The 284922-nt window shown below is 40.1% G+C and overlaps 5 protein-coding genes, 1 long non-coding RNA gene, 1 other non-coding gene and 2 pseudogenes across 30 annotated transcripts; 5 read left to right on the forward strand and 4 right to left on the reverse strand.

The window, feature by feature from the left end:
- Positions 1-904: 904 nt before the first annotated feature.
- NNT (nicotinamide nucleotide transhydrogenase) lies at positions 905-120649 on the reverse strand. Of its 13 annotated transcripts, XM_072756953.1 has the most exons (25): positions 120507-120649; positions 118813-118972; positions 109097-109214; positions 104398-104557; positions 96094-96297; positions 91341-91570; positions 88078-88295; positions 84398-84485; positions 78827-78915; positions 72926-73113; positions 54992-55125; positions 54514-54705; positions 53465-53618; positions 50489-50650; positions 49346-49456; positions 48218-48363; positions 46815-47010; positions 44103-44336; positions 42533-42693; positions 40019-40198; positions 32608-32767; positions 30664-30745; positions 5225-5343; positions 3874-3989; positions 905-2143 (listed from the first exon to the last, which is right to left on the reverse strand). In XM_072756953.1, the coding sequence occupies exons 5-25, from the start codon at positions 96248-96250 to the stop codon at positions 1994-1996; spliced, it is 3267 nt and encodes a 1088-aa protein (XP_072613054.1). In that variant the 5' UTR covers positions 96251-96297; positions 104398-104557; positions 109097-109214; positions 118813-118972; positions 120507-120649; the 3' UTR covers positions 905-1993. The 13 variants fall into 13 exon arrangements, with proteins under 13 accessions (XP_072613054.1, XP_072613053.1, XP_025872784.1 ...); XM_072756952.1 differs by lacking the exon at positions 118813-118972; XM_026016999.2 differs by lacking the exons at positions 109097-109214; positions 118813-118972 and having other exon boundaries at positions 120507-120648.
- On the reverse strand, positions 89134-89263 carry LOC112933806 (small nucleolar RNA SNORA33). Its single transcript, XR_003237746.1, has one exon. It is a non-coding gene; the product is annotated as a small nucleolar RNA SNORA33 (small nucleolar RNA).
- Positions 101673-102882, forward strand: LOC112933757 (glyceraldehyde-3-phosphate dehydrogenase-like; annotated as a pseudogene).
- Positions 119536-147497, forward strand: PAIP1 (poly(A) binding protein interacting protein 1). Of its 4 annotated transcripts, none has more exons than XM_072756962.1 (12): positions 119536-119802; positions 120634-120803; positions 129585-129770; positions 132628-132740; positions 134736-134847; positions 135480-135596; positions 136389-136514; positions 137953-138059; positions 138571-138688; positions 139672-139726; positions 144017-144110; positions 146316-147497. In XM_072756962.1, the coding sequence occupies exons 1-12, from the start codon at positions 119775-119777 to the stop codon at positions 146407-146409; spliced, it is 1320 nt and encodes a 439-aa protein (XP_072613063.1). In that variant the 5' UTR covers positions 119536-119774; the 3' UTR covers positions 146410-147497. The 4 variants fall into 4 exon arrangements, with proteins under 4 accessions (XP_072613063.1, XP_072613064.1, XP_072613060.1 ...); XM_072756959.1 differs by having other exon boundaries at positions 119643-120030; XM_072756963.1 differs by lacking the exon at positions 135480-135596.
- Positions 147498-153023: 5526 nt separating this feature from the next.
- On the forward strand, positions 153024-191536 carry C4H5orf34 (chromosome 4 C5orf34 homolog). 5 transcript variants are annotated; one of them, XR_012001261.1, is made up of 15 exons: positions 153037-153380; positions 157854-158088; positions 158247-158336; positions 160928-161574; positions 164731-164829; positions 166331-166454; positions 172259-172350; positions 173241-173310; positions 174101-174271; positions 174678-174772; positions 176504-176602; positions 178093-178194; positions 184808-184848; positions 189256-189503; positions 190970-191536. XR_012001261.1 is itself a non-coding variant. In XM_072756964.1 (13 exons), exons 2-13 carry the CDS (start codon positions 157894-157896, stop codon positions 189447-189449), a joined length of 1917 nt encoding a protein of 638 aa, XP_072613065.1. In that variant the 5' UTR covers positions 157581-157706; positions 157854-157893; the 3' UTR covers positions 189450-189582. The 5 variants fall into 5 exon arrangements, 1 of the variants encoding a protein (XP_072613065.1); XR_012001260.1 differs by lacking the exons at positions 153037-153380; positions 190970-191536 and adding exons at positions 157413-157455; positions 157548-157706 and having other exon boundaries at positions 189256-189649; XR_012001259.1 differs by lacking the exon at positions 178093-178194 and having other exon boundaries at positions 153024-153380.
- Positions 191537-191722: 186 nt separating this feature from the next.
- On the forward strand, positions 191723-211638 carry TMEM267 (transmembrane protein 267). 4 transcript variants are annotated; one of them, XM_026017029.2, is made up of 4 exons: positions 191723-192060; positions 194592-194710; positions 206094-206481; positions 209173-211638. In XM_026017029.2, exons 3-4 carry the CDS (start codon positions 206170-206172, stop codon positions 209506-209508), a joined length of 648 nt encoding a protein of 215 aa, XP_025872814.1. In that variant the 5' UTR covers positions 191723-192060; positions 194592-194710; positions 206094-206169; the 3' UTR covers positions 209509-211638. The 4 variants fall into 4 exon arrangements, with proteins under 4 accessions (XP_025872814.1, XP_025872816.1, XP_072613067.1 ...); XM_026017031.2 differs by having other exon boundaries at positions 191730-192007; XM_072756965.1 differs by lacking the exon at positions 191723-192060 and adding an exon at positions 192267-192370.
- Positions 211639-227911: 16273 nt separating this feature from the next.
- On the forward strand, positions 227912-257305 carry CCL28 (C-C motif chemokine ligand 28). Of its 2 annotated transcripts, none has more exons than XM_072756968.1 (3): positions 227912-228043; positions 252281-252407; positions 256832-257169. In XM_072756968.1, the coding sequence occupies exons 1-3, from the start codon at positions 227974-227976 to the stop codon at positions 257019-257021; spliced, it is 387 nt and encodes a 128-aa protein (XP_072613069.1). In that variant the 5' UTR covers positions 227912-227973; the 3' UTR covers positions 257022-257169. The 2 variants fall into 2 exon arrangements, with proteins under 2 accessions (XP_072613069.1, XP_072613068.1); XM_072756967.1 differs by lacking the exon at positions 227912-228043 and adding an exon at positions 239028-239258 and having other exon boundaries at positions 256832-257305.
- On the reverse strand, positions 232993-233537 carry LOC112933788 (MICOS complex subunit MIC26 pseudogene; annotated as a pseudogene).
- On the reverse strand, positions 257222-262302 carry LOC140598680 (uncharacterized). The gene is made up of 2 exons (XR_012001262.1): positions 261447-262302; positions 257222-260993 (listed from the first exon to the last, which is right to left on the reverse strand). It is a non-coding gene; the product is annotated as an uncharacterized lncRNA (long non-coding RNA).
- Positions 262303-284922: the final 22620 nt, after the last annotated feature.

A 284922-nucleotide genomic window follows, 5' to 3' on the forward strand; every position in this document is an offset into this window, starting at 1 on the left:
CTATTTTAATATCAATATATATACTGTGAACAATACAAGAATACAAAGAAGTCATATCTTCCAGTTTATCAGAGAAAAAGGCATCTATAAAATGGGTAGATGCTTATTTTTGTTGCTATTAGACTCCACTGTAAATAATCCAAGGCCACCAACCTTTAAGAGTATTAAGAAATTATGTATCAAAAAAGCAGTTAATATTCTAACCAATAAAGTAAAGTAAAACCAACTGGACCATAAATTTTCAATTCAGTTCTTACAACTGGATGACAAAGGATTAGTGAGCAGCAAAGAATGAGGTCCTAACTTCTGAAAATACAGAAAAATACTATAAATAACAAAAAATAAATTCAAGTGTAATTATTTTTAGTTTAAGCTGAATGCAGGAATTATCTCAAAAAAAAATCAAATCGCTGCTTTCCAGATATATCTACAACTACTTTGAGAAACGGAAAAGGACATAAATGAATATACTATTTACTTTTTTCTAATAGAGCTTTCATAATATAATTCAGATGAAGTTACTAATACCGGAGATCCATTAGCAAACTGCATTTATCACTTAAAAATTAAAAAGAAGTGTTTTCTGCTTTAAAACACCTGTACACACACACACACACACACACACACACACCTTAATCTCAGGCACAGCAAAACCGAAGCTGGTCACCAAACCAATAGGTACTCTGAGTTGTAAACTGAGTAAACATAAGCACTACAGTAAAAAAAATTTCATGCCAGTTATTTCTTTTTCTGATTCAGAGATAGTTTTTATGTGTTTATAATGGTTTCAAGAAACTTAGTACCAAATTAGTTATATAGAGAGACAGATATCCCAAGTATCCATCATACATTCACCTGTGTAGAACTTTTGGCACAGTAGCAAAGTCACAAAGAAAATCTACACTTTTATTGCAAAAAGACATGATCTTTACTGGTGCATAAACAAAGAGGTAGCTAAAAAAAAAAAAAATGCCACCATTTTTCTCAAATGTTATCAATTACAGAAGACCTCAAAACACATTCTGATTTGGAAAAAAAAAATTCTTGCCAACAGTTAAGAGATGGACTAATTTCATCGCTTTCATAATAGCAAGTCTTCCCCAGATATTAGTTAACAAGCAGAACTATTCCCTTTATCCTTTTGTCACCAGAGATAATTGCTACATCTCTATGCAAACATGATGAACTCATTTTATTAGTCAAATAGTTGAATTACATTCAAGTGCACTTAATACAGTAATACACATTATAAATTGATTAAAATTCAAAAAAGATCTCTGATTGGAAATGGGATTTTCAAAAATACAATACTGATTTCAAATTACACGTTTCATTGGTGTCCTGATGAAACATACAAAGCAAATGATTTATTTCCAGCATTTCTGAAAGATTATCTAGTCTTTTAATGTATTAAAATAGAAGGCAGAAAATATATCCCTGAAACCTAGAATTGAAAGTACAGTTTGAAAAGCTGAAGCCAATTTGATATGGTTAATTCAGACTATGGTTAAATGGTAAGAGGATAGCTCAGGAGTTGACAAAAGTTTCAAATCAGTAACATCTGTTGAAAAAACATAAATGAAGGTAGCTGTAATGTTTACAGGGTCAGATTTTTCAGATCCACATATAGAATTTAAGTCCTAAGATCCTAAAGACTTGATTTCTTAAAACCCAGCTGACTATTGAGGAAGAATTTTTAAAAATCCAAATGGATTATAACTAAAATGAGGCTGTTCTTTCTCCTTTTATAAAATACTTTTAGAATTCATTACACAACAACTATGCACAGAGGGACATGTAGAATTTTCCATCTTTTTTCAAAATTGAGGCATCACTTCTCCTGAAAAATCCCCGTTTGCTTTTTCTTCAGTCTTCCTTTTCTTCCAAGAGCTTTGCTACAGATGTCTATCAGCTGTATCTAATGATCCTTTATTTGCCTGTTCCCACAATGGAAAGAGGTGGCTTTGTCAGACCACAGCTTGGTCTTTAAATTTTACTTCTGGTAGGATTCTCTCACTTTTGCCTGCAGTGCATCACATGTCTTCTTGGCATCACCTAGAAGCATGGCCGTGTTAGGTTTGTAGAAGATTGGATTGTCCACTGCAGCATAGCCAACACCCAAGGACCTCTTCATAACGATGACCTAAGAAGCAAAGATGAAGGGAGAGAGTGAGGGTATTTCACAGACCTGACTAGGACATGATAGACATGCCAACACTGCCTTGCCCTAACTTTGAATAAAGCATGTACTACTACTAAGTACTACACAGAGACTTCTAAAATACACGAGGAGTAGTTTTTAAATGTATGTTTACACTGTATTAGCTTTTATTTTTTAAATGTGCCCATACTTATATCCACAACAGAAAAATCATGTTAAAAATACTTTATTGGGATCCCTGGGTGGCTCAGCGGTTGAGTGCCAGCCTTTGGCCAGGGTGTGATCCTGGAGCCCCAGGATCAAGTCCCACGTCGGGCTTCCTGCATGGAGCCTGCTTCTCCCTCTGCCTGTGTGTCTCTGCTTCTCTCTATATATCTTTCATGAATAAATAAATAAAATCTTTAAAAAATACTTTATTTATGAATGATTAAGATTCTGAGTGATTTTCTTCTCCATGCTTTTCTCTATAAAGATTGTGTAACATTTTCTAGTCAGAAAAATAAGCATCTCTCTCTGAATGGGCTTAAGAGAACAAACTGCGTGCATAAGCTCCTAGTACTCCTAGCATAAGCTTCTGCTACAAATCCTAAGATAAATGTAGCTGAGTGGGGAAAATGGTATGATTCTTATTCCATCACTTTAAAGTGTATCAGAAGGTTCCAAGACCAAAGCCCAAAGAACAATCGAGCCCATCACAAGACAGTACTAATAACTGATATTATGCTCCTACAAAGTAAAATGGAAGAATTAAGCCCATCTCACACACCGGTGTATTATACTCACTTGCAATTACATGAATTATGGATGGTGCTAATCAGTTAAATATCAAGTCAGTTCTCAAGGCAATGAAAAACCTTTCTATGGTAGTCTAGGACATGCAATCTATCCAAAACTGGAAGCAGTTTAAATTTACTCACACTTCACACAGCCTTAGTACAGTAATACATTCTATAAACTCTCAAATATTGATGACCAATGCAATAGTTTTTCATCTACACATGAACAAGTGCACATCACCCACCACAAATGTCAAGCTCACATATTTATAATAAAAAAAAAAAACAAAATTAAAGGGAAATGTACATAATCATGACTATTAAAATGCAGATCTGACCTGAGAGCAGTAAAGATACCTGCCCTCTGCTGAGGCAGTGGATGTGTACAAGCCTGAGTTCTCTATAACCCAGCAGTTAACTTCCACAGAGGTGATGTGCATGAGCAGGCCTTGCTTCCTTATGCCATGTTATAGTTTGGATTTCCAAATCACCTTTCTTCTAGACACTCCATAACAACAACAAATTCCCTTTCAAAAAAATTAAATGAAAAAAATGTGCTCGTCTCCATATATGAAGGCAATGATACTGACTCACTGTCCCAGAGGGAAGCCATCTGCTTCACTGGACTCTATCTGGAAGCCAGCCAGACTCATTCCAAAAACTCACAGCTCTTTTTTCAGCTGTGGTTACAGATTTTGTTAATCCACCCAGATAATATCATCTAGTTCTAATGGTGAGCAGGGCATTCTCTTGGGTTCTCTGGTGATCACCAAATAGACAGAAGCTGGATAGAGAGAGCTAGGCACTACCCCTGCTCTAGCTCCTAGTACTCCTAAGAGGCATCAGCATTTCTCACCAAGTGAACCAGGACAATTCTGTGTGCGTGTTTTAAGAGATACTTGATTGTTAGAATGAAACACAAGTCTGAAACTTTACCTGCTTTGATTTCCAGACCTCGAGGACTGGCATGCCTGCAATAATAGAGTTGGGGTCTTCTTGAGCTGCTGAATTCACTGTGTCATTAGCTCCAATCACAAGGACCAAATCAGTGTCTACACCATAAAGGAAAAAAAAAAGAGAAAATATAAAACTCAAATGGGTCTTTTTCATTTTTTCCAGGCAAATTATAGTGATCTGGACTTCTGGACTCTGAAGTAACAGTAACAGAAGCCAATATTTATAGGACACACACTTGTGCCAGGCACTGTACAAAGAGCTTGATTATCGGAGAGGCTCAGTAACTTAGCAATGCCACACAGCTAAAAAGCAGTAGGTCCTGCATCTGAACCTAAGCACCCTGACTACAGCTTGCATTATTATACTTCCCCTCCCCTCAATGGATCTGCCTAATCTAACTTTACAGTTTTTTATTATCTCAAAATGATCTTGCCAGTTATAAGATTTGCATCCCATTTTCATCTTTTAAAATAACCACATAGGATGCTATTTGATGTCTAAAAGAAAATGGTCTAAGAGTCTGTACTGTATTAAAGCTGTGTCCATAATTCCTGGAACTGGCAGGTTTCATACATAATTTAGCAACAGTGAAATCTGAAAGGGGGCATAAAATTAAAATGGCCCAAATTCCCTCTTTAAGGACTACAATATAAATTACCTTAGAACTTTGCCAAAAATGCCATGTGAATGTAGATATACATACAACTTCATTATTTTCCTCTAATAAACAGTATTTTTTTAAGTTTACAGTGGATACTTGCCAGAGGGAACTGGTTTAATTTTAACAAATTGATCTTGAGCCAAATGTCATTAACATTCAACATCTACCCAATGACAGCTGTAACGCACAGCACCTTAACCAGTGAAATCCTAGTACTTTAAGAGAAAACTACTTTATTGATAAGGAATTGGTACAACTGGAAACCAGTAAACTCTCAGATGTCAACAAGAATTAGGCATTAAATTGTCAACAGAAGCAATTTTACAAATGTGGAAACTGAGGCTGAGTATCTAGCTCCAAAAGTGAGAGTCAGAACTCAGGTCCCAGGCCAGGTCTCTTCAGAGTCATCCACAACGAGCTCCACTGCCTCCCAAGATTTTTACCACCCCCCGATCTCCTCATAGGCACAAAACTACCCATGCCGCTCACAAACCAGTTGTACCTTATTCCATTGTCTGTCATTTATTTAACCTCAACTGCACACCTACTAGGAGCAGGTTACCCTTCATCTGACTAGGAGGTCTTCAGTAATCCCACAATCTATGTCCTAAGACTGGCCTCACTTTATTCAGACTAAGAATAAACTTCGCCATCGCCCCCACAACTTACCTGGGAAATCATGGTTGATCTCGTCCATCTCCAACACAATATCATATGGCACCCCAGCCTCCGCCAGCAGCACATTAAGCTGACCAGGCATCCGGCCTGCAACTGGGTGAATTCCAAACCTAGACATGAAACAAATGAACAGCTGTCCTTACATGACGGGCCAAAATGTACAGAGACCCCAACATCACCTCCAAATCTGCACACTTTGTTCTTGGCGCCTCTGCTTTTCCTGGTACTATCTGATCTCTACATGCAGGGCTCAAACTAGTCCGGATATATGATCAATCTACAAATATTGAAGTTGGAGGTTTAATCTCTCAGTATACACAAATGATAACTCCTCTCAAAAAGTAAGTGTAACCTTAGAACCTGACTCTTCATAAGTTTTAAGTACAGTGAATTTCCAACAACATTAATAAATAATATCACCTTACATTTAATAAGCATTATGTTCTCTCATGATACTTTCTGATAAATCTTGCATCTTTAAAAACTTATGTAAGACAGCCTGGAATTAAACACTTGCCATGAAAAATCAACATTATTCCATCAAAAGCTGACTCCACATTCAACTTTAACCTCTACATTCAAAACTGGAATAAAATATTATCGTGTACAGGAGTTAAAGGCCTGCAATCTTGCAGAGGATGATATGAAGCATTACTCCACTCCCAGGAGAAATGTGATAGCAACATGCTAAAGAGAGAGTAATACACAAATCAGAGTTCCACATTTTTATTAAGGCAAAATAAATCAAAGCAAAGCATTAAGCAATTTCTTTCAACCACCACCATAATGAGATCTTTGGAGTCATTTCATCCAGGCTCTTGCCCCCCGTATTGATCTGTTTTCTCAGACTAGGCACAGTGCTTGATACATAAGAAAGGCTAAATGACAGAGAGAGAGAGAGAGAGAGAGAGAGAGAGAGAGAGAGATAATCCAGCAAAGAAACGCATGTTATAGTGGTTCTTGGCAGGGATCCATCCAACCTCAGCTTAAATACTTTCCATAACCAGAAACTTATTCCTTCCTGAGGTCTATTCCATTACTAGACAATCCCAATAATTACATAAAACACACACACACATTCATATTCAGCCAAAGGGAACCCCATCTCATTGCTTTCCAAGGTCTATAGATTTGCCATCTGGAGCCTTAATGAGTCTATTCCCTCTTTTATATGTGGACTCCTTTGAGCTAGCCTAGGATGCCTACTAAGCAAACATCCTCAATTCTTTCAACTTTTCAATGCTGACAGGACCTACTGCTGTTCTAGTTGCCTGTTTCTACATTGTCAACATCCAACTCAAACCTCAGTCCTCCAAAGTGAACACAATACACTGGATGTGATCTAGATCCATAAGGCACAGCAAGAAAATCATACCCAGAGATCTCTCATTGACAATCCCTAAGGCTGCATTAGCATTTACAGCCACCACAACAGATTGCTGGCTCATATAAAAGTTATGGTCCTTTAAGATGCCCTGTTATTTTTCACAGTAACTGCTGCCAAACCAGGCCTCCTCGATTTTAACACAGGTCCTGCTAGAAAGAGATTAAAGCAACACAGGGATTGACCCCTCCCAAAAAGCAGACCTGAAAAGAGCTTTAAAGGGGCCACTTAGGGGCAACTGGGTGGCTCACTAGTTGAGCATCTGCTTTTGGCTCAGGTTGTGATCCCGGGGTCCTGGGATCAAGTCCTGCATCAGGCTCCCTGCAGGAAACCTGCTTCTCCCTCTGCCTATGTCTCTGCCTCTTTCTCTCTCTCTATCATGAATAAATAAATAAAATCTTTTTTTAAAAATGGCCATTTATATTGCCCAAATAGCTAATAAGTGATTTTCTACATCTTTAAAAGTGATAATGAAGAGCCTAAATTAGTGGGGGTCTTACAATTAGGGGAAAAAAGACATCAAGTGACAAATATTGTCTTTTACCAAATTCACTTTTATATCATCTTCCTTCTGGGATCACTGAATGTTCCTAAACAACAATTTATGTTTAAAAAAATAAAAAACAGAAATCTCATGTTAAAAGGAAACAAAACAGTTACTACTAAGCAGTTATACAACAGATAATCATTTTATTTCTCCCCTTTATAAAATATATTTTCCCAATTTTCTAAGAGAATATACTTTTATAAGGGGAATCAAACCATGTCATCAAACTTCCAAGGGATAGGAGGACAATCAGATCAATGTCCTTGGCCCAGCAGGATCCTCCCAGCTTCATAGGCACCAAAGGGAATAGAATGTACATTTTTTATGGTGGAAAAAAATTAACTTCATTTAAAATGAGTTAACACTTCATGCTGTTATATGGTTATACATTCTACAAATGGGTTTTCATATATTATTTCATTCTACCTTTAATCATCTTTAAAAAATCTCCATCAAGGAGGGGATGCCTGGGAGGCTCAGCGGTTAAGCACCTGCCTTCAGCCCAGGGCATGATCCTGAAGTCCCAGGATCGAGTCCCACCCACATCAGGTTCCCTGCATGAAGCCTGCTTCTCTCCCTGCCTATGTCTCTACCTCTCTGTCTCTCATGATTAAAAAAAATAAAATATTTTTTAAAAAATCTCCATCAAGAATAGAATGTAGACCAAATGACACAAGCCCAGTCCTCAGTTAAATAAACAAGGCTATAGAGCTGTATTCCTGTATCTAACAAAAAGAAGCAAGAATGTAGATAAGAGGGGACTGGCATATATTTCGGCACAATGGCTAATGCTGGCTCTTCATGATAGGCTAATGCAGTTTGTCCAACGTTTTTAGCACATAGTTAAGCTGGGATTCAAACTCAGAGGTCTTTCTGCCTCAAGAGTCTGAATTTTTAGCTATTACATAATATAGTAGTAGAGTCCAGCAATTGAGAGGTATTTTTGATTAGTTAACAGCTCTGGTTTACTAGTTATATCGATGTTGGGCCGACTCTCTCTGTCTCAGTTTTCCCACAGAATAGTAACCCATTATTCCTATAAGCCCACATCCTACCAAAGGCTAGAGAAAATTCTGCATAGAAGAGGCTTGAGAAATATTTGTTTATCTCTGCTTGAATGAGTGAAATAAAGAGTTTCGAAAATTCAATTCACAGTGTTCTTTGAGAATAATTAAGAGCCCAGAAAGTTTCAACAATGCTATGAGCTATAAAACAAAAAATAAACATTTGCGTGAACAAATAGACATAAAGAGAAAAATAAGTCTCAGTATGCAAAGTATTGACCACAGTGTAACACCCAGCACCTGCTGAATGCTTGAGAAGTTGATTCTGAAAAATTACTAAGGGTGGGAATTAGAGATTACCTGGACAGAATGAACTATTTCATCTCTTTCAACTACTTCATCATCTTTCCCCTCAGTAGGCTAGCTGTAGTTTTATTCTAGTGAAAATAAAATTAAGGGCAGTCATTAGTTCATTCCAGACCATTGTCATCCAAACTCACCACCTTATAAGGTTTTCAGTCTTGTTTTGTTTTTTTAAGATTTTATTTATTTATCTACTTATGACAGAGAAAGAACACGCGCATGTGCACGAAGGGGGAGGTAGGGGCAGAGGGAGAAGCAGACTCCCTGCTGAGCCGGGAGCCCCGTACAGGTCTCCATCCCAGGACCCTGGGACCATTCTGTGAGCCAAAGGCAGACACTAACCAACTGAACCACCCGAGCATCCCAGGGTTTTCAGCCCTTCAACCAAAAACTCTTTCATCATTTTGGAGACTATAACAATTTGACACTTGAGTAAAATTTCAAAATGTTCTCTGAAAACAAGCTTTCTTTTTAAACAAGATATTGTTATCTTAATATCATACTCTATACCAATCCAGAGTTTTCAATCAATCTGAAAAACAAAAGTAATGCAAAATACTGACAATTTATGTTCCTCCTCTCCCTGGGGTAATGCAAGCTGTATTCAGTACTGTGGCTCTTTTCAAATGGCCTCGGAACAAGCATTTCTGCAATGTCAAATGGACTCTTTGGTTGAGGTACCTATTTTAAAATTTTAGTGTTTTTTTATATGATTTATATATAAAAAATTCAAAAAAATTCTCCAGGAACCAAAGTATATGCTCAATAAATGGGGCTTGTTATTACTGAACCTCAAATATGAATATAAATATCATTTTACTACTTCAATAATAATATAGTATTTTAGGGTGCCTGGCTGGCTCAGTCAGAAGAGTATGCAACTCTTGATCTTGGGAAATGAGCTCGAGCCCCATGATGGATGTGAAGAGACAGAGAGAGAAGGAAAGAATAATAATATAGTACTTTCAGCATGACTATAAAAAACAGACCTAGAAAGCACATTATATTGAAATAACTAAAATATACTCCTAAGTCTGCTGCTTGCATGACTTCAGAAAAAGACAAGACATGATAAGTGGAAGTTTCAAAGGTACTTGATTTTGTGAACAAGCACCAGAGTTTTCGAATCAGGACTTTCAACTTTTTCTTCTATGGTGAGGATGGCTGAATCATCCCTTAGGTTCATGTATAATAACAGAAGCAGTAAAGAAAAGAAATCAGACTTAGAGAAGGTAAATCTCACTTAAGTGTAATAAACCATTCAGATTAAAAAAAAAAAAGGAAAGACTGAATTTGTGTAATTGCAAAAAGTAAAAAAAAAAGAACAGAGCACAAAGCAAAATAAACACACAAAAGAGAGTGACAAGGATATGTGGCTTTTAAGGGACACATGACAGTAAAGTATGTAAGAATAATTCAAACATCAAAATAAATAAGGACAGTAATAAAAATTTTAAAAACAATTTTAAAAATATGGATGGTAATAGATTATAACTCACTGGAGAAAATGGGAATTCATGAGTCAAGACTGATGACAGATTCATAAATTGAAAGGGAGGCAGGGAGGGTAGACAGTCCACTGATAAATGTGGTGGGATTAAAACCACCATTTTGTAACCACCATACTAAAGACTGGCTCAGATAAAAATCATCAGCACATGTTCAAACTAGGGAGTAAAGCCTGATGAGGAACAGGATATTTGCAAGATCTTAGAGAGCTCAAACTAGTTTGTCCCTGTTCCCATACCACAACAGGGATACTAAAAAAAAAAAAAAAAAAAAAAATTGGGGGTACCCAGGTGGCTCAGTCAGTTAAGCATCTGCCTTTGGCTTAGGTCATGCTCTCAGGGTCCTGGGATGGAGTCCCACACTGGGCTCTCTGCTCAGCAAGGAGTCTGCTTCTCCCCCTGTCTCTGCCCCCTCCCCTCTGTTCATGTTTTCTCTCTCTCAAATAAATAAAATCTTTAAAAAAATAAAGACTTCCAAAGAGAAAAAAAAAAAAAAAAAAGACTTTCAGAGAGCTCCTTTACTGAAACCAGCCAATAAGAAGAATGAGTAGTTAGAAATAATTACCATCTGTACATTTTCATCAAGGAGCATTTGATTAAATGGACAGAGTCCATGTTTCTCTTTTCCCAGCTAATAGTTCCTTATAAATACCTAATAAAATGGATTACCAAGATTAACCAAATCTCAGCCAGGAAGAACTTAAATGGAAACCATTATTATGTATTTTAGTGCACTGTTTGGTATACACAGGTACTGACGGAGTATTTTAACTCCATGTTCTAAATATTGTATGGAAGACCTAAAGGAGTATGTACCCCAGTAAGGACAGAGATTCCGTAATTAAATTGTAGAGCTGGGATGTGTCATTGTTCAGTAATGACAGAAGAAAATAATTAAAAAAAAAAAAAACCTTGTCTTGAAATAAAAAATTTTAGTCTGAAAAAGCCATTTTCCTTTACGAAGACTCTTAGTGATATATCTAACATATCAAATCATATTATCAATCACTTGATATTCAATCAAAGTGAATACCAATTTATATTCCAATAATGTCAATTTCAAGCCAATGGCAAGATGGTTCTCTCACATTCATGAAAAGGTACTCTTACTTCTATCACTGACTAGACTCTAAGCAACTAGATTTAGTTCTGGCTTAAAAGGATCAGAAGGTAGTCAGCTAAGCTTCAAGAGAAACACAAAATACCTAATGACTTAGTAAATAACATACTCTAAGTGCAAAAAGATAAACTGGCTTGAAAAAAGGCAAAAGGTAAAATAAAACGGAAGTTGACCAAATGGTTCTCATTTTCATAAAGCAAAAGAAAATGGTCTTCAAATGCACAGAAAAGGATTGGAATTTTTAAAAAGGGGGGGGGGGATTTTCTGTTAACTATTTAAAAACAAATGCCCCAGCTGGAGAAAGTTTCTGTCTTCTTTTCTGTGGTCAGAGAGAAGCTCATTAATGTGAGCTGATGGACCAACCACCAGTTCAGTACAAAAAGGATTCAAGAGTATCTCCCATACAAACACAAAGAATGGCTGGCTGGCTGGCAGTGGACATCATCAAGATAGCCACGGCAGCTGAGATAGCCCTTCATTTAAGGCAGGATCAGGGTGGATTGATTAAAAGCAATGGTCTTAACCACTAGTAAGAGATAGCAATGAAACTCAGGATTTCCAAAACAACTACAAGAACTGCTCTACCTCAATCCAATGGTACTAACTGTCACAAGTTACTCATTTGTGCTCCCCTGAAATGTTAATAACAAAACTTAAATACCAAAAATTTCTTCTTTCTCCCAATCTTATTGATCACCGATGTTTCCTCCTTCCCCCAGGTCCCAACCTCTTCCCAAAACCGGATTCATAAGACTTAAGAAAGACTTGGAGTCACTGCACTACATGATTTTTAAGATCTCTATTAGCTTCCTATTGCTGCTATAACAAATTACCACATATTTAGTAACTTAAAACAACACAAATTGATTATGTTATTGTTCTGGAGGTCAGAGCAGAACATCAGTTTTGCTGCACTAAAATCAAGGTGTTGGCAAGGCTGCACGTCTTCTGGAGGCTCTAGAGGAAAGTTCATTCCTTGCCTTTTCCAGTTTTTGGAGGCGGCCCCCATTCCTCAGCTCGTGGCTGCACCCTCTGACTTCTGCTCCATTGTCATTATGTCTTCCTCCGATTCTTTCTTATGACTTCTTCCATGACTCTGACTCCTTCCTCTCTCTTCTGAGGACCCTAGTGATTACACGGACCAACCCAAATAATCCAAGATAGTCTCCCCACCTCAAAATCCTCACCTTAGATCTACAAAGCCTTTTACCATGTGAAGTAACATGTTCACAGGTTTGTAGGATAATAGGTAGAGTCTTCAGTGCCATTATTCAGCCTACCACAAGCTTCCTTTCTAGTCCTAAAATTTCACGAACCAGGGTTTCTATTTTAGCTGAATAAACAATATATACTGTGTCAATTACTTTTGGATTTCAATTCTGTATGCCTCCCTATTCCAATAATTTTTTTTTAATTTTTAAATTCATTTGTTTGTTTTTAACACTGCCCTCACTTATCTTTAATTGATCCATCTGGCTATCATCTTTATGCTTTAACTGACGTGTCTTGAGCCAAACTTGAAATCAAAGACTTCTAAATGTATTTGTTGTTATTGTAATATTTGATTAGCTACAGACTGCATAAAGACATTATTTCTGTTGAGCTAGTTGTGAAGGCTAAATAATCACAAAGCTAACCAATATGGTATGCCAAATATCCCAAAGGACAGATCATTTTATATCTGTTAGCATAATAATTTATTACACTAAACGTTAAGACTCTAAGATTGGAGAAAAACACATGCAAGGCTCTTACAAGAAAATGCCAGTGTTTTGAGAGAAATAACAGAACACATTGAATTTGTAGAAATATGTATGTGCACATTGATAAGTCATTGTGAGTTTATAACTATTCTGGCCCATCTAACTGGCTAATCTCCAAAGTATGTATTAAAGTTAATTACAGCAGACATTGGTTTGGCCATGACCAACAATTTCCAGGAACTAATGGCCAAAGCTCATCAATGATCCAACATCATATGAAGAATATCCAGAATTTCAAAATGCGAAGCCCACTAGCCTTTTAGTTCTTCCCTTTGAGCCAGGAAAATCATCTTTATTGCACACATGCTTAACAAAGCAGAATCTGCTGTCCCTGTCCATAAGAAGATTCTACAGAAGGAAAATAAATACTAAAATGAGATTACACAAAGACTTTCCATGCTCCCAGAACCCTTTCTTGCTGTACCTCCTCCTTATGATGCATGGAACTTGTTTACATGACTGTGCTCGCCAAACTGGGAGCAACACTGAGTACAGAAACCATGTCTCCTTTATCAGTTCCTACAGCAATTGGCACTCCTTATGAGGACTCAAAGGGAAGGACGGAAGAAACGTGTTTTAAGGAACACAGTGTGCCCAGTAAGGTATACTCATAAACCTTCTACATCTCTTTTTAGAGGAAGAATTTAAGGAAGTAGTAAAGAATAGCAGTGAAAGCTCTCGAGTGCTACTGCCCATATTCACAGCATTTGGACAGTTGGCTTCTTATGCCTCCCTTTACTCTGTGCCCAATGGGATAGAAAATAAACTTCTTCAAAGGATTATTGTGAGATTTTAGTGAGATACTTCATAGAAAGAGTTTTTTATACAAAGTACTTTAGACCAATGCCAAGTGCAATAAAACTTTAAAAAGTTAACCTGCAATGGTAATATTCTATTTGAGGACATTTGTGTAATATAAATGCTCCTGTATATTTTTGCAAATAAAGATACATTTTAATGATCATTTACATAAAAATAAATATACATTTTTACATTTAAACAAATGGTTTGATGTCAATGTTTTCTGAGTTGGTTTTCTAATTTTTAACCCTGAAATTCCAGTAAATACCAATGTAGTCCAATAAAAGCCAAAAGTTCTTTGCATTCACAACTACATCAAAAGACTAAAGAAATTATGGGCAGCCCCAGTAGCGCAGCGGTTTAGCGCCGCCTGCAGCCCAGGGTGTGATCCTGGAGACCCGGGATCGAGTCCCACATCAGGCTTCTGGCATGGAGCCTGCTTCTCCCTCTGCCTGTGTCTCTGCCTCTCTCTTCGCTCTCTCTGAATGAATAAATAAATAAATCTTTAAAAAAAAAAAAAAGAAATTATATAGTCAGGGACACCCAGGTGGCTCAGTGATTGAGCATCTCCCTTCAGCTCAGGTTGTGATCCTGAAGTCTTGGGATCAAGTCCTAATCAGGCTTCCTGCATGGAGTCTGCTTCTCTCTCTGCTATGTCTCTGCCTCTCTCTCTCTCTCTCTCTCTCTCTATGTGTGTGTGTCTCTCATGAATAAATAAATAAAATCTTAAAAAAAAAAAGAAATTATATAGTCAATATAGACTGAGGCCAGCAATTGTGAATACTGGACTCACTGGGAACTTGGTCAGAACTAATATTCAGATATACACTTACTTGATAAAGTCAAATTTCCAAAACCATATTTAACCCTTCCACAGATACTGTTAGGCAAAAAAAGTACTGTTTTCTCACCTAACAGATTCAACAAAGGTCATCATTAAGATAATCTCTTTGCTTTAGAGCAAGAAAAATTTCAACACTTTTTTTTGCTATTTTCCTCTCTCAAATAAGAAAAAGACAGTCTTTTGTGAAACTCTAAAAAACTTTAGTAATAAAAACTAAGGCCTCAGTGTGTGATTAGAAAATAGACCCAGGCACAGTTCAAAAAAAAAGTGGAATAATCTACTCAAATAAAAACAACCCAACCTTCAGAGCCTCTTAAATTAACCAAGAAAGAATAAAAACAAATAAGAGTGTATACACAAGCTCTGTGTAAATATTGCGTGAATTGGATAAAACTCGGTAAAGAAGCAATTCAAAAAAACACCATACTTTTTAAGCTTCTTTTATAACACAAGGATATAAACCCCACTCTTACACTTTTTCGCAACTTCACATTTCATACACCACATGTTCTAAAGGGGACACAACAATGTGAATTCCCATGACCGTGGGCCATGGAGACAACATGTCCTAACCAGGGTGCGTTAGAGCAGTTGTTCTAGGACATGTGGGACTAGTAAAGAGTATAAAACATTCGCCACATGGATCCTACCACAACTGTTCACATAAACTACATTTTCCTTCTTGCATTACGGAAATATCCAGATTTGGTTCAGCAATAAAACATGAAGAAGAGCCAAGTAACCCAATTCAGCAATAAGCAAAGAAACTGCAGAGTCAACTGGGCCTTTTTCTAGTATTTAGAGTGTTTTCTCCATTTTCCAGCCTCTCACCATTCATAAATACTGCAGAGGATCTTCAGATCAAAAAAACACACAAAATCTTTTTATAACCTTCAACTATTTGGTCCTATGTTTTGCTAGTCACTAGCAAAATGTGTTTTTATACTTAAGATGTTCAAAGGGTTAATTTCCTTTCTTGTATTGTGTTTTATATTTTCAAATATACATTGACTGTATTTGGGAACTCTACCTTCCCAATACCATCTTCTCAAAGTTTTCCTAAATATGTTGTTCTAAGCTCCTAGGAAGCTGAAAAATTAATGAGGAAAAAGACCTAACAAAGGGAAATTTTTTTAAAGTTTCACTTGTTGAAAGCCTATTTATTCTTCCCATTTTTAACCATAAACATTTAAAAATCAATAAAATCTTAAGAGTCAAAACAGAGGACTGGAGCATGGGCATGGATGGCTGGCAGCTGCTAGTCAGCCCAAGAACCAGGCGGAGGGAAGGCTCTGGGCCTCACTCTGCTGTCCTGGAGCTGCTGCTCCCTCTTGCAGTTACAGACAAGTCAGGGTCAAGCTTCTAGACTCAGAACGGGTTTCTGGGAGTCACTTCATTTTTCTCCTTATTCCTCTACTTTAGGATTTCTCAGATTTCTGTCACTTACCAGCCAAAGATCTCCAGTAAAAGAATTTTTTCAAGAGTGATAATGATGATGACATTTCTCAGGGAGAAAGCCATTCAAGTCCTTGAACAAGAATGTCTTAGTCTGTTTGGGCTATAACAGAATATAACAGAATATCATAAACTGGGTGGCTGAACAACAAACATGTCCAGCTCACAGTTCTGGAGGCTGGGAAATCCAAGATCAGACTTAAGAGACAAGGGGCAAGATGCTGGAAGAGTAGGGTCCCCAAGTCACCTGTCCCCACCAGATTACCTAGACAACCTTCAAATCATCCTGAAAATCTACGAATTCGGCCTGAGATTTAAAGAGAGACCAGCTGGAATGCTACAGTGAGAACAGTTCCCGCTTCTATCAAGGTAGGAAGACGGGGGAAAAAGAAAGAAAGAAACAAAAGGCCTCCAAGGGGGAGGGGCCCCGCGAGGAGCCGGGCTGAGGCCGGGGCGAGTGTCCCCAGGACAGGAGAGCCCCGTCCCGGAGGAGCAGGAGCTGCACCAACCATCCCGGGCGGAAAGGGGCCCGCAGGGAGTTAGAGCAGGACCCAGGAGGGCGGGGATGCCCTCGGGCTCCCTGGGACAGTGACAGGCACCTGCGCCCCCGGGAGATGCGCCGAGCTCCCTAAGGGCTGCAGCGCACGGCGGGACCCGGAGCAGCTCGGAGGGGCTCGGGCGGCGGCTCCGCGGAGGGGGCTGCGGGGCGGGAGCGCGAATCCAACAGCGCAGGCCGGGAGCACAGGGCGCCGGGACACAGCCCAGGATCCGCCCTCCCCCGGGACAGGAAGAGGCCGGGAGGGCCCAGGACAGCAAGGACGCTCCTGCCCCGAGCTGAGCAGATCAGCGGCCCCGCCCCGGAGCCCCCAGGCCCTGCAGACGGAGAGCTCTGGAGTTACTGCGGGAGCTGACTCCAGGGCTGCAGAGCTGGCCCCGCCACTGGGGTTGTTCCTCCTGGGGCCTCACGGGGTAAACAACCCCCACTGAGCCCTGCAGCAGGCAGGGGCAGAGCAGCTCCCCCAGGTGCTAACACCTGAGAATCAGCACAACAGGCCCCTCCCCCAGAAGACCAGCTGGACGGACCAGGTCCAGGGGAAGTCAAGGGACTTAAAGTATACAGAATCGGAAGATACTCCCCCGTGTTTTTTTGTTTTTGTTTTTTGTTTTTGTTTTGTTTTGTGCTTTTTTTCTTTCTTTCTTCTTGATTTCTGATTGCTTCCCCCACCCCACCCCTTTTTTTTTTCTCCTTTTTCTTTCTCTTTTTCTTCTCTTTTTTCCTTTTTTTTCTTTTTCTTTTTTCTTTTTCTCTTTTCTTTCCTTCTCTCTCTCGCTTTTTCTCCTTTTCCCAATACAACTTGTTTTTGGCCACTCTGCACTGAGCAAAATGACTAGAAGGAAAACCTCACCTCAAAAGAAAGAATCAGAAACAGTCCTCTCTCCCACAGAGTTGCAAAATCTGGGTTACAATTCAATGTCAGAAAGCCAATTCAGAAGCACTATTATACAGCTACTGGTGGCTCTAGAAAAAAGCATAAACGACTCAAGAGACTTCATGACTGCAGAATTTAGATTCAATCAGGCAGAAATTAAAAATCAATTGAATGAGATGCAATCCAAGCTAGAAGTCGTAACGATGAGGGTTAACGAGGTGGAAGAATGAGTGAGTGACATAGAAGACAAGTTGATGGCAAAGAGGGAAACTGAGGAGAAAAGAGACAGACAATTAAAAGACCATGAAGACAGATTAAGGGAAATAAACGACAGCCTGAGGAAGAAAAACCTACGTTTAATTGGGGTTCCCAAGGGTGCCGAAAGGGACAGAGGGCCAGAATATGTATTTGAACAAATCCTAGCTGAAAACTTTCCTAATCTGGGAAGGGAAACAGGCATTCAGATCCAGGAAATAGAGAGATCCCCCCCTCAAATCAATAAAAACCATTCAACACCTCCACATTTAATAGTGAAGCTTGCAAATTCCAAAGATAAAGAAAATATCCTTAAGCAGCAAGAGACAAAAAATCCCTGACTTTTATGGGGAGGAGTATTAGGGTAACAGCAGACCTCTCCACAGAGACCTGGCAGGCCAGAAAGGGCTGGCAGGATATATTCAGGGTCCTAAATGAGAACATGCAACCAAGAATACTTTATCCAGCAAGGCTCTCATTCAAAATGGAAGGACAGATAAAGAGCTTTCAAGACAGGCCGGAACTGAAAGAATATGTGACCTCCAAACCAGCTCTGCAAGAAATTTTAAGGGGGACTCTTAAAATTCCCCTTTAAGAAGAAGTTCAGTGGAACAATCCACAAAAACAAGCACTGAATAGGTATCACGATGACACTAAACTCATATCTGTCAATAGTAACTCTGAACGTGAACGTGACCCCATCAAAAGGCGCAAGGTTTCACACTGGATAAAAAAGCAGGACCCATCTATTTGCTGTCTCCAAGAGACTCATTTTAGACAGAAGGACACCTACAGCCTGAAAATAAAAGGTTGGAGAACCATTTACCATTCGAATGGTCCTCAAAAGAAAGCAGGGGTAGCCATCCTTATATCAGATAAACTAAAATTTACCCCGAAGACTGTAGTGAGAGATGAAGAGGGACACTATCTGATACTTAAAGGATCTATCCAACAAGAGGACTTAACAGGGCAGCCCCGGTGGCGCAGAGGTTTAGGCTGCCTGCAGCCCAGGGCATGATAGGGAGACCCTGGATCAAGTCCCACGTCAGGCTCTCTGCATGGAGCCTGCTTCTCCCTCTGCCTGTGTCTCTGCCTCTCTCTCTCTCTCTCTCTCTCTCTCTCTCTGTGCATCCCTATGATAAATAAATAAAATCTTTAAGAAAAAAAAAGAAGACTTAACAATCCTCAATATATATGCCCCGAATGTGGGAGCTGCCAAATATATCAATCAATTAATAACCAAAGTGAAGAAATACTTAGATAATAATACACTTATATTGGTGACTTCAATCTAGCTCTTTCTACCCTCGATAGGTCTTCTAAGCACAACATCTCCAAAGAAACGAGAGCTTTAAATGATACACTGGACCAGATGGATTTCACAGATTATCTACAGAACTTTACATCCAAACTCAACTGAATACACATTCTTCTCAAGTGCACATGGAACTTTCTCCAGAATAGACCACATACTGGGTCACAAATCGGGTCTGAAGCGATACCAAAAGATTGGGACTGTCCCCTGCATATTCTCAGACCATAATGCCTTGAAATTAGAACTAAATCACAACAAGAAGTTTGGAAGGACCTCAAACACGTGGAAGTTAAGGACCATCTGCTAAAAGATGACAGGGTCAACCAGGAAATTAAGGAAGAATTAAAAAGATTTATGGAAACTAATGAGAATGAAGATACAACTGTTCAAAATCTTTGGGATGCAGCAAAAGCAGTCCTGAGGGGGAAATACATCGCAATACAAGCATCCATTCAAAAACTGGAAAGAACTCAAAGACAAAAGCTAACCTTACACATAGAGGATCTACAGAAAAAAACAGCAAAAAGATCCTACACCCAGCAGAAGAATAGAGTTAATAAAGATTCGAGCAGAACTCAACGAAATCGAGACCAGAAGAACTGTGGAACAGATCAACAGAACCAGGAGTTGGTTCTTTGAAAGAATTAATAAGATAGATAAACCATTAGCCAGCCTTATTTAAAAGAAGAGAGAGAAGACTCAAATTAATAAAATCATGAATGAGAAAGGAGATCACTACCAACACCAAGGAAATACAAACGATTTTAAAAACATATTATGAACAGCTCTACGCCAATAAATTAGGCTATCTAGAAGAAATGACGCATTCCTGGAAAGCCACAAACTACCAAAACCGGAACAGGAAGAAACAGAAAACCTGAACAGGCCAATAACCAGGGAGGAAATTGAAGCAGTCATCAAAAACCTCCCAAGACACAAAAGTCCAGGGCCAGATGGCTTCCCAGGGGAATTCTATCAAACATTTAAAGAAGAAATCATACCTATTCTTCTAAAGCTGTTTGGAAAGATAGAAAGAGATGGAGTACTTCCAAATTCATTCTATGAGGCCAACATCACCTTAATTCCAAAACCAGACAAAGACCCACCAAAAAGGAGAATTACAGACCAATATCCCTGATGAACATCGTTGCAAAATTCTCAACAAGATACTGGCCAATAGGATCCAACAACACATTAAGAAAATTATTCACCATGACTAAGTAGGATTTATCCCTGGGACACAAGGCTGGTTCAACACTCGTAAAACAATCAATGTGATTCATCATATCAGCAAGAGAAAAACCAAGAACCATATGATCCTCTCATTAGATGCAGAGAAAGCATTTGACAAAATACAGCATCCATTCCTGATCAAAACCCTTCAGAGCGTAGGGATAGAGGGAACATTCCTCGTCATCTTAAAAGCCATTTACGAAAAGCCCACAGCAAATATCATTCTCAATGGGGAAGCACTGGGAGACTTTCCCCTAAGATCAGGAACACAACAGGGATGTCCACTCTCACCACTGCTATTCAACATAGTTCTGGAAGTCCTAGCCTCAGCAATCAGACAACAAAAAGACATTAAAGGCATTCAAATTGGCAAAGAAGTCAAACTCTCCCTCTTTGCCGATGACATGATACTCTACATAGAAAACCCAAAAGTCTCCACCCCAAGATTGCTAGAACTCATACAGCAATTTGGTAGCGTGGCAGGATACAAAATCTATGCCCAGAAGTCAGCGGCATTTCTATACACTAACAATGAGACTGAAGAAAGAGAAATCAAGGAGTCAATCCCATTTACAATTGCACCCAAAAGCATAAGATACCTAGGAATAAACCTAACCAAAGAGGTAAAGGATCTATACCCTAAAAACTATAGAACTTCTGAAAGAAATTGAGGAAGACACAAAGAGATGGAAAAATATTCCATGCTCATGGATTGGAAGAATTAATATTGTGAAAATGTCAATGTTACCCAGGGCAATTTACACGTTTAATGCAATCCCTATCAAAATACCATGGACTTTCTTCAGAGAGTTAGAACAAATTATTTTAAGATTTGTGTGGAATCGGAAAAGACCCTGAATAGCCAGGGGAATTTTAAAAAAGAAAACCATAGCTGGGGGCATCACAATGCCAGATTTCAGGTTGTACTACAAAGCTGTGGTCATCAAGACAGTGTGGTGCTGGCACAAAAACAGACACATAGATCAATGGAACAGAATAGAGAACCCAGAAGTGGACCCTGAACTTTATGGTCAACTAATATTCGATAAAGGAGGAAAGACTATCCATTGGAAGAAAGACAGTCTCTTCAGTAAATGGTGCTGGGAAAATTGGACATCCACATGCAGAAGAATGAAACTGGACCACTCTCTTGCACCATACACAAAGATAAACTCAAAATGGATGAAAGATCTAAATGTGAGACAAGATTCCAGCAAAATCCTAGAGAAGAACACAGGCAACACCCTTTTTTAACTCGGTCACAGTAACTTCTTGCAAGATACATCCACGAAGGCAAAAGAAACAAAAGCAAAAATGAACAGTTGGGACTTCATCAAGATAAGAAGCTTTTGCACAGCAAAGCATACAGTCAACAAAACTAAAAGACAACCTACAGAATGGGAGAAGATATTTGCAAATGACGTATCAGATAAAGGGCTAGTATCCAAGATCTATAAAGAACTTCTTAAACTCAACACCAAAGAAACAAACAATCCAATCATGAAATGGGCAAAAGACATGAAGAGAAATCACACAGAGGAAGACACGGACATGGCCAACAAGCACATGAGAAAATGCTCCCCATCACTGGCCATCAGGGAAATACAAATCAACACCACAATGAGATATCACCTCACACCACTGAGAATGGGGAAAATTAACAAGGCAGGAAACCACAGATGTTGGAGAGGATGCGGAGAAAGGGGAACCCTCTTACACTGTGGGTGGGAATATGACCTGGTGCAGCCACTCTGGAAAACTGTGTGGAGGTTCCTCAAAGAGTTAAAAATAGACCTGCCCTACGACCCAGCAATTGCACTGTTGGGGATTTTCCCCAAAGATACAGATGCAATGAAACACTGGGACACCTGCACCCCGATGTTTCTAGCAGCAATGTCCACAATAGCCAAACTGTGGAAGGAGCCTCGGTGTCCATCGAAAGATGAATGGATAAAGAAGATGTGGTTTATGTATACAATGGAATATTACTCAGCCATTAGAAACGACAAATACCCACTATTTGCTTCAACGTGGATGGAACTGGAGGGAATTATGCTGAGTGAAGTAAGTCAATCGGAGAAGCACAAACCGTGTACGTTCTCATTCATTTGGGGAATATAAATAATAGTGAAAGGGAATATAAGGGAAGGGAGAAGAAATGTGTGGGAAATATCAGAAAGGGAGACAGAACATAAAGACTCCTAACTCTGGGAAACGAACTAGGGGTGGTGGAAGGGGAGGAGGGCGGGGGGTGGGGGTGGATGGGTGACGGGCACGGGGTGGGGGGAAGGGCACTTGACAGGATGAGCACTGGGTGTTATTCTGTATGTTGGTAAATTGAACACCAATAAAAAATAAATTTATTAAAAAAAATAAAGGCCTTAAGAGATTTCTGCCTTGGTCTGGAACTCAATCTGTAATATTTCCAAGTAAGGGAAGCCAGAAGGCAGTGGAATAAAATCTTCAAAGATTGTTAAGAGAATAATTGTCACCATGGAATTGTAAGGTATATAAAAGAGAACCTTTCACTATAGAACTTTTAAAAGATATGGTATTTTTCTCAGACTTATTTCACTTAGCGTAGTATCCTTTAGATCCACCCATGTCATTACAAATGGCAAGATCTAATTCTTTTTGATGGCTGAGTAATATTCCATTGTGCATATACACATATATACACCACATCTTTTTTTTTTTTCACACCACATCATCTTTATCCATTCATCAGTCGGTGAACGAGGGCTGTTTTCATAATTTGGCTATTGTTGATAATGCTGCTATGAACATCAGGCTGCACATATCCCTTTGACTTCGTATTTTTGTGTTCTTTGGGTAACTGCTTAGTGGTGCAATTGTTGGATCACAGGGGAGTTCTATTTTTAACTCTTTGAGGAGCCTCCATTCTGTTCTCCAGAGTAGCTGCACAAGTTTGGAATCCCACCAAAAGTGCAAGAGGGTTCCCCTTCCTTTGCATCCTAGCCAACACCTGTTATTCCTTGCGTTGTTAATTTTAGGCATTCTGACAGGTATGGGGTGATACCTCATTGTAGTTTTGATTTGCATTTCCCTGACGAACAGTGCTGTTGAGAAGCTTTTCATGTGTCTGTTGGCCATCTGTATGTTTTCTTTGGAAAAGTGTCTATTCACATCTTCTGCCCATTTCTTAACTGGATTGTTTTCTGGGTGTTGAGTTTTAGAAGTTCTTCATGTATTTTTAAGTTCTTCACGTATTTTTAGATACTAACTGAAACAGATTCTTACTTATAGAGAATTGGCGGTTACCAGAGGGGAAGTGGGTGGGAGATGGGTACAACAGATGATGGGGATTAAGGAGTGCACTTGCTGTGATGAGCACTAGGTGCTGTATGGAAGTGTTGACTTGGGACACCTGAAACTAATATTACACTGTATGTTATCTAACTGGAATTAAAATAAAAACCTAAAAAATTAAAAATTAAAATAATAAAAATTAAAATTAAAAAAGACTTGAAATAGATCCTTAAGATTCTCCAATCCAACTACTTCCTAAGGCAGGACTCCTCTATTTAGAATTACACCAACTATGTGTGCACTGTATCCTGTCACAAAACAGGCAGGGAGCTCCACAGCAGACATGATGAAGAGTCACTCATTTGGGCTACATACACCATAAGGACTCTTGGATTCTATGTTTGCACATGGCAATGCTCCATTCTGAGGAGGGTCCATGAAGGTAATAAAAAGATGTTACTATATTTAATTATTTTTGTAATCTTACCATCCATATCACCTGTGAAAAATATGGTGGGCTCTAAAAAAGGCAGGTTTCTGTGGTTATCACATTCTCATCAGAACTTCTGATTAACAGCTACAAGTCACTAATTAAAAGCACAAGTTTAAGAAATAACTGTAGTAAATGCAGTTTAGAATAAAACATGAAACAGCGCAAATGTTACACAAATTATCCTTACTGGCAAAAAGGCTGGGACCAGCTGGGTAAGGTTAGCTTATTCATCTGAAGAGAAATAGTGGGGGAAAAAATCCTCCTGACCAGATAATTGCTGTCCACCAAAACTAATTAATGAGAAAGACTGCAGAATTAACTTTCTGGTGAGGCTTCTTAGGCAAAAGGATAGACACCCACCTCTTTGAAATTGTGAAAGTTCGGGATCCCTGGGTGGCGCAGCGGTTTAGCGCCTGCCTTTAGCCCAGGGCGCGATCCTGGAGACCCGGGATCGAATCCCATGTCGGGCTTCCGGTGCATGGAGCCCGCTTCTCCCTCTGCCTGTGTCTCTGCCTCTCTTTCTCTGTGACTATCATAAATAAATAAAAATTAAAAAAAAAAAAAAAAAGAAATTGTGAAAGTTCTTAGAAGCGGTGGTTCAGAAGAACTCACTTATACAATTCTGAATGAAAAAAAAAAGTTCATTTAATTTCCTAGAACTTTCCAACAGCCAGAATTAGAGAAACTTTATGTACCTTTCTTTCTTTTTTTGAAGGCAAATAAGAACTGAACTGCTACTCTGATCTGAAATCTGGTGCTCACATCTATGGCCTTCCCTTCTTCAGGGAAAAAAATTATGAATGTTAAAGAGCTTACAAAAATGTCTCAGGGGCACAATTTTTCTAATATAGAATAATGGAAATCTGTTCTATGACTGTGAATGAGAAAATGTGTGACAGAGGGCTAGCATCACATTTTCCATTATATGCACGTAGCCTGTGACACTGAGGTCACCCAAAGAATGAGAAGTCATCTAAGGAGGATCAGGTCAGACGGAAGTGCAAACATCAATGCAGCCCTCTGCAGAACCACGTCACAACACTACCCATTCCCCTCCGAGGATGTTTTAATAGATTGTGCCCAACTTTGTCTTTTTTCCAACACTGAGCCAAATCCAGCAAACAAGCCCAGAATAGAAGGTGCATGACGACTGACGTGCTTTTTATTTCAAAATAACCAACAAGACTATGAAGAATGATATCACAGGAACAACTTAAATTCTATTTGCCACTCATGTTCTAAAATACTATATTGTGGCATATTACAGAGAAGTGGTAAAAATCATACATAATTTCATCTTCCCGTCTGAATAAGCTTAATGACGTTGCTGAATGGCTGCTCAAAGGCAATGGCTGGTGAACACCATAAGATGGAAATTGCATGCAAGATACTGAAGAACTGGAACACGAAATGAGCAAAGGACTTGTATTTATTTATACTCTGCCACATGTACGTGAACCTCATTGAAGAATCTCAGCTCAGAGTTTATTATACCAGAACAAGAAGCCGAAAAATACCCTGATGGTCAGAGGTGCCAGTTTCATCAGAAGCAAGCCTTGCTCCCTCAGACCACCAGAATGCCTATGACAAGACAGTGAGAGAAATGAGTCCTGGAATGAATGGTACAGCAGAGGCTGTACAAAGCACCTACATCACTCGCTTTCTTTCCACCACACCGATACGCTGTGAGCAGTATACACAGAAAGCCAAAGGTAGTCTGGCCAACAGTCTGAATCTGGGAGGAAGAGGGTTGCTTTCAAAGAGCACAACAGACACCTCTGATCTGAGAAATTACTGGCAATTCTATACAATAGGCTGAACACAGATGTGAGTGGATGTGCATACTTTCTTTTGTTTTCCTCTCTTCCACCAAAAGTTTCATTCATACGACTAATTCCACAAATAACTCCCATTGTAATCACCTTCCTCACACTATGTTTTTCAAAAAGACAGGCTCATTACAAAGTGCAAAGAAATACATCATATTGTTTCAGAAAACCTGAAGCATTGGCTAATTCACCTAATAGTACCAGTGGTAACTCTGAAACTCTGATGCAATAATCTATGCTACAGTTGTCTGTCGTCATTTTATCTAGCATCTGAGCTGGAAACACAATGGGGCTCTAAGTATCTCTGAATCAGAATATCTTAAAGCCTATTAAATAACCTCCCAGGGAAAGTACACTTCACAGGGTCAGGAATTTTCATCTGTGTATTCACAGATGTATTCTCAGGACCTAGAACACTGTCTGGCACAAAACACTGCATAATTATTTGTCCAGTGAATGGTCGTTAACATGAAGAGGCACGTTTAAAAAGAAGGTATTGCAAAGCTGTCATAAAAATGCTTAATAATGTCTTATTTCTTTACTCAAATACAAAATCTTTCATCGGACCAGTATCTATTCTCTTCAGAAGCACATGTGCCTTTATTACTTTAAAAATTTGAATATTCTATCTCTTCCTGAACCCCAATATATAACAAATCTATGAAGGCTAAATTCTGTTTACTTGAATTAAATTTAATCCATGAACAAAGAATCTATCTTGAAATATCTTCAAGGAATGGATTCCTTAGCAAAACTAACGTATATTTAAACCTGTAGCCATGTCACATGAGACTGAAAACACTATTAGACCACAAATATCATTGGCAGCTAGATGTATTTAGACAGAAAATGGAAAAAAAAAAAAAAAGATTAAATGTTTTTAAAAACCTGCCAAAGGAAAAAAAAAAAATGAGTAGCATAAAAGGGTTAAAATGTCCCCTGGACAATTAACTGCTCCTCTCCTTTGCATTCTGACCCTCCTTCTACTCTACTTTTCCTAGCACACTATCACATTAAATAGAATGCATTCACTGATTCATTTGTTGATAGGTTTGTTTTCTTGGAAACCACAAACTTTTGAGAGTGGGACTGGGCTTATGCATCCTTTTATCTCAATACCTAGCAATAAATTTCTATCAACAAACTATTAATAGAAAGATATAGATGAACATTAACAGGAAAGCAATGTGTAACATCAATTAGTCAAATCAAAGAAATTGAAAGGTGGTTTCATAAATTCAAAAGACTTGCAATTAATCACTGCTTGATGCTTCAGAAAGGATTCTGAAAAGAAAATCAAGCAGTGATGAATTGCAAAAAGAAAAAAATTTACACATCTTTCCAAGAATTACTCACTGGGAACACCATCTCTGCTTTATAATAAAAAGCACATCCTATCAATCCAACTATTGGGAAATAAAGAGAAAAAAATGCCTGCAATCTTATAGCATAAGATTTTTGTAATAAAATGCTTTTAGAGATCAAGCATAAGTTAGGTAAGTTATAGAGGTGTTCTGGGCCACTGGGAAGCAACAATATACTGGCCACTAAAGAAAGTCTAAGTCCGTGAGCACTCATGAGCCCTTGTCATGAAATGTCATGTGCTTCATTATGTAATCTCAGCTCCCGGTGAGCATGTTATGACTATAGCCAAAGTAAAGGAAAACAAGAGTGTCTCTAAATCAATCATGGGCCATGAAGCCAGACAGACTGTATGACAGATGCAATTTTTCTTGGCACCACTTGGGCATAACTAATTGATGACAATCGTATGTCCACACTGGCATATTTCCACGGGGGATGTGTGCGAATATGTCACCACATCTGGATGCTAGGCATGCTGGGTCCTGAGGCACAAAGATCTACTAGAACCAGAGGCCCAGCAGCTGTGCTCAATGAACACCGTGGGAGCTCCACAGGGTGATGAAAGGACTAAATTACTGCAAACTGTAAATACAGATTTATTTCATTAAAACACGAGGTAATGCTGCAGCCATCTCTTGTGCAAACAGACATTCATCTCAAAAAAAAAAAAAGCTAGCATCTATGGATAAACATATTCCTAACTTCATCAAGGAAATCTGCATTTCTCCTAGGAAAAGATAACAATGCACATCAGACAAAAATCAAGAGTTTCTATCACTCCCTTTAAATAAAAAAGTCTCCACTCAGAAACTAGAAAGGAAAAATAGAATAATCTACTGTCACTGTGTTAGCAAGAACACTTCTGGAATCTTCCACTTAATACAAACGTGAAATCTGCACAACTTGTTACAAAGCCCATGTTGAAAATGCAACAGACCACAGTAAAAAAACAGTGATATGTTAATATACAATTTCATCTTTATTATGAAATTGATCAATGTCAGCTAACTTTTCCTAACTCACAAATAGAGAAATCAGACTGAACAATTTTACTCTGATCCTACATAATAAATTATTAATAAGGTTATTACTAAAAAATTATTTGAACTATGACAATTATGTGAAATGATGAACACTCATATAATGTCTCATGTTCTGTTTGCAAAATTACTTCAATAAAACACAAATTATAATTGAGATACTATTCATATATGTTTCATTAAATACCTCCCATACAGCTTAAGTAATTATTTTTTCCCACGCAAGGTGACAGAAATCATCCTAAAATAGCAATTTACTTTATTATGTCCTCATGATCAAAATCAAATCTTAATCAGGTCAGAAACTGCAATTTCATTTGTCTCATTCCTTTGCCTTTCAGGTTATTTTTGCCATCCCTCTTATTCCTTTCCCCTCACATCCTGCTTCCATCAAGCTACCCCACAGTATTGGTGCTCCCCAACATTGTATCCACCTCACCCTGAACTGATTTTCCAAAATGTTGGGTTAACATGGGCTCATCAATGGGTAATAAGAGAAGTATGTCAGGTTAATCATCCCCTTCTCAAAGGATAACTAGGACAGGAAAGGCATCTTTCTCTACTTCATTAAGATTGCCACTCATGTCCTAAATATTTGTGATAATAGAAGGCATTACTAATACATTAGACTTCTCACATGTGGATTGAATAAAGAAAAACAATTTCTTTTTAGGAAAGTCATAAAAGATTATTTAACACATTCTTGTGTAGGTCTGCAAATGCTTCAAGTGGCAATTGTGTGGTTAAAAGGGCAGGCCCATTTAACACTGGATAAGAAAACAGGAACTAGGGACCGAAATGAGACCTTGTATGTGAAAATCAAAAACCGAAGTTGGCGATTTTTCTCATCTTCTATCTTCAATTTTCTAAGATTACACTAAACACAGAAACATAGAAAAGCTGGTCCTACCACAAAATAGTATTTTGACTCTGTCTTTGAAACGCACTAACTAAGGATAGCAGGAAGGCAGAGTGGGGAAGGAGGGAGAGAAGAAAGGACGGAAGAGAAAAAATGCAGCTGCTACTAAATTAAAATGTTAGACCCACTTGAGGTGCGCGGGGTGGGGGTAGGGGGCATAGTCAGCTAAGCACCAGACTCTTGGTTTTAGTCCAGGTCGTGATCTCAGGGCCCTGACCTCAGCTTCATGAGATCAAGGCTCATCAAGGCTCTGCACTCAGCATGAAGTCAGCTTGAGATTCTCTCTCCCTCTGTCCCTTCCATTCGTGTGCTCACTGTCTCTCAAATAAATAAATAAATCTTTAAAATAAAAAAGTAAGATGTTAGAAGCACTTATTTCATCATCGAAGTCTCTTCACCACTCTTAATAGCTGGGACACGCAGGATTCTGCACCCAGTCTTGCACAGACACTCTAATTCTGGGCACATGGTTGAGCTTATTTTCTTATTATCTGCCCCAGAAAAAATGCAAGATAGGTGTCAAAAAGGAATTTTCATTAACAGACACTAACACTTCTGTCAGCATACATTAACATTCTGGTGAACAAACGAATTTTATTTAATAATAGAGTTAGCACGTCTCTCTGACTTGTGGTACCATGTCTACGAAAGTGCTAGAGAACCAGCTTCTCTAGCAAAGAAGCAGCAGGTATCCTCCCAGGGAATAACTCCAGACAGTCCCTTCACTGACTGTGCACAGGACAGATGCAAAGTACTACAACGGTCTGTCACCACTGACCCCATATTTACATCCCTCAAATCCTTCATCCAAAGTCATGGGGAATAATCTGGAAATGCAAAGTCCTCAACTTCTCCCCTGAGCTCAAGATCCTCCCAAGAGCACAGTCCAGTGCCCAAATGCCAGGCAGCAGGCACGGCGACTGCCCTAATTCTTATTTCAAAAAGTGTATGGTGTTAGGAAAAGAACATCTGCAACAGTTTTTTTCATGGAAGAATAGGAAAGTGAACCCAGTCAGACACTCACCAGCGCACAGGATCACCACTGGGTCTCACTCACCGTTCAAAAGACCTCTCATTTAAGATATTTTTCTTCAATCCAGATGAACACAAGAAACCAAAAAGATAGATCTTGATGTGGTTTCTAATGCTTTATTTGACCTCCTCCCCCAAATCCAACCAGAAACAGGGCTTCTGTTTGTTCCCATTAGTAAAAATCCTGAGACCCAGTATAATAAAGTTTCCCTTTCTGAGATGAGCCTGTATTTAGGTTCTGTGGTCTGAGAGACAGCAAAACTAGGTCACAGGATTGAAGGTAGAATAGGGTTTTTATGACTCGGTTTACTTGTGATTCCGTATGTAAAACTCCATTGTAAGAACGTCATCTAAACGCAAGTCCTCGATTTTCCTTTTCTTAAACACACACACACACACACACACACACACACACACACACACACACACACACTGCAAGCCTCACACCCCCAGCACTGACCTGACTTTCTTGCCCTGTTCGGAGAGCATCTTCACCAAGTCAGCGATGGGGTACTGCGCTTTGGCTGCACAGAGACCATAGCCTGCAAAGAATATTAAGGACACAGAACAATGTGATTCTTTTATTTTGAAATCTTAGGAACAATAATTTCTGCCTTGATCAAAACATCTTTTTATGACCAAAAAAAGGCAATCTGTTAACAGGACCAGAAATGAAAGCAAACTTCTGAACTTCTTAAAATATTGGCCTAAATTTCATATTCAAATTCATCTTCTAATGGTCCCTTCTCAATCTTCTGCATGGTCTGTTACTGCTCGGCAGCCCCTCCCCACACACACCACACCCACACGGGGTGGAGGGGTTGTGGCTCACGTAAAAAGTGTCTGCCCAAGCTGTTCCCCCTGCCTTCCTTTCACCCCCAACAGCATCTATCCTTCAGGCCCCAAACAAACCCTCACTTCCTGACAATCCTTCTTCACTTCCTCATGATTAAAAACAAAGTGTGTCTACATAGTCCAATTTAGCCCTGATCATAACCCACCTTGCATTGTTTATTGATCTGACTTCTTCCCTAGATAGAAAATACCTAAAGGGAAAAGAGTATATCCTTTACATCTGTCTATCCCTATACTCCAGCCGTGTTTCTCTAAGCCACCTCACATGGGGACAGGTTCATGATGCAGGACTGTCCCAGGCAATATAACATATTTGGTTTGTCTGCTCCCACACACTAGTGGACACCAGCATCTCTGCCTGTGAGACAAAAACCCAAAACCACATGCTTCAAATGTCTCTAGAAAAAGATACTGCCCCAGTTGAGGAAGCTTGCACTTGAACATTCAGTTCCATGGGTGTCAGCTATTTACATCTCAGCATACAGCCAACCAGCAAACCACTCACATGTCAAATCAATAGATTTCCTTTATAGAAAACTCCTATGCAGCATGAGAGAGTTAGGATCTTAAACTGAATGCAACGTATTACCTGTAATATCATAGCATTCTGTGGTATGATTAAAGGAAAACTGATGACAGGATGAGCACTGGGTGATATGTTATATGTTGGCAAATTGAACTCAAATTTTTAAAATTTTTTTTAATTTGAAAGATAGAGAAAAAAATTAAAAAATAAAGGAAAACTGAGCTAACCCTCAGAGAATCAGGGAATTGAGGCTGGGAGAGTCAATTACTTGGTCACTATCATGTCAATTGTTAAGAGGCAAAATTCAGAACAAAACTGAGGTGTTGTCACTCCCAGGCCAAATTCTTTCTACTAGGCAGGTTACCTCATCGTATTGGAAACCACATGGCTCTCAATGATTTTTTAAATATTTACTTTTGAAAAGAAACAGATTAAATTTCTATTTACTGAGTGAGTCTAATGAGTGAACTAGATACTTTCATATACTATATCTAATTTAATATTGACAATAATTCCAAAAACTATCAAGGAGAAAAAAAAAGCAAGACTCAAACATGACAAAAACATACATACAGAATCACAGGAAGACATGGCTTGAGCTGGACTACCTTGATTTGTAAGATCTCTATGTAAGTCCCAAAAATATTAACCTAAGCCAAAGATGCTCAACATTTTTTAGTTGGTAATCACAGGGTTGCTTCGATGTTTCCATTATATTTCCAAAACTGAGTAAGTTCCAATTCAACTTTTTCCCTATGATAAGAAACTGTATTAACATAACCAATTCCAGGCAGCCCCAGTGGCTTAGTGGTTTAGTGCCACCTTCAGCCCAGGGTGTGATCCTGGAGACCTGGGATCGAATCCCACGTCAGGCTCCCTGCATGGAGCCTGCTTCCCCTCTGCCTGTGTCTCTGCCTCTCTTTCTCTCTCTGTGTCTCTAATAAATTAATTTAAAAAAAAATAACCAATTCCAACAGCTATTACAGGTTGTTTGCTTTTCTTGGTTTTTTTTTTTTTTTTTACCTGGAGTAATAATAATGCTATTAGCTTCTCGAATCATGTCAATTGCATTGTCAAGGTTGATTTCTGTATGCGTGCCAGAAATTTCCATCGGTTTTCCACCAGCTGTTGAAGTAGTGCCATAGCCTCCAAGAATCACATTAGCCAGGGACCGATTCATTGCCTAGAAAGCAAAATTATTAGCTGTGAGAGTATCCATATAACTTTTTGAAAGTGGTATGAATCCTGTGTATATAAAATTCATAATCATTTTATGAGGTTTACCTGATTATCTAAAAAAACAAATCACATGGATCACATCTATAAAGTCAACTGTACATGTATATATTTTCAGTAAAAGTTAGTTTTAAAAAAAACTTTAAAAAATAATTTAATGGAAAATGACCAATAACATTAAGAAATGAATGAAAAATTCCAATCCATTACTACTGTCTGTGTACTGATTAAGCAAGTTCTACCTCCATAATTACATGTATTTCACCAGAGTAAAAGAGAATGGTATCTATGAGAAATTTTATAAGGTGACTACAGATCCCTCAGGTGAATCTTGCTACCAGCTACAAGCTGTCAAGAGGCAAAGAGAAGGAATTAGAGAGCGATCCACAGCATTTAGAAGTCTGCTGCCCTCTGTCGTCAAGAAAAAGAGAAATGTGAAGTTGATAAGGTCTTATTTTCCAATTCAACTACATACAGCTCCCAGAAGCTGTAACAGAAGCGACTGAGTTCTTTATCAGGCTCCTAAAATATTTACTTCCAAAAGGGCAGATGAGTAAGTTGAGACACTGTTTCATTAAAATTCATACCCGTCCTTTTAACTGGAAAAACAATTGGGGGGAAAAAATAAGAATAAGGGATGCTCATTTACAATCATCCAACAATGTGCCACACAAATGCAATAATTGAAAAATGTGACAATAGCCGCACTGGTGTCTAGAACAGTTCATCTGTAGACCTCTGGAGCTGTGGGGGTAAAAGACAAGACAAGAAGCTAGATGGAGGCAGCCCCGGTGGCGCAGCGGTTTAGTGCCGCCTGCAGCCTGGGGCATGATCCTGGAGACCCTGGATCGAGTCCCACATCAGGCTCTCTGCATGGAGCCTGCTTCTCCTTCTGCCTGTCTCTGTGCCTCTCATTCTCTCTCTGTGTCTCTATGAATAAATAAATAAAATCTTAAAAAAAAAAAGAAGCTAGATGGTTTGAGCAATCAAGTGCTTTTAAGAATTCAAATCACTGTACCTAAACAAAGCAGACATTTTTACATGATAATTGGATTTCTCACTTCAGAAAAAAATTTCAAAAATTATTAAATCCTCTTTTAAGAGCTATAATAAACATATCATTGATCCATTGTTTATACCATGGAAAAGATATGTGTCAATCTATTATTTAAAAAAAAAAAAGACACTGCTTTATTATTAAAGAACAAAAGCACCTGGAGGTTTTCAATGATAAGTAACATGTTGGGAGGAAAAAACTCATGACCATTCATCCAAAGACGGCCAGCCTGCTACCATTATGGAGACATGGACACACACTTGCTGAAGTGGACAGAGGTAGAGGCAGGGAGGAAAAAGAAGCAGAGAAGATGAACAAAGAGCCATACTTGATTAAAGGTAGCGTATCAATAACATAAAGATGATGGATCAAAATGCTGTCAGAATTTTTTAAATTGTTCTTTTGACTTAAACTTATTTCTCAGACATAGCATTCATATTTTACAGAACCTAAACGCTAGTAAATTTGTCTAAGATTATTACATACAAAATAAGTATCTTTTTTTAAGATTTTATTTATTTTTATTCATGAGAGACACACAGAGAGAGAGAGAGAGAGAGAGGCAGAGACACAGGCAGAGGGAGAAGCAGGCTCCATGCAGGGAGCCCAACGTGGGACTAGATCCTGGGTCTCCAGGATCAGGCCCTGGGCTGAAGGCGGTGCTAAACTGCCGAGCCACCCGGGCTGCCCCAAAATAAGTATCTTTAGAATACCTTTACACATTTATGAACAGATAAGAGGATCAAAGAAAAACAAATAATGCTTTTAATTAGGTACACAGTCCCAATCTGACATGAAGATTTAAATTCTTTTTTTAAAAAAGATTTTATTTATTCATGAGAGACACAGAGAGAGAGAGAGAGAGAGAGAGAGAGAGAGAGAGAGAGAGAGAGGCAGAGACACAGGCAGAGGGAGAAGCAGGCTCCATGCAGGGAGCCCAACATGAGACTGGATCCCAGGTCTCCAGGATCAGGCCCGGGGCTGAAGGCAGCACTAAACCACTGAGCCACCCGGGCTGCCCAAGATTAAAATTCTTAACCCAATATCCTATACTTAAAACCCAAGTTTTACAGAAAATCCAAATAGCAATACCTGAGACTTCCAAACACTCAATATTTGTTGATTTTGACAAATCCTTTTAGTTTTGAATTAGAAGATTCTGAAATTAAATTACTAGAAATATGTTCTACCAAATGTTTGCCTTAAAAACTAATTAAAAGGACTATTTCAGACAGTGACATATTTCTGTCATAGATAACTTCTTTTAAAAAAGTCAAACACACAAAGCGGCTACATCACACAGTCCTGTAAAAGGATAGATGACAGAGCAACATGATGTAGAGGGGCAGATATACAAAGATATGACCACTTTATTCCAACTTGGCTTAAAAGGAACCATGCTACACAAAACTACAGATTCAAAGCGGCACTGGCCCCCTCCAATGTTTATAGCAGCATTATTCATAATAGCCAAACTATGGAAAGTGCCCAAATGTTCATCAACAGATGAATGGATAAAGTTATGGTACATATACATAATGGAATACTACTCAACCATCAAAAAGAATGAAATCTTGCCATTTGCAACAACATAGATGGAGCTGGAAAGTATAGTGCTAAAGGAAGTAAGTCAGAGAAAGACAAATACCATATGATTTCACTCATACATGGAATTTAAGAAACAAAACATGAACACAGGGGAAGGCAAGAAAAAAAGAGAATGAGGTGCAAACCATAACAGACTCATAACTGTAAAGAACAAACAGGTTTCATGGAGGAAGGTGGGCAGGGGATGGACTAGATGGGAGACGGGGACTAAGGAGGGCACTTACAATGAGCACTGGGTTTTGTATATAAGTGATGAATCACTAAACTCTACTCCTGAAACCAATATTACACTGTATGTTAACTAACTAGAATTTAAATAAAAACTTTTAAATAAATAAATAAAAATAAAAGGAACCATTCTCTCCCTGTAAAACTGAATGGAGAAGAAAAGAATTTTTGAGAACATTTAATTAATGTTTACCCACTATCTAATGGCATTTTTGGGAGAAAAAAAGGGAACCACACAGTAGTTTAACAATCAAAGTCAACTTGTTGAACACATATCCACAATTATATCACCATTAAGCTGATTCCATGTGGTCTCTTAAAAATGAAATTATTTTTCATCTCTGAATTTACCATTGCAACATCATATTTTCAACAAATGTTTAGGGTTTATTTAGATCTTTGTTCTGTTCTTCTTCTTTTTTTTTTTTTTTTTTTTGCTTGCTTAAGTGATTAATGAGACTATCCTGTGACCACTGATCCACAGATTGAGGAGTTCCCAGCTTCCAAGACAAAGTATTCACAACACTGTCCAAGACTGTTCCTTTTAAGTTATTAAGCCCAATAATGAAAATTGTATGCTACATTAAAGAGAGCCTTAATTCACATAATTCCTAGCAAACTCTAAGAAAAAAAAAATCTGAAAACAAAGGAAAGCTCATAAAATAGACAAAACCAAAGCAATAATAATATATACTCCATTTACTATCATCTCTCATTTCAATGCTTTGTGGGTGCTGAAAAATTGACTGCAAAGCAAAAAAAAATTATTTTTGGTTTGGCTTTGATCCACTTCATTCTGTTCTATTTTCATTTGGAAACAAGTAACAAACTGCAAAAATTTGGTCTGAAAATGCTGTTCCATTTTTGCAAGGCCTCTATTTCCCAGGCAATTTGGACACTATCTCAAGTAAATGGACTGTAAAATCATGAAGAGGTTAATGCCTGTAAGACATCTGGACATCAAGTGAATTATTCATTTGAGTTGGTTGCCTGGACACTATCAACATTTTTTGGTTTAATATTGAATATTGTATAACCAAACATGTGGCTCAGAAGACACCCAAAAGAATTCTTTGTCAGAACAAAAATTCAATTTTAGGGATTATGAATTAGCCACTCAGGGAGCATTCCACTGCCTCTCACATAATAAAACCACTCTGTTCTGGTTTGGATTTGCATGTTTCCCCAATAAGTAATAAAATAACAAAGTTAAACACACTAGTAATAATAACAAGATATTGATATATGGTAGTACATTTGTTACCATAACCCATCCAGAGAGGATTCCAAAATATGAAATGAGCAAACAAATAAAATATTCATCTAATGTTCACTTAGCAATTATTATATTCATATGAGTGGGCCAGGTGCTCAGTCAGCCTCCATAAACACAAAGGCAAGTAATCAACGGGATCTTAAAGTACCTTCCTTGACAAATTGAGTTTAAGTGAAAAAATAAAAATAAATAAAAACATAACATAAAAAATACATACCTTCCTGTAAAATGAGAATATTTCCTACTCCCAGAATTAGTGTGGGATTAAATGAACTAATATTTGTAAAGCGCCGAGCGTTAATGCCTACAGCATGTTCATGCCTACTACTATGCCCAATTACAAGCAGCTGTTTTATTTCTACTATTATTATGAACCACTCTGAACTGCTAAAACACCAGCCCTGAAGAAACAATTTCTTGTAATAAACAAGCACAAGCCAAGAATCAATGAAGATTAATGTGAAAAGTCAGAAATCAGGACAATTTAGAAGGAAAGAAAATTTCTATCTTCAAAATTGAAAAATACAGTAAGCTTGTTTTTGTTGTTCCTTTTTTGTTCTGTAATAAGATGTAGGAACAGAAAATATACAGTAAAACAAGCATCCCAGACACCGCTGGTGAGAGCCTAGCCTGGAGAGTCCTTTGCAGAATTCAGTTCATCGATATGGACAGCCAACAAAAAGCTCTTAGTCCCTTTGGCCAAGTAATTGTACTTATAAAAATGTTACCTAAGGAAATAATCAAAATGTAAAAGGAGGTACGCTGAAGAAAAAAAAGTACCAGTGAGATAATTAAGCAACGCAGAATGTATCTGAACATATTCTTATGAAAAAGACCAGAATTAGAATATTAAATTTTAAAAGTTAAGTGGTAATGGCATTACAAATGATTTATCCTTTTCTCTTTCTTCCAAATTTCCCCACATTAAACATCTTTTCTTTTGGCAATTGAATTTTTTTTTTTGAAAATTAAAGTTTCAACTGTCTTTGAATCTAAATTAATACAGGTTGCTATTATAAACAGAGCGTCTGAACCAGAGTGACCCTTATGGTCACAGGCAGCTATAAAAAGATATTATAGACTACAGGAATACAAAGTATCTATGGTATGCTGCCAGGAAATGGCATGCCTGAGGTGGTAGAAACAGAAAGAAAAAAAAAATACAGAAAACATATATAAGAAATATGAAAGAAAAAATATGAGAAAGATGATATAGTTACAGAGGTGCACAGAGGAAAAAGTATCTTCAACAAGTGCCTCTTACTACCTTATTCTAATTACTGTCATAGAACTGCTACTGTAAGTTTCTGTAGTTGCTATAACCAATAATAACAAAAGAAATAAGATGAAGAAAGGGAGGGGAAGGAAATAAAAAACCCACAAATCTGGAATATACTACTGACACATTTAAGAACCTAAGTAAAACCATTTAGGAAAAAAACAAAGAAGGCACCATGATGACACTCTGAGAACTAGACACAGGTCCTCCTCACCTCTCCCCCATATCAGAATGCCACTGGCTTTGGTAAAATTCAAATCCTCCCATTTAATTTTAAAATCCAAGTTCTGACCAACCACAAGTTTAAGTAATAATGAAAATCTGCTGCCGCCTGCTGGTCATTCAAATTCACCAAATGAAGCAAAGCCAAACTAAGGGTTAAAGGTTCATTTTTTAGATGCTAAGTGAAGCCAGTCAGTCAGAAAAAGAGAAATACCATATGATCCCATTCACATGTGGAATTTCAGTACCAAAACAAACAAAGGAAAAAAAGATGACACAAACCAAGAAAAAGACCCTTAATTACAGAGAACCAGCTGATGGTTACCTGAGGGGAGGTGGGCAGGGGGGTGGGGGAAATAGGTGATGGGCACTTATGATGAGCACTAAGTAATGTACAGAATTTTATAGAGATTTTATAGAGATATAGGTCTATAATATAGAATCACTATATTATACACCCCAACAAGTAGAACACTGTATGTCAACTATACTGTAATGAAAACAAAAAAATTGGGACGCCTGGGTGGCTCAGCGATTGAGTGCCTGCTTTTGGCTCAGGGCGTGATCCCAGGGTCCGGGATCAAGTCCCACATCGGCCTTCCTGAGAGGAGCCTGCTTCTCCCTCTGCCTATGTTTCTGCCTCTCTCTGTGTCTTCTCATGAATAAATAAATAAAATCTTAAAAAAAAAAAAAGAAAAGAAAAAAATGGTATCTATCATTTGAAAAAGTTTCCTAGTCAAACCTTTAATCATTTGCAAGATATCTTCTTCTTGCCATCCAGAAGAGAATTAGAAACAAAAAGAAAGCTAGGAAATATTTGTTTTCTTAATTTTCTTTTCTTTTTTAAAAAAGAGCATGCTGACCCCAAAACTTCAAGAGAGGGACCCTCACAGATGACCAGTGGGAGTGTAAATTGGAGCAAGTTCTCGGGAAAGAACACGGTAATAAGTAGAAAGAGCTGATAAAAATGAACATACTTCTTTCACTTCAAGGAATCGATCCGAAGACAAAAATCAGAAGTGCCAAAGATGTACTTATGTACAAAGAAAAATTAAAAATCCAAACATCATAAAAAGTATCACATTAGAGAAATATTAAGTAAATTTTATATATCCATATGATGGATTCATATGAAGTCCCTTAAAATAGTATTTAAAAAGCATTTTGAACAAGAAAATGACAAGAATATAGTAAGATTAAAAGAATAAAATGTAAAACAATATACAGTATAATCAGACAAGTAAATACACAGATGTGTAATACAAAAAGAAACAGAAAGAAAGAAACCAAAATCTGTAGTGCCTATCTCCAGACGGAGGGAGGCAGGTTTTTTATCCTTGTATTTAACTTTCCTGATTATCTACACTCGGGTACTTAAAAAGCCATCTTGAAAATGTATTCAAATGAAACACTGAGATTTCTACTGAAGAAAAAGTAAGAACTGACATAGTCGTTTTTACTGCAAATAAAATAAACATCCTTCTTTTCAGAACACCATTTCCTCTTTGTTCCAACACCTGTTTCTTACCACACACATGATGTAGGACAGGATGGCACCCGAGGAGCCTATGAGCGCCCCAACGATGGTCAGCAGGTTGTTGTTAAGCAGGAAGCCCTCGGCACACAGAGCCCAGCCTGAGTAACTGTTCAGCACAGTGATGACCACGGGCATGTCGGCACCCCCAATGGCAGCTGTTAAAGTCACACCCTAGGATGAAATCCAAAGCAGAAATCAAAATTAATAAATTAAAAATAAAACTTCTGAAACTAGACATCTTGGATCTTAACCATTCTGGTTTTCCAACTAATATATTTACCTTGAAGCTCCACTGCTGGTAATGACGAAGTGCCTCCTAGCTGATCAAGTCTCCCACAGATATAACAGGTGTAAACACTGAACCACTCCCCCTGCCACCCCCAGGAATGGCCCTAAATCCCTAAGAGGCAGTGATGAAAAGCAGACAGAAACTAGAGAGGGGTCTGGGCTCAAAAAAAAAGTAACAGCACTGAGCAAATCTCCCAGTTTTTATGGTGTTAACCTAAGGCAGGCCCCTGGTGCTGCCAAAAGAAACAGCTAAAATAGAAATATAAGCCCATAGCTTTGCTATTTGAAGATCCAAGAGTAGGATTTAGGGTTACTACCACAGTTGGAAAGTGAGAAGAGAAACTGCCGAGGAGCAGGCTATGGAGAAGGAGCCCCAAAATCTATGTATGAACTCTGCTCAAATTTCTGGCTCTTTAACTATGCATATGTGGGCAGACTCCGAGCAATCTTCTTAAGGATAAATAATAGATTTCAGCTGCCCCCACCATAAGGGCACCAGATTTAAAATCTGAATGCAGCCAAGTTAGCTGCCTACAAAAAAAAATAAATAAAAAATAATGATCAAAATTCTTTGGAGGAATACAACAGAATCGAAAGTCTCTCTAGTGCAACCCCAAATCAATAAACATGGTGCAACCCTAAACACAAACATAGAATGATGGGGAGAAAGACTTTTGCTTTTTATTCCACATACATACTTTGAGTTTAAGATGTGAATGTATTCATGTGCCTCTTAAGTCAAAAGCAGTTAAAATAATCCACAACATATTTTATCTTACTCATTCTCATATAAGCATAAAGTACCTTTAAATATCAAATTCACCTCTTCTCAAAAATAGTAATTCTTAAAGTTTTACGTTCCTATGCTGTTGGTTTTGAGACTTTTTTTTAATCTCTTCTGCTTTATTGGATAAAAAAATGCCAAAATCATTTTTTTCATTTAAAATAAAAATCAGTGCAATACAAGTCAGAAAAACATTGTACTGTCAGTATTCATAAAAAGAATTTTAAGTTACTTTTCAGACTTCTTTTTTCTTTAAGTAGGCTCCATGCTCAGGATGGAGCCCAACACGAGGCTTGAACTTACAACCCTGAGATGTAATGAAGCTGAGATCAAGAATCAGATACTTACCTGACTGAGCCACCCAGGCACCCCTACTTTTCAGTTTTTTAAAGTTTCTCTGTCAAAATCAGGCCTCTCAGGATTACATAAAAATAAGTATTATGTTTAACACTGTAAATCTTGAATCAAGCAGCCATCATGTGTTTGATAAGCAATTACTGTATGTCTAATTTTGTGCTAAGCACTATAAATTGTTTTATAAACCTAAAACATAAACCTTGTCTACAATGTAGACTCCAGACTAGACAAACATGAAGGCATCAGTGAATATCAGAGTTGTTCTGCAAAGGAATAATACACTGATATGATAAAATGCTACACTGTAGCATATAGACAACTGAGAATACTGTATGTATCAAATTACTAAATGCAAAAATTAGAGAGGGAGAAGAGGACCAAACCTATCATGAAGGGCTTTGCTGAACTCCCCCACTGAACTCTCAGGGTTTATTAACTGCATCTCACTTTATGTAATTCTTTAACTTGGTAACATAGCTTCCAATAAATGTGAGCACAGCTAATGGGCAGGGAGTATCTTACGCTTATTGCATAAAACCCAAAGTACTATTTTGCGGGCCTTGTCACAATAAGTAGGCACCTAGGGACGCCCGGGTATCTCAGCGGTTGAGCGTCTGCCTTCAGCTCAGGTTGTGATCCCGGAGTCCTGGGATCAAGTCCCACATTGGGCTCCCCTTGAGGAACCTGCTTCTCCCTCTGCCTATGTTTCTGCCTCTCTCTCTCTCTCTCTGTCTCTCACTAATAAATAAAATCTTTAAAATAAATAAATAAATAGGCACCTAATGAACAGAACTGAAACACTTGGCTTTTTAAAATTCCTATTCACCAACACCAGTGAAAAGACCCAGAGCAAAAATATGTCACACAACAACTTTGAAAGGAACCATTAAGTGGAGAGAAACAGTGATTTTCCTCTTACCCTTTTCTGTATTTTCCAGATCCTAAAAAGAACATGTAACATCATTTCAAAACATGTTTATTCCATCAAGGGTCTTGAAGAGAGAGAAATAAGATTAGACCATAATCTAACAACATACTGCCAGTGCCTGAGTGCTTTCCACTCCTAAATTTCTTACCATGACAGCAGAGAGAGCTGACACAGAGCCCAGACAGGTAATGCCGGTGGTAAAGCTAGGGTCCATCATGAATGGGATTATTCCACCCACACTAGCAGCCAGCAGGCCTGCATTAAGTGCGTGCCTTCCAGGAAGCAGGAGCGGGGCGGATTTCAGGATACCTAGGACCGTGCACAAGTCAGTCAGAACCTAGCACATGTCATTAAACCATCCTCCCTCCCCCGTTCACATACACACACACACACACACACACTCTCTCTCTCTCTCTCTCTCTCTCTCTTAAATGCATGTCATTTAATCCTAAAATACCAAACTTTAATATAAGAATTTTTAAAAAAGGTCCTGAAACATAAAAGCAAAGTAGGGCTCTTACATATAACAAATATTAACAGAAGTCGGAAAAGAATGGCTCAGCTTAACTGTTCTTTACTTTGATCACACAACAATTTCTTTACTCTTTGTCACAGAATCTTTAAAAATTGTTTTTTTCCTGTATGACCAACACAGAAGTTAAGTGTGGTTTCATTTAAAACTTCAAAAGAGAGTCCTAGTCCATTAACATTTCTGATTCTATCAACTGAGCCCAAGGGAGAAGAGCCCTGGTTTGCTAGTTGTTCTTAAAAACAAAGCATGAGACAAGAGCATTGTAAGCTTTCAAGCATTGTAAGCTTGAAGTTCTTTGGTGATCCTTAAGTTTCATGGAAGTTCTCTATTTAATCTTAATGGCTTGATTACTGAGAGGCAGGACCAGATTTTTTAATATCACAAGCCAGTTTCTCTACAGACTCACTTACTCATGAAAACGAAAGAAATGGCCTCTGTGAGGTCAGGGGGTTTTTTCCCTACTTTTATTTTCATGGCTGACCTTGGCAGTAGCAAGTCTGCCATGCTAGAGCCATGAAATGATTATGTTTTCAAACTAAGTACCACAGAGCGATCTCACAAACTGACCCAACAAGCTTCTCCGTATTCTGGAAAACATATAAAGTTCATTTCTGCGAACTCCACACAGGCATCTCTGACTAAGGATTATGAAGACGTAGTTTTGCTCATATGTTACCAAATGTCAACTAGTCCCTCTACATAAATTTCTGTGCACTTATTTCCTCCACTAGCTGCCTGCAGAAGAAATGGCTTCACAGCTCTGTGAGATTCTTAAGCACCAATAAAGGGAAGCAATCTTGACGTGGAGGAGTTATGTATTTCTGAATGCTACACAAATTCTTCACGTAGCAGGTTCTGGAGTGAACAATTTTTTTCCATTAATGCAAATCTCTGTGAATGTTTCACTTATCTTGAATCTGTTTTACAATAATGAAGCCATAAAGTTTTGATGCAAAACATTCATTATGAACTATAACATCTCTATTAAAAGGAAAGCTGGGAGAATGAGAAGCAGGCAATCAATTGAGGCTCAAAAGATCTTATTTGCTTTGTAGTTTTTGCTGTTGCTTTCAAAGAGCACTCAGCACATGTAAGATAGCACAGAAGCCATCTTCTGACATTGAAATGGGCCCGGAAGCCCCCTACACAACAGCTATTTACCTCTCTGTCACGCTGAATCACTTACCCTGCAGCTTTCCATAGGCAACAAGAGAGCCACTGAATGTGACACCACCGATGTAAGTACCGAGGTAGGCCACGATCTTGGTGAGATTTGCTGCTGAGTCCACAGCAAAATGTGGATATTCTACAATGTACTCAGCAATGCAAGTAAGCACAGCTGCCAAGCCCACTAAACTGTGGAAAGCAGCAACTAATTGAGGTAAATCAGAAATCTGGATCCGTTTGGCAATTGTCAATCCTGTTGGGAAATGAAGGTCAAAGAGAAATTAAAACTCAACAGATCTTTAAGAAGCAACTACAATAAAGACTACACCTGAATAGTATATTCATTAATAAAAAAGATGGAAATCTTGCCATTTGTAACAGTACTAATGAACCTTAAGGTAACACTAGGTGAAAAAAAGAGAAATACCATATGATCTCACTTATAGGTGAAATCTAAAAATTAAAAAAAAAAAAAGAAAACGGGGCATGTGGATGTCTCAGTCAGGTTTCAGCTCAGACCATGATCTTGGGATTGTGGGAGGGGAAAAAAAAAAAATCGATGCTCAGCGGGGAGTCTGCTTCTCCCTTTCCTTCTGCTCCTCCCCCTGCTCACTGGCTTGCTTGCTCTCTCTCAAATAAATAAATAAAATCTTAAAAAAAAAAAAAAAAACTCCTAGATACAAAAAACAGACTGGTGGTGGCCAGAGACAGGGGATGGGAGGTGGGCAAAATAGGTGAAGCTCTCAGTTACAAAAGAAGCCATAGGGATATAATGTACAGTAGAGTGACTATAATTAGTAATACTGTATCGCCTATTTAAAGTTGCTAAGAGTCTATCCTAAAAGTTTTCATCATAAGAAAAAAAATTCTACAACTATGTATGGTGACAGATGTTTACTAGGCTTACTGTGATCCTTTTGCAATATATACAAATACAGAATCATTATTTTCTACATCTGAAACTAATATGATATTATGCCAATTATACCTCAATTTTAGTTGTTTATTTTTAGAGAGAGAGAACCCAAGTTTGCGGGAAGGGGAAAGGTGGGGGAGAGAGAATCCCAAGCCAGCTTCACGCTCAGCTCCAACTCAGGGCCTGATCATGACCTGTGCTGAAATCAAGAGCCAGACGCTTAACCAACTGAGCCACCCAGGGACCTCAATTATATCTCAATTGAAAAAAAAAAAAGACCACGTTTAAGGGTTTCCATCCTTGTCACTAGTAATTATCTGCTTCCTACTATGGGCTAAGTATTCTCTTACAGGGACTACACAGAAGTTTAAGGACACTGGCTATGCATACCCTTTCAAAACAGCAGGTTTTTTCAACACACCTAAACACAGTCCAACTCCAAATGTCAAACACTAGCAGATGTTTCTTCTATCACAACCTGCAAATATTCCCCTGACATTTCTTCAGATTACTTGAGGCTCCAATCAAACCCTTACATTCTCCCCACTGTATGAATAACCCAAGCTCTCTTCTCCACAAGCCACCACCTGTTCCCTGAGCACATAAGAAACAGCTGGAATATGAAGAAGGCCTGGGTTTTCAGGTGGGTGGGTGGAAGCCAAGTCCCAAGGCAAAAAAATGCAAATGCCTGGGTAGTAAATGTCCAAATGAGGAGACTGTGAAAGAGCTGCATGGCTCTAAGTAGGTGATATAGGAGGAGTGCGCCTCAGAATATTTCCTAAGATCCTGTCTAAAGGTTTTCCTGCCATGAACCTACAGTACAAACATTCCCCTTCCAGTTTCTGTCCAGGGACTATCAAGAAAGGGCAAAAAGCTTCCCTGGGGAAGTATAAAATGAGGCCTAAAGATACTGTCATACTGGTGAATATACAACCACCAGGTCCTCGGGATAAAAACATATGCATGTATAAGTATGTATATGAGTTTTTAATGATACAAAGTAGCACATAATTTTCAAATAATAAAATATATGATACTCTTTATTATAAACTCCATGTTGCCAATTGACTTTCACAGAACCGTACTTGTTGACTTTTGCCAAACTCTTGTATCTGTCACCAACCCAATGTTTGCAACTGATGAAATGAGTGTAGTTCCTACGGGAATGCTGGCTGATATTTTTGTTTGCATTAACAAGACAAAAGTGAAACAAGATAGATGTGAGAACTTCACTCATTGTCAACAATGTGAGCAACAGCTTGAATCTGATAACAGTTTTCAAATACTGGAAGAATATCTGCTCAATATTTTGTAATAGGCACAATGTAATGGCTCCAGACACAGCACACTTTTAAGTTTAAGCTGCATTATTAATATTTTCTCCATCACTTTCTTAGGTCTGGACAATGAACAAAACAAGAAATGAAACCCAGATTTGTAGCATTTGTTGATTTCCATGGTAAAAATGCAACTACCATGGTCAACTTCAAGCTACCAACGTTAGTTACGTCATTAAATACAGAGTTGGGAAGACATAGACATAAGCCCACCTTTACAAAGTATTTCTAAAAACATAATGTAGGTAATCTCAAAAGCACAGAAAATAGAATCTAACAAATTAAAAAGTTATGAATAATATCATTAACTGTATCTAGCATAATTATTTTGGTGAAGAATCAGAGTTGGTAGAGTCCTCATTAAAATACACCCATTTTGAAACATTTAACACTGAGTAACCGTACCAACCATGTCAAAAGAGTGAGCTAAAAAATGGGTATGCGTTCACATGAGAGCAGAATCCCACCAAGTGCTTACCAATGGTCCCGCCCAAAGCCATTGCTCCAGACATCTGAGCTAACAATTCTGGGGATGGTTTTAGGCCTCCAAGGGTGGCTGCCAGGCCTCCAGCCACCCCAATCATGCCCAACGCATTGCCAAGACGAGCTGTTCCCTGGGTGGAAAGGCCGGCCAGGGCACCAACACAGCACAGGCCTGAGCCCAGATACATGATCTTTTTAAATGAAAGGGAAGAGAAAAGAGAGAGAAAGACTATCAAAACTTTTAGTCTATTAGTGAACGGAGGACTTCTCTTGAGAAAACATGATTTCCTAAGAACAATTTTAAATTCGGACTATAATAGAGGGACCAGTATGACTTCTTTGAAAACTTCAATATATTTTCCTATCCATTAGGACTATTAACAAATCAAATATCTTAAATTTGCACTTGCAATTTATGTATATTGGTTTCTTCCAGCTTTGATAGCATGCATAAACGCATATAAAAGCACCTACATTTAAACAGAGTTATCATGGGATCTAGAGCTGACCAAACACTGTAAAGGAGCCACCCCTGATGCTGTAAATGTCAGGGACTGTGCCATATACTTCACTGATGTTATAAGTCAGTCCCAGGAGACTCACAGAGGTTGAAAGAATCATCATGCTTATTTTACAAAAGAGAAAACCAAAGTTTAAAAAGGTTACATAATTCTTCCAAGGCCAAAGATCAGAGAATAGCCAACATGGGATTCAGACATGGGTCTCTATCATCTACCTCTCCAACTCTTCTCAAAAAAGATCTTTAAAAGATTTTTTCAAAAAAAAAAAAAAAGATTTTTTTCATGCAACAAGAAATGTTGGAAACAGCAGAAACCAAGGGAGACATGATTCTTCTGCTGTCAGAGCAGTTGCATTCTCGTGATAGTCACTGAAAAGTTCAACTTGATTATTTCCACTTTTCTATATAATATTCATTTTTGCACTGTCTTTTTTAAATGAACCGACACAATATCTGATTACAAGAGATGATGTACTGAATGTGTGGGGGAAGAAAGTAATAAGTAAGTAGGAAAACGACTAATAGTATTTAGCAGAAAAATTTCAAATTTTGTTACTTATTATTTCACTGCATGCCTACAACAATCCAGCCAGGTACGTAAAGAGGATACTAATAACCTTCTTGCCCTTTTTACATGTTGAAAAATTGAGAAACCAACAGGTAAACCCATGCTAGCACATTCAGTTAGCAAACAAATCTGTTTCTAGAATCCAGGGTCCTGGTTCTTAGAGGACAGGCATGCTCTATTTGACCAAGATGTTTCTAGAATTATTATTGTATTTGCTTGATAGAGCCTGAATTTTGGTAATGATCATGTTAAATCTAGTTGGAAAGAAAACACAGTGACAAAAATTTAAATTCTCAAAACAGCCTCTTACTTGTTCAATGTTATAACCACTGTAGAGGGCAGCTAAATATCCTCCAACAAAGGTACTAGCAGGGAGCAGATACAGGTAATTGTATTCTGGGGGATCCGTGGGACGCTTGAACATATCCAGCATTCTCTGGGTCACCAGAAAGCCACCTTATCAAAGTAAATATAAAACAGAAAAGAGGTATTTTGATCAGCATGACTTTTAAACAGGTATATTCTATTTTAGGCATATCTTTATCACCTAGGGATAAATATATTAAGTAACAGTTTAGGACCTCAAAATTAAAACTTATTCTATTACTCAAGCCAGTTTCATCGAATGCGAGAACCCTATATTCAGGAAGAAAACTTGCAATCAGAATCCAAAACCAACGATTTCTGCATGACTACAAGTAAATCGGCATTCAAACAGCTTGGGAATGCAAAAAATCAAAGGCTAGTATTTTTTTCTAATAGGTTATTCCATTTGTTAAACCTACAGTAAGTGATAAAAGGGAAAAAATGCCATATCAACAGGCACCAGATTTCTTGGACACATTAAGTAATTTTTAGCTACAAAATAGCATTGAAAAGTTTACATAAGTGATGTGCTAGGCTTTCAGTTTTCATGGACTAGGATAAGGCAAAAAGCTAAAATTTTATCTAAAAGCATACTCATTTACAGATGTTATGGTGATAACTACAAGTTAACTTAATTCAAAACTATGCATTCAATAACTTTCCAGTTAACTTGTAGCAAGACAATCATTTTGCTTGTTTATTTTGGGGCATTAGGAAAGGAGGTGTTCTTTTATCAAACAGTTTCTATAAATTACAAATGGGCAAAATAATTTTTCTTCACAGAGAGCATTTATGGTCTGGGTGAAACAATTTTTAAAGGCATGATAAAATTCTCAAAATCCAAATGTCTAAAAAAGTCCGTATGTCTATTCTATATGAACTTATATTTGCTTCTCATGTCTTCATTAAAAATAGCACTCAGGGGGCACCTAACAAGCTCAGTAGGATGGGCATGTGAATTTTAATCTCAGGGTCGTGAATTCGAGCCCTACACTGGGTATAGAGCTTACTTAAATAAATATTTTTTTAAAAAATAGTACCCTGGGTTCTTTTACCACCATTGCCAGTGTACCTGCAATGTTGACTGAGGAAATAAATGTAGCAAGAGCAGCAAGGCCCTGAGAAGTTGTGGAAGGATACAAATGTCCTCCCATCAGTGCCAGTCCACCAACTGCAGTCAGCCCTAGGAAGAAAGAATCAAGGTGGTGAATAATAGAGATGAGGCCACATTAAATGTCACAACTATAGGATCTCACGTGTATAGACACAAAGGAGAAAGTTCTCAAGCGCTTTTTTTTTTTTTTTTTTTTTTTTTTTTTGTTCTCAAGCGCTAATGTCACTGAAGTACTACTGTGGTCAAAGAGTTAACAAAACCTTTTCTCCTTTTGCATAAAAATTTGGCCTTCTGCTAACTTTCTAGCCCTGTTTCCCCTGATAAAGATATAAATCAATTATGTTATTAGAGAAGAACTAAAAGGGGACTGCTGGTGGATAAACTGCTTCTGCACTCGAAGGAACTCTAAGTATATGATGGTGAAGCCATAACTTGGAGCTTTCCCAAGTACAGTGCCATTGGAATTAGCCATGGTCCCCTCGGAGACCCTGGAAGCTGTGCGAGTGAGGCTTCCAAGCTAGGGCAGGTCCCACACCTGCCTACTGTGAGTCTCCTGCCTCAGATCTGAGCATTCCTGGGGGCCTAAGAGACTAGCTCCCGAGCAGCTGTAGGGACCATTGCATGGACCACTATGAAGACTCATGCCAAAAAGAAACATCTGACGCTATGCTACCCTGGCTGTCCAGCTGCGTTTTCCATTCCTATGCTTCACAGTGAATCTGATGACAGGTATGGCCTCCTGCAGACTTGCTAGGCTGAATGTTTAGATGAATCTAAGAATAGCCCCTAAAGGATGCTGCACTTATGATTCTGTGGTATCAGAGGAATCCTTTCTCTAAAGTTAATTACAATTGAAAGAAATAACAATGGCTCGGCACTGCTTGAAATAAGAGCAGCCCAACAGCCTGCCACATGGCTCAGCCCCTCACTTATAGCCTCACCCCTGCCTCCTCTGGGAGCCCAAATCACCACAACCACCACCTCAGATGCCAAGCCATACAACTTGTAAACAAACACTTTAGAAACCCCATTGAAAGCAGTTGGAAAGCTGAATAAGCCCACGAAAACCTAAGGTGAGGGGAAAAAAAGCGAGGAACAAACCTGAGATTGCGTTAGTCACAGACATCAGTGGTGAGTGGAGGGCAGGGGTCACTCCCCAGACAGTGTGGTAGCCCACGATGCCGGCCAAGCCAAACGTGGTCACCATCTGGGAAAAGGCTAAATTGGGCGCCACAAGGCCCAAACCCAGTATCCCAGTGAGACCTACAGAGAGAGAAGAGTGTGAGCTGACATCCAATTATCTCAAGATTAAAAGCACACACACCCACACCACAAACAAACATGTGAAATAGTCAATGCTTTTAAATTCTACACCCAATAATGAGATTTTTTTACACATTTCACAATTGGGTTCCAGGCGAAGGTGGGGTGGTTGAAGGTATTACGAACAAAACTCAACTTCCTGACCACGACCTCCCAAAACAAAATGAGCTGTAAGGACCTAGTAAAATTTATGAGTCACCTTAGTAACAATTTCCCCATTGTCCTCTTCCCTGTTTTAACTTTCACTGACAATGCCACATGTGTTTATACAAGTGTTTTCGTTCCAGAATTATAGACCTATACAGGATCTACGAAAGCATTTTCTACTTGGGCAAGACACGACCTTTACAAGACAGGACTTTTTTGAAGCCAATTTCACGTCACTCAGCTTTGGCTGAGGAAGAGGGATTTTAAAAAGAGTAGGAAGGATTTCATTCACTCCAGCACCTCCCCAAAACATATGGCTTCCACCCACCCGGGACAGAAGTTTTGCAATTGCTCCTGAATCTGGACTGGATTGCTGGCCAGGGCAGTCAGCTCCAGCCTCAACACCAAGTCAGCAAACAGGATTTTACAAAGAAAAGGAAAAAAAAATACAAATTAAATTAAGAATGTGCAGAATACAAACAGTCAGCTCCGAACATACATCTTTAATTATTGCCTTTCCTAATAGCAAACATGTGGATGGCTGTTCTGCAACAGAAGGAAGGGTTACCTAGTGGTCAGTAAAAACAGAATGCTAACGGGGGACCAAGGAGATGGAATTCAACTTTCTTGAATAAGATACTTTTTTCCCTTGATGTAAATAAAGTATAAGTGGCACACTAGGGGCACCCAGGTGGCTCAGTGCCTGAGCATCTGCCTTTGGCTCAGGTCATGATCCCACAGTCCTGGGATCGAGTCCCACAATGGGTTCCCCACAGGAGCCTGCTTCTCCCTCTGCCTGTGTCTCTGCCTCTCTCTGTGTGTCTCATGAATAAATAAATAAAATCTTAAAAAAAAAAAAAGAATATGTTTTCATAAGCCAGACTGCCTCACTCAAATTGTGGGCCTACTGCTTGCTAGCAATGTGATCTCAGGCAAGTTACTTAACTTCTCTGTGCTGTAAAACTATTAACCCTCTCTGTCCTCATCTGGAAAAAGAAAATAATAATATGCCCACCTCACTGAGGTCTTGTAAGGAGTAAACAGGTTAAGGCATATGAAGTCTTTAGCGCAATGCCTGGCATTCATGAAATGACCATGTTAATCAAGAAGCACTAAATTATCATAATCTGGAGTCCATTTTTTGTTGGGCATCTAAGAAATCACATATCTGAAGGCTTTTTATCAACTCGTTAATAAACTAATGTCTTTTCTATAGCATGTTTAATAATGTCTAATATGCTATTTCTATAGTCTTTATAACAAAGGAAAGAGAAAGGTAGAGAAAAAAAAGGGAAAAGAAAGCAAATCATATTCTTTGAAAAATGCTATTCAAATAGATTCCTAACACACACATAAAAGAAAAATACTTGTTTTTATTATAAAGAAGGAAGTTTAAAGAAAAACAAATATAAGGCCATTCCTTATTCACTAGAATATGCCAATGTCCTATCTATTAAAAAGCAATAAACCTTGACTTAACAAACAAGGGAAAAATCTAGGAGGAAAAAAAACCATCAGATGTGCCTCACTGTATATCCTTACCAAGCGCAAAGAGAAATGGAAATTTACAATCCTTTCAAGAATCCTCTCCAGGTATAATATAATTATCTGGTTTCTTTTTTTTTTTTTTTAACAAGTTAAGTGCAAGTAGGGACACTGCCCCATTTATTCACCATGTTCGCAACTAGAGGCTTTTCAGTCATTTTGCTGAGACTTGCTCTTTATTCAGGAGAGTTACATATTTCTTGTTCAAACATCTGGGCTCGCATGGGAATTTGGAGAATGCTGAGGCTACAAGAATTGTGTGCCTGGTGCTGGTCCTTAATTCTTTATAGTTTGCTTTTGTTTTGTGTTTGCTTTGGCTCTAAGTAGATCTAAATACTTTTAATTCATTCTATGAGGAGAAGCCAATTTAAAACCAAATGTCCATATTTCAGACTCTAACAATTCATAACCAAAATGAATATTTATCACTATTTTACAATGACTGTGTAATGTGTTCATACAGATGAACTAAAAAGCAAAGAATCTGTGTTAAATTGTGAAGAAAGAAATGAAAATTTAAAAACTGAATTTTTTTACCAGGTGGAGAACTTAGGATGTTAGACCATCAGTCAGGGCTATTCCTGTCTCCTACCATTTACTCTTCAATGCAAACATGTGGCCACCAGTCTTACCCATGTGCAGATGATCACAACTGATTTTTTATAACTTGTAAAGATAAATAAATAACCACATTTATAGGCACTTAACACAAACACAATCTGACACACACACTCGATGTATTTGATGTAAGGTAAAACTATTAACAGCCATATTTGAAATGTTTTCTATGAAAGAAAATCATTAACAGCCTGTATATGCTTTTATACATTCACTCTAGTAACCAGCCAGTGCCTGTATCTCTGGGGTCACCCATCAAAGCAGTCTCCAAGGCCGTGGAGGAGAGACTAATAACACATTATCAAAAACTTGCTTCCACCAAGCCCACTTCCTAATGGAATCCAAAGGAGAACAACAGGATTTCATTCACCAATTTTGCCAATTAATGCATTTCTTACAAAATCCAAATAATCAGGACTCGACCCTCATGAATGTGGTCCTCACCTGCTGTATATCCAGAAGCCGTAGTCATCGTCTTCCTGAAGGGGGTGACGGTAGCTGCTTTCTCAGCTTCCAGCTCAGCTACCGTCTTCGGTTTTACAGGGGCACCTTGAGGAATATTTTTGGGGGTGGGAGCGGGGAAAATCACTTCACCATCCTAATAGAAATTAGAAAAACAGAATTTTTTCAACAGTCAACCTAGCATTTCAAAAACACAGAAGATAGTGACAGTCCGGGGGGGGGGGGGGGGGTTGTTCTTTTAAATATAATTTTTTTAGAGGCAGCGCTGGTGGCTCAGCAGTTTAGCACTGCCTTCAGCCCAGGGCGTGATCATGGAGACCCGGGATCGAGTCCCATGTTGGGCTCCCTGCATGGAGCCTGCTTCTCCCTCTGCCTGTGTCTCTGCCTCTCTCCCTCTCTCTGTGTCTCTCATGAATAAATAAATAAATAAAATCTTTATAAATAAATAAATAAATAAATAAATAAATAAATAATTTTTTTTAAGATTTATTGTCAAGCAATCTCTATACCCAACATGGGGGGGGTTGAACTTACAACCCCAAGATCAAGAGTCATATGCTCTACTGTCTGAGCCAGCCAGGTGCCCCTTAAATATAATCTTAAATAAATTCATGACATTTATAACTTACTTTATGAAAATACATATGTATATATAAATATTTGTTATGCATGCATGCATAGATATATAATTTCTATGTGCACAGAACATATATGGAAAAATATAGATCAATCCCCTAAAAGATAATAGGTAGCAAAGGGAAAGTTTAATTTTTACTTTATTAAGTTCTTTTTGTTTTGTTTGTTTCTGTTTTTCAAAAGCAGAGCATATTTTGGATCAGCTCATGTGTATCTAAGTCTCTGTGATACTCTTCTGTGATATTCTCTGTGAAATCGTTCTGCATTTCTAACCAATTTTCACTGGCATAAACCCAACAAATGAACACATTACTAGATGATACCTCAATTCCAAAATAGGATCCTTTCATAAATAGAAATCCTAAAACACAGAAAGGAACAGGTCTCTTACTTACCTTCATCACTACAGTTCCTCTAATGACATGACCCATTGTACCAAAGTCAAAGTCGTCTTTCACTTCAAAATAAAAATTATCTTTGTCAGGGCTGATGGCCTTCAGGAGCTTGGTGATGTTATTGGAATACAGAGTACTGGCCTGAGTGGCCATTCGGCTGGGAAGGTCTGTGTAGCCTATGTGAGTAACTCCCTACATGAACAAAAATATAGTCAGAAAGGTCTAGTTCTATCAGTTCACATTCCTTCTAGGATACTTCTCATAGTCAAGGCTAAATTGTGAAATTATATATCTTTATAAACATATACACATCTCACAAGAAGAGATTTCAAAAAAGCTTTCTTTAAATATGCCTATTTTTAATTTTAAAAATTTTCAGGCCTCAGTTTCTCTGAATCCTTAAAGGAATAAACACTCTCTTACAAAGCACTAAAGACATGGAAGTTGCTTTATAGATAGAAGAAGCTGTTTGCTGTACCTTATGAACATAAAGTTCTCCTGGCTTAGTGGTTTCAAAGTTTCCGCCAGCCTCAGCAGCCAAATCCACAACAACTGAACCTTCCTTCATTGACTCAATCATTTCTTTACTAAATAAAACTGGAGCTTTTTTACCTAATAAAATCAAAGAAAACAGTACAAATTATACTATACTTCTTAAAACTCTCCTAATTATTACTGTAGTCTCTGGATACTCAAAAATTTAACATCTGAAATTTTAACTCTTTCAAGATACCCCAAAAGTTCATCACAGAGGTGAAATCAGTCATCCTCCTAGGAGGAACTACAGTAAGTATGAACTCCAAAGTCAATATGCAGGAGGGAGCCATCGAGCCAGCAAGCCAGCCTTGCCGTTTACTTACTCAGCATGGAAAGCCCAGCGCTCTTCTTCCATACTGGTTTATATCCAGGACCACTCATGAAGACAAACATTTTGTCTATTATTTTTTTTAAATGCATAACAGTAAGCTATTAAAGAAGCTATGCACACCTAAATTAGACAATGCGTGAAGCTCACAGATGTCAAGGAAATATTCAATAGTAATTTATGAATTACAAAATGGAATATTTCCAAATATCATAACAAACTTCACCATAGTTTCCTACATGCTATATTAATCTTCATTTAACACAGGATACAGTCAAGGAGAGACAGGGAAATGCCATAAAATGAAGACAACAGGAAATCCCAATTTGGGATTGGGATTGGAAAACACTCATATACTTTTTTTCCCCCTTAACACTATTTATTCGGCTTCTGATGAGTCAAGCCCTATACCTGGTGCTCAGAATATACTGGCAGGTAAACAGAAAAGATCCCTGTTCTTACGGAACAATCTAGTCATGAGATAGTTCACTTTTTAAATTTATTCACTAATTCTTATATAGAAGATAAAGCACCAGGCAGCCTGGGTGGCTCAGTGGTTTAGCACCACCTTTAGCCCAGGGCGTGATCCTGGAGACCCGAGATTGAGTCCCACCATCGGGCTCCCTGCATGGAGCCTGCTTCTCCCTCTGCCTGTGCCTCTGCCTCTCTCTCTCTGTCTCTCATGAAAAAATAAAATCTTAAAAAAAAAAAAAAGAAGATGATGATAAAGCACCAAACACAAGGATTTTTTAAGCTAAAGTATATTAGTTATGTTCAACACTGTCAGTATATTACCATGTTCATTTCACAGAACAATACATACATCAGCCAAAAGACAAAGGAAATAAACTTGAGACTGACGGTAGGAAAGCAGATAGTTAAGAGCCAAAGTATCTTATCTCCTCTTTTAGAAAGTTTTCAACTCTGTGTTTACAGAATTTTAGTGAAAACATCACCAATTTTATAAATGAAAATTAACATACAATAAAATTTGCACTATAATAATCTGCTTTTCAATCTACTTGTTTGGAATACATGCAATTCAAAAAAGAAAAATAAAGATTTGTAGCACATGTGGGAAAAAACGTTGTAAAGGCACAAATGGGTATTTATATAGTATCTCTGTCTCGATGCAAACTTTATACTTACAAGTTAAAGTCCAAATCCCAAGCCTCCTATTACTGAAGGCCTTCCTCCCTGAGTATAAGCATTCTTTCTCACATTCTCTCTCATTACTGCCCCACTGGACCTTCTGCTCCAGCCACAAGGAGCTAGCTGCCACATGGTTTTTTGGATAATCTTTTGGATCTCCATGAAATTTCAAGAATGAGAAGATACTTTCCCCAAAGACAACACTCTGAAGTCCTAGTGGTTTCATCACTTCTCAAAATTCTCTGGAACTATTCCTTTCCTCTACTCTCCACACTACAATCCAACAAAGCCATCTTGAACATTTAAATTTCACTCAAACATGAGAATTTGGGGATGCAAACAACATACATCTGAGGACTCTTCCCCTCTCACCCCTAAAAAGGGCATGCTGCTTAGCTCCACAACAGTTTAAAGCTAGGACCAAATTGGTTGCATCCAGAGAAACTGGCAAATTTAAAGTGCCAATGTGTACTTTCTAGATGTTTACAATCATCTACCTTCCCCTTCTGCAGTCCACAGCCTCTTCTCCATTAACCACCCTCTTGTTTGCTACAGCTTCTCCTCACATCTAATTTTTTCCCTCCGGTCTTAGGCTGATATGATTTAAAGCATATTAACCCGTGATTTAGGTCCAGGTCCACCCCCCCTTGACTTCTAACTGCACCAACTTTACAACCATCAACTTTGCAAATCTGTTTTGGCATCTAATCCTCCTGTTCTAAAAATTCTGGATTCCTTCTTCTTTTCTGCCCACCTATAGCTAAGGATCAGTTCCTGGACTGTAATCCTACTGACTTCACAAGACCTCAAGTGGCCAAAACCATTCAGGCTCCCTAGAAAACATCTGATATACTACTTACTTGTCTTCGATTTTACTCACTCAACCTTCACCAAATAATTATGCAGTAGCTGACACAACTTTAAATGCACAGACACACACACACATAAACATGCATGCATCTTAACAAAGATAATAAGTGTTCTGTCCGTACTGTCACTCAAGTTCTATCACTTTTAAAAGAATAGGATATTCTTTCACATAAAATAATTTATTTAGTCAAATAACTAGAGGGGGAGTTAAAATGTATTTAAGTCACAAAGGAACATTTAGAATACATGAAACTATTTTCAGTAAAATGCACACAAGGAAATAGTATGGATAGGCTGCTGCCATGAGGTAGAACAATTTTATATATATATGAGCGTTTCATATAGATTTATATACATCCGTAAAATACTACATATACTATATAGTTTCTAGTAAATTCTACATCATGTAATGTTTAACCATAGCAGGATATCTTTTGGAGTGGTAAGAATATTTTCTTCTTTGTACTTTTTCCTTATCCCCTAAATTTTCTATAAGAGCCAGTTTTAATTCTATAATTTAAAAAAAAAATCCATAAAGGCTACAGGGAATATAATGATGACTATAACAGTGCAGCTGGCTTTAAGCATTCACATGTGGATTAATTTTTTGAAAATTCTGAAAAGTACAGAAATGAAAATTGAAAACAGAAGGGAAAAAAGAGAGCCAAAAGAGGAGCAGGGTAGTACATAAAAGTTCCAAATGAGCAAGTCCTCAAAAGAATAGTTCAAGAAGAGGAAAGACTGAGAAGGCATTTCAAAATACTATCTTACCCTGATGGCCTACTAAGGTAAAAACCTAACATATGATAAATATGGCATCACGAAATGGAAGGAACAAAAAGGAGTAAGATGATCAGTAGGGAGCGAGGGGTGGAATATACCCAAACCTAATATCAGACTTCAAGTTAAACCCTAAACTAGGGACGCCCAGGTGGCTCATCAGTTGGGCACCTGCCTTTGGCACAGGTCGTGATCCTGGTATTGGGGATCAAGTCCCACATTGGGCTCCCTGAGAGGAGCCTGCTTCTCCCTCTGCCTATGTCTCTGCCTCTCTCTCTCAGTCTCTCTCATGAATAAATAAATAAATTTTGTAAAAATAGCCCTAAACTCTATAGATCAGAATGAATTATAAAAGAGAATCAACCTTCGGGGCACCTGGCTGGCTCAGTCAGAAGAGAATGTGACTCTTGATTTTGGGGTTGTGAGTTCAAGCCCCATGTTGGGTATAGAGATTACTTAAATAAAATTTTTAAAAAGAGAGAAAGAATCAACCCATAGAGAAAAAGAAAAAAGGAAAACCCTGATGAATATTTCTCTAGTCTTTGAATTTAAAAGTATTTCTTAAAGCAACAGGGAGAAGAGGGAAAGCATCAATAGATTTAAATATGAAATATATATATATTACAGTCCTCAAAAATCAATGAGAAGAAATTAATAAAAAGCTCACAGTATTTAAATTTACAAAAATAAAACACTAAAATCCTAATACATGAAAAACAAATTCAAATGGTCAATTCTAAGAGAAATGGCAACAAACAAATTTAAAAAAAAATGTTCACCCTCAGTATGAATCAGAGTTACAAAAAGTAAGATACTTTTTTTTGCCTCTTAAAATGAGAGACTCAAAAAAATCATAATAATGGGGGCATCTGGCTGGCTCACTCAGTAGAGCATGAGACTCATGATCTTGGGTTTATAAATTCAAGCCCAACACTGAGTGTAGAGATTGCTTAAAAATAAAATCTTTTTAAAAATCATTAATAATGTTGAAATGAAACAATTAGCTGGATGATCTATTTATGAGATTATGAACTACACAAGTTTCAGGAAAGCCAACATGTTTATCAACATGTATCAACTGGTCAAAAATATTGATATCTACTCATCCAATAATTCTACTTCTAAGATTTGATTAATCCAGGGGAAATAAATAAAAATATACTCACACTCTAGAATAACATAGAAAAAAGGGCAGGCCATTTTTAATTGACAAAATGTCAAGTTAAATGAAGAGCCCAACTTTGGGGAAACAATTAAATAAAATATGGTGCATTCTAAAAAGAAAATTCTACAAAACCACTATATTTACAATGATTTCTTAATGACTCATTAAGTTATATGAAGGAGAAAAGTTACAATATACTATTAAATGGGGAAAATAAGAATGAAATTGTATTCTGATTCAACTGATAAAAATGCATGGAAAAAGACTAAAAGGAAATGGTAAAACATTAACAGTATTTTTTCCTGAGTAGAGAGATTACGGATGAGCTTTACTTTCTACTTTGTACTTTCCTGCATTTCCAAAAGTCGCATACTATTTTTATTAAAAAATAATAATAATAGTGGGGCACCAGGGTAGCTCAGTGGTTGAGCATCTGCCTTTGCCTCAGGTATGATTCTGGGGTACCAGGATGAAGTCCCACATCAGGCCCCCCACAGGGAGTCTGCCTATCTATCGCTCATGAATAAGTAAATAAAATCCTTAAAAAATAAAAAAAAACAATAGTAAAATACTCCTGCATAACCACAACCAGTTTCTTCTGTAGGTAGAGTTGTACTAGAAGAGGGGCACCTGAGTGGCTTCATCTGTTGAAGCAGCCAATTCTTGGTTTTGGCTCAGGTCATGATCTCAGGGTTATGGAACTGATCTGGAGTTGGGCTCCACACTCAGCATGGAGTTTGCTTGTCCTTCTCCCTCTATTCTTTTCCTCAACTCACACACTCTCTCTCTCTCAAATAAATAAATATCTTTTAAAAAAGCGTTGCACTAGAATTAAAACAACTTAAAAATGGCACTAGACCAATATAGTTACTTATCAATTGAAAATTGCTACAGCAAATGAAGCCTACACAGGACAGCCTTTCAAAAAGTACTTCTAAAACACTTCCAGAGTGAGACAGAGACCAAACTATGGATGGATAGGAAACAGGAAGATTTTTACATGATAAAACATGGAGAAGAATATATCCAATGTTTAGTTCAAATCCTTCAAATATAAAGACATGTTCCATATGCCCCAGAGACAGCCTGGTATAGAGTCTAGATAGAAGAATAAAACATAAAATGATCATATCAGATGTTTCAAGACATAACTGAATAAGTCAGAAGAGTTAATGCAGTGCCTGGGCAGCTCAGTCGGTTGGGAGTCTGCCTTCAGCTTGCGTTGTGGTCCTGGGGTTCTGGGATCCAGCCCTACATTGGGCTCCCTGCTCCATGGAGAGCCTGTTTCTCCCTCTCCCTCTGCCCCTCTCTACCCACCCCCACTTGCTCACGTGCTCTCTCTTTCTCACTCTCTCACTCTATCTCAAATAAATAAATAAAATCTAAAAAGAAAAAAAAAGTCGGGGTTCCCTGAGTGGCTCAGTAGTTTAGCGCCTGCCTTCGGCCCAGGGCGTGATCCTGGAGTCCCAGGACTGAGTCCCACATCAGGCTCCCTGCTTCTCCCTCTGCCTGTGTATCTGCCTCTCTCTCTGTGTGTCTCTCATGAATAGATGAACAAAATCTTTAAGAAAAAATAAATAAATAAAATAAAAATTAAAAGTCAGAAGGGTTAATTAAAAAGGCAGATAAGAATTATTTTTATAAAAGCAGGTACAACTGGGCTTTCTCCTTTGACTTCTCATTTCTGTTAATTTTACAATTTTTTCTGCAAAACATAAGATACACAAAAAGACCAAAATTGTTACATTTCCTCAAACTACCTCCCCTCAAAACAAGAATGCCAACAAAAAATGTAATAATAGAGAAATTTTTTTATGTATTTCTTGGTACAATGCAAGCTTGGGTAAAATATCTGGCAGGACATCCAACTTCATGAAATATTTCTTGGTTCCTTCTGGTTCTTGGACATTACATTTCCTGGTAAAATTATTCTATTCCCTCCCAATTGGGGACGTTTATTTCTGTACTTTAGCCAAGAGAATGGTAGGACATGGTGCATTCACAGTCATTGTTCAAACATTCACTCATTCATTCATTCACTCAATAATTTATTGCCTACCATGTGCAGGCTGGGTAGGAAGGAAAATTTCCCTGATAGCTCTGAAGACTAATATTTTAGGACTGCAAGAGGTTGCATTCAAAAGTAGCAGTTTTCTTATCTAAAATAGCTGAGGTATGTAAAGCAGTCATCTAAAAATCTGTAGTTTCCCAACTGGTTGGCCATTATTTAGGTTGAGTAGGGCTGGCACAGATTAGAGTAAGGTATCCCTGAATTTCTGTGTACATCATGAAATAACTGTAGACTGAAAAAAATGCCTCACATGTGCATCGTTTCTAGATGTATGCATGTATGGTTGTAATCCATACAAATTCCTTCTTAAATATGATTGAATTTATAAAACTCTTTGAATTCTTTTCAAGAAATTCATAGAATTATTTTCATACTCACATATTTTCTCATTAAATGAATATTAACATCAAGTTTTAAAAGTATTAAAATTAAGAAACTTCTAGAGATGCCTGAGTTGATTAAGCATCTAACTCTTGATTTCTGCTTGGATCATGATCTCAGGGTTGTGAGAATGAGCCCCATATCCAGCTCCATGTGCAGTGAGGTGTCTAATTGAGATTTTCTCTCACTCTCTCCTTTTGCTACATGACTCCATGCTTGCTCTCTCTCTCCAAAAACAAATCTTTAAAAAAAAAGAACTTCTAGAAAAATTACTCATTTCTAAAAACAGCTTTAGAGGCACCTGGCTGGCTTACTCAGAAGAGCATGTGACTCTTGATCTCAGGATCACCCACACTGGGTGTAGAGATTACTTCAAAAAAAAAAAAAAAAGGAAGAAAGAAAATAAAAATCACTTTAACAACTATAACTAGATATCAAAAGAATATTTCATTGGCCTCTCTACAAGACTAAATTCAAAAAGAGTGATTTAGCTTAAACCAAATACCAATGGGTAAAGATTTACCAGAAAGTTTTACAATATATTATACCTCACTGAATGAATCAGGCCCAATATGATCATCTGAAATCAGTAAATTCTCAGATTCCATCTTACTGAGAAAAGAATCAAGCCCTCACAGACAACTTTAATAACCACACCCAAAAAAAAAAAATTTAAGGGGAAACCACTAAAAATATAAAGAACAAGACACCAAGATGAAATGGTTTTACCACAATTTTTTTTTTTTACCACAAAATTTTATAATGATTCCAAAGAGCACTTAGTATTATTTACTGGGATGATTCAAGAGCATGTGATCAGATGAGGAAATTCCTGAATTTCTAGCCTATAAGGCATCAAATTAAGACAAGCTCAAGGGCAGCCCTGGTGGCGCAGAGGTTTAGCGCCGCCTGCAGCCCAGGGTGTGATCCTGGTAGACCCAGGATCGAGTCCCACGTCAGGCTCCCTGCATGGAGCCTGCTTCTCCCTCTGCCTGTGTCTCTGCCTCTCTCTCTCTCTCTCTGTCTCTCATGAATAAATAAATAAAATCTTAAAAAAAAAAAAAAAAAAGACAAGCTCAAGAAAAACCCTCTGCTGGGATCCCTGGGTAGCTCGGGGGTTTAGCACCTGCCTTTGGCCCAGGACGTGATCCTGAAGTCCCAGGATCAAATCCCACATGGGGCTCCCTGCATGGAGCCTGCTTCTCCCTCTGCCTGTGTCTCTGCCTCTCTCTCTCATTCTCTCTCTCTCTCTCTCTTTCTCTCTCTGTATGTGTCTCTCATGAATAAATAAATAAAATCTTTAAAAAAAAAAAAAAAAGAAAAACCCTCTGCTTTAACAAGATCATAGTATATTTAACAAGATAGTAGCAAAGAGATTAAAAATACAAATTATAGAATACATTCATCCAAACCAAAACAGAGCACTAAGATGACAAGGTTAATTTTTAAAGTAATGCATATTATGCATTGACTCAATGGAAAATATAGCGCGTAAAGATATTCTGAACTACAACATTTGCACATAAAGAAATGTCATTATAATCTAACACAATTTTGCACTGAGCACTGCTGTTTACCAAGTGCCCACTTTGTCCTCTTGTCACTACTCTGATTTCCATTTTCTCCACATCAATGAACTTCAGGAGAAATGATCTCAGAAACCATTTCAGAAGCAGGCTTGGCTGGCCTAAGGGTAATCTCACCTTATTAGTGACTGGTTCAGAAATTCAGATGTAAGCCAAGGAGCATCTCATTGCCCTGTCTCTGTGAATTGGCTCGGAGATGGGCACTAACCCAATTAGGGCCAGTAAGGACAAGGGAAAGTGGGACACCTAGGTGGCTCAGTGGTTAAGCATCTCCTTTTGGCTCAGGTTGTGATCCTGGGGTCCTGGGATCGAGCTCGGCATCAGGCTCCTTGGGGAAGAGCCTGCTTTTTCCCTTTGCATGTTTCTGCCTCTCTGTGTGTCTCTTGTGAATAAATAAATAAAATCTTTAAAAGAGAGAGAGAGAAAGAGAACAAGGGAAAGTTTGCTAAGGGCTTCTGAAAAAGAAGTCTCCTTGCTCTTCAGGAGGGAACCATCGGAACTGACCTGTCTTGCACTCTGGATTTTGTGTTATACACACCAGAGGTCTCAAACCACGGCTGCCTTCTATCACTGAGGATACGGCCAATTCACAGAGCAGGGCAAGGTCAGAGAATACAGGGAGAGCAGCACAGCTAAAGCTCCCTGATATCAGCACACCTATCCACACTTATGACTGTACTTTCTTCAAAGACATAACCCAAGAAATCTCCTTTCTTGTTATTTAAAGATTTTATTTATTTATTTGAGACAGAGAGACAAGAGTGAGCAAGCATGAGCAGGGAAAGCAGCAGAGAAAGGAGAAGCAAACTCCCCACTGATCAGGGTGCCTAACACAAGGCTCAATCCCACAAACCTGGGATCATGATCTGAGCCAAAGGCAGACACTTAACCACTGAGCCACCCAGGCACTCCAAGAAATCTCCTTTCTTGTTTAAGGCAGAATGTGTTGGAATTTCTGCTTCTGGCAGCCAAAGTTATCCTAACTGATATACACCAAAGGCTCTTTTGGAATTCCAAAACCACAGATGGGGTTAAAGCACTGCATCATAAGCTATACAAATGCTACAGAAAAGGACAAATTGGTTTTTTTATGCATATATGTATACCTATGAGAAAATCAGATAATTGATTATGTAATAGACAGGAGGTGGCAAGAAACTGCTGAATATCTGATCCACTGATCTATCATCTACTGGGTCTGTGATTTAGCCAGCCTCATGGTGCACGGAGCAACATACTGACTCAACCTCTCCATCTATGTTATCGCTGGCTAGGCTATAAACAGCTCTGTTCATGAATAGAGATTCTGACCCATGCTTAAAAGAGTCAAGCAGAGTACTTTATATGTGAGTTCTATCCATAAAACTAGAGAAAAATCTTCTCTACACAATTACTTGTATAAGGAACCAGAGAGAAAGTCAGGCCAGCAAAACCTTGGCTTTCACAAATTGAATGCTGTAAGACATTTCTAAATGTAATACTTACGAAATATGATTAGTCAACAGCATACTTCAGCAAATTAGAGAAATCCCTAAAGACTGGTTTGAAGAAAAAAACCTAAAAACAAGCTTTTACCTAATTATTAAAGGACACATTTATAAAAATTAAAGATTATCTTAATAATTTACCTCTCATAGCTGCAAAATTCTGTATAAATAAAAATCAAAATTAGTCAAGATTTTACCAGGGCTCCATAAGCAATGGGAATTCTTAAAAAACTAAAGCAGCCTACTGCTTAATAGCCTACTTAAATGGTAGCACAGATAGGAAATGTATAATATTCTTATATAAATTGTAATTCTTTGTGTGCCTTCCAACACATGTTTAGATGTACCTTTGCTACCAAAATGCCTCAAAAATTGAAGCAATGAATATTTATTACATGTTCTAATTTTCCTAGTTTTATACAATAATTAAAAGATTTTTTTAAAGATTTTATTTATTTATTCATGAGAGACACAGAGACAGAGACAGAGAGAGAGAGAGGTAGAGACACAGGCAGAGGGAGAAGCAGGCTCCATGCAGGGAGCCCAATGTGGGACTCGATCCCAGATCTCCAGGATCAGGCCCTGGGCTGAAGGTGGCACTAAACCACTGAGCCACCCAGACTGCCCCATAAAAGATTATTTTTAAAAGTAAAAATAATACTGTTTATTTCCCATGTTATTCAATTTAGGTCAGAATGGGATTAATTGACAAAACAGCCTTAATGAAATGCACATCTTCAGAAAATACAGTTTTTCAGGACTGTCTCAGACATTTCATACAGTCCTTGAGAATGTCTGAACTTCCTATTTAAAAAGTCAACGAGCACCTGGGTGGCTCAGTCAATTAAGTATCTGAAACTTAATTTTGGCTCAGGTCATGATCTCAGGGACATGAGATGGAGCCCCAAGTTGGACTTCATGCTCAGCAAGGAGTCAGCTTGAGATTCTCTCTCCCTCTCTCTCTCTCTCTCTGCCCCTCCCCCAGCTTACACATGAGTGTACTCTCTCTCTCTCAAATAAATAAATAAATAAAATCTCTTTTAAAAATTTAACTTTCAGTCCCAAGCAGCATCTGCAAGACCAGGCATCCACCAATGGCAGAAAAGAGGATGATGCTCTATATGCCAGGCCCTACACTGGATTTTTTTACCTTCATCAGGAATCAGAGATTCAGAGAGACACACTAGCTAGCTATTAAGCCATGGAACTAGAATCTGAATCTACTCTATCGGGCCCTAAATCCAAGATCTGATCCCCAGTGACTGGATTAAACATAGGCAGACAAAATTACAAAGTGAGAAAAAGGAAAACACTAATAGCTGTTCACCAAAATCCATGTGTGTTTTAGGCTGAACTGTGTCCCCCGAAAATTCATGTTGAAACCCTAACCCCTAGTACCTTAAAATAGGACTATATTTGGAGATACGGCCCTTAAAGAGGTGATTAAGTTAAAATGAGGCAATTAAACTGGGCCTTAATCCAATCTGACCAATATCCTTAAAATAAGAGAAAATATGGATACAAAGAGACTAAGACTAAGACTAAGACTAAGACACAGCAGGAAAAGAACCATCTACCAGCCAAGGACAGGACTCAGAAGAAACCAAACCTGCCTACATCTTGACCTGGGACCTCCAACCTCTAGACTGTGAGAAAATAAACTTCAGTTGTTTAAGGTGGGATTTTGTTATGGCAGCCTTAGCAAAGCAACACAGCATTCTGTTCTTCCTGGGCACACAGCAAGGCAACAACTCCCAGCTTCCTTCACAGTTAGCTTTGGCCATGTGACTAAGTCTTAGCCAAAGAAATGGAGCAGGAGTGGTATGTGTTATTTCTAGGTGTCTAGTGCACATTCCTCTACTTCTCTTTCCCTTCAGGCTGGCTGGAGGACAGATAGTGCCTAGAATGCCCTTCAGTGCCTCACAATGATGATGGCAACACTGTCATACCCGAATCCCCAGATGACCATGTGAAGGAGAGTTGCCCACCAATGTGTCCACCACCCATTACTGTTAACTGAGCAAGAAGTAAACTTCTATGTCTGAGCTTTTGCACTGCTTTCTTATAGCAGCTAGACCACCCTAACACGGAGGCACAAGAAAGCATAGTGAGAGTAGAAAGAAGGAAATCCTTGTGGTGGGCCACACTAGCTGTTAGCAGTAATTCCATCCGGGGGTTCTTCCCCAGAGACAGCCTCAGCCTCCCAATCCTTTTCAATTCAGGGACTGCCAGAGAGGGGAACACAATGCTTCTAATCTTGCAACATACTTTTGGAGAAATAACAGAACAAACCAGAATATAATTCTGTGCCATAAATTTTCCTAACAGAACATTTGTTAAATTTGGCCCAATAACTCACTAAGTGTGCTCAAACACACTCTAAGAAGTCATGACTGATAAATGGTAATGGAACACTCCCCAATCTTGGCATCTTCCTCTTGATGACAAGTTGCCCTGTCCGTGTTGAAAGCTACCAAGAGGTGTGTAGACAGCCTGTGGTTACCAACCCTTGATGTTGCAACATTTAAGTGTCTTCCTCTGTCCTTCAAAATTCTTAAAACAAATGAAACTTTGTAGAAGTAATATTACAAAATTCCATACAGTCATACAATACATGTAAGGGAGGGGAGGAAGACAGATGAATTAGATCAGTCAGTAAAAAAACAATAAATAACTCAAAAAAAAGTCGGAAACGACTGATCTATAGAGCTCTGTACTACTGTAAGATCATTATGGTTACAGAGAAGGAAAAGACCAATCTGATCAATAAAACTTTATTCTAGGCAAAAACTCTGTAGAGGCATCAAAACAATATTATCTTTGTAGAATTTCATAGATGGAAAGTACATCACTGTATCAATCATTCTCTTGCCTGAAAGAACAAGTTTGAACATTACTGTGGAAAACTATTGTTTTGTACTATATTTCTATTCTTTGGGATAGATAGATTTCAAAAAGACAAGTAATGTCAGATGGAGACCCAATGCTGATTTTCCAGGAGACAGCAAAATCTCTCCAGTTTAGTGTCATATGCATAAGGCCTTTGCACATTGGGGAAAACAGCTCCTCCCAATTCTCCAGAGTCATATAAAATTATCACAAGCATCCTTTGAGGTATGTATTCTATAGACCCTATCTAATATAGATAAAAACTATTGTTTCTATAATCTGGATTGTGCCTAAAAAGAGATCCATGTATTTACGGCCTAAGGTATTACCATTCCTAATCAAGCAATGAATATCTTCCTTCTGAGCTGATAGACACTAACTCCTTGACAGATCTCCTACTACGTCCTAATTCTATCTCCTGAGAGGCCTGCCTAACTACCTCAAATTGCAAACTTGGCAAGTGTCCTAGTTCCGAAAAGTGAAGGAAGGCAGGTTCCCAGTTTTAAGTTAGCCTTTGCAGTGTTTCTATCCACAAGTGAGCCAACAGAGTGTTCTCTCTCTCTCTCATTCCTTGAATAGCACTAGAAAAATAAGAGTCTGTAACCACTAAGACCTAAGAAAGGCACCCAGAATGATGCAAGGCTCTATGGTAAGCACCCTGCATGACAGTAAGAAGCCTGATTCTTGTGCTGCATGCCCAGGGAGACAGGGCCTTAACTAAGGGGGATGAGACTGGGAGTCCTGGGATTCCAAGCCTCAGGCAGAGTGCTGTGAATGCAGAAAGAAGAGTGTTTATGGCTGAGTAAGAGACAGCAGAAACTATGGAGGAAGTGGTAACTGGGTTAAGCAGGATTTCAAAAGGCAGGGAAGGGCAGGGATAGCATTCCAAAGAGAAGGAACAATATGTGCAAAGGTCTGAAAGTCCTTGGCCTATTTGAAAATAGCAGCCAGCACTACTGAAATCAGGCCCAAGAGTGAGAAATTAGTTTAACATGAGGCCCAAAGGCTAAATCAGGACTAGGAACTAGGGGCACCTGGTGGCTCAGTGGTTGAGCATCTGCCTTTGGCTCAGGTCATGATCCCAGAGTCCTAGGATTGAGCTCTGCATCAGGCTCCCTGTGGGCTATGGTGGCGTGCTTCTCTCCCTCTGCCTGTGTTTCTGACTCTCTGTCTCTGTGTCTCTCATGAATAAATAAATAAAATCTTAAAAAAAAAGAACGAACTAGGAACTAAAAGGCAACAGATACATTACTAAGGAGCATGAACTTTACAGCACAGCGCTGCTCAGGGATTGTGACCCAAGCCTGATCACTTTAGGTGCCTCTATCCAATGACGCTGGGAACCCACGCGGTCCAAGTCATTGCCATTTGCTAAACAAAACCCCAGGCTCTCCAGTAGCTATAGTTCACTTACAAAATAAGGGCAAGACCTGAGAGGGGTGAAGGGGAGAATGGGAATGCTGGAGGAGCCTATGATGCTTACAAGTTTGCAGTGAGACAGTCATCAGGAAGGTTTTAAATGAAGAAGGTTGTCTGTCAGAGTAAACTTAGCACGTGCACCACAGTACTCCTAATTCTTACTGGAATTTAGGTGAAATGTGCCTAACACAGACACAGCACTAAACCACTATGATTCCTCCTCACCTTCCCTAAATTACCAATCCCATTTTCAACCTGATTCTGTTTCATATTAAATATTCCTGGTCTTGGTAAAGTCTCTCTGAAAGGGTTCCTGAACAATAAAGATGCTGAAAAATCTGCTGAGTCTCAAAAAGTTTAGCAGAAAAGATTACGAGCACAGCCTGAACATGACCAGAAGGTGGGGCTGCCTTACTTTCTAATAGTAGCCCCAAAGGAAAGTTGGGGGCTTTTCCCGTGTATGCACAGCACTACAAAACAAGACTTATCAGCCCTATCCTGAAGCTACCTATGTCAAGTGACACTCTAGTCTCTAACTCTTCACTCAACCCAATCTAGGGAGTTCAGACAATGGAACAAGTACGTGATACAAAATACCAGGTGGGGGGCACCTAGGTGGCTCAGTGGTTGAACGTCTGCCTTTGGCTCAGGTTGTGCTCCTAGGGTCCATGGGATCCCGTGATCCCATGCTCCTAGGAGCAAGTCCCTGCTTCTCCCTCTGTTTATGTCTCTACCTTTCTGTATATCTCTCATGAAAAAATAAATATAATCTTTAAAAAAAAAATACCAGATGGCTTACTAGCAAGCTACAGAAATCTTTCATCCACATAAAACCTCCATAAATACAATGTATTGTTCTCTCAAGCCCACAGACTGAGTGCCCCTTGGAGGAACAAAATTTGCCAAGTCCATAAGGTTGCTACCTGAAGCCAGCTGACTATCCATGCCCCCTCGGTGTTCTTATCCACAACAGATCTTTAGTGTCACCTGCCAAGCACCCGCGTCCAAGCAAAGTCAGCATGACGATTTCTGACATTTGACTTAATCCCCTTTGGATCCACTCAAGGAAAACTTGAGAACAGCTTCCATTCCAAGAGTCTTTCAGGAGCTCAACACACCATCAGGCGACCCACATAAAAGCTCAGGACATAAACCAGTAAAGGTACAATGCCGAAGACAGTTTTTCAAAGGGCACTTGTGCCTTTATAGAGTATTTTCATCTTTTTGTTTTAAACACTCATGCTTTCAGGTCTTGGTCCCCCAGGAATATGAAAGATCTTTAGAAAGGTCATCTTCTTCCTTATAATATTCTCATTAACTTTTCATTTCTTTTTTTTTTTTTTTTTTTTTTTTTGGTTTTCAAAAAAAAAGTAACAGAAAGACCAGCCCCTGGGATCCCTGGGTGGCGCAGCGGTTTGGCGCCTGCCTTTGGCCCAGGGCGCGATCCTGGAGACCCGGGATCGAGTCCCACGTCGGGCTCCCGGTGCGTGGAGCCTGCTTCTCCCTCTGCCTGTGTCTCTGCCTCTCTCTCGTTCTCTCTCTGTGTGACTATCATAAATAAATAAAAATTAAAAAAAAAAAAAAAAAAAAGAAAGACCAGCCCTCTGAGTACCAGCTCTGGACCAGTCCACTGGTTAAGGACTTTGGCTAACTTGAACATGCTCTGAGGAGATCATGGCTTCAGAAAAGACAGAAAACACTAAAGGCTCAGTGGAACAGATTAGCAAAATGTCTTCAATGAATCGTCTTTAAGACTATTACACAATTTGACCTTTTAGCAAAGTACACTTACTATAAAGTAATTATTAAAAAAATATTATTAGGTGTAGGTCCTAAAAGTCAGTATGCATTTTATATAAGAAGTCTTGAGTTCTATTGCTTACTTTAAGCTTTATAATCATTAATAATTCTATATACTGTGTCCAAATTATCCTATGTCCAATAAGAGCATCACTTGACCAAAAACAAGCTTATGGCCACATTATTTACTCCGTGAGGAAATGTTTTAGCACCCTCTACTGGCCACTTGTCATATCTAGTCAACTCATAACCTCTCCCCTGTGCAGCTAACTTCCAAAGGTCAGATGGTGGCTACAGCAAAGACCACGCCATCCTTCCTTCAAAGCCACCTGTGCAACAGCTGGGCCAGAAGCCAACACCACAAAAGGAAAGGACAAACTCCTTAAATGCTCTCCTGCCACTACTTGTTCACGAGTCCTATCATACTGGCTGATTTCACCACCACCACCCTGACCCCTTGGCTTGCCTAATCTGCATCCACTTCCAGTAATCCATGCGGCCTCATTTCTACACTCACAGACTCTTCTACGGGCTGAGCCTATACCACTAGCCCATCCCATCTGCTTCATCTAGCCAGCTCTGGTGGAATCCGGGGTCTGGGCTTACCTATCTGGTATCACCAAGGTAAACAGAAGACAGAAAGAAGAGCTTAGGGGAGAGATTTTCCCCTACACACTCATAGAAATGATGTCAATCAACTGCCCACCCTTGCGTCTATACTATTCATCTTGGGGGTTTGGAGGAAGATGCCAGAAGAGAACTTCTCTCCCACTACCTCATGACAAAACACACAGTCCCCTAGAGAAAGCAAGGCTCCTTTAGTAGGATCTAACACAAGTAACCATTAAAGCTGTAAGCTCTCATTATCTGGCCTACTTCCTTTCATAAACAAAAACATCAGAGTCAGCACGGTATTCATCATTCAGTAACAGGAGGAAGAAGAGGAAGGGTGAGACTATAAAAAGTTTTGGGAGCATTTCTTCACTCCCAAATCTTGCTAGAATAAGCTACTGCTTACTGATGAATAAATGCTTACTGGTTTGGGATCAATCATCTACTGAGTGAAAAATATTCTTTACAAGAGGATGTGGTAAAGGACTGAAAAGTAATTCCTGCCGTCAAAGAGCTTGCAATTTGGTTGCAAAGACCAAACATGCCAAAGGAAATAATTAAAAAGTGATAAAGTGTTGTTTCCTTTAGTAAAAAATATATATCGGTGGGGATCCCTGGGTGGCGCAGTGGTTTGGCGCCTGTCTTTGGCCCAGGGCGCGATCCTGGAGACCCGGGATCGAGTCCCACATCGGGCTCCCGGTGCATGGAGCCTGCTTCTCCCTCTGCCTATGTCTCTGCCTCTCTCTCTCTCTCTCTCTCTCTCTCTGTGACTATCATAAATAAATAAAAAATTTAAAAAAATATATATATATATATATATCGGAAATTCCACAAACACACACACACACACACACTCCCCTTCTCTTTCTCTCTCATGTATAGAAAAATGATTAAAATATTAATAATGGTCATCTCTGCAGTAATTTCAGGTCTGTACTTTTTTCTTCATATTTTTCAGTACTGTTTGAATGTCCTACAATAAGAATGTAGTATCTTAAAAAGAGAACAGAAGTTAAAAACCAATTTATCAAAGGTATAAACAAAGGAAACTGCTTACAAATATAATATGGTATACAGAATATGATCTATGAAGACAGTTACATAAAAGTATATGGAAAAAAGACTGGAAGAAAATAGATCCCACTATTAATGATAGTTTTTCTCTAGGGGCTACAGTGATTTTTGTTCTTTCTGCCTTCCATGCACTTTCTCATTTCCTAGAAAGTAAGTCATTCTTTACTTAAAAGAAGTTCAAATGTCAAACAACTTTCACCCTCATTTTAAAATACCATTAGTAAAAGTGCTTTACTGATAACAATGCACTTAAAAACATACCTGGAATAAGTGCTGTGCTGATGAGGATATCCACCTCCTTGCACTGTTGAGCAAAGAGTTTCATTTCAGCCTCGATGAACTCTTTGGACATCTCCTTTGCATATCCTCCTTGTCCCTCCCCAGATTCTTTCAAGTCCACCTCCAAGGGCTCAGCACCAAGAGACTTGAATTGCTCCAAAGCTGCAGCTCTGGTGATAATTGAAGTGAAAGCAGTGGTTATTTTAGGCCCTTAAGAGAAGTCAAGATCATCTTTTATATATACATTTTGGATTTTTTCCAGTTTTTATTTAAATTCCAGTTAGTCAACCTTCAGTATATATTAGTTTAAGGTGTACAATATATAGTGATTCAACACTTCCATACAACACCTGGTGCTCATCACAACAAGTGCCCTCCTTAATTTCCATCACCTATTTCCCCATCCCCCCATCCATGGTAATCATCAGTTTGTTCTCTACAGTTAAAAGTCTATTATTTGTTTGCCTCTCTTTTTTCCCTTTGCTTGTTTGTTCACATGTGAGTAAAATCATATGGTATTTGTCTTTCTCTGGCTGACTCCTTTCACTTAGCAGAATACACTGTAGCTCCATCTATGTCATTGCAAATGGCAAGATTTCATTCTTTTTTATGGATATTGTAGATAATAGGCTGCTATAGACATTAGGGTGCATGTATTCCTTTGAATTAGTATTTTTGAAGAAAAAAAAGAATTAGTATTTTTGTATTCTCTGGGTAATGACCTAGTAGTGCAATTGCTATTTTTAACCTTTTGAGGAACCTCCATACTGTTTCCCACAGTGGTTGCACCAACTTGCATTCCCACCAACAGTGCAAGAAGGTTCCTTTTCCCCCACACACATCCTCGCCAACACCTGTTGTTTCTTCTGTTGTTTATTTTAACCATTCTGACAGGTGTGAAGTGATATATCATTGTAGTTTTGATCTACAATTCCCTGATGTCCATTGCTGTTGAGCATCTTTTCATGTGTCTGTTGGCCATCTACATATCGTCTTTGGGAAAATGTTTATTCATGTCTTCTGCCCATTTTTTAATTGGATTGTTTGGTTTGGGGGTACTGAGTTTTAAGAAGAGCACACTGTATATAAGCAAAACTGGAGACTTTCTTTTGATATCTGACTGGCCTATTTCAATTATTTCCAAAAGTATGTACCACTTCTATATTTTTTTCTGGAAAAATAAAAACTACAGGGAATTCCAATTTCTTCTTACTTCAGTTACAAGGGAATTTCACTACTGATAACTCCAACAATCAATTATGTTTCTTGGGACCCCACTGTCAATGATGATGTAAACTCTGACCTACATTAAGATTTTATTTCATTCAAATCACTCAGGTTGAGGTTGTTTTTTTTTTTAGGTTGAGGTTTTCATTTGTAAATGTTCTGAATTATGGGGACTCCTCTCTCATGAATGACTCTTATAAGTATTTTAACAAAGTGATTTTTGTCCCTAGTCTTCATTAAATTGTCTTTGAAAAAAACAACCTGTAAACAGTATTTTAAAATGTGAAGAGCCAACACATTGAAATTATGTAAAAATGCATTCAGTTTAAAAAAATAAACACTAGGGGCACCTGGGTTGCTCATTTAAGCATCCGCCTTCAGGTAGGTCATGATCCCAGGGTCTTGGGATCAAGTCCTGCATCAGGCTCCCTGCTCAGCCAGGAGTCTTCATCTCCCTATCTCTCTGCCTGCTGCTCCACAAACCTGTGCTCATGCCCTCTCTGTGTCAAAATATTAATAAAATATTTTTAAAATTTAAAAAAAAAAAAGAAACAGTACCACGAACTGTGTACTGGTCGGAAAATCAGCCAACAAAGATCTCATCTCTGTGGTGGACAGTATGATTAACCTGCCAACATCTACCCCACTACAATGAGTACCTAAACTGCCCTGATGACAATAACTTCAGGTGCTTGTTAAAACTTTAAATTCACAGGCCCCGTCCAAGACCCAGTGACTTAAAATCTTGAGCAGAAAGGCCAGAAGCTTTATTCTTAGCAAGAGCTACAGGTAATTCTGGCCATCAGGGAAGTTTGGGAAACTGTCATCTGAGTCCCTCAGTCCGGAGCAATTGTCACAGTCAGAGAACAGATACAAAGGGTAGGACACAGTTGAGCAAGAGCTTCTCACCCTTTTCTGCTGGCTTGAACAAGGACGCTTGTAGCCCAGATTGCCTGGGGAGGCCAACTTGTGACACAGGGAAATTAGCCAAAGCTGAGGACAACAGAAAGAACAGAAAGAACCTGGTCCTGGATGGCACCAATGAACTGCTGACTCAAGTATGAAAGAGGGAGTCCTTCCCAGGAGTTTTCTTTTAGGAGAGCTAATACAGTTTCTTAGAGCTTAAGCCAGTTTGAGTGTTTTCTATTCCTTACAGCCAAAAGGATACTGCTGTTTACAAAGTTTTAGAAATGGCTACTATTTTTAATGAAATAAGATAAATTTAAAAGGATATCAAAAATAAAATGACATATGTATGTGAGTGATCACAATTTTGTTCAAAAGGTATCTACATAAATATCTGTAAGAAATTATGCCAAAAAATCATTAGCAATTATATCTAGCTGGGAAAATTCTACAAGGTATCTTTATTTTCTTCTTTATGTGTCTCTATATTTTTCAATAATGAACAAGTATAATCAGAAACATAAATGCTATTTTGGAATCTTTGCCTTCAAACTAATTATCATTTAAAACTAATATAATGTAACAAATTGTAAGATGTGAGTATTTTGGACCCCAATTTCCATTTCTAGGAATTTAATGAAATATCTCCAAATACATATGTTCTTACATATATGTATATGCAGTATTGTTTATATACACCAAAAATATCCATTTATAGAGGACTAATTAAGTAAGTCACTGTACTTCCACACAGAGGAATCCTATGCAACCATTAAATATATTTGTGGGTAAGTAAAGATCTTCACGATCTACTGTTAAGTTAAAAAAAGAAAGAAAGAACAGTTAAACAGTACTATTAGTAAAATATTTTTAATTAAAGTGTAGAAATAAATGTGGGACACCTGGGTGGCTCAGTGGTTGAGCATCTGCCTTTGGCTCAGGATGTGAGCCTGGTCCCAGGATCGAGTCCCACACTGGGCTCCTTGTATGGAGCCTGCTTCTTCCTCTGTCTGTGCCTCTACCTCTCTCTCTGTGTCTCTCATGAATAAATAAAATCTTTAAGAAAAAAAATAATGCGTAGAAAAGGAACATATCCTAAGATGCTAACAGTTCTCTCCAGGGAATAGGCTATTTTATTTTCACTTTTTGTACTATTTTATATTTTTCTGAATTGGGGGAATAAGCATGTATTATGTTTATGATAAGAAAGGAAATGTTAAAAAATTGATTATATCTCCTTATAATATGTAAAATAGGGCTAATTATCCCCACATCATAGAGTTTTATAAAGAACAAAACAAAACAAAGTATATAGCACAAAGCATATACCTGGAAGATGTTAAGCATTAGTACCCATGTCTGAAAACTACAGCTCCTGACTTGCCAATTATTTCTGTGAATAAAGCTTTATAAGAACACACACACACACACACACAAAGGAGATAAAAAAGTAAAGCTATTATATTTCTAAACTTCTCAATATAGGGATTAGGTAGGATGCTCACTATTGTTACAAGGGGAATCTCCTAGTTATTGTTTGAAAAAAATTTAAAAATCACAACCCTTTAGTATCACTGGGCAATGAGCTGTCCTTAGGTTTTTAAGATGTTTATCTGAAAATATGTACTATGCAATCTTCCAACAAGAATTTATAACTAAGTATGCCTTCTAATACATTTGGATTTTATATTTATATATACCAACCCTTAGTCTCAAAATAGTGATTAAGGAGCTATAATCCTGGGCAGCCTGGGTGGCTCAGCGGTTTAGCACCACCTTCAGCCCAGGGTGTGATCCTGGAGACCCAGGATTGAGTCTCACGTCGGGCTCCCTGCATGGAGCCTGCCTCTCCCTCTGCCTGTGTCTGTGCCCCTCTCTCTCTCTCTGTGTGTGTCTCTCATGAATAAATAAATAAAATCTTTAAAAAAAAAAAAAAGAAGCTATAATCCTTAGAAAAAGTATCCTATCAGTTCAGCCACATCTTCGTTGTGTACTTGAGCTATCCTAATAAACGATTAATGGCATTAAGCAATAGCTACCCTCAAGGTATCAGCTCTGTACACAATCTAAACCAATGACATAAAAATACCTAATAAATTTTCAGTAGCTGACCCAACATCAAGTTTCAACTCAACTCTAAGTCAAATACACACATGTCCACTTTAATTTTATTGTCACCACAATGAAAACTTGCACAACCTCCTCTCTGGGTTTGGGTGTCTTCAAAGACTTCACATCAGCAAACATTAAAAATTAAAAGACAGCACTAATGACAAGTTTGACTCTGGCTATCCTTGGCTTGCATCCTGGTTACTTCAAAAATGCTTTTTCTCATGTCAGCAGGACAGCTTTCTATCCATACATCACTTCTCTAAACTCCAGGTAAGCACTGGAAACCATATTCAATGGAACATTCCTTACTCCAGAAACTCACATTCTTTCCAACTTTGAATAGCTGCAAATTTTTTTGATCATTCTATATTCAAGATTAGCCAGTATAATTCTTCTACTGATCTCAGCTCAAATAACTACATGTTTCAACCTCAAAATAGTATTCATACATATAAATGATAGCAATTCTCAATAAGCATTTAATAAAATCAGTATCTAATATCTTCTGAAATGAAGGACAATTTTAATCAAACTTTTCTTTAAAGAATTCTAGAAAACACTGATATGTCAGTATCATACAATGAACATAATTGAGTACTTTCACCTATGGGCTCTACTCTTGCCCAATCAGCTTTATCTGCTTCCATTCATACAATGCAGAGCATACTCATCACCTCCCTGCCCCGTCTTCTCCAAAATATCTCCTATGTTGACTTTATTTTTTTAAGATTTTATTTATTCATTTTAGAAAGAGACAGTGAGAGCAGGGGAGGGGCAGACAGAGAAAGAACCTGAAGCAGACTCTGCACTGAGCATGGAGCCCGACGCAGGGTTCAATCCCACAACTGCAAGTCCATGACCTGGCTGAAACCAAGAGTCGGATGTTCAACCAACGGAGCCACCTAATGCCCCTATGCTGACTCTTTTAAAAGTAAACTTTACACCCAACATGGAGCTCAGACTCACAAGTCCAAGATCAATAGTCGCATGCTCTACCAACTGAGTCTGCCAGGTGCCCCCAAAATATCTCCTACACTACTCTCTTTCTTCAAACTCACAGATACGTTGGTTCACATCCTACCTGACTTATAAATGCATTCTGAACAGAAACAGGACACGGTAGCAACATATTACAAACTCAGGACAGGAATAACTCTGGTCTCACTGCTAATCCACATAAAGAAAGAAAACTGAACGTGAGTTCATTTTCAATTCCTCTGCTTTTTAAATTATTTCTGCTATATTTAGTCCGGGTCCTTAAATTTTTTTTTCCACTAAGTAATATTATTTTTCCACTTTGAGTTAACTTTGGAGGAGAAACATTTTTTTAAAGATTTTATTTATTTATTCATGAGAGGCAGAGAGAGAGAGAGAGAGGCAGAGATACAGGCAGAGGGAGAAGCAGGCTCCATGCAGGAGTCTGAGCAATCCTAAGACTCCAGGATCACACCCTGAGCCAAAGGCAGGCGCTAAACCACTGAGCCACCCAGGGATCCCCTGAGAAACATTTTTTAAATGTGAAGAGCTTATAAAGCAGTTTTCAATGTATAACTTCCATTTATAAATTCTAAAGACAGCATAGCATCCACCTGAAACAAAATCTTTTCCCTTAAAAGCAGTCACTAGTAAAGCACTTACCTGGTGTCAAATCCTCGAACAATTGCACCCATCGACTTTGCTGCACCTGCAGAAGCAAGCCCAGCAACACCACCACCAACTATCAGAATCTAGGGGAGGTAAAGGCAGAACAGAATGTTTTAATTAAAGTTCATCATCAACTAATTATGAAAAACCATCAGCTAATAACAATCAGCGAGTGGTACACTGAGTGCTACACAGTTAATTCAGTAATACATCAGGTGGTGCTGATAGTGGTGATCAGCCCTCAAATATACTGAGTGGCTAGATAACGCTTTAACTGAACCACCATTATTTTTAAAAATGTATCAAAGGAACAACTGCTGGCAAAGGCCCACAGCCTTCACTCAAAACAGTCAGACAACCAACATCTCCGTGTGGAAGCCACATACAGCATGATGAGCAGTACATATAGGTTAAAGATTACCAGGTCTTCTCCAGTGTATAAAAGCTACCTGTACTGAAATAAATTCCCAGTGTAGCATTCTAGCTACCTCTCCCCTCTCAGATGTTAAAGTTTCTCTATGTTCATAAAATATCAAAATAAGTTTCTTTTTTTTTTTTCAAAATAAGTTTCAAAGATGGGTACAACTTTGCCGAAATATCTACCCTATATTTAGAGTTCAAATGCTTCTGAAAGAATAGCAGGTGACCAACTACGCAATTGTGAACCAACGTGAATGAACTGCACCCAAAATCCAAAGCAATCTAACAAATCTCCCTAACCATGGAAGGGTCAGAGCCAAGAAAACCAAAGGATTCCTCAGAAACAAGAGTCTCCCCGCCTTCTAAGAAACACAATAAGGGCAGTGTTGTCTCTAGTCTGGAATGGGCCTTCCAGAGAAAAGTTCTATTATACTTCCCAGTCAATTAAGGCAACTCCTTGTTGCTGTGTAAAAAAAAAAAAGAAAAAGTCACCCACAGAAACAGTGAAGCTTATAAATTCCCACCTACCCATCATGCCCACATCTCCTTCTGCCTCTTTAAGAAGCCTAGTCAAACCATGCTCTGGTGGCCCCTAACCAGTGTTTCAGAGCTCATGTGAATTGACCTTGATGGTGATTGTTTGGGGGCCAAAGGGTGGGGGGAGGAGGGTTACTCCACAGGAAAGGGGACAAGGAGGGACCAAGCGGGCTCTGGGCTCCAACGCACCAACCCCACTCCACGCTATGAAAATGTGAAATAAAAATAAAATAAGAAAAAATCACAGGACTAGACCAAGTTATCCTGAAGCAAGAAATAACAACAAAAACCCATAATTTAAAAGACATAATTGCACAATAAAGCCGTGTAGATCTTATAACAGGAATTTATTCTTTCTCTGCAGCACGGGAAGAAAAAGAGGGATTAAAGGTCACAGTCAAATCTTGACTTGCCTACCAACTAGTTCCGGGTGACCCTGAGCAAGCTGCTTAGGATCTACAATAAAGCAAAGCCTCCCACATGGCAGTTAAATTAAATGTTGGAATCTAAAGCACTGATTGCTAACTGGCACACCATAGACTTAAGAAACAGGGGAAAGGCCATGGGAAAGGAATGACCTTTAGGAATGTTCTTAATCACCAGGGTGCCTGGGTGGCTCAGTTAGTTAAGTGTCCAACTCTTGATTCCCTTAAATGTCATGATCTCAGGGTCGTGAGATTGAGCCCTGTGTCAGTCTCTGCACTCAGCAAGGAGTCTGCTTAAAATTTTCTCTTGCCGGGATGCCTGGGTGGCCCAGTGGTTGAGCGTCTGCCTTTGGCTCAGGTCGTGATCCCAGGGTCCCAGGATCAAGTCTCACATTGGGCTCCCCAGCAGGCAGCTTGCTTCTCCCTCTGTCTCTGCCCCTCCCTCTGTCTCTCATGAATAAAAAAAATCTTAAAAAATAAAAAATCTCTCACCCTTTCCCCCTGACCCTTCTCCCACTCACACATATACTTTGTCTCAATCTCTCAATAAATCAATAAATAAAATCTTAGGGGGGAAAAAAAGGAATGTTCTTAATTTCCAGTCATTTAATCTATTCCTTGGCTCTGCCTCCCCATCTCAGTTAAGGGCACTAACTGTGCACACAATTGTTCAAGCCAAAACAGAGAAGTCACCTTGAGGCTTCCCTTTGCACACGTTTCCACCTCCAATCCATTAGCAAGTACTCTTGGTGTTAACCCCCAAAGATCTCCCAATCCATCTCCTTCTATACAGCTCTATTGCCACTCCCTTCCCAGGGCACTATTTCCGCAATCAATTTCAAATAGATCTTGCCTTCACTCTTCCCCCTACTATCCATTCTCCCACAGAACTTCCAGATGATTTTTTTTAAATCTTCATGAGCTACTAGTAAATATGTATATAAATTAGTCTCTGTCCCCTGTTCCTAAGTGAGAAAAGCACTAGGAACATTTTTTATTCTATTATCTGGTCTTTGACCCCAGTTCATGACAAAAAAAGTTACTAAATCCCTTGGAATCTTAAGGATCATAGCAGTATCTTTTGTTCTACTGAGCTGACTCTTGGTGGGCTCCTGGATGACAGCTGATCCAGAAAATCAAAGGTTAGCAGCTAAGAATTTTTAGCCCCACCTCCCATTCTCCAGAGAAGGGAGGGAAAAGTTGTGCCCCTATGATGAAGCCCCCTTTGAAAATCCCAAAAGTACAGGGCTTGAAGAGCTTCCAGGTTGGTGAATGCATGGAGGTACGAGGAGAGTGGTATGTCCAAAGAGGGCATGGAAGCTCCATGTCCCTTCCCACACACCTTGCCTCAGGCATTTCTTCCATCTGTATGATCATCTGTATCCTTAATCATATCCTTCTATAACAGACCAGTAAACAGGTAGAAAACTATTTTCCTGAGTTCTGTGAGCAGTTCCAGCAAATTAACTGACCCCAAGGAAGGGGTCCTGAGAATGTCTGAATGATTTATAGTCAATCTGCAGAAGCACAGGTAACAACCTGGACTTGCGATTGGCATGTGAAGGGGCGAGGAGGACAGTCCTGGGACTGAGCCCTTCACCTGTAGATCTGACACTATCTCCAGGTAGACAGTGTTAGAATCGAGTTAAGTTAGAATGTAGGACACCCCACTGGTGTCACAGAATTGCATGGTGTGGAGAAACCCCCACACATTTGATGACCAGAAGTGTCAAAAGTGAAGTGTTCTACATCAAAGGAGAGACATGAGCAAAAATGAGTTTTTCCAAACAATTCTGAATCAGATACTTCCCTCATCTGTAAGAGTATCTGAGCAAGACCTGAAAGAGAAGCCCAACATCATCCAGCCCCAACCTACCTTTCTACCACCAGATTACTCTCTACCTCTTTCACCACACTCCAGACCAATCGCCTTTTTTATTCTTCTCCTTCTCATCTCAGCACTTCATATGTGCTCTTCCCTTTCCCTGGAATCCTAAATACCTGGTTTCTTTCTTGCCATCCTTTAGGCCTTGGCTCAAATATCAAAGGAGATTTCCCATTGCCATAGTGAAAGCAGCTTGTTCCCAGGACTCACTACCCCATCATCCTGTTCATTTCTTATATTTTTTTTAAAGATTTTATTTATTTATTCATGAGAGACACACACAGAGAGAGGCATAGACACAGTCAGAGGGAGAAGCAGGCTCCATGCAGGGAGCCCGACATGGGACTCCATCCCGGGTCTCCAGGATCAGGCCCTGGGCTGAAGGCAGCACTAAACCGCTAAGCCACCCAGGCTGCCCTGAAACTTACACTCTTGTAGGGGCCTCAAACAAATAAATATATATTACTTTAAACATAAAAGAAATGAGGGCAGCCTGGGTGGCTCAGCAGTTTAGCACTGCCTTCAGCCCGGGGTGTGATCCTGGAGTCTCGGGATCGAGTTCCACGTGGGGCTCCCTGCATGGAGCCTGCTTCTCCCTCTGCCTGTGTCTCTGCCTCTCTCTCTCTCTCTCTCCTCTCTCTCTCTCTGTCTCTCATGAATAAATAAATAAAAATCTTAAAAAAAAAAAAGAGTGTAAGTTTCACATGGCAGGGGTCTTGTTTACCTTATTCATTCAATAGCTCTCAGAACAGTACCTGACATATTGCAAGCCATCAAATGATGGACTGGTAGCTCATTCTAGACAAGTAAGAACCCTCCATATTTATAGGAAACCCAAATAAAATAGTATTCGATCTACCTTGATAAGCCTTGATAGTTATCATGAAACTATTTCTGACATGTAACCACAGTCCCTTAAGCTGCAATTTAAATTTTCAGTAAAGCCTGTCTCTTTTCGACCTTCTAAAGAATGATTGATTCTCCTTCCTTTAAGCCTCTTGGTTTCTGTTTCACTTTTTAATCTGGTATATATTCAGTGTTCCTCTCAGTTTCCGCATACTTGAGGAAAGAGTCTAACCGAAACTGAGTAGCAGATTTGTTCATCAAAGCATTCAGCCAGTTTAAAAACAGCATTCAGTTTCTGGCCATCATGCATGCCAGACCTATCCTGATGAACCTGACAAAGAAGTAAAATGTAATCACTCCAGAGGCACCTGGCTGGCTCAGTCCAAGAGCATGGGACTCTTGGTCTCCAGGTCATGAGTTTGAGCCCCACATTGGGTGTATAGATTACTTGAATAAGTAAGTAAATAAACTCAAAAAAATAATAATCACTGCACATAGCACATCCCTGTGCCTCCCGTTGCTAAATGTACTTGCTATATAACCTGGCCTCCACTTAAACCACTTGCCATCTTCCTCACCTGGCCCGTTCTTAAAGAAATATATCACTAGATTCCTCAAAGCTGTCAATATCTTTTTTTTTTCATTTTTTTTATAGATTTATTTCATATGAGTTTATATAACAAAGTACTTAAGAACTGGAAGCACTGAGTAAACCTGTACCTACAGACATACTCTTCAGTCCTATTTCCTATCCCCAGACAATGTGCTTATATTATCATTCAATGATGATATGTATGTAGATTGATGATTGATGATGTATGTAGAATTGAAGGATTACAATGTAATCTATTTTTTCACCTAGCCACCCCCACCTCTCATGGACTGCTCCTCTCTGCTTTCAATCTTGATTAAAGAAACCACACCCTTTCCCTCTGCCAAGTACCTGAATTATGCCACCCCCGGCCCCCCTCCACTTTTAACCCTTTTTTTTTTTTTTGAAAGAGAAAAAACTAAGATAGTCTTTTTCTATGAACGAAATGTCACAGTTGGGAAATCAAGAGTTTGCTAAACTAAGACAATCTTTCCTCTGAATCCAGTGTCACAACATTGGGAAATCAAGAATTTACTGAATGGTATTTTGAAACTTTTTTTAAAAATTAGTAAGAAACACGCTAAACAGAACGAGTTACCCAAAACCCCTTTGAGAATTCAAGCTAGTAAGTCAAAATCAAAAACAAAAACCTAGAACTTCCAGAAATGCCCAAATTCCTGTTGTCAAGCAATCATAAGCAGCTCTGAGGCTCCACGAAATATTTGTATGTGCCAGAGGGTTATCAGCGTGACGTTAACACAGAACAAAACTTCTTAAATAACTGTATTTTAGTACTTACTACACATACCCTCACCTTTAATTAAGTCATACTATGAAGAAACATTAAAAGTCTCACCTACCTTAGCTGGAGGAACTTTTCCAGCAGCTGTGATCTGACCAGTAAAAAACCGCCCAAAATGATTTGCTGCTAGGACAACAGCTTTATAACTGAAAAAGTAAATAAATATTTCCATAAAATGGAAGATTTTAGACTCATATATTAAGTAACCAATTAAACTTTAATAGTCAAAGAATAATCGCTAACATTGTATAGTACCTACTACATGTCAAAAACCGTTCTCAGTACCACATGTATACCCGCTCCTTCAACCACCCCAACAATCTTATGGAAAGGTACAGTTATTGCTTCATGTCACAGGTGAGTACACAGAGATGAAGAGACTTGAGAGTCACTTGGCTAGCAAATGACAGAACCCAAAGCCTAACCACGGCATCCTGCCTCCAGAGGCACGCTCTCTCACCCATGATGCTCCCTGGCCTCTTCACAAAAAATACTGCACAAGATGAGTTGGGGTGAAAAATGCTAACAATGGTTTACATTGGGTGCTGAAACCACAGATATTTCAAACTTTCTGTTTTACTTCATTATACTGTTCAAATTTTCTTTGATGATTATGTACTGTTCATATAATAGGAGAAAACTTCAAAATGAAAAAAATCAGATTTAGCTATATGCTTGTACTTCATAAAATTCCACCCTCAGAACAAAAAACCCTTCATTTGATCGCTAATGGTTGAAAGCATGGGATTCTGAGACAGAGTACTTTCAGTGCAGGTCCCAATTCTAGCACTAACTAGCTTTGTGAACTTGCATACATTTCTGTAACTGTCTGACCCTTGGTGCCCTCATCTATACAGTGGGGACAACAGCATCTGTCTCTTAGTGTTGTTATGAGGACTACATGAAATAATGCAGGTAAAGAGCTTAGCACAAAGCCTGCGACAGTAAGTGCTCAGTAAATATTAGTGTTTTTGACTAAAGAAACTCTCTGTGCAACAAAAACTAGTAAAATATACAATCTTTCCACAATCAGATATTTTCAACATATTAGACTAATTTCATTTTCAGAACATTTTATACTTAAAAGGCACTTCTGTACACTCTCATGTGATAACATACATATAATTAAAATCGTAATGCAACTATGTAATAAGATCTACCTGCTAGCTGACAATAAAACATTTCCCTGATTCTATTTTTCATAAAATAATACCTGATATAATAATTGATGCAAAAGCATAAAATGGCAACCACTATTACTTTAAATTAAGTCATATTACAGCAGGTAAACAGTATTATAGAGATCACATTACATGTTGGTCTTATTTCTGAATCCAAGTGATAGAAATTTTCAGAAAGCAAACATAATAAAGATTCAAAGGCCATGTAAGAAACTGGAATTAATAGTTTAAAAGATTCAGTTACTATACTGAAAAAAATAACAAAAATGATACAGATTACACAGGAAATGTACATGAAAATGCTGATGGTGGGCAAAAGTGTTAACAGTTTGCCCTTTTTTGATGAGAGCAAAAAAGCTCAGAATGAACATCAGTGAACTGAAGGAGCGGTTCTTCACTGTAATATGGCCATGTGTGTGAGTTAGATAATGATTTATCACATATTGTGTGGATAAGTATGCTAGAAGATTCACCTCAAACAGTACCCTTTGCATATATCAGCTCAGGATATAAGAGAGTGATTCTTTAAATTGTGCCCCACGGATCCCCAAAGGTTCAAATTTCAGCCAACTCTGGAGCCATTCTGGGTCAGCTAGGGGATAAACATGTTTCTGGACACCCCTCCATCCCCCAATTCAAGCAAGGCCACTCTGCTCCTATTAGATTTGTTTATATTGCCTCATATTATTTCATTTCTACAAAAGATTCTACAGTTAGAAGCCACTGATCTAGAGCCACTGGCTTTGACAACCTTTCATACATGTGCATTTCACAAGACAAAATCAACAGCACTATTAAAAGATTACACTGTACACTTTCTATAGAAAATTTTTAAGTCCCACAATACATAATGTAACTTTTCTACAAACTAAATAATATGGCAAAAATTTTGTCCTCTGGTGTATACTCTGTATCACAAAAAATATCTGAATCAATCATTTGTCATATTATAGTAAGGATAACGAAATGTTTTTAACCTGTCCCATTTTGTTTTCTGCTTTTCTATCAAAAATGAACACTTGAAACCCAAAGTAGAATCTATTTGCTCTATTGGCCTATTTGATATGCTACACCTCAGATAGAAAACCTTAGAAAACCTTCAGTTCACGTGTCAAGTTGTAGAAGACTATTCAAATTAGTCTCTCAAACACTGATTATTTAAATTATTTTGATTTGTTGGTGCCTCGTTCATATTAGCAAATTGTCACTACCAATAGCTTTCATGCTTAAAATCTAATTCAACCAGTCTCTTGTAGAAGAGCTGATTTCATAAGCATCATCAATTTCCAGATTTTTCCCACTGGCTAGGCAGTCAGCAATACACTACACTCATAGAGCTATTCCCATCCCTCCCCAGGGCAGGCATGATTCCTCAGCCAGAGCCACATTCCTTGAGCAGATTGCACCTTAGTCTCCTCTCAACACAGGGCTCCAGCCAGTGTACTGGGAATGCATGAGTGGTGGACAAAGATAAGACAGCCCTCAGTTAGCAATATGGGGGTTTTTTTTAAGAGTTTATTTATTTATTCATGAGAGACACAGAGAGGCAGACACACAGGCAGAGAGAGAAACAGGCTTGCTGCAGGGAGCCCGATATGAGACTTGAACTCCCAGATCCAGAACTCCGGGATCATGCCCTGAGCCAGAGGCAGACGCTCAACCACTGAGCCACCCAGGCGTCCCACAATATGGGTTTTGACACCTGATGAAACTCCCTCAAGTCCAGACATTTTCCCTATTCATTAAATATCATGAATTTACCTAAGCATGCTCACTTCGGCAGCACATATACTGAATTTACCTAAGCAACCTAATTAAAATGGTAAATGCTAATATGCATATGCTGGGTTGAATCATATGAAACTGCCAATACCCAACCATCTTTTACTTGTAAAAAAAAATTTGTGGTAACTAAACTTACTGTGGTAATCATTTCACAATAAACTGACATATTGAATTAATATGTTTATGTCTTAAACATATAGAATGTTACAAGTCAATCATATCTCAAAAAACCTTGAAAAATAGCCATTTCCACCTAATATACCTATATACACACATATCCACACATATATGCAAGAGAGTGTATTCCTCAAATAATTTCACAGCCATTTGCTCTAATGGAAAGCAATAAGGCTTCTACTCATGAAGACTAAAAATGAGTGTAGAAGAACTGCAATATGAAGAATTATTTCCTATAACTAAGAAACAGTAAGATGAGCCTTAAAAAATAAGCACACTCTTGGGGCACATGGGTGGCTCAGTGGTTGGGCATCTGCCTTTCGCTCAGGTCATGATCCCAGGATTCTGGGATCAAGTCCCACATCAGGCTTCCCACAGGGAGCCTGCTTCTCCCTCTGCCTATGTCTTTGCCTCCTCTCTCTGTCTCATGAATAAATAAAAATCTTAAAAAAAAAAAAAAATAAGCACACTCTCAAAAAGCAGCAATCTCCAACAATTATTACAAGTAAAATCACTGTCAGAAGAGCCACAATGAGCAAATTTCTAGAGTACCATTGTGCTTTTGTTCAACTGAAATGGAAAAGAATCAACATACCCAGCAATGTTGGCCATGGAGCTTAGTGCATCATATCCCTGAGCAATTGTGACTCTTGGAACCTGGTCCATTGCCAAAACTGTAGTTTTTCTTTTAGAAAGTTTATTTAGCAAGTCTGGATTTTGGGCAGGGTAAATAAAGCTAATCAGTGTTCCCGATGTCTTTAAAAGGTCGGCTTCATGAACACCTAATGTTGGATTAACCATGGGGGCTCGCACCTAGAGGAAAAAAGTCACATTGGTGATTAAAAATATAAATACCTTTATCATATTTTTAAGTAAACAAGGACAATTTAAATAATACGCCATGATGGAAATAACACTCCGGAAGTAATCTTTCAGCAATAAATTTCTGACTAAATTCCTAAACAAGGTAAGCAGCACAAAGATCTTTGCCATCTGTCCTCTGACTGATGACCTATGAACTGGTCTGAGCAGAGAGCGTGCTATTATTCTGGTAAGATTAATATATTAGGATAAACATGCAGGGAGTTTTTGTCGTGTGTCCAAAGATTCAATTCTTGCAAATTTTGGCAAGCACCAACATTTGGAGCAGAAAGAAGTTAAGAACATTTTAACCGAGGCACCTGGGTAGCTTAGTAGATGAGTGTCAGCCTTTGGCTCAGGGCATGATCTTGGGGTTCTGGGATCAAGTCCCGCATCCAGCTCCCCACAGAGAGCCTGCTTTTCCCTCTGCCTATGTCTCTGCCTCTCTCTGTGTCTCTCATGAATAAATAAAATCTTTAAAAATAAGAAAATAAAAATAAATTTTTAAAAAGAATATTTTAACCTAAAATCTCCACTACATACATATATGTCACCTTAAAATTTCAGGCGAATATTTATAGATGAACACAATTCAAACTAGTACCCTTGCTAAATTGGGACTAAGCAAAAAGCTATAATATATTCTGTTACGTGCAAAGTATCAAATAAGCCCATGAACACATACACCGTATGTTTGAAAGTTTCAGATGTCCACATCTTGAATCAATTTTCTTTTAATTCCACTTAAAAAGTATTTTAAAACGTGGCTCTTATTTTTTTTTTTTTTTTTTCTTATAGCCATTTTCAGGGGCCTTAATGACTTCAATGTCTTTAAGGCTCGTAACATGTCTTTACTATCACCAGCTTTTCCTAAGTTCCTACAGGAACACATTCAGGTAAGCAGATTCATTGGCTGGCTTTTAAAACGTGTTTTATAACCAAGTTTAAAAACCAATCTTCAAGGGACACCTGGGTGGCTCAGTGGTTGACCATCTGCCTTCAACTTAGGGCGTGACCCCAGGGTCCTCGGATCGAGTTCCGCATTAGGTTCCCTGAAGGGAGCCTGCTTCTCCCTCTGCCTGTATCTCTGTCTCTCATGAATAAATAAATAAAATCTTAAAAAAAAATCAATCTTCAATTAACATGTATCATTTCCTTAGCTCTCATTTCTCAAAAGTGCTCTTAGGCAAGTAAGCCCAAGAAATTTAACAGCTAAGGGACTTCTATTTTAAAAGGAAACAGAAACACAAACACTAGGGCAATACTCTCATTTCACAGCATTTCATCTCAATTTACCTATGAGACACCTTTATTTGTTACTCCCATTTTGGCTGTTGCTCTGGTGATGCATATGATTTTAATTAAGGTTCTGGACTTTAATTAAGACTCTCTGGCAAGGTCTATTTTTCCTCAGTGAGAATCTATAATACAGATTTAATAAAAATTAGAGGACAACTTTGAATTAATTCTACTGGCCCCTATCAAATGGTCAGCTGAGACTGCTGGCATCTAAGTGAGTTAAGTCAATAGAATGTTTCCCTGAATGTGCTTCTTGGATCACTAGTTCCTCAGGATATTAACAGGCTTGACAAAAAATAGGTCACAAGGCCAAGTAGTTAATTAATGCAAGCATAAAGTTATGTTTCTATATTACAAGATTTCTCAGCACTTTTAACATGCTCATACACACTATGAATCTCTAATAAGAACACAAAGCATTTCCAAAACTTATGTGTGCCCTACCAACCCTTGGTTGTGGGACATCTTGTTTTTGACCCCTAGAGCATATACTGGAATGGACTGTACTTATTCTTCTATTTACCCTAAGCTCTTTTGCTATACTAAGTTATCAAATATCTGTACACCTGAACACCCTAAAAGCTTTAGCTGAATTACGACTTACCTACATACCATAAATTTTACTATTAATTTCTGTAGCAAAAAAAAAAATTTATGTCTTCTGCAAAGATCACTAAGACCCTACCAAGGTATTCGGTAGAGTTTAAAAAAACAAACAAAAAACAATTGTGTGAATTGAATACACACATTAAGAAAAGCTGGTCTTCCCTGAAAAAGTAAGGAGCTTCTTTTAGTCTAATGTTCATTCTTTACAATCCCTATTTGCCTCCTTATCTTGGTTGCAGAAGGCTTAGGGTTTAAGTTAATGCTCACTTCCAGTAATCATCTCTACCAGACTTGTGACACAAACTCTTCCTTTCTGATAGTTTATTTCAGATTTTAAGTCTAAAGTTCTTCAGCACCTAAATTTCTAGCTATCCTAAGACCTTTCAATATAGTAAGTAACGCTACTCCCCACTCAGCCCCATGCCACTTTCTCCAGGACAGCCCTGCCCTCACTAGAAATTGCATTTATGTCAGTTCCATCACTGTTCCTTCCAGGTACATTCAGTACATTCAGGAATTCCATGCATTTTTTTCCTATTCCAGTAGCAGTTAAATACTCACCTGTGGGTATTTTGGATCTATATGAACCATGAAGTGCAAATGCTCCCTAGACAGTAAGAAGGGCATTTCCACATGACAAATGTAAAAACGAAAATCACTTTCTCCTCTCTTGGTTAAACAAAGATCACACTGCCTGATAAAAGTTCTACTGGAATATGAAGAATATTCACAACATGCAACCATTTCTCTGGGAAAAGGCATTGTTTGAAAATATGAAGAAACGTAACAATAGAATAATTCAATTTTTCTATGAAATGTTTTTTAAAAATCAGCATGCCGGGGTGCCTGGGTGGCTAAGTCAGTTAAGCGTCTGCCCTCGGTTCAGGTCATCATCCCAAGGTCCTGGGATTGAGCCTGGTGTCCAGCTCCCTGCTCAGAGGGCAATCTGCTTCGCCCTCTCTCCCTCTTCCCTGCTCCTGCTCTCTCTCACATGTGCTCTCTCCCTCAAATAAATAAATGAAACCTTAAAAAATAAAAAATAAACAAATAAAAGTCAGCATGCCATAAATGATGGGGGAAAGGAATAATTACTTTGACCACCAAATCAGAAGCCATCACTTCCTTCACCCCTTGGATCTGGGCACCTGCTGCTCTGTAGTGATCATCAGAAAACTTGGAAGCTTCACCAGCACCCGATTCCACAACAACACTAAAACCCTGCTTGACCAAGGCCTGAACACCAGCAGGAGACAATGCCACCCGCTTCTCATTTTGGAAAATCTCCTTGGGGACACCAACAGTCAATTGCTTATATGGAATTCCTACAAAGGCAAAAAACAAAACAAAAAAAAAAAGAAAGAAATTTAGTGAAAAAACAACAACATAAAAACAAAACTGAGCAGTTTGTCCAAAATACACTGCACATACAAGTTACTATTCAAAATAATGTTCAGGCTGCATAATCATAATTTTTTGATACACAGGAAATACTATGCTCACTCTCTTGAAAATTCCAAATATTTCACTTAACTAAATGACTCTCTTCAAAGTACATGACTAAATTAGTTTACTCTTAAAAAAAATAAAATAAAATAGGTTGTGAGAGATCAATCAACATGCTAATTCCACTCTTCAAACTAACCCTCAGGGATTTATGGTCCCCTTGTCCTTACCTTTATGGAAGATAGAAGTAATTTGCTGTTTTGAAGAACCACCCTATACTAAAAATTTTGTTGGCCCGCCATACTCAAAGTTTCTTTCCTGGCAACCTGGCCACAGGCAATTCCTCATAGATTTCCAAATGTTGTATCCTGAGACCCTACCTTCTTGGCCACAGCTAATTAGACCGGGAATCAACAGCTAGGTCAAACATAATAGTCTACAGAACAGCCTCAAACATACTTAGAAAGGGAACTGCCTGAGGACACTCTATGTTGGCCAGTGACAACCCAATCCATTCAGGTTCTTTCTCGGGGGTCTGAACACGAGACCAACAGAAAAGGACAGAGGGAGTAAATTTGTAAGCTAGGAGCTATAGGAGCTATTTGTAAGCAACCATAAGATAATCAAAAGGAGGTAGACAGCAACAGGAGTAGAAACATCAGTAGTGGAGATATAAACAGGGAAGATGAGATACAACTATGAAATCCAGAATAACATTCCACTTTTCTAAGAAGTAAATGAAAGGCTTCCTGGACTTCTGTACAGGAAAGCACACATACAATAAACCTTCATCACAAAATATAGCCTGATGTGCTCCTCTGTTCCTTGCAACCCAAAAGACCCTGTATGATATACACAGTTAAAGTATTTATATAAGGTTCTGAACAGCTTTAGCTAAAGTACATTAGTTGCTTGCATTGTTTTACTCAACATGTGGGCATAAATAGACTTTTTAAAAATAAAGATCTGCTTCTGTGTTTTACTAAAGCAAGGAAATCTACTCTTGCAACCTAAACTCTGAATAAAAAAAATCATTTCTACAGAATAACAATAATTATTAAGTGATGCCTTAGAGAAATGAAGTCAACCTAAAAAATACCTTCATTTGAATACAGTCTTAGACCCCATTCTCCATAAGCACTAATAACTGATAGCAAGCCAAAGGAAAACATTTGCTAAATCTTACCCTCTACTTGAAAGACAGGGAGGAAAATAATAGAAGGCTGGAAAATATTTCGGATTGACGTGCAAAGTTAAATCTCATAAACATTTGGAATTTAATCTGACAACCTCAAATTACCTAGGCCTTATATACCTTAAGTCAAGGAAGCTACCAAAGAAAATGAAGTCTCATCAAACAGATTTAGGAGCCAACCAGAAAGGGCATCCACTTGGCCAAAGAGGAAACAATCTGAGCATGAAAGGGAATAATTAATTGCAATGTAACAAAACACATCTAAATGCATTCGTTATGATACTCAAAAAATATATATCTTTTTTTTTAAGATTTTATTTATTTATTCATGAGAGAGAGAGAGAGAGAGAGAGAGGCAAAGACACAGGCAGAGGGAGAAGCAAGCTCCATGCAGGGAGCCTGACACGGGACTCATCCCGGGTCTCAAGGATCACCCGAAGGCAGCGCTAAACTGCTGAGCCACCCGGGCTGCCCTAGATCTTTTTTTTAAAAGCTTCACTGGTCAACTTTAGCAGATGTGTGTAAGCAGAATAAGGGTATCCCAAAGATATCCACATTCTAATCCTCAGCAACTGTGAATATGTTAGACTATATAGCAAAAGAGAGTTAAGATAGCAGACGGAATTAAAGTTGCTAATCAAATGACCCTAAAATAAGGAGATTATCCTGGGTTATCCGGGTGGGCCCACTGTATTCACAAAGGTCCTTAACTATGCAAGAAGAAGAGAGAACAGTCAAACAGTAATTTGAAGGTGCTATGCTGCTGGCTTTGAAGATGGAAGCAGGGGCCATGAGCCAAAGAATACAAGCAGTTTCCAAAAGCTGGACAAGGTTAAGGAAAAAGACCTCCTCTAAAGCCTCAGGAAGGAATAGAGCCCTGCCAATACCTTGATATAAACCTAGTAAGAGCCATTCCAGGCTTTGGCCTCCAGGAGTACAAGATAATGAGTTTGTATTATATGAAGCCGGTACATTTGTGATCACTTGTGACAGCAAAAATAGAAATTACTTAAGGGAACCAAGACATTATTACCAAAACCAGTAAATAATGGGACAGAATCAAACATTTATCCCACCTCACCACTGCAACCTCAAGGTAACTAAATAACAGAGAGAAAGTTTTTCTTTATGGAAAAATTGTAGCTAAAAAATGAAGATTAAATGATAGAGTATCACCATTAAAAAAAAAAAACAACATAAAATCATGGATTTAGTTAATGACCATTAAATGGCTATATAGCCTTTCAGTGAAAAACTGATGGGAACTTCCTAATAGATGGATTATCAACAACACTAACCTTACCGGTTAATTTTCTTGATATGATACAAACAATCACACACAGCATCACCTATGAAGTATTCTTGCCCAAAAAAGCAAACCTGAGTCTAATCAAACCCCTAGATCGAAATGGTACAGGAAATACAAGGGACAGAGAAACTGGTTAAATTAGACCGAAGGAATTCAGTCAGCCAAATCCAGTACATGATATTCTGCAGGGCGACAACTACATTGTTTAACAAATAAATTAAAAAGGGGAAAAAAAAAAAAAAAGGAAACACAGAAATCAAAAGAGACCTAAGACATGCAGTAAGCAAATAAAACATGTGAGCCCTGTTTGGATCATTATTTAGATAAAGCAACTAAAAAAAAGAAAGAAAGAATTGAAAAAATATGACTACTAACTAGAATTACTTCTCATGCTTTTCAATGTGGGTACTAAAATTGTGGTTATATATTTTTAAAATAGAATCCTTATCTTTTAGGTATAAAAAAGTAATTATCTAGGAAATAGTTAAGAACTAGAAACTGAATAAACACGTCTCCTGCATAGTCAATACAGAGATCTTGATGTCCGTGCCTTTGCTAATGAGGACAATTCTCATGTCCTCAATACAGCTACTTACTTTTATTTTATACACAATTTTATCATGCTTGAATAATCTGGCTTTCCGGAACACCTAAAATAAAAATCTGAAGATAAAGTTGAGAGCTCTTGGTGGCAGGTACTCTGCCAACAGTCACTGCCACGTGAGAACAAGAAACAAGGCTGTGAATTCTATGAAAGATAGACATAAGAACTCAAAAAGCATAGCAGTCTAGGGATCCTAAACGCAGAATCCCATAAACTTAAATTAAAAAGAAGGGCATTATTCCATGTGGCAAAGACTTCCTGTTGCCCCCTCTAATACCTAGCGTATCCTTCCACCTTAGTTACAGAACTCCAATTTCAGTGAAGTCTGTGGCCATCTAGAACAAAAGCCCTCTTTTATTTCTAAGTGTCCCTCACAAGTACATAATGGCCATCTCTCTGAGTTTTGGCCAATAATGTATAGACAGAGTTCTAAGAGGGCCTTTATGCAAAATGCATAAAGGCATCTCACTCAGCTTAGGAAGCCTTTGTTGAGCTTCATCCTTTGGGCCTGCAAGCCAGAACAGAAGCAGGTAAGGATCTAGCAGGGAAGGCCTTGTAGGCTACTGAAAGACTTCAGCTCTTACTCTGCATGGGCTAAGACACTAGTGGCAAATTTTGAGTTGAAAAGTGCATGATCTTTCATTTTAAAAAGATGATGCGGTCATGTATAGAACAGACTACAGCAGGGGCAGTGGCAGAAAGCATAGAGTGTGTTTAGAAGACTAGCACAATGGTCTCGGTGACAGAGGATGGTGTTGTGGAACAGGACGATGATAGTGGTGATGGTGAGAACAGACCAGATACAAGGCAGAGCTGACCCATGCCGACTGTGAAGATCTAGGATGATTCCCCAGGTTTCTGACCTGAGCAACTGAGATGGAAGTTGCCATTCACTAAATTAAGAAGAATTACTTCAGATTATATAATACTTAGTTGTTAATTCTTGAGCATAGATGAGCCATTTATGGTACAATTCCTCAATACTGACAAGGAAAGAGGAAGAGCTGCTGGGAGAAATGGTTACTATGAGCAACAGTTTCCTGGGCACAACTCAACTGGTTTATCATTTCTCTTTTTCTATATTCTTTTCTTCTCTATTAGCACTGACAATCAGGAACTTCTATAATGGAAAATATTTTTTAAAAACACTCATTAAGTTTTTTTAATGCAAAATGATGACTCACAAACACCAGGCTATAAAACTGCATCACTTTTCCTTTTATCAATCATCAGGAGATCTATTAGCTCCTATGACTTGACAGTTTGATTTATATACATGGAAGTGAGATTTTACCTGGTTTTACAGGGGCTTTACACCACAGTGCCTGATGAGTATGAAATGTTCGTAAAAAATCCTTCTTCCCAGGTATAACCTTACAGGACCCCAAACTGCTACGTAAAGGACACGAACAGCCAGTCACCACGGTTTTCAGTAGATTCGCCATGTTCATATAAGCTCCCAACTTTCCGAATCCCAAATTTCCTTGAGGATAAATCACTAAAAGGAAAGAAAATAAAATATTCATGCGCTAAGAAAAACATACTTTGTGGTTTGAACATCAAAACATTTTTAAAAATACTAATTCCAAAAGCATGGACTATAACAGTTGTATGTGGGCATCTACAATGAATTTATTTGCCAAGTCCTTTACTTACAGAAGATGCTTCAAAAGTTCATTTCCGATTTAGATATTTAAAACTTGGAATCCATTTTCCCACTTAAATTGTGGTTATAAACTCACAATTCTATTCTAAGCCCCAATCACCTAAGTCTAACTGATCCTTACTGTAGCTGGAAAGCTAAAAAAGAAACTTACTATAGAGTCCAATTACATCTTATATGGAAGTTATCTTCTAAGTCTATATGAGCAGCAAGAATTGCATAGTTACCCTGGAATTTCCTTTAAATTGTCTATAATACTATATCATACAGTAGCAACCTATTTAGCCACCATGTTGTACAGAAAACACTGGCAACCTATTCAGTGCAGCAAGATGCTTATCCTGTAAGACCCCCTGAATTGAGACTGAGTGAACATGAGATACGTGTTTGCCAAGGACACATCTCAAGAAAATTAAACATGTGTGGGATATGACTCCAATTTTAAATAAGAAAGAAAAACGTCATTATCACGTAAGTTTGCGCTTATAGGTATAGATGTAACAAGGAATTCTTCCATCAGTGGTTCTCACAAGTGGCCACTTTTTACAAGCTCTAACTGGGCTGGATGGAGTGTCATTGACCTCTATTATTATTGACCTAAGCTTCAGTGGTTACCTCCACTGCTCTCCATGGGAGATCCCCAGGGGTGCATGGAAGGCACTCCTACCATTCACTCAATTCCCAACGTTAGCCCATCCTTCCTTCCTCCCTTTCCTTCAAAATCAGGAAGAATTCTAACTGTCATGCTCAGCTAACTCCACCAACTACACCTTTAGTCTCTGCCCCATCAAGTGGGGCCTCATGGGGCCCAACACCCAATCCCAGCAAACCATAAACGTTCTTCCAGCATCCAGGGGAAGGGTCTAGCTCACTCAGAACTGCTGCTACAACTCCCTGAAGCAACTTCTTACAAATACCAGAAAGCTACACTGGGAATGGAAATCCTTAATCCAGATGGTGCTTATTCTTAAAATGCCTTTTAATTCAACAAACATGTATAGAGGGCTGAGCCAGAGGCACAGCCGTTAGAAGCATCTGTAGAATCAAACTGGAATAGGTCACACATTTGAGATAAGAAAAGTCAACAAGTAATATTACAAAGCAGAGTAGGGCAAGTCCAAAGTTCTTTGAGAGCTCAGAAAGAGCTCAGAGATGGAGAGAGTAATATGAAAAAAAAAAGCTAAGGAAGAAGTATGCAAGATGGGCTCAGGAATGCAATCAAAAATATATGAATAATGCTTTGCACTTGAATAGGTTTTATATTTTCAGCGTTTCCCCATGTCCTTCATTTCAACCCCAAGCATTCCTGAGTCCCATAAATATTCTCATTTATTCATGGGTCACTTCTATGGTTAGCCATGGCTAAGAACGGAGAGCAAGGGTTTGAAATCCAGCCACATATTCAAAACATTCACTGAATCTATGCCAAGAGCCTAGGGAGATACAAAAATAAATAAAAGATATATACAAAGATATAAAAAAGATACCAAGATATAAAAAATTCTTGCCCTGAGGGAGATTTGTCCTACCACTACCAATGCCCAACCTTCCTACTTACCCTAGTTTCTCTTCTTGGATCATCCCACCCCCGCCCCCAACAACCACCGTTCTCATGGGGCTGAGGAGGTTTACCCAGACCTCAACAGGGCGAGAACAAAGCTAGCTATAATAGAGCCTGTGTATTGTCTAAGTTTACCACTCACTCCCTGTTTGACCTTAAACTCTCTCACCTCAGTCTGCTCATCTATAAAAGTATAGGAAAACTGGTTGGTAAGACCCCATTAGGCTCTAAAACTTTTATGATTAGATGACATTTTATAATGCTTTAAAGCTGAAGTCCTATTTTGTGGAATCTAGAAAAACTGCCGTGCCCACTTGGAAAATGGTAATTTGATGCTGAACAGATCCCTGGCATCAGAAATCAGTTAAGGCTAAGGCCCTCAGAGGCTGCTCTCGCCCAAAAATTCCACTTAATTCAAGTTATGACCATACAGGACAGTGATCAGAAAGTAGTTTACTGGCAAGAACAATCCCTACCATTAACCCTAATTCAAATATAAATGACCCCGAAGGATATTCAGAGAATCCCTGAACCATGTTATCACAGACAGGTACTTATTTACATTGAAGACAGAATACTACCTTGATGATCACATTTGTCCCTCTCTTCACTTAAAAAGCTCTTTGCTGGGATCCCTGGGTGGCGCAGTGGTTTGGCGCCTGCCTTTGGCCCAGGGCGCGATCCTGGAGACCCAGGATCGAATCCCACATCAGGCTCCCGGTGCATGGAGCCTGCTTCTCCCTCTGCCTGTGTCTCTGCTTCTCTCTCTCTATGTCTATCATGAATAAATAAATAAAAAATCTTAAAAAAAAAAAAAAAAAGCTCTTTGCTATTTTATTATCCATATACTTCTATGGCTTTGAAGCAATGGGGGAAAACTTTACAACTCAAAATTGGAAAAAAAAAAAAATTAGCGTATCATTCATATGGCAGTGTAACGTACGTTATTTGGGCAACTATCTCCCCTAATAGATTCTAAAATTCTTGAGAGCAGAGAGAGGACAGCCTAGAGGCTAACAAGGTGACCCGTGGGTTAAAGCCCCCATTCTGCAATCTATTAGTTGGGTCCTTGGCAAGTGAGTCATGAACTTCTCTGAACCTGATTTCCTCCTATTTAAAATGAGGATAATAACAGCACCTGTGTTATAGGTTTGTGAGGATTAAAAGGACACAGTATCTTTACTGCTATTACTATTCACTTTGGTATTACCTCCGGCTAGCCAGGTGCTTTGCACAACACAAGAAAACAGCAAGTATTTTTTTGACTGAATGAATGAATAACTAGACTAGGTAACCTGAAATCTAAGTATCTAGGGAACGCAGTCTCCAGTGTTTCAGGAAATTTCCTTTGAAAATGAAATGCTGTGTAGTCTTATGGAAAACTGATTCATTCCATCCGCAAAGGTAAACGGCCAGAGCACACTTGCTGATAAGAAAGTAATCCTAAACTGTCCATTTAATACAATCAAAAAAAAAAAAAAAAACCAGCCAGGTTTGCAAATAAAAGGGGTGCGATGGAGAAGAGGGGAGCGTTTTAAATAAAAGGATGCAAGCCCCCTCCGAACGGAGTCTGCCCTACAAGACTCCTTACAAGGAGATCCCTTCAGAGCTGCCCCAACCACAGGGCGAATAAAGGACGCGGAGGCCGTAAACAAGTCACGCTTTCAAGGCGAAACACACCCACCAAGGACACAATACCCTGCAGCAGCCTCCAGCGGCGGCGCGGCCTCGCCCTAACCCACCGGGACCGCCCCTCCCTCGGCCACCGGGCCGCGGCGGCTGGCACCCTCCGGGACCGCTATTTATAACCTTCCCTCCGCGCCGACTGGCCGAGGCCCAGTAATTGTCATCGGCCTCCGGGCTGGCGGCCGCCCCCGCCGCCTCCGGGGTCACCGGCCCGGGCGCGCTGTCCGCCGTGTGGGGTGTGCCGCGCCCCCGCCCCCGCCCCCCGCCGCCCGCACCGACCTCCGCGCCCACCGCGGCCGCCGCCGCCGCCGCGTCTCCCGCCGACCGCGCGCCCCCAGCCCCCACGCCCCAAGGCGCAGGCACAACGTCGGGGCGCCCGGCTGCCGCTTCTCGGCGCGCCCTCTCTCAGAAGTCCTCTGTGACCTCCCCCCACCTCCCATCTCGCGGGCCGAGTAACCCGTGCGACGCCCGCGGCCCCCAAAGCTCCAAGGTCTGCACCTGCACAGCCGCCCGCGCCCCGACCCCCCCACTCCCGTCCACGTCGCCCGGCCAGAGCGCGGGAGGAGGGCCCCGAGGCACCGGCACCCGAGCCTCCGGCCTGCGGCGCCCGCGTGCCCCCGCCCCCTTCTGCTCCAGGACGGGTCCCCCGCCGCGCCCCGATCGCGCGCCCCTGCTGCGCGGGCTGCCGGCGCCGCTCACCTCGGCGGGGAGGCCGGGCGGCCGTGGGCGCGCCGCTGGGGGGACGCCGCGCTGGCGCACCCGGCTCCGGCTCCGGCCCCGGCCCCGGCTCCGGCCCCACCGCCAGGCGCCTCCAACCCGGAAGAACAGCCCCAAGCCCGCGGCGGCGGCCACGTGACGGCGGCGCACCCCAACCCCCCGAGCGCCCCCTCCCTCGCCCCGCGACCCCTCCCCTCCAGGCCGGCCCGCCCGCTGGGCCCGGCGCCCGCCGCCCTCTCCCGACGCCCCCGCCGCGGAGCGCCGAGGCTCGGCACCCCAGGGCCCTCGCTCCTCGGGGGGCACCGAAACCCCTTTGTCCGGGGCGCGACCCGCCGCCCCCGCCCCGCCTCCGTCCTCGTCAATCAAACCTGCAGCCCCGCCGCGGCCGCCGGGTGCTCGGGCTCTGCCCCCTCCCGCCGCAGGGCCGGGTGCCCGGCGCGACCTCCTCTCCCCGCGCCCCCGGAGCACGTACCAGGGCACCCTGGGGCTCCTCTTTCGCTGCCTTTCCTCTGGCTCTCTAGGAAAAAATCACAACTTCTGTAACCGAAGAGGACCCAAGGGAAGGTGGGAGGCGGCCGCGGGCGGGGAGGGCGGGGACGAGGGCGTCGTTTTCCCCTCCTGCCGGGAGAGGTGGAGTTAAATTCCTCGGAAGCCGTGTCAGGGCCCGAAAATTAACACACTTCTCCGTGCGGGTCTTCCCACGGCCGGCCCCGAGACAGCCGTGGGCTGCGGGTGGTAGTGACAGCCGGCGACAGCCGGCGGCGAGAGCGCCCTGGGGGGGGATGCAGTGGCCTGACAAGGCCTGGGTGGGTTTCAGCAAAACTACTGAATAGACCCCGAGACCTAAGTCCCTGCTTGTCCTCCGCACGCAGTTCTGTTAGTCTGCGAGTGTCTCCTGATTAGAAGTGGGAAGAATCAAACACAGACTAGAAAACGGTTCACCTACCCAAAGCTGAATCAGCATCAAGTGTCAGCATGGTCTCTGCTTTGCACTTTGAGTGAAATATTTAAGATAGGCAAAACAGATATTTCTTAAAAAGAAAGAAGAAAAGAAAGGTCAGGCCAGAGAAACCCTTCCTTTAGAACATCTCTTGTGTTTCACCAGCATAAAAGGTCGTTCAACTAATGAATTCCCACTGACATCCAAAGGATGTGAAGGGAAAACATTGCTCTTCTCCTAAAAAAGTTCAAGGACAAGGAAGGGCACAAGCCCCATATTTTTAAAAATATAGTGGGGCTCTCTGCTCCTTCCCGTTCGACAGACAGCCGCATCTTCTGGTGCAGGGCCAGCCGCGTCCCGGAGACACGATGGTGAAGGTCGGAGTGAACGGATTTGGCCGTATTGGGCGCCTGGTCACCAGGGCTGCTTTTAACTCTGGCAAAGTGGATACTGTCGCCATCAATGACCCCTTCATTGATCTCAACTACATGGTGTACATGCTCCAGTATGATTCTACCCACAGCAAATTCCACGGCACGGTCAAGGCTGAGAACGGGAGACTTGGCATCAACGGGAAGTCCATCTCCATCTTCCAGGAGCGAGATCCCACCAACATCAAATGGGGTGATGCTGGTGCTGAGTATGTTGTGGAGTCCACTGGGGTCTTCACCACCATGGAGAAGGGTGGGGCTCACTTGACGGGCAGGGCCAAGAGAGTCATCATCTCTGCTCCTTCTGCTGATGCTCCCATGTTTGGGATGGGCGGGAGCCATGAGAAGTAGGACAATTCCCTCAAGATTGTCAGCAATGCCTCCTGCACCACCAACTGCTTGGCTCCTCTAGCCAAAGTCATCCATGACCACTTCGGCATCGTGGAGGGCCTCATGACCACCATCCAGGCCATCACTGCCACCCAGAAGATCGTGCACGGCCCCTCTGGGAAGCTGTGGCGTGGCGGCCGAGGGGCTGCCCAGAACATCATCCCTGCTTCCACTGGCGCCGCCAAGGCTGTGGACAAGGTCATCCCTGAGCTGAATGGGAAGCTCACTGGCATGGCCTTCCGTGTCCCCACCCCTAATGTGTCAGTTGTGGATCTGACCTGCTGCCTGGAGAAAGCTGCCAAATAGACGACATCAAGAAGGTAGTGAAGCAGGCATCGGAGGGCCCCCTCAAGGGCATCCTGGGCTACAGTGAAGACCAGGTTGTCTCCTGCGACTTCAACACTGACACCCACTTTTCCACCTTCGACGCCAGGGCTGGCTTTGCCCTCAATGACCACTTCTCAAGCTCATTTCCTGGTATGACAATCAATTCAGCTACAGCAACCGGGTGGTGGACCACATGGTCCACATGGCCTCCAAGAAGGAAGAGCCTCCTAGACCACCAGCCCCAGCAAGAACAAGAGGAAGAGAGAGGCCCTCAGCTGCTGGGGAGTCCCTGCCCCAACTTAATCCCCCAACACACTGAGAATCTCCTGACCTCCAATTTACATCCCAGACCCCAGGAAGGGGAGGGGCTTGGGGAGCCCTACCTTGTCATGTACCATCAATAAAGTATACTGTACCCAGCCAAAAAAAAAAAAAAAAAAAAAAAATATATATATATATATATATATATATATATATATAAAATGGGGGGAGGGGGGCACCTCCAGGGTTCAGTCAGTTAAGCACAGGACTCTTGATTTGGGCTCAGGTCATGACTTCATGGTTTGTGAAACTGAGTCCAGCATCTCTCCCAGCTAAGGGAGGAGTCTGCTTGAGATTCTCTCTCTCCCTCTGCCCCTGACCCCACTCATGTGCTCTCTCTCTTTCTCTCTCTCTCAATAAATTTTTTAAAAAATAAAATCTTTGGGGCACCTGAGTACCTCAGTGGGTTAAGCCTCTGACTCTTGGTTTCGGCTCAGGTCATGATCTCAAGGTCATGATATCATGGAGTCACACTCCACACTGACTATGGGGTCTGCTTGGGTTTCTCTATCCTTCCCTTCCCCTCCATGCACAGGATCTCTTTTTCTCTCAAATAAATAATTTTTTAAAAAATAATAAAAACTATAATGAACTATGATAAATGTAACCATAGATTACATTTCAAGATATGGCGGTTTCAATGAAGCAGAAGTAATTAATAAGGATTAAAACTAAGCCCCTTTCATGATATATGTAAGTCAAATCATTATCCTGTACACCTTATACACATACAGTGCTACATGTTAATTATATCTCAATAAAACTAGGGAAAACAGGGCAGCCCTGGTGGCTCAGTGGTTTAGTGCCACCTTCAGCCCAGGGCATGATCCTGGAGACCCCAGATCAAGTCCCACGTCAGGCTCCCTGCATGGAGCCTGCTTCTCCCTCTGCCTATGTCTCTGCCTCTCTCTCTCTCTCCTCTCTGTGTATTCTGAGTAAATAAACAAAATCTTAAAAAAAAAAAAAAAAAAAAAAAGACTAGGGAAAACAAATACTTGTTTTAAAACACTGGGGGTAAGGGTTTGCTGCTTTTCTCTTTCAAGGCTTAAAAATCAGTGGTTCCCAACTGAGGACAATTTTGTCCAACAGTGTCTGGAGACATTTTGGTCATCACACTGCAAAGAGGAGGCATCTAAGGGGTAGAGACCACGGATGGTGCTAACTACTCTACATTACACAGCTCCTTACAACAAAGACTTATCTGGGCCCAAACATCAACAGTGCTAAAGCTGAGAAACCTAGGTGTAAATGAATGCTCAGTGGGTTATTTAATTTCACCTTATGATTATATTACATCGGAACAAATCCAAAGATGACATACCATTTTTCACTTTTTCTGTTAAACAGTAAGTATATGGTAATTTTTTAAATTCATTCTTCTTGTTTGTCCAACATAACTTGGTGCCTTTGCTCCAATTGAAAACATTTGTCATTTGGAAGGTTCTGTTTTAGGCCCTAATTTCCTCCATAGTAATTACAAAATATTCATAGGAGTCCCCCAAGAAAATTGTATTAAGTTCCAAAAGTTAGTAAGTTAGTTGCTTTTGAATCTTAGAAAATACCTTGTATGGGCAGCCCGGTGGCTCAGTAGTTTGAGCGCCTGCCTTCGGCCCCGGGTGTGATCCTGGAGTCCTAGGATCGGGTCCCACGTTGGGCTCCGTGCGTGAAGCCTGCTTCTCCCTCTGCCTGTGTCTCTGCCTCTCTCTCTCTCTCTCTCTGTGTCTATCATGAATAAATAAATAAAATCTTAAAAAAAAGACCTTGTATAAAATTTTTGCAAAAATCTTACACCCCCTCTTAGGTTTTGTCCACACTGATATCCACTTCTTCTTCCTTAGCTTTCTCCAATCCCAGTCCCCATTTAGAAAAATACCTCTCCTCTCGGGATGCCTGGGTGGTTCAGTCCATTAAGTTGCTAACTCTTGATTTCGGCTCAGGTCATGATCTCTGAGTCTTGGGATGGAGCCCCATGTTAGGCTTCCTGCTCAGAGGGAGTCTGCTTCTCTCCCTCTATCTTTGCCCCTCTGCCCGCTAGTGTGATATTCAGCATTAATTGGAAGAGGATCAAGGAAAACAGACATTAAATAGCCAGCACAAAGCTAAGTAATTGGCACTTTGTTTAAATAAAACCAGTTTGAGGGGTGCCTGCATGGCTCAGTCGCTTAAGCATCTGCCTTCAGCTCAGGTCATGATCCCAGAGTCCCAGGATCAAGCTGAGCATAAGGCTCCCTGCTCAGCAGGAAGTCTGCTTTACCCTCTCCCACTGTCCCTCCCCCCACTCATTTCCTCCCTCTCAAATAAATAAGATCTTAAAAAATAATAAAAAAATTAAAAAACCCAGTTTGCATTTAGAATTGTTTAGAACTCAGCATACCTTTGTGGATATTGTTCTTTGCACATAGTAAGTGACAATGATAAAAAGAAAAATCTAGAGTTTTTGTTTTGTTTTAGAACATAAAAAAGTAATTTATCTAATGATACCTTTGGGGACCTGGGAAGATGGGGAGATGGGGGGGGTCTCTTAGTATCTTAGGAATGCTAAAACAAATTGCTACAAACTGGGTGGCTTAAAACAACAGAAATGCATTCCTTCAGAGTTCTGGAGGCCAGAAGTCTGTTATCTAGGTGTCAGCAGAGCTGATTCCTCTGGGAGTCCTGAGTGAGAAACCAACCTACACCCTTCTACCTTGTGGAGAAGCTACTAGTTGTCAGCAATCTCTTGGTGTTCCTTGACTTATAGACACAAGACTCCCAATCTCTGCCTCCTTACCACATTGCCACTCTGTGCCCAAATCTCCACATCCTTTCTCTTTTAAAGACACCAGCCAGGGCAGCCCTGGTGGTGCAGTGGTTTAGTGCCGCCTGCAGCCTGGGGTGTGATCCTGGAGACCCAGGATCGAGTCCCATGTCAGGCTCCTTGCATGGAGCCTGCTTCTCCCTCAGCCTGTGTCTCTGTGCCTCTCTCTTTCTCTCTTTGAATAAATAAATAAATCTTTAAAAAAATAATAAAAATAAAGACACCAGCCAGTGGCATTAAGGTCCACCCTAAATCCAAGATGATTTTATCTCTAGATCCTCAACTAATTACAACTACAAAGGCTGTATTTCTAAATAACGATGATGATGAGTTTGGAGGGGATGATATTTAACCCACTGCAGGGGGCTTTCTGTGTTTGTGAGGGTACTAACTACAATGTAAAGAGGAGTAGTTGTTTGTTTTTAAAAAACATACATAGATTTACCAGTTGAGTTTAAAGTGAAAATCCAAATTATTTGGGGGAAATTCAGGTGAAAGACATTTTGTATTAATAATTAGAAGAATGGGGATGCCTGGGTGGTTCAGCAGTTAAGCATCTGCTTTCAGCTCAGGGTGTGATCCTGGAGTCCTAGGATCGAGTCCCACATCCGTCCCACATTGGGCTCCCTGCATGGAGCCTGCTTCTCCCTCTACCTATGTCTCTCTCTCTCTCTCTCATGAATAAATAAATAAATAAAATCTTTAAAAAATAATTAGAATGTCCTAATATATTTGTTTGCTTTTTTAAGTTTAAAAAAAATTTTTAATACTCTCTACACCCAACATGGGGCTCAAACTTATAACAAGATTAAGAGTCATACGCTCCTCTGGTTGAGCCAACCAGGCACCCCTTGTTTTGCTTTCTTTTTTTTTTTTTTTTTTTTAGTTTTTATTTATTTATGATAGTTACACGGGGAGAGAGAGAGAGAGAGAGAGGCAGAGACACAGGCAGAAGGAGAAGCAGGCTCCATGCACCGGGAGCCCAACGTGGGATTCGATCCAGAGCCTCCCGCATCATGCCCTGGGCCAAAGGCAGGCACCAAACCGCTGCGCCACCCAGGGATCCCTTGTTTTGCTTTCTTAATAAAGGCTTGACCTGGGGCACCTGGGTAGTCCAGTTAAGCATCTGCCTTCAGCTTGGGTCATGATCTTTGGGTCCTAGGATTGAGCTCCACATGGGGCTCTCGGATTGGTGAGGAGTCTACATCTCTCTCTCACTCTCCCTCTGTGCTCTAGCCACCTCTTTCTCTCAAATAAATAAATAAATAAAACCTTAAAAAAGAAAAAGAAAAGAAAAACTCTCCATTTCCCCAACCCTTTGGGGAGAGACAGTCTTGGCTGGGTCGCCTCTCATTAAACCCTTAAAATAAATAAAGTCTCTATCAAATGGCATTTTTCCTTCAATTTTTAAACATATATAACTATATATTACATAGTTACCACTCTCAAACTACTTCATTATAAAACTAATAGCAGTTAACATGTTTATATTTAATTTTAAATATTGCATTTTGATAAAAACTCTAGTTCAGATAGTTTTTTTAATAGGCTTGTGAAACATCTCTTTGTAGGGTTTTTTTTAATGCTAGATGTATTCATAACACAAAAGCAAACACCAAAATTTCTAACCTTTGCTGATTGTGGACATTCCTCTCTAGTTTAACCTCCTACTTCTTTAACCATTCATTCTCAGTTCTTTTGCCAAGTAAACATGCAAATGTTTCAAATGTTCCCCTGGCTTTCTTTCCTTTTAACTCGAGTATTTTTTTTTTCCTGGCAGCCCAATGTCAACTGTGCCATGACAACTTCCAGAGCTTAGTGTCCAGCCCAAACCTCTCTCTTGAGACCCATGTAGCCAATTGCCGGCTGGTCATTTCCACTGAGATATCCACAGATATTTTAAACAGGAGAAAATTCTCTCTTATTCCTCTCCTTTTAGCTATAATAAAATACTTACTGCTTTCTAAATGTACAAAGTTGTTCTACACCCCCTAGCCATTTTATATGTTTTTTTTCTTCAGTCTGGAATGCTCTCCTCGTTCTCCCTATTCTTTCCAGACTTGTGTCTCAGGCTTGTCTCTTATTTCTCTGAACTAGCACAGTGCTTGGCACAGAATAGATGCTAAATAACTGTTTTTGCAGGTTGTCATAAAGAGGAAAAAAAAACTAGTGTAAGAAGATGTGTCCCAGGGTCTGGCATATAATAGATCTTCAGAAGTGTGTCCAATTTAATTTTGGCAAAGATGCAAGAGCAATTCGGTGGAGGAAAAGCAGCCTTTTCGAGAAATGGTGTTGAAGTGACTGGACATCCTTAGGCAACAAACACTCCACCCAATCCTAAGTCTCACAGTTTACACAGTAATTATAAATCAGAATGGAATACAGTCTTAAAGTTAAAATTGTTACCAGCTAGACCCCAAGACTTGGCCTTTACTGCCCACTCACTCTACCCACTAACTTCTGTCTTGCATTTTCCCCTCAGCTCTTCTTTCAGGCTTTCCTCTAGATTCAGGCAAATGAAACCAGAAACCACCCCCCAGGTGATGGTAACTGCCCTAACACAATCTCCCTGTCGGCCAGTCCACCAAGATCATCTAAGCTAAACCTGACTCGCACGCACCTGTGCAGACGGACCAGGGTCCTGACCTAGGGAATGACCTATAATTACCTTCACCTCATTATAATACTAAAATCTCTGCCCAAGGAAGAGCCTCAGCCTCATTCACATAACATACAATGTATGTATAGTCATGTTTCCTTAAGGAGCATGTATTACCTAATGCCCTCCTCTACACAGGATAACAAGGCTTCTCTATGTAAATATTCATCTTAACCCTAAACAAAAGGAACTCATTCACCCTCTCACCTTTGGAATCCATTCCCTATGATCTCATTCGCTACAGATTGAAAGGTTTCTCTGCACAACAACTCAACCTGGCGCAATTTCTGACTCACCAAAGAGCAAACTCACTTTGGTTTTGTTACAAAACCATAAAACCTTTTTAAAAAATAAGAGAAAAATCTTCAGGATCTAGGGAATAGCTTGACACCAATTGCGTGATTTATAAAAGGAAAAATTGACAAATTGCATTTCATCAAAATGAGGAAACCTGCTAAAGACCAGGTTAAGAGAATAAAAAGACAAGCTACTAAATGGGAGAAAATACTTGCAAAACACTATCTACAAAGGGTGTATATGTAGAATATATAAAGAACTCTTAAAACTCAACAATTTTTTAAAATTCCAAATAGAAAGCGGGCAGGGGTTCCTGGCTCGCTCAGTTGGAGGAGGATGGAACTTTTTTTTTTTATTTTGGACAGAAAGCAAGAGAGAGAGTATTAAGGGGGGTGCAGAGAGAGACAAAAACTCCCCACTGAGCAGGGAGCCCAATATGGGACTCGATCCCAGATCCCAGATCCCAAGACCCCGGGGATCATGACCTGAGCCAAAGACAGACACTTACCTGACTCACCCAGGTGTCCAGGAGGATGCATCTCTTGATCTCAGGGTTATGAATCTGTCTGGCTTCATTAGACAGTCAACACATATTTGTTAAGAGGAAGAAAAGTGTAGTGAGGGCCCTATAAGAGTTGAAACATAAAGAAGATTCAGTTGACCCTTGAAAAATGTAGAGGTTAGGAGCACTGATCCTCTCCCATCCCCTATAATTGAAAATATAACTTTTGACTCCCCCAAAGCTTAACTAAGAGCCAACAGTTAGTTGATCAGAAACCTTACCAATAACATAAACAGTCAATTAACATGTTTTGTATACATATTGTATACTTTATTCTTACAATAAACTAGAGAAAAGGAAATGTTAAGAAAATAAGAGAAAATACATTTATAGTACCATATGATATTTATTGAAAAAATCTGCATATAAGTGGGCCTGTATAGTTCAAAGCCATGTTATTCAAAGATCAACTGTACTGGCTTTGACCTTGTGCCAATAAAAAGAGCAGTACGTAGACTGTGCCAGAGAGATAGGGAAATAGAACACATCAGGAGAGCAAAGGACCTCTTACTTGATATTTATACATTAAACATTGATGTTCCTAATTGTCTTTTGAATGCCCAATTTGGACTCTGAAAATAGCATTTCTAGTTATTACATTACCTTGTTGTTAGCCAGCAAGCACTTCAGTTCAATTAGATGAACTGTGCAATTAGTAGAATGTTGCCTATTGTAATGATTCACCTAGAACTTCCCCTAAAATTTTCAACTCAGATCTCATGTTCTGACCACCACTTTCTTTCTTTCCAACTCCCTCTTTCAGACTCTTGATTCCTTTTTCCTTCCAATCTATCATTTATCTTTCATTTTCAATCCTTTCTCTATCTAGCTTAAGCCATGAGCAGCCCCTCAGCCCCTTCTGACTTTACTCTTCTGCCTTAACTGCATAATGAAATTTCACTCCCACTAATAAGCTTCTCAAATCCTACATCAGGTTGTCAAGAGTTACTAGAGGAAAAAAAATCACAAAATTGTTCGGAGCGTTACCCCTGCAAATCCCCAGTCTTCAATCTCAGCTGGACTTTTTGCAGCACCCAGCAGTTCTGTGGACTGGCCCCATTCCTAAGCAGTTTCCTCTCCCAGAGCAGCATTTGCAACCATTGCCACTCTCCTCAAACTCCCTCTCTATATGTCTCCCACCCTCACAGTAAAGACATTTCCTCCCTTTTCACTGAGAACATGGAGATCATCTTAAGTTTCCAGCCACCCTCCCTCTCCTGCAATTTCTCTGCACCTGCTTCCATTTCTTAGAGAAATATTTTCCCCCCATCCAAAGTTTTTTCTGCTACTTATACTCTGAATTTGTGGCCTGCCTCCTCCTCTGGTCCTTTATTCCCTCAGTTTCCTTTTTTCCCCCTGATATTTTCCTTTTCCTCCTCATTGTCTTTAGCTAACAAATGCATCTTTCTCCCATCTTTAAAATAAAAAAAAAAAAAAACTATAGTGGCGACAAAGCATCTTTAACACACTTGTTTTACAAACTTCCCATATCTCTCCCATGTATTTTACTGTCAGGTTTAGAACTGTCAATATTTCCTAATACTGACAATTGCTTGTACCCAAATCACTCGCAAATCTATATTATTCCATTTGCAAATATCATGAGAATACCCATTTATTAATTTACAGTGAGAAGTATAACTCAGATAGGTTGCCTGCATCTCTGTGGCCGATTTATTCTGGAGATAAAGTGTAATATTGTTTCAGTCTGTGGACTCTGGACTTAACAGAACTGGGTTGCCCACTATTTATGTGATCTTAGGCAAGTTAATTAAGTTCTCCAAATCTCAGTGTTTTCATCTACCACATAAGTAATAGTACCTACCTCATGGGATTGTTTAGAAGATTAAATGAGGTAATTAAATGGGATAACCCATATAAAGTGTTTACTTAGAACACAGTATGTGCTAAATATTAGCTATTATTGTTGTTCTTTTCAAAAAGCAAATTTAGATAGATAATTGGAGGTCACTTGGTATAGGTGGATTTGGTTCCCAGAGGCAGTTGTTCAGCTGTTTAGTGGCCTCAGGAAGTAAGTACTTGCCAAGGTGAGTAGAGCGCTCAAGCTCAGAGAAGGTGCACTTTTACAGATTCTTCATAATCCTAAATTTTATTGGGCCTCTTTATAATATACAACACTTGTGGTCTCCCCCTTTCTTATATTCTGTTCTCCATTGCCTTCTCTCAGTTTTAGTCCTATGGAAACAGAATAAACAGATTCCTCTTATCCAACCCAGCCATTAAATTTATGCTTCTCTTTCCTCTTCTGCCTCTATCCGCTTTCCCGAAATCAACTCATTTCTCCTGTGGCTTTCAGCTATCAAATATCTAACTCTAGGCAATATCTCTCTGAACTCTAAGTCCATAATTTACGTGTCCCTTGAACAGTTCCACTTGGATGCTCCAGATGCCAAACGAAACGTCTGAAATGGAGCTAGTGAGAGTCCCCTCTTTCACTGAACCTGCTCCCCTCAGGTACACCTACTTTTGGAGACTGAAAGTATCAAGGTCAGAATCCTAGGAGTCATCCTGATTTCTGGCTTCTCAGTAAGCCTCACATACACTTGTCAGTTTCTTCAGAAACATTTCTTGAATTTAGCCCTTTTCTCCAACCTCACTATCACTACCTTAGTCACCATTATCATTTGCCTCTGGAATTTCTGCTATAACCATCACAGGTCTTCCTGCTTCTAAGTCTCAGACAACTTACAGCTACTAATCTCACACCCCTCCTTAGCCTCAGCACTAGAACAGTGTCTGGCACAAAGTAGACATGCAATAAACATTTACTGAATGAAGGTTTCTTGGGTGGCTCGGCCAGTTAAGCAACTGACTCTTGATCTCAGCTCAAGTCTCGATCTCAGGGTCACGAGTTCAAGCCCTGTGTTGGGCTCCACACTGAGTAAGGAGTCTACTTTAAAAAAATTTCTCTTTACTGAATGAATAAGTGAATAAACGAACCTCTGTCCTCATGGAATTATAGTTTAGCTAAGAGATCAACATTAAACAAGTAAGCATAGCAGATGTTGGAGAGATCCCAAACAGCATTCCTGGCTACCTCAGACTCAAAGAGGATTGAAGCCTTGATCCAGATGGGAGTCAAGTGCTGACTGGCTTGGACTACATTCCATAGCAGGCCCAAGAGACTAGGAGTAGAAGATAATTTACAAAAATGAGGCCCAAGAGAACAAACATGTCAGGTAATTCTTCTCTCTCTCTTAATGATGCCCCCACTAATTTATGATATATATGTTGCCATGATAATTTGGGCAGGGAGGAGTGAACTGAACTAGCCAGGAGTGTGTACAGAGTAATGGAATAAGATGGAACATCTTATTTATATGAGTTCAGCTTTAAAAGCCTTTAAAAAACCTTTAGAGATAATTTAGATTTACAAGCAGTTATAAAAACTAATATGGAGAGAGCCACACGGGTGATACATTGGTTAAGCATCTGACTCTTGGTTTCAGCTCAGGTCATGATCTCAGGATCTGAGATCAAGCCTCACATTGGGCTCCACATGGAGTCTGCCTAAGATTCACTCTCCCTCTCCCTCTGTTTCTGCCGCTTTCACTCACTCTCTCTCTCTTAAATAAATAAATAAATCTTTTTTTTTTTTAAAGAAAAATATGAAGAGCTCTTATTTATTCTTCACTCAGTTTCCCCCAATGGTAATATCTTACATAACTATGTATACCTGTAATACAATATCACATCCAGGAAATTGGCAGTGTGTTTAGCTTAGTTATATATGCACTCATTTGTGTATGTGTATACACACATACATGTATTAAGTTCTTTTTTTTTTAAGAGACACAGAGAGAGAGAGACAGAGACATAGGCAGAAGGAGAGGCAGGCTCCCAGTGGGGAGCCTGATGTGGAACCCCATCCTAGGACCTCGGGATCAAAACCTGAGCCAAAGGCAGATGCTCAACCACTGAGCCACCCAGGTGCCCCTACCTGTATTTAGTTCTATACAATTTTATCATATATGTAGATTCATGTGAGCACCACCACAGTCAAAAACAAAATAATTCCATTACAAAGATTCCTCATAGCACCCACCCTTTTAACAACCACACTACTTCCCTCTGAACCCCAGCTGCTCCGTAATCCCTGGCAACCACTAAGCTATTTTCCATCTTTATAATTTTGTCATGTCAAGGTTGGATAAACCGAATCACACAATAGCCTTTTGAGATTGGCTTTTTTTCCCACTCAGTAGAATTCTTATGAGAGCCATCAAAGTTGCTGTGTATCTCGGTAGTTGTCCTTTTTCTTGCTGAGTAGTATTCTATGCACCACAGTTTAACCATTCATCATTAAAGAACATGTAGGTTGTTTCCAGTTTGGGAACAGTAGAAATGAAGCTGTAATTAAAATTTGGGTACAGGGTTTTGCGTGAACATAAGTCTTCCATTTCTTTGGGATAAATGCTTAGTTTGAGCTGCTTTGACAAAATACGACAGACTGGGTGGATTAGAGAACAAATTTATTTCTCACACTTTGGGAGGCTGGGAAGTCTAAGATCAGGTGCCAGCATGATCAGGTGTTGGTAAGAGCCCTCTTCCTCAAAGAGTTAAAAATAGTTCTGCCCTACGACCCAGCAATTGCACTGCTGGGATTTACCCCAAAGATACAGATGCAATGAAATGCCGGGACACCTGCAACCTGAGGTTTCTAGCAGCAATGTCCACAATAGCCAAACTGTGGAAAGAGCCTCGGTGTCCATCAAAAGATGAATGAATAAAGAAGCTGTGGTCTATGTATACAATGGAATATCACTCAGCCATTAGAAATGACAAATACCCACCATTTGCTTCGACGTGGATGGAACTGGAGGGTATTATGCTGAGTGAAGTAAGTCAATCAGAGAAGGACAAACATTATATGGTCTCATTCATTTAGGGAATATAAATAATAGTGAAAGGGAATAGAGGGGAAGGGAGAAGAAATGGGTAGGAAATATCAGAAAGGGAGACAGAACATGGAAGACTCCTGACTCTGGGAAACCAACTAGGGGTGGTGGAAGGGGAGGAGGATGGGGAGTGGGGGTGACTGGTTGGCGGGCACTGAGGGGGGCACTTGACGGGATGAGCACTGGGTGTTATTCTGTATGTTGGCAAATTGAACACCAATAAAAAATAAATTTATTATTAAAAAAAAAAAAGAGCCCTCTTCCTTGTTTGCAGATGACCATCTTTTTGCTGTCCTCACATGGTGCAAAAAGAGAGGTCTCTGGTCTCTTTCTTTTCTTATAAGTATAAGAGGCCCATTATGGAGGCTCTATCCTCAAGACCTCATCTGAACCTAATTACCTCCAAATATCATAATGGGGATTACAGATTCCACACATGAATTTGGAGGAGACACAAACATTCATAGCATTCTGCCCTTCTTTAAAAATTCAGGCCCTTCTGACATGCAAGTTATATTCATTCCATCCATGGAGCCCCAAAAGTCTTAGCTCATTCCAGCACCACACCAAAAATCTAGTCCAAAATCTCATGTAAATATTATCTAGGGGCCCCCAGGTAACCCAGTTGGTTGAGTGTCCAACTCTTGATCTCCGCTCAGGTCTCGATCTCACGGTCACAAGTTTGAGCCTCACACTGGGCTCCACACCTGGGGGTGGAGCCTACTAAATAAATAAATAAATATCATTAAGTTAGATATGGATGAGATTCAAGGTACTATTCATTCCAAGGTCAGATTTCCATCAAGCTGTGAAGCTATGAAACCAGTTGTGTGCTTCCAAAATACAATGATGGGACAGGCATAGGACAGACATTCCCATTCCAAAAGGGAAATAGAAAAGGAGGGGTGACAGATCCTAAGCAAATCTGAAACCTACTAGCAAATTCCATGGTTTCTTTTTTTTTTTAATTTTTTATTTTTTTATTTATGATAGTCACACAGAGAGAGAGAGAGAGGCAGAGACACAGGCAGAGGGAGAAGCAGGCTCCATGCACCAGGAGCCCGATGTGGGATTCGTTCCCGGGTCTTCAGGATCGCGCCCTGGGCCAAAGACAGACGCTAAACCACTGCACCACCCAGGGATCCCCCATGGTTTCTTAATATTCAAAACCAATCCTCAGATTTGTCTCCCATGACTATGAAGGCTGAAAAGACCCATGATTTGCTGTTTGCAAGCTGGGGACCCAGGAAAGCTAGTGGTATAGTTCCAGTCCACATCTGAAGGCCTGAAAACAGGAACACAAATGGTTTAAGTTTCAGTCCTAGGCCAGAAGACCAATGTCCTAGCCCAAGCAATAAGATAGGATGATGTCATTCTCCCTTCCTTTTCCTTGTTGCTCTCTTTAGACCCTCACTGGATCAGAGGACGCTTTGGTCCATGGGATGCCCAGATATCTGGCCAAATATTATATCTGGGCATGTATGGGAGAGATTAGCATTCAGATCAGTAGACTGAGTAAATCAGATGGCTCTCCCAAAAATGCAATTTCTGGGTTGTATAGTCATATAGTTTTATTTTTTTATTATTATTTTTTTTTAGTCATATAGTTTTAAAGGAAACTACCAGAAACTAGTTTCTAGAATAATTATACCATTTTATATTCCCACCAGCAATGTATGAGTGACTCTCTTTCTAGTTTCTCTAGCATTTGGTGTTGTCACTATTTTCTACTTTAGCCATTGTGATAAATAGATAGTGAAATCTCATTTGGGTTTTAATTTTCATTTACCTGATAGCTAATTATGTTGAACATTTTTCCCCCATGGGCTTAAATGCCATCTGTACTTTCTCTTCAGTGAAATACCTGTTCATGTATTTTGCCCATTTCCTAACTGGATTATTCTTTCACAGCTGGAGTTTGAGAGTTCTTCACATATTCTAGATACAAGTCTTTTTTAAAAAAATATTTTATTTATTTATTTACTTATTTATTTGAGAGAGAGAGAATGCATAGGCAAGGTGGAGGGAAGGACTAGCAGGGGGAACAGCAGGCTCCCCACTGAGCAGAGAGTCTGGCAAGAAGCTCAATTGCAGAACCCTGAGACCATGACCTGAGCTGAAGGCAGACACCCAACCAACTGAGCCACCAGGTGCCCCTTGTGTCTGGTGTTGGGAGAGGTCAGTGTGAATGAAGTCTTTTGTCAGTATGTGGCTTACACATATTTTCCCCCCATATTTATGAAAACTTTCTTCTATTAGCTGGACTTGGAAGGCTGCACTTTCTACTTTCATATGGCCCAATGATGATCTTGAAGCCATTAAGTTATGGTAGGTTTATGAAAACCAATCTTCTTTTTTTTTTTTTAAAAAAAAAAAATTCATCTCTTAATTTAAATCTTTCAAAAAGTAAAAAATAAAACCAGTCTTCTTTTTTTTTTAATATTCATCTCTTAATTTAAATCTTTCAAAAAGTGTAAGAGAAAACCAGTCTTTTTTTAATCATCACTATTCTGGTGACCCAATAAAAAGCTGTATTGCAGGTGATTCCTATCACTGTTAAAAGCCTATTAGGTACCAAGTACTCAGCTAAGATCTAAGGCTGTTGAAATGAAAAAGGGCCCTGTGGGTGGAGTACATGACTGGATCAGTTGGTAGAGCATTCAACTCTTGATCATGGGGATGTAAGTTCAAGACCCACAATGGATGTACAGCTTACTTTAAAAAAAGGTGTCCTCTGACTTCAGAAATAGCTTAACGAAGAGGATAAAGGATAGAGCAAATATTAACAATCCAGCATACTAAATGCCAAGACACAGTTTTTCCAAGATATAACTATCATAAGGGAGGCATCGAAGATTAGACAGCTTGGAGAAGTCTTCCTGGAAAACATCTTTCAAACCCAGTTTAAGGAAACAAATCCTTTCCATGGTTTACAGCAAGTCCTTTTTGCATATTGTAAGACATTTTCCAATGACCCAAGTTTATCCCTACCCTCATAAATCAATAAGAAATGTGTAAATGTAGAGAAACAGCTTTTTGGATAGTTCTTTCCAGAGTCCTATATGGTACTCATGTTGGTGTGTGACTGACCTTCTGGCATTTTTAAAGTAATCTCTGTCCCCAATGTGGGGCTTGAATTTACATCCCCAAGATCAAGAGTTGCACGCTCTACTGAGGCGCCTAGGTGGCTCAAGCCTGCCTAAGATTTTTTCTCTCCCTCTCCTCCTCTCTGCCTTTCTCTCTCTCTCTCCCTCTCCATATATATACATATATATGTATATACACAGATTTTATATATGTATAAAAGGAGTTGCATGTTCTACTGAGCCAGACAGGTGCCCCTGGCATCTTGGCATTTTGCAATACCTACACACCTGCCACTTAGCCCTATAACAGTCCCCAGATGGATATGGGCCTTGCAATATCTTGGCCCTCTTCTGTAAAAATGGGGCTAACTGGAATGCCTATCTCCTAGGATGTGAGGATTAAATAAAAAGATAAAAGTAGAGCTCTTGAAACAGTGGCTGGCACATACTACATATTATAGTGTTGTTATAACAAAGCTAATTCCATTCATATTATCTCTCAAGGCCACCTTCCACATCTGATAAGAATAGGGCCTAAAGTTACGTAACAGTAAATTGGGAGAAGGCAAAGGATAATATCTCAATTAACCACCTTATCTAACAAAAGGAAGCTATAAAGATACCCTGATGTCACCATAGATGCAGAGTAGATTTATTCTCAAATAAGAATGTCTCAGGCATAAAAACAAAGTGCTAGCCATCATAAAAGTTCTAAGGAGAACAAAAGGGAGATGAATGCAAACAAAAGCCTGGGACAGTGTTAGGGTGTCTACTTCAGTGGAACATCAGGATAACTCACTCTCCTGGAGAAGAAGTGACTGACCACTACATAAAAGAATGGGATTTTATCCTCATCCAGTTTTTACAATGTAATCTTGTCTTTGTAACATATGGCTCAGTGCTACAACATATAATTTGAAAGATGAGGAAAATGAGGCTCAGAGAAGCTAAATCCCTAGCTTACCCAGGATCACAAAGGCATTATGGGTCAAGGCCAGGATCTAAACCAAACTCTGGCTCACTTTGAACCCGACATTCTTTCTCTACACCAAGGAACCACACTTTCTGTTGGCTTCCCGCCCTGATTTCATTCTTTTTGTCAGTAATCAACAGCGCTAATCATTTATTTATGATTGCCCTCAGTAAAGCCGCTTTTCTCACTCATCTAGGTAGAGACGTTAATGTTTATTGGGACAAAGAAAATGGTTAACAAGAGTTTTGATCCTAATTGGAATGATTCTCAAGAGGAGACTGGAAAACATGAAGCCAGGGTCAAAGGGTCACGATCGAAGTTTATGAGGATGTTTCAATATAACCGTAAATATAGTGATTCTTTCCATTACTTATCTTCATCCTTCATTTGGCTTTATCACCTTCAGTCCTGACCAAAAAAAAAACAAAAACAAAAAACAAACACAGTAATTTACCTGTAACATCTAGAACTTTGTTGCCCAATGCGGTGGCCACTAGCCAAGCACGTGTACCTGAGCACTCGAAATGTGCCTAACTCCGAGACATGCTCAAAGCGTGAAACACACGGTGGATTTTGATTAGTACCCAAAAAGGGGAGGACATCTCATTAATATTTCCGTATTAGTTATATGTTGAAATGACACCGTTGGGGGTAAGTAAAATAGATCATTAAAAAGAATCTCACCTGTTTCTTTTTTAACTCGTTAATGTGGCTTCTAGAAGATCTGTAATTACGTAAGTAGCTTGCATTTGGGCTCGCACTGTGTTTTTTTATTGGACAGGACTAGTAGACGACGAAAAAGAGGGGGAATTTCATCGAGAGGCAGTGCATTTTCCGGGCACTTCTGGACGGGAAGAGAAAAGGGAGAAGACTGGAGCCCGGGCACCGGTAGGTAGGACCTCTCCGGGCGGAAAATACCTGCTGCGAGCTGCGAGCTGCGGGCCCGGGCCCGGGCGCGGGGGCGGGGGCGGGGGCGGGGGCGCACCGGGGCCTGCGCCCCTCCTTCCCCGGCCGCGGCCCACGAGGCAGCTGGCGGAGCCTGCCCCGAGCCCGCCCAGGCCGCGGCCGGCGCCGGGTCACCGAGCACACCTGCGCGCCCACGGAGGTGCGCGTCCGCGAACCCCGGCGCTGCCTCCACGCCCCCTCCCCCCGTATTTTTATTTTCCGGGCCCCAACCGTCGGCCCCGTACTCGTCTCCTGAGAGCCAGCGCGCTGGGCGGGCCCGGCCGGGGTAAGGCCCCCTCGGCCCCGCGCGGCCCCCGCGAAGGCCAGCGCCGGCGGCCGCCCCGCACCACGTTCGCCGGGCGGGCCTGCTGGGCCGCGGCGGGCGCGCCCGGGGCCTCCGGGCCGCGGGGGGCCGCTGTGACCCGCCGCCGCCCCCGCCGCCGCGCCGGAGGCGGGGGAGCCGGGTTTTGGGGAGAATCGGCGAGCGGAGGGCAGCCGCGGGGGGCGGGCGCTGTGGAGCGGCGGGTTCGGCGGGGGCTGCGGCTGCCGTGCGCTCCGCCCGCAGCGCCGAGGAGCCAGCCGAGCGCGGCCCGCCGCCCTCCTCCTCCATGAGGCCCGAGTGAGCGCGGCGCCTCCCCCCGCGTCCCTCCCTCCCTCCCGAGCGCAGCGGCAGCGGCCCCCGGCGGCGGCGGCGGAGGAGCATGTCGGACGGTTTCGATCGGGCCCCAGGTGCTGGTCGGGGCCGGAGCCGGGGCCTGGGCCGCGGAGGGGGCGGGCCCGAGGGCGGCGGTTTCCCGAACGGAGCGGGGCCTGCAGAGCGGCCGCCGCCGCAGCCCAAAGCCCCGGGCTTCCTGCAGCCGCCGCCGCTGCGCCAGCCCAGGACGGCCCCGCCGCCTGGGGCCCAGTGCGAGGTCCCCGCCGGCCCCCAGAGGCCTCCCCGGCCCGGGGCGCTCCCAGGTACGGAGCCGCTCTCGGGGCCCCCGGCCTCCCGGGCCAACGCTTCCCCACGGGCCTGCGCGCGCCGAGGCCGCCGCGCCCGCCGCGCCGCCCCCTCCCCCGCGTTCCCCGAAAGCATCCCCGAGGGCCCGGGGGCTGCGGGGGGCGGGCCCGCCGCGGGCTCCACACGGAGGCTGCAGGAATCCTTTGTGCGCCCCGGCTGGGGGAGGGGCCCTGCGCCGCCGCGGAGTTCGGCCGTCCGGGGAGGAAGTGAAAATCCCACCCCCCCCCCCGCCCTGGGAAGGGAGACCTTAGGCGAGCAACCGCCTCTTTTTTAACCGACTCCCTCACAAAAGAGGAAAAAAGGGAAGGAGGAACCCTCGAGCGTTAATTCACTTCGGAGGCAGGTAGGACCGTGAACGAGCTAAAGGCAGCGCCAGCCCTATTGTTCCTCCCGGCAGGCTCTCCCGTCTCTCTCTCTCTCTCCTGGCTTTCACCTTAAGATTCGTGACGCTTCTCGTCGGACTCTTAAACAACCAGCCCTTCTCCTTCGGCTCTTCCGCACAGAGTAAGTTGGCGTACAAAGGGCGGAACGCATCTAACCCCTCGTTTCTCCTTTCTCAGAACAAACGAGGCCCCAGAGAGCTCCGCCTAGTTCACAGGATAATATCCCGCCGCAGAACTCGGAGTCGGCGATGGCCAAACCCCAGGTGGTCGTAGCTCCTGTGTTGATGTCTAAGCTGTCTGCGAACGCTCCTGAATTTTATCCGTCAGGTTACTCTTCTAATTATACAGTGAGTAGACCCTCTTTCTGCGATCGAGAATCAATACTACCGGAATAATGTGGTTATGACCCTATTTCATTAATCAGCTGGCGGGTGCTTCCTGCTACACATAAAAACATTTTCTTCTTTGCGCTGATGAGGAAACAAAACTGACCCAGGAATAGATTTTGTGGTCTGGATGTTCTAAACATCAAGAATCCAAATGGACAGTAGATCTTGACTCCTTTCACTGCTGTATTTCCAGTACCTGTAGAGTATTTCTGTGCTAATACAGGATATAGTGAAGGGCACTATCGATGTACAAAACTAGAACTTGTGTTCAGGCTTCACGGACAGTCTATAGAATAGTGGCCTGGCAAAGCGGATTTTAAATTTGATGTCACCGGGATAGCTGAACATGCATCAGTAGTTTCAGGGTCTATTAAACCATGGTTTTGCTGCAGCTAATTTGAGGAAGGCTTTTGAATGTTACACACCTGGGCTCTGTTAAAACAGAAGTGTTCCTGGTTCTATTATGGAGAAACGCAAGGGGTTTTGATAAAATGTTTACACAGGTCAGAAGAACTTTTAAACCTTCAGATTCACCTTTGTCAATAATGTAAGAACTTAAAAAACTGATGACACTTAAGTGGGAGAAAACACAAAGCACAGTTGGGATATATAGAAAGGAATATGTACTGGGTAAACGCATAGCAATTAATTGCAGATAAGTGGCGCACGAACCATTAGAGGGTTAAAGAAATGATACTTTAGCAGAAGTCTTTTCTAAAATCCTAGTTTTGTTGACATTTAACGCAGAATAGTGTACATAAAGGTTAGCTAAGTTTTACAAAGTGAACGCTAAAGCAACCAGCATCCATATCAAGAAAAGGAACATTATCAGCCTTTCTAGAATTTCTTCTGTCATTACTATTCTCCTACGTTAATTACTATTTTCGCTTAAGACGTTTTGCATATTTTCAAAGTTTGTATAAATGGAGTCATATAATAATATCTTTTTGTGTCTCACTGTTTTTCAGCCATCAAACTCCACCTCATAGTTAAGGTGACTTATTCTAGCATTCCATTGTGTGGATATATCACATTCCTATTTGTCTTTTTTTTTTTTTCCTTTTTTGTCTCTTAATAAACATTTGAGTAGTGTCCATTTTGGGGCTATTTTGAATTGGGCTGCTAGTCTTTCCATGTCTTGGTGGATATACGCCCTTTTTTTCTGTTGGGTACATACCTAGGAGTAGAATTATGCAGACAAGAGGTAGCCAACTCCTCCCCTATACCTAATATGAGCCTTAAAGTCAACCCCAAGATTGTTATGCTCTACCAGCTGAACCAGCCAGCTACCCTGGTAGCCAACTTTAAGTTGGCTACCAGAGACTGCCAGATAGTTTTCCAAAGAGACTATTCCAATGTACACTCTGTATTTTCTAATTGCTCTGCTTCCCTGTCAGCATTTGGAATTTTCTGTTAAGTTTAGCTATTCTGGGTGTGTGGTATCTACTTCTAGTTTTAGTTTGTATTTACCTATACAGTGGTACACCTGTTTTGTTTCTTCTTGGGGCTGGGGGGCAATGCTTTATTTATTTATTTCGGCGATAGAAAAGGTACAGGAAGTCTGTATTCCGTGTTTCAGAAACTCCGTGCATCTTAGACTGCTGTAGGAAAAAGCTTTGGGGCTGGGAAGGGGGAAAGTATGGGCATTCAGGAAGAGCAGTTGACTTGGGGTGAAAGGGGTTGTCAGTCATGTAAAGTAGAAGTGAGAACAGCTTGGGTTTTTGCCAGAAAGTTGTATTTGGCTCAGGAAAGGAATGCTTAGAGAGCTGCGAGTAGTTGAATGAACTATTAAAGAGTACTTACTTTCAAACAGCCATAAAACTTTTCTGTTTGTCTCCCTATTCATTTGGGCCATTTTATGATTGGGATACAGTTTTTTTCAGAGTTCTGTACCAACTAGTTTACATAGTTCTGCATAGTTCAAGTGACTCCTGGGCTGCAGAGCAGTGTATTGAGCCATGTTCCCTTACTTAGAGTCACTGTCCCCTGTTAGGCGTTCCTGGATATCCTCTATTAGATCAGCCGCTTCTGCATTTAATTCTGCCAGAACAGATTGCAAACTGGAAGCCCATGGCTTGTGTGTGGCCTGCAGGTGTGTCTTCTTTGGCCCTGGTGGTTTGATTTTTGGGGGGCAAAGGAGTGTTTTTTTAATAAGCTACCAACACTTAAACTAGATGTTACAAATCTGAATTTTCTGGTTTCTCTTGAAATCCTAATATGTGGTTGTACCAGACTGTTACTTACTTAGAACGGAGCCCCAGCTGGGGTTGGGGGCCCAGGAAGGAGAGCGCATCTCAAGCTGACTCTGAGCTGAGCATGGAGCCCAAGGCAATGCTGCTGGATCTCGTGACCCTGAGATCATGACCTGAGTTGAGATCGAGTCAGATGCTTAACCTACTGAGCCACCTAGGCACCCCAGACTGTTACTTTGATGGAGCAAAAATGGTTGAAGCTGAGTAGAGGCAACCTCTTTAGATGGAACTTGTGAACTCTAATTGCTCATTGGCTTGCCTCATCTGTTTGTAATCCACCTTGATTCTGTAATCCTTCAAGCTTACTACCCCTGCTCTAGTCTACTCATTTACCCTTTACCTTGTCAGTGGTAAGCATTTTTTTGTCTGCTTGGTCCCAGAATAGCAGCATCCTTGCTTGTTCCTTGACTCTTAGGAGTAGGTCTTGTTGCGAGGGAAACTTTTCTTCTGTATAGTAGCCAGAATCCAAAATTCGCTGTATCCACTCACTCGTTCAACAGATAGTTGGATATTTACTGTGAGTCAAGCACGGGATACAGCAGTGAACAAAATGGACAAAAATGCCATAGGTCTGCTTTTATATGTGAGAAAAATCTGGGTGTTTTTGAGCTGGGTCTCTTCTCAAGAGTTCATGCTTTGCTTCCCTACACCCCCCTCCAAGGATTTATTTAAGAGTGTGGAGAGTGAGTGCAGGGTAGAGGGGCAGAAGGAGAAAATCCCAAGCAGACTCTTCACTGAGCACAGAGCCCAACGCAGGGCTCAGTCCCCCCACCTAGAGCTCAGGACCCGAGCTGAAACCAAGAGCTGGCTGCTTAACCGACTGCACCACCCAGGCGCCCCCAGAGTTTGTGTTTTTTTCCTAAAAAGCCTTTATGATAGTCTTTTGTTGTGCTTTCTTAACCCTTTCAGAATTCTGAACCCTCTTGTCTTGGAGTCCTTCCTTTAATCCCACTGCTAGAATTTGCTTCCAGTGCCTTCATAGCAGGGAGTTGCTGTATCTACTACTCCTGGCTGTTGCTTCTCTGATAAACCATTACATCATGAATATTTAATCACAGCTCACTTACAAGAACCAAAAATTCTACAGAGGATTTCATAAAGCATTTATTAAGAGGCAGAAATCCCCCCACACACACAGTCCCAGCTTTTTTCCAAGAACATTCCCCTGAAGTTACTGCCTGTCTTCACCTTTCAATGGTGATGTTCTCCAGCATGTATTCTGTTAGTAGTATTTTACTTCTCACTGTTCAGACCTCTGCTGGTTGATTCCACACACCGCCCCCCCCCCCCCCCAATTGAAATACTATTTTTGTGGCCTTTACCGGTGCTCATTGGGTCTGAAAATCTATTGTCCTTTTAACTGTCATCCTAGTAGATTTTAACGACAGTATGATCTCTACAATTTAACAAGTCCCAGTGTGTCAGGTCCTGTGCTAGGGACCAGGGGTACTTTTTCAGCCTTTTAGCAGTTTCTCTTATTTTTATAAGAACTGAGTATTTAAGATACTCCTCTTAATTTTCCTCTCTGTGCATAGTTTTTCACTCCCAGGACTGTAACCATTGTTCTTTCTGATTTCACCATGTAAAATTATTCTGTAGCGTTTGCTTCTATGAGCACCTCTTTACTTGTTCCTTTGGGGGATTGTGGCAGTACTTCATCTTTCCAACTTGTAGATCATTCCTTCTTCCCTCAGACTGTCGTCCTAAGGTTTCTCTTTTTTCCATTTTATTACCTGTCTTAGTGATCCTACCAATTGCCTAGAATTTGACCGTTGTCTACCTATCTGCTGATATCTGAAATTTAATTCTTCCTCTGAACTCCTAGCTTGTGTTTCCATTTGTTTTGACTTGCTCATGAGGATCTCACGTTGAAACTGAAGTATAAAAAAGAATTTATTTTCTGCAAACCTCTTATTTTATTCTAAGGAGCTGTTTGGGCTAAAAATGGTATATCAACTCCCATTTCTTTCACACCCTTGCACCTTCAGTTCACTAAAGTAGTCTTGACTATTCCACCATTTAATTGTCTGATCAGTTTCCTTTTTTCCTGCTGCTTTGGATTAGGGTTTTATCTCTAGCAATACATTGAGTATCTTCTTTGAAAAAGTGCATTTTCTAATTGATGCCCCTCTTAACGTCCTGTCAGAATTTTGAAGAAAAATACCTAAAATTTTAAATATTCCTCAGCTTGCGAGCCAACAAACTCCACTTTGAAGACTGATGAAATTTGTACTTTAAAAAAAATCTGTACTAGAGAAATAATGCAAACATGTTCATCTGTCCACAATATGCTGTGCTTCCTTTTTTGCTTGAAACAACAGGCTCTGATCAGTCCCCTGTAATAGTTTATTTTTGGCAATCTCTACACCCAACATGGGGCTTGAACTCAGAACCCTGAGATCCAGTTACCTGCTGTACCTACTGAGCCAGCTAAGCACCTCCTTGATTAATCCCCTGTAATGCTTATAATCAGAGCAGTTCTACTTTCCTTTACTTTCAGACTTTAATTTTTTTTTTTCTTAGATTTATTTTAGTGAGTGCATGTGTGCATGTGCGAGCAGGGGTTTGGGGGGCGGCGTGCAGGGGGTGGTCCAGAGGAGGGAGAGAGGGAGAAAGAGAATCTTGGGTAGATTCCAACATGGAGCTCTGTCTCATAACCCTGAGATCATGACCAGAGCCAAAATCAAAGAGTGATGCTTAACCAGCTGAGCCACCCAGGTGCCCCCAAGACTTCAAATTTTCTTAAGTGTTAATTTTTTTTTTTAAGAGTTATTTATTTACTTATTCGTGATTGGGTGGGGTGGGGTGGGTGGGAGCAGAGTCACAGGAGGAGGGAGAAGCAGGCTCTATGCCTGGAGCCCGACGTGGGACTCCATCCTGGGACCCCAGGATCGCACCCTGGGCCAAAGGCAGGCGCCAAACCGCTGAGCCACCCAGGGATCCCCTTAAGAGTGTTAATTTTATTGAGAAGATTGGAAATCAGTATTCCAACCTATTTTTGCCATGGTGAATGACATTCGATAGAAATAAAAATTAATACCTTCAGCTGCAACCTGTAGCGTTCCTTCCTCTTTACCATTAATAGGATACTGTAAGCCTGTAATACTCTAGATATCAAAAACTGGTTTTTAAAACTTACATTACGTGGCTAATATTGAAGTATATTTAATGTATGCATTTATAATGCTTAACTGGCTTTACAGTTTTATTAAAAAATGGTCAATATTCATAATGAGCATTTATTTACTCCACAGCTAACTACCGTTCCTTGTCTATCTTTCCAGAGATTTTTGTTGTCTCTAAATTTCTTAAAATTAAACTGTACTAAAATATGATTCTATGTTCTTTTAACATATTGGTGATTTCTGTATTGATGTAAGTATATCTTGTTAGGTGGCTGTATGATGCATTACATGGGTATAAGGGTAGTATATTTAACCCATTCTTTGTTGATAGATGGATTTTTGGCACTGAGTATTCTTGTACCTATGTCAAGGTTGGGTTATGATCCTTTGTCACTTAGGAGTATAGCATAGAGGTTAGAAATGCAGGGTTCTGTGCTCACTTCTGTGTGACTGCACAAATTAAGTTGGTACACGGTCCTTCCTTATTCAAACCCTACCTGCTGTGCCTTTGCCTGATGGTTTTTCCACTGGCTTTCAAGCCAGTCTCCCTATAGTCCCCAAGACCCTACCTTACCATTTCCGCATCTGGCTCCTTGATCTTGTTAGCTATTGCCCCATCCTCAGTTTCTCCTTCTGGTTTTTCCTTCTCAAAGGTGTCAGGTAAGCTCTTCTTTTTGGGACCTACATACTGATTAAACCTACTACATAGACTATCTCTCCTCAGATATTTGTATGGCTGGGTTTTTTTTGGTTTTCTTTCTGTCTCAGACATTAACCGTACTGGAATTAAAAAAAAAAAAAAAAAAAAAAAAGACAACCAGAAAACAATGAGAAGAATTCTGAAGTTAACATATCGTGTTGCATTAGTTTAGCGCGCCCCTTTTTTCCATAGTATATCCTTACTTCTAAGTGATGTCTTCTGTGATGGATGATAAGCTCCACTGGAGGAGGACTTTGTCTCCTTTATTCATGCCAAGACTGTACCCCCAGTACCTAGAACAGTATTTGGTACTTAATAGGCACTCAACAGACGGTTTTGAATGAGTAACCAAAGTGACTTCTCTGTGCTCATTTCTTAGTTTGTGCAGGGGGAATAGCAATGCTTACCTCAAAGTTTTTTGGAGTTGAGACAGCCTTGCAGAGCTCTTAAGTGTCTTTCACCTATTTTATGTGCAACTGATAGCTATTAGCCATGTAGGGTTATCCTCCTACATACCAAGAAGTATGGTTTTTTAATCATTCTGTTCTTTAGATACATTTAGGTATAATCCTTTAGGTATAAGAACATGGCCGTGGGCAGCCTGGCTGGCTCAGCGGTTTAGCGTCACCTTCAGCCCAGAGCATGATCCTGGAGACGCAGGATCGAGTCCCGCGTCGGGCTCCCACATGGAACCTGCTTCTCCCTCTGCCTGTGTCTCTGCCTCTCTTTCTCTCTGTATCTCTCATGAATAAATAAATAAAATCTTAAAAAAAAAAAAAAAAAAAAAGAGCGAGAACATGGCCATGGCACTTGGAATACGTTTTAGTATTTTCCCAGAAATGTAAAAATTTGCTTACTTAATGCCTTACTATGTGCTGGTCACAGGGCCAGAGGCATTTACTTATTAACTTATTTAATCCTCATCATACAACTGTAATGTTCATAATGAATAAGTTTGAATTTATCAATGTTAATTTATTTTAGAGTCATTTTTGAATTATTTTCAAGTAATTTCTGTAGTTAGTGTGGGGCTTAAACCCATGACCCTGAGATTGAGTCACTTGCTCTACCAACTGAGCCAGCCAGGCACCCCTAGAGTGAAGTCATTTAATTTGGATTTAGTTTTGAGCTCCAGCATTTCATCTGTTTACCTGTTCTCCACAAATACTGTGTGAGCATAATATGGGCCCGTAATCTGCTATTCCTAAAGTTAGTCTTATTTCCTTAGCACCTCTGATAGCACATGCTGCCAGTCATGTTAAGTAGTATCACTTTAATATCTGGAAATACATTTAAAAATATGTAACATGGTCTCTAAGTTGTGGTCAGCTGAAAAAACGGTGATCAGTACCAACGGTAGAGGACCAACTGGCTTTATTAGTCTTTTTACTAAGACTATATGTTCACCTTCAACATGGAGCTTTCCAAAGGAGAGTTTGGACTGGGTGTGATTATTTTTTCTTTATGCAGTCACTGGCTTTAGAACTTATTAGCCCCTTCATAAAATGGTCATATGTTATAACTATATATATTATGGTCCTAATTCTTTCATGTAGTTTCTCATTTGACTCCTTTTGGAAAAGGGTAAATTTAATCAGCAATATAATTATAATAATTATATTGGGGGGGGGGAATCCTATAGATCATAGCTGTTAAGTAAATTTCAGAATGCTTTGGTTAGTATTCCAGGCATTGCAAGTCTAGGAGTTGATGATATGATATATCTTTTGCAGTACTCCCTCTGTTCAGCCTCTAGCCAATAATTAAAAGATTGGGAACTACCAAAGGTAATAGTGGTAGAACATGAGTTGGAAACTTACTACAATCAAGGCTGGCTAGATTGCCATGGATATGGCAGCCAAAGTGTGCCACAGCATATTATCGTGAAGTTTTCTAGTCATTTAACTATATATATTTTCCTGTCCTTGGGGATTAACAGATGATAAACCTTACTAGCTTCACCCCTCCAATAAATTTTTAAATTATCAAAAAACTATAAGAATATGAAGAAGGGTATAATGAATCCTCATGGCCTCAACAGTTGCTACCTATGGCCATTCTTTTTTCTGTTATCCCTAGCTCCTTCTTCCTTACCACTTTGAAGCAAATCTCTGATCCTGTATCCATAAATCAAAATCTTAATTTTGATGTTGGTATTACAGTGAAATACCAGTGTAAATTTTTTCAGTTGTCTGGTTTATCTGCCAGGATGAGAAGATAATATCCTACCCAGTTAGATGGAGTCCTGCTATAATGTAACACTAGGGCTGTTGGCTAACAAAGAATGATTCATTGGGCTTAATTTTTTTTTGAGGAAAAAGAACAAATTTTCTCATGTAAAGGATAATTTGTGCTAGAGACTTCTGAACTTAAAGCTGCCTTAGGGCACCTGGGTGGCTCAGTCAGTGAAGGTCTGCCTTCAGCTTAGTGATCCCAGAGTCCTGGATTGAGCCCCACATTGGGCTCCCTGCTCATTGGGGGAGCCTGCTTCTCCCTCTTGTTCTGCTGCTTGCCCTGCTTGTGCTCTCTTGCTCTGTCAAATAAAATCTTTAAAAATATAAAAATAAAAATAAAACTGCCTTAATAAGGCTTATTTAGCCAGTTGCATGGATTAAAACACTTATTAAACTTTTTTTTCTTTTTAAACTTTTGATCTATATAGGATTCCTATGAAGATGGTTGTGAGGATTATCCCACTCTACCAGAGTATGTTCAGGATTTTTTGAATCATCTTACAGAGCAGCCTGGCAGTTTTGAAACCGAAATTGAACAGTTTGCAGAGACCCTGAATGGCTGGGTTACAACAGATGATGCTTTGCAAGAACTTGTAGAACTCATCTATCAACAGGTAGGTTGGCTGATGGGACAAGTGATCATCCAGTAGCACCCTTGAAGCCCAAGGGTGGTGGTGGCCTCCTTCAGGGAGGCCAGATTCACATTCACTGGCCTCCATGCTCCTTAACTCTTTATGGTTCATGGGAGCTTTCACATCTCTTTTGTATGGAGAGCCAGGACTCGAGCCAGATTGGAGATTCAAAGCTCTTCACAGTTGGAAGGGGTGTTGGGCATTTATGAGGAAGGCTAGGTAAGTATCATACCTTTTTTCCATCCTCCTCTGTTTTTACAGGATCTAAAGTTAACAAAATATAGAAAAAGAGTGCAATTCTTTTCTCCTAGGTATCAAGTTATATAGCACTTTCGGAATATGAGAGAAAAAAAATCTTGGGAGAACTCTCTTCCCTCATAAAGGAGTCAGGGGGAAAAAAAAAAACAGACCACAAAACACTGTCTGGAGTCTTATTTATGCTTATGTTTATTTTAAATTTCCAAGGTTTTACATCTTAATTCTGTTAAGTCTAATGTCTGTCTAGATTGTTCACAAAAAGTTTAGGTTTGATCCTAGCTTATTGGTCTGTGACACTTTAATGCTATTTTCGGGGGGGGGAAATAACACTGGATTTTGAAGACCAGTTTAAGGGCACTGTTTGACCAAAAACAGTAGGAAATAACTAGAAATATAAAGTGTTCTTGAAGGTATTGCTGAAAGAGCAGCTCAAACTTAGAATATGTGGAAGGGTATTTATCATGGCAGTAATTTTCATCCTACCACGTGTTTCATTTGACTACTTTGACAGTTCGTTCTGGGTAGTTACTGGACCCCTCAATGTTACCTGGCCAACTCTTGGGTTTCTGTACATGCTTGAGATTTTAGGAGGTGAGAATTGTTCCATTTGTCCTGATACCTACTTTTGGCCTCTAAATGGATTGCAAAGGAATAGGAGAAGAAAGTGGAGAAATTCTGCTTGTTCATGCTTTTCTGATTTCTGTTCAGTTTCATCTCTTACAGGCTGTGCCTGGTTCTAGTTCCTCAGGGCTGTAACATGACAATCTACAATTTCTGCGATTATCTCAAAGCCAGTTCTTCATATATGTATCCCTATTTGGCTTTCAGTATTGTGTCCGTAATACAGATTCACCAATAGTTTTTAAATTTCATTGAGGGAATTTATTCATGGGAACAAACAAAAGATCTAATATTAAATTAAATATACACGTTCAACTTTGATTCCTTCCCAAATACTGCTACAATGATGGGATTTTAAGAAGCCAGAAGCCTATAGGGTCCAAGATGAGAAAAGAAGATAAAAGTACCGTTTTTGGAGATTAGAAAGCAGGTGGGCAGATCTTAAAATTGAATTCCAAGCCAGTGGGGAAAGCTGAAAATCACCCTCATTTACTTTGTCCTAGAGCCTTTCAGAGATTCTACAAGGATGGAATGAGACTAAAAAGATCACCTGAAAATCTCAAAAACAAACTAGACTCTGTACATCTTTTTGCACTGAGTAGCCAGTTTGTAACCCTTCTTGAGAGGTTACTGAAGGAAGGTACTTCACTAAAAAGAGAAATTGAGCTACAGATGAAGATTAGAAACTAGAAAACAGACTTTTATAGGAATGGCTAAATGATTAGATGTTGGTGGGAGAAGATCCCAAGACAATAGCCAGGCTTCACTGGAATAGGGCAAGGTGAGCATAGTTGCTGGGTTGACGGTATTAAGAAAATTGGGAAACTTATAAGTTTAAGGGTCAATGAGATGTAAGTAAAGAAAGAGAAAATTAAGTCTGGGGTAAACAAAGTTTCCAGTGCAAACAAGGTGCAACCTGTATATTACATGGTCCAGCTGTAAATGGAAACACAAAACTAATCAAATCAGGTTATGGCCATATTGGTAGGCAGAAAGATTAGGAAATAGTGGAAAGGAATGGGGGTGTAACCAAGGTGAAAGCTGGATATTCCTTGTCTATGGTGGGAAACTAGTAAGAAATAATGTCTAAACTGAAATCACAGAGCATGGGAATACAGAGAATGGAAACTTTTCAGCTGAAAGAATTAAAAATGGTTGTCTATGGAAGTGAAGTTGAGGAAAGTATGAGTGGGGAAGTATGAAACTTATGAAACTATTCATAAAAGTATGAAACTATTTTAATAACAAGCCTTATAGAACTTCCTGTCTAATCTTGTGTGATTTAATTTAAGAGTAAACTAAAGGAAAACGAGCAATGCCTATAACAGGGAAAAAGATGATTTTTGAATTTCAAGTTTTCTGTGGTAATAGATATACATCCATGAATGATCTCAGGAATAGCTTATCTTTATTTCTTCTTCACCCCAGGTGTGTTTGGAGTATTCTTTTAAGTATTAATCTCTTGTACCAGGTACTATTTATCACCTCTTTTAGGAATCCAGCGGAAACCCAGGGAGGTTGAATGATGTCCAAGGTCTCAGTGCAGGCCTGGGAATCTTGTTCTGGACTCTTTGATGCCAAAGTCAGTGCCAACCTATCCCTGAAAAACACCACAGAACAGTTATTTGGCAAATACTCCTATTCATAATTAGCACTATCCAATTGGGTACATGCATGTCTTGTACAAATATTGGTTAGTATAAAGCAGTCCTGTCTGTTTGCTTTCTGGTGATCTCAGGTAAATGATGGGGAGAATTTGCCTTAAACATTTTCCTTTGTTCTTGGTATAAAGTTGGGAGGAGACTTAATTTCCTTATGCCTAACAACTAAGTGAGACTTGTTCATTTGTGTAGCATGTTCAGTTCTAGAGGTGGAAAGGTTTTCTTTGGAATGTTGTTGTTAAGTATTTGTATTAATAACAATGTATTTGTGTCCTAAAATTTTTTTTTCTTTTTGAAAGGCCACATCTATCCCAAATTTCTCTTACATGGGAGCTCGCCTCTGTAATTACCTGTCCCATCATCTGACAATTAGCCCACAGAGTGGCAACTTTCGCCAGTTGCTGCTTCAAAGGTCAGTGTGAATATAAGAAATTAAAGGAAAACTACTTTTTGACATACTAGAATTTGATCCTTCCTCTTTTCTAAAGACTGTACGTTATAGAAGGTTGCAGGGGAAGGTGGGGTGGACCATTCTTATTTCTATTCTGGTATTGTACATTGTATATACTATTAAAAAGTTATAGTCCCACATAGCAGTCTTTTTTTCTATAATGATCTCTGCCTTTGGTTTTGTGCTTAGAAGGCCTTTCATTTCCCAAGATCTTATATAGTTCATAGATCACTTGTTCATTTGTACTTTTGGTTTGAGTAGGTTCTAATTTATTGCCACATGTTGAACTAGTTTTTCCCATACCACTTTTTAGAATGATCTAATTCCATTCTATCACTTAAAAAAGGTTTAGAGGTGTAAGTTCTTTTCATCTAGATAATCAGTGATATAGAGGGATAGGGATTTACATTTGCACTTGTGTTAATATGTCTTAATGTATAATAGTCATTGCACTTATAAAACAGGCATTTCATCAAAACTACCTACCTACAAAGTTATAAAAGGAGAGTAGCCAATAAGGTGCTTGGATAACTAAACTGGCATTAATTAACTCAACCTTTTCATTATTAGAGTGTTTCATTTACAGATATCTCAACATTTTTGATGAAAAATTAATGTTTAGACAGTAACAAATATCTCACTATATCTGACTCAAATGAAATGTTGATTTAGTATAGCTTGTTATAAGCTATAGGCCACATAGTATGAATTATCTTGGATTTATGGTTGAGTCACAGATTGACCCAAGTTAAATTCTTGGTAAGCAGTGACTACTTTTTTCCATTAATTAATTATATTTATTTATTTATTTATTTTGCAAAGCCAAGCTAAACTGGTCCCTCCTACATGGAAGCCAGACAATCTCCATGACCCCCCAATCCCCTTTATCATTCACAGAATTGTCAAAAATCAGCTTTACAAAACACATGACTTTCCAAGAGTTTTTTACCACCTTAATAAAGATAAAAAAAATATTGACAAATTGATAAACAATTAAAGTACATCTAAAAAAAATTATTTATTTATTTATTTATTTATTTATTTATTTATTTATTTATTTATTTATTTATTTATGAGAAACACAGGAGAGAGAAGCAGAGAGACAGGCAGAGGGAGAAGCAGGCTCCATACAGGGAGCCCGACGTGGGACTCGATCCCGGGTCTCCAGGATCACACCCTGGGCTGAAGGCGGGACTAAACCCCTGAGCCACCCGGGCTGCCCTAAAAAAATCATTTTTAATAACAGCTGATAATAAAATTCACTGACATGGGCAATGACAGGTTTATGGTGATTGTTTTAGATACTTTGTGAAATGGCAGATGGGCCAAGCAAGTCAGGAAAATAAATCAGGGGAAACTAAGTTATTTGACCCCTTTGGTCTCTGGGATATTGAGACCAAACTAATTGCTTTGTTTCTATGTGAGTTTGAGTTGGAGACTTTTCCTTTCACTGATTTGTAAAATAGAAATTACAAGGATAATGTACTTTAATAAGAATACATTTTATTTTCAGCTTAGTTGGAGACCATTTATATATTTTCTAAAAATGTGTTTCAAAGTTCATATATTCAGAGTGGAACATTTATAGTGATAATTTGAGTAAAACAGTGCTTCCTTGAAAAACCTGTAGGACAAAAGCAAGGCATTTTCTTTTTGGTGCGCCAGTATGCAATGAACCTCATGAAACTTCTGTTGCTTCAACAGGTTACAAACTTGATCTGACAATAATAGTTGAAAATAAACTCATTAGTTTCTTAAAACTAGGAATCTTAGTATGAAAAGATGATGCATGTTCTGGTCTCTACAAAAGACAGGAACATCCTTTACTCCGGAGAGTCAGGGCACTAGTGCATCATACTTGTCTCTGTATTGCTTGCGGACAGCAAACCCGACAGCTGGTCTTGTTTGTTCAAAAAACAAATCACTGTGGGATTATAAAAGGTATATCTTCATTAGATGTCGAACTGAATATGAAGTTAAAGATCAAGCTGCAAAAGGGGACGAAGTGACTCGGAAACGATTCCACGCGTTTGTCCTCTTCCTGGGAGAACTTTACCTTAACCTGGAGGTGAGGAGAAATTCTCTTAAGCACTAACAGCCTGGGAACATAAACTGATTTTTTAATACAGAATTTGTATTTACAGTATCCTTGGACAACAGTAAAGTGAAACAAAAGGTGGGTGAAAGAGAGAAATAACACCTCAGTGGCTGCTCACTCTAATGCCTGCCTGCATTCTAATGGAACCATCTGTAATGTTTGTTTCTCCTGTTTGTACGGAGGTTGTTTGGAAGTAGTTACTGAGAATTTTAAACTCTGTATTTTTGGAAAGCTATGGTTTCCGTGCAAGTTTAAGCTCTTGAAATACAGTTAATCATATCTTTTGAATTCACACATTTTGTATGTTGACTTTCAGATGGTGGCTCAAAAGCAACTTACTCTGCAGAACACAAAGCTTTGAGCTAAAAGGTTGGGGGGAGGGACACTAGAATACTAGAGTTCTTTCCACCCCAATTCACCCAGGACTGTTCTTCTTGGTCCCATTTTATGTAGTAATCATCCACATAAAATACATTTGTTTGAAGTCTATAGCTAAACAGGTTTGTAAACTGGTAATATACTTGGGTATATGTTAGTAGGCAACTAAGTGCTAAATATTACTTTGTAATGGATTTGCCTGATTTTTTTTTTTCTTTGACTAGTTAATCCCAGAGACAGGTTATACCTCCTTTAACTTTGAAGATTTAATTGTAAGCACCACTGAAAATATCCACGAATCCACCATCAAATGTACATCTTGCTGTCAGTGCATCTGCAAGGTCTCTGTCCAATCTAGTGCCTAATTTACTATCCCTCTTTACCCACAGATGGACTTTTTTTTTTTTTTTTGGCATTGAATTTTTCTTTGAAGTAGGCACCATGCCCAACATGAAGCTTGAATTCACAATCCTGAGATGGAGTTACATGCTTTGCCAGCTGAGCCAGCCAGGTGCCCCTGGATGGACTTCATTTTTAAAAAAACATTTCTCCATTAATCTTTTCCAGTTTAACATTTATATAAGCCAAAATAAAAGCATTCATCTAAAATATGCTGAAAATTAAGAATCACATTAAAAATGCAGTTGAGTGTTTATTTGGACCTAATGATGCCATGTCTGTGGGGAGTATAAAGATGAGGTTATGGCTCCTAAGCCTACAGCTCCTCTGGTTCTCCAACCAGTCTAAGCTATAGTATTAGACCATTCTGATGCAAAACAGTATTTTTAAATGTATAAAAGGAGTAATAGTGCTGCACGTTCCCAAAAAGGTGATAGCTTAATAGACCAGAGAATGCTTTATGAAGCAGTAATTTATAAAAGATGCTTAGATTATCCTGACTAGATGTTATTTGTAATAAATGGAAAATTTTACCTGTGGCTTAGTAATTGTAGTAGAGGTCTCATAAATGTGTAAAATAAGTCTAACTTATTTTATTTTACACTTGAAGATACCAAAGCATTCTGATTTTTGTTTTAACTTAGAACACTTATTTTTGCCAACATGTTAGACCATTTATTTATCTGTTGCAATATTTCGCCATAGTTATTTTTCTTTTTTTTTTTCCCCAAAAGATCAAGGGAACAAATGGACAGGTTACAAGAGCAGATATTCTTCAGGTTGGTCTTCGGGAGTTGCTGAATGCCCTCTTTTCTAATCCTATGGATGACAACTTAATTTGTGCGGTAAAATTACTGAAGGTAGGTTTTACTTAGGTTTTTCTTAAAATTAACTTTTCTACCCATTCATATATGATTTAGAGGAAGGAAAGTATATATAGTATGCAGTGAATTCAAGATTGTTTACGTTAAATATTGACATTTTGCTTTGCTCTTGAATTTAAATATTGGAAAAACAGTATGTATCTTATTTTTTTGAGAATGCGAGAGCAGGATGGAGGGTTGGGTGGGGGCAGAGGGAGAGGGAAAAATAGACTCCAGGATGAGCACAGAGCCCAGTGTGGGCTCAGTCTCACAACCCTGAGATCATGATCTGAGCCAAAAATCCAAGATTCAGATGCTTAACCAACTGAGCTACGCATGCCTGTACTGGTTGGTTAGTTTTTTTCATGTGAGAATCCAAATTTAGAAGCAAGAAATGGAAATCTTTCACCTCCATCTCCTAAATTTCCTTTCTTTCCCATGTCAGTATGTGTGCCCTCATAAAATCTCATTCTTTGTGACTTTTTTTTTTATCTAATGAAGATCCTTGATTTTTGCATGACACAAAAGATTTACCTGTTTCTTCAGTAACTTTGTTTCTATATGTGCAGTTGTTTATATAAGTTTAATTCCTACACAGAGATTTGGTAGGTCAATGAGCATAGTATACTTTAATTTGAGAAGTAATGTCAAATTTTCCCTTCTAGATGCCAAACCAAAGTGTATTCCTACCAACAGTGAATGAGTTACACCACTTTCCCCATATATTATTATCAGTGATGGATATAATCAGTCCTGGTTTGTTTTGTCATGGATGATGAGTAAAAATGATGATCTCATTTTGCATTTTCCTGATCATTCGCCAATTTAAGCATTTCTTCATGTTTCTTAGTCTTTGTTTGTTTCTATGAATTACTGGTTTATGTCCTTAACGCTTTTTCCTGAGGTTTGTATCTCTTTCTAATTCAGAGCTTCTATACTTAATGCATATTTCAAGAAGTGAATTTTTTTTAAGATTTTATTTATTCATGAGATACACAGAGGGAGAGAGAGGCAGAGACACAGGCAGAGGGAGAAGCAGGCTCCATGTAGGGAGCCCGATGTGGGACTCGATCCCAGGTCTCTAGGATCACACCCTGGGCCGAAGGCAGGCACTATACCGCTGAGCCACCTAGGGATCCCCAAGAAGTGAAATGTTGATTAAAATTTTATAGCCAAACTTAGTCACAAAGGGAATATGCCTTATAGTCATTGACACACAAAACCTATGATTCAGGTTCTGCTTTAGTTCTCAGTCAAAAAGAACAGAGGGTGTAGAAATTTCCTGAGAAAATCTCATGAGAGGGTGGAGAATAATTGGGAATATTTAACTTAACCGAATTCATTTTGTTCAAAGAACGTTGGAGCTGCTACTAATACTTTTTAGAATTTCTGTACTTTATTGGATTCCTTATTTTACTGATACCTGCTTTTTTAGTTGACAGGGTCAGTTTTGGAAGATGCCTGGAAGGAGAAAGGAAAGAATGATATGGAAGAAATTATTCAGAGAATTGAAAATGTTGTCCTAGATGCAAATTGCAGCAGGTGGGTAGCTAAGCAGTGGATCTCACTTTCTTTTTCTCTGGGGGTTGTTTTTTAATGTGTTATATATGCTACCATCAGAAGAATTGAAATCTTCCAAATTGACAGAAATATTTTCTTTAAAGGTATATTCTGCACACCTGGCCTTTTTTGTTCAGTTGTTTTTATAAATTGAAAAAGTTAAGATTTTCCTGTGTTAAGATAGGGAGTCTATTGGAAAGTAAAATGATCCCAGCTTTAAATTGTTCAATAAATTCTTGGGTAAAATACTGTAATTCCAGTAGGAGGTCTAAAAATGCTGTATAGGTACTGCCTTTATGAACCATATAGTCAGTTAGATGGAACAAATTTCAAGACTGCTTTTTAAAAAAATCAGTATAGGAAATGTCTAAAAAATCAAAGCACTTAGATGTACATGTTAAATTTATGAAACAAAGTTTTAGGAATCTGGTATTCTAGAATCTGACAACACTTTGGTAGATATACTTAACTCCTTTTCAATTTCTGTCTGCAGAGATGTGAAACAGATGCTCTTGAAGCTTGTAGAACTCCGGTCAAGTAACTGGGGTAGAGTCCATGCAACTTCAACATACAGAGAAGCAACACCAGAAAATGATCCTAACTATTTTATGGTATGCCAGCGTTTACATTTTAAGTTTTGTTTACTGCTTGGATCCAGTTTTGGAAATTTCTAGATGAGGTACATAAAGATATTCTCAAAAAAAAAAGTATTCTCAGAGTTTAATGCTAATAACTCTTTCAACTGGCTTAGGGTTACATGGCAGCCAGCAGGCCAGGTAAATAGGAGAAGAAATATGGAATCCTCTAAGGAAAGGGTAGACTAGAGAAAGATCCATCCGGTGGCAGGGGAAATTGATAAGGCTTGGACTCAGTTGAGTGTAGGGATTATGGGAAGAAGTTCTTGCAGAGAATTTATTTTTTTATTTTTTTAAAGATTTTATTTACTCATGAGAGACACAGACACACAGAGAGAGAGAGGCAAAGACACAGGCAGAGGGAGAAGCAGGCTCCATGCAGGGAGCCCGACATGGGACTCGACCCCGGGTCTCCAGGATCAGGCCCTGGGCTGAAGGCGGCGCTAAACCACTGCGCCACCCGGGCTGCCCTTGCAGAGAATTTATAACCAGAGGCCTATATCTCAAACGTTTACTTTGCATGTTGTAGTAAATTAAGAAAAATGATCACCAGGCCAATGATGCCTGACGCTCCTGACATGACGAGACACAGCACAACAGTGGAGAAATGCTCCTATAACCCCAGCCATGGAAATTCTTTTAAAAATGATGGGGAGAGGAGAACACAAGTGAAAATCAGCTGACACAATGCTAAATCACAGTGCACAACAAAACAATTCATCACGAGTGTGACCGAGAATAGACAGCAGGGTTATAGCCATGGGAACTTGAGAGAATAGAATAGAAATCTGAAAACCATAGACTTTCCCAGTGAAATGAAAATAGCTATTAGAAGGCTAGTGTTTTGCTTGTTCTTGCATAATCAGATGCAGATGAGTGACCTCAGTCATCCTTCATTAATTTGCTTTTAAAACAATTCTGAAATGATTACATATTTGTATCACTTTGATTCATCCTAGAATGAACCAACATTTTATACCTCTGATGGTGTTCCTTTCACCGCGGCTGATCCAGGTAGGTTGGTTTCACGGTGCTTTACCCTGTTTCTTGGTCAGCTAGTAAATTATAGAGAACCATATGCTCGCCAGTATGAGGTTGTAGCTTTTTGAGGTGGGCACGTTGTTCTAAGGTACAGGCTAAATGTTTATTTCATATAGAATATTCTTCACAGGGACCACCACTTTGAACCACTTCAAATGGAAAGTCCGACTCCATGTATATTATCTTGCCACCCTGACAGTGCGTTGGAAGAATCCCGCAATTAAATGCAATCATTTTTATGTTTACTCTAGTATTCCACTTTTATACTGTAAGCTTAAAATAGAAGGGAAAGATGGTTCTAGTTCACTGCATAGTGTACATTTGTTCCTGTAGATCCTTGCAGATACTGAGAATTAATGGGTTTCATTAAATGTCAGTAGGTCAGAGTTAATTAAAATCTAAATCTCCACACACTTCCCCTTCCAGAAAAGGGCCATTTGTAGAAAGATTGCTTTAATTGTGATAAATGAGACTGCGAGATGAACAAGAGGAAATTTTCCCATTTGATAACAATTAAAACCAGCTTATTGTTGGGATCTTCCCACTTGTTTCCTCTGGATCGCTGGTACTGACTATCCTGTGAGGTGGAAAGGACTGCTTATCTTACAACCTAAAATTATGAAACACTCAAAAAATATAAAAACCACATTGGGTACTTGGGTGGCTTAGTCTTCCTTTTGGCTCAGCTCGTGATCTCTTGTGGGATTGAGCCCTGGCTCCCTTGGAGGGAGATCTTCAAAAATCTTAAAAATATATATATATACCACAGAAAACTGATCTTCTGATTCACTGTCAAGGTTAAACCAATGTAATTTTGCTATATTAATATACACTTCAGGTGTTCTTAAATAGGACTCTACAGATAACTAGTAAACTACTCTGTCCTGGGACCCATTGCTCAGCCCCAATGCCAGTCCTTCCATTGCTTCCCTTACAGAGGTAATGGTAATTCATCCGGAAGTTGGGGTCAGTGTGATGTCTTTTTACTTCTATATGTTTGTATACAGTGTATTATCATACATAGTATTAACCTAAATGGTACCTTACTGTGCATATCTTTTGCAACTTATTTTTTATTCAGTGTTTTTGCTATTTATCTACATTGATGTGAGTATATATAGCTTTGGTTCATTTTATTTTATTAAGATTTATTTATTCATGAGAGACATAGAAAGAGAGGCAGAGACACACAGGCAGAGGGAGGAGAAGCAGGCTCCATGCAAGGAGCCTGATGCGGGACTCGATCCCAGAAATCTGGGATCAGGCCTGAGCCACCCAGGCATCCTGCTTTGGTTCATTTTAAATTCCAAGTAACACTGTACTCAGAGTAAACCGCAGGTTCTAGGTCCCGATTTCAGGGTAGTTGGGTGATTCATACTCGGTACTGTACACCATGCTATACAGTCGCTAAGTCGTCCTTGTGCACATGCAGGAGTTTCTTCAGGGTGAAGAAATACAGTTGCTACATGATGTGTTATGTGCATCTTCTATTTCACGAGGTGTTGCCTACCTGCTTTCCGATAGGATTATATAGATATAATCTGCCCCCAGCAGAATGCAAGGGTTCCTGTTAGTCATCCTTGGCAACACTTACTACCAGACTTAATTGTTGTCAGTTAGCTTGTACAAAATTGCAAACTTTCATTTCCTTGCTAGTCACAATGAATTTCTTCTCCTGTTTCCATTGACATTTGTTTTCTTCCTTTGAAGAATTGCCTGTTTGTGTTCTCTGCCCATACTTCTCTTGGATCATTTGTCTCTTAATGGATTTGTAATTCCTTACATAACCTGAAAAGTGACTCTGTGCTTCTCCCAGTACATGCTCTCTTTCCATTCTGTTTGTCTTGTCCTATAGAAGCTTTGAGTTTTCATGTAAATCTATCTGTTTTGTTCCTGGAGCTCTCTGTGGCTAAGAAAGTTTTCTTATTACTGTCAAATTCCATTTACTTCTAAAGGTCTTTGCTTTTTATATTTAGGTCTTTATCCATCTGGCTAATTTTTATGAGGGATGTAGTAGGAATTAAGTGTTTCTTCCATGTCCTCTTTTCTCAGCAACAGGTGTTGTTATCCATCCTCTCTCCTAAGTAAAATGTCCCTCCGATGTGTATGGTGTCCCTCCTCTATAAACTTGTATCTTATCCTTGTCCTTGTGTCTGTGCATGTGGATCTTTTGTCTGTCTGAATACCAACTCTGAGGTCTTAATTACTGCTTTACTTTAAATCTTGCCTTGTCTGGTAAGACAGATTTTTTTATTTTTCAAAGTTACCCTATATCGTTTTGGTTCTTTGTTCTTCATCTGTGTCTTATTTGTTTGATCTATTGGTCTTTCGAGTGATACTTTTGGTTATAGAAATTTAATTTTAAAATTTCGTTCCTGCGTTTTATTCAAAGTATCTTGATCTTTAAAATTTTAAGTCTTTTTTCCCCCCCTCATTCTAAACATGCTTATTTTTGTTTCACATTTTTGTCCTGTCCTTTAATTCTAACCCTGCTTTTACTTTTGATTATCACATAAAATTTACTTTTACTGCAATCTGATATTTAATGGTCTTAAAACGTTTTTTGGGGGGAAAGATTTAAAACTTATAGAAAAGTTACAAAAGTAAAAATTGTACAAAGAACACTCATTATTCAGATGTACCTGTTAACGCTTATTCTATTTGATCACTTGTTCTGTCCATATTCTTTTCTAAACCATTTGAAATTATATTATGGCCCTTTATGACTGTTCTCCTGTTTTAACTGCTGTTTTTGTTTTTTTTTCATGAAGAGTCCTTATGGCTTGGTTTGTAGTAACAACATCTATACCTCCAAGGAGTCACAGGGGTAAAAAATAAAGCTGATTTTGGAACAAGTGTTTATATGTGGGGAGTAGAAATCTGAGGAGCAGGCCCATTGTTACAAATTCTCTGAGGATCCAGTTTCTTCAGAGTACTTCTGTTTCCACTCCAAATCCAGAAGAGACCAACAAGCTACTTTGCTGTCTCTCTTTGCCACCAGAGTATTTTCCATTTTTTTTTCCTGGTGCATCTTTTGCTTGAGATCTCCACCCTTTGAAGGTCCTGGGTTTGTAGGGAGAAATGGGCTTGGGCCTGAATTCCATCTCCATTTCACATGGGGTCAAGACCTTGCTTTCTGATCTTCTGTGGGTTTTTAAATCCAAGTCCCTTGGTTACTAAGTCGTGTGGTCTGCCAGCCTCCTGGCTGTAGTAAGTACATATGGTTTTTAGTGCCCTTATTAGTCATGAGGTAACTTGGCTTTCTTCTTTGTGAACTCATCTATGCACTTAAAAGAATGTTTCTTTTGTCTGTTACCTCATGTATTTGTTGCAGGAAGGTTCTATGGTTAATACTGTCTCCAAATTGCCAAAATTGGATGTCAGAATATCACCAACCCCTTAACCTGGAATTAGTTTTATAGAGACTGGCAATCCTGGGGAAGGTTTAATGTAATTACATTATCTTACTGAAATCTGAGGTAGCTGTTGTTCACAAGAATCCTATTTTAAGGTAACTACTTTTAATGCACATGATCTGTTTTATTATTCAGAGATAAGTACTCTGTACAGACATGCTAATCTTAAAAGATACTCAGTAACTCTGCCTAAGACAGCTGGCAGATGGAGAGCTATAATATTACCTGTATCGCCTTGGAAGAACCCAACCAAGGGAAAGTTCGTATAGCTGAAACATTTATCAGGTAGCTACTTTCCAGCTGTCTCTGAGGAAAGAAAAAATCCCCTGTGTTCAGAACCTTTGCTGGGTTAGCTAATATAATTGAGAAGCATGGGCCAGTGGCTCTTAGCTGCTAGCTCACTTTACTTCCTCAGGAAAGAGTAAGGGGAGCTAGAGGCCAGGCTATTTGATTAAAATCCTTCCTTGTGGAAGGAAGAACAGGAATATGGAAGAACATGTTCTTTGCCAACAAGTTATATAATCAATATTTTGTCTTACGGAAAGAAGCAGCAGAGAGAATAAGCAGCATATACATTGGCTGTGACATGTACTCTGGCATATTAACAGTGGCTTTATTTACAACATATAATCAGAAGAATATTACAGTGAAGATTTATGAGCATGCAGGTGGCAAAAGCAAGCCCGTTGGAATATGTTTTGTAAATGTTATTAAATATGCAACTTGGAAGCTTAGTACTATTTAAACAATGGATCTACTTAAAACTAATATCAAAGAATTTTTATGACTTTTTTAATGTCCATTTTATGACTTTTGTCGGCATTTAATTATTAAAACTTTTTTATAGATTACCAAGAGAAATATCAAGAGTTACTTGAAAGAGAAGACTTTTTTCCAGATTATGAAGAAAATGGGACAGATTTATCAGGGGCTGGTGATCCGTAAGTTCTTTTTAGCTATTGACTTTGTGATATTTCTGTGGCCATAGTTTGTAGATGGAATTTATATTAGAAAAGGGTAGATGAAGAATGCATATTTTTATTTGAGGGTGTTACAATGTTATATATGTAATACTTCCCAAATATTTTCAGGAAATTATATTAGAAAACACAAACTATGATTCTGAAAATGTACATGTTTGAAGGGGGAAAAACTAAAGTAGTAGTATACTCAAGCATAGTTTTGTAAAATAGATTCAATTCAGCTCTAATATTGGAAGATCTAAGGCAAATTCTATGCCTGTTTTTTCATCTGGAAAATTAGAAATAGTAGACCCTTCCTTGAGTTCTTTTTAAGAACTAAAGGAAAAAAAAAAAGAACTAAATGAGAATACATATATACTTAGAACCATCTCCTGGCACAGAGTAAAAGACTCAGATCTTAGCTATTTAAAGGATGAATTAAGATTAAAGAGAACATAGGTAACTCGATAAGTGTTTGGACTGATGGGAATGTGTAAGTTATAGTCCTCTTCACATAGCTCAATCCCTACCTTCCATTCTTTGTAATAAAATCTTTGTTACTCCCTTATCAGATTATTTTGGCTTACAGAAGAACCAAGAACCCATGAGGTTTAGTTCCAGCTCTTAGTAGTTTATATGAATTTGGGCCAGTTACTCAGGTTCTCCTCTTTAGTGGAGGAGGGAATAAATTAAATCTGACTTAATTTTAATGTCTCATCTCCTGTATGTTGTAAGTTTAAAAAGTGAACCACTTTTATTATCTCCTCCATCTAGTGATATTTATAAGTCTGTTTGAGATCCTCTGATGTTACCATATTTTTACATACTAGTTTAATTAAAAAAAAATACAGGGATGTAAGAACTCAAACACAATTAAGAAAAAGGTCCAACCCTGCTGGGTATACCACTGGAAGTTCAAACTGTTTTTGACCTTGAATTTCAGGTCGTCCTCTAAAGTTTTGCTTGGTAAACATTACATGCTCTTGCCCAGATAGACTTGTGGCTATTTCAACATAAGGCCTTGTACGGGAAATGGAGAGAGAACAACAAAAAGACCATCAGCAGTTGATAGGATTGGCAAGATTTGTTTAGTCACACATGTAGGTGGAAAGGATTGTTGTGGGGTAAAGAGACATACACAGCATGTTGTTGTAGAGGAATAGTGTAGAAAAGGGAAAAGATTTGGAATCAGATTCTGGCTATGCCACATACTTAACCCAAATCTTACAGTATTTAGGATCCTCCCAGAATCTTTTATCTCTAAAATGGAGATGATAGGAGTACCTGGCTGGCACAGTAAGTAAAGCATGTGACTTTTGATCTCAGGGTTATGAGTTGAGCCCCATTTGGGGCATAGAGATTACTTGAAAAGAATGGACATGATAGTAGTACCCCTACTTTTTAAGTACTCCTCAAAAAGTACCCCTTTTTAGATGGCTAGGAGTAGTCAGTAAGAAGATGTTAAATCCTTAATGAATGCTTTAAATCTTTACACCCATACTTAACTGTGGAAGGCTTTGTTTTTCATCATTTTACACTACCCAATAGTTGAAAAATTCTGAAATAGATGATTTTGAAGGTAGCTGCCTGTTACGAAAGTTATTCCAAATAAATGGGAATGTGACTGGTCATTTCAGGAATACTATTTCTGATCTTAAGTAAACATAAAATATTGCATCAGTAGAGGTAAATGCCATATCTGAAATTATGTTCTAGTTATAGAGTGATTAAGGTAAATTGATGAAAATAATACCTTGAGCTCCCAAATTTATGTCAGGAATTTGAATTAACTTTTAGGGTAGGTTAAGAATTTTAACATATGTTGGGGCACCTGACTGCTCAGTCCAGAAGAGCTTGTGACTCTTGATCTTGGGGTTGTGGGTGAGCCTCACATAACTTAAATGAACTTAAAAGAGATAACTTAAATAAAACTTAAAATTTAACATGCCTAAAAGTATAACAGAAGCTTAACTTCGAACTTCAGACTTAGAATCCAGTGTAAAATGTGACTCCTCAGATTGGTTGGTTGTCTGAGTACTGACACGTATGTAATTCGGAAAAGTGCTTGTATTCTGTAACACCCTAAGAAAGTTATATCACCATATTTTTTTGTGTGTGGCTTAGCATCTTAGATATTTCTGAATTGAAAAACATTAAAATTGTGACTATTCATTTCTTTCATAGATACTTGGATGATATTGATGATGAGATGGACCCAGAGATAGAAGAAGCTTATGAAAAGTTTTGTTTGGAATCAGAGCGTAAGCGAAAACAGTAAAGCTAAATTTCAACGTATCCGTTTTATAAAGCAGTTTAGGTTATGGTGATTTAGCAGAACACAGGAAAACAGGAAAATGTCACACTTATACCAAATTAAGGATGTTGAGTTATGTTACTAATGTATGCAACTTTAATTTTGTTTAACACTATCTGCCAAAATAAACTTTATTCCCTATAACTTAAAATGTGTATATATATATAATAGTTTATTATGTACAGTTAATTCCACTGTTTTGGCTGCAATAAAATCGATTTTGAAATAAATGAAATGTTGAAAGTAAATTTTGCTAGTTGGTTAGAAGCTTAACCTTTAAATTCTACTTTTCTTGAAGGAAAAAGTCTTAGCCTGGAAATACATCTTATTGCAAAATGTAGCATCCTTTTTTAGATGAGTATATAGCTTTCATTTAGTTTTACATTGTCTTAATAAATTGGGTTTCACATATGGATCACAATCATGAAAATCTTTAGCACTAAAGTCTTAGAATATATTAACTGATTTACATATCCAGATGCTATTTGATACCAAGGGCTTTTAAAATGTCATAAAAAAAAAAAAGACCTAAAACTCCCAACTAAACCAGATTTTTCACTTAGGATTTATTGCAATTCTAGTATTGTTCTTCCCTCCTCCCCTCAACTTCATTACCCTAAAGCCTAGAACATTATTCTGCTTTATTTATATGGCTTTCATTTTTATTTTGTAGCATGAGTTACATTGACTTTTTTACTAGAGAATTTTACTAGATCTTTGTCACTCAAGTTTTCACCTGCTTTATAATTGATACATCCCGAGGATCACTTTTCTAATACTTTTACTATAATGTAGTACCACCTCAGCCCTATTTAAAAATATTTGTACCTAATGTCAAAAGCCTTTTTCCAACTAACTAAAAGTAAGACTTATGTACAAAAGGATTGCTTGTAAATATGCATGTAAATAGTTCTGTTAATAACCCACTGTTTTACATTTGGTACATCTGTGTCTGCTAATACAGTTAGCTTTCTCACTTTTCTGCTTGTTTGTTCAGTCTGGATTAAAATTAGACTTTGAAAATAAAATTTAAATAGTTTTGATTCCTTTAAGTTTTTGGAGTGGTATCCTGATATTTTAAAGAATTTCTGTGGAACTTATATGCGATGTCATAAAGTGTTTGAAATCAAACTGCTAGGATAGAGATCCTATTCAATATGTTGAGGAAGAATTTAGTAACAAGTCTACTTGGAAAAATTAACATATAAAACATTAACGTTTAGATTCCTTATTGTAAAAGGGGAACAACAGATATAATTGGGGTTTTGAAAACTTGTAGTAGGATTTTTTTTTTCCCCTCCCATAACAGCTCCTGTAATGTGGATAATTATCTTAATCTGCAGTTCTCCAAAGACTGCTCATTGTAATCTTGGGAATGAGGCGGGGAAGGGGTGTAGGGAAGAGGCAGTACATTAGACCAGGGGCCAAGTACATAATAACTGAATATCCTTTAAGCTTCTAGTGGTTGCTTTGTGAATAACCTTCCAGCTTTGTTCACTAGCTCATTGTCACCAACCACTGCTATACTTGCCAGCTACCAACAGGATCATTATGTGTTCCACTTACTAGTACTGCTTAAATAACCACCCAGATTTAGTGTCTTCAAACAATAAGCATTTTATTCTCCTGGGTTCTGTGGTTTAGGGATTTGAGCCAGGCACAGGTTTTTTCCATTCTGCAGTATTGGCCTCAGCTGGGAAAACTAAGAACTGGAGGTAGTTCAAATGGCTGCTAGCTGTAATCATCTGGAGTCTTCACTCAGTGGCTTCTGACTGGGCCCAGATGACTTGAAGCTATCACTTGGCCAGACCCACATACACATGGCCTGTCCGTGTGGCCTGGACTTTGAGAGGGAGCATTGTAGAAGACTCAGGAAGAAGCTGCATACAGCATTAACTTCTTACAGTCTTGGTTCTTTTATTTAATTTTTATTTATGATAGTCACAGAGAGAGAGAGACAGAGGCAGAGACACAGGCAGAGGGAGAAGCAGGCTCCAATGCACCGGGAGCCCGACGTGGGATTCGATCCTGGGTCTCCAGGATCGTGCCCTGGGCCAAAGGCAGGCGCTAAACCGCTGCGCCACCCAGGGATCCCTACAGTCTTGGTTCTAAGTGAGTCGCTAAAGCCATATCAAATAGGAAGCCATCAAGAAGTGTGTGGTTAGGTTTTAAAACTGAAAGGAAGAGCTGACCCTGTGCTACAACAATTGACCGTATATTCAACAGAAACACGGGTCCTAAGTCTCTTGTAAGGATTAATAGTACAAGTCTCCAGTGAGCAAGAACTAAAGGTGCTAGTGCAGATCATGGGCTTGTGTTCTGGTAACAATGTACAAATATTGGTTTGTATAAAATCTGGCACATGTCATCAACTCTGACCTGTCTTTACATTATCGGTGTCCTTCTAGCCAAAGACTACCATGTGTACCTAAACAGGCTGGACTTAGTACTTTTGCACTAAAGTAGAATACACATATGGGGAACTGTGGACTGTGTCAGTAAGATGGTATTAGAACCTATTATAGGATTTTGGTTTTGGATAATTAGAGGGTCTAAGAAAATGGAGGCTCACTCTAGATTGGAATGACAATCCTATGATTAGGTATTTCATTAAATCTTATCTATTAAAAAAAATCTTATCTATAGAACAGATGGATCTGGAGGAAGTTCTCATTTAAGAAATTTGTCAATGTTTAGCAAGAGAAGACAAGACTTGGTATGAAAGTAAAAACTGTTCAGGACTGAAAATCAGCTCTCAATGGAAAAAAAAAAAAGTACCCTTGCTGTTAATCTGTTTGGGAGGACACACACAGGTAAAGCTAATTGCAAAGTTAACAGGTCCCATTTTTCCCAAAGTCATGCAATTTATAAACTGCCATCATGACCCTTTTGTATGTCCACAGCTTCGTTGTCTTCAGACCTGCTTTACTAACACATCCATCTATTGCTGGAGGCACCCAATTCCTAAACTGCCCTCACCTCCTAACAGCACCTAGTCTCCAGTTCCTAGTTCATTCCTGCTTCAGAAGCAGCATCCAACTCAGAACAGGTATCTGTATCCCTTTCCTTAGAATCTCTTCAGAATCCTTCAGAAATCCAAATTTTACCAAGGTTGATGGCCGCCTCCCCCTTGTGTAGCATGTTACTAATGTTTCCTCTGGAGTTTGTTCCATTGCTTACAAGTCAATAAATTTGATTTTGTCAGACTGCAAGCTTTAGCCTGGTGGTGTGTGACTGACTAGACTTTAGTAGGTATAAATAATTTTGGGTCGTGTATACTAGTCATGTATTGTGTCAGCCTGGCTAAACACCAACCCTGGATGGACTGGTGCTTCATCCAGGCGGCTGGAGGTCGTGTTTCTGGTGAGTTTGTACCAGTGTAAATCCATAATTGCCACCTAAGCTATCAGCACTGCCAATAATCTTCCTGTTTATTTCCTTGTTTATTTCAGACTCTTCACTCTATTTGTTCGTCATCTCCTAATGACTTGTTTCACAGAAGAAATCAGGCAAACATGCGCAAATGCATCTGCATTCATTTCATCCACCCCTCTTGTACAGGAAGTATCCCTCCTGTTAAAAGCCAATCATTCCATATGTGCTTGAATCCCATGCCATCTCTTTCTCATGAGCTCTGTTGTTAACTTGGTCTGTATTTTTTTTTTTTTTTTTAATCTCTCCATTGGCCCTTTGCACGAGCTGTTGAACATGTCATTCCTCTCATCAGGAGAAATCTGGGTCTCCCATTTCTCTCCAACTACAGTTCTAGCTATGCTTCCTAGCCAGATTTTTCAAATATCCCATTTTTGTTTTCTATTTCCTTCCTATTTGCTCTTCAGACCTATAGCTTCTGCTGCCACTATATACAACAGCCCTTGTTGTAGAGCCACCAATGACATTTATGCCACTAAATCCAATAGACTTGATTCTTTAGCTTGTCAGACAGTATCTGATACTATCAAGGGATACCAAAATTGAAAACTTCTAGGCATTTGGAATAGAATAGCCTTTCTAGCTTTACCCTATTCCTTATAGTTTGTAGGATTCTCTTAGCTAATCTGTAAGTATTGGTGTTCCTCCAAGCTCAGTCAATATTTTCTTTTCATGTCACTATATCCTTGGGCTATTTAATCCTCTCATAAAGCTTCAGTTAGCACCTGTGGACACTGACCTCCAGATTTGTTTCTAATCTGTTTCCCTTTGCTAACTTGTTTCTGTTAGGATGACTCATAAAATTGAAGTCCTGCTGTTACTCAAATTTTCTTGGGTCTGTGCTATAGCATTGCCACCTGTCCACTTGCTCCAACCAGAACTCATGGAACTGTTTTCAACTCCTGTTCAGTCATCTCCAAGACTATTGAATTGATCTAAATATTTCTAAATATTCCATCCTCATTGTCTAATCTTGAGTCTGAAATCCCATCTTGTTGCTTTTTCAAGACTTCTGGGCTCCCCACATCTGTTCTTGCATCCTACAATCCATTCTTCACTCATCCGTTTGAGGGATCTTAAGTACAAATAGAATCACAAAACCCCTTTGTAGTAGACAGTTTACAGATAGGTGCTTAGTCATTAGGAAAAAGGTGAGAACAGGATAGGATCTAAGTTAGCACTGTGTAATACAAATTGATGTTACTGATCAACGAAAATGGCATCTGAGGGTGCCTTTATTACATTTCACATAAGATGAGGTCAGTTTGTTTATCAGACTTTCAAAAATGGAGATGAATTTAATGAGTTAGGTTTCTTCCCATTCCTTGATGCTGCCACTGTTGCTTAAAAAGCCCCTGATTATCAGGACGCCTGGGTGGCTCAGTGGTTGAGTGCCTTTGGCTCAGGGTGTGATCCCGGGGTCCTGGGATCGAGCTTCCTGCTTAGAGGCTGCTTCTCCCTCTGCCTCTCTCTGTGTGTCTCTCATGAATAAATAATATCCTAAAGCCCCTGATTATCAACAATAGCCAAACTATGGAGAGAGCCCAAATGTCCATTGACTGATGAATGGATAAAGAAATGTGTGTATATACAATGGAATGTTACTCAACCATCAAAAAGAATGAAATAAAAAAAATTAAATCTTGCTATTTGCAATGATGTGGATGGAGCTAGAGTGTATTATGCTAAGTGAAATTAGAGAAAGAAATTACCATATGATATCACTTGTGGAATTTAAAACAGAAAACATGAACCTCGGGGAAGTGGAAATAGGAAAAAAGGGGAGGAGGAGAGAGGGAAACAAGCCTTAAGAGACTCTTAAGGATAGAGAACAAACTGAGGGGTAATGGAGGGTGGTGGGCAGGGAATGGGCTAGATGGGTGACAGGTATTCAGGAGGGCATTTGTGATGAGCGCTGGGTCTTGTATAGAAGTGATGAATCACTGAATTCTCCAGAACCAGTATTGCACTGTATGTTAACTAAAAAAAAAAAAATTTTAAGCCCTTGTAATAGTTTACCATTGCTTTTATTTTAAGATTTTATTTATTTATTAATGAGACACATAGAGAGGCAGAGACACAGGCAGAGGGAGCAGCAGACTCCATGCAGGGAGCCCGACGTGGGACTGGATCCCAGGTCTCCAGGATCAGGCCCTGGGCTGAAGGCGGCGCTAAACCGCTGAGCCACCCGGGCTGCCCCAAACTGGCCTTTTTAAGGACCTTTGGGGCTCAAGGCCTTAACACAGGCTATTACCTCTGCTTGAAACACTTTTCTCACACTGTACCTGGCTAATACTTCTTTACCCTTTGGATTTCGGCGGAGATACTTCCTCAGCTTCGGGTGTGTCGGCTCCATGCTCTCACAGGCCTCTGTATTTCAGTTTAGGAACACTCAATCCCTACTGTGTGGGACGCCTGGGTGGCGCGGTGGTTGAACCTCTGCCTTCGGCTCAGGGCGTGATGCCAGGTCCTGGGATCGAGTCCCACGTCGGGCTCCCTGCCGGGAGCCTGCTTCTCCTGTCTCTGCCTCTCTGTGGGTGTCTCTCATGAATAAATAAATTTAAAATATTTTTAAAAACCCACTACTGTAATCAAATTATCGTCCACTTCCCTTCCGGTTTAGCTCCAGCCCCCATCCCCGACCCTGGGTCTCACTCCCGCTTTATCCCCAGGGTGCCCAGCACATAGTAAGTTCCCCATAAATACTTAATGACAATAAATCTAGCAGACATGCTAGTTGCTATTTTAGAAAAAAAAAGGGGGGGGAGCAGATACATAGTTGATACCAAATTAGGAAGACTGCTTTATCTTTAGCCAAGTTTTTGTTTGGTTGGGGTTTTTCTACAGCTCTATTAAGGTATAATTGTCTAGATTATTTAAATAAGCATTACTCTCCTAAAATCCACTCAGCGGTTAGCTCTCGGCTGAGCTGCCGGATGCCGGTGCTGACGGGACGAATCACAACCAGGTCGGACAGGTCCCAACTCGAGCATCGGAAGTAAAATTTGCCAAATAGGAAGCAACCACATTCAGGACTGGGAACGCCCTCCTCCCGTACTTCCGGTCCCGCCCCTCGCCAGGAGCGCGACGGAGATTGGCTCCCGGAGCGGAGGCCGCGGACTGGGCGGGACTTCCGGTCTTTCTCCGGGGAGGGAAGACGCTTCCCCGGGGCGCGGGAAGATTTGAACCGCCGCCGGTTTCCTGCGCTTCCTCTGCGGGCTCGGAGCCGGCGCCGCCGCTCTCTCCCGCTGCCTTGACACCACGGACGTCTCGGCCAAGACGCTCTCTCTGTGGCCTTGTTCCTCTGCGGTGGTGATTGTTTTCTCCCGTCAAGAAACATCACTTTTTGGTAATTTGTCAAATTCTAGAAACGTCCCTGGAGAAGCAGTCGTGGGCAGGCTTCAAGCACTTTGGCAAATTAAAGGGGCCGTTGATTGGCCTCGTCTCCACGACTTTTCCTCTCCGGACTGCCGTGTGAGCCCAGGACGTTGCTGGTTGTTTTGGTGAGGTTTTTTCTGTAACTAGATACTGCCCTTTTGAAAAATGAATTCCCACTGATGTCAAGTACAGACTTGTGGCTTTCGATCGTTAAACACCGTAATGGACAGGGTGGCGAAACAGGAATAAAACAGATGAAGCTGAAGTGTGGGATAGAATCAGGTTATTTTTATTTTTATTTTTTATGATATGCCTGGAACTCTAGCTATTCCACTGTTTCTCGTGTCTGCCTGTTATTTAAATAAATAACAATTATATCTCAGTAACTTTTTTTTTTTTATTAAAAACTTGACCAAACATAGAGACCTTTTCCCAGTTGGCAATCAGAAAATACAAGTTTTCCAACCTGTTTTTCCTGAGATAGCAAGTAGACAGCTGAGATTTATATATGTATGCGTGTATGCAATATAAATACATTTATTGCTATACTTATTGCATGTGAAATGAACAAAACACATAAACAAGTGATGTAAAGTGGAAGGTTGCCTATAGCAGCAATACTATTTGTTTGAAGATTTTATTTGAGAGGGAGAGGAACAGAGAGAGAGAGAGGGAAGCTGCGTTCTCCCTGCTGAGCAGGGAACCTGATCCCTGGATGCTGGGATCAGGACCTGAGAGAAAGGCAAACAACTGAGCCACCCAGGCGCCCCCTCCTGTAACAGCAATGGAAATGGAGAGGGAAGAAACTGGAAGGTCCCAGATAGTTGCAGAAATGGAGGGGATAGTTGATGGACTGAAATGGAAAAGGAGCCAGGCTCATAAGAGAAACCTATGAAATCAACAAGACACCTTACAGGAGTGTGGAGGAAAACAGAGTGAAAAGTCAAGTATTACTAACTGTGAAATGCCATTAACTCAAATTGCAAATTGAGGAGGAGCAGGAATTTTGAGATCCACTTATTCTTTCATCATTAAATATTTATTGCACTCTTATTATTTGCTAAGTATTGTTTTTAAATGCCAGGGATACTACTGTAAATAAGACAGATGAGGTCTCTGGTGCTATTGAGTGTATGTCTTACTGGAAAAAGACAAGCGAGGAAATAAATAGAATTAGTTTTGATAGTGATGGATGCCGTGAGTAAAAAAGATTAAATGGGTGAAAAGTGATTGGGAAGTGGCAGGGAAGAACTTTAATTGAGATGATCAAGTCGGGCCTTTGAGGAAATGATATTTAAGCTTTAAATACTCAGCCATGTGATAAACAAGAGAAAGAACATGGTAGGCAGAAAGAACAGCACAAAGGTTCTGAGATAGGAAACAGCTTGTTTTAAAGACATTAAAAAGGCAAGTGTAGCTAAAGTGTCCTGAACAAGGAAAAGAGTGATGGCATTTGGATAGGAAGATGAGACCAGATTGTATGGCTGTTATAGGTCATGGTTAGGAATTTTATTTAAGCGCAAAATGATAGATTGTGAACCAGGATGCAATAGATCTTTTTTTTTTTCTTAAAGATTTTATTTATTTATTCATCAGAGACACAGGCAGAGGGAGAAGCAGGCTCTGCAGGGAGTCCAATGTAGGACTCGATCCCAGGACCCCGGGATCATGACCTGAGCCGAAGGCAGATGCTCAACCACTGAGCCACCCAGGTGCTCCTATCTCATTTTATTTTAAAAGATCCCTCTGGCTACTGTTATGTAGACTGGACTTGAGGGAAACAAGAGTGAAAGTGAAATTAGGAGATGTTACAGAAGTCTACTTTGATGAGACTGATGATGTGCCATTTTAGTCATGTTGATTGAGTTTGATTTATCTGTGGGACAAGGACATAAAGAGAGGTCTAGTAGGCTTCTTAAAGTTCTGGGGAGAGGTCAGGTGAATTTGGAAGCTTTCTAGAGAGGGGAAATAAATAAAATTGTGTGAATCTCCTTAGGAGAAACCATATGGTTTAATGTTTACTTATATTCTGATATATTGTATAGGCCAGTCATATGCAGTTGATTACATACATTGAAAGGGGGTAAGGGGACACCTGGCTGGCTCAGCAGTTGAGCGTCTGCCTTCAGCTCAGGGCGCGATCCTGGAGTCTCGGGATTGAGTCTGACATTGAGCTCCCTGTGAGGAGCCTGCTTCTCCCTCTACCTGTGTCTCTGCCCCTCTCTCTCTGTCTCTCATGAATAAATAAATAAATCTTAAAAAAAAAAAAAAGGAAGGAAGGAAGAAAGGGGGTAAGATTTTTTTAAAAAGCAATAGTGGGCATATAAACAACACGAGTGTATATAGTATGAAGAGATGAAATGGAGACTAAGTTCAGGTCTTAAATCTTTGATTTAAGAGAATGGTGAAAAAGAATGACCACACTAAACACAGAGGTGGGAGCGCCTAGCTGGCTCAGTCAGTAAAGCATGTGATTCCTGATTTCAGGATCATGAGTTCAAGCCCTACATTGGGTGTGGAGTCTTAATAAAAGGCAGAAGAAAAGAGAGTTTAGTACAGAGGAAGGTATACAACACTATCACAGAGTGAGTAGTTTAGTAGGATGAAGACTGAAGCTATTGGGTGTAGGAAAACATTGGTGACTGTGGTGAAACAATTTCAGTAGAAATGTAGAGGAAAGGGACACCTGGGTGGCTCAGTGGTTTAGCATCTGCCTTTGGCTCTGGGCGTGATCCTGGAATCCTGGGATTGAGTCTCCCATCAGGCTCTCTGCGAGGAGCCTGCTTCTCCCTCTGCCTATGTCTCTGCTTCTCTCTGTGTCTCTGTCTCCCATGAATAAATAAATAAAATCTTAAAAAAAAAAAAAAAAAAGGAAATGTAGAGGAAAGCCTGGATTGCAATGGGTTGAAGACAGATGAGAGAGAAAGTAGACAATGAGTGGAAACTATATCTGAGAAAGTTTTTGGTAGGCAAGAAGGGTAAACTGGAGAAGTTACTTTTTTTCTGTCAGGTGAAAGTTATCACCCGAGTAGTAGGAGATAATGTCCTAGAAGGGGATGGGTTAGTGTTTAGAAAGGAAAATCTTAGAAAGGATGACGTCCTAGGAGCACCTGAGTGGCTCAATTGGTTGAGCATCCAACTCTTGGTTTCAGCTAATGTTGTGATCTCAGGTTGTGAGATGGAGCCCTACATTGGGCTCCACACTCAGTGGGGAGTCTGCTTGAAGATTTTCTCCCTCTGCCCCTCCACTTACCCTCTTTCTTTCTCTCTAATAATCTTTTTTTTTTTTTTTTTTTTTTAAAAAGGATGATGTTCTAGTTGGAGATGGCTAAGTGTCAGAGGATGGTGTTGGTGTTAGAAAGGAATCATAAGGGGATGCCTGGGTGGCTCAGCGGTTTAGCGCCTGCCTTTGGCCCAGGGCACAATCCTGGGTTCCCGGGATCGAGTCCCACGTCAGGCTCCCGGCATGGAGCCTGCCGCTCCCTCTGCTTGTGTCTCTGCCTCTCTCTATATATATATATCTATCATGAATAAATAAAATCTTAAAAAAAAAAAAAAGAAAGGAATCATAAGATTTATTGAGCACCTACAAAGCAACATTGCAATACTGGCACTGGCATGTGTGTTGTCTGGTTCAATCTTTGCAACAATTCTGTTACTATGCCCCATTTTACAAATAAAGAAACAAACAACCTGAGGCATTTAGCTAATAAGTAGTGGGAGTATGAATGGAACTCAACCCTCTGATTCCCCTTCAGTCATCCCTAAATGGAAAGCATAGGTGAAAACAGTTTAGAGGTGGGGAAGAAGAAATTGAATTCATTGAAATACGAGTGAATCTAAGACATTAGACTAGAAGATTAATTAACTTGCTCAGTCATGACATAGAACTACTTCCTTAATGTCAGACTAGGGACAAAAATCCAGGTATTGGGATTTCATTTTCAGTGTTCTTTTTTCTCAGTCCTAATAGTTACTTTTGGCCTGCCTTTTGCATGTATTACAAACAATTCTGTATTCTTATCACAAAAGATGGAATTTGCTTGTATGAAATGACTTAACTGAGCATATAATTTACAAAAATTAAACTTCAGGAGAATTACAGCTATTAAATTATAAAGGCAGTTATAATTTGATGGGCTTTCTTCTTCTTCTAGGTTATCTTCCCACATTGGAGTAAAGCCCTGGGGGTTAATCAAGGTATTCTGTTAAGGTTGTTAATTTCAGATCATTTAAAAGTATGTAGTAAAATAATCACTTAATTTTTTTTTTTTTTTTTTTTTTAATTTTAGAGAGAACATGGAGGAGCAGAGAAGGAGGAAAAGGGAGGGTATAATCTCAAGTAGGCTCTGGGCTGAGCGAGGAGCCCAATGTGGGGCTCGATTTTGACCCTGAGATCACAACCTGAGCCAAAACCAAGAGTCAGATGCTTAACCAACTGAGCCACCCAGGTACCCCAATAATCACTTTTCCTCAAACAAAAATAAGTGCAAGGGGAATATGTCTTGCTTATGTTCTTAGAAAATGCATCCATTTTTTATGATAGAACTTTTGTACACAAGAACTATTTGTGCTATGCTATTTCCTATTTCCTTCAGTCTTTACCTTGTGAAGGACGTCTTATCCGTAGTCCCAGTCATGGCAGCTGAAGTACGAATGGTACTTTATGAAGATGATTCAGTGCAAGTGCAATACGTTGATGGTTCCAGACTGCAGCTTTCTCCATGTGGCTCTGAATTTTTATTTGAAAAGGCACCTCCTGTTTCAGCACATCCTTTAGAACAACCAGAAAGAATTCGTCAAAGGACACACTTTGTTATTAGCACTTACCGAGTAAGTAAAGGTGACACAAAAACAATTCTGATACGAGAATATTGTTGAGGTAGTCTGATTATGGAAAGTAATTAATATTCCAGATTACTGTCAATTTAAATTGATTTCTCACATTATTTTACATATTTTGAGGTTATGTTTTGTATTTCTTTTTGTAGGAGCAACTACAGCGAGCCCTAGATTTTCGAAATTCTTTTGCTGTTTGCCCTTTTTTATCTGAAAGCATCATACCTTCTGAAAGGAAAAAGGTAATTTTTTAAAAGCTTTTTTTTATAAGTAATATTTTGAGGAGAAGTAATTAGAAACAGGTAGTTTCATATGTAATCTTTTTCTTCATGACACTTGGGAATACACACGTTGTTATAGAATACATAGGCTTATATTTTTTTCACCAGACTAGGGTGTTCTGGTCCAGTATATATTGACTGAGACTCAGGAGGTACATAGTTCATCTTTCTACCATTTTCTTTGTAGCCAAAGCACCTACTCAGAATTTTTCAGATTGGTGACTTGATTCTCAGGGGTATGAGAATTAAGAAATTATGTGGCCATTTTCAGTAATTGATGTGCAGTTCATGTGCAGTAGAGATGCGTAATTACTTACAGGTATATACTTTTTTTTTGCTTATGTTCTATTTTGAACTTTTATGAATAATAATAATGATAGCTATCACTTATTGAGGACTTATTATGTGCCAATAACTAGGAATGATATTAAAAATATTTAATAACACCAGTCAGAATGTCTGTCCAGCCAGTCAGAACACGTGTATTGGTTAGATATGAGGCCCTTTTTACAGATAAGGGAACTAAATCTCAGAGAGTTTACCTAACCTTCTTCATGGATGTTTTCTAAATGGTAGTCAGGATTTGAACCCAGTCTAGCTGACTCTGAAGACTATGTCTTTTAGCCACTTTCTGCTACCATCATGATGGGAAAGAAGCCAAGAAAAATTGTAAGCTGTAACTTAGTCTATAGGGATAGTTTATCACTATCTTTCGAGAAACTTTATTCATTGAAACTGCATAGTTTGCTGCTGATGCTGTCGAATGATTATTAGATAATCCAATTCTGGAATGGAGAACTTTCTTAACAGACCATCCTTACAAGCCAGATTTGCCATCAGTGAACACTACTAACATCTATATACATAAAGGGCACTGTAAGTTTAAGAGGCTTTCTTGACACTAGTTTTTGTAAATTTAAGATTTTATATAAATGTAAGCGGAAATGTTTACCTATTGGCAAGATCAATTGATTAAAAGACTGTTAAAAAAAAAAGACTGTTACATGATACCTACTGTTTTTATCTTCCATGAAGAGATGCAACAAGCACTGGTACCTGTTACAAGTCTATTTGCAATTGGTCAAGATCAGTTTACCTTTGAGTAATTCAGTTTGGTTTGTTTTTTAGGTTTATTTATTTATGAGTGAGTGAGTGAGAGAGCATGCTGCACAAGTGAAGGAGGGGCAGAGGGAGAGGGAGAGAGTCTCAAGCAGACTCCCCACTAAGCGCAGAGCCCAACACAGGGCTCACCACCCTGAGATCATGACCTGAGCAGACACCGAGTCTGTTGCTCAACTGACTGAGCCACCCAGGCACCCCTAGTAATTCAGTTTTTTTAAATATTGCCCTTTAAGCTACCTGGAATTTGTTTAGTGTATTAGGTATGCCAAGTGCTACCTAGGATAGGTACTTTATACATGTTGTCTTATTTTAGTCTATTTGATAGCCCTTTGAGATAGCGTTTCCCACATGCTATTCAGTAATTCCAGTACCATTTCTTGTCATTCTCCCATTCCCTCCTTGTTTTGAAAAACTTATGTTATCACATGTAATGTCTTAAGATATGGTTGATTCTGTTTCCTTATTATCTGAAATGAAATGCTCTGTCAATGATTTTTATGCTAGTTCCATACAATTGAGGTTATGATTGCTTTTAATAGAATGCATTGTGGTTGTTTGTAGTGTTGTTTGTACACTGTAGTGCTGGTTTTCCCTCATTTTTTCTTTTTCAAGGTAATCTTTTGAGCAGGGCTAAAAAATCTATCTCTGATTCATTGTACTTTTTTTTTGTGGGCAATAAAACAAAGTTTATTGGTCATTATACATTTGTTTTTTGTGTTTTTGTTTTTTTGGGTTTTTAAAAAGACTTTATTTACTCATGAGAGAACAGAGAGAGAGAGAGAGAGAGAGGCAGAAACACAGTCAGAGGGAGAAGCAAGTCCCATGCAGGGAGCTCGATGTGGGACCCATCCTGAGACTCCAGGATCACACTCTGGGCTGAAGGCAGGGGCTAAGTTGCTGAGCCACCCAGACGTCCCGGTCATTGTACATTTGAAACAAAAATATATCTAACACTAAATATAGTCAGGATCATTTTTTTTCTTCTCTCTCATTCTTTTTTTTTTTTTAAGATTTTATTTATTTATTCATGAGAGTCACAGAGAGAGAAGCAGAGACATAGGCAGAGGGAAAAGCAGGCTCCATGCAGGGAGCCCAATGTGGGACTCAATCCCAGGACTCCAGGATCATATCCTGAGCTGAAGGCAGACGCTCAGCTGCTGAGCCTCCCAGGTGTCCCTTTTCTCTCCTTCTTTATCTGTGTGTATGTGTGTGTGTATTTTATATCTCTCTCTGAGATAATCTTAACAGTATCAAATCTTCTGTGGAAAAATATATATAGGCCAACACCTTGCTCTCTATTTTTCATTCTTTTTAGGTAGTAAAACACAAAACTTCAGGAGTTTTCTTACACAATTTGTAAGCATCAAATGTACAGAAACATTGGACTACTAACAAAATACTCCCCATCTCTCTTTCTCCCCTCAACTCAGCGTATTTTCATTGACTTCTCAGAAGTGAGATGGCCCAGTGGCGACACTGATGATGGCATGATATGTATGCAGAGTGGCACCGTGAAGATATCATCGTTAGATGGGCACGCATACCTTTGCCTGCCCAGATTGCAGCATGAATTTATAGTACATTTTTTGTGTAAAGTAAGCCAGAAGCCAGACTCATCTGTAGTATTGTCAGAAAAGAAGAATCAAGCCAGAAAGGATAAACTAGTTGAAAAAGCAGGCAAAATTTGTACATATGTAAGTTTATCAAGACAGAGACTGAAGAATAAAGAAAATGAGCTCTATTGTCAGATCACGAAATCCAAGGAACCTTTAGAGAAGAAGAGCTGTGTAAATGGAGCCGAAGGGAAGGAGGATGCACCTCTTCCTAGTACACAACACACATGTGTATATACGTGGGTGAAGCAGTGCTGGCCTGTGGCCTCCTGTCCAGAGGAATGGAGATATCCTTTGTCTCTAGCACTTCGTTTTCATAATAAAATCAGCAGCATGTCTGGAATTGATGCAGATATCACCCAGAGTAGAACTTTAACTTCTGATATTTCAGAGGAAAGAGGAAAAGAGGTTTCTGTTCTTCCCAGGGCCCTGTTACTCAGCTGTCCTGTCCCCCACCTACACAGGTAATGGAAGAATGGCTTTTTTTTTTTTTTTTTTTGGTCATAAAGCTCTTGTTTCTCAGTCATCTGCTACCATTCAGGTTTTTTTTTTTTTTTTTAAAGATTTTATTTATTCATTCATGAGAGACAGAGAAAGTGATGGGGCAGAGACACAGGCAGAGGGAGAAAGCAGGCTCCATGCAGGGAGCCTGACGTGGGACTCGATCCCGGGGTTGCAGGATCACGCCCCGGACTGAAGGCGGCACTAAACCGCTGAGCCACCTGGGCTGCCCATCTGCTATCATTCGTAAGAAAAGTTCATTCAGTGATCCAAAACTCTGCTAATAACCGAGAGTAAATAATTTCCCTAGCCAATGTGTCACTTATGTTTCTTACTCTGTGCCCAAGCGTTAAGTGTTGATGGGAGGCTGACTGGACACTACATACTTTGTAAAACACAGAGGCTCTAGGGATGACAGAGACACAGTCCCTGCTTTCTAGGCGCTTAGACTCCACAAAGGACACTGTCACTGAATAGATTATTAAAGTTTGGTAAGTGATGGCACAGGGTGCTGGTGGTGAGCACAGAGGAGCATCAGCTGCCACTCCGTGGAGTCCGTCACATTGGTTGCTGGAGCATGGATCTGACTAGTTTATGATCATGGGTTCTTTTCTTTCATACCTAGCCTGAGGCCATTACTATCTTTGGTTTGCTGACTCTAAATCTAATCACTGAATTTTTTTTTCTTTTTTTGGAAACTAAATGTTACAATTTATTACGTCTACATGATTACAGACATTGCAGGGCAGGGTGGGTACACAAGGCAAATAAAACAAACTCTTGTCCCATTTAACCAGATGCAGCATTTTGGCAGTTTTATGATAATATAGGTAGACCTAATTAATTGACTTGGGCTGAAAGCTGGGAATAGCAAATCTCTGCAGTTTAGGATCTTCCATTGTCACTCCAAGGATCTTAATTCCTAAACTATACTATGAGCTCTGAAATGGTGTGTACTGCAACATTCTTCAAGCTTTCATACCTTCATCAGAAATCTGACACCTTTTCTTAAGGCTAGGAACTCTTAAGGCTGTCTTCCTCTTGGCTAACCCAGTCCACCAGCAATCTTAAAAGTTGTTATATAAAAATAAAACTGTCCCCCAAGCACTGATTAAAACTGTTGTGCTGGAATCCCTTTTCAGAGCCTTAGCTCCCTGAGAGAAGAGAGATCCTAACCAGTTGCTTCCATGAATAATAATAACCCTAGTACAATGTACTTAATGTCTTTTGAAGCAAACTCAAGAGGTCAGGCAACCCTGATCATCCTGACAAGTTTATCAGTATTTACACATAAGGGATATTTAAAGCTGATCCTAGACCAAGTATTGCACCCATAATCCCAAGAAATCATTCAGTTTTAGCAGGTGAGGTTCCTGCAAGATGCCATAGCACAAGTGAGAAATCATCTCAGAGCAAAGAGTGATGGTTCATCATCTTTTATAAGTGAGAGGAAATCAAGGAGAAAAGAAAACTCCCTCCTAAACTCATCAATTGATGGCTATTTTCATGGCCTTAATTGATGAAATCCAGTGTCCTCAATTTCCTGATTGGAGGAGTCTATTTTCAAGGTGACTGTCAAGTTCAAGAAGAGTTCAGGCTTTTCTTTGCCATGGCCCATGAATTCCAGTCCTTCAATGGGAATCTCCTTCTCCTTTATTGCTTTCTGAACACACTGCTGATAGCGCTTGAAGAGGTCGGTGCACGGGTCTCCGGAGCCATCCCCCTTAAGACACTTCTCGGCAAATCAGCGATTGAAGCACTGGTCGTACTCGCGCTTCATGTCAGTGCAGGCCTCCCCTACACTATTCCTAATCACTGAAAATTTTTGAAAAAAGCGGTAAACATGGAGAGGTTTCTGGAGGCCAGCTAGAAGCCTTTTCCCTCTACTAAGAGGTGAATGGTTCCATGAACTTCTATAAGTAGTACAATAGTAATGGTAAGAGCTGCCACAGAGTGTTTATGTGCCAGGCACCTCAGTACTTCACCTACTAGATTATCATAGAAATTCCATGAGGTAAGTAATTGTTATTGCCCCACTTGGTAGAAGAAGGTTAAATAACCTGAGCAGAGTCACATAACGAGTGCTTGTAGAATTGGGCTTTGATCCCAGGTAGTCTCTGAGTATATATTTATTATTTAAAGCAAAACCAGGGAGTGATTTTCAGGCTTGTCATGATTATCTAGTTAAAATCGGAAGTTCCAGTAATAGTACACATTGAAAGAGATTTAAGCTTCTAAATGAACAGTTTTCAATAATTTGCCACTAACTGTATATTAAAATCCCTTATCTTTAAATATGGCTAAGCAGGTCTTCCATTTTCTGATCTCTTCTTACATTGGTAGTCCTCAGCACTCTTGCCCTTGCTTTTTCTACTTTTGCTCAACTGGACTTTTTACAGTCTCTAGAATGCCTGTCCAAGCTCTGTTTCACCACCACACCTGCTCTTTTCCTCTGCCAGGAGCACTGCTGTATCTCAGCTCACTAATGTGTGCCCATTTCCAGGTCTCAGCATAAGCTTTTTCTACTTGGAGTGGTTATCCTCAAGTCCCCAGACAGGATTAGGTTCTACAATCCCACAGCATCCAGTAACTCTCCTCTCTTTGTGTTCAGTGTCTTCTATTTCACATCCCTGCTTGATAGGAATTTTCACTGACAGCAGTGACCTTGTCTTCTTTTTTCGGTGTTATATCCCCAGTGTGTGTGGCATAAATATTGCAGTGAATATTTGTCATTTGAATCCTAAATTTTGAAGATTAGTAAAACTAAAATGAATGAATAAATAAAGATTAGTAAAACTGTTAATTTGTATGATTGTGCTGAGATGGAATGGTGAGATTGTTAAACATACTGAGAAAATTCCATGGAAAAATAAGATTAGTGTTCAATTTCCTTCTTATACATTTATATTAATTTTTACTTTTCATTTGCACTTTTTTAAAATTCCATGGAAAAATAAGATTAGTGTTAATTTCCTTCTTACACATTTATATTTTTACTTTTCTTTGATCTAACAAGTAAGTAATAAATATTTTTCCAGTAGCCAGTATTTTATGGACTTCTCAAGGTAATAATTATGTCAAACAACCAGAAATAATAGCTTGTATTTTGTCCTCCACAGATGGGATTTTTGCGATTCACTTTCACAGAGACCGTTTGATGAAGAATATTCCTATCCTGAACTAGTAAAAGTGGTCTGGTACAAAGGCGTAACTTATCGGTAAGGCACTTGTGTTGGAGTTGGAGCTCTTTAGTGATGTCAGAGGGGAGGGGACTAGCCTTGCAGACAGACTCCCACAAAAGGACACAGTTTGGCCAGGGCCGTTGTTCTTCTATATAGTTCTAAATTTTACAGGTTTCAAAACTTACTTTTATTAGTACACATAGGGGTCTTGTGATTAATTCACAATAACCACATTCACAAGATTTTTGTGACAACTCCAGAGCCAATAAGGATTAGTTTTGCTAGTGAATGAAATACTCATGTCAGTTATTTATAGGATACCCCTTACAAGCATCAAGGGATCTAGTTGTCTGAATTAGTCACATCAAAATGTTGCCTGTTGAGCATGGACTTAGAGAAGATTAGAGGCTCATCTGTGTCTGCACTATTCCATTGAATTATCCCTACACCACCACAAAGTATACCTCTCTGGTGACTAGAATACTAATATTGGCTAGATTCAGGGTTTCACTATTATAAATAATGCTGGAGGAGCACTGCAACATTTTGTTCTTTAGGCTCTCCTTACATGAAAGCACATGCCCTCCTGACAATATTATATATGACAATATTATATATATATATATATTTTTTTTTAATTTTTATTTACTTATGATAGAGAGACAGAGAGGGAGGGGCAGAGACACAGGCAGAGAGAGAAGCAGGCTCCATGCACTGGGAGCCCGACGTGGGATTCGATCCCAGGTCTCCAGGATCGCGCCCTGGGCCAGAGGCAGGCGCCAAACCGCTGCGCCACCCAGGGATCCCCTATATATATATATTTTAAAGATTTTATTTATATTCATGAGAGACGCAGAGACATAGACGGAGAAGCAGACTCCTCGCAGGGAGCCCGATGTGGGACTCGATCCCCGGACCTGGATCATGCCCTGAGCCAAAGGCAGGCGCTAAACTCCTAAGCCACTCAAGCGTCTCTCTTCATATATTTTTCAAAAAAAAAACTGACGGCTGGAGTTTTTATACATTATATACCTAATACCTTGATTGTTTTTGGCTGCTTCAGGTATGATCAAGTCACCTTTTTTCCAGGATGGCTTCTTTTACACATGGCTAATCTCATTCATCAGCTATTGATTCTACTAGTTTCATTATTAAAGAATAAACTTATTTTCAGGTTCCGGAGTTTATTTAACTCCTTTGCAATGGGCATTTCTTTGGTTGGTGACTAGTATGTGCCAGCTACCATGATTGGCAGTGGGGATACCAGGATGACAAGATGCCTAACTTCCAGAAACTAGGCTTAGTTGTCAAAATAGCTACATTAGTCAATTCTATGTGTTCTTTTTTTTTTTTTTTTTTTTTTTTTAATTTAGCTGATTGGGTGGAAATTATCCATTTTTGCTGGATGGGCAAAATCCCATACTACTTTGCTTTTGCTTTTTTTTTTTTTTTTTTTTTTTTTTTTTGATTGCTCTCATTTATGTTTTAGTCTCAATTAGAAAAAAAACGTTTTTTAATGATTATTTTTCTTCCTTAGACTAACCCATAAAAATGTGAACTCAATAGAGATTTATCCTGGAGATGGATCTGTTTTCAAATCAGAGGGAGCTTATCTTGGGAAGTATTTTACATATTATTCCATTCAAGAAGGATCAGAAGAGGTAAGCTGACAATATCTTGGCTCAAGTAGATATTTGTATACAGCTGTTTCTTTTTCTTTTTTAAAGATTTTATTTGAGAGAGTGAGAGAGAGAGGATGAGCAGGGGGGAGAGGCAGAGGGAGATGGAGAAGCAGACTCTGCACGAGCAGGGAACCCAACTCTGGGCTCGATCCCAGGACCCTCAGAATCTTGACCTGAGCTGAAGGCAGACAATTAACCGACTGGGCCACCCAGGCACCCCTGTATATAGCTGTTTCGAAATAATTCTCAATATATATAGGAAATTCGATTTTTACCTAATATTGCTTGCTTACTACTATGCAGTCTGGAGAATTAATATAACCCTTTGCCAGCATTGTCCCAGTGATAGTAACCACCTTATTCTTACTGCATCCTCCTCCACTCTTCTGCCAGTTATTTGCCTAAGTAATCTGTGATTTTAATCACAAATTAATAAGTTTTAAGATTTTATTTTTAAGTGAGCTCCACACCCAAGGTGGAGCTCAAACTTACAACCCTGAGATCTAGAATCACACACTCTACTGACTGAGCCAGCCAGGCACCCCAATTTGTGTTTAAATCAGAAGTTAAATTTAAACATCTTATGTCATAGAATTGATCAATAAGGAAACACTAAAACCAGCAGCATTACTTTGAATCAGTATACCTATTTGAATTAATATATGCACATTAAAAGCACATTTCTTTTTTTCCCCCACCACGTAACTGTTTGCATATTTAAAATACCTCTTAACTCCTAAATCTTTATATATAACTAGAAAGTTGAACAAGGTGCACCTGGCTGGTACAATCGGTTAGGTGTCTGACTCTTGGTTTTGGCTTGGGCTGTGATCTCAGGGTCATGCAATTGAGCCCCGTGTTGGGTTCCACCCTGAGCATGGAGTCTGCTTGGGATTCCCTCTCCCCATGCCCCTCCCCACCCTCTGAAATAAATAAATATATTTTTTTAAAAAAAGAAAAAATTGACCAAGATTTTTCTCTGTTTTGAAAACAGTGAAATATAACATGATATATTTAACATTTCAGACCAAAATGTAATCATATGGCTATATTGTTAATGGTCTAAATTTGCTTGTTCCCAGTCTGACATTTGACATCCACCCTTAAGTAAGGATCACCATAGTGATCTGGCTTTGCTTTGCAGGCTGACACATTCCATATTACAGAGTGGAACTTTGAGTGATAAATTGTTTATCACTTGTTCTATCTATATTTCCCAGTGCCCTCTCTACTCCTTATTTATATTTTAAGTAAATCTCAAATATGTTTCCATTCATTACTGTTTTAGTGCCTATATATATATATATATATATATATATATATATATATAAACAGATTCCCCACTGGGTCTATTTGTAGAAAAGTATTCATTTATTTAATACATATTAATTGAACACTCCTAGGCAGAGTATCAGATACTCTGTCAAACACTGGGTAAGGTTGAAGGGTGCCTGCCTTCAAGGGTTCACAGCCTAGTAGTCAGATAGGCAAAGGAGCAAATGAAATAAGCGTGACCTACATTGTGTGTGTGTGTAGTGTATGAGACAGTTAAGTAAACAAATAGAGCGAGTATGCATACTTCTGCTGCTGACTGCTATGTATTGGGAGTTTGAAAATGTACAAGATAAATACAAGACATCTTCCTGGAGCTTCAGTTTTACTCAAAAGTGTCAGGAAGAAGAATGATAATTTTTTTCATAAAGATTTATTTTATTTATCTGAGGGAGAGAGAAAGAAAGCACAAGTGGGAGGGAGGGGAAAGGAAGAGAAAGAATAGACTCCCTCCTGAGCAGGGAACCCAAAGTGGAGCTCAATCCCAAGACCCTAAGATCATGACCTAAGCCAAAGGTAGATGCATAACCAACTGAGCCACTCGGATGCCCCCGGAATGATATGTTTGCCCCCGAAGCAAACATATCATGGAGGGAAAACATGAGCTTTGGGAGTAAAACAAAATGTCCAGACCAATTGTGCCTTTGTGGTCGACTGCTTTGGTCTTCACTCAGACCTCTGTGAGCAACACTCCACCTCTGTCCACTTGAGTGAAGAGATTTAGAAAAAAGTGGCTGTCTTTTCAGGATAAAATTGTTCTTACTTTAGCCCATACTTTAAAAATAAATTCCAGATGGATGAAAGGACTAAGTGTGAGAAACCAAACTTTCTTTCTTTTTTTTTTAATAATAAATTTATTTTTTATTGGTGTTCAAGAAACCAAACTTTCTTATTGTAAGTTTTCAAACATGTTAAATTTTAAATATTTAACTTCTCTTAAATTAGATAAAGCCAAAAAGACAAGCAAAAGCCTTCAAGAAAATATTCTACACTATAAGTTAGAATAGAAAGACAAAAAAAAAAAAAAACCCACCCAAAAACCTCTCATAGAAAAATGAGTAAAAAATAACAGTGGTCAAGCCATAGAAAATATAAATATATGTATTTATAAATATAAATATTTATATCATATAAATATAAATATAAATAACTCCTAATATTTGGAAACATGTCTAACCTTACTGCTTGCATCAAAGAAATTGATTAAAATAACATTTTTCATTCATTAAGTTATTGAAAGGTCGATAGTGTCTGCCATGGGCAAGGATGTGGTGGAAAGGATGCCTTCACAGTGCTGGCTGGAGTGTAAATTGATTCAGCGTTCATGAAGGACAATTTGATAATATCAAGTTAAATTGGCTAGAACTTCTGCCTCTAGGTATCTACCCTAGCAGAATGTTAGCACATATATACAAAGAAATATGTCCAAGGGTGTGGATTGTGGCATTGTTTGTAGTAGCAAAAAACTGGAGGCCATCTAAATGCTCATCAGTAGAGAAATGGTGAAATGAGATGTGTTATCAGATTATAGGGACATTGTGCAGCAGTTTAAAGGAATGAGGAAGATATTGATACATAGATTAAAAGATCTTCAAACACCATGAAAAAGGAAAGTTGCGGAAGAACGCGTACAGTGGTATCCTTTGTGTAAAGAACAAAAACAAACCCCAAACCCAGATATATTACTGTATATAATAAACATACAAATGCACAGGGGAATATCTGGGCAAATAAAAACCGAACTTAAGGGGCTCAATCAGCTTAAGTGTCTGACTCTTGATATTGGTTCAGGCCATGATCTCAGGATTGTGAGATTGAGCCAGGGGTTGGGCACCACTCTCAGCGGGGAGTCTGCTTAAGATTCTCCCTCTCCGTATTATGCTGAGTGAAGTAAGTCAATCGGAGAAGGACAAACAGTGTATGTTCTCATTCATTTGGGGAATATAAATAATAGTGAAAGGGAATATAAAGGAAGGGAAAAGAAATGTTGGGAAATATCAGGAAGGGAGACAGAACATAAAGACTCCTAACTCGGGGAAACGAACTAGGGGTGGTGGAAGGGGAGGAGGGCGGGTGTTGGAGGGGAGTGGGTGACGGGCACTGAGGTAGACACTTGACGGGATGAGCACTGGGTGTTTTTCTGTATGTTGGTAAATTGAACACCAATAAAAATTAATTAAAAAAAAATAAAAATAAATTTGTACCCACCAAGTCCTCCCAGACATTCAGGGATGTAGTTTTGAATTTTCAGAATAAAGAATATATCTCTCTATTCAAAAAAAAAAAAAAAAGATTCTCCCTCTCCTTCTACCTCTCCCGCTCATTCTCTCTCTCTCTCTAATAAATAAATAAATCTATAAGAAAAAAAAACAAAATAAAAAATTGAACTGAAGTGGTTACTTCTGGGGAGGAGTGTGGGATTTTATGGAGGAGGAAAAGTAGGGAAGGATTTTAATCTTGTTTTTTCAACCTTTTTTCCCCCCCAAAAAAATGTATTGATGTATTGCTACTTATATACTTAAAATTTTAAATAGGAAAGATTGACAAGGACTCAAGATGTGCGTGCTTCTGTAGAGATAAGAACTTGGTGCTTTGGAACCACATAAGGAGGGGCACCTGACCCAGTTTGGGGGGAAAGTCTTCTGAAGGATAACATGGCTGAGCTAGGATCTATAATTATATTTTATTTTATTAGTAAGTAATCTCTACACCCAACATGGGGCTCAAACTCACAACCCCAAGGCCAAGAGTTAGATGCTCTGGCGACTGAGCCAAGCAGGTGTCCCTAGACCTATAATTTTAAAGAAGGAATTATACAAAAGAAGGATAGAGGTTGGAGGAGTATAGAGTTGAGGGATCATTACTACTTGCTCAACTCTTTGCATGTCTGGCTTCTTGTTAAAATTGGTTTGGGCTGGGGCCGTGGTCTCCTCTCCTGGTTGTGAGATTGAGCTGGCCTGGGGCTCTTGCTTACTGCAGAGTCTGCCTCAGATTCTTTCCTCCTCTCCTTCCCCCGCTGCCCACCCCTGCCAGTCCCTGCTGCGTGCTCGCATACTCTCTCTTTCTAAAATAAATAAATAAATCTTTTTAAAAAACCCAAAATGTTGCATAAACCTGCCCATCATTAAGTTAGTAAGAGGCACACCTGTGATTTGAATCCGCGTTGTCTTAACTTCAAAGCCCATCTTCTCTGATTGACGGTAAAGTACATATGGGCTGTATTCTCTTGTGGTTCAAATTAGATTTGTGCTACTTCTTAGCCCTCAAGCTTCGGTTTCCTCATCCTAAAAAAAATAGGCATTTATAGTTCTTATCTCAAAGTTGTTTTGAGGAGAGCACCTAAGTGGCTCAGTGGTTGAGCATCTTCCTTGGCTCAGGTCATAATCCCAGGGTCCTGGGATGGAGTCCCACATCAAGCTCCCCGCAGGGAGCCTACTTCTCCTTCTGCCTGTGTCTCTGCCTCTCTCTCTGTGTCTCTCATGAATAAATAAATAAAATCTTAAAAAAAAAAAAATTAAAAAAAAATTGTTTTGAGGAGTAAATAAAATAAACCATGTAAATTACACAGCATTGCACCTAGCATATAGTATCTGTTCAATACACGTTAGCTATTGATATTATATTTATTATGAACACAACTTTGAACCCTGCTAGCATTACCAGGGAAGAAATCAGGAAATCAAAAAATAAGGCTGAAGACAAAGTTCGGGGAAACACAAGTATTAAAGAGTCTGAGAGGGCAGCCCCGGTGGCGCAGCGGTTTAGCGCTGCCTGCAGCCCGGGGTGTGATCCTGGAGACCCGGGATCGAATCCCACGTCGGGCTCCCCGCATGGAGCCTGCTTCTCTCTCCGCCTCTCTTTCGCTCTCTCTGAATAAATAAATAAATAAATAAATAAATAAATAAATAAATAAATAAATAAATAAATAATCTTTAAAAAAAAAAAAAGAGTCTGAGAAAGAGGGAATTCAGAAGGGATGACAATTTTTTTTTAATTCAAGAAGCTGAGCTTATAAATAATATTGTCTTCCACAAACTATAGCAATAGTTCTTCCGTTAATAAATATAATAAAATTATATATTTGTTCAATTAAAATAGCTTTTTTTTTGGTCTAAAGGGGAAAGGCGGCTTATATGATAAGTTTTCTGTTAAAGTGTAGGAAAATTAATTTGGTTGCCATATTAAGTATAGCCAAAATTTAAAGTGGGCCAAAATTTAAAGTAAGTTATAGGGTATTAGCATGCAAGTTTTATAACTATCCAGGAGGAAAGCTAGACTTAAAAAAAAATTGGTAAAAAGGAAAAGCATAAAATACCTTTAAAAATATACCTTTTATGGGCTTTTAAGTTAAAATAACTGCCTTGTCACAATGTAAATATAAAATCAAAAATAGTTAAGTAATAATGGCCAAGATTTATTATTGAGATATTTCATTCTAAATTAATTTTCAGAGAGAAGAGAAAACTTATTCAGTAAATAACCTTCCTCCTGATAGACCAGGAAGTCTGTTCTCTGTGTATTCCCTAATTAAACAGGCAACCGGGTAAGTTCTTCACATTCAACTGACTCAAGTGTTGCGTGTCTGAGAATCCTGATACATTTTCTGGTGGTTAGGGTAAGAATAAGTACAGTGGAAATATCTGTTTTGGGTAAAATCTATCAATTTTTCTTGTCTCTTCATTTATAAAATAAGGTAATCACATCCTTATAAGAGTACTTCTGGCTTTGAAGTTTAAAGCTAAATATGGAGAAACATCCAGGTATGGCAAGCAAACACTGGCAGGAAATTAGTGCCTTTTCTCTGGGTTAGTGCATCATTATTGTGCCTTGGAATCAAACTGAGGATTTGATGATACATTTAAAATTTTCATCCTTTATTATCCTCAGAATAATAGAGATTCTGAGAGTATATAGGAAACGAAGTGTAGTTTGGTACTTTGGTTCATATGTTTTTTAAATTCTAAGTAATCTGTTAGCAGTCAGAACCATGAAAGTATATTGTTGGATTAAATTATTTATTTTTACAAACTTATGTCTAAGCAACTTCCAAAGTAGGTTTGAAGGAGAATTGTTAATTTGATTTCCCACAGACAGTTGATTAACCTTCCCCAGCACTCTTAAACCATATAGAACCTTTCAGGTGCTGTGAATCTATCACCTCTTACAAAAGAGCAACTGAAAATTCTCTCCATTTTGAGTCATTTCATTGCTAAAAAATTAGAGGAATAACCTTAACTATGTGAAATTAACATAAAGGAAAGCAACCCCCTTCCAGGAGATAAAGGATTTAAGAAAGACAGAAAAATATTCTGAACATATTTTAGTGGAAATGAGTTACTTGCCCAACATGGTGTATAGCAGTGAGAATGCATTGCTAGAATAGGAAAATGCCATTATATGCAACTGTTTAAGTACTGTTTTTCATGTTCACAGAATTCTTCAACACTGTGCCAAGACAAGGCTTTCCTTAAGCCATAACTATCGTATATGCTGCTGGAAGATGGTATCTTAAAATTATTATTATTTTCAAGATTTCTATTTTTAAGTAAACTCTGTACCCAACTTTGGGCTTGAACTCACAACTCTGAAATCAAGAGTCACATGCACCACTGACTGAGCCAGCCAGGGGCCCCTTAAAATTATTTTAAAAGCAAGATTTTAAAAATTGTTTTATTGTTTGCATACATACCTCCAGGTTCAAATTACTTTCATCGAAGTCATGTGAAAAATTATCTGTAACATTAATAGTGGTTTATTCAGAAAAATATCCACTTACTAGATAAACACTGCAAAATCCAGCTTTTATGTTATACTTTGTCTATAATATGTTTTTGTTTCTTTTTTCTTAGCGGAGGGGGCAGGGCGGAGGAATTGATTGGATTTGAAGTGGAAATGTAGTTATTTTAAACTATGATATTATAGTATTCTATTCTATTTCCATAACTGTAAAAGTAAATTCTTCAACATTGACTTAGAGGAAGTAATTTTCAGACTTTCATTTCTATATCTGTACTAATTTAGTTAGAAACCTATATGTTGCTGTACTTCCTAATGTTTTTCTATGTTCTATGGAAAACAGTAACTTTCCAAAAAGAACAGCAACTTTCCAAATATATTAGAACTCAGTCTGTTCATAATAGACTAATATGGGTATCTACTTCTGGAAAAACTAAAACATATGTAAGGATTCTACAATATTCAACTTCTGAATAAAGTTGCCTCAGAGTTTATTGATCATTTAAGTCAATAATGGATAACTCTCTTTCCTGCTATTTTTATTAACTTGGTTTTAGGTGCCTGGGATAAATGATAGCAATATATTGCCTGTGCTTTTGAGAGAATCGGTCATACCCAGCGTGGGAAGATTTCTTGCATACTCTGATGACAAAGTACATGCTCTCTTTCTAGATGGCATCACTCTAACCTTAAACTGGAATTTCAGCTCTTTGATTGAAAAGAGACAGGTGATTATATTTCAGACTGAAATTTATTTCTTATTGTTTTTTATCTGTGGAAATAGAACAAAGAAAATAAAATACCACACTATCTCAATTTATTTTTTGAAATATAAAATCTGTCAAGAAGCTTTATTAATCTCATTGGATTTCCTAGCAAAAATCAGAAAGGATGACAAAAAAAAATCATTTTTATAAAGATAGCTATATAGAGAAAGAGAAAGACTGATAGAGTGGTGGTTCAATAATGCCCATAATTCATGTAAAAGATAACTTTTAAATTAGTCAAAATAAAGTTTTAATGATTCACCTACTTATTTTTTAAACTGATAATATAGAAGAGGCTTTTGTTGTGTTTTATGTTTTGTTTCAGTTTCATAATGATAAAACTTACCTTTCCTCCTTGCTTCTTAAGGTAAATCAAGGTCTCAATTTAGGTTGGTGTAAATTAACTTTTCCTGATGGACAAGATCAGTTAATTCAGATTGAACACCCTGGACCATATGAAAGGTACTGAAAGCAGTTTTAAAAATTATTTTCAGGGGCACCTGGGTGGCTTAGTGGTTGAACATCTGCTTTTGGCTCAGGTCATGATCTGGGGTCCTGGGATCGAGTCCTGCAACAGGCTTCCCGCAGAGAGCCCACTTCTCCCTCTGCCTATGTCTCTGCCTCTCTCTCTTTTTCTCTCATGAATAAAATAAAATCTTTTTAAAAAATTATTTTCATAATAGTTAAGTAACTTTTACTTTTAGAGGGGAAGCGTATAATTTTTTTTTCTTTTTGAGTGTTAGTAAAGCAAAATTTATTGAGTGATAGTACAAAGCTCCCCAAAGAGGGCGGGTGTCCAAGTGGGTTGCCCCAAACATTATTTACATGTTACATATATAAAAAATAATAATAAAAATAATAATAAATGTTATATATATTTTTAGGTTTTCCAGGTAGATAATGTACATGATATCATTTCAATAGGTTTCAGAATTTACAGTAATATTGGCATCTAGCATAACTAAATAAATCAAGTCAGCTTTAATCATTTCCATTTGTATTCAAGTGGTTTGTCAAAATAAATGTTTTGAGTATAACTGGCTTGCTGTGGAAGTTCGAATGTGGACAGCTATGTTTCTTAATTAACTAATTCCTTAACCAGTTTGAAATAAAGTTTGCAAAAATTGCCAAACTTATGTATACTTCTGTAAAATGGAATAAAATTAATTCACTGATGCTTAAAATGGAGAAGATTCTTGAAATCAGCTTTTATGAATATGCCTTTTCTGTTTTTGATTAATGTAATTTGTTATAATCAGTCAACTTGCAATGTTCTCAACATATTAATGATTTTTACCTGAGAATGTTCACAGAAGAATTGCTTTTTTACTTCATGAATTTATTTTTCTTTTAGAATTTATTGCATTTTGGTCTAAATGCTTCAACATTCATTGCTAGTTTGAATAATTTGCATCTAAAATACAGTGTCGTGGAGGCCTTGGGTGGTTCATTGAAGTGTCAGACACTTGATTTTCGCTCAGGTCATGATCTCAAGGTTATGGGAATAAGCCTGAGTCTACCTGAGATTCTGTCCCTCTCTCTCAACCCCTCCCTCTGCACGCACGCACACACATACATGTGTGCACTCTCTCTCTCTATAAAAAAATTTTTAAAAAAATACATTCTTTGGCGAACATTACTATTTGTTTTAGGCCATCACTTCAGATCATTCACTTTATTGAACTTGATACTTGTTTTGTATATTGAATGAGTTATATATAATTACACATTTATGTATATGTGTAGGGGAGAATTAGTGTGTTTTGGTTTAATTTTATTTTTTAATTTTTGGTGGGTTTTTTTTTAATTTTAGAAAGTAAATGCTCACTTAGTCTTAATGTGTAAAGATATTTTCATTATAAAACATAATTAAACTCATTTAACTTTGTAAAACTAAAAGACTAGATATTTGAATTTGAATTTTGAATGAAATCTAAATATTTTGTTCGATTCTGAAATCTCATCTTTATTATCATGGCCATGAGCATTTTATTCTTGATAAATAATGAGAAAAATTTGCCTTTTCCATTCCCTTTTAAAAAAGATTCAAAAAATTGCCCAATAAATGCCTCACTTGGGAATTTCTTTATCCTTTTTCCCCAAGTTGCCTTAATAATTTTTCCTTTTTAAAAAATGCTTTTCTAAATATACAAGTTCATTTTTCAGATATTTCTTTTAATATTTTCAATCTAGATATGTGACAGCAGTTATATCATGGTGCAGAAGACTGACCCAGACTAGTCAGAGAGAGATGTCCACACATCCTTCATCTTCTGTTCTTGAAGAAAATTGGTATTTATATTTCTTGCAAACTTCATCTGTGTAGAAAAGACACAAAAATTTAAAATGTCAAATGGTAAACTCTAAGACTTTTTCTGATAGCTCAAGGTTGAAAATAATTTACCTTTAATCAAATATCTAATTTATTACATTTCATCATTTTATTTTATCTGAAGGTCAAAAACTGCATTGAAAACTTTATATCAAAATGGGTAACTCTTTTAATGTGATAAATTCATCCTGAAAACTTTACGGAAACACTTAAAGGAGATTTTTTTTTTAATTTTAGTAATATTAAAAGAAATAAAATGTTGACTAACATAATAAACTTTCAGAAAAAGTTGATTTTGAAATCATTTCTATCATAGTAATTACCTCTCCCAAATTAACTGACAAATCAACGAATAAAGTATTTTGGTCCTTCCTGTGTGCCTTTCAGAATGCAGGGGACTGAAACTGGGCCTCAAAGGAATATTGAGAAAAATTAAAACATGTTATGGAAGGAGTAAGGACAGAGATAAAAAGTATATTTTGTCTTGTGGAGAAAGTGAGAAAATAGTTTTGTGGAGCAGATGCTATCTGTTAGGCTGTAGTGTGAGTTTCGATAGGAATGGATCTTGTGATCAGTAAAGGAGCTCAGACTTGATGGAATTACAAGTTCCTAAGTAGAAAAAATAGCAGAAAGGAGAGTCATCAGGAATGTTAGGATCACTGAGCAGAATCTGAATATGCAGGTATCCCCCACTTTTCGAAAGTTTACATTACATGACTTCGCTTTTACGAAAGACCTACATTAGTATGTACCCATTTTTCTACAGCCATACCACCCTCAACATGCCTGATCTTTTCTGATCTCAGAAGCTAAGCAGAGTCAGGCCTGGTTAGTACTTGGATGGGAGTATATACCTGTTTTCGCCGACCAAAAGAAATCCAAAAAGGATTTTCACTTTTAAGAGAAAAGGCAAAAAGTGAAAATAGCATTCAGCTTTTGTTTTGCAATGAGCTCTTAAAGAGGCAGCTTGCACCCCAATGAGGCAGAGTGGGCCTTCCGACCTCCTTGCCTGGAAACTACACTCAGCATCTTAGCTTTAAGCCACCATAGTTTTGAACGTGTCTGTAAACCTCTGTGCTTTATCTCAGTTTATTTTGTGTGTCCATTAGCAAGATGTATCCTCAGGTGACAGAAAAAGCCTAAGAGAAGTTATTTTTAGGGTGTGGGAATGATCAAAAAAAATTCCATAAAAATTAATGGTAGTCGTTTTTTAGCTTTATGCCATTTCAGTTTACGAAATTAATGAAATTTTTCATAGGAATGCTCTACTTTTGGATAGTGGAGGAAACCTATATGGGAAAAGTGGAATGCCAGGAATAATGTAGGAAGCTTTAAGCTGGTTTGTAAGGTATCTTAGCATAGCATGGTGAAAAAAATATAGACATTAATTTGGATTCTTACCACCTTTTCCTAAATTAGTGAGAGAAAGAGGTACAAATCAAATCAGTAGATGTTATTTGAATATCTAAGGAATTCAGCTTTCCAGATCCTCCATTCTTCAGCTACCGCCTGTTTGGGAGCAGAAAAGTTGTCCAAGTAGCTCGCAAAAAAGGTAGTTGGGATAAAAGGGCATAACTATAAGATTGGTCACTCCATCATCGCTCAGCTGGCAAGGCTTGTAAGATGCTAGCATTTTCATATGAAGGCTTTGAAGAGGGTAACTGTCACTACAATGTGAGGGTGTGAGAGAGATGCATATTGGTGATAGCAGCTGGGGGTGGGGTGGGGGTGGTGGGGTGGTGGTGGACAACAAGAAGTGGCAGAGACAAAGCAATTGAGGAAGAGTGGGGAGAGAAAGCCAGTCCCTGACAATAGCTCCATTTCCCTTGCAAAGCCTAAGATATCCACTGTGATTTGTTTTCTTGTCAAAGAAGGTGTGTTGAAGGAAGAGAAGTGATTGCACAGTGAACAGCTACCTGAATTTATTTCAGTATTTTTTTTCCAGTTCACCTTCTATTATTTTTTTAAAAGATTTATTTATATTTATTCATGATAGACATAGAGAGAGAGAGAGGCAGAGACACAGGCAGAGGGAAAAGCAGGCTCCGTGCAGGGAGCCCCACGTGGGATTCCATCCCGGGACTCCAGGATCGCGCCCTGGGCCAAAGGCAGGCGCCAAATCACTGAGCCACCCAGGGATCCCCCTCACCTTCTATTATTAACTTACTGATTCAACTTTTTAATAAGGATGCTAGTAAAAAAATAGTACAGTAGATAGTTCACAAGAAGTTGGTTCATCATATGAGCAACAACATTAAAGGTAGTTTGTATTGTTTGCTTATGACCAGAAAAGTATGAAGAGTCAGCAGGCTTTGGACTAAAATGTTGAAAGATCTCTTTCATTCTCCATCCATAGGCTAGCGTATAAGGAAAGAGTGCAAGCTGACAAGGGGGTGCATGTGTTTCACTGTAGTAAAGCAGACAAGTTCTGTACCACTTTGTGAACTATGAAGACTTCTCTAGTCACTGGAATAGAGAGATACTTTAGATATTAAAGTCCTCATTAATTTTGCAGAGAGCTAGTTGAGTTACACTATTTTCTAGCTGTGTGCCACTGCTCATATTTCATTCTAGCTTAATGAGGAAAAAGAGGGAACACATGTAAGAGATTCTGCTGGAGTTGTACATATTTAGCCCTCTACCCCATACCAATTGCTCCAATGTCTGTTTCTGTGGAACATGGTAAGAGCTAATGTTCATAATGTTAACTCTTCCAATCAAGGAGAAGAGAATGTTTAGTATACAGTGTTTACGAAAACAATAGATAAGTTAAGTAAATTTAATAGAAAATACTTATTATGTTTGGGGTACCTGGGTGGCTTAGTCACTTAAGCGTCTGACTCTTGATTTTGGCTCAGGTTAAAATCTGAAAGCTGTGAGATAACCCCACATGGGACTCCATGCTAAGCATGGAGCCTGCTTAAGATTCTTTCTCTCTCTCTGCCCTTGGCCCTCTCCCTCTCTATAGGAAGGAAGGAAGGAAGGAAGGAAGGAAGGAAGGAAGGAAGGAAGGAAGGAAGGAAGGAAATACTATGTTTTGACATTAATTCAATTGTGTAAAAACTTGGCTCTCTAAAACTGTTGCCTAAGAGTTCTATATAAATGAGGTCTTATTATATGTGCAAAGTACAGAAGAAAAAGTAAAATATCCTTTCTCTTGAAAAAGACAATCTAGGAAATGATACACTGGACCAGATGGATTTCACAGATATCTACAGAACTTTACATCCAAACTCAACTGAATACACATTCTTCTCAAGTGCACATGGAACTTTCTCCAGAATAGACCACATACTGGGTCACAATTCGGGTCTGAACCGATACCAAAAGATCGGGATAGTCCCCTGTATATTCTCAGACCATAATGCCTTGAAATTAGAACTTAATCACAACAAGAAGTTTGGAAGGACCACAAACACGTGGAGGTAAAGGACCATCCTGCTAAAAGATGAAAAGGTCAACCAGGAAATTAAGGAAGAATTAAAAAGATTCATGGAAACTAATGAGAATGAAGATACAACCGTTCAAAATCTTTGGGATGCAGCAAAAGCAGTCCTAAGAGGGAAATACATCGCAATACAAGCATCCATTCAAAAACTGGAAAGAACTCAAATTCAAAAGCTCACCTTACACATAAAGGAACTAGCAACAAATAGACCCCACCCCCAGCAGAAGAAGACAGTTAATTAAAATTCGAGCAGAACTAAATGATATCGAGACCAAAAGAACTATGGAACAGATCAACAGAACCAGGAGTTGGTTCTTTGAAAGAATTAATAAGATAGATAAACCATTAGCCAACCTTATTAAAAAGAAGAGAGAGAAGACTCAAATTAATAAAATCATGAATGAGAAAGGAGAGATCACTACCAACACCAAGGAAATACAAACGATTTTAAAAACATATTATGAACAGCTCTACGCCAATAAATTAGGCAATTTAGAAGAAATGGACACATTCCTGGAAAGCCACAAACTACCAAAACTGGAGCAGGAAGAAATAGAAAACCTGAACAGGCCAATAACCAGGGAGGAAATTGAAGCAGTCATCAAAAACCTCCCAAGACACAAGAGTCCAGGGCCAGATGGCTTCCCAGGGGAATTCTATCAAACGTTTAAAGAAGAAACCATACCTATTCTACTAAAGCTGTTTGGAAAGATAGAAAGAGATGGAGTACTTCCAAATTCGTTCTATGAGGCCAGCATCACCTTAATTCCAAAACCAGACAAAGACCCCACCAAAAAGGAGAATTACAGACCAATATCCCTGATGAACATGGATGCAAAAATTCTCAACAAGATACTAGCCAATAGGATCCAACAACACATTAAGAAAATTATTCACCATGACCAAGTAGGATTTATCCCCGGGACACAAGGCTGGTTCAACGAGTGTTGAACAATTAATTAACAATTAAAACAATTAAAAATTAAAAATTTTTAAAACAATTAAAAAACAATTAATGTGATTCATCATATCAGCAAGAGAAAAACCAAGAACCATATGATCCTCTCATTAGATGCAGAGAAAGCGTTTGACAAAATACAGCATCCATTCCTGATCAAAACCCTTCAGAGTGTTCCTCGACATCTTAAAAGCCATTTACGAAAAGCCCACAGCAAATATCATTCTCAATGGGGAAGCACTGGGAGCCTTTCCCCTAAGATCAGGAACAAGACAGGGATGTCCGCTCTCACCACTGCTGTTCAACATAGTTCTGGAAGTCCTCGCCTCAGCAATCAGACAACAAAAAGGCATTAAAGGCATTCAAATTGGCAAAGAAGAAGTCAAACTCTCCCTCTTCGCCGATGACATGATACTCTACATAGAAAACCCAAAAGTCTTCACCCCAAGATTGCTAGAACTCATACAGCAATTTGGTAGCGTGGCAGGATACAAAATCAATGCCCAGAAATCAATGGCATTTCTATACACTAACAATGAGACTGAAGAAAAAGAAATTACGGAGTCAATCCCATTTACAATTGCACCCAAAAGCATAAGATACCTAGGAATAAACCTAACCAAAGAGGTAAAAGATCTATACCCTAAAAACTATAGAACACTTCTGAAAGAAATTGAGGAAGACACAAAGAGATGGAAAAATATTCCATGCTCATGCATTGGCAGAATTAATATTGTAAAAATGTCAATGTTACCCAGGGCAATTTACACGTTTAATGCAATCCCTACCAAAATACCATGGACTTTCTTCAGAGAGTTAGAACAAATTATTTTAAGATTTGTGTGGAATCAGAAAAGACCCCGAATAGCCAGGGGAATTTTAAAAAAGAAAACCATAGCTGGGGGCATCACAATGCCAGATTTCAGGTTGTACTACAAAGCTGTGGTCATCAAGACAGTGTGGTACTGGCACTAAAACAGACACATAGATCAATGGAACAGAATAGAGAACCCAGAAGTGGATCCTGAACTTTATGGTCATCTAATATTCAATAAAGGAGGAAAGACTATCCATTGGAAGAAAGACAGTCTCTTCAATAAATGGTGCTGGGAAAATTGGACATCCACATGCAGAAGAATGAAACTGGACCACTCTCTTTCACCATACACAAAGATAAACTCAAAATGGATGAGAGATCTAAATGTGAGACAAGAGTCCATCAAAATCCTAGAGGAGAACACAGGCAACACCCTTTTTGAACTCGGCCACAGTAACTTCTTGCAAGATACATCCACAAAGGCAAAAGAAACAAAAGCAAAAATGAACTATTGGGACTTCATCAAGATAAGAAGCTTTTGCACAGCAAAGGATACAGTCAACAAAACCAAAAGACAACCTACAGAATGGGAGAAGATATTTGCAAATGACATATCAGATAAAGGGCTAGTTTCCAAAATCTATAAAGAACTTCTTAAACTCAACACCAAAGAAACAAACAATCCAATCATGAAATGGGCAAAAGACATGAAGAGAAATCTCACAGAGGAAGACATGGACATGGCCAACATGCACATGAGAAAATGCTGTGCATCACTTGCCATCAGGGAAATACAAATCAAAACCACAATGAGATACCACCTCACACCAGTGAGAATGGGGAAAATTAACAAGGCAGGAAACCACAAATGTTGGAGAGGATGCGGAGAAAAGGGAACCCTCTTACACTGTTGGTGGGAATGTGAACTGGTGCAGCCACTCTGGAAAACTGTGTGGAGGTTCCTCAAAGAGTTAAAAATAGAGCTGGCCTATGACCCAGCAATTGCACTGTTGGGGATTTACCCCAAAGATTCAGATGCAATGAAACGTCGGGACACCTGCACCCCGATGTTTCTAGCAGCAATGGCCACAATAGCCAAACTGTGGAAGGAGCCTCGGTGTCCATCGAAAGATGAATGGATAAAGAAGATGTGGTTTATGTATACAATGGAATATTACTCAGCCATCAGAAACGACAAATACCCACCATTTGCTTCAACGTGGATGGAACTGGAGGGTATTATGCTGAGTGAAATAAGTCAATCGGAGAAGGACAAACAGTGTATGTTCTCATTCATTTGGGGAATATAAATAATAGTGAAAGGGAATATAAAGGAAGGGAAAAGAAATGTTGGGAAATATCAGGAAGGGAGACAGAACATAAAGACTCCTAACTCGGGGAAACGAACTAGGGGTGGTGGAAGGGGAGGAGGGCGGGTGTTGGAGGGGAATGGGTGACGGGCACTGAGGTGGACACTTGGTGGGATGAGCACTGGGTGTTTTTCTGTATGTTGGTAAATTGAACACCAATAAAAATTAATTAAAAAAAAAAGACAATCTAGGTATGAAGATCAGAAAATTAAAGAGTTCAAGAGAAGATATTACAGATAAGCATATGATTAATTAACATAATGCTATAGGAATTCAAGGAAAGAGAGACCACTCCTTTCATAAAAGTGATAGGATTTTAGTAGGTTTTTAAAGTCTTAACTAAATGTTAAGAAGGAAAGCAGAGGGTGTGCCAGGTTAGTATTAAAAAGTTATAGCAGGGACACCTGGGTGGCTTAGTCATTTAAGCATCTGCCTTCAGCTCAGGTCATGATTGGCCTGGGATCGAGTGCCACATTGGGCTCCCTGCTTCTCCCTCTCTGCCGCTCCCCTTGCTTGACCCCTCTCTCTCTATCTCTGGCAAATAAATATATAAAATCAAAAAAAAAAAAAAAAAAAAAAAAAAGGTTGTAGCAGGCAGGTCCTGGACAGGGTCCTAGAGGAGTGGGAGGGAGAGGAGTATGACGACGACCCAAACAGAAAACCCTTAGTTTAGATGTGATATCTAGGTTTTCATTGCAGTTTGTTTTTGTCTTGTCTTTGTTTAGATACCAGTCTTTTAAATTCTTGCATTATAGGGAGAAAGCTACCTTTTTATGAATGCTAGCAGTTTATTGACCTAATATTTGCGAGTGGTCTGTTTGGGCAGGTAAAATTAGGTAATAAAGTGTTTCACACAGGGGAATTTTTTTCAGCTGTATAATGTCCCTCAAGTTATGGCAGTGTACCTTATGCCACCAAATTTCCAAAGTGTACCAATTTTTTTTTTTTTTACCGTACTTCAAACAAATAGAAAAAAATGCTTATTAAAAAAAAAACTGCCCATTACCTTCAAACATCAGTACTTGATTCAAAAGTCCTTGAGGTAGAAACTTTTATTCATTTATCTTATTCATTAAAAGTCCTCAGTAAGTATCAGTTGAGTCAAGTTGATGTATTGCTAACATAAAGAAAATTCTTTTTTTTAAGATTTTATTTTTAAGTAATCTCAGGTTAACTTACAACCCCGAGATCAAGAGTCACATGATCCCCTGACTGAGCCAGCTAGGCACCCCTATAAAGAGAATTCTTAACTTCTGGGCTCTTCTTTCTAAATTCTAAACTCTAGGGAGACAAACCATGAGAGATTCCTAACTCTGGAAAGCAAACAAAGGGTTGCGGAAGGGGAGGTGAGTGGGGGGATGGGGTAACTGGATGAGGGGCACCAAGGAGGGCACTTGATGGGATGAGCACTGGGTGTTATACTATATGTTGGCAATTGAATTGAATTTAAATTTTAAAAATGTAAAAAAAATTCTAAACTTTGTGAAAAAATATCAAGCACACTTACTTGAAATATTTTGGTTATAAAACAATCAGACAGCTATCATGAACTTTCTTTTTCTTTTTACACAGGTCTGTGGCCTCTGAACTTGAAAAGATAAAGAAGTTTAACTGTATCCTTTAAACTTAATGTATTGTCCTGCATAATTATTCCCTTTTCATTCTAGGCTTAATGCATAACTCTGTACCTTATATTAATCCATACTTAAATATTATGGAGCTTTACTGAATAAAATTTAAGATTGTAATTTAAGATATATCTTATCTATAGAAGGTACATCATGTCAATATTTATACTTTTGAGTGGGTTTAAATAGGGCAAAGGACAGTGAACTAGGGATAAGGTCTCCTATGGAGACGTTTTCTCTTTAATAACTATATTCTAAATTAGACCTAGGTCTGACTTTTTATTTCTTTTTTTAGGATATTTATTATTAAATTTTTCACTTTTAATTTCAGCTTTATTGAGGTATAGTTGACAAAAATTGTAAGGTATTTAAAGATATTGGGCAGCCCAGGTGGCTTAGCGGTTTAGCGCCGCCTTCGGCCCAGGGCGTGATCCTGGGGACCTGGGATCGAGTCCCACGTTGGGCTCCCTGCCTGGGGCCTGCTTCTCCTTCTGCCTGTGTCTCTGCCTTTCTCTCTCTCTGTGTCTCTCATGAATAAATAAATAAAATATTTTTTAAAAAAATAAAATAAAGATACTAACAAAATTGTAAGCTATTTAAAGTGTACATCATGGTGACTTGACACATATCTATTGTGAAAGGATTGCCCTGTCTTGTTAATTAACACCTATGTCACCTCACATATCCATCCCTTCCTCCCTGCTCTTTTTTTTTTGGTAAGAACATCTGAGTTCCATCCTCTCAGCAAACCTCAAACCATACGACACAATGTTATCTACTGTAGTCACCATGTTATATATTAGATCCTCAGACTTTATACATTTTAGAGCTTAAAGTTTATATCCTTTTACCAGTCTCTATTTTATCCACCTCCCAACCCCTGGAAACCCATCATTTTTACCCTGTTTGTCAGTTTGACTTTTTTTAAAAAGTTCCATTCCACACATAAGTGGTAGTGTGCAGTATTTGTCTTTCTCTGTCTGGCATATTTCATTTATCGTAATGCCCTCAGGATCCAGCTGTGTTGTTGTAAATGGCAGGATTTCCTTATTTCTCATGACTGAATAGTATTCCATTGTATATATGTACCATATCTTTTTTATCCATTCAGTTATTAATGGACATTTTAGTTGTTTCCATGTCTTGGCTGTTGTGAATAATGCTGCAGTGAACATGGGAGTGCAGATTCCTTTGAGATCCTGATGTGGTTTCCTTTGATTATACATCCAGAATTGGGATTGCTGGATGGTACGGTAGTTCTTCTTTAAATTTTTGTGGAGCTTCCATACTGTTTACCACAGTGGCTACAGCAGTTTACATTTATATTAAAGTACACAAGGGTTTTCTTTTCTCCACATCCTCATCAACACTTATTAACTATTGTCTTTTGGATGATAGCCATTCTAATAGGTATGAGGGAATACCTCATTGTGGTTTTGATTTGCATTTCCCTAATGATTAGGAATTATTGAGCACCCTTCTGTATGCCTGGTGTCCATTTGTAGGTCTTTGGAAAAATGTCTATTTCGTTCCTCTGCCCATTTCTAATCAGATTTTTGTTTTGCTATCTAGTTGTATGAGCTCTTTATGTATTTTGGATATTAACCTCTTACCAGATATATGATTTCTAATATATTCTGATTCCATAAGTTGTCTTTCCATTTTGTTGTTTGTGTCCTTTGTTGTGCAGAAGCTTTTTAGTTTGATGTAGTTCCATTTGCTTTTGTTGCCTTTGCTTCAGGTATCAGATCTAAACAATCACTGCCAAGACTGATGGAGTTTACCCCGTTTTCTTCTAGGTGTTTTATGGTTTTAGGTCTTATGTTCAAGTCTTCAATTCATTTTGAGTTGATTTTTGTGTATGGTTTAAGAGAGGTGTCCAGTTTCCCAACACCATTTATTGAAGAGACCATCTTTTCCCATTGTATATTCTTGGCTCCTTTGTTGGAAATTGATTGGCCATGTATGCATTGTATGGGTTCCTTTCTTTTTTTTTCTTTTTGAGATTTTATTTATTTGAGAGACAGGGAGAGTGCACACACATGGGAGTGGGGAGGAGCAGAGGGAGAGGGATAAGCAGATTCCATGCTGAGCACAGAGTCCAATGCCGGGCTCAATCTCATGACCCAGAGATCATGACCCAAGCTAAAATCAAGAATCAGATGCTCAACTGACTGAGCCACCCAGGTGCCCTGCATGGGTTTATTTCTAGGCCCTCTATTCTGTTCCATTGATCTATGTGTCTGTTTTTATGCCCATGCCATACTGTTTTGATTATTGTAACTTTGTAAGATAGTTTGATATCAGGAAGCATGATGCCTCCAGCTTTGTTTTTCTTAAGATTGTTCTGGCTGTTTCGGTTCTTTAGTGGTTCCATACAAATTTTAGGATTGTTTTTCTAAGGACACCTGGGTGGCTCAGTCAGTTAAGCATCTACCATCAGCTCAGGTCATGATCTTTGGGTCCTGGGATTAAACCCTCCATTGGGCTCCCTGCTCATCAGGGAGTCTACTTGTCCCTCTCCCTCTGCTTCTATCCCTACTCATGCTCTCTCTCCCTGCTCTCTCTCAAATAAAATCTTTACCAAAAAAAGGATTGCTTGTTCTATTTCTTTGTAAAATGCTATTGGAATTTGATAGAGACTGCATTGAGTTTGTAGGTTGCTTTGGGTGGCATGGATACTTTAACAATATTAATTCTTCCAATTCATGAGTACAAAATATCTTCATTTATTTGTGTCTTCTTCAGTTTCCATCATGAATGTTTCACCTCCTTAAATGTATTCCTAGACATTTTATTATTTTTGATGTAAGTGGGATTGTTATCTTAATTTCTGATAGTTTAATAGTGCATAGAAATATAATTGATTTTTGTATATTGATTTTATATCCTGAAACTTTACTAAATTTATCCTTTTTTAATTTCATTTTAGAGAGAGAGAGAGGAGGGGGAGGGGCAGAGGAAGAGAGAGGATCTTTTTTTTTTTTTTTTGATTTTTATTTATTTATGATAGTCACACACACACACACACACACACACACACACACACAGAGAGAGGCAGAGTGAGAAGCAGGCTCCATGCACCGGGAGCCTGACGTGGGATTCGATCCCAGGTCTGCAGGATCGCACCCTGGGCCAAAGGCAGGCGCTAAACCGCTGCGCCACCCAGGGATCCCAAGAGAGAGGATCTTAAGCAAGCTCCATACCTAGCTTGGAGCCCATCACAGGGCTGTCTTACAACCCCGAGATCATGACCTGAGCTGAAATCAAGAGTTGGATGCTTAACTGACTGAGCTACCCAAACACCCCTGAATTTATTAGTTCTAACAATTTTGGGGGAAGTTGTTAGGATCTTCTATATATAATTTAATGGCATCTACAAAGTATGATGTTAGCTGTGGGCTAGTCAGTCATACATGGCCTTTATTATCATGAAGTAAATTCCCTGTATACCCCGTTTATTGAGAATTTTTCTGCGTCTACTGAGATAATCAGATAATTTTTATCCATTTTGTTAATGTGATGTATCACATTGATTGAATTTCATATGCTAAACCATCCTTGCATTCCTGGAATAAATCTCATTTGATCATGGCATACAATCATTTTAAGGTATTGTTGCATTCCATATGCTAATATTTTGTTGAAGATTTTTGCATATATATTCATCAGAGATATTGGCCTGTCATTTTTTTCTTTCTTTAAAAAAATATATATATATTTTTTTTTTTTAAAAGTAATCTCTACACCCACCGTGGGGCTTGAATCCATGACCCCAGGATCAAGAATATACACTCAGCTAGGTACTGCTGTAATTTTTTTCTTGTAGTGTTTTTGTCAGGTTTTTGTCTTCAGGGTAATCCTGGACTTATGAGTTTGGACATATTTCCTCCTCTTCTGTTTTTTAGAAGACTTTGAGAATTTTTTTTAAATGTTTGGTGGAATTCACTAGTGAAACCAACTGGTCCTAGGCCAGCTAGGTACTGCTGTAATTTTTTTCTTGTAGTGTTTTTGTCAGGTTTTTGTCTTCAGGGTAATCCTGGACTTATGAGTTTGGACATATTTCCTCCTCTTCTGTTTTTTAGAAGACTTTGAGAATTTTTTTTAAATGTTTGGTGGAATTCACTAGTGAAACCAACTGGTCCTAGGCTCTTGTTTGTTGGGAGATTTTGGATTACTGATTCAATCTCCTTCTTAGTGATTGGTCTATTCAGATTTTCTGTTCTAAGATTCAGTCTTGATACATTGTGTGTCTAGGAAGTACTAAATCTATTATAAATCCAAGAGATGGTCCTAACAGAAATATTTTAATATGAAGACCAGGCTTTCTGAAATTAAATGTACCTATATAACGAAAAATTTGGAGAAAAACTCCTTAACTAAGCAACTTAGTGTTATTGGAAAATAGTGGTATCCTAAATCAGATTTCTAACAAAAAAAATGAACAGTCATCTGACCATTGTGAACCAAAATCTTCAGAGACCTTGCTGGAAGAAGTTAATGAAAAGAGAGTATCAGTGGCATTGAAAAAAACCTCTGAAATCCTTCAGGATATTGACTATCTTCTATCAAATTCTAAAAAGTGAAAAATGGAATTATAAACCTTAAGGATATTTCAAGTGACTAGTATAAAATTACTAGTAAGCCAAGAAATTATATATATTACTTCTGTGCAATGATTGTATGAAAAATGACATTTAATTTTGGAGGGTACCTATCTTGTAAACCTTAAAATATATATTTATAATGTGCATTCTTAATAAAGAACTATTTTAGAATTTTAAAATTTTCTTATTTCAGATTCATGAGAAAATATAAAATTATAGTTGTTGCTGTTTTATCTTGTGAAGCATTCACTATTAAACTTCAAGGTTGTTGTTTTTTTTTTTTTTTCCTTTTTAAATATGCAGAATTGTGTGCATTTGGTCATTTGCTATTTGGTCTCTCCAAGTATTTTTCAACAGAACTACCAAAAGAGAATTAGATCTTTATTTTTTTTTAATATTTTATTTATTTGAGAGAGAGAGACAGAGATAGCAACAGAGAGCACGAGTGGGGAGGGGAAGGAGAAGCAGCAGGGAGCCAGACATGGGGCTCAATCCCAGAACCCTGGGATCATTTCCTGAGCCAAAGGCACCTAACTGAACCACCCAGGTGCCCTGAGAATTAGATCTTTAGAGACAGAGAGAGATAGGCAATATTGTTTCAAGCTAAGAATTGAGTGCTTCAGCAAACACCAAATTTCACCTGAATTGTTTCATTAATTACTTTCATTCTTTTGAAGATCTGAAAAAAAAGTTAGGCTACACAAGTATGTGAAAAACTAAAATAGCTCATCCGAAGTGGTTTACTAGTGCTGTTTATTGAGAAAGCACAAAACCATACATCTAAAGGGACTTAAAGATTAGACCAATATAGCAGAAATGTTCTAATTAACTTCTTCTGATTTCTAGAAAAGACTAGCTTCTTGACATAAAACAAAACAAAACAAAACAGGAAACAACGAGAAAAATAATGAAGCAAGCAGAGCATAGACCAGGAGTGAGAACATCAATGATTTGAATGGGCATAGTGTTCTCTTGTTAGCTCTTCTCACTTGGCTCCTTGCTACCTTCAGGTTTCAGCACAAATTATTTCTTCAGAAGGGCCTCCCCCACTTAGTCTTTATGACATCACCATATTTATTTCCTTTACAGCACATACTACAGCCATCCAACTTTTCTTTGTGGTCTAGATCCTCCACTAGCACCTGAGCTCCATAAAGTCATCCTGTAACCTGTTACCAAGCACTAAGCCTGGCACACAGATCATTCAGTATGTGTTGTACAGATGAATCAGTGCCGTGGGACTGTAGGATGACTACAGAGAAAACAGTTGTAACAATTTTGTTGTTTTGGTTGCAGGAAGCCATCCATGTTGTTCTTCAATAGCTCTAGAAAGCCTACAGTGCCATATAGCCAGGGCTGCTATAAGGGCAATGTGAAATTGTCACCGCATTCAAACTGTCTTTAATAGGATGAAAAGCACCCCGAGTTGTGGTTAATGTATTCTTTTTAATTAGCTCTTACACTGTGTGAGTTAAAATGTGTATCATTTTCCCTTCCAGTTGAGTCTTTGTCACTGGCTAAGAATCACGAGTGTGACAAGCAACGAACGGTGCAATCGCTGAGACACGGAGCCACACTTTAGGGTTCTGCGAGAGGGAGAGACCGAGCACGACCGAGTTATTAGCCCTTGAGATTGAAGACTTCACTTTTTACTACAGAAACTTACAACTACAAAATTAATATCGTGCCACTACTGCCTTTGCTTCCCATCTGACCCTTGTTTTAAGAAACTGTAATAGGGAAAAAGGAGGCAATGCCCCCTTGTGAGCCCATTCTTTTGCACCCGTGCTTCCTAGAGCCAATGCCAAGCTAGACATCGTGGTGCTCACTCAGGCAGGAAGACAGCCTGGGACCTGGCCATTGTCTCATTAAACAGCTGCATCTTAGGTCGCCCGGGTGGCTCAACGGTGGAGCGTGCGCCTTCGGCCCAGGGTGTGATCCTGGAGACCTGGGATCGAGTCCCGCGTCGGGCTCCCTGCGTGGAGCCTGCTCCTCCTCCCTCTGCCTGTGTCTCTGCCTCTCTGAATAAATAAATAAAATCTTAAAAAAAAACAAAAACAAAAAAAGCTGCATCTTGAGTCCGGTTAATTAGGGTCAAGCCCGGGTAACTTATGCAGGTCCCCCCGCCCCAGCTCCCGTGCGTCTAGTAGTCGTGATTAGATGATCCCGCCGTGTCCCTGCGGCCACGAGGAAGTGTGGCCCCACCACCGCCCACGAAGCCGCGAAGAGTAATTATCAACAGGTCCCGAAGGGGGCGCCGGAGCGCCGCGGAGGGGAGGCGGCCGTGCCGACCGCGCGGCCCCTGCAGCCTGAACGCCTCCGGAGCCCACCCAAAGACCCAGCACAGAAGCCGGATGTCGGCCCGCCCCGCCGAGGCCCGGACGGCCCGCGGCTCTCGGCGTCGGCGCGCAGGCCCGTGCACCCCGCACCCCGCACGCCGGACGCCCCAGCGGCGGCCCCAGCTTCCCGGCCGCCAGCAGCGGTGCGTCGCGGGTCTGTCGGCGGCTAAGTCTGGGACACGGCGCCGCCAACGTCAGGTTCGACGGAGGAGGCCGACAAGGCACTTGCCTTCCCACCCCGCTTCCTAAAGGTCTCCTAACGGGGCACGGCGGGGAAGGCTCAGGAGAGCCACCGGCGCCGCCAAACACCGAGCTACCCGCTCTCGTCGGCTAGGAGGGGGCCACTATCCCGGCGTCCTCTGCGCCGACCTTCCGGGCTGGAGCCCCTCTGGCCGGCCGCCCGCGTCTCTATGGTGCCGGCCGCGGGGGGGAGGGGCGGAGGGGCGGGGCCGCCGCGCGCGCCGCGGGCTCCAGCCGGGAGAGCCGGACGTGGGCGCGGCTGAGCTCGGCGAGCGGCCGGGCGGCGGGGGGCGAGTGGACGCCCCGGAGCTGCGCCCCGAGGTGGGAAGCCGGGCTCCAGGTCCCAGTGGGGAGGGCGTGCGGGGGCGGCGAGCGCGCTGGCCGCGAGAGCCAGCGGGGTGTGCTCGGGGGGCGGTCCCGGGACGTGCGCGGAGCCCCGGAGATTCCCCGGGCCGCCGGTGGGCTCCTGGGCTCGGCGCCCGCGGCTTCTCCCCGGCCCGGCCCGGCCCGGCCCCGGGCGGCGGGGGGCGCGCCCCTGGCCCCTGCCGCCTTGCCCCGGCGCCCCGGACCCCGCGGGCGGGAGTGCGCGCAGGTGCGCCGGGTCCCTACGCTGCTGGCGAGGGCTTGGTTCCTAACGCGAGGCCCGCCCGCCCGGCGTGTTTGCTCGGCATCACACCCGCCTTAGGAAGGGATGATTCGGGGAATTTGCTGAGCCCCCATAGATGTTTAAATTCGGAACTGCATGTTTTATTCCTAGTGGTGTAGGAACTAAACATCTCCTATTCAGACCATATAAAGTTTCCGTGAAAGTGAGCAGGGTTTGTGCTTCTCTCCTTGGCACATTAGCCGCATTAAGATCTAGCATCTAAAAAAAAAAAAAAATCTAGCATCTGCTTTAGGTATTCTAGCATTAAAAAATTAAATAGATTAGGGGCACCTGGCTGGCTCAGGCGGTGGAGTCTGTTCCAGCCTCAGCCCCATCTTCGGTGTTGAGATTACTTTTAAAAATTAAAATCAAGCTTCCTACCTGCTTGAGAAACCGCCTCTTTGGAGATTAAATGTATTTGAAACAGTAAAAAAAAAAAAAAAAAAAAAATTTTTTTAATTTAAAAAATTAAACATATTAACTTTCACAGCACTGACATCGAAGAAGACTTGTTTGTAAAGCAGGACGGAAGGTAGTTACCAGGTTATGGGCTGCTTTTACCTCAGGTCTTTGTAAATAGTTGTGTGAAGGGAGAGTGAAGCAGATGCTATTTAGGTTGAGAATTTGTTCGTTGTTTTGGCAGAAAGATTTGTCTAAGATTAGTAACAAACTGCACAGTAGTGTGTAATTAAAGTAACTGGCTAATTATGTTTGTGGAATTAAGGAAAGCAAAGGTTACTGCTATGTGTACTTTAAAGATCCCATAGTTGATGGCATTTTACTGTAATGGGATGGGGTGTGACAATTTGGCCATCGTAGAAAGTGGCTGCGAGTCATAAGGACATGTTATGGGCCTTAGGAGATGAGAAGTCATCCTCCAGATATTTTTAGTTCGTAGGCTGAGAGATGCTTACCTGCTTACCCTTTGTACTCCTACAATGAAACATTTATTATTAAATGCCTTCACATTAGATTTTATGCATGGCAAGCTTAAAAGAAAATTGTAATTACTATTAAGGAAACTGCCCAACAAAAGTAAGCATGTAGAATAAAGTTATTTTATAGTTTTTGAGGTTCCAGAGTCCATTCTATTTGTAGGGGAGGGGTAGGAAGTGGAAAAAGGAAGAAAAAGGTATGAAGAAAAACGGGTACACTTGGACGTCCTCATCAGAGACAGTAAATAAAAGGCAGTATACTTAGGAAAGTTCTTTCTCAAAAAGTGTTTTTTTTTTTTTTTCTTATCCTCATACTCAGAGTCTAAGCCAGTGATGTTAAATATCTGCACTAATACAGTTGGAGTGGAATAGATGCCAGAATTGTGTTTCTGGGACCATAATTACACCATTGTAAAAATGGAAATAGTGTTGTGTTAGATATGTATTACTGTATGACAAATTACCCCGAAACTTAGAGGCTTAAAACACTTAACAAGTATTATCTTACTATGTCTGTGGGCCTAGGACTTTGGAAGAGGCTTAGCTGAGTGATTCTGGCTCAGAGGCCCATGCCATTGCAGGCATTTAAAAACTTGGGGGATCCCTGGGTGGCGCAGCGGTTTAGCGCCTGCCTTTGGCCCAGGGCGTGATCCCAGGGACCCTGGATCGAATCCCACGTCGGGCTCCCAGTGCATGGAGCCTGCTTCTCCCTCTGCCTGTGTCTTTGCCTCTCTCTCTGTGTGTGTGACTATCATAAAAAAAAAAAAAAAAAAAAAAAAAAACTTGATGGGTGCTGAGGGATCTACTTCCACATTCACTCATTAGCTTTTTGCTCCCCTCTTATCCAGCAAGCTGTTTTATACCTCTCACTTATAAAGTGCATTTTGTGCTATCCCATTATGTGTATTTGTTCCTATTCATAAACCATAATATAGTTGAACAATAAGGTTTTCTTTTTCAGGTCACTAAATTTGGATCATCATTTAAGTACTTGAAGTGATCTTTTGATGTTTCACTTTGCTTGTAACACGTCATTAGCCACCCCATCTTTTTAGAATCTGAACTTATGTAAAACACAAGGTTAGTAACATTTAAATATATTTTGGGGTGATAAAAATTGTTTCAAGAGTAAAAGAGGATGGATGTAATGCAGTGGCTTTATAGTGGCATCATGCAGTTTGCAATTAAGTGAATAATGACCTTTTATTTTTGTTCCCTTTCTGGGATAAGATCTGAAAATGAGTTTGTAATAAATATAATGAGCATAGTTTGAGTGGCAGCAGAGCTTTTCTGTTGAGCTTCTATGTGTGTCCAGCCCACATTCTTACACTCTTCAACCTAAGTGGCCTTTCTTCTTTAGGCTGATTTGCACGCCACAGCTTACTGAAGGAGGGAGATATTGCTGCTTAGTGTAGCACCTCTCTGGCTTGGTCATTAATTGAAATTTATGTGTTCCAGTTCCCCTCCAGCTAAGTGAATACTAGCATCTGTCCTTGGTTCAAAGGGGTATTTCATATACTTTAAAATTATATGCACTGAACCTTTAAACATGTTAACTTCTTTATCCATGCCGGTGTCAAGAGTTTATTTTGTAAAGTAGAAACAAATGATTGAAAATCCTGAGGTTTATAGAAAGGATTCATGACCCTGGGGATATCGTTTGCATTTTTTTACATTTTGGTCATAACTCCTGCTTGAAAGTGTGTGGAATCCTAGAAGAGTCCGTAGACTTTAACCCAGTCTTAGTGATTTTCAGAACAATTTCATTATTGCAAATGACCGAGAATTTGAGGATTGTTGTAGATCCCATTATCATTAACAAAACAGTTCTATGCAAAGCAAGTCTTCCTCACAATATGAAAGAATTAAAGGAATCTATATAACTTTATTTCACCTGGAAATATAGAAATCTTTTGTACAGACTTTGGGTCAACTAATACATAAATGTGAATAAATTATTTTTATGTTATTAATTTGACTTGCAGAGTTTTATTAATGTTTATTGATGTAAATTCTAATATTTTTATTAGTACACATTTATAAAGTTTTAAGTATGTTTCTACTTTTCAAAAATTATGCTTTTAAAAGACTGTAGCATCATGGTCTGAGCTGTTTAATGCTTCTGACTAAATTCAGAGTAGCTTTATTTGTCTCATGGCCATAATAGTAAGACATTGAAAATGTTTAGGGAATTCTGGGGGGCTGGGTGATAAGTCGGTTAAGCGTCCAACTCTTGATTTTGGCTCAGGTCATAATCTCAGGGTTATGAGATCAGCCCTGTGTGTAGCCCCATGTCGGGCTCCACATTGAGCATGGATGGAGTCTGCTTAAGATTTTCTTTCTCCCTCTCCATCTACTGCCCTCACCCCTGCCTGCATGCTCGCTCTCACTCGCTCTCCCTCTCTCTAAAAAACAACAAAAAGAAAAGAAAACGTTTAGGGAATCAAAAAAAGGGGAAGAAAGTACTGATCATATTTAAGCCCATGAGTGAAATGCAAGCCAAGTGAACAGTTTCCTGTATTTTTAAATATGCAGTGTATGTATGTATTTTTAACCAAAATTAAAATTTTACATATTTTATAGGCTAAATTTAAAATTTTAATATGTTGAGCATCTTTTCATGTCAATAAAGATGAGAATAGGTTTTTGTTTGTTTGTTTGTTTGTTTTAATGGCTCCATAGTTGTGTGGCATTTATTTCACTGGTCTTATATTTGGGACATAGAGTTTCTAATTTTTCCTTATAAACTATGCTAATGCTGAATATCCATATGTAATTCTTTGTATTTAAATCTACTTATTTTCTTTGGATAAATTCCTATAATTGAAAATGCAGAGTCAAAAATATTTGCTCATTTTTGGGGCACCTGAGTGACTCAGTTAAGCGTCTGCATTCAGCTCACATCATGATCTCAGGGTCCTAGAGTTGAGCCCCATGTAGGCCTCCCTGCTCAATGGGGAGTCTGCTTCTCCATCTCCCTTTATCCCTCTCCCTGCTTGTGTGCTCTCTCTAAAATAAAAACCTTTTTAAAAATATTTGTTCATTTTTAAAGGATTTTTGATTCATATTATCAAATTATCCACTAGAAAATTATACCAATTTATAATCCTGCTAATACACAATGTGAAGGGTCATTTCCCTACCACTACTAACAGCATTAGCAATCTTTTATCAATTTACATTGAAATCTCATTGTTTTAATTTAAATTCAATTGATTGCTAATAAAATTGAAACCTTCTGTAATTTTTTTTATCATTTGTATTTCTTCCCTTTCCAGACTGCCTTTTCATAGACATTGCCCACTTTATTATTGGGATACTTACTTTTCCTTCTTAATTTTAAGAGCCCTTAATAAAGTAAAATTTGAATCTTTCCCCGTCATAAAGGTTCTAAATTTCCTCCATTTGTCTTTAACTTTGCCATGTATAAGTTTTACATTCTTAGGTAGTCATGTGTTTCAACATTTTATTTATTTGTATGTTTGTATGTTTGTTTTAAAGATTTTATTTATTCATGAGAGAGAGAGAGGCAGAGACAAAGGCAGAGGGAGAAGCAGGCTCCACGCAGGGAGCAACCCCCCGCCCCCCCACTCAGGCTACCCTGTTTCAACATTTAAAAAATAATTTTGAGCTCTTCTCTAAAAGTCAAGCTAGCTGAACTGTGTAGAAGTCAGTTTACAAATTCATGTAAATATCCCAAATTTGATAACCAAACTGATTACAAAAGCTGTTTAATCAAAGAAGTTTTCCAGGCGGCTAGTCAATGAAACTGATTCCCTTTCTTAATTTAACCAGGGAAACATCCTATTATATTGTAAAACTCTAGTCTATGTGAATGTGACATTTTAAAACCTAGAGTTGTTTGATTAAACAGCTTTACCATATTAAACTATGCATTGCACAGATTGAAAGCAGATGACCCAATTTCAGGTTTCATCTGATGATTGACTCTCTCCAGTATTACTTGGCAATTAAAACCTAACTGACTGCTAGTGTGGACTCCTCACTTCCTATCCAGCATAGTATATTTGTGAGCATGCTGTTCTAATGCAAGTGGAAGAAACAAAGAGCCCACTTTCTACAATATAGGCTGAAAAGGCCAAATTCTATCTTTTCCAACCTCCCTTGCAGCTAGTCATGTGATATAAGCCCAGCCAATCAGACACATACCCTGCCCCACTCCAAAATTTGTATTGGGATCAAATAAATGTACTGCCAAGAGTCTTCCATGGTGGCAACAGATAGTGCAGCTGTGGCACAAAGCCAGTGGTAATATCTAGTGACAAGTGTTAGTCAGTGTAAGGTGGGCTCAGTAGTAGGGAGGTCTTCACCAGACCAGTTTGTCTGGTGTCATTTTCACTGAGGAGCTTGAGGCATAACTTTGAGGCCTCAGTTTTGCAACCTGGCAAATCTGTGATTTCCCAATACCCTTTTAATAAATTCTTTTTTTGCATTTACTGCCAAACTGTTTTCTTTTCCATGCACTTAAGAACCCTAACTGATATAGGATCTGAGTTTAATAATAATTGTTCCTCTACAATTTAGAGTTATATACATATTCCCCATTCACACACTTAATCGATTTCTGGACTTTGCATTCACTTTTCAGTACTCATATTACTCTGCTTTTCTTTCTCTTTTTTAAAAGATTTTATTTGAGAGAGTGTGAGAGAGAGCACAGAGGGAGAGGAAGAGGGAGAAGCAGACTCTCTGCCAAGGAGGAGCCCGATGTGGGGCTTGATCCTAAGACCCTGAAATCATGACCTGAGCCAGGGGGCATACACCCAAAAAAGTGAGCCACTCAGGCACCCATTACTCCGCTTTTTCAAGTTTATTGGCATTTACTCTTTTAAGCGAAATTTAGAAATGTTTTGTGAGGTGCCTACAAGAAAATCCCTTCATGATTTTAATTAGAATGATACTAAATTTATAGGTTCCATTTGAGAAGAATAATACCATCAGTGTTTTCTTCTCACTCAATAAAATGCTCTGGCTCTTGTATTAGTTAAGCTCCCTCAAAGAAGCAGAACTACTCTGCCTCCTAAAGAATGCAAGATTTATGCAGGGGCTAGACCTGTAATTGTGGGGGTTGGCAAAGCAGTCTGGTCAGACTCCTGCCTCTGAGTCTGTTGTTAAGCCTGAAGTGGTTACAGATCAACTAGACAGACATTGAAGAAGGAAATGCGGCTGTGGAGGAGAGCAAGGACAGAATGGAATCTGCACTGGCTTCTCATCAACTCCAGTTTTGATGCTGTGGGTGATTGGCAGGAGAGGCTAGCACTCTTGACGCTGGGGTTGCACATGCAGACCTGGCATTTGGAGAAGCCGAAGGAGCTGCAGGCCAGCCCGTTTGCCCATGCCAACAAGGAGAGCTAACAGATCATGGGCAGGCTCTACAGTGTGTCTGGCACTGGACTTGCAAGTATGGCTCGCTGCCAAATGTGCCTGCTGCTTCACTTCTGCTTCCCTGGTCTCACGCACGGTGCCTCCTACAGTCATCACTACGATGCAAGGAAGAACTATATAAGAACTTCACAAGGAAGGGAATTCTGAAAAATGTGCTTCCAGCTAAGCTGAATCAATATAGTATGAAGCCACCAGAGCTCTAAAGAACTGATTGATCTTTTGTGTTCTTTAATACAACTTTGTTGTTTTCTTCATAAATATTTCCTGTTTAGATTATTCCTTGGTGTTTGGGTTTTTATTGCTGTTGTGAAAATTCTTTTTCCCATTTTTTTCTTATGATGATTGCTTGTATATTATAAAGATTAGTATTTATCTTGAATTAGCCACCATTTGCAACTTAAATTCTTTTTTTAAAAGGTTTTATTTATTCATTTGAGACAGTGAGAGAGAGCGATCACAGCGGGGAGAGGCTGAGAGAGGGAGAAGCAGACTCCCCACTGGGCAGAGAGCCTGACTCCGGGCTGGATCCCAAGGGCCCTGAGATCACAACTGAAGCTGATAGATGCTTAACCATCTGAGTCACTCAAGGCACGCTGTGCAATTTAAATTCTAATGCTTTTCAGTAGATTCTCTTTAATAGGCTGTGGGTTTACTTGCAAACTGATGCAATTACCTTTTTCTTCCTGGTGAAGTAATGATACATTTTCTTTCCCCACTCCCTCCCTGCCCCTCCTTTCCCTCATTACTTAGAGTGAAACTGCCAGAACAATATTCTAATAGCTATACTGTTTCTAACTTTTAAGGTAATGTTTCTTGGTTTTCATCATTTTTGTTTCTGATAAACTAGTGTTTCTCACAATGTTTAGTGAATATAAGAATTACCTGGTATTCATACTTGCTAAAAATGCAGATCCCAGGAATGGATGTTACATTTTACTAAATGCCATTGAAATATTTAATTTGCAATACCTTCTGGATAACAGATACAGTGAATGAAGATTTTTCATGACTTCATTCAACACTTATTGAGCACTTAGTATGTGTGAAAGGTATAATAATAAACAAAGTAGAGTCCTTGCTCTCTGAACTTTTGTTTTCCTTCCTGAAATATGCACAGAGCATAGATACTTCAAGTCTCCTGGCTCTAAAGGTATTACTTGCACCACCATTTAAGCTTAGTTTCTTTGAACTAACTAGGCCACTCTATTTTTTTTTTTTTTTAACAATTTAGAAATGAATTATATTGCAATGTGGTCAGAGAATTCGGCCTGAACATTTCCAGTTTTTAGATTTTGTGGACGTTTTTCTTATGGATGAGCAAATGGGTAGTTAACTTTTGTAAATGTTTCATGGACATTTAGAAAGAATATGTTTTCCATGTAAAATACGTAATTTTAGACCTGCGTATGAAATCAAGTTTATATTATTCAGATTATCTACACCTATTTTTGGCTACTTGATTTAATGTGCATATCTTACTGTTTTGCTGTTTGTCACGTATGCATCTTAAAAAAAAAGATTTTATTTATTTTTAGAGAGCACAGGAGTACGAGAGAGAGAGCAAGAGAGCGAGCATGGGGGGTGGGAAGGCACTGAGGGAGAGGAGAAAGATTTGCAAGCAGACTCCACTCTGAGTATGGAGCCTGACTTTGGGCTCGATCCTATGACCCTGGGATCATGACCTGAGCTGAAACCAAGAGTCGGACGCTTAACCAGCTGAGCTACCCGGTGCCCTATAAGCATTTTCTCATATAACTTTACTATGACTTGAATATTTTATCCTTTTTAGCCCCACTGAGTCCTTTGCCATGAATCTATATTTGATATTAGTATTACCATGGCTGCTTTATTTGGCTTGTATATTTTCTTATTTCTTTATTTTATATATTGCTGAAACTGTTTGAAATATTTTCTTATGAACAATAATTTGGATGTTTCCTTTTGTCCCAATCTATTTCTTTATAGATAAATTTGATACATCCACATTTATTGTGGTATTTGTGTTTGATGATTGGTCTCTTACTCTTTAGGGTGTCAGAGTGACAGTAAAGTTCTCTTTTTTTTCCCCCATTTTCTGTTTTGCTGTACTGATCAAGATTTCTTTTTTTTTTTTTTTTTTAATTTTTATTTATTTATTTATTTATGATAGTCGCACAGAGAGAGAGAGAGAGAGAGAGAGAGAGAGAGAGAGAGAAAGGCAGAAACACAGGCAGAGGGAGAAGCAGGCTCCATGCACCGGGAGCCCGACGTGGGATTCGATCCCGGGTCTCCAGGATCGCGCCCTGGGCCAAAGGCAGGCGCTAAACCGCTGCGCCACCCAGGGATCCCTGATCAAGATTTCTTTATTCCTCTTCTCTCTCCCTAGAGATTTAGAAGTCCTGTTCTTCCATTCTTTTTCTCCCAGAAATCATATATAGCTGTTATAAATTCTTTTTTTCTCTTAAAGATTTTTTGAGGGGCACCTGGGTGGCTCAGTGGTTGAGAATCTGCCTTTGGCTCAGGTTGTGATCCCCGGGTCCTGGGATTTAGTCCTCCATTGGGTTCCCCTCAGGAAACTGCCTCTCCCTCTGCCTCTCTCTCTCTGTGTCTCTCATGAATAAATAAATAAAATCTTTTTTAAAAAAGTATTTTTTATTCATGAGAGACACAGAGAGAGAGAGAAAGAGGCAGAGACACAGAGGGAGAAGTAGGCTCCTCGCAGGGAGCCCGATGCAGGACTCAATCCTGAATCCCAGGATCACGCCCTGAGCCAAAGGCAGACACTCAACTGCTGAGCCACCCAGGGACCCCCCTCCCCCCAAAAAAAGAGAGGTTTTTTTTTAAAGATTTTACTTATTTATTTGAAAGAGAGCAGAGCAGGGGGAGGGGTAGAGGAGAGGGAGAAGCAGACTCCTGGCTGAGCAGGGAGCCAGATGCCCAGGACCCTGTGATCATGATCTGAGCTGAAGGCAGATGCTTAACTGACTGAACCACCCTGGCACCTCGCTATTATAATTTCTAAGGCAAAACTATCGAAATTCATGATTGTTACAGAGGTGCCATAATAGAGTTCATGTGGAATCCTACGGTCATGATCCTTTTTCTCTCAGAGCTTTATAAATGTTGCTTCACAATATTTTGGCATTTATTATTGACATAAATTACATTCTCCTTTTGCAGATAACTTTTTTTTGGTGGGGGACAGGATTTGGAAACTCTAAGGGAATTTATCTTTTTTTTTTCTTTCAGTGTTCAACTTTCATTTTTTTTCCCATCAAGCTTTTGGAAAATGTTCTTACTTACTGTGTTTTTTGAAGCATTCATTTTACTGTGCATGGTTCCTGTTGAGCTTTTATTTGGGCAATCAGGCTTTTCATCTCCATATCCTCTTGTTTTTTAGAGTGCTCCTTTTGCATGAAAGCCTGCTGTTGTTATTGACAATATAGTATATTTTCCGAACTTTTTAACATCTTTGTTGGGGCATAACTGACACATAATAAGCTGTACATGTTTAAAATGTATATTTTGATACATTTTGATGTATATATGAAACTATAAACCATGAAACTATCACCACAATCAAGATAATGCACACATCTGTTCTGGCAGTTTCCTTATGCTCCTTTTTTAATCCCTCTGGCCTCTCCTATCCCAGTCTGCTCTCTGTCACTTAAATTGGTTTCCATTTTTTAGAATTTTATATAAATGGAATCATGTTAAATATTCTTTTAAAAACATTTATAAATGAAAATTTCAAACATATAGGAAACTAGAAGATAGTATAATGAACAATAGTATATCCATTACCTATACTGAACAATTGTAACATTTCTCATGCTTGCTTCATTTATTTACTTTTTAAAAATTAAGACTTTTCTTTTTTATAGCAGTTTTAGGCTTACAGAAAAATTGAGCAGATAGTACAGAGTATTCCCATATGTTACTTCTCCCTCTACACACATTCCTCCCTTTTACTAATATTTTGCATTAGTGTGGTACACTTGTCACAATTAATAAACCAACATTGGTATATTGAAGTCCACAGTTTACATTAGGGTTCATTCTTTGTGTTGTATAGTTCCACGGGTTTTGACTATGTACTCTCTTTTCTTTTTGGTTTGCCTTATTTCACTATTATTTTGAGTTTCGTCAATTTTTTTTAGGTATCACTTTTTTGTTTCTTTTTATTCTATATTTTGTTTATCCAGTTGAGTTGTTTCTGGGTCAAAGCTAATGTAGATAAAGTTGCTATTAACAATCATGTACAAGTCTTCGTGTAGATGTAAGCTCACATTTACTCAGGTAAATACCTAGAAGTAGAATGACTGAATCTGTGATGGAAGTATATTTAACTTTGTGAGAAACTGAAAAGTGGTTTATCATTTTACATTTCCACCAGTAATGTATGAGAGTTCTGGTTGCTCCACATCTTTTGTACATTTGAGAAAAGTCTTTAATTTTAGGCATTCTAATAGGATGTCTTGTATCTCATTGTGGTTTTAATGTACATTTCCCTAATGATTAATGATGTTGAGCATATTTCATGTGCTTATTGATCACCTGTATATCCTCTTTGTAAAGTATCTTTTCAGACCTTTTGCCCATTTTTGTAGTAGTTTTATTTCTCTTTTTTAAGAATTCTTTGTTCTGAATATAAATCCTTGATCAAATATGAGATATGCAAATATTTTTTACCAGTCTGTGGCTTATCTTTTCATTCTTTTAACGTCTTTCAAAGAACAGTAGTTCTTAATTTTGATGAAGTTCAATTTATCAGTTTTTACAAAACAGATCGACCTTTTTGATGTTGCTTCTAAGAACTCTTTGCATAACCCAAGAACACAAAAATATTGTTTTCTTCCAGAATTTTTGTAGTTTTATGTCATTTTTTTTTTTTTAAGATTTTATTTATTCATGAGAGACACAGAGAGAGAGGCAGAGACACAGGCAGAGGGAGAAGCAGGCTCCATGCAGGGAGCCTGATGTGGGACTCGATCCCAGGTCTCCAGGATCAGGCCCTGGGTTGAAGGTGGCGCCAAACCACTGAGCCACCCGGGCTGCCCCTATTTTATGTTTTAAGTCTGATCATTTTGACTTAAATTTTGTATATGGAGTCAAATATGGATTGAAGTTCATTATTTTTGCAGTCAATGTGGTTGTTCTAGCAACGTTTGGTGAAAGGACTGTCTTTTCTCTATTTACTTGCTTTTGCATGTTTGTCAAAAATCAATTGACAGTGTATACATGGATCTGTTTCTTTTTTTAATTTATTTTTTCTCTCCTTTTCTTTTGTTTAAGTAGACTCCACACTGAGTGTGGAGTCCAACATGCGTCTTGAACTCACAAACCTGAGCTCAAGACCTGAGCTAAGTCGTATCTGGGTGGCTCAGTGGTTGAGCATCTGCCTTTGGCTGAGGTCCTGATCCTTGGGTCCTGGGATCAAGTCCTGCATCAGGCTTCCTGTAGGGAGTCCACTTCTCCCTCTGTCTGCATCTCTGCCTCTTTCTGTGTGTCTCTCATGAATAAATAAATAAAATATTTAAAAATAAAATACCTGAGCTGAGATCAAGAGTCAGGTGCTCAACTGACTGAGCCACCCAGACATCTATGTGGATCTATTTCTGATCCCCCTTTTTTTCTGTTTCATTGCTCTGTTTATCTATCTTTATACCGATACCACACTGTCTTAATTACTGCAGCTTTGTAAGACTTGAAGTCAGATAGTGTGTTAAGTCCTTCAGCTTAGCTCATCTTTTTCCAAATTATTTTCCCATTCTGGATCTTTTGTGTTTCCCTGTAAATTTTAGAATATATATAATGAGCTATGAATAGTTTTTATTACAGAATAGAAGTTGAATCATTCTTAATACATCATTTAGTTATTCTTTAGTCTCAGAATTAAAATAATACAAATCAAAAACTTCAGGTATCACATAATATTGATAACTGTAACTGAATAACTGATTTAGTATTCTATGCCAGGTAAGCACTCAGCACAGAATTATGATTGCCATTTTTATATCAGTTAAAGTTCTATGATTAGAGGCAACAGAAAAAAAAAAGGATTTATTGGAAGAATGTGGGGGTAGCTCATAGAAGTAAAGGGTAAGCTGCTTGAACTAGGGCAGCTCTGAGAAACTTAAAGATTGGACCTGAGTTGTGGATGTCTTTATGGTTCTTTTTTCTTTCTTTCTTTCTTTCTTTTTTTTTTTTTTTTAATGGTTCTTTTTTCTTAGGCTGTTCCATGTAGTGGAGCCCAGGTCTGTAAGAAGGAAAGGAACTATCCCCTACCAGCTCCATTTAGGAAAGTTCTAGAAGGAAGTCTGATTGGCCTAGCCTGGGTCACCTTAATCACTAGGTTATTTACCCTAGTCTAATCACTACTGGAAAATGATGACTAATTAGTAATTACTAAGTAATTACTACTACTGATAAGAGAGGGAATTCTAATTGATCAGCACCAGAGTTTGGGTATTGTGATTAACAATTTTCCTAAAGGAAAGGAGATGCTGTTTTCAGAAGTATGGAAATAGTTGATGGATACAGAGACACAATGGATGCCCACTACCATGTGGCACACACTGCTGAGAGAACTATTTGATGACTTCAAAGTAATAGATTACAGTTGGTAGGCTTTCATAAATTTGCCTGGATACATACTATCCTGTAATCTGTTGTTCCTGTAATAAAGCTAACCTGTTCTCTTTGGGCTGCATGGCATATTGTACACAACATATAAGAAGTACAATTTTTTTATATTTATGATTTACTAAGAGAGTAGTCTTAACGTTCTCTCCACATGCACAAAAAGGTAACTGTCTGAGGTGACAGATTAACCTTATTTGGTAATCCGTTTGCAGTATGTCTATATGAAATCATCACAGTGTAAGCTTAAACTTAGAAAGTGTTGTATATCAATTATATCTCAATGAAGTTGGGAAAAATAAAAAACTACTGACGACAGTTTAAAAAAGATACCAATTTTTACAGCTGGGTTTTGTATTTATGAAATTATTGCTAATACTGTTTTGTTTAAATGTTATATGGCATTAATATTTTCCCCTGCTTTCTATTTTAGGGTGTCTGGGAATGTAAACAAGAATAAGTGGTTTGTTTCCTCATGGCTTTTAGTATATACTGATGTATTGTCTGTGATGGCATCTGAGGCTGAGAAGACCCATGCTTTACTCCAGTCTTGTAGCACTGAGTCTCTTATTTCTAGCCTTGGTCTGGGGATATTTTGCCTGGTAGCCGACAGACTTCTTCAGTTTTCAATAATTCAGCAAAATGACTGGCTTCGAGCTCTCTCAGATAACGCAGTACATTGCGTGATTGGCATGTGGTTGTGGGCAATTGTCATTGGAGTCAAGAAAACAACTGACTTTGGAGAAATCATTTTAGCTGGATTTTTAGCCTCTATTATTGATGTAGACCACTTTTTTCTAGCTGGATCTTTATCTTTAAAGGTAAGAAGCATATATGTTTATTTTTCTGGTCTTTAATTTTTCTTTACCACCATTATATTGAACTAGAGATCATTTTAGAGCTAGCGAAGACTATCCTTATTTTAAAATAAGAAAGCCCATTCATCCAGTTTTTTCCATCGCTTAGTACTTCCCTGAAGGTGAACAGACATATTGCTAATCAAGTTATTTGGCATCACAAAATGCCAAAGATGCATACATCTTTAGCATCTATTAAAATAAGTAGACTTCATAAATGAAGGTGTAGAGTCCGTTTCCCTTCGGACATCTAGAGTATAACTGCTAATCACGTCAACTTCAGACGCTTGCTATCTTCAGAGGAGGGATTTCCTCAGGCTTTCTTGCCCCGCCCTGCTGTTGAGGAGCATGATACAGTGCGGAGACAAGGGTGGAATAACAATACAGGAATGTGATGTGTTCTGGCCAAGTGGAAAATAAAACAGCTGGGATCCCTGAGTGGCTCAGCGGTTTGGTGCCTGCTTTTGGCTCAGGGCGTGATCCTGGAGACCCAGGATGGAGTCCCACATCAGGCTCCCTGCATGGAGCCTGCTTCTCCCTCTGCCTGTGTCTCTGCCTCTCTTTCTCTCTGTGTCTCTCATGAATAAATAAATAAAATATTTTTAAAAAAGAAATAAAACAGCTAAAAATATGGAGGAGGGAGAAGGAAGAGGAATGTAGCAGAAACTCTTTGATGATCAGTCTGTAGGTGGGAGCTAAAGACACTGGTTTAAGGATCCTTGTGACTTCACACAGTGGCAAGGCACAATCTCTTTAAGGGATGCCTTGTATTTTAATGTGAGAAGGTTATGCCTTCTAATTTTTTTATAGGTTCCTAATTTTCTTTCTTTTTTACTTTTCCTTTTCCTCTTTACTACCCATTGTCCAAATGATTCCAGTCCCTTCCATTCTGCCATCTTCTCCCCCAGAACCAATGCCTTTTAAAGCTTTGAATCATGCACATATTTAAGTCCTTGCTTTGTAGCCAGTACTCTGATCAACCAGGACCCTTTTCATTGTTTCTCTTTCCAGCGGTAATTGTAGATCCATCTTAGGTCCCCTCACCTTTCCTGGTTTATGGTGGGAGAGAAAGCACACTGATGTGTGTATTTTAATACGTTAGGATTTGCGGCACTCTCTGACTTCTGTCTATGCTGAGTGGGGTTTGGTATAGTTTTATTTGCCCTGTCTATAATGTGTGGGGAGATTCAGGTTTAGGCAGTCTTCAGTGCCCTCAACTTCCATGTTATTTAGAAATTATCTAATTAAGAATTAGCCTTTAGAGTATGTGAGAACAAAACCTTCCTTACTCAAGAGGCGCCTGGGTGGCTCAGTTGGTTAAGCGTCTGCCTTTGGCTCAGGTCGTGATCCCTGGGTCCTGGAATCAAGCCCCGCATTGGGCTCCCTGCTCTGGGGGGAGCCTGCTTCTCTCTCCCTCTGCCTACTTCTGCCCCTGCTTGCTTGTTCACTCTCTGTCAAATAAATAAAATTTAAAAAACAAAAACAAAACAAAAAACTTCCTTACTCAAGAATCAGTCAGGGGTTAACTCTTAAATTTTTATTTGTTTAGTTAGTGAATACATTTTTTGTAATGGTTTAAAATTTTTACTGGAGTTTAACCCAACTTTATAATACTTATTTAAAATAATATCTTTCTGGGACCCCTGGGTGGGTCAGTGGTTTAGCACCTGCCTTCCGCCCAGGGCGTGATCCTGGAGTCCTGGGATTGAGTCCCACATTAGGCCCCCTGTATGAAGCCTACTTCTCCCTCTGCCTGTGTCTCTGCCTCTGTGTGTGTGTCTCTCATGAATAAATAAATACAATCTTTTAAAAATAATATCTTCCTAAATGTTAAGTACATTTTGAAAATACTCAAGGCTAATATGAAGTGTTGATAACAAAAATATTTCCCTTTTGTGCCTTTATTAGTAGAAGGATATTTTATTTGGTTGTAGATTTTTTTTCAATGCTTAGAGGCCCAGATAATTCTCTAAAACTCCAAATTTACATAAACCATACATTTGGGATATAAATTACATTTGTATTTTGACTTTTCTAAGCAAATACCAGGAAACTTTAAAAAATTAATTGCAATGTTCTCGAGATCTTGATTTAATTGTTAATGCAAAGAATGTCCTACTAATACTTATATCTTATTTGCTTTCTATGAAATGGATGTAATACATGTATCTAGAGGTGACATAGAAAATGTTTCCATTGTATATTTCTTTTTATTTTTTAAGATTTTATTTATTTATTCATAGAGATACACAGAGAGAGAGAAGCAGAGACATAGGCAGAAGGAGAAGCAGGTTCCATGCAGGGAGCCTGACGTGGGACTCCACGCCCTGGACTGAAGGTGGCGCTAATCCATTGTATTTCTAATAGACTCCTAGAAAATATTTTAGAATATTAAGAAGCATCTACAAATGTTGTTTGCCAGGGATCCCTGGGTGGCTCAGCGATTTTGCACCTGCCTTCGGCCCAGGGCATAATCCTGGAGTCCCGGGATCAAGTGCCGCATGGGGTTCCCTGCACAGAGCCTGCTTCTCCCTCTGCCTGTGTCTCTGCCTCCCTCTCTCTCTGTGCCTGTCATGAATAAATAAATAAAATATTCTTTTTAAAAATGTTGTTTGCCAAAAAGGAAATAATACTAGCTACTGCTTTCCCCGGCAGGCTGCTTTGACTCTTCCACGAAGACCTTTTCTTCACTGCTCTACTGTGATACCAGTTGTGGCCCTGACCCTGAAGTTTACTATGCACCTTTTCAAGCTCAAAGACTCATGGTGCTTTCTTCCCTGGATGCTGTTTATATCCTGGACCTCACATCATATCCGAGATGGAATTCGTCATGGCTTGTGGATATGCCCATTTGGAAAAACTTCTCCGCTGCCATTCTGGCTTTATGTCATAATCACCTCCTCTTTACCTCACATCTGTTCATTCATTATGTATTTAACAGGGACCAGACAAATGATGTCTTCAAAACATGGAATTCATATTGATGTTTGAGGTAATTGTATGCCAGTCTTAGAGAAGCAAATGGTTCAGACAGTGATAATTAAGGGTAGCTGACACTATCAAATGAATTTTCAACAACATGTTATATTATTATAATTCCTGAATCCTCTTGCTCAGGAGGCATGTACACTTCTTTCTAAAAGATTTTACTTATTTATTTGACAGAGCCAGAGAGCACATACAGGGAGAATAGCAGGGGGAGAGGGAGAAGCAGACTCCCCACTGAGTAGGGAGCCTGATGCAGGGCTCAATCCCAGGACCCTGGGATCAGGACCTGAGCCGAAGGCAGATGTTTAACTGACAGAGCCACCCAGGAGCCCCAGCATGTACACTTAAAAAATCATATCTTGTCATAATTCTCTCTTCTCTAACACTGTAGTACAATATTAGAGTTTCATTTATTCCATGATACATTTTTTTGATGATGTTTCTTCTGTTTACCTGGCTTTACTAATAGCTTTAATAGATTGACATCCAGTTAAGTTTTCTGGAGGTATTTGTTTAAGGCAGGCCACTTCAGGAGGGAAAACAGATCAAATCGTAGGGCAACTAGTTTGTAAAAAGTCAGCATTTGTATCAGCGTTTTCCTGAGATACCGAAATAGTGAAACAGCCAAAATAAATGAGATCATGAATAAGATGTATAGTGAACACTCCCATTTCTTTATTTCATGTATGTTGATCCTGAATGAGGTTTGATCAGCCACGTACTTTAGTGAGTCGTGATTATTGGCAGAGTCTGTTTTGGTGCCCTTGTGAGAAATTAAAATTTTCATAAAAGATACTAATTATAAAAGTTACTAACAGTAGATCTAGATTATTGTTTCAGGAATCACTTTAGGAAATAATTATTGTAATTTAATGGCTGTAGTAACATCCTACTCAAGTATTATTTTTTTAGTATCCTTGCCCAAAACTCTCATGTGTTAAGGTTTTAACTGTTCTGAAAAACATAACTAAATTTAGCAAAGTATTTGTTAAAAATTAACAAAATATTGATACTTGGCTTATAACCATGCAATTTGATTTGGCACTAAAAAAGACTTACCGGTAATGTTTCAAATGTAAACTCCTGAATGTGCCATTAAAGTTGTTTTAGTTGCTATCAATTTATTTGCTCACTTATTTTAAAATATTATATTGTTAAGTAATTTTAAAAATATCTGCCTGATACTGAGAGACGAAACATGTTTTTGAAAATGAAGGGGTTTTAGGAAATTTGCTTTTTCTTTGTTCTTTCAGGTTGATCTGTTAAAAATGATTGACCTTTATTAGAGAAGGAAAATTTAGTTGCTGTGAAATTTTACATTTTCATAGTTTAATGTTACTGTGTTATAAAAGTCAGTGCCCTGAAGACACTTGATTTTTTTTTTTTTTTAGTATCCTAGGTACCATTTGCTGTCTTGAGATTTTCTTACACATTTGTAATTTGTAATGCCAGTGATTGTGTGCCTTATTCTCTGAGAAATGCTGAAGCAATGCCTTATCCAAAGCATATTTTTCTTATTTATTAAGTTAAAAAAAAAAGAGCTCTGTAAATTGTTGTAAAAGTTCATGTTCTTTAGTTTTTCTTTTTGTTGTTAACCAATTGGCTGCAATGTATTAGATTTTATAATCTGTTCTTTCGGGAGCAATGATTGTGTCAGTTTGGTTGGCATAATATTAAATAGCAGGGGTAAATTTGAATAAGGTAGAGTTTTTTTTTAAATCTATAATTTCAGAAATCCATGGGAATAAAACATATATCTTATATCACTTTTTCTGACTGAATTATAAAACTCTACTTTTTTTCTTTCTCAATATTAAAGGAATGCCATTAAAATATACAGCCTTATTTAATAATGTCACACTGGCATTTTGGGGGCTGTCCTAACTTTTTGTATTAGAATGGAAATTCACCTTGACCATGACTCCTTGCTTGGCTTGAACAATAACTGCAGATTTTAAGTGTGGGTTTATCTCTATTCCTGCTTCTCCCATCAGAAATGTTCCTTGTCCTCTACATGGTCTGTAACAGCTGTGGTTGTAACCTGTGGAAATATAACAGCCAACTTCCCATGCCACCATTTTTTTTTTATCTTGTCGAAAGAGTTTGTGTCAATACATTATATTGAAAATTGGATTATATCTTGTTTGCATGTATTTGTTTTATCCATCCACTAGATGTCCTCCATTCACTTAATGGAGGCTGGTCCACTGATGTGACCTTCCAGTCTACTGTTTTCTTGGGCCATGTTAGTTATGCTAGCCACTCAGAAGAACTTCCGCCATTTAACTGTTTTCTACTCATCCTTAAGCTTAGTTTCCTTTAAGTGGTGGGCTGAATTAAAACTCCCACGTATCCTCACCTCCTTTCTTCAGCTTAGGCAGCCACCATCACTACCTCCAAATCAGGTGGACACTCTCTGGCTCCTTTTTCTTTTGGCTAATGGAACAATTACTTCCCATTTTTTAAAAAAGATTTTGTTTTTTTATTCATGAGAGAGACACAATGAGAGGCAGAGACACAGGCAGAGGGAGAAGCAGGCTGCCTGCTGGGAGCTTGATGCGGGACTTGATCCCCGGATCCCAGGATCCCGACCTGAACGGAAGGCAGACACTCAATCACTGAGCCACCCAGGCGTCCCAGTTTTTCCCATTGTCCCAACTAAAGAGGAGAGGAAATAGGGGCTATTCTGGTCCTTGCTCACTGTTGTCATGGCTAAACCTTTTATTCATCATAGTTCTGTTTCTTTCATTTGATATCTCAACATATTACTCATCCTCAGTCTTCACCCTCACATGCTACCCTCTAAAACTCACTTTCACTTTCTTTGATGATATGAGCACCTGGATCTCTTTTTTCCTTTTATTCCAACCCTTGATTTTACCCTCAATCATCAGATGACTCACCTGAATATTCCCTTCTTCTTCTAACCACTGACTCCTCACATCACATCAGCCATGCACCAAGATAAGAGTTCTCTGTACCTCCTTTTTAGAGGATATTGCTCTCTGCCGAGATCTCAAACATTTATTTTTTCCAGACCACTGGCTCTCAAACTCTAACATACATTAGAATCACCTGTAAGACTTGTTAGAGCAGGAATTGCTTAAGACCTAACTCCAGAGTTTTGACTCTGTAGGTCCCAAGAATTTGAATTTCCAACAAGTTCCCAGTTGATATTGTGAAAGGTGAAATGAAATGAGGTAACATGTCAAGAAGTATAAAAGTGGATGCAGGCTTTTTGCATATCCTCACTGGTGGAAACTTGAACTTTTGAACTGGAGCAAACCAAAAATATTCTAAGGACTGGACCTGAACACCTGCCTCTTGCTACACTAGGAGACTTTGCATAGCAATAGCCTTGGCAACCAATTATATTGGGTCAGGGTAGCTTTCTGGGGACGCTTGGGTAGCTCAGCAGTTGAGCATCTATCTTCAGCTCAGGTTGTGATCCCGGGGTCCTGGGATCAAGTCCCCATCAGCTCTCTGCAGGGAGCCTGCTTCTCCCTCTGCCTATGTCTTGCCTCTCTCTGTGTGTCTCTCATGAATAAATAAATAAAATCTTTAAAAAAAAAAAAGTAGCTTTCTGCCCTCAACACCAATAAAAAAATTATTTGTATACAGCCTATACAAACTTTCCTTTTTCCTTTAAACACCTCTGACTTTGCTCTCTAATGGCACACTATTTGCATTATGACCCAAATTTGTGTACCCTGAACTGCAATTCTTTAATCTCAAATAAACATTCTTGATTATTGCCTCGTGACAATTTTAGGTTGACAATAGGACGCTGCTGTTCAGGAACAACACTTGAAGAACCATGCCTGGAAACTCATCCTGTTTCTTTAACTGCATTCCCTCTCCTCCTCCTCCTTGAGCCAACTCTTTGCCTTATTGATATCTATAATTTTCCCCAACCTTCCTTTGCCACCAGGTCCTGCAGTCCCCCTAGGTACATTTAACTCTGTCCTTATCCAACCTCTGCAGTGCTATGGGTTACTGTTTACCACTTCAACACTCCAATGCCCAATTGGCCTTGTGTACTATCCAATTAGCCAATCCAGAATAATCCACATAGTCTGCTTTTCCCCAGATCTGCTTCAGGCCACACATTTTAAAGTTGTTATGAAACCCCGCCAACTTGGCCTGCTATCTAGCTTCATCTGGGTATTTAATAATACTTTGCTCACCACTGAACATTTTTTTTCCAAACATCATACTGGACAAACCAAGCCTCAAAACATCTGCCCATATTAGATCCAGCCCCAAGCCAGGAAGCTCACAGCACTCCACTGATCTGAGAAACTCAGTACTGACACTCAATCTCCACAGTTACTTTGCATTTCGCGTAAACCCAAGGCATTGCCACGCATATCCCCTTGGCATTTCTTTACTTCCCTGGAAAAATGATAAAGTGTTTCTGAGGCATTTTACCCCTTGCCTGACTTGTAAGGAGCTGTTTGGCTTACATACCCCGCGGCACAAAGTAATGTTGCTTCTGAATCTGGCAACTAGAGGAGAATGTCAGATTCAGGCTCTAGCACCCATTGTGATCCCCCTCAGCACTCCGTGTGAGCTTTCAAAGAACACCCATCTGAATTCACACACCCCTTCTCATTCAATATTCATTTGACTTAATTTAAGCACCACTCAGGTTCCCGGGTCAGCAGCATTGCTACCACGCACCGAAAGTGGAAGGCAGAGAGAAAATTTTCCCTAGATAGCCAAGTGAGGCTAAATAAAGTATGAAACGTGGGATAGTGGTTCCAGAACAGACCACATGCAGGTGTAACACATCTAAATGACACTGGTCCTACCTCGCTACCCTCAGCTTTTGCATGTACTCCGAGGGAATGGTTGGAGCTTTTTGGAGTATTCGTGAGAGAACCTGTTACAAGGACCTCATTGTGTGCTCTAGAGGCCCTGCTCTTCGTGGAGAACCATGTGTAAATACTACCTTCCCGCTTCCTGGACTGCCACGGCTGTTTGCCCAGGGTCTGTAACAATAGTCCCTCAGTGCTGGGCCTGGTCTCCTGGCCCAGCAGAGACTCTAGGGATTCTCTAGATTCTAAACAGATTGGCATGGGACTGCTCTCTGTCAATCCAGCTTCATGTAGGGTGGCACGGGGCCCAGGCCAATCCTCCTGCTGAAAAGGGCCCTGCTGTTCCTCAGGTGTGAGGCCCAGAGCCAATCACTCTGCAAGCCCCCTGTTCCCATCTCTACTGGTCAATCCAAGTGAAATTGAATTAAAATAAAACTCAGGGGATCTTTGAAAGGGTAAAAGTACTACAAAAGAGTGAGAAGAAAGAATAGAAGAGAGCTGGGACGCCTGTCTACTTGGCCTGCTTAGGGGTATGCAGGGTACGTGCCTGCGTGTGTCCAGTATTACTCTTCTTTGCCGCTATAACAAATTACCATGAATTCAATGATTTAAAACAAGTGTTATCTTACAGCTCTGTATGTCGGAAGCCCAAAACGGGTCTCAGCAAGACACCTCCCACATACCTAAGACAGCTCTCGAATCCTGTGCACTGGACCAAAATCTAGCCCTGGTGTCTTTGGACAAGTCACAAGCCCTTTTTTGAGCCAATGAGGAATAGGTCAAATGCCTTCCAAGACTCTCTTCCTGCTCTCTCTATAATGCCAGCTCCTTGTCCCAGTGATGGTGGCGCTCCCCAAGTTCTACAGAGATAACCTCCAGCGTGCCTTCCCAGAGTTGTTTGTTCTTGGGAAAATAATGTCCTTTTTTCCTTTGCTTGACACTGTGGTTCTATTTGTCCTCTATTTTCTCCATGTGGAGCTATTGAATCTTTATATGAACTCTTTATTCTCCATGGGGAAAAAAACGGGATTTAAATTCATAAAAGCCTAGGCCAATTAAACGTCCATAGTTCATTTGGGTGAAAATGAATACGATGCTTCCCTCTGCAGCACTGGTTCAGTTGGCCACTCAACAAGCGTTTCAGGTGTTCCTACTCTGCAGCAGGCCTTGCATTAAGAAGTAGTGTTCTAATGGTGAACCACACAGTCTCCATCTTAGAAGAACCTTGAGGCTAGCTGGGGAGACATACAGGAGACAGGCCGTTGCACTGTAGCATAAGTGGGGCAATAAGAGCCCTCTCAAGTCCCATGAGGCTCCGAACTCCCTGAAAGCTGACAGAAAAGCAGGGGGCTCCAGTGAAGGGGAGAGGGAAGTTGATGGGAAGAGGGTGGGAAGTCCCTGAAGACAGAGGGAAGAGCAGCTGCAAGAGCCCTGAGTGACAGCACTCAGGTAGGACTGCAGGGAATTCAGCTTCACCGGGTCAGGGTGTCTGAGGCGGGACAGAGGTGAAGCCTGAGGGCCACAGTCCTCTGATCAGGGTGAGGCCTGGAACAGCTCCTCTACTCATTTAAGAGTTGCTCAGCGATTGAGCATCTGCCTTTGGCTCCGGGCATGACCCGGGGGTCCTGGGATCGAGTCCTGCCCCAGGCTCCCCCCGCTCCCCCCTACCCCCCGCACCAGGCCTGCTTCTCCCTCTGCCTGGGTCTCTGCTTCTGTGTGTGTCTCTCATGGGTGCTGTGGGAGCATTGAAAGGTCTCAGCCAGAGGTTGGCTTGACGCTGTTGGCCTTTCTTCCTGGAGGCTGTAAGAGAGCTCAGCTCCCGCACTCTCTGTGAGGTGGTGCAGCCACGTGGCCTCCCACCGAGTGTTGAAGAGGAGAGGCACGGCCCCTGCGCTCAGGGCCCCAGACTCCTGAACTTGGCCTGCTTACGACCTAAGATTAACACACTAGACACGGTATCTAAGCAAAATCACCACTACCTTATGCAAAACAGGGATGTGGCTGTCTGGCCTTGGCTGGTAGCCTCTGGGGATCAAGCTCTGCCTCCGCCGGGAGCTCTGGCCTGGGGCAGCGCCTCCAGTAGAAGGTGCTCGGCGGCGGCCACGCTACTCCCTCTGGCTGCAGGGCTTTCCCTTCCCCACCTAGGTGTCCACACAGCTCCGACTCGTCCCTGGGGACCCACCTCAAGTGCACCCTGCCTGCAGATCATTTTAACCCTCTCAGTGTAGCCTCCCAGGTAGGGCGAGGCTCCACCTCTGTGCCCTTCTCTTTGGTGGTTATCACAATGTGTTGTGGTGGCAAAGGCCAAATGCTTTTCCTGTCCTGGTCTTCAGCTTCTTCAGCATCTACACCCTCACAAGGGTCAGGGGAGAAGCCTTGAAATTAGGACACATTTGGGGGCGCCTGGGTGGTTCAGTTGGTTAAGTATCTGACTCCAGATTTCAGCTCAGGGCATGATCTCAGGGTGGTGACATCAAGTCCGGCACTGGGCTCCACGCCCAGCAGGGAGTCTGCTTGGGGTTCTCTCCCTCCCTCTCTCTGCCCCTCCTCCTGCACCATTCTCTCTCTCTCTCTGTCTCTCTAAAATAAATAAATAAATTTTTTAAAAAGACAAATCAGGACATATTTGGGCATTTGTCATTTGCCATTCACATAGAATGCTCAGTTGAGGCAAATGACACCTTAGGGTAGTGGCCCCAGTATTTTAGTTAACAAGCAACCAGTGCAAAGATATGTTCATGAAAGGGATGGACTTTCTCATCTTTTCTTTTCTTTTTTTTTTTTTTTTTTTAGATTTTATTTATTCATTCATGAGAGGCACAGAGAGAGAGAGAGAGGCAGAGACACAGGCAGAGGGAGAAGCAGGCTCCATGTAGGGAGCCCCACGTGGGACTCCATCCTGGCCTGCCTGAGCTGAAGGCAGGTGCCAAACTGCTGAGCCACCCAGGGATCCCCATGGACTTTCTCATCTTACCAGCAGTTCAAATGGGAGTCAATCTTAGGGTGCTAACCTGACCATGGCCCTCATCTTTCTTCCCCACCCTTACTGTTTGCTGAGTAACCACACCTGGGCAGGGGAGGCAAGGACAGAGATGCACATCTGCAAGTCACCACGAGGCACCTGTGAGGATCAAGACCTGATTATTCCCACAGAGAGGTGCCAGAGCAGAGCGTGGGGTGAAGGCACGCTGTGGGAAGGAGGCTACAGAAGGAGAGGCAGACGTGGGAAGAGATGAGAAGTGATGCCTGCCTGAGGGTCCCTCCGAAGGCCCAGGAAGAAGTCCCTGCAGGACGCCCAGGTGATAAGGCCTGTCCTGGAGAAAGAACAGCTCAAATAGTGTGTGTCCACTTTGAAGAAAAATGCAAGTAAGTACTGGGAAAATTGAGAGATGAGGTATTCTAGAAATTACCAAACTTTCTTGGCTGAGAGTTGGTGTTCTTAATGTCAGTGATTTTTTTCACCATACCATTAGGCCAAAGGAAATATCAAAGATCTCCAGTTGTTTAGTTAGATCCAAATGACTTAGTAGTAGTAGTTGGGTGAGGTCCAACAGACACCTGTTGTTTCCCTCAATAATTTAGAACATCCGATGACACCCCCTAAGAGTTCATCTCAGCACCCCAGGGTGCTCTGGCACACAGTTTAGGAACTTCCTTACCAACCTGAATACAATGGCAGCCTTCTTTCTGAGGACTTGGGTTCTGGGAAGCATCAGTCCCAGACAAGACAAAGACCCAGCTGAAGCCCCGTAAGGGTGGTTGTCTTGATTCTGTGTGCTTGAGAGAATAACAAAGGACTCACCTTGAGGAACAGAAAAGAATGGACCCTACCATAGGAATTAATCTTGAAATTGTTGTTTCTTTTTCTCTCTTCTTCCACTAGCATGGATTTTTTTGGGTGGCTTTTTTTTACGATTTTATTTGTTTATTCATGAGAGACACAGAGAGGGAGGCAGAGACACAGGCAGAGGGAGAAGCAGTCTCTCTGTGGGAAGCCCAATGCAGAACTCAATCCCAGGACCCTGAGATCACAACCCAAACCAAAGGCAGACACTCAACCACGGAGCCACCCACCTGCCCCCAGCATGGGTTTTTTGAGGACTGAGTCATTGCATCTTTTACTCTTTTCCCTAAGGCTGTGCTTAATGCAAGATGGAAGTTCATTCTGTTGAATAAAAGAATGACTGGTGGTTATAATTACTTCATCCTTCCCTATTTTCTTAGAAAATAAGAGCTGACATGTTCTAGATAGTCCTACCTCAGGAATCTTCCCTGAAATGTCAGCCAAAAGAAAGAAAACAGTATTCAGATTCAAAGCTAGCAGTAAAGACCTGGGAGGAGCTTAAAATTTCATTTGTTCTCTACCTTAAGGGAGATGATCTAGGAGTATAAAAACAGGAATAATAAAGACATTAATTTTTATCATTTAAGATTGTGGGGCCTTTTTCTTGATGCTTCTGAAAAGAAGCATCTCAAAGCTAAATTGTTGGGGTGGTTTGAGTGCCGGCTAGCTTTAAGATAGAGGAATAAATTCATCGATCTTTTGTGGAAGATTGACAGCAATATTTAAGGTCCTCATGTTCTTCTAGAACCTTGCCACTCACAACTAAGAAATGAAATCTATTCCTTGCCCTTCAACCTGGGTAGGACTTTTTGACAATCCTGATTAATTAATCGAATGCAGTAGAAGGGAACCTGTATAAATTCCAATATAGGTCATAAAGGGCAATACAGTTTCTCCCTGGCTTTCTCTCTCACTCATGGGGTGCTTGCCCTTGGGAACCCACCACCATGCTGTGAGGAAGGTGAACTAATCACACAGAGAGGCCCGCATAAGTACAGCTAAGATTCTCAGCTAGTAGCCAGCATCAACTGCAGGAGTGGGCCCCTCCAGGTGGTTCCAGCTTGCAGTCTCAAACCACTCCGGGTGATGCTGAGGGGAGCAGATGTGAGCTATCCCCTGCCTGAAAAGCAGACTCAGTAGCAAACCAAATGCTGTGGTGGTTTAAGCTACAAGTGTTGGCATATTTGTTATGTAGCCTCAGGTATCGGAACATTGAATCCTTTTTTGCCACTGTACGTACTTGCCAAATGTACACAGAGTGTAGCAAGGAACACAGTACTGGGAACATAGACTGCCTGAGGTGCATCCCTAGCTCCATCACTTATAAGCCCTATGACCTCGGGCAAACTATTTAAACTGGTGCCTCTGTTTCCTTATTGTAAGAGGAAGAGCTCTACTTCATAGGATTGCCCTGGCCATGGAGTGACCTCATATATGCAAAATGTTTGAAATAGTGCCTACCAGGAAAGAAGCTCTACTGAAGTGTTAGATATTGGTGCAGTGGTGATGGTGGTTTTATAGTTGGTCATATCGGTGCGGTAGGTAGAACTGGTGTTCTAGAACCTGGTGATTCGTGCTTCCTGGTAACCATGCCATTGTACGATACCCTTGTCTTGGGTGCAGACAGGACCTGTGATTTGCTTCTAACCAACAGAATGTGGCAAAGAGGAAGGAATTTTGCAGATGTAATTAAAGTCCCTAAAATTGACTTGAAGTGAATCAAAGATGCCATAATCCTGGGTGGGTCTGATCTAATCAGGCGAGCTCTTTATTTATTTATTTTATATATTTTTAAGATTTATTTCTATTTATTTATGATAGACATAGAGAGAGAGAGAGAGAGAGAGAGAGGCAGAGACACAGGCAGAGGGAGAAGCAGGCTCCGTGCCAGGAGCCCAACGCGGGACTCGATCCCGGGACTCCAGGATCGCGCCCTGGGCCAAAAGCAGATGCAAAACCACTGAGCCACCCAGGGATCCCCTCAGGTGAGCTCTTTAAAAGACAATCTGGAGATCAGAGATTCTCCCACTGACCATGAAAAAGAAACCACCATGAGGTCAACCACTGTGAGGAAGTGAATGCCAGCTACCACATGAGCTGGGAAAGGACCCTGGGAGCCTCAGATGAAACTGTAGCCCCAGCTGACACTTGGATTGCAGCCTAGTGATATCCTTGTGGTTAGGTCACACTCAACTCCTGACCCATGGGAACTGTGAGTTAAAAAAAAAAAAAAAAAAAAGATGTTGTTTGAAGTCACTAGTTTTGTGCTAATTTGTTATTCAGCAATATAAAACTAATATAATTAGTAAAAATTCAAACCATAAAAAATGTACATAAAATGAAAGAGATTTGTCTACCACCCCAGACCTTTATCCTTCGCAGAGGCAACCACTAATAAGAACTTGTGCCTCATTGTTCCAGAAATCTTCTACATGTATAAGCATGTGCATGCCTCTGTGTGTGGTGTGTATGTATGTAGTGAAAGTCTTCAGTCAAAGGATATCTTCATTTTAAATGGACAGATATTGCCTAATTAATGTCCTAGGACTTTGTACCAATTTACACCTCTACCACCTACATATGAGTAAATACTTGCTAACACCATGTAATATGAAACACTTTGGTCTTTGCCAGTCTGGCAGGTGAAAAATGTGTTTCATTTTGTTGTTTTTATTTTTGTTTAAATAATTTTGAATTATGTGAAGCATTGAGAAAATATAAGAAATTTTGAATAATGTCAAGCATTAAGAAAATATAAGCCTTTTGATTTCTGTGAACTACATGTTCAAAGCCACAACCCATTTTCCCATTAAGTCACTGGTCTCTTCCTTATTGATACACAAGATCTCTTTATGTAACAGCCCTTGTCTGTTGTCTATTGTCTTACAAATGTCCTCTTGCCCACACATGACTTATTTTTTTAAGATTTTAATTTATTTATTCATTTAAGTAATCTTTACATCCAACGTAGGGCTTAAACTCATGACCCTGGGGTCAAGAGTTACCTACTCTGACAGAGCCAGCCAGGCAACCCCCTCACACACAACGTTTTGTCATTTGTCTTTTATTGAGTTTCATTTTTCCATGACGGAATTTCACTTTTTTTGTGTATGGTCAAATTTTTCATTCTTTTCTTTTTGGCTTCTGAGTCTTGTTTCATGCTTATAAAATCTTTCCCTGCCCCAAAACTTAGCAACAAAAAAAGTCTTCTGAATTTCCGTTGGATACTTCTATATTTTCATTCTTCAGGTTAGATATTAAATACATCTGAAATTTAAGGTTTCAACTTAACTTTTTTCCATATGGTTAACCAGTTGTTTCAAAACATTCATTGACTAATCCACAGTTTTCCCTGATATAAAATGCTAGCTTTATTATATATTAAATTCTCACAGGTGTTCTAGCTTTTGGGTTTTTTGTTTTTTGTTTTTGAAGAATGGCTGCTTATTTTTTAAGATTTATTTATTCATGAGAGAGAGAGAGAGAGAGGCAGAAACACAGGCAGAGGGAGAAGCAGACTCCACGCAGGGAGCCTGATGCCGGACTCAATCCCGGGTCTCCAGGATCACACCCTGGGCTGAAGGTGGCGCTGAGCCACCTGGGCTGCCGCATTGCTCTCCATTTAAAGATTTTCTGGGGGCATTTTTTTTTTCTGTTTTTATTAGACTAAGATAGTATTCTGCTCTAAGATTCCTAATTACTGACTAGTCCAGTCACCTAAATTCTGCACCTCAGTATACTCAGAATAAAACTGATAACAATATTGGAATGAATTTTGATTATTCATATATCTGGAAACCATGAATGCTAAAAAATAAAAGTTATACATTTAAGTCTGAAAAGGAAACTAAACTGTTAACCAGGAATAAGAAATTCAGGACGAGGGAAATTCCCTACTTTGGCTCTAGGTTCAAACTCTGTTCCCACTGATTAGTACTGCATTTTTTCTTCCCTGTTTACTTTGGCATATCTGATGCCCAACCCTATCACACATTTAATTAACTACAGAGTGTAAATCATGAAACCACAGCCTGGCTTGGCTCTCCTAGAAGCCACCTCAGCTAGAAGATGTTTTATCTTGTTTCTAAAGAACACAGATTTCTTTTTTCTTTTCAAGATTTTATTTATTTATTCATGAGAGACAGAGAGAGAGAGACAGAGACACAGGCGAGGGAGAAGCAGGCTCCCCGAAGGAAGCCTGACGCAGGACTTGATCCCAGGACCCCGGGATCATGACCTGAGCTGAAGTCAGACACTCAAACATTGAGCCACCCAGATGCCCCAAGAATACAGATTTCTGAAATATCACACACACACACACACACACACACACACTCACTGCCCTTGGTCCTGGTTTCAAGCCTGTAAATCCTGATGATATATATTTTTATAACTAATCATTCTTATGCATTAAGGAAAACTCTTTGTATATATTTTTTTGTTTTCTATATGGTACAGAAAACAATTCTTCTGAGAAATAAACATTTAAAATATTATTACCAATTAGGTTATAGATACTCAGAAAAGAACAAGAGGACCAATTGTAGACTTCTGTGGCCACATTTACAAGATTTTGCCCATGTAGTGAAGGCTTACTTATTTGAATAATCCAGTTCATTGTGCATTCGACAAATTGAGTATTTGCTGAGCACTGAGCCAGGCACTGAGATAGAATGATGAATAAAATACAAGCCCTGCCCTCACTAAGCCCTACTCTCCCGAAGGATAGAGGCACACGCATAGGTGTTTAGAATAGTGTGAGATAACTTGGCAATGTATATTAAAAAGTGATTTAAATGGGGATACCTTTGAGAAATTCAATTTCTGTTCTTTTTTTAAAGATATTATTCATTTATTCATGAGAGACAGAAAGAGAGGCAGAGACATAGCCAGAGGGAGAAGCAGGCTCCCTACAGGAAGCCCCAGATGTGACTCCATTCCAGGACTTCAGGATCACACCCTGAGCCATAGGCAGATACTCAACTGCTGAGCCACCCAGGCATCACAAGAAGTTCCATTTCTGAATATTTATTTAAGAAGACATTGAGATCGGGATGCCTGGGTGGGTGTCTCCACCATTGTAAAGCACATGATTTGCTTTATATAATTATTTTTTTAAAGATTTTATTTATTTATTTATTTATTTATTTATTTATTTATTTATTTATGAGAGACACACAGAGAGAGAGACAGAGGCAAGCAAGAGGGAGAAACAGGCTCCATGCAGGAAGCCCGATGCGGGACTCAATCCCTGGACCCTGGGATCACACCCTGACCCAAAGGCAGATGTTCAACCACGGAGCCACCCAGGCATCCCTGCTTTATATAATTAGAGTTATCATCGCAGGACACTGGAAAATTGTACTGGAGAAATGTACTTTCTCCAGAGTATTGGAGAAAAACATACATAAAATTTTCAGCTTAGTCTGAGTATGTACCAAAGCCTTTCCAATAACTGTGGCCTTTATTTATTTATTTTTTTATTTATTCATGAAAGACACACAGAGAGAGAGAGAGAGAGAGAGAGAGAGAGAGGCAGAGACACAGGCAGAGGGAGAAGCAGGCTCCCTGCAGGGAGCCCAACGCAGGACTCGATCCCAGGTCTCCAGCATCACACCCAAAGGCAGGCACTAAACCACTGAGCCACCCAAGGATCCCCTAACTGTGGCCTTTAACTATGCATTTCTGCTTTTCAAAATTTATTCTGAAGAATGAGTATAAAGGTTTGAATTATAGAAGTGGTCCAACGAAGAATTATTTATGATAATGAAAAAAAAATCCACAGTCTAAAAGTGCAGTATTAAGAGATGAGTACAATAAATTGTAGGTATTGTATAAAATCAATACCTCTGTATTATGAAATACTAAACTATGCAACAGTTAAAAAGCCTGGGTGGCTCAGTCAGTTGACTGTCGGATTTTTGATCTCAGCTCAAGTCTTAATCTCAGGGTCATGAGTTCAAGCCCCATGTTGGGCTCCATGCTGGGCGTGGAGCCTACTCCAAAAAAAAAAAAAAAAAAGGTTCATTTCCAGACTGGGTGAAACGTCCCTGCTCTGAGTGCCATAAGCCTTGTACTTGTCCGTATTGGCACTTCACAGAATATTGTTATGGCTTACATAATAGCCTGGTCCTCCTTGCACTAGGGACTATGGCCCCTTTGCTTGCCATCTGTTTAACACAACATCTTGCACATAAGAGATCCCCAGTCAAGGTTTATTCAATGTATGAATGACTGTATCTTCATAGAAAGAAGACTGGAAAAAAAAAAAAAAAAGAAAGAAAGAAGACTGGAAGGATATATACCAACAGGTTAATAAAGCCGATTTCTGGATATTTAAACAGTTTCCTTCTTTATACTTTTTTGCACACTCCAACTTTTCTACAACGGACCTAATACAGTTTTGTAGTTAGAAAAGATAGCCTATAATTACTAGACATCATAACTCAGAGCCTGCCTTAAAGTACTTGGAGCCCAGTTTTAAGATGAGATTCCTGTTTGGCTCTGCCCTGTTTCATCAAAGCCATTTTCTACAAATCAAAACTCAAATATCACACATGTTAAAAGGTAATTAGTCTCAACACCAGAAGATTCATGGAAGGGATCCATTAAATTGTAAATTCTTCTAAGACCTATACATGTTGACATCATCAGAATAGTCCATCCGCTTATTTTGAAGACAAACCTTCAAGGGAAGTTCACTGGTATTTTATTTTGTGGAAGCTACCATTTAGAAATCTTGTTCATCTTCCTAATCCACTGGTCATTTTCCCTAGAGCATGGATGTTACAAGCATTTTTATGAAAGTCTGAGGTTTATACTTTACTTTTCTTTCAGGTGAAATGATTTGCTTTTTTCCTGATATAATTAAGAGAAAAAAAATTTTTTTAAAGTTTGCATCTGGGCAGCCCCGGTGGCCCAGTGGTTTAGCGCCACCTTCAGCCTGGGGTGTGATCCTGGAGCCCCGGGATCGAGTCCCATGTCAGGCTCCCTGCTTGGAGCCTGATTCTCCCTCTGCCTGTGTCTCTGCCTCTCTGTGTCTCTCATGAATAAATAAATAAAATCTTTAAAATAAATAAATAAAGTTTGCATCCTGGATCTTTAGCCAGGGATGTTTCACAATGGAAAACACAAAACTATACATAGTTTTAGGTTGTCCTCAAATTGTTTCCTTCTATGGCTCTACCCTCCAACTATCCCCCAGGTCCTCAAGGCACACATTTCCCAGGCTCCTCCTCATTTGGTTTTGTAGAAACTCCAAGCCCAGATAAAAATATTTGAATAATCAGTTGTTCTGATCTCACTCTTTTGAGACTCCTTCCCAGTTAATTCTGGCCCGTGTCTGCTAGTGAACACCCTGTCACACACAGATGCACAAGCCCCATAACTGTAGCTTGCACCATGTTCTCCCCAGGCAATAATTCCATCTTCCCATTTGCCCTCACTCTAGTCAAACGGCTCTGCCCAGCATGCCTCTCATTCTAGTTACATAACAGCACAGCACCGGGTTTTCCTGCAGCCTTGCCTTTCACCAGCAGGCTGACCTGACAGCCTTGCCCCAGGTAATTGAGTGATTTCAGGTGGTAAATTCAGTAGTGCCGCCTGTTATAACACCATCTCAACACAGTGGCCGCAGGAAGAAGTGAGAAGGAGAAGGAAAATGCTAACCACCCGAGACAACTTAGGAAGAAGCCCCAGTGGTGTGTCCAAGTGTTTGCATTCTGTCCCCAGGCCTTCGTCCTGGCAGGCCCCTGGTGACATTCCCTACCAGAACAGGCACCCGGTGCAACGAAGGCAGGCCCATCAAATAGACAAGCATATAAGAGCCGAAGAGTAAGTACACAGGCTCTAATGCCAGGCTCATCAAAATTGAATCCAGCCTTCCTATTTTGTTTTGTTTTTAAAGATTTTATTTATTTATTTGAGAGAGAGAGAGAGAGAGAGAGCAAGAGATAGAGCATAAGCAGGTGGAGGGAGAAGGAGACACAGACTCCCCACTGAGACAGGAGCCCCATGCGGGGCTTGATTCCATGACCCCAGGATCATGACCTGAGCCGAAGGCAGATGCTTAACCAACTGAGCCACCCAGGCGCCCCTGCTTCTCTTTCTTTTTAAAAGTTGTTTTTTTTTTTTAAACTGAAGTATAACGAACAGTCTGTGCTATTAGTCTCAGGTGTACAGAATGTTTCAAGACTTCTGCACACTAGTCGGTGCTCCTCATGATAAACATGCTCTTTGTCCTCATCACCCCATCACCTATATCACCCATCCCTCCACCCGCCTCCCCTCTGGCGACCACCAGTTTGTTCTCTGCATTTAAGAGTCTGCTTTTTTGTCTCTTTTTTTCTTTGTTTGCTTCGTTTCTTAAATTCTACACGTGAGTGAAACCATATGGTATTTGTCTTTCCCTGACTTATGTCATTTAGCCTTATACCCTCTAGATCCATTCATGTTGTTGCAAATGGCAAGATTTCATTCTTTTTTATGGCTGTTCTGGACGGTGACATTGGGGCTTGGTTAAGTACCACATCTTGACAGCTGGGGGACAATTCTGACCTCAAGCTCTTGACCTTACAAAGCAACTGCCCAAAGCAGATATCATGTAAGCTTACATATGTAACTTAAAATTTTCTGAGTAGGCATATGAAAAAAAGTGAAAAAAGAAACAAGTGAAATTAATTTGGATAGTATTTTATTCAACTCAATATATCCAAATGCATTCATATCCAGTTACATTTCAGCATGTAATCAATATGAAAATATTAATGAGATATTTTAGATTTTTTTGTACTGTCTTTGAAATCTAGTGTGTATTTTGTGCTCGTAGCACACCTGAATTTGGACTAACACATTTCAAATGGTCAAGGACCACATATGGACAAAGGCTACTGCATGAAACAGAGCAATTATAGAGGAAGTATGCAGGATTTTGGAGACCGTCCAGTCTGACTCCTTATTTACAGAAAAGTTAAGTACATATTCTGAGGTTATGCAACCAGTTAATAGAAAAGGCGGGATTAGAATCCAATTTCCTCATCTACCCTATGGTCTTATTCTCAAAGCTAATTAGCTGTAAACCTGGGCTAGAATCCGCACCTCCTTATTCCTGGTCACACCTGCCCTAGGCCTCTCTTTTCCAGGAGGCATAGCCTGGAGGGAAGAGGCCTTTCTACCTACCTTACTTTCCTCCTAAATAAACTACAGCTCCACTGGAAACAATTTGGCTGTAAACCAAGACCAGAGTGGGGTCGAATTTTTCCATATCTTTTCACCAGATAATGTTTCTTTTTTTTTTTTTTTATGACTTGTCACCCTTGTCCCCGAAACCAGAAACTCTTAGTTTCACCAAGCTACTTAAAAACTCTGATTCCTTTATGAGATGGTCTTCAATAGAAGTGTTCATCGGAATCACTTATGGAGCTTCCAAAGATTTTAGATTGCTGGTCCCCTGCTTCAAATCCTGATTAATAGGATTTGAAGCAGCAGCCCCCTTGTGGAGGAATGTGAGTAGATCACTATGTTTTAGTGGTTCCCAAGTGATTCTGTTGCACACCCCCAACTCACAATGACCTCACCAACTGCCAGCTCACCGCTGGCAGTTGCCAGACTGGACAGGTGTGGTCTTCAGAAAGAGCCTGTTTCAAGGAAAGAAACATGAGAAATAGGTACCCCAGCACCTTTGGGGGCGGAGCTCCCTGGCTTCATTTTCCTCCACACTCTGGGCACCCAAGGCCACCTTCAGCCTCATTTCCTGATCATCCAGCCTCACCTGCAGAGCAGCCTGGGCTGGTGAGGGAGACAGGAATGCAGCAGACAGGAATCACTCTCGCTCTCGTGGCCTTGGCTGTCTGTGTGGCCCTTCCCTCCTCAGAAGGTGAGTGGGGGTGCTGGCTCTGTAAGCCTCCAGCAGAAAGAGGAGGCACTGCCTCCCAAGATGGAGCTGGAAGGAGTGAGGTGCTGGTGGCATTTTGGGGCAGGAAGGTTGATCTCTGCATTCAGGTAGGAATTTCCATTTACCTATGAGCGAGTGGCATGGGTTTAAGTCCCTGATCTTCAAGCATGGAACCTCCTTTGAACAGGAATATTAATAATTTGCCACACGGAGGATGAGAGCCTTCCATCCTGGAGCTTTGACCTGTGTTTCCTCTTCTGACAACAGTTATCTTAGAGAATCCCCAGGTAGAGGTTGGAGGAAAGCCCCTATTACTCATTTGTCTCCTCCTTCACCTAACCTGCTCCACTGGATACAAATGTGCATGTTCCTGGAAGAAAGACAGACTTGATTTTCTGGGTTAGGGGTTTGGTAAGCAACAAAGTCAGCCCAGTTTTGGATGCTAAAAACCACAGCTTCAAACCGACAATGAAAAAAGGATTCAGACCAGGGACACTTGGGTGATTGAGTCAGTTAAGCCTCTGACTCGATTTTGGCTCAGGTCATGGTCTTGGGGTGTCAGGGTGGTGGGATTGAGCGCCACTTGGGGCTCACGCTCAGTGGGGAGTTTGCTTCTCTCCCTCTCCCTCTGCCCCTTCCCCCACTCTCTTTCAAATAAATAAGTAGGCCTTTCAAAAAAAGGGGGGATGCAGGATAAGGGAGATTGAACCATACAAATTATATCAAAAGGAGAACTTCAATTGTGAATTGCTAGCATAATACGGAGATTATAACTGCATTTGGGCTCGGAGGCAATGTTTCCTACTGTATTTAGGAAAACCTAAACATAAGTACTTAATACTTGACTGATTTGACTCTTATCTCCAGTCTTCTTTTCTGAAACTTCATTCTGAATAGATTCTCTAAATCCAGAACAGAGGTGAAATAAAAGTTCTGTTTGGTCCTCTTTTGAAAACATTAAGCCAACATGTAAAAACTGGCAGATTTAATACACACATTCTCATACATACACACACACAAACTGGGATTGTAAAGTCTCTCTTGAAAAATCACAGCTGGCAACAGTGGTTCCATGTCCCCTGGCAAGAACTGGCTAGAGCAGACTAGCCCTCTGTCCTTCACCGAAGTTGGCTACATTCTATGAAGCGCCTGGTTCCTGTAGGCATTTGTTTAGGGGCACCAGTGTCGTGCACCAATGTACTAGGTTTATATTACTAAGCACAGAAAAAAAAAATCTGGATAATCTCTTCTTTATTTCTATCCATCTATCTTATCAAGACAAAAACACAAGTGTGTCATTTTATAAGTTTCTGTAAAATTACTTTCAGAAAAATTCACCATTGAAACTGCAGGATTCACTTTCACTGTTTCTCAAAGGTTTACCAGCTAAGGCTTATACCTGATTTTGGCAATGCAAATTTTTTTTTTACATAAAGCTTTGGAATCAAAGTGTAGGTTTCTCCTTTCAGCTTCCTGACCTGTTTTCAATTGTCCCCACAGCAAGAGCAGCACCTCTCTTGCAGGAGAGGAGGGAGAGAAGGGCAGGTGGGGGGCGGGGGGTGGGTGACGAGGGTGCCCCTGCCAGACACCCAGGGCTGAGCCTCGCATGGGGCCCAGTCTCGGCAGAGTGGGTGAGACAGCAAAACACAGAGGTATTTGAAAAAGGAACAGTTGGTGACGGGTAAGAAAGAAAGAACTGAGGAGACCCCACAGTGGCCTTCTGGGTTATTCCCAGGGCTTTTCCGCAGGCAGTTTGGGCCACCAGAAAATCACAGTGTCTGAGAAGCGCCAACCCTCTGCCATTTAAAAATAAGCGACGTCAGGTTAAAATACACAAAAGCAGGCCTGAGAGCAGTCGTGGAACTGAGAAGGGCAACCAGCTGCTCTCTTCAAAAGACTTCCATTGGGTATCTCTGTGTCCCACGTGCCCCATGCGAGGGCAGTGGCAGGAGGGGAGGGAGGCGGGAAGCTGGAATACTGAGGAATAGGTGACTTTGGCAATTGCCACAGGCTGGGGTTGGGGCTGGGGAAGTGGTCTGTGCCAGTTTGGGACTTTGAGAAATACGATTTGTTCTTACAGGCATCAACTGTTGCATTGTCTTAATGGTGCCATAATTGGCCACTTTAATGTTATGGCTCAGTAATTGGCATTCCCAAAGTGTTATGCATACATCAGGAAGCAGTTGACTTACCTGCAATTAAAAGGCTTGGATCCTACCCAAAGTTAGGAGGGCAAGCTCTATACCTGCTGACGTGGCTGCTGGCTCCCAGGACTCAGTAATGAGTCTATAAAAAGGTCTCTCCTCCACTCTCAGTGGCCCTGACCAGATTACTTAAAGCCACAATCTCGGGCTTTGTGGGCCTGTTTTCACTATATACATTTAGAGTAAGGCTCTGCTTGTGTCCAACAGATGCAAGGTGGGGGGTTTTGCTTCAGAGTCCCAAACTGACTTCCTTCGGGCAACCTGTTTTTCTCAAAATATGGCTCCTTCTTACACAGATACTTGCTAGGGACTTGCTGCTTGCATCCTAAAAGAAAATTTTATTTTATTTTATTTTATTTTATTTTAAGATTTTATTTGTTTGAGAGAGACAGGCAGCATGGGTTGGGGCAGAGGGAGAAGGAGAAATAGACTCCCTGCCAACCGTGGAGCCTGACAGTGGATTGATGTGGGGCTCCATCCCAGGACCCTGAAATCATGACCTGAGCTAAAATCAGACGCTTAACTGACTGAGCCACCCAGGTGCCCTGTATTTTCTGTTTTAATCATAGGAGACTCAGTAGGGAGGGTTACCAAGAATATACATTTATGCTTGAAGTTGTTCTGAACAGTTGGGACTTTCCATTTCACCAGGAGTGGTCCCTGTAGGGCCTGACATGATGTGCCCAATAACCTGTCCTTCAATTTCTCCCCTGTTGTACCTTTTCATTAAAACACATGCCGCAAAAAAACAAACAACAAAAAAAAAACCAACCTCACACCCTGCATTCCCTGAATTCAATACCATTGTTAGATTAAGCGTCTAGATTTTTTTTTAAAAGATTTATTTATGTATTTATTTATTCATGATAGACATAGAGAGAGAGAGGCAGAGACATAGGCAGAGGGAGAAGCAGGCTCCATGCAGGGAGTCCGACGTGGGACTGGATCCCAGGACTCCAGGATCACGCCCTGGGCCAAAGGCAGGCGCTAACCCGCTGAGCCACCCAGGGGTCCCCTAGTATCTAGATTGGTTCAAAAACTCGGTCATATCTATAATGTAGTTCAGGGTTTTAAAATTTTTTTAATGTTTAAAAAAGATTTTATTTATTTAGGGGAAGGAGCAGAAAGAGAGAGAGAGAGAATCTCATGCAGACTCCCTACTGAGCATGGAGCCTGAGGCAGGCTCCATCCCATTACCCAGAGATGAAGACCTGTGCCCAGCCAAGAGTCTTGCCACTCAACTGACTGAGCCAGGCGCCCCCAGGGGTTTTTAAAAACCCTTTTCTGGGGATCCCTGGGTGGCGCAGCGGTTTGGCGCCTACCTTTGGCCCAGGGCGTGATCCTGGAGACCCGGATTGAATCCCACGTCGGGCTCCCTGCATGGAGCCTGCTTCTCCCTCTGCCTGTGTCTCTGCCTCTCTCTCTCTCTCTCTGTGTGACTATCATAAATAAATTAAAAAAAAAAAAAACTTTTCTATGTCTGGAGAAGCAGTATGATATACCAACGATCTTCTCAAATCTGAGTCATACATGGGTCACTTTTACTCTCAGTGATGACCTTTAAATTATTATCCTATGTTATTTGATATATAAACATTAAACAGTTACAAACCCCAAAATAAATTTAAAATTTAAATAAAAACACAACCAGGAAGCCAAGAATATTTCAATGTAATAGTATTAATTTAAATTAATAGTTAATTTTTGGCCAAAACTAACATCAACATTCCAAACATGAATATACCACTGATTCTTAAGATGCAGATTTGGAGCTTTATGTGCATATACTACCATGTTCAGAATGAGAAGCGATTTTTCCCTCATCACTTTTTTTCTGTTTGAACCACAGTGATATAATGGAGTCCTCCCTTAGCATGAATGCAGTATGAGATTCTAGTCTGTTCTTTTCTGACTGACCTGGGACCATTTTTAAGGTGGGGTCTGACTTTGATAACAACACTAGCATAAACATAAGTACAATTTGAATGTCCTGAAAATGCTCTTTTAAGATGGTCTTCCAGAAGATCCAGAACATTTCTATTTAACGATTATGATTGAGATGACATACCAAAATTTCGGAATTGTCTGGAGAATTAATGAACTCTGAAAGCACATCCATAGGCCCCCTCCTAGGAAACCCAGCTTGAGAAATACTGGCAAGACTGGGAAGAGTCACTTTGGACTCTGTGCATTTACATATATGAACCCCCACACATTCACACAGATTTTTAAAAAAGATTTTATTTATTTATTCATGAGAGACAGAGAGACAGAGAGAGGCAGAGACACAGGCAGAGGGAGAAGCAGGTTCCATGCAGGGAGCCTGACGTAGGACTGGATCCCAGGTCTCCAGGATCAGGCCCTGGGCCGAAGGCGGCACTAAACCGCTGAGCCACCCGGGCAACCCTCACACAGATTTTTAAAAGCATAAAAAGAACCACTATCTACACATTACTTACTATTTTCTTATTTATATTTTAATTTGGAATTTTAATTATGTACATAAATAGCAAAATGTGAATGAGGAGTTCTCATTATGCTGGACATTATCTCTAGGTGAAAGGACTTCCAATTAGTCCACTTGCAGTATGGCATCACCCAAGAAAACAAAGAAGCCTAGTATAGTTTTTCCTGAAGAAGAAAGCCAATTTACTACATTCAGTATTGACTTCTCTGCCATTTTTCAATAGAAATATTTGTTTACTGCATGGAGTTTCCAATGTTTACCTATAACATTTGAAAGTTCTCCTTCCACAAATCTTCTACAACTATGTATCTTTGTAAACCCCAGTCATAGAATTTCTCCCCACTGACCTGGACAAATACGATGGCTTGTTGTGGATAATAAAGAGAGGCAGCTACTCTCAGGAACTCAGGCGGATGGATATACCAGCTTCTTTGTTTTTGAATCTTTAGCCAAAAGAAGTCCAACAATGCCAGCAAAGCCAATAACACCAAGTCTTGGAAAAAATCCAGGAGGTGCATTTGGGAGATATTCATAGCTAACCCCCATTGAACCTTGGTTTGTGAGTACATTTCCTGACACCAACTTGTATATAGCTCGCAATAATATTGGAAATGTGAAATGCTTTCTTCAAGTTGGGTACTTGGCTCCTACACATATTTAGATTAACCCCCAGGAGTAGAGTGAAAGCTCATTAACTTTCCACAGAAGTTTTGTGAGGCGAGTCCCTTTTAGGTGATGCATAGACTTTGAAGGTGAGCAGACTCAGGCTGGCTGGCCCCACAGACCTCCAAATTACCTTGAACATGTTGCTGGCAGAGGTGGCTCCAGCAGGAGCCTACTATTTTCTTATTTAATTAATCATATACAAGAGTATAGCTTTTTAATAGACATAGTCATTTCTTTAAAGTTTATAGACAACGTACAAACTTCCGGGAATAATTTGGAACGTTGAAGTTCCACTGACTCATTCATTATCTGTCAGAGTCCTATTAGGAGACAGAAACCAGACAAAAATTTGGACAGGGAAAGTTTAATATATCAAATTACTAACTGTAACAAGAGATAGGCTAGAAAGAGGTAAAATAACTCTAAAGAGTACAGGGATAGGTAGGGCTGATAATGTAGGACTAATATGGGTAGGCCTGAAGCGGGGTTCTCAAGGGAAGGGATCCTGTACCCCTTCCCTGCCCAGCTGAGATTCAGACCTCGTTGGAGAAGACACAGCCGTGGCTCACCAAATGGCAAAAAAAAATCACTTGGTGTGCCCTCCAGTTTGCAGAGGCAGGTTCTTCACAGGGAGGTGTCTTGCTGGAGGCACTCAGCCACACAGCTGCCTGGGGGGGTGCTGCCGGCTGTCCTGTGCCCGCCCCCAGAGCCTGGTGCTAGAGGAGCTGCAGCACGGCAGGGGTGGGGCCTGCGTGAGCCAGGTGAGGAGTGCCCCGGAGCCTGGAGGGAAAACCCCTTCTCACTGCAAGGCCTTTCCAGGGTCCCCTACTGACAAAGTTTGACATCATGCCAGCTGGTGAAGGAAAAATATTTAAAGGGCTCATCTTAATCTTCTAGAATTGACAATTAAGGATGAAGTTGAAGCTGAGGGGAGTAAACGGACAATGGGCACACTTCACAAACACTTCATATTGACACCTGGATACTTACTATGGGGCAGGCAATGTGGTTTTGTTTCTAATTATTGTCAGCTAGTTGTTACTTTGTCCTCAGCACTTAAGTATATAAACTCGTGCAATCCTCATAACACCTCCATGAGGTAGGTGCTATCACCATCCCCATATTACAGATAAAAATGAGACAGAGAATTAACTCATCCAACGTAAGCTAGAAAGTGGTAAAGGCAGGGATTGAATCTGGTTGCTTGTCTCCATATGCTTAAGTAATGTCAGTAATGCCTTCCAGTGTGTCCCTCTGGCACAATGTCATTCCTGTCCCCTTCAGGACTATCCCCCGAGCCCTCCAAGTGTCCATGCTGTGAGAAGTACTAGTGACCAAATGTCTTCCTATTAAGGTAAAGAAAAAAACCTCATTCACTCTCTATTACCTAAATATGATGCCAAGGTTCTGAAAAGTATCCAGGAGGATGTTACTTGGGCAGAGCAATTCCATGTGCCGTTGCTGGGTGAGCCCTTCCTGCCTCCTCGATGTCAGCGACGGACACCTTCATTTGTCGGCATCCAGTGTGATGTGGCTCCGTTAAGATGTGAAGTCCACTAGACTAGGGAACTGTTTCCTTAACCAAACACATTCAAAACATTGTTTATTTACATGTTGGCCTTCTTAAATGGCACTCAAACTTGAGATACTGTCAGCAGGCAAGTGAATCTTTCTAATTGTTTTTATCTTTGGCCTGGGAATCCTTTCTACAATAGTATGGCACAAGCCTTTGCTCTTCTATTTTACTGTGTTCTATAAAGTGTTCTTTATATCAGTGTTTTTCCAACTACATTTTTAAAAAAGATTTTATTTATTTATTCATGAGAGACATACAGAGAGAGAGGCAAAGACATAGGCAAAGGGAGAAGCAGGCTCCCTGTGGAGAGCCTGATGTGGGACTCGATCCCCGGACCTAGGATCACAACCTGAGCCGAAGGCAGACAATCACTAAGCCACCCAGGTGCCCTTCAAACTGCATTTCTAAAAAGTCCCCAAGTGATGCAATTGCTGCAGCTCTGGGAACCACACTTTGAGTGGCAGGAGACTATACAATACATGTTAAGTAAGAGAGGAAGCTCGTTAACCTCTCTATAGTAAAGAATCATTTCCTTAAAGCCCGAAATCCAATTTTTATATCACAGACTGGATGTGTAGTGTTTTAGTATTCATTTTGACAGATCTTGAGCAGGAAATCTTTAAAGCCTTGATCCAAAATTGGGTCACAAATGGAACCAAATCAGGGACAGAAATTCGTGGCAAATCACCCACCCAAATCTCTGACACTACTGGAAATGCCGTTAACAACAAAACCCAAAACCAACAGAAACAATAGCAATAACACTTTCATTAATAAGACAAACTAATGCTTTAATGAGATACTAATCTCTTTAAATTATTAAATATAATGGGCAAATGATTTATCATATTGAATTGACCCCTAATTACTTGAGTGAGGGTGGAGGGATAATGTTTCTGAAAAGCATTGTGTAATTTAAGGACATTTGATATTTAAGACATTGACCAAATATAGGTAACCTTATTTCCTAAAAAAAAAAAAAAGGAAAATTAATTTTAATTTTTATTATTTTTAATTTTTTTTAGATTTTATTTATTTATTCATGAGACACACACACAGAGGCAGAGACACAGGCAGAGGGAGAAGCAGGCTCCAAGCAGGGAGCCTGATGTGGGACTGGATCCCAGGTCTCCAGGATCACACCCTGGGCTGAAGGTGGCGCTAAACTGCTGAGCCACCCAGGCTACCCCAAAATTAATTTTTATAGCATTAAAAGCCTTAAAACAATATACAATGATATAGAAGACAAAAGAGCTTAGTTCATCTCAAGAGGCATTTATTTAGCACTAATAACAGGTATTGTGCTGCGTGGTATGGATACAAACATATACTGAGGGAGCTCACAGTCAAAAGACACAGCCATATAAACTCTTAATTTTTTATATATGCTAATGATAGCAAAGCATAGGATGCTCTGGGACCACAGATTCACACGAGACAAAAACAAGACTGGGAAAAAGGAAACAATTAGTGACATCTTGAACTCAGGAATAAAGGAATGAAAAGGAGGGAGACAGTTCTGAGAAACAGAGTAAAACATACAGGAGTATGGCCATGAGGAATGCAGGATGGAATGACATGGGTTTCCGGCTTGGGTAGCAGTAAATGAGTGTTAAATGAGATGAGAAAAGGAACAAGATTTTCAGTGGTAAGAAATAATGCCTTCAGTTAGGGATTTATTAAGTTAGGGGAGCCTGTGGAATATTCAAGTGTATGTTCAATAGCAGTTGAATACATGTCAGGATTATTGGGGTAGAGGCTACAGTAGACAGATATTTTAAAGCTACTGATATAGATAATAACTCAAAGCATGAGAAGACGTGAGCGGAAAGAAGAGTGGAAGGTCAAGGACTGAACTTTGAGGAATGCCAACTATTGAGGAGAGGGCAAAGGAGAAATTCAGAGCAAAGAATGTAATTTCTCAGTATTAGGACAATTAGGTGGGATTAAGGTTTTGTCAACCAGGGATATGGAAAGTGTCCACGAAGGAATGGGTACCAATGTCACATGCAGTAAGGAGGTCCTGAAAGATAACGTTAGACAAACATCTGCTATTGGAGGCATCCTGAGGGCAGGGACTAGGACTTCCTAATTTTTGTATATTTGGTGCCTAGAACAATGAAAGACACCAAGTAGGTGCTCCACAAACGCTGATGGAATTTTACTGACCTGGCAATCACTTTCATTAGTAAAATAATAAATTTGCTGGAATGATTCAAACTCAAAAAATGTGTGTGAGCCAGTGTTGATATTTTCCCAAGGGGGTTTTTCCTTGACCTAATCCAGGTTAAATTTTCAATACAAAAATAAAATGAAGGAAATGTAGAAAACTGATCAATCCAACCAAGGAAAGGAGGGAAAAAAGGATAAGAAGAAAACACAAAATAAGGTGGGTAAGTAATTAATCAAAAGATTTAGTGTCACAATATCGGTATCAGAAAAGTAGAACATAGGCAAAAACTTGGAATAGGACTAGAGGAATTTCACAGGAGGATAAAAAGTATCAGTTCCCCAAGAAGGTACACCTAAGACTGCCTTAAGAGTGCAGGGTCAAATTTTGTTATTTAAAATTGTAGTAAGGGGCAGGCCGGGTGGCTCAGCGGTTTAGTGCCTGCCTTCGCCCAGGGCCTGACCCTGGAGACCCAGGATGGAGTCCCACATCAGGCTCCCTGCATGGAGCCTGCTTCTCCCTCTGCCCGTGTCTCTGCCTCTCTCTCTCTCCATCTCTCATGAATAAATAAATAAAATCTTTTAAAAAATAATAAAATTGTAGTAAGGTTGATCCTTGAACATCCCAGGGGTAGGGACCCCCAACCTCACTCTACCCTAGTGGAAAACCCCCAAATCCCTTTTGACTTCCCCAAAAATTAACTACTAAGTTAATTAAGCTTTAGTAACCTACCACTGGCCAGAAGCTTACCAATAACAGCTAATAAATACATACTTTGCATGTTTACATGTATTATATACTGTGTCCTTAAAATATAGTAAGCTAAAGAAAATGTTAAAATCATGAAGAAAATACATCTAGGGCGCTGCATTTATCAAAAAGAAATCCTCAGAGGTGGACCCACACCCTTTAAACCCATGTTGTTCAACGGTCAACTTATTTTATTCGTCATACACTTTTTTTTGGTATGAACTTTTATTTTAAAAAATATTGCCTAAAATATTATTTAATCTCAACTACTGAATTTTTTTGGGCACCCATGTCAAATTTTTCCCCTGGGGGACGCCTGGGGGGGCTCAGTGGGTTAACCGGCTTCCCGTTCGGGTCATGACCGCGGCATCCCGGCATCCAGGGGACGCCCCCACGGGGGAGCCTGCTTCACCCAATCCCTCTGGCCCTCCCCCCTGCTCATGCTCTCTCTCAAATAAATAAAATCTTAAAAAAAAAAAAAAATTGGGACGCCCAGGTGGCTCAGTGGTTGAGCATCTGCCTTTGGCCCAGGGCGTGACCCCGAGGTCCCGGGATCGAGTCCCGCGTCGGGCTCCCTGCACGGCGCCTGCTTCTCCCTCTGCCTGTGTCTCTGCCTCTCTCTCTCTCTCTGTAAAATAAACAAATATAAATAAGTCTTTAAAAATAAATAAATAAAATCTTAAAAAAAAAAGAAAAGAACTGCCCCTGAGGCTAGCGCCCTACTCCAATCCCCGCTGTGGATAGAAGGGCACCTGCGTGCGTCTGAAATATAAGCCCAGCGGACACGTACTGCCAAACCATAAGAAAAAAATCCGACCTAATCTCGACAATAGTGAGATTTTTTTTTTAACATACCCGCATCAGAAACTGACAGATCAATCAAAAGACTAAAATTAAAAAAATTTTTTTCAAAAAAAAAACCCCAACCCTAAAATTCTCCCGCAGCTCCTTGAAGAGCAGGTGCCGGGACACAAGCCGGGCTTCCCAGCGGCTCCCGAGGGCCCAGGCCGCGCCGCGCAGGCGCACGCACTTCCGGCCGCCCTCCCGGAAGAGGCTGGCGCGAGGGGCCGACCGTGGCCCCGCCCCTGGGCGTATCCCTGGTTGGACGCGGGCCGCTGCTTCCGGAACGTCCTCTCCCCGCGCCGCGCGCGCCACCGCGGGCTAGCTAAAAAGCCGCCGGCGCCGTGCCCGTTGCGCACGCGCAGAGGCCGGAGGAGCGGCGGGATGTGGCCCCAGTATGCCTGGAGGAACACCACCCGCTTCTCCTTGCGTCCGTCCTTCCTTCTCCTCCTCTTTGGGCTCCGGCTCCAGCACCAAGTGTCCCGCTCCCGGCCTCTCCTCCCACACGGCCGCCATGACCGCAGGCACGTGAGCGCGACGGCCGTAAAGCGCCGCGACGTCGTGCTTTTGTCTTTTCCCATCTTTGATTTGGGTTCAGGGTCCTCTTGATTTTTCTCTTGTAGGTTTTTGGGTTGAACGCTTAATTGTTTTTTCGTGCGTGTGTTTTAAATAAATGCACTTAGGCTATGCCACCTGTTATAATAAGTGGTACTTCCACTTTTCAGAGTACTGTGATTTTTTTTCTTTAATCTGGATCAAATGGTTTTTAGCTTCAAAACATGATATTTGTAAGTTTATAAATATGTCGTGTATTACTTAGATCCAAGCTTTAAACGGTTACTTTGCACGAGAACCTCCTCTTCAAACACTATTAAGAATGAAAAAAAAAAAAAAACCCGAACTGCAAAAAAATGCAATGCAACTTTGTAATGTAGGGGAGGGAAAACAAAAAAACAAAAAAACCCTTACCAGGATCTCTTGACGGGTGATCTCTGTAAGAAAAGACATTAAAAAGGGAAAAGCATACAAATCTATGTAAGTTTTAATTGACATAGCAGCTTTCACAAGGAAATGAAGATCCAAATAAGTTTAAATCAACGCTTATAAAGTTGGAAAGAGTGGTAAATTGTGGAAAAGTGGCCAAAGGGACTTGGGCGAGGTGACCAGGAAGATAGATCAGGGTTAGCTTAACAGGATTGGTTTGTACAGATTTCTCTCGGCCTCCACTTCCCCTGGAGTAGGGGAGCACCATCTGACTCAAAGGGATGAAGTGCCGCCCTCTGGTGATAAAAATGCCTTCCTCCAAGTGCAGGGAGGGCATCTTTTACTTGGGAGTTTTATCTCCCCAGGGATTTTAGGAAAGTTAGGATGGCCTTTGTGCATTGCTTTTTTTTTTTTTAAGTGGCTTTAACTTAAAATAATCAATGAGGTGGCGTTTTCCGAATGCCTTCAGTGAAAATAAAGATTTTATTTTTTATTTATTTATTCACGAGAGACACAGAGAGAGCAAGAGAGAGGCAGAGACACAGGCAGAGGGAGAAGCAGGCTCCATGCAGGGAGCCCGATGTGGGACTCGATCCCGGGTCTCCAGGATCAGGCCCTGGGCTGAAGGCGGTGCTAAACCGCTGGAGCCACCTGGGCTGCCCGCCTTCAGTGAAAATAAATTAGAAATTGTAGACGAAAGGGACAATGTCTTAGAAAACTAAGATACCAGGATTGAGCAGAGAAGACCTAACCCCCCCCCCCAAAAAAAAACCAAATAACTATTAGAGTTGAACACATTTCCTTCAAATAGACACCAAGCCTAGATGGTTTCAGAGATTTTACCAACCACTGGAGGAACAGACCATCCTCATCTTATAAAATCTCTTCAAATAATAGAATGGCAGAGAAAACTACCCAGTGCATTGTTGAGATTAATATAACCTTAATATCCAAAACTTTCAAGATTGATATTAGGGGATAAAAGAATGGACTAATCTTGTTTATGAAAATAAATGCAAAAATCTAAATAAATAGCAGATCAAACTCAGAATCGTATAACGATTAATACATTATGACCTAGTATGGTTTATCCCCAGAGGGCAAGGAAGAAAATAGATTAACCCATCATAGTAATTTAAAATTTGTGTATTGAGTTTACCGTGGGGTAAGCACTGTTCTAGGCATTTAGCAAGGTAATAAAGGAGAAAAGCCTTGAGGTGCCTCGCTGGCTCAGTCTGTAGAGCACTGGAGTCTTGACTTGGACTAGTGAGTTTGAGTCCCACATTGGGTGTAGAGATTAAAGATTTTTTTTTTTTTAAATAAAGGAGAAAAGCCTTTCATTGCTATACAGGATTTGAGAAGGAAGAGATTAAAAAAACTGTATGTTTACCTAGAAAACCAAAGAATATCAACTCCAAACTATTACAACTAAAAAAAAAGTACAGCAAAGTTGTTGGCTACAAGATCAACATAATCAACAGCATTTTTACACATCAAAAAAAAAATTAGAAAGGGTAATTTTTCTTTTTTTTTTTAAAGATTTTATTTATTTATTCATGAGAGACACACACAGAGAGAGGCAGAGACACAGGCAGAGGGAGAAGCAGGCTCCATGCAGGGAGCCTGATGTGGGACTCAATCCTAGGTCTCCAGGATCACACCCTGGGCTGAAGGCGGCAGCGCTAAACCGCTGAGCCACCCGAGCTGCCCTAGAAAAGGTAATCTTTCAAAGACCATTCACAATAGCACAAAACTTATAAGGATATATAACAATATTTTATTTTTTCATAAAGGTCTTAAAGGACATCAAAGAAACCCTGAATAACTAGAGAGATAATTGCATATTTATGGATGGGAAAGCAGTATTTTTTTCAGATGTCTCCTCTCCCAAAATTTAGTTGTAAATTCAGTGCAATTCCAGCCAAAGTTCCAAAGATTTTTGAAGAACTTAAGCAGATTCTAAAATGTATAGGAATGGTAAAGAGCCAAGAACAGTCGAGACAATTTTGAAGAACCAGTTGGATAAGTAGACTTAATTTTGTTAGGCATTAGGATTGATTAAAAAGTCACCTTAATTGAGACAGTATGGAACTGATGCCAAGATAGGTAAATAGAGCAATGAAACAAGAGAAAGCCCAGAAACAGACCTGTGTGTATGTGGGAGCATGAAGACTTAAGGGGTGTCTGCGCATCAGTGAGACTAGGCAGTTCCACTGTGGAAAGGAAGCAATCCTGCCAACAAAAGATCCTTCTGTCCTAAAAGAGAAAAGAGAACAGAATATATTATTGAATGAGCGTTAGCAGATTTACAAGCCTGAAAGTGATTCTGAAGTTAGAACAGAATTGCACATATTTTATGCAAGAAACAAGAAGAAAGAATAACTTCTTATCTCCTCAAAAAACGGGGGTTTACCTCTTGTGGCAGTCCGTGTGCATCTTGGGAGAGACCCTGAGCTAATTCCAGAGGCACATTTTTACATACGTAGAGGTTCTTTGGCAGTTACCTTAGATATATAGTTATAGTATGACAACTGGAGACTGGGTTTAATCCTTAGGGAAATTTGCCTCTTGCAAAGGTTAGGGTAAGGACTCAGGTTCACTATGTCTCTAACGAAACACTCTTAAGAAAGAAGGGAAGGGGGGAATGGTCTCTTTGTCCTTTATATATGGAGAAAATTTTTATTTACCTTTATGGTTCTGAGCTATTGGTTATCCTAATGCAAATGATTCCTTTTCTGGCTCAGAACATACATAAAATAAATTCCAGGTGTAAAAAGTAAAACTTTTTTTTTCATTAGATAATATTTATTAGGGGCACCTAGGTGGCTCAGTCAGTTAAGCATCTGCCTTAGGCCCAGATCATGATCTTGAGGTCCTGGGATAGAGCCCCACATCAGGCCCCCTGCTCAGCGAGGAGACTGCTTCTCCCTCTACCTCTGCCACTCCCCATCACTTGTGTGCTGTCTCACACACCTCTCTCAAATAAAACTTAAAAAGAAAAAATTTTATTTTTTTAAGATTTTATTTATTCATGAGAGACACAGAGAGAGAGGCAGAGACACAGGCAGAGGGAGAAGCAGGCCCCATGCAGGGAGCCCGACGCGGGACTCGATCCCAGGTCTCCAGGATCACACCCTGGGCCAAAGGCAGTGCTAAACCAATGAGCTGCCTGGGCTGCCCAAGAAAGAAAATTTTAAAAAGAAAATATTTATTGAGCACTAATTATGTCCTGGACACCAAGGATATGAAAATGGATAAAGTACTGTCCTTTCTATCAAGGAGTATAGATTCTAGCAAAGATAATAGACATAAACCAAAAAATGATGATAAACTACAAACACTCTAAAAGAAAGTATAGGGTACCTGGGGGAAACCTGTTGAGAATTGATGATGGGATCTGATGCCAGGTGACAAGTCCTCAGCTGGTCACCCTAAAGTATGCTTGTGGGGGAAATTGTCCAGGAGGCTGCTTTAGTTAAGGCAGGACTCACACTGGCTGGAACTTTAGCCTCAAGCCCCAACATGGAACCTGAGACCTGGTGAGCTGATGTCTGTGGCTGAGAACTGGCAGGCTTGATTGCTAAAAAGTGAAGCTTTTAAAACAATGTTATTTTTATGACTTCTGGCTGAATAAGATATAATAGCAAACCATAAGGAAAAACTCTAAACATAGTTAAAAAATAAGCTACCAGGTGGGAGAAATCACCTTTCCAAAGAGATTTCCAGATAGGGCTCTTGGACTGAAACAGTCTGGAATGTCCTTTCCAAAGCAAAGGGGCATGTCTGGGGCAGTTAGGAAAGGATGTGGGGGTGGAACAGAATAAGCCTCACAATAAGCCAGAGACCATTGCTCGCCCACACCTCTGGGTCCTGCACTTTTATTAAGCCTGCTATGAAGATTTCTTTTTTACTTCTTTTTTACTTGCAATAATTTTCTTCCCACATTTACTTCCAGGAACCCCTACTCCATCAGACAGGCCTGTGTTTGTGTAAACTCCAGCTTTGGAACAAAAGCAGGTTCTTTCCCATGGGATTCCTTGCTTTATGCAGTGGTGGACCAGGGTGCTTTGGGGAAGGCTTAGCTCTTATCAGCTTGCTTTCCCAACTAGGTAACTGTATCAATTGAATTAAAACCATGTAAATTCAGAAGAAAAATCACCTAATCCCCTTTTTTCAACCTTATTGCCCCCTCTAAATCTTTCCTATCTGGAAGTTCTGGACCATCATCAGTAGAGAGGAAGTTGTGGACCATTCTTTGAAATGGAATTATTCTGACAGGAGGCTCAATGAAAAAACCTGTAGGGGGCGATGTTCTCCAAAAGAATCTTAACATTGCCCAGGGAGCCTGATGTGGGACTCAATCCGGAAACTCCAGGATCATGCCCTGAGCCAAAGGCAGGTGCTCAACCACTGAGCCACCCAGGAGTCCCCCCTCCTTTTTTCTTTTTTTAAGATTTATTTATTTTAGAGAGAGAGAGAGCAAATGGGGGAGGGGCAGAGAGAGAACCCTCAAATAGACTCCCCACTGCACCGGGAGTCAGACACAAGCCTGGATCCCAGGACCCCAGGATCATGACCTGAGCTAGAGTTGGCCGCTTAACCAACTGAGAGCCACCCAGCTGCCTCAAGTTTGTTCCTTTTTATTGCTGAGAAATATTCCATAGTATAGATGTGCCACAGTTTATCTAACCATTCGGCCACATCTGGACTGAAGCCAGTGTTTTCGGGAAAGCTAGAATTACAAATAAAGCTGCTGCAAACATTCATGTGCAGATTTTTGTGTGAACACATGCTTTTTATTTCTCTGGTCAACCAGTGTCTTTTTATTTTTTATTTTATTTATTTATTTATTTATTCATTCATTCATTCATTCATTCATTCATTCATTTGTTTATTCATAGAGGCAGAGAGAGAGAGAGAGAGGCAGAGACACAGAGGGAGAAGCAGGCTCCATGCAGGGAGCCTGACGTGGGACTCTATCCCGGGTCTCCAGGATCACACCCCAGGCTGCAGGTGGCGCTGAACCGCTGCGCCACGGGGGCTGCCCAACCAGTGTCTTTTTAAACAGCTCTAATTAAAGCAGATCCTTGAGGTTTGTGAGGGATCCATTTGGAAAGCCACTTGTGTCCTCACATTCTCAATATTAGAATTATTTATACAGGCTCCCAGCTTGGTCCTAAATCACACACAACTCATGTCTGTCTAGGAGCACTGTTTCTTGTGCATAACCTCATACCCCAACTTGGCTACCTTCTTTATATGTATTTACTTAATTTTGTTTAATCAGGTAATAACGCTGTAAAGAAATAGGAAACATTAAGACAGTTGTAAGGAACAAACTGAAGAATTAGATCCTAGAATAACCTTGGTGAATAAATACTTCATACTTTTTTTTTTTTTTTACCTTTTTCAGACTTTGACCCCTTTTCTTTGGGGTGGGGGTTTAAATTTTAGACTTTGACCCCTTTGGTCTTTGTTCAGAGCCAAAGATTTTCCTTTCTGGGGGCATTTCAAAACACCCCAAAATGTTTTTCTTCCAGAAGTGTCTTTGTGCAAGGAGTTCAGGCCTTGGAGTCAGGCATCCAGTATTCCAACAGGCTTTACCACTTACACTGCTGTGGGATGTTGGGCAAGTGTACTAACCTCTCTGAGTCTCGTTTTTCTCCTGTAACATGAGGATAATACTAGTATCTGATTCATAGGATACAGTGAGACGATCAATGAGAAATGCTAAATTCTCTATACATTTTAGCAGAAACTCCTCTCCAAGTCAATTTAAAATAATGCAGGGTTCACCGAAGATTGTTTGAAGGAGACTAGGAGGGGAGAATTCTATCAGACTTCTCAGAGAAAATGCCAGCACTGAGGCCTCTCCCTCAAAATCCAGCCTAGGCCAATCCTCCCAAGGTCAGCCAGGCAGGCCAGCTCAGTGTCCCTCACGTCCACAGGGGCTCCTTTCTTCCTCAGTTCTGTGTGTCTCACCCTGGGCTTTGACAATTCTGCCAACCGTGCTGGCACTGACCACACCGCCAGGGAATGAAGACTGTGAGCTCTTAGTAGCGCTATGCTTTGTTTTCCTTTTTGTTTTGGTTCTTATCCTTTTTTTTTTTTTTTAAGATTTTATTTATTTATTTATGGTAGAGAGAGAGAGAGAGAGAGAGAGAGAGAGGCAGAGACACAGGAGGAGGGAGAAGCAGGCTCCATGCCAGGAGCCCGACGTGGGACTTGATCCCGGGACTCCAGGATCGCGCCCTGAGCCAAAGGCAGGTGCTAAACCGCAGAGCCACCCAGGGATCCCCCAGTTTTGTTTCTTATCCTGCTTGCTTTTCGAGGGGTCAGACCGATGGTGCTCACGTTTCCACAGTGGGGACACAGATGCATTTTCTTGCTGTCTGGCTGGTCATCCAGGGTCATCCGTGAGCTCCATGAACAACTTCATGGTCCTTCCTAGCATTGAGCCAGAACTGTGATCCCAACTCACCAGTGACAGAGGCCACTTCACCACCTCTGTGATGACAACTTCTTCTTTCCTTCTTTGTCTTTAACCCTGGCAGTCAGCAGGAATGCTGCTCTGACCCGCTGTGTTGGTTTGGACAAACATTTGCCTTCTTAGTAGCTTATTTATCAGTAAGATGAAGAGATGTCCAGTAGGCACGTTTCCCCCTAGAGAGGAAGAGTGGCCTACATGGCTGCTGAGTCTTCAGGGAGCTTGGTTGCCTAACTTTTTGAGCACTCTTCAAAGGATTCCATCTCTCTTGGTCTTTTATATTTCCAGCTGCCTCAGAAGGGCACCAGTCACTTCTGTCAACATATAATAAATCAGGCCTGCTTCTTGCCTTTTGATAGTTAATCCGATTTAGGTTCAATGATCTCCAGCCACGTGTGTGCATCCTACCTTAATATATGAGAAATGTAATCCAGTTTACTAAGTAGATAGAGGTGCTGGGTGCTTTTCTGGCATAAAACTATTCTTTGAATTGATGTCAGCTCTCAGATAACTGAAATTCCTAACTACACAGGTTTGCCTATGATTCTTAATACCCTCAATGCTTCTGAAAGTCCGTTTCATATTTTATAGCTGCTTGGGTTGAAACTTATAGCAGTGCTCTTGAGTATTAGCTCTCTGAAGATAGTAATTTTTCATGTCTCTACTCCCAGGGTCTAACGTAGTGATTCACTATATATATATGATTCTGGAGTCCTGGGATTAAGCCCCACATCAGGCTACCTTTTCAGTGGAGACCCTGCTTCTCTCCCTCTCCCCCTGCTCATGCTCTTGCTTTCTCTCACTCTCTCTCTCTCAAATAAATACAATCTTAAAAAAATAAAGTGTACAATTTAGTGGTTTTTTAGTATATTCACATATTTGTACAACCAGTTCCAACATGTTTCATTAACCCCAAGCAAGAGCATGCACCTGTTAGCAGTCACTCCCCATTCCCACCATCCCCGACCCCTGGCAACAACTAATCTACTTTCTCTCTCTATAGATTTGCCTGTCCCAGACATTTCATATAAATGGAACCATACAATATGTGGCCTTTTGAATCTGCTTTTTTTCACTTGTAACCCCAGTCTGCTTTGAACATCAATCTGTTAACATTTGTTTTGCTATATTGTGATTATTTACCTCCCTGCCTCCCACTGGACTATTAAATATCACAACGGCAGAAACTGTGCCTTATTTATCTCAACATTTCCAATGCAGAGTTCAGGACTTGGCACAGAGTGGACACTCAGTAAATGTTTGCTTTTCTTATTCCAGTGAATCTGATTGGTTGGTGCTTGGGTATTCCTCTCTGCACACTCCTTATATGCATAACAAAATGAAAACCCCCCTTAATGGGTCTAGGTTGAGAGGAAAGAGGTAGATTCTTATGGCATGATGTAGCTTCCACTGGGAAAGGTAAACACTTTCCTTGTTTGGGCTGCTGCAGACTTGTGTGACAGCTAAATTAAAACAGAAGTGAGGCTGAGCACAACCATTAACACTCTATATCACTTATGTGGATATATTTCAACTACAGTAATTCAAATTAGTGGTTTAAAAGTTATTGAGAGCCGTCTGAGTGGCTCAGTTGGTTGAGTATCAGACACTTGGTTTCAGTTCAGGTCATGATTTCAGGATCCTTGGGATCAAGCCCCGAGTCAGGCTCCGTGCTCAGTGTGGAATCTGCTTTGCTCCTTTTCCCTCTGCCTCTCCTCCTGCTTAGATGTGTCTGTGTGTGTGTGTGTGTGTGTGCACGCACTCTCTCAAATTAATCTTTAACATTTTTTAAAAATAAAAGTTATTGAAGACACTCATTTTTGCAAATGGATTTATGTAAATATTATACATACACATATGGGAATTGTATTTATAATCTAATTTTCCAAGAATTAAAAATATATGTATTGGGCTGATGGTAAGTTGTTACTGATCTGTATCTCAAGCTGAGATTCTATTCTAAATATGGCAGCATTGGACTATTCAGGACAGGTGGGACAGGAGAAGAAGGTAAAAGTCTCTCTTTCTGGAGAGAAAGAGCGCCAGCTAGTTTTATACAGATCCTTCATGAGGCTCTGAAACTAGGGGCAAGGCATTTTCCCAAGGCTCTGGAGATGACTGGAAGTCAGCACAGAGGTTCTTTCATCATTGCTGACAGGAGTATACTGGTCTAGGACTCGGACTCTGTGAGATGTACAACCAAGAAAAGCATACTCTTCTCCCCATATTCTGGAGACAGTTCCTTCTACAGGAGTGTTCCACTCCCTCTCTCAATCAGGTGAGGTTTAAAAAAATAGAAATACCGATGCTTGTTGAAAATTTGCCCCCTCTCTAGAAGTAGTCTTTACTTATAAATTTGGGCATATATATTTCTATAATTTTCCCTCTGTATATGTGCCACATTCTTTTTATTTTTTCTTTAATTTTTATTTATTTATTTATTTATTTATTTATTTATTTATTTATTTATTTATGATAGTCACAGAGAGAGAGAGAGAGAGAGAGAGAGAGAGAGGCAGAGACATAGGCAGAGGGAGAAGCAGGATCCATGCACCGGGAGCCCGACGTGGGATTCGATCCCGGGTCTCCAGGATCGCGCCCTGGGCCAAAGGCAGGCGCTAAACCGCTTCGCCACCCAGGGATCCCTATGTCACATTCTTTTTATAAAAATGGGATCATTCTTGTACTGAAAGTTGCTTTTCTCACTTAATGATCAGTTATGGACATTCATCTGTCTTAGGGTACATATACAGATGTACCTCATCCTTTATTCCATTTGGATGTACTATTACTTAACTATTGGTAGACATTTAGGTGAGCTGGAATGTTCTGCTGTCGTGACCAGCTGTGCACCTGTCGTTATGACTTGTGGGAGCCTTTTGGAAGGATGGAATTCCAGAAGCACAATGTAGGAGGTCACGAGGGTTATAGCCTCAGTATTGAGTTCCAGATGTGCCTCCTCTACTGTAGCCTCTTGAGGACAGGGACGTACTGTTCTATGGACTTGTGTATCCCCACTGCATTGTGCCTGGAACATTTTTTTTTTAAAAGATTTTATTTATTTATTTATGAGAGACACACAGAGAGGAAGAGGCAGAGACACAAGCACAGGGAGAAGCAGGCTCTATGCAGGGAGCCTGACGTGGGACTCGATCCTGCGTCTCCAGGATCACACCCTGGGCTGAAGGCGGTGCCAAACCGCGGAGCCACCCGGGCTGCCCTAGAACATTTTAAATGCTCAATAAATGTTGTTAAACAATTGAATGTATAAGTGAATAAATGAATAATATTGGAAAGTTTTGATCCTCCAAGAGTGAGACACATTAACATCCTTTTTTTTTTTTTGAGTCACATAAACATTCTTAGTTTCATATTCAGTTTCTCCTCTACTCCATAGTTGTGAGTGAGCTGATGTGTCCATGTGGACAAAGCATGGATAGAGATCTTCCCCTGTCTTAAGAACAGGTGCCTCTATTGCTTAGAACTGACATGATAGAGGGATCTAAACATTTCTTCTTTTTTTTTTTTTTGATCTGAGTGCCTCATTCAGTGGTTAACTTTTGTTATTATGAGGCTGCCACCTGCACCCACTATTGACTGTAATTTCTAAAAAATATTTTTAAAATTTGCTACCCTCTTGATGGAATGGGAAGCATAAGAGAATATTGTGGGCATGAGGCACAGAGGAGTCTGCAGATACATGTTTTAGTAGGGGGTTGGATTTCCTTTCATATTTGTATTGCCTTCCTTACATGTGGGGAACCTAAGTTCCTCCTAGCTTGACCTACTTCTCCAGGCACTCCCCAGCTTAATGCATCTTGCTTATCATTGCAAGATGGATTTTCCTAAAACGCTTCTCCTTTCCCAAATCTTTAATGGTCCCTGCTTCATAAAAGCTAAATCTTAGATTTACATTTAGGGCCTCAGTGGTTCTGACCTTAGCCTATCTTTTGAACCATATATCCCACCACTCACCTTCCTAACTACTCAGTTCAGACAAAGTGGTTGATTTTTCTCTATACCCTCAATGCATCTTGGGCTTTCCTGTCTCAGAATTTTAAAAAAAGATTTTATTTATTTATTTGAGAGAGAGAGAGAGCATGAGGAGCTGGGAGTGAGCAGCAGAGGGAGAGGGAGAAGCAGACTCCCCACTGAGCAGAAAGCCTGATGGGGGGCTCGATCCCAGGACTGAGTCAGCCGGGCACCCCTACTGTCTTAGAATTCTTAACCATCCACTTCCTTTAGTCTCAACAAGTTGTCTTCAATTTTTTACACCCCTCAAAATCCTCAAAGATTCATCCAAATCCTTCCCTGCTCCAGGGGCCCATGTGGTCCTCTTCTAAACTATGTGTGACATTCTGTCAATCTCACTACTTTCATCTCTAATCAAGTCAGTCTTTAACCCACTAGCATCGTTGTCTGGAGCTGTTTTTCATCTCTTCAGTGGTGTTGTGTTTTTGCCTGTACTTAATGTTTTATTTTCCCCCAATACAGTGTAGGTTCTGGAAGGGAGAGACATGTCCTGTCCCAGGTCTGCATTCACAAAGCCCTCTGCAAGTGTTTGCCCCTTGCTTCAGTAGATTGGCATTCTGTTTCTCTGGAATCTGAGAGCCAGACATAATGTAATGAGCACTGGTTGTTTTATAAATGATGAATCACTGAACTCTGCTTCTGAAACTAATAATAAACTATATGTTAATTAGTTGAATTTAAATAAAATAAAAAAAGAAGCCAGGGCATTATTTGTTTGCTTGTGTTTTAAAATTCTAGCAGTTAACATACAATGTTACATTAGTTTCAGGTGTACAGTATAGTGACTCAGCAGTTCCATATATCACTCTGTGCTCATTAGGACAAGTGCCCTCCTTCATCCCTATCATCTGTTTCACCCATCCCCCACCCACCTGGTAACCATCAATTTGTTCTTTAGAGTCAAGAATCTATCGGCTTAAAAAAAAAAGAATCTATCGATTTGTTTCTCTCCCTTTCTCTCCTTTCTCTCTCTATTTCTTTCTTTCTTTCTCTCTCTATTTCTTTCTTTCTTTCTTTCTTTCTTTCTTTCTTTCTTTCTTTCTTTCTTTCTTTCTTCTCTATCTTTGCTTATTTGTTTTGTTTCTTAAATTCCACATATGAGTGAAATCAAATGGTATTTTTTTTCTCTGACTTATTTCACCTAGCATCATACTCTCTGGCTCTATCCATGTTGTTGCAAGTGGCAAGACTTCTTTCTTTTTGATGACTGAGTAATATTCCACTATATATATGAGATATATCTATATATATAGTGGAATATATATATTAGATAGATAGATAGATAGATAGATAGATAGATAGATAGATAGATAGATAGATATGATGGACACTTAGGCTGCTTCCATAATTTGGCTATTATAAATAATGTTGTTATAAACATAGGGGTGCATGTATGTATCCCTTTGAATTAAGTGTTTTTGTATTTTGGGGATAAATATCCAGTAGTGTGATTACTGGATTATAAGGTAGTTCTGTTTATGGAGGAACCTCCATACTGTTCTCCACAGTAGCTGCACCAGTTTGCATTTGCACCAACAGTACAGAAGGGGTACTTTTTCTCCACCTTCTTACCAACCCTTGTTGTTTCTTGTGTTTTTGATTTTAGCCATTCTGACAGGCGTGAGGTGATATCTCATTGTAGTTTTGATTTGCATTTCCCTGATTATGGGTGATGATGAGCATCTTTTCATGTGTCTGTTGGCCATCTGGATGTCTTCTCTGGAGAAATGTCTGTTCATGTTTTCGGCCCATTTTTTAATTGGATTATTGGTTTTTTTAAAAAAGATTTTATTAATTTATTTGAGAAAGAGAGAGAGCATAAGTGACATAGCAGGGCAGAGGAAGAGGGAGAAGTAGACTCCTGCTGAACAGGGAGCCCCATGTGGGGCTCAATCCCAGGACTCTGAGACCATAACCTGAGTGGAAGGCAGGTGCTTAACCGACTGAGCCACCCAGGTGCCCTGGATTATTTCTATTTTTAGTTTCTAGGCCATTGTTCTATGAATTGTAAGATGTAACATTTTCTTTCTTTTCTTCTTTTAGCTATACTTCCCATTGCCTCTAGCTGTTGCACTGAGGTTTCACATCATATCTCCAGAAGGCTTCTGGAGAGAGTGAATATATGTCGCATCCAGAGAGCTGATGGGGATTGTGACTTGGCTGCTGTCATGTGAGTGCTCTTCAGCAGGGAGGTCTAAACTCGTCCAGTGATCATTTCTTGGCCTGTGAGCAATAGATTGGGAAGTCTTTGCCTCGTATGCAGCATACAAATAATCAGTCAAAAAAGGGAGGGGAGAGCAAATATTCCACCTTTCTGGCCCCAGGCTCCTTGGAGTAAGCACACAGTCTCTCAGGACTGGCATGTGCAGAGCCCCACGCTAGCCTCTGCCACCCTGCACAGCAGTGCTGTGATTCAGGATAAATACCTTCAGTCTATTGGACAATGTGTATGACTTTCCTAAGCAAAAGTAGGGGCATTCTGAGTGAAAAAGAAAACAAAAATAAAAACAGAAGGTGTCTCTGTTCTGTTTTGTGGCTTTAACTATAGCTTTTTCCAGGCAAGTTTATGGGTTGCTGTCATTTTTTTACTCTCTGAATTCATCAGGACTGTATACAAGGTTCAAACAGAAGTATAGAGATGTCTGTACCTGTCACATGCAATCAAGCACAAATGCCCATCTTTGCTCTTGATTCTGGGCTGTTGGCTCGTGGTGAACCCTTCCACGCTTACCTCTGGCTCACTTATTAAAAACTTCAGATTTCTATGTTCTTCATGTCCCCATGGAAACTAACTTCTGAAATGCATTGGTATTTAGCAAATCTGGATTCTGACAACAATGTTGTGATGAAGGCATAAGTTATCTCCGTTTCACACAAAGTAAAGCTGTGCCTGAGGCATACAGAGTTAACCTGGTGACATGTAGCTAGAGAATGGCAGAGGTGGGATGTGAACAAGGTCTCTTTGTTCAGAACACCATATACTGTATATACTTCAGAGTTCTCTCAAAAGTGATGATGGGACCAACCATAAAGTACTCTCCCCAAACTTTATGTGTCTGGCACATTCAAGTCATAAGGACACTGTATTAGGCATCTCCCTGGTGGACTGGTTTTAACACCACTTATGGCCCCAGGGGATGCTAATGAGCCATTTGGTATCCCCTTCTCTGGGCTGCAGATAAGCCCATTGCTTATGCCTGAGTTCCTGAGTCACTAAGAAGCCTCTTTATTTATTCAATGAATTCAACAAATAGTTATTGATTAATGTTTATGTACCAAGCGCCATTCTTTTTTTTTAATTTTTTTTTTATTTTTATTTATGATAGTCACAGAGAGAGAGAGAGGCAGAGACATAGGCAGAGGGAGAAGCAGGCTCCATGCACCGGGAGCCCGACGTGGGATTCGATCCCAGCTCTCCAGGATCGCGCCCTGGGCCAAAGGCAGGCGCTAAACCGCTGCGCCTCCCAGGGATCCTGAGACAAATATTTTAAATGCAGAAAACACTGCGAGTGTTGGCAATATAACTCCCCAAAGCATGTGTTATGAATCACAAGTAACAAATATAAATGAGTTTCTAGTGAACTTACGAGATTTCTTTCCTTTTCCTTTCCTGCCTAGAACAGGTCTGTTGTTTCACGCCCTGTAGATGATCATTGTAACTTTTCTCCGAGAGGAGGGTTTGCTTGTTTAAACCCATCCACAGCAGCTTCATTAAAGAGCTTCTGGCTGTTTCTTGGCATAAACACAGTACAAAGTTGTTTATCTTGGGCAGAGGGCTGAGGTTTTGGAAGCACACAGATATCTGTTGGGAAGAAAACTTGGAGTTATTAAATAAAGTTATCTGGGAAGCTAGAGCATTTTTTCAAAAGTGATTGTTGCTGGACTGTTGTGCTTAGGGGAAGGGGCAATGAAATCAGGTAAAGGGAACAGTTACAGGTGGCAGGGCCACCCCTGTAGGTCTGTCGGACCCTCTCTAGCTTCTTTCTTTTGGGCAAAAGAATCGGGATCAATCTTATAGTTTCTTAGAGCCTGAACTCTCCACCAAGAAATACACAACGGGCTGAGTCAGGGCCCTACAGAATAGGAGGGAGGAGGGGGGAGGAGAGAGTGTGGAATAGGCTACCCCTTGTCTAACATTATCTCATCTCATCTCTCTCTCTTTTTAAGACTTTATTTATTCGAGAGAGAGAGAGAGAGAGAGAGAGAGCAGGAGCAGGGGAGAGGGAGAGGAGAAGCAGGCTCCCTGTTGAGCAGGGAGCCTGACACAGATGCAGGACTCGATCCCAGGACTCTGCAATCATGACCTGATCCCAAGGCAGACGCTTAACTGACTGAGCCACCCAGGCACCCACCTCATCTCCTTTTATTATGATGAGAGAATGCACAGGGGTTACCAGTGCAGACTTAAGTAGTCTTTAAACCTTAAGATTTTAAAACATCGGGCAGCCCGGGTGGCTTAGGGTTTAGCGCCGCCTTCAGCCCAGGGTGTGATCCTGGAGACCCGGGATGGAGTCCCACATCAGGCTCCTTGCATGGAGCCTGCTTCTCCCTCTGCCTGTGTCTCTGCTTCTCTCTATGTGTCTCTCATGAATAAATAAATAAAAATAAAAATAAAAAGATTTTAAAACATCACAGCATCTTGGATTTGGAGGCTGTGTTCTGGTAGCTGATATTTTCCCCTTGTATTACATTGAGAAGTCAAGGCCCCACTAGGCTGCATCCCTAGGGCTGTGCACCTCCCAGGTCCTCTGTCTGCCCTGCCCCACTGGGGGCTCACCTTCAGCTCCTGCACCAGTGCCCTCCCTGAAGCTCCCCACTCACTCCTCACAGAACCAGAGTTGAGGGCTAGTTCCCTCCTGTGAGCCCTGTGGGCCTACCTGGATGTCAGTGGAGCCTTTGCCACTGGTGTCTGCTTGGATGCCTGCTGACACCACAGGGGAAGGAGAGAGTTTGAGTCCTTTGGGAAGGAGAGGAGCTTCAACTCTTTTCTGTTTCTTCCCTTTCCGAGTCCTACAGCAGGTTCTCTCCTGTACTGGCCAAAGCAAACCAACTGGCCACAGTGACAGGGAGCTTTCCTTTAGAAGACCTCTGGGTGTAATACAGGCTGAGAACGAATTGTCCTCCTATCACGAAGCCTCACTGCTTTCAAATTAATATTCCACATGCTGGCTTTATGATGCTTACGACACAGGCCTTTGCCAGCTTTTGCTCTCATTGCAGGAGTCCTCACGCTGGCTGCTATTCCTCTTGGCTCACCTGGAGAAACCAGCAACCTGCTCTCTGTCCCCCCGGAAGGGGGCCGGGGGCTCATTTTCCCCACACACAGAACTATTGTCTACGCAGAGCCTGCAGGATCCCCGAGATTTAAGAAGAGCTAGATGGCACCTGAGTGCAAATTAAAAGTCACAATATTTTTGGTAAAAAAGCTCTTTCAGTTACTAGAAATCGTGAATGCTGCTTTATGGTTCTCCTACCCCGAGGTCAAAATTTAAAACATGGAAACATTGGAGATGGGGTATGAACCTGTAGTATGTTGCAATGTTATCAAACACCTAGAATATTTTAGTTGTTTCATTTAAAAAAAAGGGGATCCCTGGGTGGCGCAGCGGTTTGGCGCCTGCCTTTGGCCCAGGGCGCGATCCTGGAGACCCGGGATCGAATCCCACATCAGGCTCCGGTGCATGGAGCCTGCTTCTCCCTCTGCCTGTGTCTCTGCCTCTCTCTCTCTCTCTCTCTGTGACTATCATAAATAAATAAAAAAAAGATTTAAAAAAAAAAAAAAAAGCCAGACTTTCTTTTTCTATTTTTTTTTTTTAACGATTTTCTTTCTTTCTTTCTTTTTTTTTTTTTTTTTTTAAGATTTTATCCAGGTGCCCCAAGATTTTATCTTTCTTTATTTAAGATAGAAAGTACGAGGAGGGGGGCAGGGGGCAAAGAGAGGGAGAAAGTCCAGTGCGGGGCTGGATCCCAGGACCTCGGACCACCACTCAAGCCAAAGGCAGGTGCTCCACCACCTGAGCCACCCAGGTGCCCCCAGACTGTTTCTATTTTGAACAATCTTCACTTCATATCTGTAACTCATTACTGAATTCCTACAGCAAGCCAGGCCTTTTCAGGACAATTCCAGACTATCCCTCCCTCAAGGGGCATAGCATCACAGGACAAGGAGAAATTTTGAATGAAAATTCATACAAAAGACAGCATAAGCTACTAACCAAAAGAGAGGGAATGCTGACAGACTGCAAGGGAAAGCAGGGCATTTAGCTGAGAGAATCTAGAAAAACTTTAGAGGAGACCTTCCAGATGGGCCATGAGGCGTGAACTGTTTTTATGGATGAAGCTCCTGGTCAGGAAGGACTGTTGTATTCATTTGGCTTCTCTCCTTTCCCTCACTCTTTGCTTCCTCCTCCTCCTCCTTTCCCTCATCCCCCCCACCCAAGCTGCCATCCCAGGAGCTGTGGGGGAGCGAAGACTCCAGCTGGTGGTCCACGGCTGTAGGAGGCGGTCTTGAAACTAAACGTGGCAACTGCCTGAGTCACGGAGTTTTTCCTTGGATTTTCTGCCACTGATTTGTCCATCTTCCCTCCCCCACAGCCTTCACGTCAGGCGCAGAAGACTCTGTGTCAGCCCGCACAGTCATGTTATTAAGCAGTGGATGAAAGAACAAGCAGCCAAGAAAAACACCAAAGGCAACATTTGCCACAAGAAACAGGCTGGCAAGAGGAAAAGTAAAGGGGCACATCAGGAGAAACCAGAAATCCACAGCCATAAAAGTCCTTATTAACACGCTTACAAAGGAATCTACACAGACAGTTCCTCAAGTTAAACTTGGCCACGGTTGCTTATAAAGTTATCCTGCGAATGCTCCTTATTGGGAGTCAACAGGGCAAAACAAAATAGATGTTCTAAAAGGAATGGTGATACAGGATGCAAATGTAGCCAGTAATATGCTCATCTGAAAATGAAATGCAAAGACAACACTTATCTTCATATCATATTTTAAGAGCAGCATACAGATACCATTTCTCCAACATTTTAGTATGAAGGGTTGCAAACCGACAGAGAAGTTGAAAGATTGGTACAATGAACACTTGTATACCTTTCACCTAGATTAATAATTGTTAAAAACTTGCCCCATTTGTTTTCTCTCTTCTCTCTTTGTGGGAGGTGCATGTGAATAAACCATTTTATATATAAATACATAATTTTTTTGCTAAACTGACAATAAATTGCAAATGTCACAATACTTCACTTCTCATTCTATTTTTTAGTGTTATAACTTGACATCCCCAAGAATAAAGACCTTTGATATATAATCACATTATCAGGTTTATACCTAAAAAATTAACAGTTGTGTCTCATATATTTTATGTGATACACACACACACACACACACACACACACACACACACACATATATATCTCATCTCCAAAATAATCTCTTGTTATGCAGGGAGTACAGTTCTTTCCATTCATACATGAGCTAGGTAGTTGCTTCCTTAACTGCAAAGGCAATCACATTAGTTCAGTAGCACCTGAGAACAGTTTTGAGTTAGGGGCATGTGTGTTATACCCCACATAAGAATGCTGTGTGGGGCTGTTCAACACAAAACAAAACAAAACAAAACAAAACAACACAGCCTTTTTCCACAGTGTATTTTTGTGAATGAGAGTTGGCATGTCAAATACATCCTCTAGAAAAATAATTAGTGTAATAGTCCTAAGATTTGTTTTCTGAAGTTGATACTGTGGGTTATTTTTGTGAACAGCCTGATGTTTGGGACCCTTTTTTCTGAAACAAGTCCTTATTAAACCAGGAATCTGAAGACAAAAATTATATATGGGATGAATTGTTAAATTGCACATAATTGCATATAATTATATGCATATAATTGTTTAAATTTTCCCCAACTATTTTCAGAGCATAATTTTGTATAGTTCTTTTAATCAATCAAGGTTCTTTCTTTCTTTTTTAAAAATTTCTTTAGTATCTTTTATTTAAGAAAGTCCTTTTTTTCTCTTCTTTCTTCCCATGGCATAGACTTCTTAAAAAAGGGTCTAGAGCAGAATCTGTTCCACATTCTGGGTTTGCCTGTTTCCTTATGACCACATTCAGGTTTAACAGTTTTGATTAAGAATGCTTTCTAGGTGAATGTGTATATTCCTATTGCATTATTTAGAGTTTGTAAACATTGGAGTTCATTTTCTACAAAGAAAAGTTTGAGGGATCCCTGGGTGGCGCAGCGGTTTAGCGCCTGACTTTGGCCCAGGGCGCGATCCTGGAGACCCGGGATCGAATCCCACGTCAGGCTCCCGGTGCATGGAGCCTGCTTCTCCCTCTGACTATGTCTCTGCCTCTCTCTCTCTCTCACTGTGTGCCTATCATAAATTAAAAAAAAAAAAATTGAAAAGTTTGAGCTGAATATCACTTTAATATCACATCCAATTTGAGTAACTACTGTCATTTGGATTGATCAGCTCTGATGCTGAAAAAACAAAAGTCTGCATTGCTCAGGAAGCCATCTGCCTCCCACAGTGAGTGCACTAGGGAGGGATCCAGAGTTGGATCCCATGTGGGGTGATTTTAGGCTCTCCTAGAAAGGAGCCTACATCTTTTAACTCCTGGCCCATCTTTTCCACACCTTGTGGGTGGATCCTGTTGCATGGCTTGTCTTTTGGGGTCCTCGTGGTCCACAGAAGCTTCCAGATGCAGAGTAAGACCTAGTTTTCTTTTCTTTTCTTTTTTTTTTTAAAGATCTTATTTATTTATTCACGAGAGACAGAGAGAGAGAGAGAGAGAGGGGCAGAGACATAGGCAGAGAAAGAAGCAGGCTCCATGCAGGGAGCCTGATGTGGGACTTGATCCCAGGACTCCAGGATCATGCCCTGGGGCTGAAGGCAGCTGCTCAACCACTGAGCCACCAGGCGCCCCAAGACCTAGTTTTCGTAAGCAGCCATCAGATGGCAGGAACACAGTGTCCATGTTGCCAGGTGTCAGATGTCTTGTGCCTCCTTGCTGGCCAATTCCAAGCAGTGGTGTTGCCAGGCTGACTTGGAGGTGATAATAGGCAGCATGGAAGTGCTGAGCTTGATGTAGGTTCAAATATCATCAAATGGCCTAATTCCCTTCATTGACACTAACTTGTATGTGATTTATTTATTCTCACCAACAATCCTGTGAGCTTTGTATTAATATTTCTGCTTTATGGATAAGGATATCTGAAGCTTGGAGAGGTAAAATGACTTGCCCAGGGTCCCACAGGAAGTGGCAGAGACATGCTTTGTATCCAGGTCTCCAGACCCTCCCCAGTTCTGGCAGCCCCAGCAGTGGACTCTAAAAGATGTAGATGAGGAGGTGGGGTGGAGGGAGAGGAATTCAGGTAAAGATCTGTGCACCTGGTGCTTTACAAAGGGCTAGAGGATGCCAGCGGTTGGTTTTACTTGGAAGTCTAGTATTAAAACATGCTGCTGCTTGCATTGCTGGTGATAGTGACAATAACCACCTTCACAGATTAAAACAGGCCCCAACCTGATTTTATAGAGTTTCACATTCTTAGGCAGTGGAGGAAATTGCACACTATTTGTAACTTTTGTTTTGCAAAATCTCCCTCACAGGAGGTTTTCTTTTCAACTTAAAGACAGATTTTGTAAACAAAACAAAACAACACAGCATTTTCCCACTCCGTTGTGCCCAAGATTGTGAATCCAAGAAACCACCAAGGAGCCAAAACTGATGCACGAGGGTTTATTTACAAGCTCGAGCTTGGGTCTAAGCATACTCCATACAGCAGAGCAGGGGCTTGGACCCCGAAGTGGGTTACAGCTGGGTTTTTTATGGGCTGCTCTAGGGGATTTTCAGAAGGGGTGGAGGAATTTTTTCCATTCCAATGTGGGGGAAAGGGTGGGGGAGTTTCTTAAGATCTGATGTGGGATTCCCTGCCTAGGACACTCTGCAGTTTTTCCTGTAAAGTTCAGCTCTTATTCCCAGGGGCCTAAGGTGGCTGTACTTGTGCTAATGCTAAACTTGAGGTGGAATGGCCTTAATTTTTCTTGGCCTCCACATTTCCCCCTCTCAGAGGAACCTAAGGAAGGACCCAATCATGGGTCCAGGTTGGTCTCAGAGTGAGCCAGTGGGAATGATTAAACCATGATTCAAACCAATCTTGTTGCTGTTCTCGCTCCCGTTTACGTCTAGCCAAACCTTTTCTGACTTTTGCCATAGATTCCCGGACTATTCCTGAGTGGTCAGTAAAGAAGCAACACTCCTCATTTGGGGCAGCACATAGCCCCCCTTGCTTGCAAAAGCCTCTCTATAGTTAAGGTGCTCCCATCTTTTTAGACCTTAAAAGACTTTAAAAGCAAGACTGAATTGGGTGCACATTTTTAAATGGTTAATGGGGATTGGTTCTGGCACAAAGAGGACAGAGCATAAGCAACATTAGTGGGGTAAGTGAGAACTGCACAGTCTTAGCTTTAGGGGATTGTCCTTGTCCGGTTGGCCTTTCCATCCTTGAGAACTGCTTGTGGGTCAGCTGGCCGGATGTGGGTGTAGTGGACCCAGGGAGTAATCCCATCGACCTTGAGAGCGGTGGGAGTGGTCAGGATCACGATGTAAGGTCCCTTCCAGCGAGGTTGAAGTGTCTGGTGTTGGCATCTCCACACGTACACCCAGTCACCTGGCCGGTATCGATGGGGGCCCGGGGGTGGCCCAGGCTCGTAGAGGGCCCTCAGCTTAGGCCACACCTGCTCATGGGTTCTTTGTAACATTTGGAGGGAGAAAAGGAGTTAGTGATCATCAAAGTCAGCAAGCACCTCAGGTTTTAAATTGGGGATAATAAAAAAAAATAAATTAAATAAATAAATAAATAAATAAATAAATAAATAAATAAATAAATAAATTGGGGATAATAGGTGGAGGAAGACCGAACACGATCTCGTAGGGGGTCAGTCCCATCTTATATGGGGAGTTCCTCACGCTATATAGGGTGAAGGGGAGGAGAGTCACCCAGTCCCGCCAGTCTCCAGGGCTAATTGAGTTAAGGTCTCCTTTAATGTTCTGTTCATCCTCTCTACCTGTCCTGAGCTCTGGGGCCTATATGCACAATGTAATTTCCAATCTGCCCCAAGTACTAGTGCCACTCCCCGTGTTACCTTAGAGATGAATCCTGGTGGGCCGTTGTCTGACCCAATCTTAACAGGAAAACCATACCTCGGTAAGATATCTTCCAGCTGTTTCTTGGTCACGGTCCGTGCTGTTTCATGTTTGGTGGGAAATGCCTCTGTCCATCCTGAAAAAGTATCTACAAACACTAGTAAATACTTGTACCCGTATTGTCCAGGTTTTACCTCAGTGAAGTCCACTTCCTAGTAGGCTCCTGGGCGGTCCCCCCCGGAGCCAGGTGCCCAGGTTAGATCCATGGGCGGTGGCATTAGTTAACTGGCATGTGTGGCAGCTCTTTGCTTTGCTCAAGAGTCTTTAATAGTGGTCTTTGCATGTCGTATGAGGTCTTCCATCTTCCGTGTTCCCATGTGAGTGCTCCGATGCATTTTGGATAGGACTCGCCGTCCCAGTTCCTCTGGCAGGATGATGCTGGAGTCTGCGGCCCTCCACCAGCCACGCAAGCACTGGGTCACAGGCAAGCGTTTGATCCACTGTAAGTCAGGGTCAGTATAGTTGGGGGTGTCAGGCAGGGTCGGTGCCCCCGGATCAGGTGGTGTGGTTGTTAAAACCTGGGTCACCCTAAGGGCCGCCTCCTTAGCTTCTGAGTCGGCTACCGGGTTCCCCTGGCTACTGGCGTGTCTGCTCTCTGGTGCCCCGGACAGTGGATGATGGCTAGGCCTTGGGCAGCCAGAGCGCCCTCGGGAGTTCAAGAATCTCCGTTTTGTTTTTAATAGTTTTTCCCTCTGCTGCCAGGAGCCCTCTCTCTCTGTAAAGGGCTCCGTGGATGTGAGCGGTGGAGAAGGCGCACCTGCTGTCGGCGTGGATGTTGATTCGTTCACCTTCTCCCATGGTCAGCGCCTTGGCCAGGGCCATCACTTCTGCCCGTTGAGCCGACGTGGCTGCCAGTGGCTCCGCCCAGACGGTCTCCATCTCCGTGGTTACGGCTGCCCCCGCATCTCTGATTCCTTCTTGGACAAAACTGCTGCTCTTCTCAAGAGCAGACCAACAAATCAAGGAAACTTTTGAACAGAAAGTAGACTTTGAATCTTATACTCTTGTACTTTAAAATCCATTTACTTCGATCTTAGTCTGTCCTGACCACATCTGAAATTCCTTTCCAAGGATTTCCCTTCACAACACTTTTACACCTTTCTCTACATTCAGAATTTTCCAGTCAGTCTCATTTGGGACAAAATTACTTTCTTTTACCTTGAACAAAAATATATTCCTGTTCCTTACATTTTTCTTACGTATCTCCTTTTCTACATACAGAGTTGCTTTCTTTATCAGTCATCAGTCTTATTTTAGCAGAGTTTTTCCATTCTTAGGAACCTTAGTCTCCAGTGAAAACTAAGGAGTAATGATTTTTGAACACCAGAACTCTTTTTTTTTTTTAACACCAGAACTCTTTAGACAGCAAATTTATGAAACAGTTAAGTACAAAGCATGTTCACCAACAGACCTAGATGTCCGATGAATTTAATTCCATTTATCATCAAAGTGTAACTAAGGTTTCAGGTTACCAAGGACTTTGAAAGGTATCTTAACAATTACTTATGAAAACTTGGAAACAGACAACCATCATTTTAGCCTTTTTTTTTTTTTACTAACAAATTGCAAAAAGATAACAGAGCTTATGTGACCTTCAGTAAACCTCAATAGAATGAAAGTTTCAGGTTTAGTAGTGATAATTTTCAAGACCTATTTACTATGTCCCATCTGGATCCATTTAAAGTCAATCAATTTACTCCCCATCGTCAATTTTTATCTGAGACACTGGTGGGGGAATCTGGAGGGCGGCAGTGTTAAGTAATTGGTGGTCTTCTTGCTATTTGTCTTCTTCTTTTTTTTTTTTTTTTAAGATTTTACTTATTTATTCATAGAGACACAGCTAGAGAGAGAGAGGCAGAGACACAGGCAGAGGGAGAAGCAGGCTCCATGCAGGGAGCCTGACGTGGGACTCGATCCCGGGACTCCAGGATCACGCCCTGGGCTGCAGGGGGCGCTAAACCGCTGTGCCACCGGGGCTGCCCTCTTCTTGCTATTTGTCTTCTAAACTCAGGACAAGCACCTGAATTGGGTGTCCCTCCTTGTTTAGGATTTTTGCTCCTTCGGGGTGGAAGCAAATTTGTGCCCCCATCTTGGTGAGCAAATCCCGACCTAACAACGGGTAGGGACACTCAGGGATGACCATGAAGGAGTGAGATCCCCGGCCTATGCCGAGATCCACAGTTCTTCGGGGAGTCCATGAGTACTGTTTGGTGCCCGTGGCCCTTTGCATCCATGAAGTCTTGCTTGCCAATTTCCCTTGGGGTAGTAATAAAACCAAGTGTTGTGCCCCAGTGTCCACTAGGAATTCAATGGTTTGAACTCTCAGCCCCTATACTCTGAGAGTTACCCTGGGCTCGGGGAGGGGTCCCAAACCCCAACTCCCCTAATTGTCCAGGTCCTCCATCTCCAAGGTCTTGGCAGGGGCCTTAGGTCTTTTGTTAAGACAGTCTTTCACCCAGTGGCCCCCTTCTTGCAATGGGCACATTGGTTTTTGTTCAGTTTAGGGCACTCCCGATGGGGACCAGGGCCATCCTCCTTACCGGTCCCTGAAGCCAGCTTCTTGAGATGCCTCCGTCTTTCTTGTGGGTCATCCATGGTTGTGGCCAGCAGGATCTTGGCCAGGTTTCGGTCTGCCGGTCACTTAGTTTGGTTTGCTGCTCTTCCAGACTTTCTCTATTATTATAGACTCTTTCTGCTACTATTACTAAGTCCTGCAAGCTCTTCTATCCTAGTCTCTCTACTCTTTGCAATTTCTTTTTAATGTTCAGAGCAGCCTGGTTAACAAAAGCCATGATAATAACAGCCTTGGTTTCCGGGGCTTCTGGGTTCATTGGGGTGTACTGCATAAAAGCCTCTATGCTTCTCTCTAAGAAGGCTGCTGGACTCTCATCCTTGCCCTGTCTTACACCATAGACCTTAGCCAGATTGGTCGGCTTGCGCGCAGCAGCCTGGAGACCTGCCCCTAGAGTCTGGCGGTGGACCCAGAGTCTCTCCTTACCTACAGCTCAGTTGTGGTCCCAGGTGGGGCAGGATAAGGGGAAGGCAGCATTCATGAGGAGTGGGTTTTGAGTCGGCTGTCTGTCCTCTCCCAGGACAGACTTCCAGGCTTCCACCTGAATTCATTCCCTCTCTTTGGTGGTGAAGGGGGGGGTTGAAGGGCGAGGGGGTGCCCAGTAGGCCCAGTAGGTACAGATCAGGTCCTTCGGGGAGGAATCCTGTAAAACTGGATAAAGAGGTGCTTTTGTCTTAGAGTCCGTCTCCTTTTTGGCCTTTCCGCAGGGCTAGAATCTTGGTAGGTCCTGCTTTGGGGGGTAAAAATAGTTTTATCCAAGGAGGGGGATTCTCGATCATGTCCTGCCAGGCCAGGATGTAGGGCACCTGGTCAGGGTGGCCGTCCAGTTTGTCCCTGAAGATCACGGCCTTCAGATAAGATAAGATACGATAATAGGTAGGTGCAAAGTTCCTTCTTGGGGCCATCCCACGTCAAAGGCTGGCCATTCTGATATGCAGTAAATTTGAAATTTCTCTTTCCGTATGTCTGTGCTCAGATTATGAGCCCTTTTCTTAACATCTGAGAAGTGTGAGAGCATAAGGGACAGGTGTGTGGTTTGCGTCTGCCCCATTATGTCCCCTGTCCACACCAAGGCACAGATAGTTATGACAGTTAACAAATAACACAAATGCACAAACAGTTAACAATGAACACAGTAACACCTACCAGTGCACAAAACAGGTAACAAGAACACAGTAACACAAACGTTCCAGTGCGGCCGCGGAGACAAAACAGAAAGTTACCTGAAGGGCTGGCAGCCAGCCCTCCTTACAGATAAGGACCTCCATCCTCCTTGCATATGAGGACCCTGTCCCCCTTACAGATGAGGATCCCGTCCTCCTTACAGATGAGCACCCCGTCCCCCTTACAGATGAGGACCTCTGTCCCCCTTACAGATGAGGACCCCAGTCCTCCTTTCAGATGAGGACCCTGTCCTCCTTACAGATGAGAATCTCTGTCCCCCTCACAGATAAGGACCTCTGTCCTCCTTACAGACGAGGACCCTGTCCTCCAGGCAGGGGCAAGGGAAGTCTCCCAAGACCCTGGTCGGTGGCCCACCAGCGCGTCTGCCTAAGCCAATGTCGACCCAATACAGATTGGAATTCCTACAGGTAAAAGTACAGTTTAGAGCTCTCAGAGAATATGCGCACAAAAGGTAGAAAAAGTTGAGCGCACTCACCACGCGTGAAACCCTCCGGATGGAGGTCCTGGAGGTCTCTCGGATCCCGGACGAGCCCCCAAATTTGTGCCCAAGATTGTGAATCTGAGAAACCACCAAGGAGCCGACACGGATGCAAGCGCACGAGGGTTTATTTGCAAGCTCGAGCTTGGGTGCAAGTATACTCCATACAGCAGAGCAGGGGCTTGGACCCCGAAGTGGGTTACAGCTGGGTTTTTTATGGGCTGGTCTAGGGGATTTTCAGAAGGGGTGGAGGAATTTTTTCCATTCCAATGTGGGGGAAAGGGTGGGGGAGTTTCTTAAGCTCTGATGTGGGATTCCCTGCCTAGGACACTCTGCAGTTTTTCCTGTAAAGTTCAGCTCTTATTCCCAGGGGCCTAAGATGGCTGTACTTGTGCTAATGGCTAAACTTGAGGTGGAATGGCCTTAATTTTTCTTGGCCTCCACACATTCAAACCCATCATGCTTTTTAAATATAATATAGGTGATCCTAAGGGGCATGGTTCCTAAATGTGTTACCCTGTTCAGTCTGCTATAAGAAAATGCCAGAGACTGGGGAGTTTGTAAACAAAGAATATTTGTTTCTCATGGTTCCTGAGTCTGGGAAGTCTTGAATCATCGGCAGATTTGGTGTCTGGTGAGAGCCTGCTTTGCAGGTTGTAGACTGCTGACTTTTCCCTGTGTCCTAACAAGGTGGAAAGGACCAGGAAACTCTCTGGAACTTCCTTTATTTTGCATGAGTCCCATTCATAAGGGTTCAAGTATCATGACCTAAGCACCTCCTAAAGGCCCCACTCAGGAATACCATACACTTCAGGGGTTTAGATTTCAACACATGGGCTGTAGGGGGACATGAACATTCAGACTATAGCAATAAATACTCATTTTTAATCTTGTAGTAATACCATCCAGTGTCATCAAATTACAGGTTTTAAAAATTGGAGAAAGCATCAAATACAAAGTAATTTAAGAGTAACTTGAAAATAAATCACAAGTTTTAAAATTAATCATCATAATAAACATTACTGAAAAGATAAAATAAAAACATTGGTTAAGAGGTAAAATTTCCAGTTATAAAATAAAGAAGTTGTGAAGATGAAAAGTACAACATAGGGAATATAGTTAACAAAAATTTCTTCAAAATTCATCTCTAAGACTCTCAACCAACAACTTGAACTATTTTAAATTTTGTTCTCTTTCCAGCGCATGTCCATAATTCTACACAATTTGGGGGGCAGCCGTAATGACAGTAGGTTAATATACTGATTTTTTAAAATACAATTTGAAAAAAAAATAATAAAATAAAAAAAATTGACTACAATGCGAGTAAGTGAAATTTTGTATGAGGACCACGTACCTGGGAGAGCAGCTTCTTAAATTCTATTTCATGGGGTATCACACTTACTAAAACATTATTGTGTCACCAATACCGTTACCTTTCCCAAATGAATAGATCACCTGGGTTAACGCCCTAAGTTTTTTAAGGTTATATTTTGATAAAGTAATGCAAGTAGGTAGTAAAAAAAAAATCAAAACTACAGCAGGATTTATAATTAAAAACATTCTCTCACTGTATCCTCCCTATTCCCAGACCTACTTCTTTGATGCAACCTCTTTTAACCTCTTCAAAAGTTTTAGTTCTAAAAAAAAAAAAAAGTTTTAGTTCTAGTGAGAACTAAAGAGAAGTTTTTCTCAATCCTCTTAGGGTCCCTAAATGGGTCTGAAAATTAAGCTGACAAAGGCATTAACAGAAGAAAAACGTACACAGTTATTTAAGTGTTCGTCTCCTAACTAAGGGTTTTATGACCTGTTTCAAAGAGAAAGATGGAAGGTCAGAGTGACCTTCTTGCTTGTCCCATTTTCTAAAAGTCCTTCAGCTTAAAATATTCAGTATGTCAACCTGACACATTTTAGGGTAACCCATCAGTGGTTACCTCTATAATTTTAAATGAAATGCTGAAAATATTATTTTTATTTATCAGTTTTAGGCTATGTCTATTGTCTCCTTCCTACTTCCAATTCCCCTTCCCTTCTCCCTCTCCATCTTGAGTTTTATTACTATTATTTATCTTTGTAACTTTGATTAATATATCCATGACATACCATCCATTAGCCTATGGAGTGTAGAATTTAAGTTTCCTCTGAATGGAAGATATAGATAACACTCTAGACTCTTTACTTTCTATCTTCTTTATCTTCCATCTGTGTCACATCAGCTCTACTTTTAGACTTACATGGCAGAGGGTGATAACGATGATTCTGTAGAATAAGAGGAATAAGAATTTTCTTTCATGCTTTCATTAAAGTGCGGTTTCTCAACCCTGGCACTAATGACTACTTGGGTTGGATAATTATTCTGGGGACTCTCTCTACAATGGGGACATTGTAGGTGGATTAGCAGTGTCTCTGGCCTCTCCTCACAAGATCATATCCTAAAAAGGACTCCAGATGTTACCAAATGTTCCTTAGGGGAGGGGTGCAAAATCACCCCTACTCCAGTTGAGAATCACTGATCTAGAATCTAAGGTAGACTCAAAAATTGAAAACCAACATAGTTGGAGTATGGGGTATCACACTTACTAAAACATTATTGTGTCACCAATACTGTTACCTTTCCCAAATGAATAGATCACCTGGGTTAACGCCCTAAGTTTTTTAGGCACACACACACACACACACACACACACACACACACACACCAATTTCCTGCCTTCTCTCAAACACTAATCGAGGTGTTGCAGTCAAGGTATTTTTCAGATGTAGTTAAGGTCACACAAATCAATTGACCTTAAGATAGGGAGATTACCTGCATGGGTGTGACTTAATCACAGGAGCTCTTCGAGTCTGGGTCTAGGGATGCCTGGGTGGCTCAGTGGTTGAGTGGCTTTGGCTCAGGTCGTGATCCCAGAGTCCTGGGATTGAGTACCGCATTGGGCTCCTTGCAGGGAGCCTGCTTCTGCCTCTGCCTATGTCTTTGCCTCTCTCTCTGTGTCTCTCATGAATAAATAAATAAAATCTTTAAAAAAAAAAAAAAGTCTGGGTCTAGAAGTCACAGACCAGGTAGTCAAGAGAGATTCAAAACATAAGGATTCATACTTGCTTTGGTAGCACATATACAAAACATAAGGATTCAATATGCCATTGCTGACTTTAGGGCAAGTGAAGGGTTTCAGGACAGCACCCTCTGCCACCAATGTGCCACTTTGGCATGTGAATTATTTTGACCTAAAGGCGCTTGAGACCCTGAGGGCTCAAGAGAAATTTTTACCCCTACCTTAACTACATAGAAGAATCTAAATTGGGTTAGAATAAGTGTTATTAACAGAGAGAAATTCTACCTGAGTGACCCATCTGTATGGTAGGGCAAATATCTAATTCCCAGACCTTGCTCTTCTTATCACCCTGTGAAATACATTCCTTTCTATTAAAATCCCAGACACCTAACCCCTTCTCCTTAGTTCAGAAGGCCATATAAACCTCATTTTGCCTGACCATCTTTGAAATTCCCATGTCTATGTAGATTCCCCTTCGTATGCTTATTAAATTTGTTATTTTCTTGCTAATATGTCTCATGCCAGTTTGATTCTACATCCAGCTAGAAGGACCTTCGAGAGGACATGAATTCTTGCTCCCCAATACAAGTCAGCTGAGGGCAGCTTCCAATTGACAGTTACCAAGGAAACAAGGATATTAGTCCTACAACCAGAAGGAACTGAATTTAGCCAGGAACAAGAATGAGCTTGGAGCAGATTCTTTCATGGAGCCTCCAGAGGGAATACAGCCCAGCCAATATCTTGATTTCAGCCTTATGAAACCCTAAGCAGAGAACCCAGTCATGACATGTCTAGGCTTCTGACTTAAAGACAGTAAGCTAACAAAGAGGTATTGTTTTAAGCAAAGTATATGGTACTTTGTTATGCAGCAATCAAAAATTAGCACAATCACTAAACAGCATGTGAACCAGCCTGACTATGTAAGTTTTTTTCTCTGCTGGGCCAAGTAGTGTGTTAGAGTGTATGTAATACCCTTCTCTAACAATGAACTGTGCATATAATTCACTCTTCAGGCAACTGGAATCTGATGAAATACAACTACTTTTTATAGTATTCATATGGCATCACTATTTTACTTCTGCCCCAGGTGTAGCCAGGCATCCAGATTATTTGTGTCTGCTCTTCTCATTTTTGTCAGTCACTCGCTGAAGATATCAGGGTTCCTCCTCCTAGTTGCAGAGAATTCTACGTTTATGCATTTGAAGCTGTTCAAAATTCTAAGTTTTTCAAATAATAGGGTTCTTTTCCATTTTTCTTTTTTTTTTTTTTTTGCTGGAGAGAATTGTGTCCTTTAATATGCAAAACGTCTGCAACGTATCTGTCTCCAAATACCTAAAATTTGGCAAAGGCCTTTCTATCAGCATAGACGATAACTTTCTCTTTGCTGCCTCTGTGTTCTGGTCACTCTGAGGTGGTGGGCAAGTTTTTTATTTACCCCTTTTGATGGGAAGACTACTGCAGCTTTCAATCTAATCTCAGTTGAAAAGGATCTTCCATTCTGTAGAAATATGAACATTTAATATGAACCATTAAAGATCCACCAAGTATTCCAGTCCAAATTGGGTTGGCTAGAAGATAATCTAGAATGCTTCCACTCATCATACCAAGAAACTTGACTAGCAAATGTGGGAAGGTGGGTAAAGGTGACCTAAAACTTGCATTAGTACACCTTGTGAGATCTGGATTTTTATGTTATTACAGAACAAATAGAACTATGGCATATGTTTCACAATTTATATAACCAATTTGATGCTCTTTTGACAACCACAGCACTTTTTCTTTTCAAAGATTTTATTTTATTTTAGTAATCTCTACACCCAACATGGGGCTCAAACTTATAACCCTGAGAACAAGAGTTGTGTGCTCTACCAGCTGAGACAGCCAGGTGTCCCGATAAAGCATTTTAAAAAACACATGTTTTCCCTCTGGTAAACATTTAGAGAACTCCAAGTTCATTACAACATACCCTAAATGCTGTGATTATACTCTTTCTCATAAATCACTGACAGATAATTTGATTAATTGGCATATTGTAGCTTTTCTATCTTGTTGTCATTCTATCTCTGCATTAATCACTGAACAAGTAAGTACCCCCTTTCTTCATTCCAGGGTTTAGCACCTAGTAGGCACTCAGTAAATATTTACTGATAAAATTTATATAGGCAAGTGACCTCTCCATTTGGCCAATTACAATGAAAATAAGACACCACAGAATAGTCATGCCCTCCTCTAACCACCCTCTAATGAAGAGTGAGAGGGTACCAAGGGTTGAATTTTACCAAGACCTGGCCTGGGAGAGTACACTAAATAAACCCAGTGGAACTGGGCTCTAATGTTCTCAAGATTTTATTTTATTTTCTTTTTTAAGATTTATTTATATATTGAGAGAAGGAGATTGCACGAGCACACATGCGGGAGAGGGAAAGGGAGAGAATCTCAAGCAGACTCCTAGCTAAGCACAGACCCAGACATGGGGCTCTATCACACAACCTTGAGATCACGACCTGAGCCAAAATCAAGAGTTGGATGGTTAACTGACTGAGCCACCCAGACACCCCTCAAGCTTTTCTTATTCATATTCTTTAACTCTTCCCTATAGCTCTGACACCTTCTTATCCATAAAATGGACTTGATCTCCATTTTTGTTCATCTTTCTCCCAGAGCATAATTATCTGTGTCAGTGAGTTAAAGAACCTTCTTTGTAGAGGAGGGAGGGCAGAAGAAAGAGTTTCTGATGGATTGACTTTGCTAAACTCAGATCACAGTGCAGGCAAATTGTACGATCTGCAAGAAAATCTAGGTTTGGGAAAAGAATGGGATCATGGAGGCCTTGGGAATTATAAAAGGTGAAGAAAGCAGCTGAGTCCCTGTTTGATTCTCTACGTTCAGAGTTGTTCTGGACCTACCAGAATGGGTTAAATTAAAAAGATGAAAATACCAAGTGTTGACAAGGATGTGGAGCCATCAAAACTCTTCTGTGTGCTCAAGGGGGTGTAAATTAATAAAATCATTTTGGAAAACTGTCTGGAAGTATCTACTAACTATATACCTATACTATGCCCCAAAATCCTACACTTAAGTGATATCCAGTTAAGTGAATATATTCATCAAAACACACATAAAAAATGCTCACAGCAGCCGGAAAATGGGAAACTACCTAAGTTCCCATCAACAGTAGGATGGAAAGATTTAGAATGTCACATTCATAAAATGAAATACTATCCATCAATGAGAAAGGACAATATATAATTCATGCAATAATATGGACACATCTCACAAGCATATTGATGAAGGAACAGGATTCAATGCAAAGGAATCAGTATCACAGACTTGTGAGCAGCAAGCTGGCAGGCTTAGCTTTTTGCCTAACTTCAATTCACTTCATTGTCAGTTTTGGGTAGTGACTTGAAGATTTGTGTGAGAGACGTCAGAAATGCCCATTTCTGCACTTTATGGGTTAGCAGACAGGCAACCAAAATTTCATAAATAAAACATGCAATAGCATAAATATATAAAATATTTTGTATTTATATATAACACTCTACATGACACACACAGAGACATTTTGCTTTTATGGAAAACTGTTATTTCTTTCTCTCCTCCTACCCCTACCCCCAAGGCATCACTTTGTCCCATGTTGCTCTAATTAAAAAATAATCACATACGATCTTACTTGTATGTGGAATATAAATAACCCCAAACTCAAGGATTTAGAGAAAGACCGTGGTTGCCAGAGACAGGGGTGGGGGATGAGTGAAATGAGTGAAGGGAGCCAAAAGTATGAATTCCAGTTATAAAATAAAGTCACGGTGATATAACATACAGCATGGTGGCTATAGTTAATACTGTACTGTACATTTGAAAGTTGCTAAGAAAGTAGATCTTAAAGATTCTAGTTACAAGGAAAAAAATTGTGACATGTGTGATGGTGGGTGTTGTGGTGATCATTTTGCAATATATACATCTATCAAATTATTATGTTGTGCATCTGACACGAATACAATGTTATATGTCAATTAAATCTCAGTAATAAAAAATCTCAATGTTTATTAAGCAAATAAAGTCTCTAAGAATTCTCTGGAGAATGCCATGCTGTTATGGTTTCAGTGATCTCAGCCTCTTTTTTTCTAGGCAGAAATGGAATCACCTTGCAAGGTGATTCGCTGGTCTCAGTTGTTCTGTGAGGGGTTTCCTGAGTGGCTTCCATTTGTTGCATAAATGTAAGATCAGAGGGTGAAGGCAAAGGTCACAGTAAGATCTCGCTCCCTCCCTTTCTGACACGCTGGGGAAGAAGTATACAGTTGGCACAAGGAGGTCAGAGCATCTGGGAAGAAGGATCAACACTCTAACCTGAACTGCCAAAATGGGAGTCAGGAAAAACTGTCAAAGTAACCTGCCAAAACCCACTGTCAGGCAAGGCACCAACTGCTACTAAAAGAGACTCATCTGAAGGGCAGGGTTCTTTTCAGCTAATGACTCAGGTTTGATAACAGAGACTCGGTGTCTGGGCGTGGAGGTGGATTCTTTCTACCTCAGTGTGTGGTTGAGAGCCAAAGCTCTCAAGGCCCTGCCACTAAGTGTTAGTGTCTGAGCCTGGTTGTGACCCAGGAGAGCCAGAACTCTGGAACCAAAGCACGGAGCATTTCCATAAGCTGGTCTGTGTGTCTGGGCCGGTAATCCTCTGGACTCCATAGTACTGGGAAAGGCTCATGAGGGCAGAAGCCAAGTCTAGTGAGTTCCCAGCTACACTCTTGATGCGTAGCCCACTGTCTGGTACATAGATGGTGTTTCGTGAATATCTGCCCAACTTGTTAATAAAGGATACAGGATCCGGAATATAGTAACAACACCTTATGGTAGCAAGCACAGCATCGGTGCTGGTAGCCTCCAATCTCTCTCTCTACCTGGTGTTTGGAAAGCTGGAGTGCTCTGCTTTGCACTGAATTCTCAGACGATTCAGGTGGAAGAAATAGGTCTTGAGAAGGAAATGCTCTAGTTGTTGTGAATAAAATTAATTTGCAATCAGTTGATTGGAAAAATAAAAGAAATCTAATTGTATTTACATCTCACACCAGTGGAGCAAGTCTTACTGATTATAGAAGATACTGTATTTCAGATATTTGAATCCTATGGATCACAGGTGACAATTCCAAGACTGATTCTCTGAGAGGACGTGTCTGGACAAGGCTTATTTCAACTGGGTTTGCCCTCAACACAACCACAGCATTTTTTTTTTTTCAACCACAGCATTTTTTAATGTTAGAATTAGCTCCTCATTCCAAAATGGGCTCAAGTTTCTTTTTAGGGATAAAAGGGGAAACTCAGCATTTCTAGTTCCAAACCAAATCCCTAAATCAGGGCAATTTTCCCATATTTCAGACTGAGAAATTACAGGCAGTGAAGACACAGAAAATATACAGTCTGGAACTAATATGCTCATAATAACTGTTATGTAAATAATTCCAATAAAATATTAGTTTTAATAATCTTGCATGAGTTTTTATGGAGTTAAAAATTGCTATTTAAAACATACACATGCAACTTAGAAACTGTATGTGAATCTGTCTTTTATAAACTAAATGTTCCTGAAATACTATGGGATATTTAAAAACTATGTCACATTCAATTTATTACTGTAAGTTGAATTAAATTTTAAAATGAGTATTATTTTTTAAGAGCTACTGTTAATCTTTGATTTTTTTGTTTGTTTGTTTGTGTTGCATTATGTGTTAGAGAAAGCACTGAATTGTTCTGAGCAGACCTTGGTTGCAGTCCTTATACAGAATGTTGGATTGTTTATCTGTAAATGGAGATAAGAAAACCTATCTCAAAAGACTGTGCAGCCAGAGAAGGAGATGTGACACCCAAAGAACAGTCTGTCTCAGAGAAGAACTGTGATGTGCTATGACAAAACCCGACCCACTCTTGCTGGCTGAGAGGCTGGAGGGAGGAGGGCTGTGAGCCCACGCACGTGGGAAGCCTCTGGAAGCTGGAAAGGACAAGGAAATGGATCATCTCCCAGGTCTCCAGAAGGAATACAGTCCCGGAGACACCTTGATTTTAGTTCAGGGACACTCATCTCAGACCTCTGAGCTACAGGACTCTAAGGTAATACTTTTGTGTTGTTTTAAATCATTCAAAAAAAAAAAAAAAAAAGACTGTTGTGAGGATTTACTGTAAAACACAGGGCTTGATACATAAGAGGTGTCCAGTAACTATCAGTTGTATTTTGAGGAAAAGTGTATTCTGGTTTGTTTAAAATAAGAAAAACCTCTGAGGTGAAAGCATTCCCCCCAGCTCCACTTTTGCCCTCGGATTCTTAACAGTTGAGCTCCTGTTAGGCAGTTCCAACCTGGAGCCAGTTCTGCTGTGGAGAGCTGGGAAGGGTCAGCTTTGTGCTCCAGAAAGAAGAGCTGAGGGGAGAGCTGTGTCCTCACGAGACCCGAGTGGTGACACTGGGGGCTGTCACCAAGAATAGAGGATGTCTATGCCCCTCAGAGCAACAACTTCATGGGGGTCATTGGTAGCTGTGGCAGCAAAGGGCAGCAGGAATAAGGCCAGAGCAAAAGTACACGGATCGCCTGTCCCTGAGCACAGGTGGGATAATACCTGGGGCCCGGCGGGGGTCACACTGAAGAAGAGTAAAACCTGACCATTAGGTTGGTGCAATTACACCATATCTCAATTGAGCATCAAAATAATGCATCCCCATCTTTTAGGCACACACATTATTTGCTCCACAGCAGGAAAATTGCTTCTGTTTCACCAATTGTATGGGGCTGGAAATAAGTTTAGAAAATGTCACAGTCTACTCTCCCTTTGCCCTTTCTTTATCAAGACCATTCAAGAAGGGACACCTGGGTGGCTCAGCAGTTGAGCGGCTGCCTTCAGCTCAGGGTGTGATCCCAGGATCCTGAAATCAAGTCCTGCTCAGACTCCTGCAGGGAGCCTGCTTCTCCCTCTGCCTATGTCTCTGCCTCTCTTGTGAATAAATAAATGAAATCTAAAAAGAAAAAAAAAATCCAAGAAGACCTGAATGGGAAGAGTTAGAAAGAATGAACATAATAGCAAAGGATAAAGTACAGCAAACAGCTCTTTGAGATAAGGGAGCTTGTAATGTTTTTGTTTTTGTCTGTTTTCCCTCTACTTCCACTTTTCACCAAGCTTTCCCCAAAGCCATAGCTGAAGATCCATGACAATAACTGGTACCGGCTTTCCTGTGTTGTCAGCTGTAGTGGCAATTCACTGAAATCGAAGCCTACTATGGTCATCCATGATATACTGAATTATTGGCCCCAATTCTTTGTCTTTCTCTGCAGCCCCACGTGTAACTTTGCCTTTCCTGCCACAAAAGCAGAGTGTATTTACCTTCCTCTTGACCTTGGACTTGACCCCATGACTTACATTGGCAAGTTAGCAGATGTGACACAACTAGGAGCTTAAAAAGTGCTTGTGGGTGAGGCTGGGCCTCTTGCACTCAGTAATTGGAGAAGAATTCTCCACTCTAGGTAGCTTCTCCCTCCAATCTGGGCCCCAGAATGAAAACACACAGAGAAGAGATCTGAGCTGGCCAGAGCCACAGCTTGAATGGGGCTTCTCTTCTGACCCTGCCTGAATCAGCTAACCGCTGATTAGCAGGTGGACATGTGAACAAATAAATGATTGCTGTTGTAAATCATTGAGTTTCAGAGTGATTTTGTTATACAGCAGTAGCTGACTAATACATCACATTTCTGGTGGAAGGGAGGTAGAGAGAAAGGAATGCTTTTTGAGAGGGATTCATCTGTCACAGGGGAAATACAACTACATCAAAGGCTAGAGGAGAAGAAAAAAAGGTAATGGGGCCAGGATGACAAAGAGGCTGTAAGAAAAAAGGAAGATAAATCTGCAGGATGAGAAAAACTAAAAGCAGAGAAATATCACCCCAGGAGTAGGCTGTGCAAAGTGACTTCCTTTCAAAGAGTATATAGTATGGGGACGGGGGCAAAGAGTAACTTAGCAGTGGAGAAACACCACCTCAGCCATGTGGCTGAGGCCAACATTCCCAGTGGTAAGTCAGGGTCAGAGTGTGCGACCTAGGTGTGATATGAAATGGTGAGAAAGGCACCTTAGCCTCTGCTCCTCTTCCCAAAACCCACAACCCCAGTCTAACCATGGCAAAAACATCAAACTCCAATGGAGGGGCATTCTATAAAATAGCTGACCAGCATTTCTCAAAACTGTCAAGGTTATCAAAAACAGGGAAGGTCTGAGGGGAGGAGAATTGGATGAAGATGTCAAAGGTACAAACTTTTAGTTATAAGATAAAGAAGTACTGGGGATGGAGGGTACGGCATGGTGCCTATAGTTAACACTGCCATGTGGTTTGAAAGCTGCTGAGAGACTAGATCCTAAAGGTTCTCCTCAAGAGGAAAAAAAATGTTTCTTTTCTTTTTTTCCCTGTTCTTTCTTTTTTTTCCTTTTCTTTCTTTCTTTTTCTTCCTTTCTTCCTTTCTTTCTTTCTGATATCTCTACGAGATGATGATATTAACTTATGGTTTTCATTTCATGATATATGTAAGTCAAGTTATTATTCTATATACCTTAAACTTATACAGTGTTGTATATCAATTATAATCTTTATTAAACTGAAAGAAAAAAATATTTAAAATAAAAAAACAAAACAGGGAAAGTCTGAGAAACTGTCACAGCTTAAGGCAACATAATAACATAATGTGTATCATGGATGGGATGATGAACAGAAAAAGAAAAGCTGAGGAAATCTAAATTAGTTCATGATAACATATCAATATTGATTTATTAGTTGGGACAAATGTAGGACATTAATAATAGAGGAATCTAGGTGGGGTATAGGAGAGCTCTTTGTACAATGTTTGAAGTTTTTGGTAAGCCTAAAACTCATCTAAATTAAAAGTAGATTCTTTAACAATTAGAAAAGTGGATTTTACCTTTTTAAAAATATCTCTAAAACTTTATTCAAACTTATTCACCTCACTGTTAATAAGGTGTACAGTTAATGCTCTGTGCCAATATTATGAGGCTTGCCCATTGCCAGCAATGGACTTTGAGAAAAACTCGTTTTCCTGATACCCAAAAGTTAAATAACTCTTTTCAAAACATACCAAGCTCCCAATACTTGTGAAAGTATTACATGCACTATTTTCCCATTAATAGAAAAGTAGATTTTCTTAACCAAATTCTCCCCTCCCCCCAAGACTTTGTGTTTGTTTGTTTGTTTTAATTTCACTCACTGATATCTCTTCTCTTTCCTCAAGGCTTGGAAATTCCAGTTCACTCACCTCTCTTTGAGATAGCATGTTCAATTTCTCTTCTGGCCCTTCATTTGCTCCCATGTCACCTGCTGTCACCCTAGTACATCTGACCAGTTTTCCTGCTCCCTGATTTGCAGATGTCGATAGCATGCTGCCTGGGCAGGGCAAGACCAGACAGGTCAGGGCAACATACCATCATCTCCTGAAACATTGTCACCTGAAAGAGTGCATTTTGTTTCCTTCGAGCAAAGATAATTTCTTTGAGGAACTGTGAAAACAACTCAGTATTCTCATTTTAGGCACTAAACAATCTTAGAAGTTAAGGACATCAAAGTAAGAACTCTGAAAATTATCTGGCCTAAACTTTTCATTTTGAAGATGAGGGCCAGAAGAAATGAAGTTAACAGGTTAAGCTCAAAATCAGGTTCCCTAATTCAGATATTAAATGTGCAGTTCATTACACAAACTTTTTAGAGAAATAATGATCCAGATCAACTACAGTCATATCAGAAATTAGTTATTAAGTATCTACTTTTGTTTTTAAAGATTTTATTCATTTATTCATGACAGACATGGGGAGAGAGAGAGAGAGAGAGAGGGAGGGAGAGGCAGAGACACAGGCAAAGGGAGAAGCAGGCTCCACACAGGGAGCCCGACATGGGACTCGATCCCGGATCTCCAGGATCACACCCCGGGTTGAAGGCAGTGCTAAACCGCTGGGCCACCGGGGCTGCCCTAAGTATCTACTTTGGGCAAAGCATTGTCCTAGATGCTAGAGGCAACAGAAACATGAGCCAGAACTTTATCTGCTCCCAGGGAGCTTCCACCCTAGGGATGGGTAGGAAATAACATGAATATGTGGAATAAATATAATATAAGCAAGAATATTATTCTTGTCTCATAAATAGTCAGAGGTTGTGAGGAGGGAGGCATGACATCAATTAAAAATACCAAAAAAAGATTCATGGACAGGATTCCATTTGTGGTGGACTTTGAAGGATGGGTGAGAACTTGGTAGGTGGAGTTGGGGCAGAGGTAGAGAATGGGCAAGACATTGGAAACAGAAGAGCACAAGTCAAGTCAGAAATGTGGGAGAGGATAAATAGACTGTGTTCGAGGGAAAACAAACCACCTGCTTGGTGGAGAAAATTCTTCAATAGACCAGAATAGTATTATGGAGGGCTTTCAGTGACTGCGGCTTTGGTATTTAATTCTGTAGGTAATAAGGGATGCCCAATTTGTGCCATGGGTAGTGGAGATATGGGACTGTCCCTGGCTTGGTACTTTTCATTATGGAGTAGTAAGGTCAGAGCACACTTTACCTCCAATGTGGCAACCCAGGGTGTTCTGTGGGGACATGACACTTAAGTGGAATGACACAAGCATAGCCAGTTATATGTGTGAGCAGTGAGTTATACAAGATGAGGGTAAGGCTGGGAGGTTCAGGAAACTACAAATAAGAGGCTCATTTGTTTGGAATATTCTCTTATGCTGAGTATCAAGAGGATATTTAAGGAAATTAAATTGGTATAATAGATACAAAATTCCAAAGTGAAGGCTAGAATCAGTTGCAGATTTTCAAAGGAAATGATCAAACACTATTTCATAATTCTAGAAATACCTACCCCATACTTAGGGTGTCATGGTCAGTTTTACGTGTCAATATAGCCAGATTACAGTCCCCAGTCATTCAATCAAACATAAATCTATGTATTGCTGAGAAGGTATTTTGTAGGTGTAATTAAAATCCAAAGTCAGGGTCACCTAGGTGGCACAGGTGGTTAAGCATCCCACTCTTGGTTTTGGCTCAGGCTGTGATCTCAGGGTTGTGAGATCAAGCCCCACATCAGGCTCTGTGCTCAGTGTGGAGTCTGCTTGAGATTCTCCTTCTCCCTCTGCCCTTCCTGTTTGTGCTCTCTCTAAAATAAATAAACAAATCTTTAAAAAAAATCCAAAATCAGTTAACTTTAGGTAAGATTATCTAGATAATCTGTGTGGGCCTGATTCAATCAACTGAAGTTGAAAAGTTTTAAGAGCAGAGCTGAGGTTTCCCTGAAGAAAAAAAGTTTCACCTGTGGGATGCAGCTTCAGCTGCTGCCAGAGATTTCCAGGCTGCCTTTCTAGACAGCCTGCCCTATGAATTTGCCTCCACAATCATGTAAGTCAATGCTTGCAATAAATTTCTTAATATATATCTCCTATTGGTTGTTTCTCTGGTTGAACCCTGGCTGATAGAACAAGTTGAAAGAGGAGTACTCAAAGGCAATTTAGTGAGGAGAATTTCCTTGGACAGAGGTATGCTTTGACCACCTTATCTCAACTGAGGTTGGGCTGTGGTGGGGCCACCAAGATTTTTTTTTTTAGCTTATTTAAAAAATGTATTTATTAATGGGAGACACACAAAGAGAGGCAGAGACATAGGCAGAGGGAGAAGCAGGCTCCCTGTGGGGAGCCTGATGCGGGACTCAATCCCAGGACCCCGGGACCACAACCTGAACCAAAGGCAGATGCTCAACCAATGAGCCACCCAGACACCCTGGGGCCACCAAGATTTGACATGTGTTCCCTGAAGGTGGGGGCAGCATGGACCCATAGCAACTGCTGAGGCTGAGAGTTGGTGAGCTCCCTCCTTCAGCAGAGGAGCCTTCCAAGTAAAGTTCTGAATGAAACATACATTGATATTTGTTTCCTAATGAAAACTGACTAATGTGATCATATGTGGATTTTCTAAAAGCCATAAATCCATAAAAGTAGAAAGCCTAGAAGAAGAGACAACAGGAACAAAATTTTGTTGGCGAGGAAATAAAGGAGTGGTAAAAGTCCTAGCAGATGCTGTGGGGACCAGGGCAGGCCTTTTTCAGAAGAGCCAGGTTGATATTGCAAAAGTCCTATGTGGTGAAGAATAGCTAGGAGCACCCCCTTTCTGCTTGTCGACTGTGCCCAACGGGAAGGGGGAATGTATCTCTAGCATCTTCTTCCAAAGCCGCTCTTAAGCAAGTTTCTCCTCATGTCAGGGGAGGGGAGAGTAAGTGGGTGTGGAGGCCAGAAGAATTATGCAGTCATGCCCTCCACGTGCCATCCCTACCTCGATAGGGTCTGTGCCATTTTTGTGTTATTTTTCTTGGTTTCTCATGGACCAATTTTAAAAAGATACAGACAGGGTTGTATTAAAACACCTATCAGTTAAAATCCCACATTTGTAATCTCCCAATTAACAATACAGAGAATAAAATAACTTCAGAGGTTTTTAATTTAAATTCAATTAATTAACATATAACGTATTATTGATTTCAGAGGTAGAGTTTAGTGATTCATCAGTCAATATAACACCCAGTGCTCATGACATTACGTGCCTCCTTAAGGCCCACCACCCAGTTACCCTGTCCCCCCTCCAGTGACCCTCAGTTTGTTTCCTAGGATTGAGAGTCAAAGGATTTTTTTTCCAAAGGATTTTTTTAAACATAAAATTAAGTACAATAAATTCAGCAAGGTATAACCATAGAAAGTTAGCCATTGAATCAGACACCAGTTGTGGCTGAGTTTAAATAGAAAATGGATTTACTGCAATAATATTATGCATCATGGAAAACTTCAGGGAAGGCTAAAAAAAACAGGATTAGAAAATGGACAGAAACTAAAGGTGGCTAGCCAGTCAGGAGGGGCTGAGCACCCCTGCTGAACACATGCAAGGGCGGTGGCTTGTATCACTGATCTTGAACACATGTTTGGCTTCTGGCCAGAAAATGGATGGTGCAGCTTCTGTCAGAAAGAATTGTCACTTGCCTTGCTTCTTTGAGACACTAACCTCAGATTCAAAGACCCAGGTGGATGCATCTGACAGGCTAAATCCAGGTCACATAACTTTTCCTTGTTAGGAACTGGGCAAGTAAATATCTGCTGTTCTCAGCTGATTGTGGGAGGAAAGGAATTCATGGGGAATTCCCTAAATATGGGGAAGAGGTCCATATGCTAAGAAGTGAAGAGAAAAGACAACAAATGTGCACTCTAACACTTTTTTTGGCAGTAGAGCAAATAACCAAATAGTTTCGAGCATTAAAATAGGTCATACCTAACCCCACAGTTTTGTGTTCTATAGTGCTTTTATTATCACCGGAGAGATCAAATACAAAGTTCAACTTATCAAGACTTAAAGTTCAGGGTCACTGGGTGGCTCAGTTGGTTAAGCATCTGACACTTGATTTCTGCTCAGGTCATGATCTCAGGGTTATGCACACACTCTCTCTAAAATAAATAAATCTTTTTTTTAAAGATTTTATTTATTTATTCATGAGAAACACACAGAGAGAGAGAGAGAGGCAGAGATGTAGGCAGAAGGGGAAGCAGGCTCTCCGCAGACTTGGTGTGGGACTTGATTCCAAGACCCTGGGATCACCACCTAAGCTAAAGGCAGACACTCAACCACTGAGCCACCCAGGCACCCTAATAAAGAAGTCTTCATTAAAAACGAACTAAAGTCCATTAAAGAGAAAGTTAATACAACAATAAATCTTCGTCCCAAGTAGGAGAATCAAGTAAGAAAAGAGCTAAAACAAGAAATATTGAAGTTCTCATGTTAATAATATCATATGTTTTTTTCTACTTTTTAAACTTGGAAGCATTCAGTATGTGGGTACAGTGATTTAACATCCTTTTCTCATTCAGAAACTGAACCTCAAGCCAATATTTTAAAATGGCAACCAAACTTTCCTTTTATTTCTTCCTGTCTTTTTTTTTTTTTTTTTTTTAAGTATTCAGCTTCCAGTAACAATCCTGATGAATGTTCTGGGCATATTGACCATATTAATTATTCTTTATTTTAACATTTGCTATAATTTAGGACTCTCATTTTGAGAATAGGGTATTCTGGAATATAAACAGTTACTATTTTATTTTTTTAAAGATTTATTTATTTGAGGAGTGCCTGGGTGGCTCAGTGGTTGAGCATCTCATAAATAAAGAGATTTATTTATTCACGAGAGACACAGAGACAGAGAGAGGCAGAGGGAGAGGCAGGCTCCATGCAGGGAGCCTGATGTGGGACTCGATCCCTGGACCCCAGGATCACACCCTGGGCCAAAGGCAGGCGCTAAACTGCTGAGTCACCCAGGGATCCCCTAAGTAAAATCTTAAAACAAAGAGATTCACGGAATCCCTGGGTGGCTCAGCTGTTTAAGGCCACCTTTAGCCTGGGGCGTGTGATCCTGGAGATCCGGGATCGAGTCCTGCATTGGGCTCCCTGCGAGGACCCTGCTTCTCCCTCTGTCTGTGTCTCTGCCTCTCTCTCTCTCTCTCTGTCTCTCATGAATGAATAAATACAATCTCTCTTTTTTTTTAAAGAAAGATTCATTTGAGAGAGAACACGGTGCACACAAGTGGGAGAAAGGGCAGAGGGAGAGAGAATCTTTCAAGCAGACTCCTCACTGAGCAAGGAGCACGACTTGACTCAGGGCTTGATCTTATGATCCATGAGACCATGGGGACCTCTGGAAACCAAGAGTTGGATGCTTAACTGACTGAGCCACTCAGGTGCCCTAAACAGTTACTATTTTATTTTATTTTTTTTTTAATTTTTTTTTATGATAGTCACAGAGAGACTAATTAGGACATACCAGCAGCATGGGGACAGAAACTCTTGTACTTCAGAGTACAAGATACACTTGTACAAGATCCACTGCTGGATCTTGCCCTATGTATCTCTTCATTTGGCTATTGGTTTGTATCCTTAAAATCCTTTGTAATAAGCCATTAATCTAAGGAATAAGCTGGTTTCCTAAGTTTTGTGAGTCGTTCTAGCAAATTAGTTGAACCTAAGGAGGGTGCCATGGGAATCTCTGATTTGTAGGTGATGGGTCAGAAGTACAGGTAGTAACCCAGACTAGTGATTGACATCTGAAGTGGTTTGAGAGGGAGGTAGTCATATGAGACTGAGCCTTTAACCTGTAAGACCAGATGCTATCTCCAGGTAGACAGTGTCAGAATTGAGTTAAATTGCAGTATATCTAGCTGGTGTTAAAGAATTGCTTCATTTGTGGTAAACCCACATGTCTGGTGTCAGAAATGAAGCAGTGTTAGAGTACCAAGAGTAGAGGAAGCATATAGGAGTATGTGTTTTTCCTTAGATCACCCCACTAGAAAGAAAGCTCTATGGGAACAAGGACTTTGCTTATCTTGTTTTCAACTATTGACCTTGTTGCTTATCTTGTTTTCAACTGTTGACTTTGAGATGGGAATCATGAGCAAAAAAGATGCCTTTCTGTGAAAAATGCCTACATGGAGGAAATCATTCTTCAGAGTTGGGGAGCACTATAATAGTAAAAGACATCAACTGACCTCTTGGATCCAATTATCCTTGAAATAAAACCAACCTCCTGGATTCTTCATCATGCAAACAAAGTGATTAAGCTGGTTTATGTTGGTTTTTGTTCTTTGCAACCAAAAGAGTATTGACTAGTATACCAGTAAATGGAATCTCCAAATGAACTCAGCCAGCAACCAATTAGGGTTTAAAGGGAGTCTGTTGCCATAAAATCCCATGTCCGGTAGGAAGAGTTCTGTAATTACATAGTGTCCATGCAGCCCCCAGTCACCCATATCCACACATAGGAAGGTGACTGCTCAAGCAGAACAGATATCAGCTGGGGATCCCTCCACATGGCAGATGCAGTTCCTGACTACCTTTACTCCGTATTCTTCATAAATAGAATCCAGAAGTTCTTTTTTATTTTATTTAAAAATTTTTTTTTTGAGAGAGAGCACATGAGTGGTGTGTGGGGAGGGGGTTGTGCAGAGAAAGAGGGAGAAAGAAGCATGAAGCCTGATGCAGGGCTCAATCTCAGGACCCTGAGATGATGATCTGAGCCAAAATTAAGAGTTGGATGCTCAACTGACGAAGCCATCCAGGTGCCTCAGAATCTAG

Source organism: Vulpes vulpes, chromosome 4 (assembly GCF_048418805.1).
Source record: "Vulpes vulpes isolate BD-2025 chromosome 4, VulVul3, whole genome shotgun sequence".
In the NCBI taxonomy this organism is placed as follows: Eukaryota; Metazoa; Chordata; class Mammalia; order Carnivora; family Canidae; genus Vulpes; species Vulpes vulpes.

Bases quoted from the DNA above. Each gene is read 5' to 3' on its own strand.
- NNT (XM_072756952.1), bottom strand. From the start codon at position 96,250: ATGAACATGGCGAATCTACTGAAAACCGTGGTGACTGGCTGTTCGTGT. The intron at 88,296-91,340 runs GTAATTATTCCT...TTTTTCCTCTAG, and splicing joins CTTCTGATTTGGTGGTCAAA to GTGCGAGCCCCCATGGTTAA. The intron at 47,011-48,217 runs GTAAGAGGCTGT...TCATTTAAAAAG, and splicing joins GTGGTTATAACATTGAACAA to ATCATGTATCTGGGCTCAGG.
- CCL28 (XM_072756967.1), top strand. From the start codon at position 239,132: ATGCCTGGAGGAACACCACCCGCTTCTCCTTGCGTCCGTCCTTCCTTC. The intron at 239,259-252,280 runs GCACGTGAGCGC...TTCTTCTTTTAG, and splicing joins CACGGCCGCCATGACCGCAG to CTATACTTCCCATTGCCTCT. The intron at 252,408-256,831 runs GTGAGTGCTCTT...CCTCCCCCACAG, and splicing joins TGTGACTTGGCTGCTGTCAT to CCTTCACGTCAGGCGCAGAA.
- TMEM267 (XM_026017029.2), top strand. From the start codon at position 206,170: ATGGCATCTGAGGCTGAGAAGACCCATGCTTTACTCCAGTCTTGTAGC. The intron at 206,482-209,172 runs GTAAGAAGCATA...TTTCCCCGGCAG, and splicing joins CTGGATCTTTATCTTTAAAG to GCTGCTTTGACTCTTCCACG.
- C4H5orf34 (XM_072756964.1), top strand. From the start codon at position 157,894: ATGGCAGCTGAAGTACGAATGGTACTTTATGAAGATGATTCAGTGCAA. The intron at 158,337-160,927 runs GTAATTTTTTAA...CCCTCAACTCAG, and splicing joins TACCTTCTGAAAGGAAAAAG to CGTATTTTCATTGACTTCTC. The intron at 161,575-164,730 runs GTAATGGAAGAA...TGTCCTCCACAG, and splicing joins CCTGTCCCCCACCTACACAG to ATGGGATTTTTGCGATTCAC.
- PAIP1 (XM_072756959.1), top strand. From the start codon at position 119,775: ATGTCGGACGGTTTCGATCGGGCCCCAGGTGCTGGTCGGGGCCGGAGC. The intron at 120,031-120,633 runs GTACGGAGCCGC...CTCCTTTCTCAG, and splicing joins CCGGCCCGGGGCGCTCCCAG to AACAAACGAGGCCCCAGAGA. The intron at 134,848-135,479 runs GTGAGGAGAAAT...TTCTTTGACTAG, and splicing joins AACTTTACCTTAACCTGGAG to TTAATCCCAGAGACAGGTTA.